General features: G+C 42.9%; 2 protein-coding genes, 2 long non-coding RNA genes and 1 other non-coding gene across 10 annotated transcripts; 2 read left to right on the top strand and 3 right to left on the bottom strand.

Annotated features, from left to right (window-relative positions):
• Positions 1-52,318: 52,318 nt before the first annotated feature.
• WIPF1 (WAS/WASL interacting protein family member 1) lies at positions 52,319-173,935 on the bottom strand. Of its 6 annotated transcripts, none has more exons than XM_032292904.1 (9): positions 130,681-134,444; positions 91,841-92,095; positions 78,512-78,600; positions 74,057-74,186; positions 68,264-68,446; positions 64,792-65,550; positions 60,371-60,583; positions 59,538-59,651; positions 52,319-55,372 (listed from the first exon to the last, which is right to left on the bottom strand). In XM_032292904.1, exons 3-9 carry the CDS (start codon positions 78,560-78,562, stop codon positions 55,317-55,319), a joined length of 1,506 nt encoding a protein of 501 aa, XP_032148795.1. In that variant the 5' UTR covers positions 78,563-78,600; positions 91,841-92,095; positions 130,681-134,444; the 3' UTR covers positions 52,319-55,316. The 6 variants fall into 6 exon arrangements, with proteins under 6 accessions (XP_032148795.1, XP_032148796.1, XP_032148798.1 ...); XM_032292905.1 differs by lacking the exon at positions 130,681-134,444 and adding an exon at positions 92,404-92,616; XM_032292907.1 differs by lacking the exons at positions 91,841-92,095; positions 130,681-134,444 and adding an exon at positions 173,784-173,935.
• LOC116561277 lies at positions 58,677-58,739 on the bottom strand. The gene has a single exon (XR_004273369.1). It is a non-coding gene; the product is annotated as a U7 small nuclear RNA (small nuclear RNA).
• LOC116561137 lies at positions 131,375-151,380 on the top strand. Its single transcript, XR_004273302.1, has 3 exons — positions 131,375-131,506; positions 145,062-145,211; positions 151,131-151,380. It is a non-coding gene; the product is annotated as an uncharacterized LOC116561137 (long non-coding RNA).
• A 59,193-nt stretch (positions 173,936-233,128) lies between the features above and the next one.
• Positions 233,129-235,405, top strand: LOC116561135. The gene is made up of 2 exons (XR_004273301.1): positions 233,129-234,044; positions 234,597-235,405. It is a non-coding gene; the product is annotated as an uncharacterized LOC116561135 (long non-coding RNA).
• An 8,905-nt stretch (positions 235,406-244,310) lies between these two features.
• CHRNA1 (cholinergic receptor nicotinic alpha 1 subunit) lies at positions 244,311-261,308 on the bottom strand. Its single transcript, XM_032292901.1, has 9 exons — positions 261,159-261,308; positions 256,354-256,499; positions 256,198-256,242; positions 254,305-254,414; positions 251,263-251,458; positions 250,481-250,718; positions 246,637-246,860; positions 245,290-245,529; positions 244,311-244,965 (listed from the first exon to the last, which is right to left on the bottom strand). The coding sequence occupies exons 1-9, from the start codon at positions 261,199-261,201 to the stop codon at positions 244,834-244,836; spliced, it is 1,374 nt and encodes a 457-aa protein (XP_032148792.1). The 5' UTR covers positions 261,202-261,308; the 3' UTR covers positions 244,311-244,833.
• Positions 261,309-288,358: the final 27,050 nt, after the last annotated feature.

Raw genomic sequence — 288,358 nt, 5'->3', positions numbered from 1 at the left:
ATGGCATGAAGTTGTTTTTCAGGTTTCTTTGGGATCCTGTTAGCCAAGAGACAGGTCTATTTAGCCAACTGGGGTGCTTAGAATTTTATTTTTGGTTTACATTCTCTGGCCAAGATTTGCCAGAAGCAACATCAATGGCCAAACTTTTATTTTGTTCTGCATTGTTGCCACAGTAGTGTGGCTACCTGACCTGCGTCCATCCTGTCCCTTGCTGGGATCCCTGCAGCCGAGTCACTTAGAGCCAAAAGACTCATTGTCAACTGAAGGATTTTAGGCCAGGAAGGAGTGGAGATGGGCAGGCATTCATCAATCTTAAAAATCTTCTAAGTAATGTAACAGTCAAAAAGCCAAAAGGAAAGGTTTGAATGATTTAATAAATCATAGAAATGATTTATCTATAGATTTTATGCATTGAACTACTACAGTCTTGGTTTTAGTTATAGACCTGTAGCAATTAGCTATACAGAACATAAACATTTTGTTTAAACCATTTAAACTTGGGAGTTTAGAGACTTTTGTGGTACTGCAATGCTTTTTGCAGTCTTTTAGTAATTTGTTCCAAGATGACTAATAAAACATAGTAATATTTTCCCAGGCACAAAAAAATACACATAATTATATCTATTTATCTTCATAAATCTCATAACTGGAAGCATTATACCCAGAAAGCTTTGTCACTTGATATCCTCTTGGCAATTTTCTTTTTTTAAATTCTGTAGGAAGCAGGAAATTCTTTATGGTTGGGATAGATAAAAAGGGACCACATAATGGCCCAGGAGGAAAAGTGTCTCATTTTATCAGCTGTTTAGGCATCTGCATGCCCACCTTTGATGTGGAGGGTCCGAACTGATTCTATCCCTCAGAATCGGTCCTTACAATCCCACATGCCCGCCTCTTTCACAGTAGTTCCTGAACCTAGAGGGAAGGTGCTTATATTTCCCATAGATGGAAGTTTTAGCAGTTGGTGTTAGCAATGAAAGCAGATTCAGTCCAGTAAGATTCTAAGTAACTTTAAAATTTGGAGCTTTCAGGTACAGAGAGAAAGGTACCTGAATTTTGTAAGCTATAAATAGTTCAAAAACAAAAAGGAGTTTTGTTTGTCTGTTTCTTCTTCTTCTTTTTTTTTTTTTTTTTGGTGAGACAGAGTCTCCCTCTGTTGCCCAAGCTGGAGTGCAGTGGCACGATCTTGGCTCACTGCAACCCCTGCCTCCCAGGTTCAAGCTATCCTCATGCCTCAGCGCCCCGGTAGCTGGGATTACAGGCACACGCCAGCACGCCTAGCTAATTTTTGTATTTTTAGCAGAAATGGGGTTTTGCCATGTTGTCCAGGCTGGTCTCGAACTCCTGACCTCAGGTAAGTCACCCGCCTAGGCCTCCCAAAGTGCTGGGATTATAGGCGTGAGCCACTGCGCTGGGCCCTGTTTGTTTTTTCAACTGTGGAAAACAAAACACAGAAGTCTTGCTTGGCTTTGACAATGACAGGAAAAGGAAACCCCTGAAACTTAACAGCTAATTAACATATTTGTAACAGCTAATTAACATATTTGATAAAGACCCTATTTAATGGGAATGGAGGGAATCTCTCAACTGATGTCTAATCATCAGGCTGGAGGTGATGATACTGAAGTTTATCTTAGTTGGAAGCTATAGAAAGACTCTATAACCTTGAGGTGATTAATTTTTATAGTTTTGGTAAGCCCCCAGCAATAAATCTAACTCCGAGGCTTAAGTTAGGATTTGGCTTTTGAGAATGGTTGTCAAAAAATGTTAAAAGACTCAATTTGATTGAAAGAGAATCACGGGTCTTTATAAAATAATAGTTATTCATTTACCTAGGGTGATAATCAAAAGACTTTATTTTTATTGTTATTATTTTTGAGACAAGAGTCTCACTCTGTTACCCAGGCTGGAGTGCAGTGACCTGATATTGGCTCACTGCAGCATCTGCCTCCCAGGTTCAAGTAATGCTCCTGCCTCAGACTCCTAAGTAGATGGGTTTACAAGTGCGCACCACCAGGCCTGGCTAACTTTTGTATTTTTTGGTAGAGATGGGGTTTCACCATGTTGCCCAGGCTGGTCTCAAATTCCTGGCCTCAAGTGATCCACACTCCTCAGCCTCCCAAAGTGCTGGGATTACACGTGTGAGCCACCGCACCCACCAAAAGACTTTAAAAGCTGTACAGAAAGTTATACGGATGTAAAAACCTTAACCCTTTTAAAATTTCATTTTTAAAAGTAATTTTTAAAAACCTAATAATAACAACATAGGAATTACCTTAAAACTTTTGTTGCTTAGGCTGGTTGCCAAAAAGGAGGGAAAAAACCCCTTCTACAGTTTTTCCTTATGGGAAGCTCATTTGGATAACTGAAAGTCAGACTTGACAAAAAGATAAATTACTCAGACACACAGAAAAAGTGGGTCCCAGGTTGAGTGACCACTATGCTATAAAGGCCTTGAGGAGGCGAATATGTGACTCTTAGCTATAGCACGGGAAGTTCTCTGATTATGTTGACCACTTTAGACATATGTTGAGGCTCAGAAAGTATCAGAAAGTAATACCCCAAAATGATAACTGTGAACCCAGAAAATCTGAGACAGCCCTCAGTTAACTTAGAAAGTTTATTTTGCCAAGATTGAGGACCTGCCCGTGACACAGCCTCAGGAAGTCCTGACATGTGTCCAAATTGGTTGGGGCACAGCTTGGTTGTATACATTTATACATCTTAAGGAGAATGAGACATCGATCAATATAAGTAAGAAGTTGCCTGGAAAGCCAACTTGAAGCAAAGGCAGGAAGACTGCAAGTCAGGAGGGAGCATCCAGGTCACAAGATAGGTGAGACACAAACTGTTGCGTTCTTGATTAGCCTTTCCAAAGGAGGCAGTCAGATATGCGTCTATGTCAGTGAGCAGAAGAATAACTTTAAATAGAATGGAAGGCAGGTTTGCCCTAAACAGTTTCCAGCTTGAGTTTGCCTTAGTGATTTTGGGGGCCTTTTCCTTTGTATTTTCCTTTCACATAACCAAAGGAGCAGCCTCAGAAGTAAAAGTTTCTCTTTGGCCTTCTCCTGCCCTCCTGCTTCTTAGTCCCATTTTCCCTCTAGGCTGGCTACAGAAACTAGAATCTCTCTTCTCAAAGGTGGGTTCTAGAAACCAGAGCCCCTTTTCCTGAAAGCCAGCCATAAAACTGAAAAATATTCCGTAAAGTCTGACGGTGCCGTGGATGGTACGGCAACGTCTGTGACTCACACATATACCTCTGGAGAACCTCCTGGAATTAGAGAACCTGAAGTCGCTGGAAGATTGTGAAAAGCAGAACTATCAACCCCTGTGGCGCCTAACTAACTTGAGACATTCTTCTATTGTTTTTATTCCAGCCTCAATTGACAAGACCATTGGACTTTGTAACCAACTGTGGCTAACCTTGTGACTGTACACCCTATGACCCCTTCCCAGCTTACAAACCTACAACCCCCTCCCAGCTTGCAAAAAACTGCCCTAAACTGCAACTTCTGTAACTTTCCTCTGTTTACCCCAAACCTATAAAACCAACTCCTATCCCACCACCCTCCGCTGACTCTCTTTTTGGACTCAGCCCACCCGCACCCAGGTGAATAAACAGCTATGTTGCTCACAAAAAGCCTGTTTTGGGGAGGGGGGCTCTTCATTCAGAGTGCATGTTTTAACACATCCCTCTAATTTTTTCTCCACTTTTCTGTGTAAAAACTGGCCATAAAGAAATGATCTGAACTCCCTTGTTGGACTATAGGTTATAAGACCTCTATGCCCAGAAGGAAGAAAATACATACTCAGGGAGGTGAAGAAGAATCTAGACAGACAGGCCTTGCTGGTTTTCCCCACACAGTCTACTAGCATTCAATTATACCCTTTGTTTTTTACATGGCTGTTCATAGTTTGTTGAACCTAAGCCTTAAAATGATCAATTTTCTCTGTATCTTGGGTCTTTACTCTGAAAATTCTCACATTTATCTGCCAAACAAATCTGTATGCCTTCTCTTCAACCAATCTGTCTTTTGTGAGTTGATTTTTTTTAGCAAAACTTTGGGGGGGCCCTGGCCCCTAAATATGTTAGAAAAGCTAAGAGTACAGAATTAAGTTATACTGGAAGAAAACATGGCCTTCTTTTTTTAATAATTATTTTTTAATTTTCAATTTTTTTGAGATGGGTCTTGCTCTGTCACCCAGGCTGGAGTGCAGTGGCATAATCGTGGCTCACTGCATTCTTGACTTCCTGGGCTGTAGCAATTCTCCCACCTCAGCCTCTCAAGTAGCTGGTACTACAGGCCTGTGTCACATGCCTGGCTATTTATTTTTTTTTTGTAGAGATACAGTATGACTATGTTGCCCATATTAGCCTTAAACTCCTGAGCTGAAGCATTCCTTCTGCCTCAGCCTCCCAAAGTGGCTGGGATTATAGACTTTCAAGATAAAACATTTTAGCATCAGGCCATTAAAAACAGATTTAGAACTGGAGGAAAAAGAAAAATTTGTCACAGAAGCCAACAAAAGTTGAAGAAGAGCATTATCATCCCAGGCCTTTCTGAAGGGAGAAAAAGCTGAAAGCAGCAGAGTACGGCAGAAGTTAAACTTCTGAGATATCAATCTGAGAAATTTTACAAGGAAGCAGATTAGGGAAGTTGTTCAACATATTGAACAGCTATCCCCATAAGAAAGCACCTTCATAAGAAGGAAAAATCAAGTAATTATAATACCTGGTTTTAACATCAGATACATGAGACCCATTCTCACCTATCTGATGAGATTTTGGGGGCCCAAGGTATTTTCCTTTCACATAACCAAAGGAGCAGCTTCAGAAGTAAAAGTTTTTCTTTGGCCTTCTCCTGCCCTCCTATTTCTCAGTCTCATTTTCCCTCTAGGCTGGCTATTCAGGAAAAAGCACTGCAGAGGGTAGGAAAAACAGTCCCGAATTGCCTGTATGACCCTTACTTCATTCCCTGGCAGTGCATAGAGAAACTCTGTGCATTTGGGAGAGAGAGAGCACAGTGAGTGTCAGGGGCTTTGCATTGGAACTCAGTGCTGCCCTATCACAGTGGAAAGCAACACGGGGCAGAATTCAGCTCGTACCCACAACAGAACATTTAGACCAGCCCTAGCCAGAGGCAAATCATCCATCTGAATGGTGGGAACCTGAGTTCTGGTAAGCCCTACCATTATGGGCTAAAATGCTCTAGGGTTGTAAATAAACATGAAAGGCAGTTTAGGCCAATTTAAATTTTCTTTTTTTGAGATGAAGTCTTGCTCTGTTGCCAGGCTGGAGTGCAGAGGTGCAATCTCAGCCCACTGTAACCTCTGCCACCCTGGTTCAACTGATTCTCCTGCCTCAGCCTCCCGAGTAGCTGGGACTACAGGTGCAAACCACCACGTCCAGCTAGTTGTTTTTTTTTTCTGTATTTTAGTAGAGACGGGGTTTCACCCTGTTGGCCAGGATGGTCTCAGTCTTCTAACCTTGTGATCTGCCCACTTTGGCCTCCAAAAGTGCTGGAATTACAGGCGTGAGCCACCGTGGCCGGCTGAGCACAAGGTAGATTTCTAAGGTTCCCAACAGTAGACCTTGGCATCCAGACAGTATCTCTGGACCCACCGGGACCAAGCGGAACTAACTGCCCTAGAGGGAAGAAGATAAGCCTGGTTGACTTTGCCATCTGATGATTCTGGAGCCCTTGGGCTTGAGTAAACACAGGTAGTAGCCAGGCAGTGGTCACTGCAGGCCTTGGGTGAGACCTAGGGCTATGCTGGCTTCAGGTCTCACCTAGCACAGTCCCAGTTGTGGTGACCACAGGGGTGCTTGTGTCCCCCCCCCCCCAGCTCTAAGCAGTCAGCTGAGAGAGAGAGAGAGACTTCATTTGTTTGGGGGAAAGTAAGGGAAAGAGGAATAGTCTATGTCTGCTAATCCAGGGAACTCTACTGGACCTTACCCAAGACTACCAAGGTGGTACTTCTATGAGTTTGCAAGAGCCACAGCATTGCTAGGCTTTAAGTGCCCCCTGAAGCAGATATGGCTGCAGTGACCAAAGACTTAGATCACAACATTCAAGTCCTTTTGAATACCTGGAAAGCCTTCCTAAGCAGGATGGTACACACAAGCCCAGACTGCAAAGACTATAATAAATACCTAACTCTTCAGTGGACAGACACTGACAAACATCCACAGCATCAAGACCATACTGGAAAACATGACCTCACCAAACAAAGTAAATAAGTCACCAGAGACCAATCCCAGAGAGACAGAGATATGTAACCTTTTGGACAAATAATTCAAAATAGCTGTTTTGGCAAACTTTAACAAAATCCAAGATAACACAGAAAAGGAATTTAGAATCCTATCAGTTAGATTTAACAAAAAGATTGAAATAATTAAAAAAGAGTCAGACTGGATGCAGTGGCTCATGTCGGTAATTCCAGAAATTTGGGAGGCCATGGTGGGCAGATCACTTGAGCCCAGGAGTTCAAGACTAGCCTGGGCAACATGGCAAGACCCTGTCTCTAAAAAAAAAAAAAAAGCAAAAATTAGCTGGATGTGATGGGGTAGTGTGCTCCTGTAGTCTTAGCTACCTGGGAGGCTGAGGCAGGAGGATCTATTGAGCCCAGGAGGTCAAGGCTGCAGTGAGTGTGATCATGTCACTGCATTCTAGCCTGGACGATGGAATGAGACCCTATCTTAAAAAAAAATAAAGATGAGCAGAAACTCTGGAGCTGAAAAATGCAATTGACATACTGAAGAATGCATCACAATCTCTTTTTTTTGTTTTGTTTTGAGACAGAGTCTCACTTTGTTACATTTAATAATCAAACTACCAAAGGTCAAGGACAAAGAAGGGATTCCAAAAGCAGCAAAACAAAAGTGCATACCACTGGAGTGCAGTGGTGTGATCTTGGCTCATTTCAACCTCTGCTTCCCAGGTTCAAGCAATTCTTCTGCCTCAGCCTCCTGAGTAGCTGGGATTACAGATGTGTACCACCACACCCAGCTAATTTTGTATTTTTAGTAGAGACAGGATTTCACCATGTTGGCCAGGCTGGTCTTGAACTCCTGACCTCAGGTGATCTGCCCACCTTGGCCTCCCAAAGTCCTGGGATTACAGGCGTGAGGCATCATACCTGGCCAACACCACAATCTCTCAACAGCAGAAATGATCAAGCAGAAGAAAAAATTAGTGAGCTTGAAGACAAGCAATTTGAAAATACACAGTTTGAGGAGACAAAAGAAAAATGAATAAAGTAGAATGAAGCATACCTACAAGATTTAGAAAATAGCCTCAAAAAAGCAAATCTAAGCACTGGCCTTAGAGAGGAGGTAAAAAAAGAGATTGGGGTAGAAATTTCATTCAAAGGGATAATAAGAGATCTTCCCAAACTTAGAGAAAGATATCAATAGTCAAATACAAGAAGGTTATAAAGCACCAAACAGATTTAACCCAAACAAGACTGCCTCAAAGCATTTAATAATCAAACTCTCAAAGGTTAAGGATAAAGAAAGGATCCCAAAAGCAGCAAAAGAAAAGAAAGATACAAAGGAGCTCCAATATGTTTGTAGCAGACTTCTCAGTGAAAACCTCACAGGGCAGGAGAGAGTGGCATGATATAGTTAAAGTGCTGAAGGAGAATGAAACATTTAAACTTCTTGTAATTCAACTTTATTAAATCAACTCTCAATTAAAAAAAAAAAATCTTGGGCAGGGCTCAGTAGCTCACTCCTGTAATCCCAGCAATTTGGGAGGCCCAGACAGGTAGGTCACTTGAGGTTAGTGGTTTGAGACCAGACTGGCCAACATGGTGAAAACCCAGTAGTCCTAGCTACTCAGGAGGTCAAGGCAGGAGGATTTCTTGAACCCAGGAGGCGTAGGTTGCAGTGAGCTGAGATCACACCACTGCACTCCAGCCTGGGTGACAGAGTGAGATTCTGTCTCAGAAAATAGAAAAGAAAAAGAAAATCTGTTGTTCTAATCAATTATTTAGTGTCTTAGTGTGTTTTTAATATCAAAGCTGAATCTCTAGAAAGATAGTTATAATTTCCATAATTACATACAAAATTTCTTTCCTAAGTTCTCCTTTTATGAACTTTATCATGACTTTCATAAACCATTTGTGACATGCTTGGACTTTCTGTTTTGTCTTAAGCATCCCACTTTTTAAAATACCCAGTCATGGCTGGGCATGTGACTCATGCCTGCAATCCCACCACTTTGGGAGACTGAGGCGGGTGGATCATGAGGTCAGGAGCTCAAGAGCAGCCTGCCAAGATGGTGAAACCCCATCTCTACTAAAGATACAAAAAATTTAGCTGGGTGTGGTGGTGGCTGCCTGTAGTTCCAGCTACTTGGGAGGCTGAGGCAGATAATCACTTGAACCTGGGAGGCAGAGGCTGCAGTGAATCGAGATCATGCCACTGTACTCCAGCCTGGGCAACAAGAGCAAGACTCATCTCAAAAACAAAAAAATAAAATAACCAGTCATGCCAGGTATGGTGGCTCACGCCTGTAATCCCAACATTTTGTGAGGCCTAGGCAGGTGGATCATGAGGTCAGGAGATTGAGACCATCCTGGCTAACACAGTGAAACCTTGTCTTTACTAAATATACAAAAAAAAAAGCCAGGTGTGGTGGCACATGCCTGTAGTCCTAGCTACTCAGGAGACTGAGGGACGAGAATCACTTGAACCTGGGCAGCGGAGGTTGCAGTGAACCGAGATCGCGCCACTGTACTCCAGCCTGGTGACAGAATGAGACTCTATCTCAAAATAAATAAATTCCCAGTAATTTTATCATTTACCAGGGTAAAAGGAGGTGTGTCCAACCTTGCCTTTCCCATCATGGCCTGAAGTAGTTTCTCAGGTTTCTTTGGGATCCTGTTGGCCAAGACAGAGGCCCACTTAGCCAACTGGGGGACTTAGAATTTTATTTTTGGTTTACAACCTCCACTCAACCAACCCATGAATTACAGTTGCTCTGTAAGGCCCACGTGACATTGCACTTACAGTTCACAGCTCTGTCCTGAACTTACAGGTGAGGCTTAGGTCAGAGGCACATGCTAACTTGGTGAAGGATGCAGAAGATCACTGAGGGTGCCCCATGATGTGATGGTGACTCCTGAGTGATCTGGTATATGAACTGTAAACTCCTGAGGGTTATCCACAGAGAAGGAACACTAGCCACTGGCCACAATTCATTTAATTCATTTTTTTTTTTTGAGACAATGTTTCACTCTTGTCATCCAGGCTGGAGTGCAGTGGCATGATCTTGGCTCACTGCAACCTCCGCATCCTGGGTTCAAGCAATTCTCCTTCCTCAGCCTCCCACAAAGCTGGGATTACAGGTGCCCACCACCATGCCCAGCTAATTTTTGTATTTTTTGTAATAGAGACAGGATTTCATTATGTTGGCCAGGCTGGTCTTGAACTCCTGACCTCAGGTGATCCACTGCCTCGGCCTCCCAAAGTGCTGGGATTACAAGCATGAGACACTGTGCCCAACCTATTTAATTAATTCTTTCAGTGGGAATAAAGGTAAATTCCATGTTCTTCCTCATAATGAGGTCTCATATTCTCTTTATATATGTTTTTACTGTTAACTTTTGCCTTTAACTAAACCTACAAAGTAATTGGAAAAGCCCAAAGTCCAAGATTTATCTCTGGTTACTTCCTGGACTTTCTACACTTACTAGGAAACAAAGCTCACTCCTGCTTTTTTCCTGTTTGCCTTGTTAGTATTGCCAAGAATTTTAATTTTGTTTATTAAAAGGACACATAAGAATTTAATTCACTCAAGTTTTAAAAACATATCACCCCCATAGTACTACTCATTTCTGTGCCTGCTGCTTTTTCCTGAGTCTGATTCCTTCCCCTGGGTTCTGGAAGTTGTGAGAAAATACATAGGCTTCAAAGCCAGACTACCTTGTTTAGAGCCTTAGCTCTGCCACTTTATAGCTGTGTGATCTTGGATAAGTAACTCAACATTTCTGTGCTTTAGTTTTCTCTTGTGTAAAATCAGGGTAATTATAGTAGGTCTGTTAGATTGCTGTGAGATTTAAATGACTTTTGGGCTTTGAACGGTATCTTTGCACATAGTAAGTATTCAATAAATGTTTGCTGTTTTATTAGTATTTTTGTATATTATGTCCTTTTCATCAAAGGTCTTTCCCTTACATTTCTCAGGTACTATTAAATAGCTTAATAGTTTATGTGGGTATAGATTTGTAGGTTGATGGTTATTTATCATCAGCACTAACTTCCATTATTACCTATTGTCCTCCAGCATTTGTTTTTGCTGATGAAAAGTTGGCTGTCCATCTAATCATCATTCCTTTGTAAGCAATCTGTACTTTCTCTCTGGGAGCTTTAAGATTTTTCCTCTTCAGCTTTGATTTTCTACAGTTCCATTGTAACGTGTAGGTATGAGTTTACCTTCACTTTTTCTGCTCCATACCTCCGATTACTTTCAATCTGAGGGACTCTGCCTTTCTTAAAGTCTATCAGTGTATTAGCTATTATCTCTTCAAATAGCAGTTCTCTTCTATTTCCCTTGTTTACTCCTGGGACTCCTGTGTGAAGTAGTTTGAAACCTCTCCAAATGTGTCTTTTAATGGCGCTGTTGAAATTTGATAACGTCATCATATTTAATAATCACTATCAGCACAGTTAGCATAATAAAGAAGTGGGTTGTTATATTTAAAGAGTGCTCAGGAAGTTATGTTTTCAAAATTCTCTAATAGAAACCATCATCTGCCTGATACTGCTCTTGTTTAATACAGGGCTGCCATTACAAAGGAAAAGATGTCTGACTCAAGTATTCACTTGATTCTGTTTGCCTTATGTTTCATGCAGTGATAGGTTGTATAATAACCATCAACCTAAATCATGAAGACCTCTGGCCAACCCCTATATTCCTCTTCTCTCTCTCTTTTAATAGATGAGGAAACTAAGGGTAAACAGTTCATTGATTTTCCAAGGGACGCATACGTGAATCTTATTCCCCCTCTAGGGCCAGCATGTTTTCATCTTCTTTGCTGCCACCTGAGATCAAACTAGCACCATCTCTCACCTGGACCATTGCAGTTAACTTTTCTTCTACATCCATTTTTGTTCTTTATTTCCACCCACATGGGTCACTGAAGCCAGAGTCACTTCTTAAAAGCTAAAATATGATCATGATTTCCCCTCCTAAAACTCTTTTTAAAAAACTAGACCACTTTTTAGAGCCTGTTTAGGTTCACAGCAAAATTGAGCAGAGAGCACAAAGAGTTCCCGTGTAGCCCGTCCACACATGCAGAGCTCCCCCACTATCAACATCCCAGCACCAGAGTAGTACATTTGTTACAGTCAACAAACCTACACTGACATGTTATCATTCAAAGGCCATAGTTTACAACAGGGTTCACTTGGTGTGGTACATTCTATGGGTTTAAACAAATGTATAATGGCATGTATCACCATAATAGTATCATACAGAATAATTTCACTGCCCTAAAAATGCTCTTTGTTAGCTGGGCATGGTGGCTCATGCCTGTAACCCTAGCACTTTGGGAGGCCAAGGCGGGTGGATCACAAGTTCAGGAGTTCGAGACCAGCCTAGCTAACATGGTGAAACCCTGTCTCTACTAAAAATACAAACATTAGCTGGGTGTGGTGGCACACACCTGTAGTTCCAGCTACTTGGGAAGCTGAGGCAAGAGAACCACCACCTGTATAGAGGAGGCAGAGGTTGCAGTGAGCCAAGATCGTGCCACTGCACTCCAGCCTAGGCGACAGAGCGAGACCCCATCTCAAAAAAAAAATGCTTTGTGTTCTGCGTTTTTATTCCTCCTACTCTAATCCTTGGTAATCACTGATATTTTTACTGTCTCCATAGTTTTGCCTTTTCCAATATGCCATATAGTTGGAATCATACGGTGTGTGGCCTTTCAGATTGATTGCTTTCTTTTTTTTTTTTTTTTTGAGATGGAGTCTTGCCCTGTCACTCAGGCTGGAGTGCAGTGGCATGATCTTGGCTCACTGCAACCTCTGCCTCCTGGGTTCAAGCTATTCTCCTGCCTCAGCCTCCTGTGTAGCTGGAATTACAGGTGTGCACCACCATGTCCAGCTAACTTTTGTATTTTAATAGAGATGGGGTTTCACCACGTTGGTCAGGCTGGTCTTGATCTTTTAATCTTGCGATCTGCCCACCTCAGTCTCCCAAAGTGCTAGGATTACAGGCATGAGCCACTGCACCCGGCCCAGATTGGTTGCTTTTACTTGGTAATACGTCTTTAAGTTTCCTCCATGTCTTTTTGTAGCTTGATAGATATTTCTTTTTAGCACTAAGTAATATTCCATTGTCTAGATGTTCCACAGTTTACTTATTCATTCACTTACTGAAGGACATCATGGTTGCTTCCAAGTTTCAGCAACTGAATAAACCTGCTATAAACATCAATGTGCAGGTTTACGTGAGGACATAAGTTTTCAACTCCTTTAGGTGAATACCAAGGAGCACAACTGCTGGATTGTTTGATAACAATATGTTTACCTTTGTAGGAAACCACTAAACCATCTTCCAAAGTTGCAGTGAGCCGAGATTATGCCATTGCACTACAGCCTGGGCAATGAGAGCGAAATTCCTCCCCCCACCTCCAAAAAAAAGAAGTTTTAAATTTGTTTATTTATTTTTTATTTTTTTGAGATGAAGTCTTGCTCTGTTGCCCAGTCTGGAGTGCAGTGCTGCTATCTCAGTTCACTGCAACCTTCACTTCCCAGGTTCAAGCGATTCTCGTGCCTCAGCTTCTCGAATAGCTGGGATTATAGGCACCTGCCACCACACCTGGCTAATTTTTGTATTTTTAGTAGAAACGAGGTTTTACCACGTTAGCCAGGCTGGTCTTGAACTCCTGACCTCAAGTGATCTGCCTGCCTCAGCCTCCCAAAGTGCTGGGATTACAGGCAAGAGCCACCACTCCTGGCTAAAAGATTAAATCTAAACTCATCCTGAATTTCAGTCCTCTATCATCTATCGTCACTTTACTGACATAATTTTATCGGTATTATTTTGTATATAAGCTCTCTAATCCAATCAAATCAGTTTATTCACCCATCCTAAATATTGCACAATCATTGTCCACCTTTCTTTTCTTTCATTCATGACTAATACGCCCTGGAATGCTCTCCTTCCATCTCATGTATCTTCAGCGGCCCATCTCAAGTGCATGGAGCCTTCCTTGTTACCTTTATTGGCACAGGAACCTTCTTTCCTACCTTTATTGCCTCTGTCAATCACACACTGAGGCATTTTGAGTTTGTATATGTCTTATAAATATGTCATATGTATACCATCTTTTCTGTTCAACTTAATGAAAACCTCCTAAATATTAGAGTCTTGGTTATATTATATATATATAAAGACAGAGTCTCACTCTGTCATCAGGCTGGAGTGCAGTGGTGCGATCTCAGCTCATTCAACCTCTGCCTCCTGGGTTCAAGCGATTCTCCTGCCTCAGCCTCCCAAGTAGCTGGGACTACAGGCATGTGCCAACATGCCCAGCTAATTTTTATATTTTTAGCAGAGACAGGGTTTCACCATGTTGGCCAGGATGGTCTCCATCTCTTAATCTCGTGATCCGCCCCCTTCAGCCTCCCAAAGTGCTGGTATTACAGGCTTGAGCTACCGTGCCCAGCCAGTATAATATTTTCTATAAGGTAGCCCTTATAGAATTTCAAGTAATTCTTGGTGTACCAAGAGAAAGCACTCAACTAATAATTACTAGTCCTGTCAAACTTGACCTCTCATATAGCCAGAATTAGCGCACTTCTCTACAGCTCACTAACTACTTGATTCTGAGCCCCATTTACTCTCATCTGGCCTGTGCCAGCCTCCCAGGTGTCCCCTGTACCCTTTGCCCCACTGCAGTTTTTTTTTTTTCCCACACAGCAGGTGGACTGACTCAATGTTTAAATCAGCAGGTGTTACTCTCCTGCTTAAGATTCTCCACTTCTATGACATGTCTTAGAAAATAAATCATGAGTCTAGGCACAGTGGCTCACACCTGTAATTCCAGCACTTTGGGAGGCCAAGGCCAGCGGATCATGAGTTCAGGAGTTCAAGACCAGCCTGGCCAACATGGTGAAACCCCATCTCTACTAAAAATACAAAAATTAGCTGGGTGTGGTGGTGCATGCCTGTAGTCCAGCTACTCAGGAGGCTGAGGCAGGAGAATTGCTTGAACCCAGGAGGCGGAGGTTGCAGTAAGCCGAGATCGCACCACTGCACTCCAGCCTGGGCAACGAGAGTGAAACTCCATCTCAAAAATAAATAAATAAATAAATAAGTCATGAAATGTCTCTGCCTAAATCTAGTTTATCTCCTTTTGCTTGTCAGCAGTCCCACCTCTCCAGTTTCTCTCTGTTCTTTCTGCCTGGAATGCCCTTCCCCCAGCTCAAGAATATCTGACTCCTTCTCATGATTGGGTCTCTGCTCTCTTCTCCTTGACTGACCACCAATCTGAATGGGCTCCCCGCTTCCTGTCTATCACTTTAGATCACATCATCCAGCTTCACTTTCCTCCCGGCCCTGATCTCAACCCCAATATGTCTTGTTTACTGTTAACCCTCTGAGTACAAGCCCTCTGAGATTAGTGATTCTGTCCCATTGGTTCACCCCTGTATTTCCAGGTCCTAGAATGTCCCAGCACATAAGAGGGACTCAATAGCTCTTTGTGGCATAAATGAACTAAACCATTCATAGATTTACTTGCTTTTGAAATAAAAAGGAAAACTTGTATTCATTATCACAAAAATGCACTGACCATGTGCTTATTCTCATGGTTTTCCTTTTTAGGGTTTTGCCAGTGACTCTGCTCTTAGGGGTTGCATTAGTTTCCAACAGCTGCCATAACCAAGTGGCACAAAGTGAGTAGCTTAACACAACAGAAATGTATTCTGTCACCATTCTGGAGACCAGAAGTCCCAAATCAAAGTGTGGATAAGCTTAGTGGCTCCTGGGGGCTCTGTGGGAGAAACCTTCCGATGCTTCTTTCTTAGCCTCTGGTGACACCAGCAAGCCTTGGTGTTCCCTGCCTGGTAGGTGCATCGCTCCAGTCTCTGGCTCTGTCTTCACATCACCTTCTTCTCTGTGTGTCTCTATGCATGCTGTTTTTACCCTCATAAGGACAATTATTAGATTTAGGGTCTACTCCAATCCAGTGAGGTCCCATCTTGATCCTTAACTAATAACATCAGCAGTAATTCTATTTCTATACAAAGTTGCATTCTGAGGTTCTGCATGGACATGCACTTTTCAGAGACACTACTTGTCCCATGATAGAGCTTTAGGATACAACACAGAAACTTACAACCTACTCTGGCTGTAATGTGATGCACATACATTGTTTTTTGGGTTGCAGGTGATCATTTTCCCTTCCCAGAAGCACCCCACTTTCCTATTGTATCTCCCAGTTGGAGGACAGTCTTGATGGGAATGTAACTCAACATTTCTCATCCCTACTCTGCAACCAAGGAGCTACACGTGACCCAAAGTAAGACAAATGGACTCCTGGAATGCCTTCTTTTTCCAAATTTATGCTATTTTATGTTTTGGCAAGCTGGTACTACAGATGTGCACCACCACACCTGGCTAATTTATTTGTTTAGCTGTAGAGATGGTGTCTCATTATGTTGCCCAGGCTGGTCTCAAATTCCTGGGCTCAAGTAATTCTCTTGTCTCGGCCTCCCAAAGTGACGGAATTATAGGCGTGAGCTACCGCACCTGGTCTCACATATTTTTAGTACTATAAATCTGTGAATGCCCAGAAAACATTAAGCAGTCTGGACTCTTGGAACTTTTAATCTTGAGTGGAGGCACATAAGGAATGGGAAAATATTGGAACATGGATATTGGAGCAGCAGCACCTAGATAAGATCCTTCAGTTTTTCATGCTGCCTGGACTCCAGGAGTTGCCTTCATTCCTGTCCTGTGTCCTGATTTGGCTCTCTAGCCTCCCATCTATCCTCTGAGTTCTTAACTAGCATCCTGTTAAAGTCTCTTTTTGCTCCAGTTAGTCAGAATCCATTTCTATCATTTGCATCCAAAGACATCCAACGATTATACCGAGATCCAAGATTTTTGTGAGCACTGTCGCTGTTTTGCATATTTAGCTCTGAGTCCTGACATGCTGAGTTTACTACTATATGAGATAATACCTTCAAAATGTCAATTTCATCCAAACCCACACATTAGGGCAATTACAAGACAGTATATTAGCATCATTATTAATTTATTTATAACCCAGCTTGTTCCAAAAGGATTTCATTGTGTTAAATTATCTTACAAAGGTACAGCAAGAAAAAGTACCTTTAAAATAAGGAACAAAAATGAGACAAAGGAAGAATAAGAGGTAGAAAAGTGAGATGAAGCCACAAGAGACCGTAACCCATTAAATGGTTACTGCCACGGCTAGACAATAGGTAGAGAAAAGATGCCGTGTCGTAAAAAGGTCTGCAGGCTACAGTTGTTGCCATGGTATTTGGCAACAATATTTTCTACTTTTCATAGTTCCTTCTCAACCTGAATGTCTGTTAAAAGCGTGAAATCTCTCTATGTTAAAGTGGGACCGTGAGATAATCAAGCAGTTGCCAAATGGAAACTAACTGAATAACAGAAAATACATTTGCTTACAGTCTTTAGGTTATTAGCTTGAAGTTGGTAAAAACCTGAAATATCTGCTTTAATCTTCATTTCTCTTTCTGTCTCTTTCTTTTATCTTTTCTTGGTTAATATTAGTCAAAACCCTGAAGCTGCAGTGCCTCATTTTAAGTTAATGATTTTTAAAATTTTGCTTTACACAATAGATGGACCTGGAAAAATGTATTCTGTTATCTGTTTTTACAAATTCAAACACTCTAAATGGAAGACAGAAACTATTTAAAAGATTTATAGTCAATTTTTTTGCAAATCAAGCATATTTTTATTATCTTGGTGATATGGGGTTTTCACATATTATAGAAATGTCAGTTCGCCTCTTGCAGTTTTTATCAAGAAAGTGAAGCCCAGATTTTAAATGCAAATACTGCATAAAGATATTGCTCATACATAGTAACATAGTAAACACAATCATACTGATCTTCATTATTGTAGTGACGGTTTTCCCATTTTAATATTTATTGCATTTTTTTCTATCAAACCTTTTCCAAAAAGGAGCTGAGGCAACTATTGAATACATCACAAGCGCCACCTAATGCTTCCTTTGAAAATAACGTGCTTTTTTTTTTTTTTTTTTTTTTTTTTGTCTTCAGAAATAAGAACAAAACAAGATGTAGAACATCCTTGTTTCTCCTAGGCCGGATATTGCTTAAGTAGTTCTGCTTCCTAAAAATGAGTGCATTTGTTTTCAGCCAAAACATATTTTGAAAGAAGAATTTGGAAGTGAGTTTCCTTGACTGCGCTCAGACCTCCCAATACTGCTTGGTTTTAATTCTACATAGGTAGACGTGGCATTAAGTAAAGGATGCTAAAGAAAAGAAACATAAAATAAGGAATTTCATTAAAGAAGAAGTATCAGAAATTATTTCAAAAAGTATTTTCTTCCATCTCCCAGTAGGAGCTGGCATTTCGCTAAGCTTGATTTCTATCATTATTATTATTATTATTATTTTTTGAGACTGAGTCTCACTCTGTCGCCCAGGCTGGAGTGCAATGGCACGATCTCAGCTCACTGCAACCTCCACCTCCTGGGTTCAAGTGATTCTCTCACCTCAGCCTCCCGAGTAGCTGCGATGATAGGCCCACGCCAACCATGTCTGGCTAATTTTTGTAGAGATGGGAGTTTCACCATGTTGGCCAGGCTGGTTTTGAACTTCTGACCTCAGGTGATCCACCCACCTCAAAGTGCTCGGATTACAGGCATGAGCCACCACACCTGGTCTGGTTTTTTTTTTTTTTTTTTTTTTTTTTTTTTTTCTGATATTTCTACTTGCCTTTTTTACATCTCTTGTGTCATTTGCCTTTATAATATTTTCAACCGTTTTTCAGTTTTTTCATTTTATTACTTACAACCATTCCCCTCCTACACAAACACTTTTTCCCTGGTGACTTTCCTCCTGGGGACTTGCTTCTTAGCAAGTCACATTGCAATGTCCCTTTCCCACTTTTTGGGTTTGTTTCACTGTTTCCCGGATCACTGGTCTTCCCTGTTCTTCGTTTTCTCCTTGTATTGCTGCAGAATATACATATATATGTATATATATATATATACATATATATGTTTCTGAGACAGTGTCTCACTCTGTTGTCCAGGCTGGAGTGCAATGGCATGATCTCGGCCGACTGCAACCTCCGCGTCCCAGGTTCAAGCAATTCTCCTGCCTCAACCTCCTGAGTAGCTGAGATTACAGGCACGTGCCATGACACCCAGCTAATTTTTGTGTTTTTAGTACAGATGGTGTTTCATCGTGTTGGTCAGGCTGGTCTCAAACTCCACCTGCCTCAGCTTCCCACAGTGCTGGGATTACAGGTGTGAGCCACTGTACCTGGCCTGCAGAATATTTTTAAGCAACTTCCTGAAAATGGGCACGAAACATAATTGCTTCAAGTCCTTACACGTGTGAAAATATCTTTATTCCTCCTTCACACTTAATTGTGCTTGCCTGGCCACGATGTTCCAGTTTACAATCATGTTACCAATAATAGTAGCTATTTCCTCATTGTGTTTTAGTACCTTTGTGTCTTAGTCTGTTTCTGCTGCTATAACAAAATACCATAGACTGGGTAATTTATAAAGAACAGAAATTTACCTTCGCACAGTTCTGAAGGCTGGAAGTCCACGGTCAAGGTGCCGGCAGCTTCAGTTGTCTGGTGAGAGCTATGCTCTGCTTCCAAGGTGACCCATATTGCTGCATCCTCCAGAGGGAAGGAATGCCGTGTCCTCTCCTGACAGAAGGCAGAAGGGCAGGAGAGCTGAAAGCAGCCTGAAGCCTCTTTTATAACGGCTTTCATCCCATTTGTGAGGGAGGAGACCTCACGGCCTAATCACCCCTTAAAAGCCCCACCTCTTAATCGCATCACACTGGCCAACGAGGTTTACTTTAACATCTGAATTTTGGAGAAGACACATTCAAACCATACAGCACAGTGTTGCTGATGAGAAGTCCAATGTCAGCCTGACTCTCGTTCTTTGTAACATGCAAGATAAATTGTTCCTATTGCACTACTATCAAGTCAAATCCTAACAATCCATTTCCATTTCTAAAATTGAGACTCACAGATCATGCTCTGCTTTTAGTGCTAACTAATGACATATCAGAGTTTGTATCTGAAAATACAGATCTTCATAATTTAAAAAAATGTCTAATAAAGAGATGAAAAAGATGTTTCTTCTCCATAGCAACTAGAGAGAGAGAGAGAAAGAGATCACTTCATAGTGTAAAACTTGGTAAAGGGATCTGATGAGGCAAGATGTTAAATGTGAACTCTCACAGGACATCAGTTTTATTTCCAGTGTGATAGTCTTGCACAAGTACTTCCATCTTCTACCAGCTTTTCCTGTTTTCTTTAAGTAAATTTATCATTGAAATTGTTTCAACAAAGAAGGCTTGTAGATGCTGGAGATTTTAGAAATTGTTGCCATACGGATCACAAGGTCAGGAGATCCAGACCATCCTGGCTAACATGGTGAAACCACTTCTCTACTAAAAATACACAAAATTAGCTGGGTGAGGTGGCATGTGTCTGTAATCCCAGCTACTCAAGAGGCTGAGGCAGGAGAATCACTTGAACCTGGGAGGTGGATGTTGCAGTGAGCAAATATCGTGCCTCTGCACTCCAGCCTGGGCAACAGAGCAAGACTCCCCCTCAATAAAAAAAAAAAAAAAAAAAGAAAAGAAAGAAAGAAAAGAAGAAAAGAAAAGAAAAAAGGCAAAGTGGTAGTTCCCTTAATTTCAAAAAATGTACGCCTCTCTTCTTCCTCTGCACATATACACTAAGGTCCAAGTGGACAATGTCCCAGAAAATGCTTCAAAATATGCTAAAAATCTTAGCAAAACCAAAAGCATTTTCTGTATTACCATAGTATTAAATCTTTACTAAATCAATTGTTGTATAGAGTAACCAGCCCCAGGACATACACCAGTAGAAAAAATTAACACTGTGGAAAGGAAACATTTTTCAGGTCCATATGAACCTTTATGTCATCACTGAAAGTGATCTAATAGACAATAGATAAACAGAAAGGAATAAAGTCCACACATAGACCCTCACACAGAGGATCACTTAATTTATCACAAAGATGCCAATTCAATGTGGAAAGGAAGGGCTTTTCAATAAATGGTGTTAGTTCAAAGCATATTTGCATTTGAAAATTGGATAAATGTTATCAGATGATTCATTAGAAAGCTTATGGTAATTTATAGTCTCACCAACTTGATTGCGAACTGCTCTGTGGTCTATTCATGTAAATGTTCAAAGATATTTGCAAGAATAGATATTTTGTTTATTGAGCACAAGGTCCTCTATGTGTGTATATAATACATTGTATTCATTATACAAGCAACAAGAGTTTATGGAATGCCTCCCACATGCTAGACACCGTTCTAGGCTCCAGGGATTAGGCTGAAGGCAAAGTAACCTACTTTCTTGGAGCTTACATTCTTGTAGGGGAAGAGAGATAATATAAGAGACAAAAATAAGATAGTTTCACATGGTTCTAAGTTGTGTGAGGGAAAAACCCATCCGTTTAAGGGGATAGAGGGAGACTGGGGTGAGGGCTCTATTTCAGATCGGAGAGTCGAGGAAGGCTTCTCTGCATGTCGAGAAGGAGGGAGCCACGTACTCTGAGGGGAAGGCCTGTGTCCCAGCAGGAAGCTCAGGGAGTATGTGGGGGAGGGTCGGAGGGAGGCCAGTGTGGCTGGAGAGTGTAGGAGATGCTCAGAGAAGTAGGTAGGCAGGGCCACATCACGCTGGCCTTATTGACCACAGCACAATGTTTAGGCTTTATTTCAGTGTAATGGGAAGGCGTCAGAGGCTCCTCAGTCCTAGTGTGGCATGATCTGATCTATACTTTTAAGAGATAATGTTGTGCTGAGGGGAAATGAATTGGAAGGGGATGAAAGAAACAAAAAGACTTTGAGTTGTGGCCAGAGTGACAGTAGCATGGACAAGGTAGCATCTGGGGAAGTGGTGAAATGTGACCCAACTTGGGATGCATCCAGATGATATAACAGGACGTGCTGATGGTTTGGATGTCAGAGGTGGGGTGGGGCCAAGGGAAAGAGAGGAGTCAAAGGTGACTCCTAGGTTTTGAGCCTAGTACCTGGGTCAGTGGTGGTGCTGCCAGCTGAGATAGAGATGACTGGGGAGGAGGAGGGTTGGTGTGGGGGTGCAATGGGAAGAAAAACTTTGGTATGTATTGATGGAAGCAACCCAGTATACATCAATAGATGAATGGATAAACAAAATGTGGTATAGCCATACAGTGGAATATCACTCATCTATGAAAAGGAATGACATACTGACACATGCTGCCACATAAATGAACCTTGAAAGCATCATGCTAAGTGACAAAAACCAGAGACCAAACACCCCATGTTGTATGATTCCATTTATATGAAACATCCAAAATAGGCAAATCTGTAGGGTAAAAAATGTCAGGGGTTCAGGTCAGTGAAAGAGTAACTGGGAATGAGTGATGAATAAATACGGAGTTCCCATTTGGGGTGATGAAAAAGTCCTGGAGCTAGATAGTGGAGCTGGTTGAACAGCGCTGCGAATACACAAATGCCATGGAATTGTATACTTTAAAATGGCTACAATGGTCAATGTTCTGTTCCATGCATTTTACCATAATTAAAAAGAATCTGGGACAACAACCAAAAACTTCAGGATGTATGTAGAGAGGCTGAGAGTTTAGTTTAAGACACGTTAAATTTGAGATGCTTATCAGATGTTCAGGTGGATTTGGATAAAGGGAACTGAAGCTCGGGTGACTTCAGGACTGGAGAAATCAATCTGGGTGTCATCAACACGGGGATGGCACTTAAAGACTGAGGACTAGTGAGGTCCCCTAGGAAGGCAGAGTAGAGGGAGGAGAGGAGAAAGGGAAGACTGCATCTGGGGCTGTCTCAGCACCGGGGGTCACACACAGGAGGAGGCACCTGCAAAGCAGACTGGCCATGTTGGACCCAAAAAGTAGCAGGAGTCAGGAGAGCATGACATCTCCAGAGACCAGTGCCAAATGTGTCCACTGCCGCCTGGAGGTGGAGTAAGATGAACACAGTTGGATTTTGTGAGATGAAGATTCCTGCCATCTTTACAAAATTGTTCAAGGTGGTTAAATGCACTGCTCAAATATGCTTGATGATTTTTTTTGTCTATCAATTTCTGAAATAGTTTCCCCCATCATTATAGATTGATTTTAATTTCTTCTCGTATTTCTAACATCTTTGTTTTCTGAATTGTGAAGTTCTATACTGAGTGAATAAAAGTTCTCGATTCTGTGTCTTGTTAGCAAATTGTGACTTTTATCATTTGGAAATAGCCTTCTTTTCTGTTAAAATTTTAGGTATCTATTTTGTAAACAGCATACACAGTAGTCCCCACTTAGCAGAGGGGAATAGTTCCAAGCCCCTAAGTGGATGCTGACGCCTTGAGTGCTACCAAACCCAATTACCACTGATTAGAACACATTTCTTTCCTTGTCTTTCACCCACAAACTTAATGCCACTTGTATCTTAACTAAGCACTTTGCATACACAGTGGCTGAGACTTTTGCAGTTTGAGGTGTACCAGCAAAATTTGCATAAATTTCTTTTCTTTTTCTTTCTTCTTAACTCAGGGATAGAAAATTCATTCTTACGTAGACCTTAACAACCTCAGCATATGATTTTTTTTCTTTCCTTAAGTCGAGAACTTTCGCCTTTTCACTTAAGCACTTTACAGCTTCTCTTTGGCATATTCAAATTATCAGCATGATTAATCTTGTAAAATAAGGGTTGCTTGCACACAAGCACTGTGATACCATGCCAGTCAATCTGGTAACCAAGATGGTCAAGTGACTAAGGGATGGCTGGTGTCTCTGGCATGGATAAGCTAGGACAGAGGGGTGGTTCATGCCCCAGGCGGGGCTGAGCAGGGCAGTGTGGGATTTCATCATGCTACCTCAGAACAGCTCACAACTGAAAACTTTAAGACTTGTTTATTTCCGAATTCTCTAATATTTTTGGACCATGGCTGACCACAGGTAACTGAAGTTGCAGCATCGCTGTGGATAAAGGGACTACTGTAACTGCAGACTCTGTAACCCAAATCAGGACTAAACTTTTAAATAAAGGAGCGCAGAACATGCAGCCAATTTTGGATATGTGGGGTTTTTTTTCCCCCACTCTCGTCAATGTTGACCTTATTTAACTTCTATCTACCAGATATTTCAAAAATGTTCTGATAATGGACACCCTTTCCTATTTTGCAGAGACTCTGGCATTGGTGGGTTTTAATTTGTGGTTTTAATCCAGGCATTTGTGGTTTTGAATTTATTCACATTTATTGGTAGTAGTATGTTTAAATATATTTCTGTTACCTTGATAAGTGCTTCCCTTCCATGTTGCTCTTTTGCTCTTTCTTTTTTCTCCTTTCCTTTTTTGTTAGATTGATCAAGTTTTCTTTGTTCCATGGGTTGGCAGAGTTATATATTCTTTTTCTTTTTTTTGAGACTAAGTTTCACTCTGTTGCCCAAGCTGGAGAGCAGTGGCATGATCTTGGCTTACTGCAACATCTGCTCCTGGGTTCAAGTGATTCTCCTGCCTCAGCCTTCAGAGTAGCTGTGACTATAGGCACACACCACCATGCCTGGTTAATTTTTGTATTTTTAGTAGAGACAGGGTTTCACTATGTTGGCCAGGCTGATGTTGAACTCCTGACCTCATGATCTACCCGCCTCAGCCTCCCAAAGTGCTAGGATTACAGGCGTGTGAGCCACCACTCCCGGCACTCTTTTTTTTTTTTTTTTGACAGAGTCTTACTCTGTTGCCCAGGCTGGATTGCAGTGGTTCGATCTGAGCTCACTGAAACCTTGGCCTCCAGGGTTCAAGCAATTCTCCTGCCTCAGCCTCCTGAGTAGCTGGGATTACAGGCACCCAGCAACATGCCTGGCTAATTTTTGTATTTTTAGTAGAGACAGGGTCTCACCATGTTGGTCAGGCTGGTCTCAAACTCCTGACCCCAAGTGATCTGCCCACCTTCGCCTCCCAAAGTGCTGGGATTACAGGCATGAGCCACTGCACCCAGCCAGAGTTATGTATTCTATTTCAATTATTTACATGGTTAACTTAAAATGTTTACTCCCATGATTGTATATGCTTTCTATGAGTATCTAGAATTAATCTGTCTTTATATTGTAGGGGAGGCAAATTTTACTTCTACCCTCTTCGAGTTTTTGGTTGTCCCTGAAAATGAAATTGACATTGGACTGATTAAGAGGAGAAAAGAATATAAATTTCTATACATTTTACATGACATGGGGACCTTCATGGATAAAAACGACCAAAGAAGTGCTAAACCTGCATACTAAAGAGGCAATTATAGAAAAGCAACCAAGTTATGAGGGGAGGCCACAGGAAGATAAGAACTATTTTAACAAAGCCTGTTTGTACAGCATTCTCTTGGCTATGATTCTCTGTTGAAGAATGTTTCTTTTCTCCTGGTACAAGGACATCTCTCACATGGGAGTTTTTATCTCTTGCTTCCAGGAAGAAAAAAGGATATGAGAGTGTGCATTTTTCATCTGCTATTTTTCAAGTGCCTTTAGTTTAAAAATAATCCTTAGGCCAAAGTGGCATTTTTTGGGTGGTGTATTCTGCCACCCTTAAATATTTTCCTATTAAACAAGAAATTTACACTCTCCAACTTCCTCCTTTCCCCACTGTTACCTCTACAGGGTAAGCAATTTTACCAGATGAGTTTTATTCTTAGTTAAGCATAAGTTTTACTGTTGGTTTGTGTGTGTGGGGTGGGGGGGCTTACCCTTTTACTGGTATCCCACATTATATTTTTCTTTGGAGCACTTTTTGTCATTATTGTCTTGTTATAGCACATTTTGTAATGATTTTGGAGATAGTGTGTTTGTGGCAAAGCTTCTGAGTCTTTGTATGTTCAAACATGTCTTCAATGTTTTTATTTGATTGTAAGTTTACCTCTGTATAGACTTCCAAGTCAAAAACTGTCTTCCTCTCAGAATTGTGAAGATAATGCTCTGGGGTCTTCAGCAGCCAGGTCTGTTGATGAGAAAGTTTGATGCCGATCTGCCTGTTGTTTATTTATGTGGAATTTTTCAGAAGGATTTTCTTGATCTGTGGGTTTCTTAAAAGGTACTGGTACTTGCCAGTGGGTTCCTTTCATTGAAAATTGTGCTTTTTTCAGCTCTGAAAAGTTTAATTTTTTCTTGATGATTTTACCCTCCATTGGTTTTTTACTTTTGTTCTGGAACTCCTGTTAGATGGATTTAGATGGATTTCCAATCACCTGGATTAATTTCGCACATTGCTTAAGTTCTTTCTTATATCTCCCATTTACTTTGTCCTTTTAATTTCTTTTTTTTTCTTTTTTTTTTTTTTTTTGAGGGAGAGTTTCACTCTTGTTGCCCAGGCTGGAGTGCAATAGTGCGATCTCGGCTCACTGCAGCCTCCACTTCCCGGGTTCAAGCAATTCTCCTACCTCAGTCTCCTGGGTAGCTGGGATTACAGGTGTTTGACACTATGCCTGGCTAATTTTTCTGTACTTTTACAAAAATAAACCTCGGCCTTTTTTTTTTTTTTTTTTTTTTTGGTCAGAGTCTTGCTCCGTCACCCAGGCTGGAGTGCAATGGCATGATCTTGGCTCACTGCAGCCTCCGACTCCCAGGTTCAAGAGATTCTTCTGCCTCAGCCTCCTAAGTAGCTGTGATTGCAGGTGCACACCACCAGCCTGGGCTAATTTTTGTATTTTTAGTAGAGACAAGGTTTCACTATGTTGGTTAGGCTGGTCTCAAACTCCTGACGTTGTGATCCATCCGCCCTAGCCTCCCAAAGTGCTGGGATTATAGGTATGAGCCACATTGCCCACTGCCTCAGCCTCTTAAAATGTTGGGATAACAGGCATGAGCCCCCATGCCCAGCCTAATTTTAATTTTGAAACTTTCTTACCTTTATTTTGCAGAGTACTAATTTTATTTTCCATTTTATAGGTTCCATTGATCCTTCATTCATTCAACAAATATTTGGTGAGTTCCTTCTGTGTGTCAGGCATTATTTCAAGTGATGTGATTCAGTAGCAAAGTCCTTTGATTGGATTTTTATTTTCCAAGAACTCCTTATTCTCTGAATGCTCTTGTTGTATATATGTAAAATATTCATGGACTCCTTTTGTTTTTTAACATAAAGATTTTATTCTGGTCTTTCTAAGTAGCTGGGACTGCAGGCATGCTCCACCACACATGGATAATTTTTTTTTTAATTGTAGATATAAAGTCTCACTATATTGTCTAGTCTGGCCTGGAACTCCTGGGCTCCAGTGATCCTCCCACCTCAGCCTCCCCAAATGCTGGGATGACAGACATAAGCTGCATGCCCAGCCTGTCAGGCCACACTCTTGATTACAAGTAACAGATACTAGCTCTCGGTAATTTACGCAAAAAATAATATATTGGCAGGCTTTAGGTAGCTCACAAAATTAACCAGAAGGCTGAGAATCAGGCTTGGAAAAGCAGCAGGAACTAAGGAGGCGACAGCCTGGTCAAGTCATTGTTGCCTTGGCTGCTGTCACCTCAGATTTAGGTCTTGGTGGGAGCAGCTAGTGCTCCAGCACCAAACCAGGGTGCAGGTCACCTGCCAGGCAGCTAATGACCACACGTGGTGCCAGAATAATGGCCCCTAATCCCCGGAATCTGTGAACATGTTCCCTTATGTGGCAAAAGGGACTTTACAGATGGGATTACATTAAGGCCTTTAAGACGAAGAGATGATACTGAATTACCCAGGTGGGCCCACCCACATGATTCCTTAAAAACAGAGGCTGTTTTCCAGCTGTGGCCAGTGGGAGGCATGACTGTGAAGGAAAGGTCAGAGAGGTGCAGCACTGTTGGCTTGGAAGGTGGAGGAAGAGGGCTGTGAGCGCAGAAACATGGGTGGACACTAGAGGCCAAAAAAGCCTCCCCTGGATTCTCCAGGAAGGGATGTGCCCTGTGGCCACCTTGAATGTAGCCCTGAGGGACCTATGTCAGACTTCTGACCTACAGAATGATAAAATAGTAAATCTGTGTTGGTTTAAGCCACCAAGTTTGTGGTAATTTGTTATGGCGGTGATAGAAAACCAATACACCACCCGGGAAGATGAGCAGGACTTCCCGGCCACGATGCTGAAGTAAGGCAGGTTTCACACTGGTGGTGGACCCTGAGCATCTTTTTCTTGCACAGCTGCTTGGCCTCCTCCTAACACTTCCTTCTGCGTATGCGTCTCCCATGCCCCACTCCCCAGGCCAGACACTACTGATGTTTTCCTTTGGCCAGTTTAGGGGCGGGGGGAAGGCCATGGGCCCCATGTTCTGGCTGCAGCTCTTTTTTCTAGGTGGGGGGACAGAGTCTCGCTCTGTTGCCCAGGCTGGAGTGCAGTGGCACGATCTCGGCTCACTGCAGCCCCTGCCTCCCGGATTCAAGCGGTTCTCTTGCCTCAGCTTCCTGAGTAGCTGGGACTACAGGTGTGCACAACTATACCCGGCTAATTTTCATATTTTTAGTAGAGACAGGGTTTCACCATGTTGGTCAGGCTGGTCTCGAACTCCTGACCTTGTAATCTGCCTGCCTTTGCCTCTCAAAGTGCTGTGATTACAAGAGTAAGCCACCGGGGCACCTGGCTGGCTACAGCTCTTTAATAAATTATACTGTTGGTTGGTCCAGAGTCTTCTGGATTCTTGATTACTGTAAATGTCCTTCTGAGTTTGGAATCTCTCTGGATTTGTAATAATTAAAATAATTATTAATATTAATTTGTAAAAATCAAAATAATTTTCCATTATTTTAATTAGTTATTTGGTTCATTTCTTGCAGCCAAGTTTGTTCCCCTCTCCCCAAATCCCTGGGAACCAGGACATGCCGCCAATTTTGGATGTATGGTGTTTTTTTTTCACCCCTACTCTTGTCAATGTTGATTTTATTTAACTCCTATCTACCAGATATTTCAAAAATGTTCTTATAATGGGCACACTTTCCTATTTTCCAGTGCTGTGTGGATCTCATTGTTAAAAGCAACACACTCCCCCTTGTTATTGTAAAAAAACAATGGATGGAAGGGGATAGAATCTTATGAGCTTGGCTCACCATCTTAAGCCAATTGCTGCTCATTATTTAGACTGGTTGTTCTGTACCTGGGCTCAGACAGAATGCAAAGGACTGGAACATTCTCAGAAGAGTGGGCCATGTGATCCTGGTGCAACAGCAGGCGGTGGGGACATGCAGATTGATGGTGGGTTAGCAGCAGGGCAGTCCAGGAGGAAGCAGGCGTTGGGAGGGTCTGGGCTGGCATCAAAGAAGCCCTTTAACAGAAAGAGAAAAGACAGACCTCATTTCAAATCCTGATTTTGCCCCTTACCAACTATGTAAACTTAGGCAAGTTTAGTCTCTGAGCCTCCATTTCTTCACTTGCAAAATGGGGATAAAACCATCAGTCAGAGCGTTGCTGCAAGGATTAAGGCGATAATATTGATGAAGTTCTTACTCTAGGCTTGGCATGTAATACTATTGGATATTTCCTGAGTAAATTTACATGGGTTAATCTGGTATAATCCTGATTATGAAGCCTATTACACAGATCAGGAAACTGAGGAATAGAGAATTTACATAAGCTGCTTAAGGTTATAACCATTAAGTGGCAGAGCAGGGATTTGAACCTAGGCAGCCTGGCTCTGTCATCTCTGCATATAAACACCGTGCCACAGAGCTCCCTGTGGGTAGGACTATTGGACTGAATGCTCTTCTCTAGCTTTTTAAATTTCCTGTGCAGTTTTGCGGGTAGGGAGCCAGATTCATTTTATGAATTGGGGTGGAGTTGAGTCAGCAGGTTGGAATAAGTGGCCCAGAAACAGGCAAGCTGAGCTAGCAAGTCATTATAGGTTATTGTGTCTGTGTCTGTTTATTGGCTTAGTTGCTTTTATGATGTGTTTTTGTGGCAGTAACATTCGCATAACAGTAACTGCACAAATATTAAGTGCACAGCTCAAAGAATTCTTATATATGTATACACCTGTGTAATCACCATGTAGATCAAGAAATAGAGAGTTTCCAGTCTCACAGAAGACCCAGCCAAAAGTAACTAACCTCTATGACTACAGGCAAGTATAGTGTGTTTTTGAATTTCATATAAATGGAACACACAGTTTGTGCTCTTTCGTATTTGGTTTCTTTTAATTGTCCTGTTTGTTATTTTCATAAAAAACAAGGTGCATTAAAGACTAGGAACTAGTGAGTGTATGGCCGCCAGGAGCAGGTAGCTGAGATCTCCCAGCATGGTCCCTGAGGGCTCTGGACACAGATACAAACCTCGGTGCAGCCAGCAGTGGGGGATGGGAATGAGGAGGAAAACCAGACAGGGTAGGGCTGCCACCTGCTCTGACATGCCAGAGGGCTCTCAGGGGAAAGCGTTCTTGGAATCTTACAGGTGTGCAGTGAATGCTAGTTCCTTCTCTCTCGCTGCGTGTTTCCTCGTGAGTCAGGTTAGAAGACGGGACAACTGCTGAGGTTTGGCTGAGGGTGGCACGTTCCTCGCCCTTTTGCAGCTGTGGTGGAGAGGAAAACTCTTCATTGCTCCACACACTTGGATGCAAGAGATGTGCGCCCCTCTCTCCCACCTCTAGGATCCCCTCTTCTTTGGGGAGCAGCGTATCTGCCTCTCCTGTGAAACAGTGGCTTCCATCGCCTTCCTTTCTGGATAATTCCATTTCTTTCTTGAAGAGCCAAGAACTTTCAAAAGTTCTGGTTGAACTTTTTCCAGAACAGCTTAGAAAACACACAGAAGCAGCTGGGAACAGTGGCTCACGCCTGTAATCCCAGCACTTTGGGAGGCCGAGGCAGGTGGATCACAAGGTGAGGCGTTCAAGACCAGCATGGCCAACATAGTGAAAACCTGTCTCTACTGAAAATACAAAAAGTTAGCTGGGCGTGGTGGTGGGCGCTTGTAATCCCAGCTACTTTGGAGGCTGAGGCAGGAGAATTGCTTGAACCCGGGAGGCGGAGGTTGCAGTGAGCTGAGATCACACCACTGTACTCCAGCCCCGGAGGCAGTGCAAGACTCTGTTTCAGAGAACAAAACAAAACAAAAAACACACACAGAGAAGCTCTGAGAGCTCATTGAGCATATGAGAGTCTGAAACCTCAGAGCAAAAGGCGAGGTTTCTTTCCAGAGAGGAAGAGAAAGGGAAAAGCGCCCTCACCTTCTATCAAATAAGTCTCCAATAGAAATAAGATCAGGGCACAAATTATCACATCAATAATCTAGCCCATCTTACTGGATTCCAAATCCCTCTGGGACTAACTTAGAGAGCCTAGAAAAATTACCCTATGGTCCTGTCAGCCCAGTTTCTTCAACTACAAACGGTGCTGATACGGACCTTACAAGGACATTGTGACTAGGAAATAAAATTAGCTATCTGTGAAGCTCAGGACTTAGGGTCCTAGTAAGCATATTTTCTTTTCTTCTTTTCTTTATGAGAGGAATTGCCTGCTTTCATGGAATTGCAATATCTGAATTGGGTGGCTCAGGTTACAGGGGTCTGAGAACGGAGACATAAAGAACACTGCGCTGGAGGTGGGGGTGGAAGGGGAGAGCAGGTGGGGAAAGAGTGGGGTAGGGGGAGGTCAGGAGCTGGGCTGTGGGCAAGTGGGGTGTGGAGAGAGCAGGCTGGGGCTCCCAAAGCCTTGTCTCCCTTCTTTTTACGGTTCTGATCAGGTGTCTTAAGTACTGGAAGGCACCTTTGTATTTTCAACAGAAGCTCCTAACCGGACTGATCACTAAAATTACATGGAGAATTAAAAACATTCCTACCCCAGCCCATTACGTCTCTTTCTCTCACTCTGGCTAAGAATCTGATTGAGTAGGGCTGGGCAAGATGAATGAAAATGCTTCATTTTTAAAAGTCCCCATGTGATTCTGATGACCAGCGAGTTTTGGAGACCACAACTCTAAAAGATATTCCTGCCTGAAAGTCTGATAGTGAAAAATACGTCCATAGTATCTCAGTAAGATGCACAAAAAGAGTAGTGTGGGGCCACAAGCCACCTTGACTTCCCAGAAGGGAAGATACCTTTTTTTTCTACTCTATATTCTCTGTTTAGTTCCAGTTATTGAAAGCATATGAACACCTACCTCTCTAAGATGCAACCTCTGAGCATTCTGAGTTTTTTTGTTTGTTTGTTTTTTTGAGATGGAGTCACTCTATTGCCCAGGCTGGAGTGCGGTGGCACGATCTTGGCTCACTGCAACCTCTACCTCCCAGGTTCAAGTGATTCTCCTGCCTTAGCACCCCCAAGTAGCTGGAACTACATGAAGGAGCCACCATGCCTGGCTAATTTTTTTAAATAGAGACAAGTTTTCACTGTGTTGGCCAGGCTGGTCTCAGACTCTTGAGCTCAAGTGATTCACCTGCCTCGACCTCCCAAAGTGCTGAGATTACAGGTGTGAGCCATTGCGCCTGGCCTCTCTGAGCACTCCGATGAGAGAAAATGTAGGATAATATGCCCGAGGACTGTGAACTGGCAACTGAGAGGGTCTATTAGAAGCCGTTTAATCAGATTTGTTTCCTAACTACTAGATTAGATCAGCACACTGAGAAAATGAGAATTAGAGTTTTGGTGGAAGAGGGTATGGGGGATCAAACAAAAGAATTTGGGATCATCGAACATTTAGAGAGGAAATAAACGAGAAAAGCTCAGGGAGGCCAGAGGGCAGGAGAGCACCGTGAGCCTAGGAGGAAGAGGGAGGGGCCGGAGAGGAAGAAGATCACGGAGGTAGAAAGCTTCCAAAAATAATAATTATTTCCTTCAGCCCCTTATGGTTCTTGCCTGTCTATTCCCATCCCACATTTCCTTCAACTCTGGTCTCTCTCTCATCCTGGTAGAAGTGAGAATCAAGCTAGTTTCTTGAGCTAGTTTCAAAATGACCAAAGTGAAATTCTAGGAAATGTTTGGATGTGGTCAGTAAAACGCCCAAATGTCTCTACAGCTTTGTGCCTTTGTTGAGATGCTTTCGTGGGACCATGCTCATGGATCTTTCCCAAGAAATCTGGAGCTTGGAGGACATCTTCATCACTCACATTTTAAAAAACGTCTAAATAATGTCTGTCTATGCTGTTTAGGGTGTGTGTATGCATTTGGCATTTTTAAAATCAGCTTGGGATACTGAAGTCATGTTGAAACAAAACTGGCTCACTTCTGTTAAGAGGTTTGGTTTTTGAGTTTACTGTCATTCATAGCAGGCAAACAAAATCTAAAAATTAAGTTTCCTGATTCTAAGGTGCACCGGACTTAAATCTTCTCAAAGTCAACACAAAATGTACTGAAAGTGAATAAATGATCGTAGGGCTTAGACACCAACTTTAACAGAATTATGTAGTAAAATATTACTAGATTTTTTAAATTTTTGTCTAAAAAGTTATGTTTAGGACCTCATGGGCTAGAATTAACATTCTGTAACCTACTATGCTTCTTTTTTTTTTTTTTGAGACAGAGTGTTGCTCTTGTCACCCAGGCTGGAGTGCAGTGGTGCCATCTTGGCTCACTGCAACCTCTGCCTCCTGGGTTCAACCAATTTTCCTGCCTCAGCCTCCCAAGTAGCTGGGATTATAGGCATGCATCACCACGCCTGGCTAATTTTTGTATTTTTGTAGAGATGGATTTGAACTCCTGACCTCAGGTGATTCACCCACCTGGGTCTCCCAAAGTGCTGGGATTATAGGCGTAAGGCGCTACATCCTGCCAACACTTATTTCAGTGGGGTTAAGTTTATTTGGGGGTGCTTAGTATAGGACAGTCAGGAAGACGTTTCTGCATTTTCTTATAATAATGATGGAGATATCAGGAGTTCTAACATCCAGCCTACTGCTGTAAGTATTCCCTTGAGATGTCCTTGACTGGGTCACCTGAAGAAGCAAATGGCCTGTTCCCAGGAGTCCTAGGCACATATCACTGTCAGTTTCTGCTCTGGACCATGAAATCCCAAACTGAAGTCCATTGGCCCAAATTGGTGACTGAGTCATACAGGATTGTTTACCTGACTTTCCCTCTTTTCTTCTTTTTATTCTTTTCTCATCTTGTGGGTAAAAAAGTCAAATATACTTTGGGAGACCGAGGCAGGAGGATAGAGTCCAGGAGACCAGCCTGAGTAACACAGTGACACGCTGTCTCTACAAAAACTTTAAAAACTAGCCACCAAGTATTGTGGCATGTTCTTGTTGTCCCAGCTCCTCAGGAGGCTGAGGCAGGAGGATCACGTGAGCTTGGGAATTTGTGGCTGCAGTGAGCCATGATCATGTCACTGCACTCCAACCTGGGTGAAAGTGTGAGACTCTGTCTCTAAAACAAAACAAAACAAAATAAACAAAATCAAATACATAAAAATCATATTTCAAAATAAATAAAAACAGAGAGAATTGGATAAGGAACCCCCAAGTACACATCACCCAGCTTCCCAACTATCACTCCCGGCCCGCTGTTTCCTACCCTCACTCCCATACTTCTACTGGATTTTTAAGAGACATTTGAGGTAACTCTCAGATGTCATATCTCTGTTACAAATATATCAGCATGTGCCTCTAAAAAATATGAACTCTTTTAGAAGATATAACCACAATACCTTTATCATTCCTAAAAATATTGACAATTCCTTAATATCATCAAATATCCAGTCAGGTTTAAATTTTCTCAGTCATTTTGTATGTGTCTTTTTACAATTGCTGTGTTTGAATCAGGATCCAAACAGGGTCCAAACATTATAATCTATAAATGCTCCTTCTGTTAAGTGCATTTAATCTAAAATGCTCCCTCTCCTTTTCTTTTATTTATTAAGCCAGGTCATTTGTCCTGGATTTTGCTGACTCCATCCATGGTTGTGTTTAGTAAGTTGCTTTTATCCCTATACTTCCTGTAGGCTGTTAGATCTAGAAGTTTAATCTGATGTGATTGGGAAATCTTCTGTAGGAAGGCAAATAAGTTTTGCTTATCTCTTTTTTTGTGATGTTGGCAGCAATTGTCACTGTCTAGAACATTCTTTCTTCATTTTTGATCACCCCTCAGCACAATCATCAAGCTACACACCCCTTCAGACCCCTTCCTCACACCCTTTCAGACAACCCTCACACCCACTCTCTCCTTTGTACTGTTTTAACTAATTAGAAAATGGTTACTTTAAGCTGGGCACAGTGGCTCACGCATGTAATCCCAGCACTTTGGGAGGCTGAGGTGGGTGGATCATCAGAGGTCAGGAGTTTAAGACCAGCCTGGCCAACATGATGAAATACCATCTCTACTAAAAATACAAGAAGTAGTCAGGCGTGATGGCAGGCACCTGTAATTCCAGCTACTCGGGAGGCTGAATCAGGAGAATTGCTTAAATCTGGGAGGCTGAATCAGGAAAATCGCTTCAACCAGGGAGGTGGAGGTTGCAGTGAGCTGAGATCACGCCACTGCACTCCATCCTGGGCAACAAGAGTGAAACTCCATCCAAAAAAAAAAAAAAAGAAAGAGAAAGGAAATGGTTACTTGGTTCTAAGCTCATTTCACAGATACAATCTCCGTGGGAAATAATAGAAAGGCTCATTAACCTTTAGCGTACGCACATAGAATTTTCTAAGTTCCCACTTTAGGGGCTGATCAGCCGCTCACTATTTGAAGCCTGGCTGTTTTCTGGGAAGCTCTTTGTCCTCATCATAATGAGGACACGCTTATCCTTTGGACTTCAGGTGACGTGTTAGGAAGTTATTGGAGCTGCAGTGGCCCTCTTCTGACCATAGGGGCAAGCTTTAGGATTAAAACCAATATGCCTAGGATGATGGGTTGAAATGTGGAAAGAGTCTAGGTCCTCAGTAAGTCACTGAGCCACTGAAATTTTAAGTAGGAGAATTGGAATTTGTGAACTTCCTCCCTTGCAACAAAACAGTTCCTGAGTTTCATACTGAATGTACAAGCTTAACAGGCCAAGCCAACCTTCAAATGCTCTACCTCCAGACTTCTTATTCTAGGAGATTATGAATTCAATCTACTTTAGTTGATTACTTGCAGCTACAACCAACCAACCAGACACACCAATTATATACAAATAAATCTCTTCTGTGTTTCTGTTTACTATGTATTTAAAGCTTTGATGGAAAGAAAAGGCCAATGGAACTTGACCTTGAGTTTCCCATAAAACTGAACTCTTAGGCCAGGCACAGTGGCTCATGCCTGTAATCCCAGGACTATGGGAGGCCGAGGCAGATGGATCACCTGAGGTTGGGAGTTTGAGACCAGCCTGACCAACATTGAGAAACCCCATCTCTATTAAAAATACAAAATTAGCTGGTTGTGGTGGCGCATGCCTATAATCCCTGCTACTCGGGAGGCTGAGGCAGGAGAATCGCTTGAACTTGGGAGGCAGAGGTTACAGTGAGCTGAGATCACGCCATTGCACTCCAGCCTGGGCAACAAGAGTGAAACTCTGTTTCAAAATAAAAACAAAAACAAAAACTGAACTCTTCCTTAATGACTCTAATAGAGCTAAAACTATGATTCAGATTGCATGAAGCATTGAATCATCAAAAGTAATCTATGATGTCATATATTAAATAAACTCGGCTTTTAGTAGGATATAAGTTGAGAAAGCACACAGCAACTTGAAAGTGGAGATGGAGGCTTAGAAACTTCTATGTTGGTGAGAGGAGGTGGAATTAAAATGTTTTCCAAGGATCATTCTCAAGGCACATAACTAGAGTTGACTTTGAGTGTTGGCGATAAAGGAAGACTTTTCTCCTGCTACGATATGCTGGACATAACATTCTTATTAAAGTAAGTAGGAGAACTGGCATTTCGGAATCTCCTCCTTTGCAATAAAACAGCTCCCCAGTTTCAAACTGAATGTACAAGATTAGCAGGCAGAGTGATGAAGATTTAGTTTAAGAAAAAAGTATAGGGTGGGTGCAGTGGCTAACACCTGTAATCCTAGCACTTTGGGAGGCTGAGGCCGGAGGGTGGCTTGAGTCTAGGAGTTCAAGACCAGCCTGGGCAACATAGCAAGACCCCATCTCTACAACAAATACAAAAGTTAGCCGGGTGTGGTGGCATGCACCTGCAGTCACAGGGACTTGGGAGGCTGAAGTGGGAGGATCGTCTGAGCCTGAGAGATCAAGGCTGCAGTGGGCTGTGATGGCTGTACAACAACAGAGAGAGACCAGTCTCCAAAAAAAAAAAAAAAAAAAGAAAGAAAAAAAGAAGTATGATGTTCAAAATCTATGTAGGAAGCAGCCATAGAGCTTGAAAAAGCAGAGGATAGCTGATGGTCTGTCCTGCCCTTGCTCCTGCTTCTTGGATTTTGCATTCCCACATTGTGTTGTATGGAAGCAAGATATCATTGTTTTACTGGTCAGTAGGTTGCACCTTTCCCCTTGCAGACAACAAGGTGGTGACAGCAACCGGTTCCAGGAAGCCCCTGGTAACAACCCTTCTTTGTGTTGTGTGAGGAAGCTGCGGCTCAGGAGTGACCTAAGCAGCTTTCCCACCCGCTCTGCTGGGTCTCTCCACTCACAGAGACTCATTGTTAAAGACTTTCACTCTGCACAGCTGCTGGCGCTGGCTGGCTTCATTCACCATGAAGATGGCAATCAAATACCCTGGATTTCTAATAACCTGTCCTGTGATCAGACCATGGGTCAGCCCATCTGCCCTGGTGTCTGATTAGGAAAGTATGATCACCGTAACCACAGCAAAACGCCTCCCAACTTCTCCACCCACTTGGAGATTTTCCACACTTAAACTTTGTGTTTTGGATATCACACTAGATTGTGGCATTTCTCTTTCTTCAAGAAGCAAAATTCCCAGTGTGTCTTCAGTAGAAATACCCTCTCTTTAGGTATCATGCCTAGGTGAAATTCCATTTCGTCAATACATTAAAATTAGACAAAGTATGGCAGGAGCCTGGCTCCCTTTGAAAAGCTACCTAGCTAATTGGTATTCCAAGTGATTTAAACGTCCATTATCACAATAAAGTTCAAAGCCTTTAAAGATGCAAGAAGTGATGCATTCAAGCAGTTGAACATACTTGTCTTGGAAAAGTCACTGGAGGGTGGAAGGCAGGGTTAGGGTTCAGCTTTTGAGATTAGGTACTAGCAAAGAGCAACTTCAAAGCTCCCTGGGGGCAGGCTTGCTGTCACCAGTGGTGGGACAGGCAGTGGGTTCACTGTCTGCTCTGACACTGCGGCTTGAGTGACCAGGGCACAGAACATATTGGAATTGTAGGTATCTTCTATGGTACTTACTCCCTGAGCCAGATACACCAGAGGTGCTGAGGGGATGTGTGCAGACTTGCTTTTACAGATAACTTTCACGTAGATCCAATGCGTGTGCCACACCAGATCCATGCATTTGCAAGCATCTTTCCGGTTTGGAGTGTCAAAGCATGCCTGAAATGCCATGAACAATATTTGTATTTGAGCATAATTTTTCAAGGAGGCAGGGCTTTGATTTTCCTGATTTTTTTTTTTTTTTTTTTGGTTTCGTTTCTTTAACCTGACTATGTAACAAGAATATTAGAAATAAAATTTAGGCGAGGACAGACAATCCTTGGGTGTATAAAGACTCGGGACAGCTGAATAAATAGCATACATGTAACTGGATTTCTGGGCCCTACCCAAGCCTTTTTACAGCCACCAGGTGTTTTATAGACACATTTTTCTATGAAGTAGTCAAACTGTAAACAGCATGAACCCTGACTGATCATCATGTCTTAAAATAAAAATAATAAAAGAAAGAAAACAAGAGACCAGCATCACCATGATTTTCCCAATTCGAATGTCTTTTGGTTTTGCCTTCGGTAGCACGGCCAAGGCTGTGGGGGCATTCACTATTGTGCAGCATTCACTATTGTGCGGCATTCACTATTGTGCGGCATTCACTCTTCTTTCAATCTGTCCTGACTATGGAACCTGTTAAGGTCTCTCCTCCACATGGAACCACGGTGCTCTGAGAGGCCACTGAACTCACAGCAGCGCACACACAATTCCAGTAATACTTCCACAACTTTTTTCTTTTTTTGAGATAGAGTCTAGCTCTGTCACCCAGGCTGGAGTGCAGTGGCACAATCTTGGCTCACTGCAACCTCTGCCTCCTGAGTTCAAGCAATTCTCCTACCTCAGCCTCCTGAGTAGCTGGGATTACAGGTGCCCACCACTACACCCAGCTAATTTTTTTGTATTTTTAGTAGACATGGGGTTTCACTGTGTTGGCCAGGCTGGTCTTGAACTCCTGACCTCGTGGTCCGCCCGCCTCAGCCTCCCAAAGTGCTAGGATTACAAATGTGAGCCACCAAGTCCATCCACTACTGAAATGTTTTATGCACAGAATAGTAGATTTGTTGGGTAAATATAGCATCATCTTTTGTTTTAGCAATTTGTGAACAGTCTAGCTTCTCCTTCATACTTGTAAGTTTATCAGGGCAAGGGTTAAATTGTATGCACCCAAATACCTCAGCGTACAAACGTCTGCCCTCAGTAGTGTTTTTGGCTGAGCAGGCGGAGGAAGGGCCACGTTCTCCAATGTCATGAGGGTTCCGCATCTTCAACCTTCACCCCCACATCCCCAGCCTTGCCTTCCTCACAACAGAAATGTTCTCCCACTTCCTTTCCAGGTCTCGCAGATTAATGGTACAAGCTGGAAAGGGACCTGACAGATTATTTAGGCTAAACCTTTCATTGTGCAAATGACGAAATTAGGGTTGAGCAAAATGGGGTGATTTACTAGTCTGTGCAAAGCCAAGAAAAAAATCTGAGTCTCCTAGAAAGTCATTTATCCCCTGAAATATTTCAAAATGTTAACTAAAATATCTTCATTTCACGGTTAAATATGTGTCCTCATGTAGTTGCTATAATCAGTTACTTCTCAAGAAAATTCTCAAAGCTTTATTTCCCATATGACACTTTTCAGAGTATTACATAAGAAGCTTTCACCAAGACACCAGGGTAAAATACATATGACAAGCTGAAGACAGGTGCCATTAAAGAGATAAGCAGTCTTCGAAGGGGTAATCCCAAAAGTGGCAACAAGACATCACTCTTCGTTGCCTACCTTCGAGGTAAGCCGATGTTGGGGTTCTGAGGGGCCCCAATAAATAACATCTCGCCTCCCTCTCCAGGTCCTGCACACGTTGAAAAACAAAATGAAAGGATTTTTTTTTTTTTTTTTTTTTTTTTGAGACAGTCTTGCTCTCTGCTCTGTCCCCCAGGCTGGAAGGCAGTGGTGCAATCTTGGCTCACTGCAACCTCCGCCTCCCGGGTTCAAGCCATTCTCCTGCCTCAGGCTCCCGAGTAGCTGCGATCGCCCCCCGCTATTTTTGTATTTTTAGTAGAGACCGGGGTTTCACCAAGTCGAACTCCTGACCTCGTGATCCTCCCGATTTGGCTTCCCCAAATGCTGGGATTACAGGCCTGAGCCAACGCGCCCGGCCTGAAAAACAAAATGAAAGGTAGCAGAGGGACTCAAACGCCACCTCACGACGGAGGGGCCAAGCTGGAGGGCAGGACCTGGTTTAGGCTGACCTGAGCTGGGCCTGGGCAGGACCACACGGGCAAGGGGCGGAGGGGAGTGCAGAGAGGGGAGGACGGGCCCAGCTCTTTCAGCGGCCAAGGAAAAGCTGAGAGTGTCAGAGCTGGTGCAGGACTCCCCACGGTGACCGAGCCCCCAGACCTGGGAAGAGCCATTCTCCATAATAAAAAGTCAGGACCAGCTGAAAGCCCCTCCCAACCCTCCACCCTCAGTCGAAGGGGCTTCCTTCAGGGCTTGGCCCCATCCCTGCCCGGTGCTGGGGACTAGTGTTTGGCTCCCTCCAAGAAAACACATGGGCCTGGGTTAGTTGGGAGAGAAAGGGAGAAAGAGACAGAAGGCTTAGCTCCCGTCCAGCAGGGCCACCTAGAGGGATTCTCAGGCTTGAGCAGGGAGAAACGGAGTTTTGAGGCAGAGCTGATCAAGGCAACCTCAGGCGAGAGGCCCAGCCATGGAGGCCGTGGTGTCTCTGAAGACCCCATGAGAGCATCACACAAGGGAGAGATAACTTTAAATATCACAGCCCAAGGCTGGGTGCGGTTGCTCACGCCTGTAATGCCAGCACTTTGGGAGGCCGAGGTGGGCGAATCACCTGAGGTCGGGAGTTCGAGACCAGCCTGACCAACATGGAGAAACCCTGTCTCTACTAAAAATACAAAAAAGTTAGCCGGGCGTGGTGGCACATGCCTGTAATCCCAGCTACTCAGGGGGCTGAGGCAGGATAATCACTTGAACCTGGGAGGCGGAGGCTGTGGTGAGCAGAGATCTGGCCATTGCACTCCAGCCTGGGCAACAAGAGCGAAACTCTGTCTCAAATAAAAAAAAAAAAAAAAAAAAGAAAGAAAGAAAAAGAATCACAGCCTAGCCCAGAAAGAAAGAATCTGCCTCATGAGACAACCAATTAATTAAGAGCTTTTCTCCCCATCTGTCTCCTCCTCCCTCTTCCTGCTTTGAGCCTGGAACAAATCCTGGTAGTAAAATGGGGATAGAGAGCTGGTAACAGTAGATGGAGGACCAGAAAAGATGCCCCCCGCCTCCCTTTACCTGGCTTCCTGGCTGCAGAAGGCCCCACACAGGTGAAGGGAGAAGTTTCAACTTAAAATCTGATTTTAATAATTGATTATGGGCCGGGCGTGGTGGCTCACACCTGTAATCCCAGCACATTGGGAGGCCGAGGCAGGTGGATCATGAGGTCAGGAAATTGAGACCATCCTGGCTAACATGGTGAAACCCCATCGCTACTAAAAATACAAAAAATTAGCTGGGTGTGGTGGCGCGTACCTGTAGTCCCAGCTACTTGGGAGGCTTGAACAAGGAGGCGGAGGTTGCAGTGAGTTGAGATTGTGCCACTGCACTCCACCCTGGGTGACAGAGACTCCCTCTCAAAAAAAAAAAAAAAGGATTGATTGTGACACAAAACTAGATATTCTAACTTCTCAATGGAGAGTGTTGGAGGCTTAGAATGACTATAGGACTGTTTATTAATTAAGAGTGATAAAAACCAGTTGTAAGATGATGCAGATTTTCATTTTGGGGCAAGGGAAGTACTTTCCCCTATCGAGGAATCTGAAAAGGACAGCGGGAATCAAAAACAAGGTTGCTTTCTCATTTGAATAGATGGTTTTCTTCAAATCCAAAAATCTGCTGATTTCACGTTTTCCCTTTTATTTCTCTAACCCACTGAAATGTGATTGCTTCTGGTATTCCTAAGTTTATCATGCATGCTACTAAACCAGTGATTGGGACGTTAAGAGAACTGGGCACTCCACTAACCAGGGGCTGAATCCTGCTGATAGCACTTGCTGTGTTTTGCTCAGCTGCCACAGTGCCTGGGAAGCAACTGCCGGACTGTTCCTCCAGCAGGTTATGAACTCAAGAAATAAAATGAGAGGAACCCAGGGCGTACCGGGCTGCTGTCTCTTGGCTTTGGTCCAAAAAAAAGAAAGAAAGAAAGAAAAAGAACCATGATAAATGTATTACAGTCAGTAACCATTTCTGATTTATACTGAAGGTGGTCTTGCTATGATCTCTTTTCAAAGCACTCTTCCAGCAAACTGTACTGCTATTAAACCTCTTGGTGGTACATATTGTTTAAGAATAAAAATTAAAAACACACACAAGAAAACAAAGAAAAACCTACTGGTGAGTAAACCAAATGAAATATGTTAAGTCTCTGTCCAACCCTGTCCAAAGTCAGGCAGAGGAGGGCAGCTTGACTTCCCATCACCATCTCCCAGCACATTTTGTTGTTTGATGAATAGATTCCCTGTGGCCAGGCACGGTGGCTCATGCTGTAATCCCAGCACTTTGGGAGGCCAAGGCAGGTGGATCACAAGGTCAGGAGTTCAAGACCAGGCTGGCCAAGATGTTGAAACCCTGTCTCTACTAAAAATACAAAAATTAGCTGGGTGTGGTGGCACGCGCCTGTAATCCGAGCTACTCAGGAGGCTGAGGCAAGAGAATCGCTTGAACCTGGAAGGCAGAGCTTGCAGTAAGCCGAGATCGCGCTATTGCATTCCAGCCTGGGTGACAGAGTGAGACTCTGTCCCAAAAAAAAAAAGAATAGATTCCCTCTGTAAGACATTAATTGATTTCCAAGGCTTGCTTTAAGAAGTTTCTTTATTATACGGGAAGTGATTGAGAACTGGCAATCACGAATCTGGCTGTCTCTACTCATGAGTTTAAAGACTGTTCTGATGACGATAATTACATTTTTATGAATATCCTACCTAGAGAGTAACAATTTTACTATGTCAAACTGCACCACACAAAGATGCATCAATTTCATCTGCAATGAAAAATAGAGCCTAATAGCACAGTTATATTTATACGATAGTCAAACATCAAGATGCAACATAAGTGCTTCAACTAAAAGAATTCTGATCATTATTTAACCTTGAGATGATTAAGGTGAAAGCTTGTCAGCTTTCACGAATTACTTTTTTCATGATTTTTGCTGTTTTGGTTTGATTTTTACAAATCCATAATTAACATTTATTAACATTTGGATTCCACCCCAACCCCCATGATATGTGGGCAAGGGGAGAACAACAACAGAAAGCCGTAGATATGATTACTGATCAAAGAGAGTTTTAGGGAATTGTAAGTCATTATTACGTTCTTGGTACACTACCATATTAACTAGTTTTCTCCTTTTTTCAGCTAAGTTTCTTCAACTATAATGCAAATTATTATTATTACTATTATTATTTGAGATGGAGTCTTGCTCCATTGCCAGGCTGGAGTGCAGTGGTGCGATCTTGGCTCACTGCAAACTATGCCTCCCTGGTTCAAGCAATTCTTCTGCCTTAGCCTCCCGAGTGGCTGGGATTACAGGCATGTGCACCATGTCCAGGTAATTTTTGTATTTTTAGTAGAGACGGGGTTTCACCATGTTGGCCAGGATGGTCTCGATCTTCTGATCTTGTGATCCACCCGTCTCTGCCTCTCAAAGTGCTGGGATTACAGGCGTGAGCCACCCGGCCATTATTAATTTTTGAGACTTAGTCTCACACTGTCACCCAGGCTGAAGTGCAATGGTGCGATCTTGGCTCACTGCAAACTCCACCTCCCGGGTTCAAATGATTCTCCTGCCTCAGCCTCCTGAGTAGCGGGATTACAGGCACTAGCCATCATGCCCAGCTAATTTTTGTATTTTTAGTACAGATGGGGTTTCACCATGTTGGCCAGGCTGCTCTCAAACTCCTGACCTTGTGATCCGCCCACATCAGCATCCCAAAGTTCTGGGATTACAGGCATGAGCCACCAAGCCCGGCACTATAATGCAAATTATGGACAATGTGGCTGGGCAAGGTGGCTCATGCCTGTAATCCCAGCACTTTGGGAGGCAAAGGCAGGCAGATCATGAGGTCAGGAGTTCAAGACCAGCCTGACCAACACGGTGAAACCCCATCTCTACTAAAAATACAAAATTAGCTGGGCGTGGTGGCACATGCCTGTAATCCCAGCTACTCAGGAGGCTGAGGCAGAAGAATCGCTTGGATCCGGGAGATAGAGGTTGCAGTGAGCCATGATCGTGTCACTGCACTCCAGACTGGGCAACAAGAGTGAAACTCTGTCTCCAAAAAAAAAAAAAATTATGGGCAATGTATTTCAGTTAGATGTTATACATACATAATAATTTAATACAAATAGACTGTTTCATTGTGATAGTGAGCAGAGCTATTCCAAGTGTGGTCTGAGAACCAGCAACATCAAGCATTACTCAAAAACCTGTTGGAAATGCAAATTCTCAGGCCTTACCCCAGACCTCTTGAATCCGAATCACTAGCAGTGGGCACAGGCCTCCTGGACTCTGTTAACAAGCCTTCCAGGAGGTGTGATGAGGTGCGAGAATCTCTGCTCCAGCGTCTTGTAACTCATTCTCCCCTCGCTAAAGTGAAACACTGGTAAATGTGGAGGCTGCAATCCCAGCAATGCTGAAGGCGTTTCCGGTTAGCCGGAGGGGGCATGTGTTCCCGGAAAGGGGCCAAGTGAACAGCCTGTTTTGGCCAAGTCTCTGAGTCCAGGTTCCTCTCTAGTGGGTTTTCTCCTTATATCTCCTGAGGTCACAGTGTGCCCCAGGCCATAGTGTCTCCCCATTGCCAGTCATAATTGTTTGTCTAACCTCCCTGGCAGGAGGGATGTTTGTGATACTCCCTGTCAATGTGAGGGCTTCCACCATCCTGAGTCCTCGTTGGTGCTTCCCCTCTATCACTGAGACTTCATCTCTTTGACATCATCTTGAGCTGCTTAAGCTTTTTTTTTTTTTTTTTTTTTTCCAGAGAGAGTCTTGCTCTGTTGCCCAGCTGGAGTGTTCACTGCAACTTCTGCCTCGGGTTCAAATAATTCTCCTCCCGAGTAGCTAGGATTATAGGCATGTGCCACCACACCTGGCTAATTTGTATTTTTAGTAGAGATGGGGTTTCACCATGTCGGCCAGGCTGGTCTTGAACTCCTGACCTCATGATCTGCCTGCCTCGGCCTCCAAAAGTGTGCTTAAACATTTTTAACATCCACCATGATACTCTTCTATTTTTCTTTATGGCAGAAGCCACTTTATTTACCATTTGATAGCACAATGGGCCAAAATTGTTTACTAGAACTCACCAGAATGTGGATGGAGACGGGCCACACATTGCAAACACACTGAAAGAACATAGAACATATGCTCAGTACTGAGTGCTGATACTTCCCAGCCAGGACTACACAGTGCTGTCGTCGTAGGAGTTTTCTTTGGCAGAGAGGATAGGGTAGCACGTAGCATGATGGAAAATTGTCATCAGAATTTGGTGACAGATAGATATAGAGGTAATTTTTTCTCTTTTTTTTGGGGACAGAGTCTCACACTGTTGCCCAGGCTGTAGTGCCATGGTGCGCTCTCGGCTCACTGCAATCTCTGCCTCCCGGGTTCCAGCAATTCTCCTGCCTTAGCCTCCCGAGTAGTTGGGACTACAGGCGTGCGCCACCACACCCAACTAATTTTTTAAAATATTTTTAGTAGAGACGGGGTTTCACCATGTTGGCCAGGATGGTCTCGATTCCCTGACCTCATGATCCACCCACCTTGGCCTCCCAAAGTGCTGCGATTACAGGTGTGAGCCACCTAGAGATTTTTTTTTTTTTTTTTAATAGCGATGGGGTTTCTCCATGTTGGTCGGGCTGGTCTCAAACTCCCGACCTCAGGTGGTCCGCCTGCCTCGGCCTCCCAAAGTGCTGGGATTATAGGCGTGAGCCACCAAGACTGGCCAATATAGAGGTAATTTTTACTGTGGTAAAAACATAACAAAACTCACCTTCTTAACTCTTTGTAAGTGTATGATCAATAGTGTTAAGTATATTCATTCTGTTGTGAAGCAGATCTCCAAACTTTTTAATCTTGTAAAACTGACACTATACCTTTGAAACAACTCCCACTTCCCCCTACCCTTAGCCCCTGGCAACCAGCATTCTACTTTCTGTTTCTATGAATTCGATTACTTTAGATAGCTCATAAAAATGAAATCATCCAGGCAGGTGCAGTGGCTCATGCCTGCATTTTGGGAGGCCAAGGCAGGAGGATTGCTTGAGCCCAGGAGTTTTGAGACCAGTCGAGCAACACAGTGAGATCCCCATCTCTGTTACTAAAAAAAACAAAAAAAAAAAGGAATAATTCAGCATTTGTCTTTTCTTGAATGGCATTTCACTTAGCACAATGTCCACAAGGTTTACCTGATAGAAAAATTTTGGAAGGAACGCATATTTGAGACCACAGCATTCTAATGAGTCAGCACACATGGGACAGTGTGAACTGAAGTGAATCAGTATGACAAAAGTGAATACCATCCTGATTTAATCTTTATATTATTTCATATATTCTTTTTAATTTTAATTTATGCAGGCTTGGCTGGTTTCAGTGGCTCACACCTGTAATCCCAGCACTTTGGGAGGCCAAGGTGAGTGGATAACTTGTGGTCAGGCGTTCAAGCCCAGCCTGCCCAACATGGTGAAACCCTGCTTCTACTAAAAATAAAAAATTAGGCAGGTGTGGTGGCATGTGCTTGTCATCTCAGCTACTTGGGAGGCTGAGGCAGGAGAACTGCTTGAACCCAGGAGGTGGAGGTTGCAGTGAGCCTAGATTGTGTCATTGCACTCCAGCCTGGGTGACAAAGTGAGACTGTCTCAAAAAAATAAATAAATAAAAATAAAAAAATAAATGGACCTGGGCTCCAACATCTAAGGAGATGGCGTTATCCACATTACTTTGTATATTCTATATATTTGAATGCATTCTTTTTGTCTGTTTGATTGTTTAGTCCAGGTTCCAGGCTTATGAACACATTGTCTTAAAGGACCTAGTGCAAGGGCAAAATCTTTGAAGTGGTGCTTCTGAAATCTGGAGGTGAATCCGAATGACCTTGAAATTTGTTACAAATACAAATTTCCTGGGCTCCAAGAGATTCTTCTTTTGGTAGGTCTGAGCTGGACCCCGGGAATCTGCATTTAGCAAGCACTGCAGGTGAGTCTTTCCTTCTGAGAGACACTGCAAGTCTAAACCAGAGGGGGAGGGCAGTGCCTGTGAGGGTGAAGCAGTGAGGCTCAACCCCTTTCACAGGAGTTGTACCTTCTTTGGATGCTCCTGATGCATGGTATCTGGCCTTTGAATAACAATTAATGTCCCTGCCTAGGTCTAGAGCTCCTCGTGTTCTTGCCTCAGCCCTGCCCAAAGACCACAGTCTTCCAGAGATACAGGCGTTCTGCGGTACTGACCTGCATATCCCCAGCCATCTCTGTTGTGCGAAGATGCTCAATAATATTTGTCAAATAAATGAAGACAATGAAGACAATCAGGACAAAAATACAACGAAAAGAATGTGACGGAAAGAGTCAGAGAGGGGTTTAGTCTTGGCCAGTAAGCCCAACAGCTGTGGGGCCTTGATTAAGTTACTTCCTCTCTCAGGCCTTGGCCCTGCACCTGCGACATGGGGAGCAGTTTCCTCCCCCTTCCTCCTTCTGAGGGCTGCTGTGACGTACAAATGACATAAGGTATGTAAAAATGCCTGAAAACCGTGGAGCCACTTTTTGTCAATTTTGTTGAATATGACTCTTTTTGCTCTACTGAGTGTTAAGTAGTATGACTGAGGCAAAGAACAAAAGGTTTACTTCCGGCTCTTACCGAAAAGCAAATCCTATTATTTGGTATTTAAAAGAGCCACATGACTTTTCCAGCTCCAAGGAGAGTGAAAAAGAAATTCAATACTACACATTTATGATGGGAATGGTAGAAATATCCTATAAATAATGAACAGTACAAAGGAATAGAGATTCACAGGAAAGCAAATTAACTAGGCACACGGCAGTTCGATTCTGAATTTCCCGAAACCTATAACTGCTTAAAGAAATGACATCTGAATTTTATTGGCTCCTTTGAGATCACCTAAAAGGTAGCAGGTATCTGGTAAGATGGACTGAAAAGCAAATTTATGTAAACTTCAAGGGAGGGATTATAACCACCCCCTAAACTGCAAAGAACCAAAAGAAGTTAGATGACATCCAAGAAGCAGTGTGCCCCAGGGGGAAAATGCAGAGCCAGTCCCCAGCCCAATGAGGAAAGTGAGGACAATGGAGCTTCCCACGATGCTATGTTTACTCAGTTGAGTCAACTATCTCATTCTCAAATGAGGTCTTCCATTGTCTTGGCTCATGAAAAGGTTCTTACTGATATGAAATGTCGGTATTTTTTTAAACTGACAAATGAAAAGTTGACAATGATCTGACTCCTCATTCAAATTCGATCCGGGAGCTTTGAGTTTGAATTCTCAATCAGCTCCAGGCAAGTGGCTTGATGCAAATTTCTAATCCACTCAGGCTTTGATTTCTCTATGTGTAAAGACACAAAGATTGGCAATAATATTTGTAAAGGGCCTAGCTCAAATTGTAAAGTACATAGTTGGGAATCAATAATTGATGCTGGTTATATGAAAAAGAAAGACCATATATGCGTTGTTATTTAGATATATAAATTAGGCAGAATGTCTTCTTTTTAAAAATTTTTTATTGTTTTAAGAGATGGGGTCTCAGGCACCCAGGCTGGAGTGCAGTGGCAGAATCATAACTCATTGCAACCTCCAACTCGTGGACTCAAGTGATCCTCCTGCTTCAGCCCCCGGAGTAGCTAGGACTACCGGCACATGCCATTATGCCCAGCTAATTTAAAAAATATATTTGAGACAGGTTCTGGCTATGTTGTCCAGGCTGGTCGTGAATTCCTGAGTTCAAGCAATCGTCCCACCTCAGCCTCCCAAAGTCTTGGGAGTACAGGTGGGAGCCACTGTGCCTGGCCATGGTAGCGTGTCTTGATGGTATACAATTACTGTTTTCATTATTGTGTTACATGTTTTTCATTTTCCCCATGGTGGCCTCCTTTGGGACTGTCCATGCTTTTGCTCCAAGAGTAAATCTCAAAGGAGCAAGCATAAGCAGGAATTTTCCTTGCGTGCACACAGCTAACCAAACAGCCCTACGTCCATGGTGAAGAGCATTCCAGAACCAGTGGTAGGATGGGGTTGGGTTGTACATACTGGCTGAAGTTTCTGTTAGATCTAGAATTTAATCTCATACTTGGTTCTGGGACTAGTACTTAAAAACTTCCTGTTGTATCATGTATGTCTTTATATTGCTAGTGCCTAATAAACTGTAGTTCCTCAACCACTGTTTGTTGATGATTTGAATAAGTAAGTGTACAAATAAATATCAGAGTATACATAATACATTAAATCATGTAGGTTTTCCCAATTATTTGCTGCTATTTGTTTTTGAAACTGATCTGAAATAGATAGCATTTTGATGGGTGACCTTTAACTTACCAAGGCAGACAGAAAACAGGAAAAGGGTGGGAACCCCTATGACTAAAATGTATTTATGTTAAGTCCATGATGGATATTCCAGGTGTTCTGGCAAGCATCTTCCTGGCCAAAACTTAAGCTGAATTTGAGCTCAACGTCTAATAACAGCTGGGCTTGTTTTCTAGGTACCTCAAAGTTCAAATTATTTTCCTAGATAGGGCACGTTCTGGGGCTTTTGACTCTAATGCAATGTGGGCAATGCAATGACCACGTTATTTTAGAGACATTTAGTCATTCAGGGAGGACAAAGGAGGCAAACACTTTGGCTGTCTTATATCTGTCACTCACGGGAAGCTGATGGCTTAATGTTTTTAAGACATTCACTTTGGTTGAGTTCTCCACCAGAAGCTGAGCAAGGCAGATTGCCAGGGCAGGTCCAGGTTTTGTGAGGTCTGAAGCTTTAGACAATATAATGTGTCCTATTTAAGAAAAATAATATAAAATCACAAATAAAAAACCAGATATGAAAATGAGTACTTAACTAGAAGCCCCAGCCAGGCACAGTGTCTCACACCTGTAATCCTTGCACTTTAGGAGGCTGAGGTGGGAGACGCTGAGGCCAGGAATTTGAGACTAGCCTGTGCAATATGGTGAGATCACTCCTCTTTATAAAAAAAAAAAAATTTAAAATTAGCCAGGCATGGTTGTGCACTTGTAGTCAGTCACAGTGACTCAGGAGGCTGAGGCAGGAAGATTGCTTGAGCTCAGGAATCTGAGGCTGCAGTGTGAACTGTGATCATGCCATTGTACTCCAGCCTCGGTGAGACAGTGAGACCCTCTAAAATAAAAAAAATAATAAAACAGAAGCCAACCCCCCTTGCAAGTGGGGAATCCCAAAGCTTGAGCTGAATTAGCTTCCTGTAAGTGTACCTCTATAATAATGGAAGCCATATTTTAAGACAAAGGTATTTGTGCTATAATGTTGATGGATGGGACATTTCTAAACATTTATCAGTAAGAGAAACACATACATGCTAAATGTAAGTCCAGACATAGACATTAAATGCCATGTGTTCAGGCTGGAGGGAAGTGAGGCTGTGGGGAAGACAAGGGAGAAGGGAACCGGAGACTATTAGGTGCCCAGGGAGCCTTCAATTAGTTGGAATGTTTAGGGAACTTGGAATCCTTGAATTTACCTTTCAAATTAATCTGAACACAAAAGATGTAACTTATTGGTCCTCAAAATCTTTCCAAATATTGTTTTTTTTTTCAAGTTTCCTGTAGGTTTAACAACTTTTAAAAAACTAGTGTTATTTACCGTGACATTGAGATTAGAAAAAAAGGAAGCAAATAAATTACTTAAGGGGGTAAGAACATATGAAATACGTGCCCTCACCCCTAGTAGCAAGCCCTCTGTGGCACAGGTGGCTGAAGTTGTGTCCATGCCTGTCTGGAATGGGTGCTGGCCTCCCTAACTGCCACTCAGAAATCACTTGACCACTACAGTCGTGGTGGGGATCCAGTTATGAATAGGTCATTTGTGGTGAAGCTGGTTAACAGTAAGGGCTCGATAAAAATTTATTGAATGGGTGAATCAAATAAATAGTTCCTCTTTGAACCAATGAGGCCAGACTTGAAAGCAATTTTTATTTCTAAAGATTCTGTAACTGCATTTTGTTAAGACTTCTTTGGCTGCGTTTGAGAATTCCATCATGAATATGGCCTAGGTTTGATGGCAAAAGGATTAAAAAATGAAATGGAATTAATTTTCACTGAGTACCTAACATATGCCAGGTATCTTGTTTCGTGTTTGCATATTTACTTATTTTAAAAAATATATTTTTTCAATGAACCACCTACAAAGCTTCTGGGTGTGTATTATTTAAGCTTTGTAGCCATTTTGTAGTCAAGGAAGCTAGAACTCAGAGGACTGAAATAACTTGTCTATGGCCTCACAGGGAGCAAGTGGCAGAGCCAGAATCCAAATACAGGTTTGTGAGTGCACGGCGTTTGCTCTGACACTGTAAACTCTCACTTGGCCTTTTCCTTCCAGCCAATGTGAAAGACACATGAAACAGTGACAGAGAGAGGCAGTAAGGACTATGAAGATGGGACAGCACAGTGAGAAGTCGCACTGCTTGTCCATCATCAGTGCATCATTTGGGGCCTTAAATTACCCAGCTGTGAGCACAGATGGTTAGACTGGATGACCTCTGAGTGGGGTGATCACATGGCCCAATCTTCCAAGGCAATCCAGACTTATACCTGTTGTGCCACTGCAACTGTTAGCACCCCTTCCACTCTCAAAAATGTTCCATTATGGATCATACATTCTAAGGTTGCCCTATCTGTGAGGTTCTTTTGGGCTCTTAATTTCTGTTATTTCACATTGAACCTAATAATACTTCTTTGATGACTGAAGCACTGTAAAATTTCATTTTCCAGACCTGGGGGTACAGGGAGGACAGTAGGTGAGGTGACCCTTGTGTAGAGGTTGCTTTGCATTTCTGATATGGATATTTTTTCAATCTAGGAGCTAGAGCTCCTTTCCTTTAAAAGTATACTAGTAAATTCCCTTCTAGTGGATTTGGCTCCAATTAATTTAGGATCATTATATAAATATTTGTTTCCTATCTCACACTAATAGTGGCTACTCCCTATTGTGTGCTTACACTAAGGCTAAATATTGAGTACATTATCTCATTTAATGCATATATTAATGCTATAAGATAGTTCCTTACCTTATAGGTAAGGAAACAGGTTTAATGAAGTAACTTGCAAGTAAGACATGGAGACAGGTCTTCCTAGGCTCTTAACCATTCTTCTATATTGAGATCTGTATATACACACACAGCAGATAGTTAAGAACATTATTATCAGGCTCCTAAATTCCCATTGGCCTTTCCTGTATTTATCAGTAACCATGCCAGTCTTTGTAGTTTCATCTTCCTTCGCTTCTACCATCCATCTTTACCTCCTAAGTGGAAACATCTACCTCAAATAAATAGATTTTGACTAAGATGCAGATTCTCAGAAAAGATGGGATTAGCAAGTAGGGGCAATGAATATTTACTTACTCATACAAACCTTTTTTTTTTTTTTTTGTCTTTCTTTTCCACAGTATAAAACAGAAAACAGATACTTGTGGTTTTTTTTTTTTTTGGTTTATATTTACATAAACAGTATTTAAAAGAAAAACCACCAGTTGACACCATATCATTCTGCTTTTATTTATTGTCTGGCTAACTTACAAAGATCCAGATGTCTAGGGTAGTCTCTATGCTACCATTTACATTATCCTGATGACACAGATACCAAAATGTGTCTGTTTACATAGTGCATGGTATGAAAATTTTTTTTTCTTCCTCTAGAGTTTTTGACTATATGGAGGGAAAAATTAATTTCATGCCAACATTTTTTTGGGAACTTTAACAATCATCCCATTTCTGCTACTAAAATAAACAAAACTTGTATTACAATTTAAAATATAAAGACCTAACAGTTTTTACAAATATGCAAACAATCTGCTACTTAGACATAAAAAAACTTGATTTCTTTTAAATCACAAAGTAAGGCACCATTGGATTATTAAACATTTTTCTTGGCTTTTACTAAATAAAATGCATAGTGAAATAAATACTGAACACTGAGTTTTAATACTGCAATACATTTCAATATAAAATAATAGGTGAATGTTAAAATACCGTATTACATATTGAATACATTTATCTGGAAATTTTATGGAAAAAACACACATGTAAGCTCTGATTTCAGGGAAGAAAATATTCATTTTTGTGATTTTCCATAGTTTAAGATTTTACCACAGAACTTATTCAAAGTTTTAGATGCAATTAGGTTGCAAACTTTAAAAGAAAGGGTGTAGGTGTATTAAAGAAACATTCACTTAAAAAATACAGACTAAAACATCTTTATTCCAGACGAATGGCAACTTTGGGCTCTGACTCTGTTTCAGATTTAGAATGGTACCGGCAAAGTTGAGATATATAAAGGAATTGTCCAATTCTTACTACCACTTATAAAATTCAGACCCACTTTCTTTGGGTCAGACTTTTCTTTGCCATATTTTCTAGGAAGGGAAAACTCCATCTATTGTGAAGTGGGTCATTTGGCTTTATCATAAGGATGTTTTTCACTGTTGAAATCAGATCAAAGAATTGCAAATAAATGATGCTGCTAAATTACCAAAATGCTAGAGATTAAAAATTTTTTTTAAACCAACACTTGGCCAAGCTTGTTACACCTTACTATTTCTTGACTCTCTTTGAGTAAAAAGTCCAAATGACTATATGGAAGACAGATGAATGGTAAAGGAGAGAGGAAACACATTCTCTAATGTACTAAATCTAGGACTTTGGCCAGGAAGTTATAAAAATATAATATATTCAAATCAGTAACTTCATAATTTATTAGACATCCCATTTATTAGAACTCTTAAGTTCTTTTTCTTTTATATAAATGAAACATTTATTTTATAAATAGAAATGCATCTTTCAGGATTTTCTTTGGGTTGGTTTCTTGTTAGCATCTCCCAGTAATACATGAATAACACACTGAAACCATGATACAATGTTTAGGTAGATATACATATACATATGTGGTCATGTGTTTTTAAAAAACAAGTAATGGTAATTTTAAACATAACCATATAAAATATCTAAGTGGAAATATTTTTTCCCCTACTCTATAGCTAGATTTAAAATCTCAGAAAAAGTGTAAACAAAATCATATAAAAAAAAGGCAAGGCTGGCCCTTCCCTATGGTCCTTTAGTGGAGATGTACTTGCATAGATCCTAGACAAATAATGCAAAACAGATTCCCTCCAATTTCTACCAGGAATTCCACTAGCAATCTCCCTAATTTGCTCCACCCTTACGTAAGCATCAGATTTAGATTTTTAGAGTTTTGCCCACCAACTCAAATCTGTTCCCTCTTCCATGTTTCTGATTTGATACCTTTCCCTGACTTTCTTCCCCTCCTACCAAACCTTCCTAGTCTCTCCTAGCCTCAGGAGCTTGCTCAGCCGGAGAGGAACAAAAGCTGCTTCCAATTCACAAGGCACAAGTCCAACTGACAAGTGAGCGTGTGGGGCCAGCTGGTTCTGAGCCCAGAAGCCCTGACAGGCTTTCTGTTTCTTTCCAATGGCTTTATTCCACATGACCTCAGTAAACCGTACTCCATCAGTTTTGACCTTGGTACCGTGAAGCAACACTTGTATACAGATATTAAGGGAAGAGAGAAAATAAGGGAGCAAAATCGAAGGTCGAACTGTCTGTTAAAAACAAGGCGCTGGGTCCTAATTTTATTTTTAGTTGCCTCTTGAATCGCTCAAGCTCATCTTGCCTTTTTTTGTTTTTGAAACAAGAGGTTTCTGCACTAGCTTCCATCTTCCAGACTCGTGCTAATACGGTAGCCACCAGCCACATGTGGCTACTGAGCACTTAAAAATGTGACTAGTCTGAATGGAGATGTGCTGTAAGTATAAAATATACTCTGGATTTTGAAGATTTAGTACCAAGAAAGAATATAAAATATCTCATTAAAATTTTTATGTTGATTACAGGTTGAAATATTTTGGATGTCTAGGGTTAAATAAAATATTAACTTCACTTGTTTAAAATATACTAGAAATTTAAAAATTGCATCTGGGGCTCACATTATATTTCTATTGGACAGCTCTGTCCTAGAGCCGAGCTCAGACTGCTGAAGGTTGGACATCCTGTGACTGCAAAAGTTTCCTGTGAAACTCAGCAACTTGCTTAGGTGGTTTGTGGTTCATGGACATAGGAGGCCAAGCATGCGAAAAAGGAAAGGAGAAAACAGCTCTCAGGGACTTTAATAATTACAGTCTGTAGCAAATAAGCAGTGAATGTCTGAATTTGGTTGGTCGAAAGCAGAGATGCAATTCATCTCTGCCTATTTCCACAAAAGCCCATCGACCCAGGCAGCCAGCACAGGCCGGCTACAGCTGAAGCAAGCAATAGACTGGAGAATAAACACAATATGAAAAGCTAGGTGCATTTCTTACCAATTCCCACCCCACACACACATATTCCCACTTACCCTCCCACCTTTCTTCCTACCCATAAGAGGGGCACAAGGGAAGAAGCGCGGAGGAGGGTGTGCAGTTCTTCGATAGCAACAGAAGCAGCTCTTGAGCTCGGGTAGAGGAGAGCAGGCAAAGATCACCTCGGGATGGGAGGGAGTGGTGGAGCACCCCTTTCTCTTCGGTTGGATCCACCTTGTTGAAAAAAGACAAAATAGAATTTTGGTTAGAAAGCTGATGTTATCACCGTGGAAACTCGGGCATGGTGGCACAGGTATCCACTACCTCATCCCGACGACCAGGGCCATCAGCTACCTGGCATATGCTGTGGATGAGAAGTGAGAGGTGAAAATAAGCAAGTAGTGTTCTGAATAAACATTATGGTGGATGATCCATCACTGGCTCCCAAGTACATGCACAAAGTTAAAAAATCATTTTCTTTTTATCATATAGTGTGTGTTGATTATGGATTCAGAAAATATGGATGAGTAAAAACAAAACAAAGAACTCACCCATTCCTCCACCACCCAGAGATAACCAATTATGTGTCTATTTTTAACTTAGAAACAGTTCCCCTTTTTCTTCCAGAAATAAGGTCATATGGTCAGTTTGAACATTTTCAAAGGCATTACTCTTTGCAAAGATTATTAACGACAGACTGCATTCCAAAATATGAGTATACTACAGTCTATCTAGTCAATTCCCTTTTGTTGGGCATTTAGGTATCTTTTACTTTTTAAACAAAGCTTTTCTAACAGCAGCCATCCTAATGGGTGTAAAGTTGTATATCACTGTAGTTTTATTTGCAGTTCCCTAAAGGTTGGTGATGTTGAGCATCTTTTCAAGTACTCTGTCAATGTGTTCTTTTAAAAGTTATTCATGGCTAGGTGCGGTGGCTCACGCCTGTAATCCCAGCACTTTGGGAGGCTGAGGAGGGCGGATGGCTTGAGCTCAGGAATTAGAGACCAGCCTGTGGAACATGGCAAAACCCCATCTCTACAAAAATTAGCCGAGCATGTTGGTGCACGCCTGTCCCATAGTCCCAGCTACCTGGGAGGCTGTGGTGGGAGGATCACCCGAACCTCAGAGGTCAAGGCTGTAATGAGCCAAGATTTCACCACTGCACTCCAGCCTGGGTGACAAAGTGAGACCCTGTCTCAAAAACCAAACAAAAACAAAAACCAAGCTATTCATGGGCTATGAGACCACTGTACTAGGCTTAAAACCCATTCACATTTAAAAAAAATTCATTTACTACACAAACATTTGTTGAGGATTTCACAGGTGTTCGGCATGAGGTCAGGTGCTCAGATGCTGTAAGCAGGTCTGCCTGGGGCATGTGTCAATCAGGTAGGTCTGCTCCAACCACTGCTCTGAGACTCAGTGGGCTGGCACTGGCAGATTCTTCAGTAGGCATCTTGACAGTGACCCTAGTAGTCCACTCAGGGATTTCTGAGAAAGAATCAAATTTCTGAGCAAGGAAAGAAACACTGAGAGAGGTGCCTCTTCCTCTCAGCATCCCAACCAAATATTTTCTTGGGCAAGCATCCGAGAAAAGACTCATCTGGATGTAAACCAGACAGCTATCATGGAGCCTCGGCCATCAACTGACCCGCCACAAGTGGTTAGTAGAATGAGGGCTGGCCTTGTCCAAAGCTGTAATTAGAGGGCACCCTGAGTGCACTCAGTACTGCTCAGGGCTGTCTGGGTGTGCTCTCAGGCTGTGCGCTGGGAGGCTGAGGCAGCTGCAGGAGCAGAAGAAAACTTGGTACTTGACAGCATCTTATTTATTTTTGTTGGATGATCTATTATCATTATAAAATATTAAATGCCTAATGCTGGAAATATTTAAGGCAAATCTACAGAAAATTTTAGAAGACAGTGGAAATTAATTCACCAATTTAAAAACTACGTTTAGGCTAGGCGTGGTGGCTCATGGCGGTAATCCCAGTGCTTTGGGGAGCTAAGGGAGGGGGAACTACTTGAGACCAGGAGCTCAAGACCAGCCTGAGCGACAAAGAGCTATCCTGTCTCTACAAGAAAATTTTAATTTTAATTTAATTTTATTTTTTTGAGACAGAGTCTCGCTCTGTTGCTCAGGCTGGAGTGCAGTGGTGCAATCTCGGCTCACCACAACCTCTGCCTCCCGGGTTCAAGCAATTCCCCTGCTTTAGCCTCCGGGGTAGTTGGGATTACAGGCGTGCACCACCATATCCCGCTAATTTTTGTATTTTTTTAGTGGAGACAGAGTTTCACCATGTTGGTCGTGCTGGTCTCAAACTCCTGATCTCGTGATCCGCTTGCCTTGGCCTCCCAAAATGCTGGGATTACAGGTGTGAGCCACCGCACCTGGCCAAGAAAATTTTTAGAAAGAAATACTTGAAAATGCCCTTTATGTTTCAGGCTCTGTGCCTCTCAAGGAAGATGCAATAAAGAGCAAGACACAGTTCTAGTCCTATGTTGCCTACTTGAGTCTTAAAGGAGGATGGGGAAAAAATATGCTTAGCTATTACCTTCAAAATCTAGAGAGTGCAGGGAAGATGGTCTGTTACTGATTTAAAAATGCAAATAATATTTAGAATAAGAAGCTTATAAGAAGTCAGCAAAAATATTTAGAGTCTATATGAACAACTCCTTAAAGTAAATTCATTTATTGGTGCCCAAGAAGGAAGAAGGGCTGTACTCTTATCAAAACAGAAGCCCTTCTGGTGAACACACACAGACACACACACACAAACACACGCACACATGCACACGCACACACAGCATTCAAAGATATTTGTCTCATGTGAAAACATACTTTTCACTAAAAATTCCAATCATCAACTCTTACACAATAATTTTATTACGCCTATACCTCTTTATTAGGTATTGTCTGTGAATGCAGTCTTCCACATAAACAGATATTTTCCAGGAATTAAAGTTTTCCTTTTAAGCAGTAGTATTCTGTTTTCTTCTAGCATTTGTCCGTGGAAATTTTCCTATATTTTCTAACTCTTTCAATTTTTCTACAGAGGCACAAAGCACAGTTTGACTCAATTCATTTAATCGCATTTAACCCAACAGAAACACGTGGTGTTGTCCTGTGCTGCGACACACAGCGCAGCCTTGTTCCTATCTCCTCCTCTGCCCTGGGACTGCCATCTGTCACTTCTCTCTCATGGTAGTGATTTTGCTTCTCACCAGTCTTAACTTTAGCTGTTATTAATCTCCTATAAGGTTGGGAACCGACCAACCAAAAATTACTTTCAACTGTGTTAGGAAAGAATCAGTAAGCTCTGAGTACGTGTAAGACACTCTGCTAAGGAGTGAAGCCATGGCAAGGGGTGTTGTGACAGGTATTTGACTTGCTTGCTTATGTTTCCTCTATTTCTGGTTTGGGAATTCGGCTCTGAGGCTAAGGCTGCGACGAACCTAAGCCTCATCGGTGACATATGCATATTTCATGCTAATTCTTTCTTAGTTGTGTATATTTATTGTGTTTTTTAAAGTAAATTTAAGAGACTGTCCAGCAAAACCCTGGAAAGCCTGCTAGACAAATTCCAAAAGAGCTGTAACACTTCCTACACATTTACTGTTATGAAATTCCAGTCTGTCTATTTTCCCTTCTTGTTCACATTTCTTTTTCAATGGAGGAAAAGCAATTTACTTCTTTATGGTAGCATTACCTACATTAGCAGAACAACAGAAATAATTTAAATGTCCATAGGAATGGTAAGTTACTATATGCAGAAATAAAAACCGTGTGATAACATGGACACTGTTTACTAAGCAATGTTATGTAAGCCCCGCCACCAAAAAACTGTTCTCTGTCATTATAACTACATAAAAAAATCAGAATTATATGGATAAAAAATTGGGACGAGAATCTGATAAAATGAAAATATCTATTATGTGGAGAGATTATAGATATATTTAAATTTTCATGTAATGCTCTGTAAAGCTATGATTGTACTACATTTGAAAGATCAAGGCAGTTACAGGAAATTTTTGTTGTAATTAATCAGGCACATGCCAATTTCAAAACTAGAAGGAATAGGAGATGGCTCTACTTGTGCTGTCTCAGGAAGATGAAAATGAAGGAAGACTGTCTAAAGAAGCAAAATAATAAAATTTAATACTAGCAAACCACAGTATTTTCAGCTTGTAATGAACAAATTAAAATAACTGTTTCTCATATGCATTCTGGGCACCTGAAATTTCCTCACTGCTCTGGAAGGGGGATTTACTAGAATGTAGATGGTTCCAAAGGGCTCTCTACCCCACTCCAGGCAATAGCCTGGATTTTCTATACAGCCCAGGATTTTCTATTCAGGCTATTCAAGCATGAATCTTCAAAAACCTTGGCAGAAATACTCACTCCGGCTTTCATTTCTTGCCAATTTACTGGGATAACTTTTGGTCGTTGGTACATATGGCTCTGGAGGTGGCAAATCGGAAATCGGATGGAAGTAGAATCTGCTTTCCCACTCATCTGGGGGGAGAAACAAGCAGTATCTTCAGTGACAGACAATCTGCTATGAAGATTTACATAATGAAAGGCACAGAATGAACCAGAGAGAACCACAGACATCAGTGCTAGTTTTTATGCCTAGAAGTTTACAGAAAAGCTGGAAGTGCTACAAAGATCATGGATTAGTACACTGTTTTATATATATATACATATAATCTCAGGCCTGCAAATCAAAGCAAAGCGGTTTTTAATGACAGTGATGATTGACTAATCCTTCTTAGGAGCTGGGGGCTAAGGTATGGGACACCTTTTTCTGTACCAGCAGGCCCAGGAATAACTGGGACCACTCTGATAACAATGGCAGAGATAGGCGGCATAGCAGGTAAGAGCCATTGGGCTTCTTACCTATAGTGAACTGTTTAGAAATGTACATAATAAGAAGGCAAGCTATAAAGAGGTTCTTTTCCGAATCCTTGAATCTCTGTAAAGTTAACTAAAACGAGACTCAAAGAACAGATCAGAGAAAAATGATCCGCCATTTTGGGAACTGGGGAAGGGAGATTACTATTTTTAATTTGAAATCAATGGTGGGCCTTAGAATGGTTAGACAGTTGGATCAGTGCAATGGAGTGGATAACGATGGAACAAGAAATTAAACTCAAACAAGCAAACCACACATACAAACAGATTTACTATTTAGTTGCTGTCCTATAGCTTAGGGAGCCGGGACAACACCTCACCTTCACATGGAGAGTCTTGGTAGCCATTTCTAATAGATGTTGCTGGTGGAGGTGGGGGAGGTGCCCCAGTACTGGGCCTGTCAGGAGGAAGGGGAGGCCTGGGTCCACTCCTGGGACTATCTACTCCACTCCTGGACGGCAACTGAGGGGTGGCAGGCAGGGCCCGAGACGTGCTACCGTTTCTGTTTATTGGAGGAGGTGGTGGGAGGGGGCCTGGAGCAAAAGAAGACACTTAGTGTAGAACCTTCCATCCACATTCCATTACAGTGGTCACCAACAGTGTAAGCCTGATGGGGACCTGCCAGATACATGCCCTTTAACTAGGGTGGAGATTTTCTAAGAGATTTAGCTGGGGAATGAGTAAACACACAGAAACACAAAAATGCACTTGTGTATTCATATATATGAAAACAAGTGCATACTGATAGCTAAACGGCTGTTTTGGCTTTGGGTTTGCACTGAGATTGGAGATGGCACAATGAAATTGAAAACAGGTGAAAATCTGTTTATACTGACAACCATATAATTAAAAAAAATTTATAATCCTTTAAAGAGCTATTGAACTAATCACTGTGACATGAAATAATTCTTAAAAAAGAATAGGATAGTTATGAAATTATTTTAGGTCTTCAGAAGAACAAAGTTCTTTAAATGCACAGTTTTGTTGTTAATTACACAAGCAAGTTTCTGTGATGCATGTGATCTGTTTCCAGGCAGAAGTGGCATCAGGAAACCAAACGCCAGTCATCCTGAGAGCAGGAGTTCCTCCTTGGTTCTTTCTCTTTGGGGAGGCAGATGAACACAGGGAGTGACAAACAACTAACCAACATCCATGGCTATAAATGCTAATGTGAGTTCTGACCCTGAGCAAGCTGGTACCCTATGGAACTTGGTTTCCTAGCAATAAAAGAGTGCCAGATGGTCACCTGTCTTATAGCACTGCTGCCAGAAAAAAACAGTGAAAACACAAATAAAAAAATACTATGGAAGTATTTGAAACCATTTTTTAAAATGTAGCAGTATGGTATAACCTTAAGTTTTTAAGTTCCTAAAGAAAAATTCAAAGTAAATTACTTTTGGTAATACAAAAGGAAACCATCTTGCTTTTCCTGTCCTTCAAATGCAGCGGCTATTTGAGTAGTAAGTAAATTACAAAAACAAAACCCAAAACTTGAGCATTTTCCAATGTAAATCAAAATGGCCTTAGTTATTATTCTTGATCTTTGGCAGTGTTCCACTTGTAAGATGCTGAATTTTATGTGAATACAATGTCTTATGGTGCTATAAATAAATATCTTATTAGCTGTAGATTCAGAATCCAATTAGGAACCTTAAATTGAACAACCTGCCCACTGTAGATATCCCTGACAGAAAGTCTTGGCTCAAACATTTTACGACGGTGGGAGGCACTGCCTAGCCCTGGTTGGTCTCTCAAGGAGTCTTCAGTGACTCACCTGGTAGTGGTTACTTATTACCCTATCTGCTTGTCATTGCTGGAGTCCCAGGCAGCAAGAGTTGATTGAGGAAAGTATCTCATTTGCTGTGGGTTTAAGTTCATTGGTGATACCACCACACAACTGTCACTACATGCAAACTCCACTTCCAGTATGATGGGGCCCTGTACAATGTAAGTTGATCAACTTCATCTCCTTTTTTTTTTTTTTTGAGACAGCGTTTTGCTCTTGTCGCCCAGGCTGGAGTCCAGTGATGTGATCTTGGCTCACTGCAATCTCTGCCTCCCGGGTTCAAGCAATTCTCCTGCCTCAGCCTCCTGAGTAGCTGGGATTACAGGCATGCACCACCACGCCCAGCTAATTTTGTATTTTTAGTAGAGATGGGGTTTCACCATATTGGTCAGGCTGGTCTCGAACTCTCCACCTCAAGTGATCTGCCTGACTCTACCTCCCAAAGTGCTGGGATTACAAGTGTGAGCCACTCTGCCTGGCCCCTTTTTCTTTTTAAAGTAAATGGTCATGTTCATGTTCCTAACTCTCCAACCCCATGGCTTCCTGCTCCAAATTCTGGCAAGCACAGGAGAAAAGATGTCTATTTCCCACTGGCAGAATAACAGAAATGATTATTTATTGAATATAACTACAGGCCAGGAAATAAGATAACGACTATACATGCTTGTCTCATTAAATTCTTACAACAATCCTAAGACGAACAGGGATAGAAGACAAGGCCTCAGAAATTTTGGAAGCTTAAAAAGCTCATCAGGAGACTGGGGGGAGGAGAGAATCTGACTCCAAATCTATCAGATTCCAAGGCCCACTCCCATAATAATGAAGCCAAACCACTCAAAATACCGAGGGCCTTTGATGAACTCTTATATGCTCCTTGTGGGAGTGTAAATTGGTAAAAAATTTCTGGAAGGCAATTTGGCAGTACCTATGAAATCCATAGTTTACTATGCACACTCACTGACCCAGAAATTCCACTTATAGGAATTCGTCCGAAGGAAACACAGAGATATGTACACATATTTTGCTACAAAAATGTATCACTGCATTATCTGCAAGAGGAAAAATCTAGAGATGGCCCATATGACCAAGTGAGGGGATTGGTTAAATAAATCAAGGTACATTTGTAGGATTTAATATTAGGTAGCTGTTAAAAGACAGGCTGTAGAAGAATAATCATAGCAGCAAACATCAATGAGATACTGTTAAATAAAAAGCAAATTAGCAACAATATATGTAGCATGATACCAAGTTTGTAAAACTGTACATTATATGCATTTTAAAAAGACTGAAAGGACACATGAAAAGAATGTTATCAATGATTATTTCTGGATGGTGGTAGTGGATTACAGATAATTTTAATTTTCTTTATATTTTTCAGTATTTCTATAATAAGTATGACTTACATAATCAAATGAAATAATAAATGTTATATGTCAATGCCTATCATATTTTGGGGAAGATTTAATCTGCTGACTCATCCATTTGGTAGGGCCAACGCACAACAGTTTCAAGGTGTGGTTCTCAAATTCTGCTGCACACTATAATCACTGCGGAGCTTTTAAATATACTGATTCCCAGTCTGCATCCCAGACCAATTACACCAGAGACTCTGGGAAGGGCCACAGGCATTTGTGGTTTTTAAAGCTCCCTAAGTGATTCCAGTATGTAAGCAAGTTTAAAGAATGGTGATTCTAGGCCTGGCTTGGTGGCTCATGCCTGTAACCCCAGGACTTTGGGAGGCCGAGGTTGGTGGATCATGAGGTAAGGAGATCAAGACCATCTGGCTAACACTATGAAACTCCGTCTCCACTAAAAATATATAAAAAAAAGTAGCCAGGTGTGGTGGTATGTATCTGTAGTCCCAGCTACTAAGGAGGCTGAGGCAGGAGAATCACTTGAACCTGGGAGGCAGAGGTTGCAATGAGCTGAGATCACACCACTGCACTCCAGCCTGGGTGATGGAGCAAGACTCTGTTCCAAAAAAAGAAAAAAAAAAGGTGATTATGAAGTTCCTAAGGTCACAGTGTCAAAGGTCTGTTATCTCTGCATAAAGGAAAGAAATGCCCCATTTCCAGACATGATAAGGTCTGTATGATGAGATTAAATTTTACAAGGAGACAGTCCTACAGAGTTCATCCATAACCACTGTAAAATGAATTAAGTAAGTGTATTCTACTAAAAATGCCTATTATAATTGAGAGAGAGGTCAAACTCTAGGCAATCCTCGCATTTCCTTTCATACTCTGAAAGTTTGTCTCTGAGATCAAGGTTTCTCAACTGTGGACGGGGGCATTGGAAGGGTCTCAGATGGGCTTCAGCAGACCCTCCAAGCCATGCGATAGCAAGTGAATTTTGAGTTTAGGCCTGAGCATTTTTGTGAAGATAAAGTCTATATCTTTATTTGATCCTCCAAGGGATTTCTGTACCAGAGATGTTAACAAAGAGCAAAATGGACTTTTTTTAACATCTGTCTTTAATGAGCAGAGAAATGGCCCCAAAGCCTGACGCATGAAGAGAGAAATGCAGGAGAAGTTCATTAGCTCTTGAAGAACTGCCCCTGTCGTTGGAATAACGGAGCCCTCCTTCAGGAGGTGGGAACTTATTTTCCCAATTAAGCCCGCAGAAATTCTCTCTAGGGAGGCAGGGTAGTAGACTGGCAAGTAGACTTCCCAGATGGAGGATTAACGTGCCTCTTCCTTATTAACCAGCTCATGGCCGTTTAACTTTATTGGCTAGTGTCCTCATCTCTACAACACCAACAGAAATGTTGGTCTCACTTTCCTCAGAGGTTTACATGAGGTCATGACCACATGTGTCGCAAGCTACTTTAAAAGCACAAAGCAGTCTGAGAGTTGACTTGTGCATGCTTTTGTTAGACTATCTTGACTGACAGGATTACTGGAACATTTGGGCGGGTTGGGTTTTGGGAACAACTCACCCCACGTCTTGTCATACCTGATCGGCCTGGTGGGTCCCTCACTGGAGGTGGGGGTCTCTCGCTGGGTGGGGGAGGAAGAGGACCTGAACGTCCTGGCGAAGGTAAGGGGGGTGTGGACGAAGTGAGGGACAGATTTCGCTGTGGGAGTCTTGGGATTTCGTCACTGCCGCTGGAACTTGGAGGCAGGGGAGGAGGCCCAGGCCGGCTGGGAGGTGGCGGTGGAGGTGGGGCCTGTGAGGAGGGGGAAGGCCGCGGAGTGGAAGGCACTGGAGGCTTGTTGTTCTGAGGGGGAGGAGGGGGAACCGCTTCCCTGTGGATGGAGGGCCTGTTGCCCACTGGAGGAGGTGGCGGAGGGGGTTTGTCATCCAAGGCCCTGCTGGGGGTAGGTGGCAGGGGAGGCCGGTTGGAGAAGGGAGAGGAGGACTGACGCATTGAGCCTCCTCCCAAAGCAGCGCCACGGTTTCCAGGGAAAGGAGGAGGAGTGGGCCCGGGGCTGGGCTGCCTGGGGCCTCCGGGCACTAGTGGGGACCCCCGGTTGTACAGACTTGACTGAATGGGTCTTGGAGTACTAGGTACTGGAGGGGGAATGCTATCGGGTTTTGAGCCCACATCGGGCCTCGGGGGTGGCATTCGGTTCCTCTGAGGCTCTGGGGGACCACTTCTGTGGCCTGAAGAAGGCACTGGAAACCTCCCTGGGCCACTTGGGGGCGAAAAAGGTTTGGCAGATGTGGATCTTCCTCCTGGTGGCAAAATTGGTGGTCGGCTTCCTCCAGAATCTGAAGAACAGGAAAACAAACGTCCAGTTAGGAAACGGGAACCCTAAAGAAATCAGCAAGCTAGAGTCTGTTCCCAGTAACTGGAAGTCCCTTCCTCAGGGGGCTATAAAATACAGGAAGCTATTATTTATATCATATGGGTTTTGTGTGGTCCTTCCTGGGAGCAGGAAATAGACCACAGCTCTATTTACCTGCTAGTCCCAAGTTCTACAGCCCAACAGCTTTCAAAAGGATTCTGGAAAGCTCTATTAGCATTATGTATGGAGAAAAGCCAGGATGAAATGAGTGAGGGTTCTGGTGAGGTGCCTGTTCATTACGAGAAGACAAGAACAAGATGGCATGAGTAGAATCATGATTTTCATTTTTTCCCATCACCATCTCTGTCTCTCAGCTTTGATCTCCCAGTTTTGAAAGTCAGCTGCCTTAGGTGAAAAAATTAATTATCCCAATGAAAATCTCCATATGTGAGGGCTTATCTAGTCCCTTTGAAGAAAAATGCCCAAGAAAAGGTGGAAAAATATAAGGAAAGAGTTATGACTGCAATAAGAAAAAACTAAGAAAAGAAAAACAAACCATCAGATGAAGTTTAATTGGAAGAGTCGACACCAGTGGATGGAATTCATCTACAAAGAATTAGGCAACTACACAACTTTTTTCTCACCAGGTCAACCTCTGCTTCAATATTGGCAGGACAGAACAATCCTATAACTGCTCTGCTTCAACAAGGGAGAAACTAAAGAGGGAACTGAAGAGATGGAAAATTTCAAACCACCATCCCACAATCTCTTGGAACTCAAGGAAATTCTGAAAAAAAGAAAAAAAATCTACCCTTCAGTTATGAGTTAATAAATTTACTAAATAATTCTGAGCACTTGCTATGCACCTGCCATTAATCTAGAGGCTAGAGACAGAGGAGTAGACAGTAGAAAAGGTTCTGTATTCCTATAGTTTACATTCTTGTAGGGGGAGAAAAACAATAAACCAGGAAATACTTTCAGATAATTATATGTACTAAAAAGACACTAAAATAGGCTGATGAAATCAAGAGTGCTTGGAGAGGCCAGGGTACATGGAGTGGCTGGGGAAAGCTTTTCTGAGAATGTGACATGTGAGCTGAGGCTTGACAAGGAGTTGGTCATGGAAAGATGAGGAAGACCAGCACTTCAGCCCAGGGGCCAGCAGGTGCAAAGGCCCGGAGGTGGGAAAGAGCTTCAAGTTAAAAAACAGAGGCCCGTATGCTGGGGACACAGTGAGAATGGGAGAGATCCATGGGAAGTGGAGCCTGAGCGGTCAGCAGGGGTGAGTGACAGAAGGGGTTCCGATCTTATCTAAGGCATAGGAAGAAGCATTTGGACAGATTTATACAATGGGATATCATGAACTGAAGAGAAAACTTTTTTTTTTATTTTTGTTTTGAGACAGGCTCTCCTCTATTGCCCAGGCTGGAGTGCAGTGGTGCGATCATGGCTCACTGCAGCTTCAACTTCCCAGGCTCAGGCAATCCTCCCACCTCAACCTCCTGAGTAGCTGGGGCTAGGCAACAGCAACTGTGCCTACTAATTTTTTGTTAGTGTTTTTCAGTAGAGACGGGGTTTTGCCATGTTGCCTAGGCTAGTCTTGAACTTTTGGGCTTCAGCAATCTGCCTGCCTTGACCTCCCAAAGTGCTGGGATTATAGGTGTGTGCCACCATGCCAGGCCCATTTTATTATTTTATTTTTCTTTGTCTTTTGCCTTAATTTCTTCACCTGCTGTTAAAGTACTGAATGTATACATTTATCAGCTGCCTTAAGGATTTAAATCCTTTTGGTGAATTTTAAATAAATAAATTTAAATTTAAACGGTGGTCCAGCAAGACAGAGCCTCTCATGTGATTGAGTTTCTCTCTAGATTTGGACCATTCAGTGATAAAGTAATAGGCTAACCCTGAGGGTTCAGTGACTCTATGTTCACGTAAATGTGAGAATTTCATACTTTCCCAGAGGACATCTTATAAAAGGTCTTAGAAAGAAAATTCTTCTAACATGATCAACATTACAAAAAGTCTTAAGGTAAAATTTCTTGAGTTTCTGTAGTAGTCAGGAGAGAGCCTCGTGCTCTCTGCAAAGTTTTTTTATTAGGCATTCATGAGCAAGTTCAGCGTTTCTCTACAATCAGGTTCATAGACACTCCTGAAGGACTCATATCCATGGCTCCCTGCAGATACTCCTGAGAACCACTGGCACTGAAATAGCAAATGTCTGTCTTGCAAAACAGTTTCAGATTTAGTGAGATTTGTAATCATATTCCACAAGACGTGCTCCCTAGTGTTTGAAAAGAAGCTTACAAGCATTGACTCTATTAGACAGCTGGACTACCTCACAATGAAAGCTGAATCTGCCAGGTCACCAGGCTGATTTCCGGGCCCAGTAAGTTCTGTTTGCTTCTCCCTTTTCTTTCTAAAGGGTATTCCAGCTAACCCTTTAGAAAAGTGAAAAGAAAGGACAGATTACCCTCAAAGACACTGGGTGAAAATTTCATAGTTCTATGGAGCTGTCTGATCCTGGTTAATAATAATAATAAAGCCTAAATTGAGTCTCTTATGAAACAGCGGTAATATTTCAAACAATGTACAATATTTTAAGAAGGGCAAAGAGCCTTAGAGGTTATGACCAGCCTCCAAACTGCCAAACTGCCTCATCTTCAGTTACTCAGAGAGAAGGAAACTCTCCTTACCATTATCCCTGTTGGCCGTGGATCTCAGCTTCGGCATTCCAGCCTGGAACAATCCTCCCAGACCTGGAGGTCCACCCCCTCCAAAACTTCCACTGCCTCCGCCACCACCTCCTCCGCCAAATCCACCGCCTCCACCAAAGCCGCTACCGCCACCACCACCTCCAGCTCCAGCTCCTTTAGGTTCTGCAGAAGAAGAAACACCCGTCACAGTACGCTTCCGGGTCTGGCCCAGGTAAACCATAAAGCAACAGTGCAACAGGGAGCTGGCTGGCTCTGGGACTCTGGTGGACAACTGGGATTTCTTCATTACAATGCAGGATTTTAAGAATTCCCTCAGCGCAGTCAGAACTGCCTGCTCCAGGCAGTCCCAGGCCCCGTGGTGTAAGAAGTGAAAATAAAGGATGATTTGTCCCCAAGCTCCCCACTTGACTGGCTGCCACATGGGTCAATATCTATTTGTTTTGTATCCTAAGATTTGGCAAATAGAAGGATCTCCAGGCCAGGCACAGTGGCTCACACCTGTACTCTCAGCACTATGGAAGCTGAGGTGGGAGGATCACTTGTGCTGGGGAGGTCAAGGCTGCAGGGAGCCAAGATTGCACCACTGCACTCCGGCCTGGGTGACAGAGTAAGACCCTGTCTCAAAAAAAAAAGAAAGAAGGTCCTGAGGGAGAAGGAGATACCATAAAATGTGAGAAGAAAGGAAAGAGTTAAAAAGAGAAGAAAATAAAATATCCCATAATTTTATAAATAAATAAATATCTAGGCTGGGCGTGGTCGCTCACACCTATAATCCCAGCACTTTGGGAGGCTGATTGGAGGACAGCTTGGCCCCCAGGAGTTTGAGATCAGCCTGGGCAACAAAGTGAGACCTTGTATCCACAAAAATAAAAAATTTAGCCAGGCATGGTGGTGCACACCTGTAGTCCCAGCTACTTAGGAGGCCGAGGTAAGAGGATCACTTGAACCCATTGAGGCTGCAGTGAGCTATGCTTGCGCCACTTCACTCCAGCACCAAAACAAGCAAAAAACCAAGCAAATATCCACTATTGAGTTATACTTTCTCCCGACAGTATTTTTCATTGTATGTGTTTTTTCTTAAAATTAAGAATGAATTCACTAGGCAGTTTTAAGCCTGCTTTTTTCATTTAACACTTTGTTAGCGCTTCTTGTGTCACAATACTCTTTTAAAACATGAGTTTAAAGGATTGTATTATAGAACATGAATGTATTCCATTTGTTTAGCTACTCATTTGATGGCCCTTTAGATTGCTATTAATTTTTTAACATAATGAAGCCCAACAGTAGGCTTTAGGTAATTTAAACATTCTTTGTGATTTGAGAGGGTATGAAGATTTTGTTTTATTTTGAATTTATCTGCAAAAAATTGTGAAAGATTTTGATGGGAAGCAAATAAACAAGCAAACAAACAAAAAGATTACTGAGCATTCTGTCTAGTCTTCTGGGTTACTTTCCATTGTCTTTGAGCTACAGTATTATCAGTCTGAAAGGTATAGAAAATTGACATTAATGCAATGGTATTTGTCCAAGAAAGTGCAAATTAGTTGTGTTCAAGAAATGCTAATACCCTCTTTAAAAAAATTATCTCTTAACAATTTATGTATGTATGCATGTTTGTATTCATGAGCTTAAACATTGTTTAAAGTCCTCTCCCCAAAAAACTATGTTGAGTCTTTGATAAACAGTATATAAAATCTACAAATTAATTTGGGAGAACTGATACTTTTATAATATTTAGACTTTACATTTGGAGACGTGGTATATTTTCCCATTTATTCATGTCTTCTGAATTTTTTGGCAAAGTTTTTTAGTTTTCATGATCTACATTACACATGCTTTTTGTTAACGTTACTTCAAATGTATTTTTGTTTGCTGAAACTGTGAAAGGGATGTTTTTTTCCATTACATTTTGTAATTGGTTATTTTTGGTGCCAGGAAATTGTATTTAATACCTAATGAGCCACTTTGCTATATTTTCTAAATTAAAATTTACTAAAAATTTATTATCTTGCATTTTCTAGTGTGCATGGGGTCTTCAAATAATAAAGATTTTGCCTCCTTTAAGAGTTGTATGTCTTATTTCTGTTTCATATAATTACTTTGATGGGTAAATTTTCATAACAATGTAAATTATTAATGTTGTTAAAGGCAACCATGCTCTGATTTTAATAAGAATGCCTCTGATGTTTTCAAAGTTAATATGAATTATTGGTTTGAAATAGGTTTTTCCCCTTTCTAAATATTCAGTCGATCAATCCTTCTATTTTAGGTTTACAAGAATTTCTTATGGCATGAAATTTTATGAAATGCCTATTTGAGATCTACTGAGACAATTATATGGTCTTTTTTATTTGATATGATGGATAGACTTCCTAATGTTAAAAATGGGATAGGCTGGGTGCAATGGCTCACGCCTGTAATCGCAACACTTTGGGAGGCCACAGCGGGTGGATGGCTTGAGCTCAGAAGTTCAGGAGCAGCATAAGCAATAATGGTGAGACTCCCATCTCTACAAAAAATACAAAAAATGAGCCAGATGTGGTGGTGCACCTGTAGTCCCAGCCAGTTGGGGGGCTGAGGTGGGAGGATCCCTTGAGCTTGGGAGGTCAAGGATGCCGTGAGCTGTGTTCATACCACAGTACTCCAGCCTGGGTGACAAGACAAGATCCTGTCTCAAAAAGAAAAAAAAAAACAAAAAAGCAGATAAACCCTGGTGTTGGTGAATTATTCTGGTAACATTCGATTGGTTTAGATTTGTTTTTTTTATATTTTAGTTTTCTCTTATCTATGATGATGAGTGGTCCATGGTAGGATTTCTTAATTACTAACATTTTGGGTCAGATAATTCTTTGTTGTGGGTGGCTATCCTGTTCTTTACAGCATGTTTACAGCATCCCTGGCCTCTACCCACTAGATGTCAGTAGCAGCCCTCCCTGTGCCCCCAAAGCAGTGACTAAAAATGTCTTCAGACATTGCCACATATCCCCTGGGATGCAAAAATCACCCCCAGTTGAAAACCACTAATGTATGGATTTCTTTTTTTGTATGTGCTGCCTTTGTCAAGTTTTGACGTTAGGATAATGCCAATTTCCTTATAATTATTAGATAGCTTTTCATCTCTTAATATGTTGGGGAATGACTTATATAGCATTTGAATTAGCTGTTTCTTAAAATTTGAAAGAATCTGCTAATAAAACCATCTGGCTCCAAAGCTTTTTGGAGAGAAAGTAATTTAATAAAGTTTTCATTTTTTCCCTTGCTCATTGAGGCTTCCTGGATAAATTTTAATAAATACTTTAAAATCTTAAAATGTTTTAGCACATATTTTTATTACACTACTTTAATTTTGGAAAATCTGCTTTGAGTCTCTTATTTTATCTGCTTTCTGAATTCTACTTTTATTCATTTTTATTTCCTTTTTTTCTCGATTAGGTTTATCATAAATTTGTATTAGTTCTGTATCTTTTCCAGGTGCGGAGCTTCCTAGAATGTTTATGGTAGCTCTGCTGTGGAAGAAATAATCTGATAAGAACTGATAAGCATTACTTTACTTAGCAGGATAAATCATATAAAACTAACAATTTCTAGAAGTGTATGCAAAATTGTTACCATATAAAATTTAAAATTTTTGCTATTAACATTGCCCTTGCCATTCAAACACTATTCATTGATGAATGACACATTTTGGAATACTGCACTTACACAGGACACATTTATACTGTATTGAAACTTCAGAGGCACTCTTGCACAATCAGACATCATCCATTAGTGTTCTTAACCTGTAACATCTGTCTGTCTTTCAGAAAGAGAAGCTAAAGTTGAGGACGGTTAACTGGCTCCTGACTATTTCTTTAGTAACTAAACTGCAGGACAGGGCTGAGTTTGGGAGTTATCACACATAACCATGGTCAACATTTTGACATATAGCCCAGGGAATTTCACATGCAAACAGACACAAAACCATGGATAAACACTGCTGCTTGCACAGAGCTTGTGACAGCAGGATAGCTGTCCAGTTAAGTGCGTGGACAGGGCCTGCGCTGGACTGGATCTTCCTTCTACCAAGGAAAGCAAATTATTAAACATCGTGGAAGTGAGAAGGACTAACACTATTTCCACTAAATGACAGAAGTGGACCTTGAAGAATACAATGGGTTTCCACTAGCGGATTCAGGAATGGGTCTACACTGTCCAGTCTCCTTCAGCAGAGCCCTAGGCTCCCTCTTTTAGTGGGGAGGACCAAAGGCCTCTGTCCTAGAGGTCAGCAGCAGCTCTAGCCTCATACCAGGGACCATGATTTAGATGGCTATTGGAGGGCTGAAAGATTAGAGGGATTATATTATAACCACCTTCATTTTGTGCGCATTTGGACTTACAAGTTAGACTATGTTAAGAGTTAAATACCTTAGTTTCTTTCTTTCTTTCTTTCTTTCTTTTTTTTTTTTGAGACAGAATCTTGCTCTGTTGCCCAGGCTGGAGGGCAGTGGCACAATCTCAGCTCATTGTAACCTTCACCTCCCGGGTTCAAGTGATTCTTGTGCTTCAGCCTCCGGAGTAGCTGGGAGTACAGGCATGTGCCACCGTACCCGGCTAATTTTTGTATTTTTAGTAGAGACAGTGTTTTTACCATGTTGTCCAGGCTGGTCTTGAACTCCTGGCCTCAAGTGATCCACCCGCCTCGGCCTCTAAAAGTGCTGGAATTACAGGGGGGAGCCACCACTCCCGGTCATAGTTCCTTTTTGAAAGTGGTACATTCTTACTTGCATCACTTTGCCCGGTAACAGAACAACATTCAAAGGCCTGATCTAGGTCTTTTGCTTTTCTTTTTTCCTCCCAAAACCAGTAGTCCGCCTAACTCTAATCCTTCTTCCTTCTCTACTCATTAGGCATTTCTCCTGGAAAGTTCCCCGAAGCACTTCTAATCTTCTACTTTGCTAAGATTCTGCCTCATTATTCACTTGTTGACAAAGCTCCATCTGGTGATTTTGGAAGGTCAGTCTATTTCCTGTTGCTTCCAAATGAGAACTGTATTCTAGGATGAATCTTGGGGACATCTGGCAGGCAAAGGAAGGGTCTAGGAATACGAGGAGACAGCCTTAAGACCTCTTTATTAATTGCCAGTAGAATTCTCGTCATGGATAATTTTTTGTCCTGTTGTAAACGTTAATAAGTAGCCTTGCTCCAGAAAGTACCTCAGACTTAGGTGGGTAGATAAGCAAAGTTGTGACCTCATTTCCTTTCTCTCTAAGCTCCTGATGATCGTATCTTACGCTTGAATTATACTCTCCAGACAACAAAACATTTTACAGGCATTATCTCATTTGAAGCTCACGACAAACTTGTGAGGTCAATAGAACATGTATTATCATCTTCACTTTAAAATAAAGACAACAAGACTTGGAGATGGTATGGGATGGCCGTGCTAGGTCTTGAACCCACATCTTTTGATTCCAAGGCTAGGGCTCTTCCATATTTTATGCTGCCTCCTCATCTGTGGTGCTAGGAGCAATGGGTTAATCTCCAGAAAGTGTTGTGAATAATGCAGAGAATTGCTGCTGTGTATGTCTTGGACAAAGAATTATTATATTGGCTTCTTACAGCATTAGAGGGGAACCCAAGCCAAAGCTATGGCCTATAGGGAGTGATACAGTCCCTTATTTTGCTAGCTTTGCAGCTGTTAACCTCCCCCCCAAAATTTTGAGGGGTGAGGGTAGGGTTGATTGTTAGGTCATAAAACATTTCTCTCCATGGAAAATAGCTTTTTTCACTTACTGTCCAATATTGGTGCACTTCTGTCATTGGTGACCGTCTTCTTTAGTTTCTTCCCTTTGCTGATATCAGAAAGGAGAGCATTTCTCCCAGCCTGCTCTGTCTTATTCAAGGTAGGCTTCTCTGTATTGGCCTGAAAGGAAACCATACAAATGAGTAGTCATCTCTTGGGTTAAAATAATGTATTATAACACTTGGCTGGGACAGGCTGGGTACTGGAATCTTGTTATTACGGTTCTTGGTGATAGGCTGTAAATTCAAGACAAGTTTTCAACCCCATATCATTCTTTTTAAGACCCAGATGTTTGGAAGCAGATGTAGCAATAAATTATGTTCATTTTTAAGGCAGGAAGAGTCAGTCCTTGATTAAAGCCTCTGAAAATTCAGACCACAGTCTGACTGTAACTAACAGAGCCAGGTTAGGGTGAGATGACTAGACACGAGAAAAGAATTTTAAGTCTGGGAGCATTCTGCAGGACGTTATCGGGCTTCACTCACCAGAGGGTACCCTGAAGAATAACTTCCTTTTCTCATCTTTTAGAACTAATCCAGTGCAAGGGAAAAACTGTCTCTAGCAAAAAGAGTCAGCTGTATGTTTTTTAAGCCCACTAAAATTCTAGAAAATAATTCCCTCTGTGTATATTGCCAAAGATGCTTTTTTTCATTTTAAGTCAGATTTATTAAGGCATAATTTACATATAGTGAAATCATTCTTTTTAGTTACAGTTCCATGAGTTTTGACAAACATATACAGCTGTGTAACCACCATCACAATCAAGATATAGAATATTTTCATTACCTCAAAGGTTCTCTCATGTCTTGTTGGCATGAGGTGTTTCTGATGTTTAATTCTGATGAAAGCTTAATCCATGAAAATTGCAGAATGGACAAAGGTGCTGCTTTAGTATGTGAGTGTTTTCTTCTCTTTCCAGAATTCCTAGGAAAGATCCCTACTATGAAATTGGGATCTTATTCCTTCAGGGAGTGGGGACACTAAGAGACCAGCAAAAGGACTTGGGCGTAGGCACCTGCCTGTGTGCCTGTGTCTGCCGTACTTGGAAACTGGCTAGGTCTTACCTGTCCCAGGGAGAGTCTGGCTGCCCAAAACCCACAGGTCCTTTCTAGGCTGGCCCTAGCCCTGCTGACAGGGGTATGATTTCAGGTTTGCCAGTTAGGGCCCTGGAAAAGCTGGGGAAACATGTGGCTCGATACCTTACCCAGCCTTTAAAGAACAATTTTTTTTTTTTAGAGACATGGTCTTATTATGTTGCCCAGGCTGCAGTGCAGTGGCTATTCACAGGTGTGATCATCGTGCACTACAGTCTCAAAATCTTGGGCTCAAGTGATCCTCCTGCCTCAGCCTCCTGAGTAGTTGGGATTACAGGCGCATGCTACTGCTCCTGGCCTAACTCAGCCTTTCATTAGCAGAGTTAGAGGCAAAGGAAGAACTCAGAGAAATCCTGAAGTAGGCTCACCAGAATTACTGTGCAATTGGAATTATACTGTGGAAACAGAATATGACTGTAAAATATGGTAAAACTGGAAGCATCTTGAAATAACTAAATGAAAAGGTATTTCTTGCTTATGATAATAATAGTTATCATTTATAAGGCTCTTACTCTGTGCCAGGCACTGTTTTCAGCCCTTATCAACCCTGTGAGTTATTTCCATTTTACAGACAAGGAAACTGAGGTACAGGGAGTTTAAATCATTTATCCTAGTCACCTAATTATTTGAGGAGGAGCTGGGATTCAAACCCTGGCAAGTCTGACTCCAGAGTTTTCCCTACAAGCTGACAGATGGTAAATGTGGGCTCTAAAATGCCCCTTCCCCATCAGTCCCACACACCTCTGAAGCAAGCCTGTTAAAAGTTTCTCTGCTATCCTTCCAGAAATGCTCTCTGCATGCAGTTTGCTTTTGCTAATGAGATTTTCCTCTATTGTTCTGAAACTTGTTTGTTTTCAACTTAACATACTTTGGACGTCCTGGAAAGAGCTCTTAACATTACCTGCTGTCTTCATGTTAAGGATGAAAAAACTCTGAGGCCTAGAGAGGTTAAGCGATGCGTCACACTGGCTCTCTTAACAGTTTTGGGTCAGCAACCTTCAGTAGCCTCCTGTTCTGTCTCAAAATTTATTTTGCCGCCTGACCTCCCTGGGTGCTAACTTCTCTTGTGTCCAGGGTCCTTAATTACGTTGTTTCACAAGGGCAGTGTTCTATGATGGCCACCAACCCACCTTTCCTTTTTTTCATCTCTGTATTTTATTTATCCACGATCTTGCTTTGAATTAGGTAATAACGGATAGAAATGAGTTGATAAGATAAACAAGAATTTCCCAAACTTTAACCATTCTGGTATAAGATTCATGATTTTTGTCATCTTCTCATACCACCTGTGTTATTTATTTAATATTTTTTTATTAAGTCAGTTCACTGTAACCCACACTTTTTGGGGAAACATGAATAAATGCATCCTACCATGTTAGCCAGATTGTAGGTTCTCAAACTTATCCATGTGAAGGACCAGTCTTTTTTTTTTTTTTTTTTTTTGAGACAGAGTCTTGCTCTGTCACCTAGGCTCAAGTGCAGTGGTACAATCGCAGCTCACTGCAGCCTTGACCTCTCAGGCTTGAACAATCTCCCATCTCTGCCTCTAGAGTAGCTGGGACTACAAGCACGCAGCCCTGTGTCTGGCTGGCTAATTAATTTTTTTTTTTTCATAGATATGGGGGTCTTGCCATGTTGTCCAGGCTAGTCTCGAACTCCTGGGCTCAAGTTATCTTCCCAAAATGCATGCCCGGCCGAGGACCAGTCTTTTGAAAAATATTTTCATCAGGGACTGACACTTTTGTAAAATAGCAATACATTATTAAAAAAATGAATTTTTTTTTAAAAAGAAACATAATATCCGATCTTAGATAGAAAACTACTGTCAAATTGCTAGAAATGCTCCTAAATGCTTACTTTCAATTTCTGTCCTCATCACTTTGGGGACTCTAAAAAGCTGTTGGGAGACCACACTCTGAGTAGCAGTAAGTTAATTAATGGGCAGTTCTTCTCACTAGATTTCAACCTCAGATGAGTTATTTAAATGTGTCCCATTGAAACCTAGGGCAAGAAACTTCCTCTCTCAGCCTGTTTCCCCATGTGAAAATGGTGAAAATGAAGGAACCATCAGTGTAAGCCTCCTCCTCAGTGAAGGTTCACAAGCTGGAAAGGGCTTTGTACCAGTGTGTGTCTTGGGGCCTTTCCATGTGACCAAGTGGAGGGCTGCCAAATTCCTGGAAGAGGGCACTCTAACTTCCCCAAAGAAGTCTATCAAAGGAGCAGGATGGGCCACGCACCGTGGCTCATGCCTGTAATCCCAGCACTTTGAAAGGCTGAAGTGGGTGGATCAACTGAGGTCAGGAGTTCAAGACAAGCCTGGTCAACATGGTGAAACCCTGTCTCTACTAAAAACACAAAAATTAGCCAGGTGTGGTGGTACCTGTCTGTAGTCCTAGCTACTTGGGAGGCTGTGGCAGGAGAATCACTTGAATGGGAGGTGGAGGTTGTGGTGAGCTGAGATCGTGCCACTACACTACAGCCTGGGTGACAGAGTAAGTCAAAAAAAAAAAAAAAAAAGAAAGAAAGAAAAAAGACCAGATGAATACAGTGAAGGCATTTTTTTCAGGAAATAAACATTAAAATGCAAGTATAGATTTAAAGGGGGATGTGAATGTGTGTGGGAGAGGTGGTGGTGGGGAGATATTTGTCAAAAACAGATTGGGAAGAAGAGGGGGAAAGGCAAAGGAAAAGAAACGAGTGAGACTGGAAGACACTTTAATGGAATGCACTGCAGATAGAGACCTGGGTTTCTGTTTTCTTTTTTTTTTTGAGACAGAGTTTCACTCTTGTTGACCAGGCTGGAGTGCAATGGCGAGATCTTGGCTCCCTGCAACTTCCACCTCCCAGGTTCAAGCGATTCAGTGATTCTCTTGCCTCAGCCTCCCAACTAGCTGGGATTACAGGTTCATGCCACCATGCCTGGCAGAGACCTGGGTTTCTAGACCGTCCAACCCAGAAGTTAAAAGCCAGACATTCAGTTCATCTGGATGAAAACAGTGCCTACTGGTCTCAGAACTGCTCCTGCAAACCCTATCTTGGGCCAGCACATTTCCCTGCGTGGATGTGGCAGAAAACACCTCATCAGCCGCATTCCGCCCTTGTACCATCCGTTGCATGAGACCTTAAACAAACAAAACACTTTGTGTTGTTTGTATTTGCTGGGTCTCAGGGTTTGGCTTACTCTGGGCACTGGGAAAGCATTCCTGCTGTATCACATGTAAGCCAGGCATTCCTGCTGTATCATATGTAAGCCAGAATACAAACACATTTAAAACAAACACATGTGTGCCAGGTTTTGGCTTCATCTGGCTTGCTTTATGCATAGAAAGTGATTGGGGTGGAGACACTCACCAGTGCAAATGTTGGGGGCGGCGGGGGTGCTGGAGGGGGAGGGACGGGCATCTTGGGCAGTTACGCGTTCAACAGTTTTGCTGATAAACCTGGAAAAACAAAAATGCGATCATGTATTAGATGTGATCTTAGTAATGCTGTCCTAATCGGCCTTCACTTTCCCACCAAAGTGACAGCTCCACCTAGCTCAACTCTTAAAAGAGATGGGCTTACCTTTACCTCACTGCTAAAACATTACTGTTCTGGGAGGATCCCAGCAGAGGGGCTTCTGAGCTGAGGTGCCTGGAGAGAATGGAGGCCACATCCAGTGCCTTACGAGGATCCATCCCCCCACCTACCATACACGACCGACCCAGGTGGGCCCAGTTAAGCAGGAAGCTCTCACACAACTGCTAGGATGTATCCTGACCAAGTATGATTGAAAACAAATTCACTTCAAGTGGCTTCTCCTCCTCGCTCATTTCCACCACAATCCTTTCTTCCTCTCCCACCCCTCAGGCTTTCTCCTCCCATTCTTTCTGACATTCGCCCAAGTCTGTGTGTGCACTACAGGAATATGAAGATGAATCTACTTCTAGTCCTGGCCTCAAACTTCCTGGTCCTCCAGGGAGAGGGCATGGAGAACATAAGGTGGAAAGCGGGGAGCAGCCGGTGAGGCGGGGTGGGCGTGTGTGGGTCAGCCTTATCTTGGAGTAGTCAAAGACCAGCCATCCCTATCTCAGTGATCCTTAGCAGTTCCTCAGAGGATCTAAGCAAAAACAGAGGGGGCTGGAGCAGTCAGACCTAGGACTCCCAGGCTGTTTACCAAAATGCACTTCATTTAAAGAGGGTTTCTTACTTCTGTTTGGGTACAACATTATAAATAAATAAAATAAAAAAGAAGAGTCTTTCTGCAGAGCATGCTTGCTCTGAGAACAAAGGGAAGGCCAGATTCCGTGGCTGGGTGGGAGAGTTTAGGGACCCGGGGTGGGTGAGGGGACAGGGTGGAGAGGGCAGCCTGGCAAACACCAGGGCCAGGAGAGACGATGGCCCGGAAGTGCCTGGGAGTCACGCCAGCCAGGAGCCCTCTGCCCACTTCCTCCAATCCTTGCAGTCCTGTTCCTTGGCCTCACTAGAAGCCCCGCTCCCTCTGCCCCATCTAGGCCAATGCCTCACCCACTGTTCTCATCCCTAAGTAATGCCAGTTTCTCCCACCCCATCCTTGCTACACAAACTGTATCCACGATGGGCGGCATGGGCACCACCAGGAGCTGTTAGAAATATCAACTGTCAGTCCCTTTTGCCCCCCGCCCCCAATTTGTTTCAGCATTTTAATGAGATCCTGGGTGATTCATATGCACTAAAGCCCTATTGTAGAGTTCAAGCCTTAAACCAGTGGGTAGTCTGGGCCACTGGCCACTAGAATAACATTATTTCTACAGGACATGTGTCCCAAATTTTAAACTGCAGAATTATATATATATATTTTAATTTTTAATTTTTTTTTGGAGATGAGGTCTTGCTCTGTCACCCAGGCTAGAGTATAGTGGCATAATCATAGCTTACTGTTGCCTCGAATTCCTGGGCCTAAGCAATCCTCCTGCCTCAGCCTCTTGGGTAGCTTAGCTAGGACTGCAGGCATACGCCACCACACCTGGCTAATTTATCTTTATCTTTTATTTCTGTTGTGATGGGGTTTTGCTCTGCTGGCCAGGCTAGTCCTGAACTCTTTGCCTCAAGTGATCCTCCCGCCTCAGCCTCCCATAGTGCTGAGACATTGTCCGTGTGAGCCACTGTGCCAAGCTTTTTAAACTCCCACTAGTCTCTTAATTGCAGAAAACAATTTCTTAGAATTTAAAATATTCATTTAGTTCAACCACTACAAGTCAATGTGGAAAACTTAAACCTAAACAAATACTTTTATTGATATAATGCTGGATGGCTTGCTTTCTGTGAACAGAAATGGACTGGAGAAGCTAAAAAGCCACTGCTGGACTTGTCACAGCCACCAGGAAACAAGAATTAAGACAGTTTGGAAGAGTCCCATTAAAAGTGGGCTGTCCATGCACAGAAAGCAGAAGCTGGACCCCTTCCTGACACCTTACACTAAAATTAACTCCAGATGGATTAAAGCCTTAAACGTAAGACCTAACACCATAAAAACCCTAGAAGAAAATCTAGGCAAAACCATTCAGGACATAGGTGTAGGCAAGGACTTCATGACCAAAACACCAAAAGCATTGACAACAAAAGCCAAAATAGACAAATGGGACCTAATCAAACTCCACAGCTTCTGCACAGCAAAAGAAACAGTCATTAGAGTGAATCGGCAACCAACAGAATGGGAAAAAATTTTTGCAGTTTACCCATCTGACAAAGGGCTGATATCCAGAATTTACAAATAACTAAAACAGATTTACAAGAAAAAAACAAACAAGCCCATTCAAAAGTGGGCAAAGGATATAAACAGACACTTTACAAAAGAAGACATACATGAGGCCAACAAACATATGAAAAAATGCTCATCATCACTGATCATCAGAGAAATGCAAATCAAAACTACATTGAGATACCATCTCATGCCAGTTAGAACGGCGATCATTAAAAAATCTGGAGACAACAGATGCTGGAGAGGACGTGGAGAAATAGGATTTACACTGTTGGTGGGAGTGTAAATTAGTTCAACCATTGTGGAAGACAGTGTGGCGATTCCTCAAGGACCTAGAAATAGAAATTCCATTTGACCCAGCAATCCCATTACTGGGTATATATCCAAAGGATTATAAATCGTTCTACTATAAGGACACGTGCACACGAATGTTCACTGCAGCACTGTTTATAATAGCAAAGACCTGGAACCAACCCAAATGCCCATCGATGATAGACTGGACAGGGAAAATGTGGCACATATACACCATCGAATATTATGCAGCCATCAAAAACAATGAGTTTGTGTCCTTTGTAGGGACATGGATGAACCTGGAAACCATCATTCTCAGCAAACTGACAGAAGAGCAGAAGATTAAACACCGCATGTTCTCACTCATAAGTGGGTGTTGAACAATGAGAACACATGGACACAGGGAGGGGAGCACTACACACTGGGGTCAGTTGGGGGGAAATAGGGGAGAGACGGTGGGGGGTGGGGAGTTGGGGAGAGATAGCAATGGGAGAGATGCCAGATGTAGGTGATGGGGAGGAAGGCAGCAAATCACACTGCCACGTGTGTACCTATGCAACAACCTTGCATGTTCTTCACATGTACCCCCAAACCTAAAATGCAATAAAATAAATAAATGAAAAAAAAAAAAGAAAATAATAGCAAAAAAAAAAAAAAGTGGGCTGTCTAGAAAATGAAAAGTTTAAATCTCACAGCAGCAACAGCAGCTCTCATGTATGGACAATCAGCTGGATTCAGGGCTCTCTCCTTGTGTGGTCTCTGACTCCTAAGGCACTGGAAGCCAACATGGCTGTGCTCATTTGATAGCCTCAGAGAATTTAAGTCAATCCCTAAAACACCTTGAGGCAATTCACTCAATCTCATCCTTTTGGTTCTCGCTCTTCTGCTGGATAACACTGCCTCACTCACTCACTGCCCTTTTAATGATCTAATAAGCACTTTCAGGCAGGTGTATCAGTGCCACAGCTCACCTGCTAACTATACTGGAATCTGTTTTTCAGTAAGAGACTGTTGTAGTCCATGATTCTTTTAAAGTATGTTTCTTAAATTGGTCTTTCTGGCATGACACCAATTGGTGACCCATGGGGCCACATGGGCTCTGTAAGCAGGACTGGGTGCCTGTATTAGGGTGTCCTCCATCAAGGGGGATCTCCAGCAGCATATTCAGAGGCCTTGTAGTCAGACGTCTCCTAGGACCAGGAAGGAAGGATAGGGATTTGAAACTGAATTCAGGCTTGTCTACTGCGAAAGATGCTGGAGCCAAATCAGTGGTATGATCAGAGCTGGGAAAGGTTTACCAAGGAAGGGGGATGGCCGAGTCTGCCCGGTGGGCCTAAGAGATGGGCTCTGGGAACAGTGCATCCACATGCTTGGTGGATGAAAAGTCCCTCAAGATTCATTTTGTCTGATTTCATCTTCATCAACCAACTTTCTGTCACCCCATGATCCTAGTATCTAGGAAGGAGTGGATACTCTTATCAACCAACAGGAACCTCTTATGGTTGTGGCTGTCATGAGTTGCCTCTCATAGCTGAGATCAAATTGAACTTCTGTCCTGCACAGCTTAGGGGCCAGACTGTGGAATGGGAACCTTTTCAGGGGCTGCCACCCTGAAAGCCCTCCTTAATTATTTTACAGTTCTCTGTTGCTGCTGTTTTAGCACTGTCTGTGCAGGAACTGACTTGTATATTAACTTCTGGATGACAACTCCAGGGACGACTGTGCTAACTTCAGGATCCAGAGGGCTAGTGTGGGAGAAACGGCAACAGTCATGGCTGGGGCCAGGGCCAAGGCCAGATTGCAGAAATTTGTAGGCAAAACCGAAGTTCAGGGAGCAAGATGCTATTAAAGGATCTGGGGTATTGAAAGAAGTGCAGCCTTTCCCTCCTGGCCACTTCAGACAGACAGTGGGTGAGGGCTCTCACTTTTCCGAGGCTGGTGCAGAACTAAGTGTTCTTTCTTCTCCTCCTCTGCAGACTTCTGTTTGCACGGCTTGCTTTCCCTGGCCCCATCTCTCCCTTTCCTTCAGATTAACTGTTCCTTTCTAATCTCAATGGTAATGCAGGTGAGGTAGGCTGCCATGTCTTTTCTCCTCCTTTCTAGCTGAACAGCTGCTGGGCATGGTCTGCACTTCTCCAGCCTGGGGCCTCCAGGGAAGTGTGTGAGAAACCCCAGACTCCAGTCCTGCCACCTCACTCAGCCCCTGGATCAAAGAAGACCAAGTTCGTGTGCCCCCACAGTGGGTCCACCAGCCACGCCTGGCCCACTTCTTAGCTGTCTTTCTACCAGCCTATGGACTCCACCGGGTCTTGACAATACCTGACCCAAAGTGGAGTTCTTACTAAATATGTGTGCAGTGAAAGAACTATGTATCGCAAAAACAAGCCGAGTGCTTGCCACTGGAAGGGCTCCCAGCATCACTCCAGTGCACCGTGAGATCTGGGCAAAAGAACCAGCCCTATTTCAGAGGGGCTTGCTGGTGTTACATACTAAGACTTACTTTCCTGGCAGCCCCCAACTTCCCCAGAGAAGTAGAGCCCCCAGGCCATGAGAGAGAAGGGCTTCCCTCCTCCCATGGACTTCACAGCCCACATCAGAGCCAGAGCCAGGTCTTACTGAAGGCCAGAGCACAGATCCTAACAGACCAGGCATTCCTGCTGGATCCTCACACCCAGAGTCTGTGGACAGAATTCAAGGGTTCATGAATGTGGATGAAAAAAATACATATTATTTCTACTAAGTGCTAACTGAAATGTAGCATTTCCTTTGATTATGAATGTAGGCCACAAACCACAATATCTGATATTCTTTCACCAATAGTTTTCACATGACATTTTCACATTATATTACAACTACACATCAACAATTTTGAACATTCTGCAACGTTTAGATCTGTAGCTAGATCTTGTTATTTAAACCATTAATAAACAAGTACGTATTTTAATGGTTTCCTTTGTAATTCGATTTTATTTTATGCATTTAAATACAGATACAAAAGGGGTGCTTTGAGGCTGGGATTGGTGACTCACGCCTGTAATCCCAACCCTTTGGGAGGTCAAGGTGGGAAGACTGCTTGAGCCCAGGAGTTTAAGACCACCTTGGGCTACAAAGCAAGCCTTTATGTCTGAAAATAAATTAAATTTAATTTAAAAAAGAAAAAAAAGAAGGAGTCCTGTTGGCTTTACCAGTATGGCTTATAGAATGAAAAAGGGAGAACATGAGACCTTGGTCAGGCAAATTTGGTTCTGCATCCTTGCTCTGCCACCTGGCTGATTCAGATGGGAATCTGTTTCTCCCATCTGTTAAATGCGGGAGTTGCTGGGAAGATTAAATGAAATGGTGTGTACAAGGTTTTCAGCATGGCTTGGGAGAGCAAAGCCGTCAGTGGACAGAGCTTAGATCTGTCCTTCCAGAGGGTGAGGATGGGTCCTGCTGGTGCAAGCTGCTGAGTGACTGGCAGAGGAGGGATGGACCTGGAGGCTGGTCTGAGGGGCCGTGGCTTTGCTCAGTGGCCATGACTTTGTTCAGTGGCTGTGGGTGGATCTGCCTGGGTGGGAATGAGGCTGACTGACGATGGGGCCTCCCAGTGTTTGGTTCTTCCCTTGGGGATGGCAGCATGGCAGGAAAGGCAGCTGACTCAGGGGCAGGAGGGGCCCGAGAAGAAGGGAAAGGACTCAGCAGCGGTTTCCCCAGTGTGGTCAGTCATCTCCTGCGTCAGAATCCCCTGTGCTCATGTCCAGCTCCCAGCTTAGCTGGGCTCTCCGCAGTGTTGGATCACATGTCTACCTGCTTGCTGGGCCTTGCCCTCCCACCCAACCCCAATCCAGGCAATGAAATTTTAAGAAGACACACTTTTCAGAATTAATTTCTTTTTAAGAATAATTTCAGTGTTTAAGGAACTTTCATCATAGAGAGAAAAGCTAGACTTTCTAAAATCTTTACCTGGTGTATTAAGTTCTATAGGCACAAAGAAAACCCAAGGGAAAGAAAAAGCTCTTGTTTTCACATACAGTGTTATGGTCTGAAGTATGTCCCCTGCAAACTAATATGCTGAATTCCTAACCCCCAGGACCTCAGAAGGCAACTGTATTTGGAAGTAGGGTCTTTAAAGAGGTGATTAGGCTAAAATGAGGCCATTGGGTGAGATGTTAATCCAATCTGACTGGTGTCCTCATACAAAGAGGAAGAGGCATCAGGCATATGCTCACACAGAGGAAAGGCCAAGTGAAGACGCAATGAGAAAGTGGCCACCTGCACACCAGGGAGAGAGGCCTCGGAAGACACCAAACCTGCCTACACCTTGATCTTGGACTTCTAGTTTCCAGAGCTGGGGGAAAACAAATTTCTGTAATTTGATCTACCCAGGCTGTGGTATTTTATTATGGCGGTACTAGCAAATTAACACAAATTGCTTTAACAACATATGTTTGTCTATTATCCATTGTGGAAACAGTAAGATAATGGCCTTTGAATAAAGTACCCATTAACCGATTTCTCACCAAGGTATTTCTGGACTGTTATGCATTAAAAAGTTTAAAAATCAGCCAGAACTCTAGAGTATGTGACTGCCAAAGGTTTATTTAATAAGTGAATGGATCATTCAAAAATCATCAAATTTTTGAAGTCAGGGGAAAATAACTGAAGTCAGGGGAGAGATCTACCAATAAACCTTTCATAAGGAATTGGCTTTATGGGTTTACAAAATGGAGTGAAATAATTTGCATAAATTACTTTAAAAAATTTAATCACTGGTTCTTCTTTGTTGCCTACACATACACGCACACACACACACACACACACACACACACACACACGCACATGCACACACGCACCCCACCCCAACTTTTAGAAATTCTGGACTTCCTAGTTCATTCTGTGAATGAAATGGCTGGCATCATTGGTCTTACTAGAATGGTGTTAGGTCAACATCATGGTTTAACATTGACATTTAGACAACATTCACTGATCCCAGATCACCTAGGGCATCTTGCAGTCTGGGCCCACTTGTTAAACATGCAATGTTGGCTACAAGGAGCACTGTGAGAGAAAGAGAACTGCTCAGCCCACTCCCCACCAGTACAGAGGACACATTCGCCTCAATGGCATGGCCAACTAGAGGTCAACCAAAGCTCACAGTTCGGTCCAGACATGGTGGAGGAAACTCACGGTTTCTTCTTCAGTGTGCTCATCTAGGAAAGCAGAATCATCCCTGAATATAAAATGATTGCCCACCTTGGGATCAAGAAAATGGGCAGTAATTTAAATAAACTCTTTCTTAGTTTCATAGCCAACTTAAAATTCATTCTAGATTGCACTGCCTGGCACCCAAGCTACAGAATGACATGAGGTGGGGTGCAATTCCTAACAGTCCCCCAGTGAACACACAGTTCTCAGAAGGCCTGTCTTTAATCCCACGTGGGCAGGGGTTCTATTAGAGAAGCAGCAGCTTTATCCAATGATGTTTATCATTAATTTGGACTATTCAAAAATACAAAGCATTTTGCTCTATAAATTTTGCTAAAAGTAACCCTTAAATACTATCATACCTAAAATGAATGGTGGAAAATTAAACTTGTTTCCCCCAAAAAGATTGAATCAATAGAGGAATATTTTATTCCTCTTGGATTCCACTTGGAGTGGATTCACTGTCTTCGTAATTAATACACTTGCAATTATTTTTTATGGTTGTAATACTTCAATATGAATTTAAAAACTTTTTCTCAGGAAAACACTGTTGCGTTACATGTATTATACATTTTCCTCTGTTAATATTTTTTGGTCAAACAATTGTGTGTATATGGGGGAGGGTATCAGAAATAATTGGATAGATTCAAAAATCCAACTGCTCTCTTGTTCTCATTATTTACTATTTTAATTTACATTTATTTATTTATTTTTTTGAGCCAGAGTCTGGCTCTGTTGCCCAGGCTGGAGTGCAGTGGTGCGAACTTGGCTCACTGCAACCTCCACCTCCTGGGTTCAAACAATTCTCCTGCCTAAGCCTTCTGAGTAGCTGGGATTACTGAAGTGTGACATCACACTTGGCTAATTTTTGTATTTTTGGTAGAGATGAGGTTTCACCACATTGGCCAGGCTGGTTTCAAACTCCTGACCTCAGGTGATCTGCCTGCATCCCAAAGTGCTATGATAACAGGTATGAGCCACTGGCCTGGACTGATCTATATTTTGCTTTATATATAATGTTCTTAACTCATTTTCATGTATATATTTCTTGTGTACTTTTGGCTTCTTCAGGTTAGATTTTTTGTTGTTGTTTTCTTCGAGATTTCTTTTTCTCCTTTTGTATTGTAGAGAATACAAAAATACAAAGATGAAAATAAAAGCACTAAAGTTGTATTTAACCACTGAAGGAAGCATTGAATAATAATTAAATTTTAGGTGAAAAAGGGTTGGGGGTAACAACCAGAGATAACTCTCTGTTATTTTGATACATGTCCTTCTGGCTTATAAGTACATGTACATCTGTCTCTCCTTCCCTCTCTGTCTCTGTGTCACACACACACACACAATTGTTTGACCAAAAAATATTAACAGACGAAAATGTATGATACATTTAACACAACAGCATTTTCCTGAGAAAAGGTTTTAAAATTCACATTGAGTTATTACAACCATAAAAAATAATTGCAAGGGCATTCATTGCAAAGACAGTGAATCCCCTCCAAGTCACCCTGAAAAATAAAATCATCGCGCAAACTCAAAATTGCTGCTAAGACGGTGAATTTTAAAAAGCATGTAGTTTTGGGATTCCTACTCAATTATTCTTGATTCCATTCTTTTGAGACTCCTCCATGATACAAACTTAGCTAGATGTATTTAAGATCTGAAAACCATTAGAACTAATTAAGATGAATTTGGCTTTGTTCTTCAACTTCCTGTAAAAAATGCTCAACAGGAAAACTGATGCTCACAGTAAACCACAGTCATCCTGTTTCTTTAACACAATCTTTTCACAGCTGCAGTTGCCTGGAGTTTCTATTTTATGATTCGAGCCACCGCAACATCACTACTGTCCCTTCCCCCACAGCATGTCATCTGGCCATTTTAGAAACTTTCAATACCTTTGCAGAAAGATTCTATTATTGCTGCTCCTCCTCTTTCCAAGCTGAAGGTCCTTGCTCAGAGCAACAAGGCCATGGATACAAGATGGGAAACAGAAAAGGCAGCTGGACTCCCGAGGAAGCAAAAGGCAGAGAAGAGAAGAACAGCTTTTTTAGCAAATTAGCCACCTCACCCAGTTGGTTCTTATGCATGGTTAGTCTCCATTTGAGCTGAATGTGGAGCACATGCTTGCTGTATATGGAATCCCTCATTTCTCAAAATGTACTGCTCCTTTCTCAATCATCATTGAAAACAATACTTCAGTGATGTCTGATGAGGTTGTCTTCTTAATGGTAAATGTTAATTTAAGTCTCTGTTGAACGTAGAAATGCTTCTTTTATAAATCTTTTAGATAAGGAGGTGATTTATTTTGGCAGGGAGTGGAAAAGGTGTTTTTCAAAGAAGACATTTTGAAGACATTATAATGTCATTAAAACTGGTTAGGAGTTTGGACACAATTTTACTGCAAGAGTACTGCTAGGGAAATAAAGGTTGCTATGAAGTAAAATTATTTTTTAATCCACTATTATGCACATTTAATTTTAAAATTAATACAAATTCATAGACATCCAAGATCCTTTTAATAGTTAGAAAATGATGTTTAGCTGAATGACCCGCTTACCTGTTATTATTTAACTGAACAAAAGGGAAAGGAAATATTTTTTACTTTATCCTTATAAATGAGTAGCAGGTTTTCTCTCATACTTCCCATCTCTTCAAGGGGCTCAAATTTCCAAGCTAAAGTCTTCCTGAATCGCTATCACCACATTTAGTTCTACCAGAGGATTAAGAGGTACCACTGTTTCTCTCTCTCTCTCTCTCTCTCTCTCACACACACACACACACACACACACACACACACGTGCACGCATGTATATGTCAACACACTTGATATACTGTATTCATTTTATCACTGAAAGTATAGCTTTATGATACAAGCAGAAGTGTCACCAAGTTTACCTCTGAGGAAGTGAAAAGATTTAGAAAGGAAAGTATCTTACTTGAGATTATTAGTTTTAAAGATATTTACTGTTGCTGTGACATTTAAAGCAAAACATTTGTAATCTCAGATTCCCAGGGCCAGAAAAGCACCTCAAGAAATCACACTGGCTGGGTGTCGTAGCTCATGCCTATAATCCCAGTACTCTGGGAGGCCCGGGTGGGAAGATCGCTTGAACCCAAGAGTTTGAGAACAGCCTGGGCAAATATAATGAGACCCTCATCTAGACAAAAAAAATATATAAAATTAACTGGGCATGGTGGCATACATCTGTAGTTCCATTTACTTGAAGGCTGAGGTGGGAGGATGGTTTGAACCCAGGAGTTTGAGGCTGCAGTGAGCTGTGATCATGTCAAGTGCACTCCAGCGTGGGTGACAGAGAAAAGCCCTGTCTCCAAAAAAAAGGAAAGAAAAAGAAAAATCATACAATTTATAATGTTGCTTCACTTGTGAAAGAAAAGCTCTTACAATTCAGAGAATTTCCTCTACATTGAGCTGTTAGGTGGCCTTTGGAAATAGCCTATCTAAGTCCGGTTTTCAAAATAATAGCACTTACTGAATAGGGTTACTCAAGAGTTAAATGCGGCAGTGCTTAGTAAGTTTAGCCATTTTCAAAAAATAAACTAAGCAAAGGTGAAGAACCTAACACAGAATAAGTGGTCAGTAAATATTACCATCTTTCCCCCTATTTAACCATGAGAAAGAGAAACCATGAGCTGATTTAAATCAGCCTATGTGTGTACGCCCATGCAAACTTCTGTATTATAAGTGAATGATGAAGGGAGACGTGTATAAAGTACACTTCAAATTTCTCAGAAAAGCATATTGATCAAGGCATTCCTTTTTCTAGTATGTTTTTCCAGTTTTAATTTTCAGGACAGACAGAGGTATTTACGGCAGTCCAGGAGAAATGCTTTTTTTCAACAACAAGCACATGTTTTTACCAATTTGGACAAAGTGAGTCAAACCTAAAAGCAGAAATGTATCACAATTTAAATAACCAGAAGCTTCCAAAGTAAATGATATGTGTTCATAAAATGTTAAGGCTTCAAAAGATCATAAAACTTGAAGGGTCCAGGAGTTAGATATCACTTCATCTTACATTTTAGGTAGGCTGGGGAACTTCCAGCCTACAGGCCAGATTTAGAATTTGATCAGATCTGAGGTTGCTGCTGGACCCCAGAAACTAATTCTCACCACAGGGAGTTCTCTGAATATTTCAGTGCACCCAGAGTATGTGTAACCCTTAAAAGCTTAGATATTAGAGTAGTTGAAGAGTTGTGAGCAAATAGCCCATGAATAAATTTTTCAAAGAGCATTAGAAAACCTGACTTAGTGAAAATGACTTTTAGGTAAGTTATTTAATGACCTTAGACCTATAAAAAGAAGAGTTATGACACGATGATGTTCCAGTTCAGAAGCAACAAAGCTTGATCAAGTTAAATGCATAGCACTCTAAGACCCACAGGTCCAAGTGAATTCTAAGAGTATGATTTCCACACAGATCGACCTCAAAACCTTTCCCCAGCTTCTCATCTTCCTTTCTCACTATCCTGTCCTATTCTTTCCCCAGCCTTTCAACTCTCTCTACCAAGCTGTCTTACTTTGCTTAATTAGAATCTTTCAGTAGCCTTCTCTTCATTTACCACCTCTCCATTCTCTACTACATAGTTATGCCATTAAATTATTTAAAAGAACTTGTACTTAGTAACTAAAGTTATACGTGCTTTCTGAATTTTTTAAAGCTTTATATTTCTCCAAGGGGAAAAAAGAAAATAAGTTGTTTTTTCCTACATATTCTAGAAAAAGTTTTTTTAAATCTATAAAGTTTCCTTAACCCTGCTCTGTAAGTAAGTCTCTGAGTATATGGCTTGAAATTTTAAAAATCATAGTATTTTATGTCAAAACATGAATCATATTAAGCATAGTTATAACTAATGCTATAGAATTTGATTTGTGATAGTAATTGTGCACACACTATTATAATAGGAATAGACTTATTCTAAAAGACAAATTGTATTCTTTCTAAAAGACTCTGCTTAGAAATGGTTTAGTTTGAGTTTTGAACTTAAATAGCACATTGGCAGCAGCAGAAGCCCAGCAGCTTAGTTTCACGGCATTTTCAGCTGAAGCTTCCAATGGCTCCTTGTACTTTAAAGCACTTACTGTTGCTGGCCACACCAAAGATTCAAAAGCAGCTGTGTGGACAACTGTATCATACACCAAAACGATATATTTACTCACATAAGCCCACAATTTAAATCAGAAAATGGGGAAAGAAATTCCTGTGGATCCAAACTTGTCCAATGGTCAAGAAAAATTCTATTGAAAATCTTGCTTACATTTTGGCTCAGAGCACAAGTTATGAATCACTCACAATCACCATAGTGGTGAAAGTAGCATTCTGGGCAACAGGAATGGCTCACATGGTCTTCTACGGGAAAATTAAACCACTTTATCTCTACATATTATGGTCCATTAAAACCATTTAGTTCTTCCCTGTAGCTGATAGAGGAAATAAACTTAGTTTGAATATAATTTTTCTTACCGTTAAAGGGTACTGCAGGGAGCCATGGTCAGGGACACAGGCAGACAGAGAGCCAGTGCGCCAGGCGCCAGGAGAGAAAACTGTCCCTGAAAGAGGCATCATCTTCTAATGCAAGTGTGGGGTCGTTTTTGGACAGCCATTTTGGACAAGCTCTGGCCTCTTGTTAAACGTGACATACTGAGTCAGAGGCAGACGTCCTTCTGTGGTTATTCTCTTCCTGTCTGATTAATTTGTTGTTTGTTCCTTCCTCCTTTGCTGCAGAAAAAGAAACTACATTGGTTTTGCTTAAGAAGCGAGCAAGGAAAAAACCTAAATTAAAAAAATGAAATGTTTCTCCTCCCCACGAGGTGTAATACACAGCTGTTTGGTACAGTGACAAGAGGAGATGAGCACCTCCATTCAGTGAAGAGTCCAACTTTATTCTAGATATTCCCACAAAAATAACTGTTCGTGGAACTTGAGATTCCTCTAGGAAAATTCTATTTGAAAGTATCACTGTAAATACTGACTATTCCATTGAGTATTAGGGAAGAGTCACTCAAGAAAGAAAAGCTCTTACCTACCTTATCTTACCTCTTAATTAGGCTAAGTGCTTCTTCTCATTTACAGAGCATTCAAGTGTGTAGGGAGAAAGTTACAAATGCAGGTGGAGAGAGCAGATTAGATGTGTGAAGGCAAATGAAGTTCCTCTTTTTTTGGTTTTGTTTTATTTTTTTAAAAAAACAGTCTTGCTGTCACTCAGGTTGGAGTACAGTGGCATAATCATAGCTCTCTGTGGCCCTGACCTCCTGGGTTCGAGTGATCCTCCAGCTTCAGCCTCCTGAGTAGCTGAGACTATAGGCATATGCTACTGTACCTCGCTAATTTGTTTTATTTTTGTATTTTGTAGAGATGGAGTCTTGCTTTGTTGCCCAGGCTGGTCTTGAACTCCTAGCTTCAAAGTGATCCTTCCATCTTAGCCTCCCAAAGTGCTGGGATTATAGGCTTGAGCTACCATATCTGGCAGCAAATGAGTTTTGAAACGTGAATTTGGTGCCCAAGTCAGGATAAATGATATACAGCTTAAGTCAGCTGCAGATCCATCACTTTCTATGCCAAAATGTTTCTGTCCCCCACACTTAATGGGGCAACAGTAACTCTCCTAGAAGATGCTCGACAAAAGCATAGAGATAAAGAGGGCAGAAGGAAGAAAGTCAGATTTCTCATTATTAAAGAACTCAAGAGGTGGATGGCAATGGAATATATGTAGAAAACACTTTATCAAAACCTTGAGTTATGTACAGAACAATCTGAAAATGCTCATAGTTTTTTCTTAACCCATCTGAAAGGCTCAGACTTACATTTCCAACAAATAGCTTATAACTCTGAGAAAACAGTAACAGCAGAAGAACAAAAAAGAGAGGCATATTTCAGAAACTAGCTTCATTGTAAAACTGGAATGCTGGGTCCTGATTCTGCTGGCATCAGAGGCCCGAGGCATGAAAAACACACCCGTTGTGTAACACTGCCTTACCTGTAAAGTGACAGAACTGGGCTAGATGAGTGATTGTCAACTCAGGAATCTGTTGAAAATGCGTGGAAGCATTTTTGTTGGGGGTGGTGAGCAGTGAGTGGGAATGGTGGGGGCAAGGGCCTGTAGCATTCAGTGGGTGGGGCCAGGAATGTGAAATTTCCTATGGTGTTTAGGACAGTCTCACCCAAAATAGCAGAAGTGTTCCTACTGGGGAGCACTGGGATAGATAATGTCTAAGGATCTTTTAAACTCAAAATTCCCTGAGACAGGAGTCTAATTGTAGGAGCAGATTCATGATGTCAGGCCATGGGCACAGTCCCTGGAGTGGAGTATCCAAGAATAAGTGACTGAGAGTCCTCTGCTTTGCCTGGAGCCCCTTGAAGGCAGGGACTGCATTCCTCTTGTCTAAGCAGGACTGGAGTCCACCCATGATTTAAAATACCTGCAGGCATGGGCTGGACAGAGGTGGAGGCCTGCAGCTATCAGCTACTTCACCCAACACAAACCCTCAGGAAAACAGAAAACTTTATCAACGATTAAGTAAACGCCTCAGTGAATCTTTGGGGAAGTCTAATAATAGTCGGGTCTAAAAAGAGAACATGGGCGATATGACAATTTTACTATGTAGTTACAGAATTATTTTGAAGTTCTCTAAGTAAGACACCCCAAACACACACACACACACACACTCTCTCTCTCTCTCTCTCTCTCTCTCTCTCTCTCCCTCTCTCTCTCTCTCTCCTCCCGTCTGTCTCAGTACACATACCATTCATGGCTATTTCCATCCCTTAGGGGAGTGGTCCCAACCTTTATGGCACCAGGGACTGGTTTTGTAGAAGACAATTTTTCCACAGAGTTGGGATGCAGGGTAGGGATGGTTTCCAGCATGAAACGGTTCCACCTCAGATCATCAGGCATTATTCTCATCAGGAGCCTGCAACCTAGATCCCTCCCATGTGCGGTTCACAATAGGTTTCTCACTCCTCTGAGAATCTAATACTGCCATTGATCTGACAGGAGGCGGAGCTCAGGTGGAAAGCTTGCTCACCTGCTGCTCACTTCCTGCTGTGCGGCCTGGCTCCTAAGGGGCTATGGACCGGCTGGGGACCCTGCCTTAGGGAAAGCTCACTTAGAAAGAAGTATGTCATCTAGAAGTCTGCAGTCCCCAAGACACGCAAGGGAGTAATTGTGTAGTTTGAGTCTATTCCTACAGTCAACTTTGGACACATTTATCAGGTGTCTACTATGCATGATAGGACATAAATTAGATAATGTTCTTCCCCTGCTTAAAACCCTCCAATGATTTCTCATTTCACTGAAAAAGTCCAAACTCTTAGTTCCACAGGGAGCCACAAGATCTGGCCCCACCTCAACTCTCTGGCTTCATCCCAAGTAATATTCTGTCTTGCTAATTTACCTTCCACACCTTTCTGTTCCTTAAATGTACCAAGCTCATTTGCATCTTGGGGCCTTTTACTTGCAAGCCTGGTACTCTCTCCTGGTACACTCATCTTCTGATTCCTTCTTATTCTTCAGATGTCAGCAAAAATGCTCTCCCCATTTCTGCTTGCATTTTCTTTTATGCAGAGCACACATCACCACTTGATACTGTCTTAATTTATTTGTTTATTTACTTATATGTCTCTCTCCACTAGAATTCAAGCTCTAAGAGAGCAGGGACCTTGTCCATCTTATTTCTGCTGTTGCTTCAGCATCTAATGCAGAACCTCACACCTGGTAGGTGTTTGAAAATAGCATTTGTTGAATGAAAAAGAAAATCAAGGTTTCTACAAATTCTACCATAGCATACATATTTTTTTTTTTTTTTTTTGAGAGAGAGTTTCACTCTGTCACCCAGGAGGAAGTACAGCGGCATGACCTCGGCTCACTGCAACCTTCACCTTCCAGGTTCAACTGATTTTCTTTTTTTTTTTTTGAGATGGAGTTTCACTCTTGTTACCCAGGGTGGAGTGCAATGGCGCGATCTCGGCTCACCACAACCTCCATCTCCTGGGTTCAGGCAATTCTCCTGCCTCAACCTCCTGAGTAGCTGGGATTACAGGCACGCGCCACCATGCCCAGCTAATGTTTTGTATTTTTAGTAGAGACGGGGTTTCACCATGTTGACCAGGATGGTCTCGATCTCTAGACCTTGTGATCCACCCGCCTCGGCCTCCCAAAGTGCTGGGATTACAGGCTTGAGCCATGGCGCCTGGCAGGTTCAAGTCATTTTCATGCCTCAACCTCCCTAGCTGGGACTAAAGGCAGGCATGCACGACCAAGTGTGGCTAAATTTTTATTTTTATTTTTTCTCTTTTTTTTTTGAAAGAAAGAAAAAAAGAGAGAGACAGAGAAAGAAAGAAAGAAAAGAGAAAAAGGGAGTTTTTTTTTTTTTTTTTTTTAAAGAAAGAAACAGAAAGAGAAAGAGAAAGGGGGAGAGAGAACAGGAGTCTTGCTCTATCACCCAGGCTGGAATGCAATCTAAAAATAGGTATTAAAAACCTCTTTTATGCCGATAATTGTGCTTAACAGCAGAGACAGGAAGGAATAAGGGAAGAAAATAACAAACAAACAGCCAACCAATATTTCATTTAAGTCTGTGAAATGCTATGCAAATGCTGAAGAGTGATTTACTTCCAATTATGTGGTCACTTTCAAAATAGGTGTAATATGATACTGAGAAAAAGGTATGTTCTGTGGACCTGGGGTGAAGAATTCTGTAAATATTCACTGAGTTTACTTGTTCCGGGTCTGAGTTCAAATCATAGATGTCCCTGTTAATTTTCTATCTCGTTGATTCGTCGAATATTAACAATGTGGTGTCAAAGTCTCCCACTATTATTGTGCGGGAGTCCAAGTCTCTATAAGTCATTAAGAGCTTGTCTTATGTATCTGGGTGTTCCTATATTGGGTGCATATATATTTATGATCATTGACTCCTGTTGTTGTATTGATCCTTTTACCGTTATCTAATGTCCTTCTTTGTTTCTTTTAGTCTTTGTTACTATTAAAGTCTATTTTGTCAGAGACGAAAGTTACAACTCCTGTTTTCTTTTTTTTTTTTTTTGCCCTGCATTTGATTGGTAAGTCTTCCACCAACCCTTTGAGTCTTTGCGTGTCCTTGCTTATGAGATGGATGTGGATACAGCGAACTGATGGGTTTTGACTTTTTATTCGATTTGCTTGTGTCTTTGATTGGGGCATTTAATCCATTTAAATTTAGGATTAATATTGATATTTGTGAGTTTAATGTTGTCGTTTAATGCTACCTGGCTATTTTGCCCATTAATTGATATAGATTCTTCATTATGGAGATACTCTTTACCTTTTGGTAAGTTTTTGGGATGACTGATACTGGTTGTTCCTTTCTGTGCTCTTGTAAAGCAGGCCTGGTGGTGATAAAATCTCTGAGTGCTTGCTTGTTTGTGAAAAATTTTATTTTTCCTTCATTTATGAACCTTAATTTGGCTGGATATGAGATTTTGGGTTGAAAATTCTTTTCTTTGAGGATATTGAATATTGACCCACTCTCTTCTAGTTTATAGGGTTTCAGCTGAGAGATCTGCTGTGAGTCTGATAGGCTTCCCTTTATGGGTAACCCGACCTTTCTCTCTAGCTGCCCTTAGAATTTTCTCCTTTATTTCAACCCTCGTGAATCTAACGATTATGTGTCTTGGGGTTGCTCTACCTGAGGAATATCTTTGTGGTGTTCTCTGTATTACCTGAAGTTGAGTATTTTCCTGCCTTACTAGGTTAGGAAAGTTTTCCTGAATAATATCCTGAAGAATATTTTCCAGCTTGGATTCATTCTCTTCATGACATTCAGGTACACCTATCAGTTGTAAATTAGGTCTTTTCACATAGTCCCATATTTCTTGGAGACTTTGCTCATTCCTTTTTGCTCTTTCTTCTCTAATCTTGTCTTCTCGTTTCATTTCATTAAGCTGGTCTTCAACCTCTGATATCCTTTCTTCTGCTTGATCAATTAGACTGTTAAAACCTGTGCATACTTCGCAGAGTTCTCATATTCTTCAGTTCCATTAATTCACTTATATTCCTCTCTAGATTGCCTATTCTCGTTAGGATTTCGTCAAACCATTTTTCAAGGTTCTTAGCTTCTTTACATTGGGCTAGAACATGTTCTTTTAACTCACAGAAGTTTCTTATTATCCACTTTCTGAAGCCTAAATCTGTTAATGGAATGCACTCGTTCTCCATCAGGCCTTGTTCCCTTGTTGATGAGGAACTGTAATCCCCTGTAGAGGGAGAGGCATTCTGATTTTGGGTATTCTCAGCCTTTTTACGCTTGTTTCTTCCCATCATTGTAAATTTATCCACCTGTCGTCTTTGTAGTTACCAACTTTCAAATTAGTTCTCTTGAGTGGATGTCCAACTTGTTGATTCCCAGCACCGGAATCTGAGCAACCCACTGCACCGGCCAAACAGCAGTGTTAAGTGGTGCTTTTCTGCCTGGGGAATCTCCGGTCTGGCTTCCTTCTTGAGTCCCTTTTTCAATCAGCTGAATAGGCGACTCTGCCTTCCCGGAGCTCCAAACGTCGACCAAAAGGGGACCCAGTCCCGTTTACTCTACACCAAGAACCGCCGCACCGGCCACAAGAAATGGTGGGATTATAGGCATGAACCACCATGCTGGCCAGCATAATGTTCCTTTAAAAGCTTAAGATTGTTCCCCCTGAAATGGTAAATAACAAATGCCAAGACTAGACTTAAGCCTTCTTGGGAGAAGCTGTCACAGGGAAATTTTCCAGAGGATAGGTCAGCTGGTAAAAACCCTTAGCCCATCAGGGGGCTTGGCAATGCAGGCAGAGTCTTATACAGTGCAGGTGGCTTATGCCATTGGGCAACAGGAAGAGAAAAATGGATTAGGAAAATTGAAAACAAATAGAACAACCAATTAGAAAGGAAGGAGAGGAAATAAAAAAGATAAAGGAAAGAAGGCAGGAAACGCCGGAGATGGGGAGAGATCATGTGGTGGGTAGGGGAGAGTTCCAACCACACTGCTAACCTCAGGGGCTTTGGAAGCCCCCTCTGCAGCGGGCGACCCACAGGTGCTGGATGTAACAGTACTGTCTGCCCTTCCTCGGTGAATTAGAGTTCTCAGATGAGTGTCAGCTCTTTCAGAAGCCAGGTTCTTTTAAAAGAACTTTAAGGCTGCAGGAGACTGGCAGAGATCAAAGTCTACATCACCACTTACAGAGGAAGAAACAGGGGTCCAGAGAAGTTAGGCATCCTGCCCATGTCACATAGCTGGCAGAGCAGAGCAGTGGCCAAAGCCTGGGCTCCACTCCAGTGTCCAGTGCCATTAACGTCTTCAGCCTCATTTCAGGTTTGGGTGACACCACCTATCTCCTTTCTGTAAGTCTAAGAGGAGGCAGAAGGAAGAGGGTGGACAGAAAGGCTGTGATGAGGATGGGAGTGGTTGTTATGCTATAACCAAAGGCCTGAGATAAGTAGATTGAAAGCTTGAATGAATAAAGACAATACACTTCTGGACTTAAAAGAAATTTCTAAATGCATAGCTCTCTCCCGTTTAATATACATCAGTCCTAGCTTACTGACAGAGTAATACAACAACCAATAGACTTGCAGACCAATCACATAAAGAATCCTCCCCATTAATCTATAGAAATAAAAAACCAAGAGCAGGGAGAAGATCATAAAACAATAATGTAGGTCTCACCAGTGTGGAAAAAGTGCTGAAGAATCATAGCCAACAACCCTCCAGCAGTGTACCCCAATCAACACAGCCTGAATCAGTGCAACAGCAGTAGGGCAACATTAGGTTTTAATAATTCTGGTTTTTCGAGTTGTATTTCCATGACTACCTGTTAATGGTGCAGTATTTGCCCCCAGTGGTGGAAAGGTGTTTCATAATACTGCATTCCTCAGTTCTAAAATTTACATTATTCCTTCTTATACTACAGAATGCTCCCTTTATAGCTTTTTTAGGGGGAAAAAGAAACACTACCAGATTAAAGATATACATTAGTTGTAAGAATCTATTTTTCAAATGTTAAAATATGGAAATTATTTGATTTAAAAGAGCAGAAGCAAAGAAATAATCCTCTCCACCACATAATTACCAGTATAGTTACACAGAGGGTTGATCATTTAAAAATAATCTCAAAAACATAGAGAAGTTAAAAACAAACCTTGTTTTATTCTGCACCCTGTTAATATAAATGGATACAGTCTTACTTGGGGAAAAGTCTGCAGTATATTCCATTGTGTTTTGGCAGCTCAGCCCATTCCCCCCCAGCTCTCAAACCATGTGGATCCAGAGGCATTCGCTCTCACTCCAGACAGAGGAAAAGCACGTGATTCAAGGCTGGCTAACCAGAACCTTGCAGTCATTTGGCCCTAGAGACTTTTGGTGATGGCTTGTGATCATCAGAATTAAGAAAACTTGTAGCCAGAGGCGAGCCCTATCCCTGGGGGATGAGGCTGGAACCAGATCTGTGAGGTTGTAGGGACTGGGCCTGCTGCACTCATCCTTTGCCCACATGGGGTCTGAAACCAAGACCAACAAAACGGGAATTGGAAGATGGAGAAAAACCAAGTGCTGGTGTTGTTGGTTGAGCCCTGAATCTACCCATAACGGAAGCTGGCCTTTTTCTAGAACTTTAATTTACATTAGCAAGTAAATTCCATATTTTCTTTAAGCTGGTATGGTCACATTTTCTATCATTAGCAATACAAAGACTCTTAAGTGATACAGGAGTTGGTACTAGAAGTTGAATGTGACTAAGCCTAAAATGTGCAACCAGCTGATTTAAGGTTGGGGAACGCTAGCGCAGGCTGGTCTGGACTGGAAAGTTGTCAGTCCTTGCTAAGTGACAAGGAAATAGCTAATTATGCTGCCACCTACTGACTCCTCCATCTAAGACTGGAGCCTACTCATGGTACACCATTAAAGGATTCAGTAGAAAATATTTAGAATAGTGCAGAGTGTGTTGGCTAATTCTTGTGTCCTTTAGTAAGATCCACAGGAAAGAGATAAATGCAGGCTGAAAACTGACTAGAGGCACAGAGGGAAAAAGAGAGGCCTTTTTTTGGCTATGATCGCAATCAAGATGGGTGAGAGTCAAATAATTTGAAGACTTGTGGGTTGGAAAAATTCTCTATGGCATGCTAACATTAGATAGACTGGGGAGGCACCCAATCATAATCCTGAGAGACACCATGCCAAACACCATAATCCCGAATGCTGAAATCCCAAAAGATTAAAATCCTGAAAATATAATTCTGGAAAAAATAGTAAGAGATTTCTTTGAAAGATATTTACTTACATTTTTTAAAGATGATTTACTTAAGAAACATATAAAAACATGACAGAACACTTTATAGGCCATTTTACACAATAAAATAGACAACAATAACACATATATTTTTGCAAACATAAACACTCAGGTATTCTAGTGACAGCAGCACGGGTATAGAAGTTATAAGCAGACACCAGTATTTATAAAGAAACAGGCCAAGAAGGGAAGTGTATAAATGCATATCACTATGGTTGGCAATTGTGTATGGCCAGCTTTATAACTTTGGTCACCTGAAATACTGTGACAAAGAATCTTTTGATGAGATCAATCAAAAACTGTGATATGCAGTTACCACACAGGCAGTTGCCCAAAGAGCAGAGATCTCAAGAAATTTTCTTTCACAAATGCAGATTTGTACAAAAGGACATCTCTTCATTTATTGAGGACCTTTCAACATTTTTATGTATATGCGCAATGCTTACACACAAAGTCAATGTGCTAATGCATTTTATGGAGTTAAATTTGTAAAAAATACATTAAATGAATTAGAATTTTCCAAAAGTCTCTGTACAATGCATATGTTCAGCATTGGAAATGATGAAAAGATGAAATATATGGCATAGTGAATTATAAAAAACATGCTGAAAATTTAAAATAGTGGAAAAAAACTAAAATAAGAAAAAAACTGAAAATTAAACATATGAAAAGTGTATTATGGGATAGATTACAGGCAATTGCACGGAGATAAGAGCTGGCCTAACATGATGCAGCCACCCTGTGATTGTGATTTTTGGGATTTTAGATGTTAGGGATTTTAGACTTTAGAGGTTTATACTTTAGGGATTTTCATCTTTGGGAATTTCAACATTCAGAATTATGGTGCTCTGGATTGTTCCTTTTGGGACTATGATCCATATCTGGAGTAACTTTATTCTGATTCCGGGAATGGAAAATGACCAGCCCTGGCTAATCAGAGCTTTGGAGTTCCTTGTCTGCAGTGACTGGTTCAGAGATGCCCACGTGACTACTTCTGAACCAATGAGATGCAGTGAGACTTATTCTAAGGTGGGTGAGGCAGGACTGGTAGTATTTTATCCACATTAGATGTGTGGGGCTGGACTGGCAGTATTATATACACATTATAGACGTGGAGCCTGAGCATGATGCCAAGGCAGTAAGAGCGAGGGGAGCCTAAGACTCAAGAGGTACAGCAATCAAAAGCAACATGTGGGCCAGGCGCAGTGGCTCATATCTGTTATCCCAGCACTTTGGGAGGCTGCAGCGGGCAGATTAGGAGGTCAGGAGTTCGAGACGAGCCTGATCAACATGGTGAAACCCTGTCTCTACTAAAAATACAAAAATTAGCTGGGCGTGGTGACACACACCTGTAATCCCAGCTACTCAGGAGGATGAGGCAGGAGAATCGCTTGAACCTGGGAGTTGGAGGTTGCAGTGAGCCGATCTCATCCCACCCGGCACTCCGATCTGAGCAACAGGGCAAGACTTCATCTCAAAGAAAAAAAAAAAAAAAAAAGCAACGTGTGGGAGTTACTTGGATCCTGAGTAAAATAAACTAAAAAAAATGAGGCAATTGGAAATTTGGCTATTGTTCAGATACTTGATGACATTATGATATTATTGCTAATTGTTAGGTGTGATAATGTTGCTGTTGTATTTTACAAAGAATCCCTAATTTTTAGAGTTATATACTGAAATATTTGTGGATGAAATATAATGCCTGGGTTTCTTTTCAAAATAATATGGAAAAGGAAGGAAAGTGGGAAGGGGTACAAATGAAACAAAATTGATCATGAAATAGCCATTCTTGAAGCTGGGTGAGGAGTACACAGCAGTTTGTTATACAGTTCTGTCTACTTTTCATATATATTTAACATGTTTCCATAACAAAAAGCTTAAAAAAAAAAAAAAAAGACTTGTGGCTCATTCCCTTCCTCATCCACTAGAGGCTGTTAAAGAGGTTTGCTTACTCTAGTGTAAAAATGCTCAGACTTGTAGAGGTTACAGTTACAGAAGTTACCTTTTACTTCTCAAAATAATTTCTTTTGCTCTTCGATGAAATGGGATATACTGAGGGCTCCCCTATAACAGTCAAAGCCCAAGTAATTCTTTGCAGAAAAGGATTAAACTCTCAAAATCTGAATACCTGTTATTAGTGGCAACAAAAAAGCAAAAATAAAAAGTTCAATCAATGAAAGAACAGATTTTTTTTTCTAGATTAGCACTGTTCAGTAGAAACGTAATTTGAGCCACATGTGCAATTCTATATTTTCTACTAGCCATGTTAGAAATAGTAAAAAGAAATAGGTGAGATTGTAATAATATATTTTAACACACTACTTCAAAAATAGTATCAAAACAAAAAACAAAAGAAACCCAAAATAGTATCATTATAGTATGTACTAAACATTTTTTAGAAACTGTTAATTAGGTATTTCACACTCTTTTTTACATGAAGTCTTCAGAAACTGGTGTGTACTTTACTGCTGGTGGCACTTCAAGTGCTCCAGAGCCACTACCACACCGGGCAACACTACTTTAGACAGTGAGGGCCTGGTGCGCAAGCCCCATTTTACTCATCTTTTATGCTGGCAGGATGCCTGAATGACACTTAGCAGATGTTCAATCAATGTCAGTACCGGAAGAGTCTTGGTCCACCCACAGCCAATTCTGGGCTCTATAGTTAGAAATTCTTCAGAAGAGTTTATTCTGCTTGAAGCCATCTCTCAAACAGGGAATTGACGAGGTGTTGTTGGATTTGTGGCCAGTTGGATTAAAGAGCTATATTGGCTTCTGTTTCCCAGAGTCTTAGTCTTAGTGCTAACGCTTCTAGTACCACATGTGAAGAGATATTGCAGTATAGAATAGTTTTAAATAGAGGGCTTAGAAAAAATTGATTGCCTTAGTCTATTTTGTGCTGCTATAACAGAAAACTAGTGACTGGGTAATTTATGAAAAAACCAGATGTGATTCTGGATGCTGGGAAGTCCAAGGTCAAGGGGCCCACATCTGGTGAGGGCCTTCTTGCTGTGTTGTTACCATGGCTGAAGGCAAGAGAGCATGCACAGTGAGAGGACGGGAAGGGAAGGGAACGGAACTCATCCTTTTATCAGGAACCCACTCTTGGGATAACTAACTATTCCCATAATAAGGACATTAATTCATTTATGAGGGCAGAGCACTCACAGCCTAATCATCTCTTAAAGGTCCCACCTCTCAACATGATTGCATTCAGGATTAAGTTTCTGACAAATGAACTTCAGGGGACACATCCAAACCACAGCATTCACAGACTCAAAAACTTCAGTGGCTTTCCATTTTATACCAATAAAATCTAAAGTCTTTACCACACTAGCAAGGCCCTCAAGGATCTGACAATCCCCGCTTCCTCACTCTTTCCTTGACCTCTTTCCCTACGTTCTCCCCCAACTTCTTTGCTTTAGGGCTTCTGTGCTTGCTGTCCTCTCTTCTGAGAACACTGTTCTCTTGGCTGCTTCCCCAACTCCACTCTTGTTCTGCAGTATTTGTGCCTGATCTGCTCTTCCCACCAGAAATGCAGCTCCATGAGGGCAGAGTTTATCTTGCTCACTGCTGCTGCCCCAACAACTTAGAACAGTGTCTGGCATAATGCAGGTGCTTGAAAAATATTTGTAGGTAAATTTTACAAGCTTTCAGCTCTAAGTTTAGTTTTAACTTTCACTTAACCTGGAGTGTGGTTATGCGGCTCCATGTTTGGCTCTAGGCAAGAAGGTGCCAGGGTAAAGTGGAAATGTGCTAGATTTGCTCCTTCAAAAAGACCTGCGGAGGCGCTTGCTTCTCCCAACAGGTGGACACAAGAGGAGCCACTTAAAAAAACAATATGGGGGCCCCGCCAACAGATTTAACAACTCTTTCTCCAGCAGCGCTGTTTGCCAGTATCGGGGAGAGAATGAGTTAGAAAATGGTGAGCTGACTGACTTGGAAAGAGGCAGGGGAACCAACATAGGGTGGGAAAAAACAGGCCCAGGACTATCTAGAAAGGACATTCCCATAACATCCTCACGTACTCGTCTCCAACCAATCTGTATTCTATGCCTCCTGTGTGCCGGACACCAGTACCCTGGATGCTGAGGACACTGTGGAAGCTTGCCTCTCTACGCCGTTTGGCAGTTTTGTGCTCAGCAAAAAACAAGAAACAAAAGGCAAACAGACACAAATGCTGAGGCTGGAACATCACTAGCCTTTTTCCTTTGAAAAGAAAATGATTTCACATGTGGAAAGACCATTCATGTTTGTTTGTTTTCTCTAATAAGCACTATCTTGTCTTAGGTAATTTAATTAAAATACAAACATTTCCCAGTAAGCAACATCCAATACAAGTGGCCCCCAGGGGAAAACCCATGTGAATTATAGAAAGAGGGTTCTTATAACCCAAGGGACAAACTGGTGGAAAGTCCCATTTTCACATCCTGCCAGGCACATACTTGTACACACACACTGAGGGAAGCTACTGGCATGAAGATAGCTGTGCGTTCCTTTTGGTTGCTAAACATTAGGTATAAAGGCCAGGATGGGCCTTTACAATTACTTCTGGGCTGGGGAAAGTAGCCATGTTGTTCCTTATTCAGACTTCTCTGTAGTTAAATGGCTACTTGGTGTCACCTGCTGGAGGACAGAACCATATGGACACTAAAGGCCCCTCCCTATGATTCTCAGGAAAAAAGGGTAAACAGCTCTGCACCTCTGGGCCTGACATCACCCATCTAAACACTGAGGGAAGGGATCAGTGACCTGAGACTAGGGGCCCTCTGACTGCACATAAGTCAGGCCTGGTGAGTGCAACTGCCTGGGAAAGGCAGACCCAACTACTCTGCAGGTGGACAGGAAATGGTAGGCATTTGTGAATGCCGTAAGAATGGAGGGCCTTCCTGCGATTCAGATGATCTGCAATGTACCAACTGTGTCACTCAGTAAAGAATTGTCCCACATGCCCTTCAAAGGTCCTGTTAGACACTGATGTGGGTGAAAAAACTGTTTCTGGTTATCTGAGCTTAGACCTTAACTCCAATTTATATATAAACTCAAAGTAGTTATTGCCCTGTTGTATTTATTCCCTGTATTTTCCAGTAACGCAAAGGTCATACAAATGAAATACTTTGTTTTGTTCATTTATTTACCAAAAGTTGGTTGGCTCTTTGGAAAATCATGAGCCCAACGACAATGTCAATTGTGTTACTGAAGTCTTTAACTCAAGACAGCCTGCAATGGCAGCTGTCACACCCACCATGATCCTTCACATGCATGCCAACACCTGACCACGCTTTTGGTGTCTGATGAGTTGTACCTGATCACCTACAAACTGAAGTTACTTTACAATAAATTACTTTTCTTTTATTTTTCTTTTAAATTAAGACTTCGCTGATTTTGGGGGTTAATTGTGTGTGAAGTCAGATTATTTTATTTGTGAAGGTTCACTGAAGATTGTGAAGAGGGCATTAGAAAATATTATTATTAAAAGTGGGCAGTGGATCAGTCGAGGCTGGGAGCCACTGCTTCTAGTGGTCTTGGGATGTCTACATGTGCCTGAGCTCTGTTTAAAGTCATGAAAGGCCAATCAGATGATTCTGCTCATCCAGCCTGGGCAGTGGAGACCACCACAGCTACTCACATCTGATCCCGGGAAGGGGCTTCACACTTTGTTCCCAAACATACCACAGAGGCATGCATGATTCTTTCTCCTGTTTCTCAGCAGATCCTGCTTTTCTCTGTGGCTTGGCAGAACAGAATCTGTTCTACTCAAATGACCCCAGATTCCCTCCAAGAACTTCCCTCCTGTCATTTAGCTTCTCTGGATTCTCCAAATGACGACTGGGGAAACAGACTGTTGGAAAAACACTTTCAGGTTGTCTCGATGGGGTCCAGACCCTATCGGGCTACAGAAAGACAAAGGAAAATGCTTCCTGCTGGAGCATGTGCACATATGTTATTTATTTAACTCCAAATATGTATGCAGCGGTCATGGTAGCATCAGAAAAGGTGTGATCACAAAGTGACCAGCTCCCCACCATTTTGTGTGGGTTTTAATTTTTTCTGTGCCGTGTTGACTCATTTCCCCACAACACGGAAGCTGCTTAATCCAAAGACTTGGACCATTTCATTCTGTTTCAGATCCATTCCGACAAAATGATCAGTTGGTGGCTTATGTAAAAAGCAGCTCCATGGCTACATTTAAATATTGACTAGTTTGGGAATAACAAACCACAAAAATTTGGGGTATAAAAACTACATGCGGTTTATGCTTTGTAGAACACCCTCAGGAAGATAAATGGACAGAGTAGAAAAAAAAATCGAAATGGTCTCTCCCTGCCTCACCCCTACCACCATTAAATAAGAAGAAAAAACAAAAAAAAAAAAAAATGAAACAATGATTAAACAAAACCCAACCTGGGTGCTACTCCTGGCTCTGGATGGCAGTTGTGTCTTGGCAAGGCACATAAGTAGCTGTCTGGGCACTGTGGCTAAGGTCAACGTGTCAGAACAGCCCGACATAACCTCCACCTCGGTCAGCAGCACATCCAGGTCCTGACCAAGGCTTCTCTCTGTCTTCTCCAACCTCTAGGTCTCTGCAGTCACTGACTTTTCCCCCTAGATCTGTCCCCACACTCAACCTCCCAGTCCTCTTCTCCAGCCAAAAGAAAAATGCACAAAACTGCAGCTTACTTTCTAGAAAAAGAAGTGTTTTATGATCTTTGTATGTGCTCGCCCTATCTGTGTGTCTCTAATGCCACTGTTCACTAGTGAGCAGCTGTGCTAGGGCTCCATGCACAGCAGTCATTCAACAAATACTTAGTATCTTCATGTTCCAAGGTTGCTTTAGGGGATACTACAAAGATTAAACAAAGTTGTCCACCCTCACGGAGCTTATATTCCTATCTGCATTGAGGACCTATGGAAGGAAGCTTACCCTTTGTTTTGTGCAGTGCAGGTGTTCATTTTGACCCAGCTCACATTATCTTATGAAGAGTAGCCTCACCAAGATCACTGCCAGAGAAGGGCTAACCTAGGCAAACAAGATGCAAATGGGCAGGGCTCAAAGTCCTTCGTGGGTTAGTCATTTCAATCGGAGGACCATTTCCATTAAAAAAAAACTTGATGGTATCCTGCTAGGCCAGCCCACAAAAGTATATTTAGTTCATAATGTCACTAAACTAAAACTTCAGTTCTTCAAAGGAAAGGACTTAAGGGTGGTCTTCAAAGAAAAGGACTTAAAAGTGGTATCAGGAAAAGGAGGAGGAAGGGTCATCCCTGTCTAGGGCTCCCCAGCCTCAGCCTCAGCTTCTGCCTCTGTCCTCACCTTCAGGCCAGCTCTAAACTTTCCCTTGGCCTCATGCAGGACATTAAGGGTCTCCTGTCCCACAAATATTTCTTACCCTAAATGGTAATTCCCCTTCCTGGGATAAGATGATGTCACTGAGGCATCAGGAGGAAATCAAGTTGTTGTCTTTTATTTTAAAACAGAGAGAGGTGTTAACTCGTGTTAACCTATATGATGTTGAATTTTTTTGAGATCAGAGAAGACATTTGGTTGGAGATACCACATAGTACAGTTACACATTGTCTAGGATTAATTAACTTCCTTAAGTTTCTCCCACTTTTTGTAGTTTTATTCCTTCACTTACATAACTTTTTTTTTTTTTTTTTTTTTTTGAGACAAGTTCTTGCTCTATCACCCAGGCCAGAGTGCAGTGGCACAATCAGCTTGCTGCAGCTTCAAACTTCTGGGCTCAAGCAATCCTCCTACCTCCTGAGTAGCTGGGACTACAGGTGAATGCTGCCATGCTTGGCTAACTTCTGAAAATTTTTTATTTTTGTAGAGACGTAGTCTTGCTATGTTGCCTAGACTGCCTTCAACTCTTGCCCTCAAGCAATCATCCAGCCTTGGCCTCTCAAAAGTGCTGGAATGATAGGTGTGCGCTACCACGCCCCATCTATTTTTTAAAATCACCCATTAGTACCCAGAGAAAACCAGTTATCATCTTGGAATTTATTTCCAGTGTTTTTCTTTTTCTGTCTGTATTTAAAATGGGACCATACATTGGATGTGTACAGGGTCTGCATATACCCTTCTTTTTCACATTTGCCCATATTATTCTCTTAACACAATTTTAATAGTTGTGTATCTCATTTTCTGGATGTTCTATCTATGTAAATATTTTTCATTGTTAGACATTTAAACTTCATCCAATTTCATTATTATAAATCATACCATAATTAATATACTTATATCTAAATGTTTTGTAATCATTTTATATTATTTCCTTAGGATAGATTTTCAGAGTACAATGACTAGGAGATATGAACAGTTTTTTTTAAGGAATTTTGATACATACAATTAAATTCTTTTCTCAAAGTTTTAGCTTGCGTACTCCCATCTGTGTTCATTTCTTCTTTTTAACATGTGCTACTATGACTTTTCACAATCTTTGCCAATTTGATAGATTTATTTATTGCCTTCTCTGTTATTAGTATATCTTACTCCGTTTGTGGTTTGTTAACCTGGATTTTTTTTTTTTTTTTTTTAGCACAGGGATTTAGTCTTTTCCTTATTTCCTCCTTTTTGCACCTAAAGATTACCTAAAAGCTCCATGATTTTTCATAAACAAAATAAAATATTCTAACCATTCTTAGACTGACTGGGTGGAGAGCAGTAACCATTTCTGTGTGTTTATAAAACAAATATTCATTAACCAAGGACTGCCTTTATTATCTGTGGTTAATTTTGTGCAGCCTATGAGAATTTCCACCACTCTAAGAAATGTTTCCATCCCATGTTGGGAGGAGATTGTAGGACCTCTAGGCACATCTCATCATAGCTCTTCCTGCCTCAAAGGTGAAAGCAGGAATGCCTTGGTTTATGTTACGCACATGCAGACATGTGAACTTCTAAAGTCTAAGGTACAGAAAACAGCAGTTGTGACTCTGCCTTATTTTAGTGTTCACAAGACCAAAGTTCTCAGAAACCAAGGAGTAATTTGGACTGACCTAATGGATACCTCTCTCATCTTTATCATCCCCATTAGCCATTATGCAAATATTTTGAAGAAGGTAAAATCTAGTTTAGAATTTTTTTATGATTGCTAACTTGCTGATAAAAATCTCTTTTGAGCACAAGTCATTCAAAGCAACTCTAGCGATCTACTTGATGGCCTGGAATTTCCAGTTGCCCTGGGCTAGAAGGACAACTGATCTCATTTCCACCTGGCTCTTCCCAGGTAAAGACCTGTGACAGGATCTTCATTGCTTTGCAAAGTTCTTCATCCTGCACTTAGGAGATATTTGATACTTCTAAATTAGACAGGCAGATGCTTTGAGGTGAAATGCTTGGCACATACTAAACACTCAACAACATTAGCTATTATTATTAAGTGAGCAGAACTTCTTCCCAGTTAGTGCTACTTGGTAAAAGAGGTAACAAGGGTAGGTTGGGAAGGGAGGGCAAGGTTGACAGGTAAGAAGGCAAACGTGGTAACACGGCTGGTAAAGTGGCTCCTTTTTTTTTTTTTTTTTCAGAGGGATAATTCAATGCAATGTAAGAATGAAGACTTTTATAATGCTGAGTTATAAGTTATTTTGTAAAATTTATATTAAAAAAGAATAAAGAATTTATTTGATATTTGACAAAACGTAGGTGGCTAATCATTTGGAGTCTCCATTTATGTCATTTACCTAAAACTCATTTTCATATATACTTAGCCCTATTTCAAAAAGCTGGCATTGATCCATTCAGTTTGTGCTGGCCATTCTCATTCACTAATGCCTTTGTATTTCTGTATAATTCCAAATATCACTAAACTCAATGAGCACAAATTCAGACCAAAAAATGTCCTACAAATTTCCTAAAAATATAGTTGCTCCTAAAAGTTAAGAAACAGGGATTAATAAGTTGGTTTTATGTTCATTGACTTGTTTTCATTTCACTTGGAGAGAGCCACTGCTAATTAGTAGGTAAGTTAAAGTTCCAAGAGCAGAATGTAGAGCCACTTGTCCCCAAATCCTCCACTGCAGAGAATAGGACTCCTCTTCATTTCACTAAGAAAATGTACAAAGGCTTTCCAGATAATCTCACCCAATTAGGGAATGGAAAATTGCTTATTTTTAAGGCTGCTTTATTCTAGTAGTTGAGACGTAAACAAAGAGAACAGTAAAGGTCTGGGAATGTTTTCAGAGGTGACACATAACAAACAGGGAGAAAACAGGCCTTGAGGCAAAATCTGATTTAGCTGCGCAAGTGAGAAAAAAAAACACATACCACAATTCGTATCATTACTCCCAAGTTCTGCCACCACAAGCTGATGGCACTCTGACGTGAAAGGTGCTAGTGCCAAGAGTCAAATAAAGCTTTGGCAAAATTGAACACCACACAAAAAACAGAGTATCCAACTTTCACTGGCAGGGCATTCATGGGAAACAAATATGACAATCAATGTGAAATCTTATTTTCCAAAGTACAAAGGCTTCTATCTACAGAACTTCCTACTCATCCAAGCTATACTCCAACCTGCTGCAAAATGCCTTGTGGAGGCACCTCTTACTCTCCACTGGCACTGTTTACTGCAACACTTTTCAATCTCTATTTGCACCAATGCTGAGATCGAGTTTTCTACTATTGTTTCCTTTGCCCCAATATCTTGACAATACAGATGAGAGTTTCTCAGAAATGCTGAGATGTACACAAAGATGAGAGTATTTCAAAAATATTTACAACACAGAGAAGTTCAAGCAATGGAGAATAGCAACATATATTCATTTTACTCTAGATTCTGTGACATGTATAAAATCAGTCTTAAAAGTATAGCTTTAAAAAAGTTTTAAAGTTATAACTTTATTCTAAAATGCCCCCAAACCATATTAAAGACAGTACACAATATATTACTTAGGGAAGAAACTGATACCTGTTATGGCTTTGCTAGGCTTAAAAAAAAATAAGTTGATAAAACGATTGGGTCAATTCAGTGATGATTTGCCTTAAGGGAAACTCCTCCCACTTCCTACACAAAATAAGCAATTACATTGAAAAATACATAGAGTCAGAATTTTATGGAATCACATCAGTTTTTAATGCATGAATCAGAGAACATAATACTATAAATGTAGTGTGGTTATGTATTTTAAATCTCTAGTTCTATTTTCCTTAGCGTAGGCATAAAAGTTCTTAAAGGTTTGGAATTTACTCTTAAAATACTATAAAATATTACTATTTTCATGACAAAAACAATCTATGAATTTATGGGAAAGGGGCTAATATTTATAAAATATGTTAGTAAAAGCACTGTTTATGTTTGTATTGCAACATTTAAAAGTATTCAAAGGTCATTCATTGCTAAAAATATTTAAAGCAAAATAAAAGGGAAGTTAAAAACGGCTTTACTCAAACTTGCAGTTTCTAAAATTTATCAGGACCCATGAGCCTGAAGTATCAAAGGTTAAGTGGAAATCCATATTCAAAAGAGTTCCGTGGAATTCTCATAAAGAGAGAGCAGGCAAAGGTCATCAGAGGACATTATTTTAGCTGAAACTCTGAGTATCCATCAAACAGGGAAGCCAATGCTTGCTATTAACAAAATGCTGTTTTCTACTGCTGAGCTCAGATGACAGCCCACCCCCTATTTGCCAAAATTAGTGGATGAGAAATCATTTCATGAACCCATCCAAAAACATGAAATACACTACTAAAGCTTACTGCTATCCTTCAGTCATCACTTTGCTTGGCTAGGCTGGTGGCCAGCAGGAATATCTCTGCAAAACTGTTTCAAAGTAATGACTTGGAGGAAGTGGTGTGCTGATACCATGAAAAAAAAATCCCTCAAACACAAAGATAGTTCAAAAAGCGTCTGTATATGGCTCAGAGGAAACAAACAGCTCAGCTCATTTCAACTCAAAAGAAACCCAAGAGACCAGTTTACCTTGGCCATGGTTACACACATGCAGGAAAACTGAAGCCTGGTATTTATCCAGGGATTTTGATCTGTGCCAAAAGGGATGATAAGTTATCCATCCTGAGGTCAAGATGGAATAAAGAACATACACTAAAGAGAATGATGTGTCTATAAAAGGATTTCACACCTTCCTCTTCATGAGACGGGGGGCCTCAACCCCTGCTGAAATGGCAAGTCTGATGTCCCTTCCTGAAGCCAGTCCTAGAGCAGAAGCTCACTCTGAGCCTCCAACACATGGTCTCTCCCTTGCTGAGGCCTTTCCACAGTCTTCCTTCTCCACAGTGCTGTCCTTAAGGAGCTAAGGACGGAAGAGGATACCTAAAGCACTTGTTTGTCAAGCTTGGGCTGAAACATCTAGAATCTTTAAGATGATCAATATTGAATTTTCCAATTTTGAGCATTTAAAAATATTCTTCAAATTAAGGGAATACATAAGCAATAAAGACCATATTTTATTGGGTTTTGAAAATCATTTAGAATTTTCTGTAAAAGCAGTTACTTTTCTCAGAGAACAGGTGGCAACTGCTACCAACATTTCAAAAAGATCCTCATTTTTATTTTCAAGTGATTTTTATTTGAGAAGAACTTTGTCAGCAAAGGTCTTTAAATTCTTTTCAATCCTGGCTTTATATTGCTATTTTGACATGTTAAGGAAGCCCAAAGAGCCCTTTGGTTTTGGTCATCGCGGAAATTCATCTCACAACTGATGATCTACTTATTTGACTTTCTTTTCATTTTTTTTTTAAATAGGAAGACAGGAAAGAGCAATAAACCTTTAACATTTGAAACTTGTGTCATTGACCTTCAACTGGATAGTGAGGTTTTCAGTTCAAAACATTTAGGGCCCATATCACATGTGGGGATAATTAAAATGTTTTAAATGATGCTTTCTGTTCTTCAACTGATGGCCATAATATTCAAGCTGTGTACAAGAAGCAGAGATTTTTATCTCAGCTCAGTCCGAGCGCTGCAGTTTTTGCTGTTTGTCTTTCTAGGTGGCACACCAGTCAGTAATCCTCTGCAGCTTATGAAACCCACCATAACCTTTTGGGCTGCTCTGGAAAAAACACATTGAGCAATAAGGGTTAGAATACTTTGTGTTCAATGTTTCCAGTGCTACTCTCTGGCCAGGAGAAGTACCAAATCACAGGCATCTGGAAAAGAGAGACTGCCCAGAAAGAATGATGATGTTACAAAGCCTGCAAGCACAGACCCCTAGTACACATTCATCTATCTTCTGTCTGCTTAATACTGAGCTACAGGCATCGGAGCAAATGGTAATTTCTATCAGTTAGGACTCCAGAGCCAGTGTGGTCTTCAAGTAGCAATGGGTTGACTTCCAAGGGAGTGAGATGTTATTGTTCTGATCACCTTGTGGATACAGGGAGTGGTGAAAAATTGAGTCCACGGCAGCATCAAAGAAAGAAGGAAATGTGGTCCGTGGAAACATGCACCATGTGGTGGTGATAGTCCCCACTAGAGTTTCCCAAAGGTCTCACCCAGACACAGGAAATTAGAAGGCGCTCAGCATCTCTCTGTGTAGTTTAAATATCATGTTGTATTTTCTTGGCCAGTCCATGCATGGAAAGAAGTGAATCAAGATGTCAGAAAGTAGACAAACTGCAACGTGACCTGATGCAGAGGTGGAAAGGGCATGGCCTGGGAAGGCAGAGGTTCAACAAAGGCTTTTGAGGTTTCCTTTCATTTCCACAGTTGTTAGTCACACAATTTCCTTTGTGGATTTTAACGGTAACTAATAAGCCTTTGAAAGGGAATCAAATTGGTATGCTAGGTGGGAAATGCCAAAGGTCATCTTGCCATTTCAGCAGGGTTACTTATTTTAACCTTTCTTTTACACTCTTCAAGTCCTCTTTCCAAAATAATTTAAAATCCCATAATTACAAGAGCTTCCTTTGTGCCCACATTGCCCTTCTGAGATCAACTAGAACTGGGCTCACCCCAACCGTGGTCAACTGGAAAAGAGGCCAGCCAGGCTACGGGCTGGAAAGCACGCAGTGAGCTGATCCGTCCTGAAAAGCTTGGCACAGACAAGGAAAAGGTAACGCACAAGGCAACTCAGGTCCCTCCTTGACTAAGAAGTATGAACTGGATCAAGGAGGGGTAGGCAGTTAGCACCAGGGAAACAAGAGCAGGCAAAAATGGACAGCTGAGCCAGTCAATCAGTGGACTTAAGGGACGAGGGGGGCAGATTTGCCGACTCCTGGGACTGAGGGTGCACGGTGGCTTTTCCAGTACCTGAACCACATCCTAGTCCCAATAATTCTAATAATATTAACACTAACATAATAATAACAACAGTAAAAATGAACATTTATTGAGCTCTTTTTAGGTGTTAAGGAGCGTTCTAGGTGCTTTTGTAAGTATTATCAACTCATTAAATTCTCACAGCCCTGTAAGATAAATCTGATGCTGCTGATGCTGACAGGCAAATTAAGTTACTTGACCGAGGCCACAGAGCTTCTAAGTGGCAGAGACATAATCTGAGCTCAAGTGGTCTGGTTTCATGCTTCTACTCAGTCTGTGCCTCCCTGTGGGGCTAATCCTGAGTTTCCTGCCTCCTTTATTGTCCATCTTACAAATAAAGCCCCTCTTATTAAGCCCTACAGAAGGTGTTTTACTGTCCTATTGTCTCACAATTAGCATTTTCCTTGGTGCCACTCATTATGAATCTTATTAACTCACACACACACAGACACACACACACAGTTTTAGAGAAAGGGTCTCACTGTGACACACAGGCTCAGGTGCAATGGCGCAATCACTGCAACCTCAACCTCCTGGACTCAAGTGATCCTCCTACCTCAGCCTCCTGAGTAGCTGGGACCACAGACGCCTGTCACTGTACCCAGCTGTTTCTTTTCTTTAGATATGGGGTCACACTATGTTGCCCAGGCTGGTCTCAAACTCCTGAGCTCAAGCAATTCTGCCACCTCAGCCTCCAAAGCATGAATGTAGTTTCGAATTCAGCTTTTGTTATCCTTTCATGCCACTAAATATTCTTTGAAAGCATGACTTTTAACGACTGCATTATGTTCATTTCTGTATTTAACACTTACTTAATGTTCTCCTATTGTCAGTCATCTAGCTATCTCTTACTTTGCTTTTATAACTGTGCTAATGTCAATAGCCTTATGTACAAATCCTTGTGCTCAGGTAGAATTATGTTATAGAACAAATTATAGAAACACAAGTTTTGGATCAAAGAGTTTGAACAATTTAAGTTCACTTGATACACAGTGCAAATGGCCTTCAGGGAAGGCCCAGACTCCCTCTGGCTACATAAAAGCACAAGGGTCTGGGCATGGTGGCTCACACCTATAATCCCAGCATTTTGGGAGAAGGTGGGAGGATCACTTGAGCTCAGGAGTTTCAGACCAGCCTGGGCAATACAGTAAGACCTGTCTCTACAAAAAATTTAAAAATTAGCCAGGTGTGGTGGTGTGTGCCTGTAGCCCCAATTACTTGGGAAGCTGAGGCAGGAGGACCACTTGAGCCCAAGAGGTCGAGGTTGCAGGGAGCCATGACTGTGCCACTGTACTCCAGCCTGGGCCACAGAGCAAGATTCTGTCTCAAGAAAAAAAAAAAAAAGAAAGAAAGAAAGCTCCATTCACTATACCCTTGACAACACTGAATGCTGCAGTTTTAGAAAATCTTTATCTTGATTTGGTTTCTTGAATGTGTCAGAATAATGCATACATTTGAACTGTATGCTCCTAAGTAAAATTTCAAAGGGCCATGTACATATTTATTAAGAGCAAAACAAGCCTATGACCTACAGTCTCCAACACTGAGACCACTGAAGCCTTAAAATGCTTTAGAATTTCAGGAATGGAAATTGGAGATCACTGAGTAAACAGCTCCAGTGAATGTATCAGGTAACCAAAGCTCAGAGAAGTTAAGTGACCTGGGTAATATATTTGACTTGCAACTATAACCTAGGTGTCTTGCCCTGTGATTCATTTCTTTAGAACAAATTCCTCCATTAACCTAATGGAAGCAACAAGCCATTGTTACCAGAGTGAAAGTATAAGGAAAAAAACCCCACAAGAATATCTTTGAAAAAAGAAACTATAGTTGTTCTAAACTCTATTTTACCTTCATGGTACCAAGTTAGAAAAAGTTATTTTACAGGAAAAAGTAAAAATTCACACCTAGTTACTACTTTATTCTCAAGATTCTTGCTAGAATCTACAAATAATTTTTTTCCTGGGACAATTAAGATATTCAGCATGTACCCGTTATCCTCTCATCCAGCCGACATTTACTAGGTTTATACTATGCCAGACTCTGTGCTAGGTGCTGGAGTAAAAGGAGGAAGAGTACCAAGGTAAGAAACAAGGAATTCATTTGGGGGACATGTGAGCAAATCATTACAGTGAGTGTGACTGCGCAGTAACAGGGCTGCACACCATGCCATGGGAGTGGCAGAGCAATGAACACGGAAGGCTTCACAGAGGAGGGGGCATGTGAGCTGTGCCTGTGCTTGAAAGCAGCCTCTGGCCAGGGGAAGAAGAGCAGCCCCGCAGTGGAGGGGCAGGACCCAACTGGGGAAGGCTGCTGTCACACGTGGCTGAACACCGCAGCCTGGGAAAATAAGCACTGGTGGGAGATGAGGCTGGAAAGGTGGTCTGGGGTCAGGCAGTGTTCAGGTGTTTGGACTTTGCCTGAAGGTGTTAGACCCATGTAAGCTGCTTAAGCAGCAATGCCATGATCAAAGTGGTGCATTATCAAGCTCATTCTAATGGCAGTACGGGGAAGGACTGGAGACTGAAGACAGGAGCTTTATCTGTGCTGGTCCAGATAACAAGGTTGCAGGCTTCAATCAGGGAGAAGTGGAAGAAATATGAAAGAGAAGATGAGTTTGAGTAATATATATTAGAAAGAAATAATAAGACATAGAGATGAATTAGATGTGTGGGTGCCATCAATGAGAGAGGCAAGGAAGGAGGAAGACCAGGTTTTAGATGAAAAGGGTTTGTATACATGGAGCTTGAGATCCAGTGAGGTATCAGAAAGTGAATGAAATATCCAGAGAGTGAATAAAAATATAAAGCTGGAGATCAGGGGAGGTATAAACAGAGTCACAGATCCAAATAATCAGTATACAGCTACAACTCTCCTACCAATCTGCCCTGCCCCACCACCCACACACGCTTTGTACTTCCTCTTGTCTGTGTGTAGGTAGAGTGGCACTGTCCACTAAAAACACAACGCAAGCCCATGCATATTTTGCAATTTTCTGATGGCCACATTAAAAAAGTGATGTGGAAACAGGTGACATTAATTTTCAGAATATATTTTATTTAACCTAATGTATTTAAAATATCATTTCAACATTAACATAAAAATTACTAATGAGATATTTATGTTGTGTTTTCCTGTAAGTCTTAAAATCCAATGTGAATTTTCCACTCATGATCCAAGTCATCTCAATTTGGACTAGCCACGTTTCAAACGGCCCCTGCTTTGTACTATGCAGGACTAGACAGTGGCCTAACAGGGTGATTAGGCACCAACATGAACTGTTTTAGCCCTTGAAATTTGTGGAATTAAATGGAATTTAATTTTACTGATGAGAGAACAATGAGGAACCCTGCTGGGCCCTTCAAATCACTGCCCACCCCAACCTCCCTTCTCGTGCTCTCGGAAGGAGTGCAAAGCGGGCAGTGTTACATGCTGTTGGAAATGTGGGAGATATGAAGCACAGAAAATCATTTCCTTGAAATGCTGCCTTTTAGGTTATTAAATACCCTGACAGCAACCTGACTGAACTTGGAGCCATGAATTGGTTATCTCCTAATGTGGATATATATCTGGTCTCCTGATAAATTTCCTAAGGCAGTGGTTCCTGAACTTCAACTATTTGCAAACTAATTTCATATTTTGTAATGCCTGCATACCACCAAAACTATATGACTTGTTTAATATTTTTATTTAACTCAACTAACCTAAAAAATCTAAATGCATATTTAGTGTCATCCTAAGTAACTATATGCATTAAATCATAAATTTTGTATGTTGTACATTTTCTCCAGTACACATTTAAACAAATAAATATTTAAATAAAGAACGTTTATCCACGTCTCCTAAAATCACCTCACAAACCACCTGTGGTATGAAAATCAAACTTTGAAAACGCTGTCCTTGGGGAAGGGAAAGTAACACTATAGGATCCCCTCTCTATGCTGCCAGTGCTCAGTGGGGTGCGGGTATCTTAACTCACTGACTCCCCACTCTCCGATGAGCAGGCTGATGGTCACTGCTATCCACTGGTTGTCTTTCAGCCTTGGATTTATTCTGGCTAACTAGCATTTGTGTCTGCCTGCAGTCAGACATTTTATATGGCAATATGTATTAACTATAAGAAAATTATTAACAATTTTCATTTTTGTTTTTAATTTTTATGGGTACATAGAAATTATTATCTTTGTTGTAATTTTCCAGAGGTCATGGAGCTGACAAGTCTGGGATTTGAGCTTTTAACTACAAACATCACAAGACAGAGGCAACTACAAAACCTATCATAATGCCATCCTAAGAGGTGTTCTATTTCTTGTTGTTAGCAGAATGATTTTCAATTATGAATTAAAGGCCAGAGACTTTAAGAAATAAGAATTGGTAAATTTCAGTAATGGAGATGTGTAATACCAAAATGGTTTAAAATAAATGTGTTATAAATGAACATAAGTGCTTCTTAGTGTATTAAATAACAAGATCTAGTGGCTAGTATAATAATCACTGTAATTTCAAATGGTAATACATATAAACAACATTTAAAGATACAAATTACCCCAGAACTAAGTAGCTGAAACCAACAAACAGTTACTGTATCACAGTTTCTGTGGGTCAGAGGTTTGGGCACAGCTTAGCTGGTCCCTCCAGCTCAAGGTCTATCACAAGACTGCACTCGAGGTGTCAGCTGGGGCTGTGTTCCCATCTGAAAGTTTGGGGGAGAACCTGCTTCCAAGTTCACTCACATGCTGTTGGCAGGATTCATTTCCTCGTTGGCTGTTGGTTAAAGGTCTCCCTCAGTTCTCTGCATGTGGGTCTCTCTATAAGGTGGCTCTTAACTTGGTAGTTGGCTTCCCTGAGAGTGAGCAAGAGAGAGAAAGTTCCCAAGAAAAAAGCCACTGTCTTTTTATAACCAAATCTCAGAAGTGACATCCCATCTTCTCTGCCACATTTCATCCACCAAAAGTGAATTATTAAATTCAGTACATATTCAGGAGGAGGGATTTATGCCAAGGCATGAATTTCAGGAGGTGGGGATCATTGGGGCCCATGTTATAAGCTACCTGCCACAAAATGAAATAAAGTATCTATGAGATCTATTGATGATGGTGTCACAGTGCTGTTAATGTGACTGCAGTTCGTTGGCAACATTCATAATCAAAGAAATGCAAAATTTCAACTAGAGGTTAGTGAACATAAAGAGGTACTATTTTTCCCATCAAGTTCATAGGCTTCAGGTGTTAAAGGATACAGTGTATCTTGCACCATCTAAAAATCAGTCTGGTGCTCTGTGGATGGGCACAGGGCTTCCTCACATACCCCTGGAATGCACCATCTGTGGGCATTTACTGTGTTTGTGAAAGATTCTTGAAAAAAAACAACCATGTGGTACTGCTAGTGCAGCTCAGAAATAAATCAGCTTTGAAAACTTCCCTCACAGCTGCAAAAGGCAAGTGTTTGGCACTAATAAATCAGGATTAGTGGAGCTCGACTAATAATGAACCTTTCACCTCCCCTGGGCAGGTGGGCACCAACTGAACTATGTGAGCAAATAAGCCATGGTTAGAGATAATAACCACATTTCTAATGACAGGTAGGACTAGCACAGAAAGCGAGTGGAGAAGTCTTCCTGCAAAATTCAAATCTTCTTAAACTTGGGACCCTCAGAAAACATTAATCCAAACTGTGTTTCCAGGGGCTGGGCTGACCTCTGCTTATTACCTTTCCAGTCATAACCCACTGCAGGTATTTTTCTTCTCACTAATGAGAAACACCTTGGGATGCTATTGACAGGCTCCTATCAGAGAACCAGTGAACTAGGGACATAATTATAGGTTTCAATTTTGCTGTCCTGGACCCCAATTCAAATTTGTCGTCACCTGTTCACAGAAATGCCTCCCGTGTTTCATCTTACTGGTGTGGAACTAGGGTGTTATTCAAAATATTTAACAACCAGGGAGGCACAAGCACTAACTGATTAGGACAACATAAGATGATGGAGCAGGGCCCTGCTCTACCTGAGCTGTGCTGGCATTCTTCCTTTAGTTGTTGAATTATGGGAGAAGTCTTACGGGTTCTGGGGGTGTGCTCAGGGTGCTGAGGGTGATGACAATTCACCAACTGGTTTTTAGGCATCTCATTATTTTAATAATCAGGATGTCTGCACCAGTGCACACGAGATTGAATATTAACTGTGGAAGGGGGTTGGGGCTGCTTCTCCCAGGGGCCCCCAAGTAAGGCTACTGGTATGGAAGCTGACCCCATTGCCCTACAGCATTCTGAAAACTGGCACTATGGGGACAGAGCCCTGCCCATTTTTCTGAGCCCTGAGCTCAGGCCCCTTAAGGTCCTGAACCACTTCCAAGGCTTGCAGAACCCCTCACTTAGGTCTCCTCAGGGCGGCTGGCTGGCACTCTTCCAGTTACCAGGCACCTTCTGGGAGCAGCCAGGGACAGCTGCTGCTGGCTGGCACCAATGGGCTTCTGTGCAAGTGAGAGTTGAGTGTTTGAGTTCCCTTGTGGGTTTGATGGAGGCATGTTCTCAGTCCACGGTGTCACACCACCCAAGTAGCCTTACCACTGTACAGGATACAGGCCTAAGAAAAGACTTGGTTCATGAATCCTCCCACTTCAGGGATTGGTTTAGCAACTTCCTGAGCTTTCTGAATGAGGCCTCAGGTTTTAGGCTTATCCCAAAGGAGATCATTCTGCATGACCTCTTGGTCTGCATTATTTCACTGAAAGGCTCAGGTTTGTTTCACTTTACTCCATGCTTCTTGGAAGTAGTCTGGGCGGACCTGGGTCTGAATACCAGCTCTGTGGAATGCATCATCACTTCACCTCTCTGAGGCAATTTTCATCTCTGTCAATGGGGCTCATGGGAGTACCTGCTTCATAGGCTGGTGGAGGGTCTAATGAGATAGTTTAAAGAAATATTTGATAACTGTTTTCTTGTAAGTTTGAGAGAAAGATTGAGAATTCAAAACTTTTAGTCTCAGTTTGGGCTAGGGAATGCCAGTGTTATTCCAGTGTCCTAAAAAAGGTATTTTAAAAATAGATGCTTTTTGCTTTCACAAGTTAACTAAAAAGTAAGATAAAAAAGTGACTTCAGAAGTCAAATGTAACTCAATAGTCTTGCCTACTTAGATCCAACCCACAAGAACAAAGGGTTCTCCCCCCTGAATGAAGATAATATAAATTTGCATATTTTCTTCCACAGTTGGCTGAACCCACAGATGCACAGCTGTGAATATGGGGGGCCAGTGGTATGTCCTTTTCCACAGGAAGACAGCACAGATTAATTCATTAAAATTTGTATAAGTATATAATGTCTGTTATATACTTTTGTGACAAAAAGCAATTTCAATTGTATTTAAGATGACATTTATATAAACATAAAAATTATAACCATCTCACAATACTTTCAACTACTTAGACACAAAAGCAGAGGAAAGCTTGGTTTGTTCAGGTATTGCTTTTGCCCATTTTGTTTAAAAAAAGTTTTTTTCTTAAAATAAGAATTATGGCATCACTAGGGTTTAAGCAGTGAAAAACAAAGTTTGAAATGAGAGTCCTAATTTTTCCACTTCTGTTTACCCAAAAGAACATTCTCTGATTTCAGTGCCAGAAATCAACCACTGAACATATCACTATGCGGAGTCACATTCCATGTCTTTAATGGAAGTTTTAGAAGCTACAGATGAATTCAGGAATGATATTAAGCCAAAACCATTAAGAAAGATGACTTTTTTCTAGGATTCTAACTCCTATATCCAGACATGTATATCCAACTGCTCACTTGACATCTCTACGTGGCTGTCTCACAGATATTTCAAACTCACTATATCCCAAACAAAATCCTAATATCTCCCCTCCACTCCAAATTGCTGTACTCACAGCCCTCCCCATCTCAGTCTGATGACATTTCCATTCTTCCTGCACTTAGGCCAAAAACCTTGTAATCTTCCTTAACTCCTCTCTTCTGCTTATTATTGTTCAATTGCCAATCTTGTTGGTTCTACCTTCAAAGTAATCAGACTCTAATTATTCCTCACCACCTCTACTGCTAACCCTTGTCCATGGCACTGGCATGTCTCACTGGGGTATTGCAAAAGCCTCCTAACTCTTCCACTCTCGTGCTTCTACAGTCTATTCTCAATGCAGTGGGCAGAGGGAGCTGCTAAATTTAAAGTCAGATCATCACCTCTTTTTGGATCAAAGTCCTCCCCTCACTCCCACACTCTGGGGGAAAGCCAGAGTCCTACTATGGCCAACATGGCCCTCCAGGATCTTACCTCCAACTTACTGGCACCTTGTTACTCCTCGAACACGTCAGGCATGTTCCATTTCTGCATCCTCAGGCTTTCCCCATGTGTCTGCATGGTGAATTCTCTCACCATTTTCTCCATGACAGCAGCCCTCATCAGCCCACCTACACCCATCCTCCACCACTGTGCTCTGCTCCTTCTTACTCGGCTGGACTTCTTTCTTCACAGCAGGTATCCCTTCTAAATTCCTAATATACATCATCTAATATTTTTTAGGCTTATTGTTTTTTGTCCATGTCCCCTAACTAAAATATAAGATCCACATGGAAGGTGCTTAATAAACAAATCAGAATTAAGGACAATAAGAAAAACAGAGAGAAAAAAACTCTGAAAACATCCAGTGTCCAAAAAAGGTCTTATTATTTTTTTCTCTTTCTCTCTCTTTCTTTCTTTCCTTTCCTTTTCTTTCTCTCTCTCTCCCTCCCTCCTTCCTTCCCTCCCTCTTTCCCTCCCTCCCTCCTTCCCTTTCCTTCCCCTTCCCCTTCCTTCCTTCCTTCCGTCCGTCCGTCCTTCCTTCCTTCCTTCCTTCCTTCCTTCCTGTGTCCAAAAAAGACCTTATGATTTATTTCCTTCCCTCCCTGCCCCCCTTCCTTTTTTTTTTTTTTGAAAAAAAAAAAAAAAAAAAAAAAAAAAAGAAGGGTCTTATTCTGTTGCCCAGGCTGGAGTGCAGTGGTGTGATCATGGCTTATTGCAGCCTTGACCTTGACCTCCTCGGCTCAAATAATCCCATTGTCTCAGCTTCCAAGTAGCTATGACCACAAGTGAGTGCCACCAAGCATGGCTAATTTTTTATTTTTTGTAGGGATGGGGTCTTGCTATGTTGCCTAGGCTGGTTTTGAACTCTTGGCTCAAGCAATCCTCAAGGCCATCTTGGCCTCCTAGAGTCCTGGGATTACATGCATGAGCCATCACACCTGGCTGGGCCTTGTGATTTCTTATAGCAGGACCCATGTATTATATCTCATTTTCTTCTTTTAATAATGTCTGTGGCATTTTGAAGAGGAGCAACAATGAGGTATGCCTGACACTGAGAAGAGGCCACTGTTTACCCTGAAAAGACCCTTAAGAGTGGCATTCTTCGGGAGGGGTAGAACACTACATCAAGCACAGAGCATCATTATAGAGGTCCCCAAATCTCCGTTATCTGGGAGCCAGAGGGATCAGACTCAGAATGGTTGAGTAAAAATTCACAAGAGGCTACAAATAACACCACTTCTTTCTGGTGGCCATGTCCATTGTCCAGAATATACCTTTCTGAGATAATGGTACCCAGGAAGTTGACTTAGCATTCAGAAGGTGTTGGAATCAGTGTCAAGGATGGCTAACCCTTCCGAGGACTGCTTAATCCATGCCATGATGAGCCCTGATAATGCATCACAACAGATACTTCACGACAGAGCTTCATCCATACTTCTCAATCCACATTCATGTCCACAAGATTCAGGAACTCTTTTCCTGGCCAATCCTGGGCAACCACTGGAAATTTTTCCTCTCTGCTCCCTGAGGACCAGTTCATTGCTCACAACCTTTCTCCAGGTAGGTTGGATTAGCTTTCTACCCACAAAATTCCAACCATATGGCTGTGTTATGTTCCAGGAATTACACAGAGATCACTTTGCTGGAGTTTTGGAAGTTCCTCAAATCCTCAATCTGTTACTCTACTCCCATTAGGCACGGGTCTGACCTCTATAGATCTCAGAGGGGCACCTACATTCAGATTCCAAAGTCCTTGGGCCCCTCCAACATTTCCCCCTTGTGTCACCAGTATGTAGCCGGGGGCCTTGTTCCACACCCACTACCATCATAAATGAGCTACTTTGATCACAGACAATCACCTGACTTCTCTGGGCCTTAGTTTCCAAATCTAAAAATAAAAGGACACAACTCTCTAAGGTCCCTTCTAGTTCTAAAAAATCCAAGATTATTTTTGACCTACCTCTTTAAGTTTTAAATGATGACAACAGCATCTTTCCCAAACCTTTCCTGAGGCCAGATGTTCCTGGCACCGAAGTAGAGGAAAAAAATAGTTTTTGAATAACCTAACATTTTTGTCTTTTAGAGAAAATTATCCTCTGGCCTTTTCAGTTCCCCTTCCCTTATGGCTACCTCCTTATGGATCTTTAAAAGAAGTCTTTAAAACATAGAGAGGCTGAGGCAGGAGAAGCGCTTGAGTCCAGGGGTTTGAGACTGCAGTGTACCATGATTATACCTGTGACTAGCAACTGCACTCCAACTGGAGTTGAGCAACTAGTGAGTCTCTTTCTCTCTCTCTCTCAAAAAAAGTAAACTATTCATCCTTCCTGATTCATCACGATCTATCTTATAAAAAACATTGTTTTTTTCCAAATTATTTTTCTTATATAAAACCTCTTAAACAGTTTTATTCTGATAACTATGCTCATCAGCCTTGACTTTCCTCTGTTTTGCAGGGAAAGTTATTAAATGCTCTGGGGAAGAGGAATAAAAAGCTTAGAGACAGGGCCAAGGAAGGAAGCAGTCTGTCCACGTAGGTGAGTTCTGACCTGAGCTTTCAGAAGGTAATGGGCATGAAATGGCAGAGGGGAAAGTAGGGAGTAGAGAGAAGAGGAAAAGCAGAGGGAAGAGGAGAAAGACTGAAAGCATATATTTTTTGCTTAGAAAAAGGTTTTAGGAACTTCCTGGTGGCAGTTCAAGAATGTTTACTTAGTTAGATGACTTCTAAACTGGGACTTGCCTGAGAAGTCACACTGCATGAGAAGGTGGAGTTGGAACACCAGTTCTCCTCCTTTAGCAGCCCCTCCATCCAGCCTTCCGCATAGCAGGCTGGTGAGCTATTGGCCCCACACCCAGTTTTCAGGAGTTAAGTTCATTCTACCAGTCTCTAAAGCCTTTAAGGAAGACCAAATCTCTCCATTGCTGGCCTGGAAATCAAAGAAGATATTCCAAATCACCACCATTCAATAAAGCAGTGACTTACTGAAATAATTACAGTTTACTAGCAAACCCTCCTCTCTGTATAACACATGTATAATCTCCTAGTCTGAAGATAGATAGCAGTATTCCAAATAATTGTAAGCTCCAAGATATCACTTCTAATTTAGGAAACATATGCCCTAGAGAATTCCTCCCATTATGCACACACACATACACACATGTATATTTGTGTGTGCGAGCACATATCCTACTACAACAAATGACTCTTTTGTTTTTAAGCCACACTAGGTTACAAACCAATACAATGAGTTAACTTAAAATATGTCATATCTGGGCATGGACACAACTAGAAAGGAAGCCTAATTCATACCAGAAAATATCAAAACAAAGTCTGGTAAGTGTCTAGCTGGTGAGACAGTCTCAAAGCAGTAGCTTCTCATTAGCATTGAGAAATAATCCGAGTGGCATGTGAATACCTACTGTGGAACTGGCATTGGATGTTGTACAAGCTGGAAACAGGTGTCTCTTAAATTCAGTTTGTTGCACTATGACAGGGTTCTACTTCAAGGACTCATCTTTTCCCAGTTTATTCTTTTCCGGGAAAAGCTTTCTATGCACTTTCATAAACAAATACAACTCTTCTTGTCATTTTCTGTTGCCTTTTTTGGGAGAAGAGGACACTTAAAGCTTTTTTTTTTTTTTCTTTAAACAGAACCAACCTTCTGACTGATGAAGAAATAGAATTGAAATGGCAGAGTGAAAAATCAACCAGGCATATAGGCAATCCCTTCCCAGAGTATACATTAGTATTAATGATATTTTAGTCAGGAGACAACATCTCCAGCAAAAGAATCACCACACAGCATGGTGTCAGGCTGTCTATCATATCTTTCCTACCATTTCCTTGCATAGAATCATAGAATCTGTAATCTAACCACCTACCATGGCCAGCCCCCCAGAATAGCCACACTGGTCCTGCTACTTTTCCTGAGACAACAGCCCAAGTTCCCTCTGCATCCTTACTGCTCAGAAGCAAGACATGAACCTTTAGGCATTCTTGAAGAAAATTGATAATGATCTTGTAATATGAGGTATCTTCAAGTCTGTGTTTTGGGAGGGAGAGTGGTATAAAAAGACACAATTACTGGATAATTCTTAGAAGCCAAACATAGAATTACCATATGATCCAGGAATTTCACTTCTGGAGACATACCAAAGGAACTGAATGCAGGATCTCAAAGAGATATGCGCAAACCCACGTTGACAACATTAGTCACAATGGTGAAAAAGCAGAAGCAGCCCAAATGTCCACTGATGAATGAAAGGATAAAGAAAACGTGATACATACATACAAATATGTTTGGCCTTAAAAAGGAAGGAATATTCGACACGTGCTAATGAACCTTAAGGACATTAGGCTAAGTAAAATAAAGCAGTCACAGAAAGACAAATACTGTATAATTCGACCTATACAAGGTACCTAGAAAAGTCAATTTCATAAAGACAGAAGGTAGAATGGTGGCTGCCAAGAGTTGGGAAAGAGGGAATGGGGAGTTCTTGCTTAATGGGTATAAGTTTCAGTTTTGCAAAATAAAGAGTTCTGGAGACTGGCTGCATAATGCAAATATACTTAACGCTACTGAACTGTATGCTTAATGGTTAACATGGTAAATTTTGTTATGTGTCTTTTATCAAAATTAACACCTACCCCCCCACACACACACACAAACCCTATGGTTCTTAGTATTTCCCAATATGATGGTGATAACAGTAATACCTTACAAATGCCCAGGAACTTCCTCCTGAGAAATCCAGAGAGCTGGGCCTCCAGATTTGTTCATGCCAACTCAGAATGATACTAAGGATGAGTTCAGTTGTAAAAGTTGCACTTGCCAGAGCTTAACTTCCTTTTCCCCACTAGCATGAATGTTTGGTGTATATCACCATTTTATCCCTCTGAAACCAGAGTCACCCAGACATCTGTGGATGTCGACCCACAGCGCACTCTGGTATTATCTGGGATTCAGGTAGAAGAGGCCTGCCTATATTGGGTCTGAGGAAGAAGAGAGATTTGTGAAGTCAGCCTCATACCTCTTCTCTTTAGAGAGTTCAGGAATGTGCCCATACTGTTCCTCCCCACAAAATCCACCATGTTTTCTCCAGATTAAAGGTGACCATTTGTCTCTTTCCACTTTGACCTTTAAATTCAACTCAGTATTCAACTGGCAGTCATTCTTATCTAAAAATTACATGCAAGATTAACACTCCAGGTGCTACCACCCAACAGGATCTGTTACCTTCTGCCCTTCTGTGTTTCCACTGTTTTTTTCAGAACCTGGGTCAGAGGTAGTGTACAATGATGACACTTTATCAACCTTTTTTTGCATCTCAAACACAAAGGAACACAGTGTAGTGAAGTGGAAAGATGGGGAAGGGGCTGAGAAATAGGAGAGAATAAGGACCCCCAGAAGAAATACAAACAGCTTTTGGAAGGATGCATTTACAAAAATGACATCAGGAAGCTGGGTGCAGTGGATCACGCCTATAACCCCAGCACTTTGGGGGGCCAAGGAGGGTAGGTCACCTGAAGTCAGGAGTTTGAGACCAGCCTGACCAACATAGTGAAACCCCATCTCTACTAAAAATAAAAAATTAGCCATGCATGGTGACCCATGCCTGTAATCCCAGCTTCTTGGGAGGCTGAGACAGGAGAATCACTTGAACCCGGGAAGCGGGGGTTGCAGTGAGCCAATACAGTGCCATTGCACTCCAGTCTGGGTGACAAGAGCAAAACTCCATCTCAAAAAAAAAAAAGTGTTCCAACCACATAAAAAGTCCCTTTCCACTAAGAGCAGCAGATTTGCAGAATATAAAACTTCTGGAACAGGAAGGCTGTATAATCAACAAAGCGAAACAAAACTGAAAGGAGAGCTCCTTCGAGGGATGTACAGCCACTGCTAAGTTGTAAGCCTCTTCCTGGTGCTCAAGGGCAGGTGCAAGAGGCCTTCCTACTGCAGCTTCCATGTGCGTGTCTCCTACAGCATTTGTGCAAAGGGCCCCAGCCAGCGATTAATCCAATCTTCCCTCCAACCCCCCACACCCAATGATGTGGGCTGACACTGTCAGAGCGTGTACAGGATTTCTGAAACCACTAGGGCTCACACGTCCAGCTTAGAATCTTCCCTTATTCTCTGTCAGCTTTCTCTCCATCTTCTTGTTCAACTTGGTAGTAAAATATTTTTTAAAAAAATGTGGCAATTGGAGGACAGAATCAACCATGATTTTTCTCTTTCACCACTGCTCTAGTTATTTGGCGTTACTTGGATATAAACACGTGAGTCCACAAACAGCCCCTCACTCCTTCGTTGTTTTTCAGTACAGACACATTTTACAACACTTTGGGCTGGAATGAAGACATGAAACAGGAAGTTCCTGATCTTGATCTCCTGTCCTCATTATCCTCCCCATCTCAGTTAACACATTAACACAGTCAAAGCAACCATCTAGAATGTTTTCCAAAAACACCCAGAAAAAGCTCAGCAGCCTCTCTGGTTAGCCTGTCCTGGAGCTGAAAGACAGTAATGTTCCCACAATGTAGGAACTTCCTTCTCTTAACTCAGATTTGAGACGTTTTCTTTCTCTACATTAGGTCTGAAAGCAGCAGGCCACTGTGTAATTGAACTGTCCCTCATTGGCCATAGGAGGGATAATCCTGGGCCTTTTATGTTTCTGGGCTCCTGCTTCCCACTCCTCTAGACGTCTTTCTGGCTCTTTTGCAGACTTCTCTAGGAAGCACAAGGCTGAAGACAGAAAGCTCTGGCAACTATCACACCTCATGGTTTCTTCAGGGCCTGCTCGGCTTTTGCTCCGGGCGTGCCTGCTTCTTAAACTCTGGTACTGGGCAAAGGATTTCCTCGTCTCATATTCAAGCTGTCCCTACTGCTGCTTCTCTACTCCCATTTTGTGTTAGTAAGAGAGGGGAGGGGGGGAAAAAGGGGAAGGAGAAGAGTGAAAAAATAAAAAAGGAAACAAGGATTTACAATGACATGAGAAATTATTTTAACAAGAAATTCAAGCCAAAAGATGGGTTTTATGAGATAAAACCCCATAAAATAACAAACTTTTGCATATAACCTTACAAGCACATTTTTATGCATAATATTTCTATATTTTCAAACATCCTTTGAGTGCCCCACACGTCTGCAAACACAGGCTGATCTGTCCCGTTTCACATTTACATTAATAGGTAAAAATGACAAGAGGTCTAGCTGAATTCCACGAAATAAGTTATTTAAAGAATGTCTGAAGTTTCGTTCTTTCAGAGGCAGAGAAGTTCTAAACAGGGAAGCAAGAGATTCTGAGAATTTCATTTTCACCATAATGGCTCAATGTTTGTTCCTCTAACAACGTGCAGTTACTAGCTGTGCGCTGGCTCTTATATTCAAAGCCAAAAAGCAAGTTCTACACATTAGAGAAATTGTTAAAGACAGTTCAAGGAAAGAGAATTAGGTATTTTAGAGTGGCTATGAAAAGTTTTTCAGGTGGGGGAAAGCACTAACCTGTGTTGTTTTAATCCGCTGAAAACACCCAAGTTCTTGAGTTCCCCTGCTGTCTTCTAGCCAGTTTCCTGTAAATGTTGCATGTGACATTACACTTCCTCACTGCACCTTCTTGACTCGCCTCCCTAACCGGTCAGAGGCATGTGATAAGATCGATTTGCTGCTTGCTTCACATGGGGGTAACCCTGTGTCTGCAGAAATGATTGTCTCCTCCAGCTTGTTTTGGGTGTTCCCAGGACACAGGTAAAGAGGACATAAGCCAGGGGTAATCATGCCTAGATTCCAGGCACTCCTGACTAAAGAGGAAGGTGAAGGAGGAAGGGAGAGACAGTCTTCAGCCCCAGGGTCGCCCATCTTGAGGCTGGAGTTCAGCAGCTGAGAAAGGGCTGAGAGTTCACAGAGGAGTCCTGGGCTTGGGTCTCTGCTGTCATCAGGACAGCCCCTGGTACTGCCACCCTCGAGGCTGCTGAGGAAGGGCCCTCGATGCTGCTGCACCCAGGATGTCCCCACACTCCTCTCTGGAGGGCACCACCATCAAAGGAGGACACTCAGGCTTTTGTTCATATTTTTGGATCCTGCAGCAACCACGGCTACACACCCCAAATTTCCTGGAACTGTCTCAAGTTCACATGTGGTCATGCTGTCAGATAGTGTGCCCCAACTGTCGGTTCGGAAAACAAAACCACTTGATTCTCAGCCTTCCAGGGCTAAATAACTGGGAAACATTTCCCTCCTGCTGAGCTCCAACATGTGCCAGACTTTTAATTTCCTTTGAAAGGGCTGGGCATCATCTTCCTCCCGGACGGCGCTGGGTTCCTGGGAGCGTGTGAGTCCTGGCCATGGGGGCTGTGATGTAGGCCTGGCAAGAGCACCAGAAGAGTGCCGGCTGTGACCCTCTCTGCCCTGTACGGCTGGAGAGGCTGGAGGAGAGGTGGGGCAGGGACTAAGCCACAAGCCCAACGGCACCATGTCTAGCTTTCTTGTTCTGCTCGCTGGTGCCTTCCTGTTTCTTTTTGTGATTCCCTGAGACACCAGCAAGGTCCAAACATACTGGAATTTGTGGGTATAGGAAGTGGTGAGTGGGAGTAAAATGATGTCCTGGACCAAGGGGAATGTTCCACAATTTGTAAGACTTGACTCAGTGCAAAAACCCCAAAGTTGTTTCTGTTTGGCTACCCTGGCATAATTTTTTTTTTAAAAATGCTTTTAAAGGTCTTTTTTGTTTTTGTTTTTTAGAAAGGTAACTGTGAACAAGTTCCTAGTCTTGAAAATATTACCCTATAATTCCCCAATGAAGTTTTCCATGTGAGAGTACGGAGTAAGGAAACCAGTCCTGGGACTCAGCTGTGGACAACAGTAAAACCCTGCAGTCTCACCACATGACTGCACTTCTGGCTTTGAAAACACACATAACTCTTTTACCATCTGACAGCTGATGGCTGGTTTTCTGATTGAATTGACATTTAGCTTAGACAGTTGAGTCAAAATGGCTGTCCAAGCTATAGACATGGCATTAGCTTTAAAATAGGAATAATGGTAAAATTTTGCCATCTCAGAGTCAGAAATTGCAAGAACTTTGGAAAAACAAAATACTACGTAGATGAAAAATAATAATGACTCAATTTGAATGTATTTAGAAGTGTCAGATTCTGAGTAAAGCTGCCAGTTCCATTTTTCAACTAAGCAGCTGCATATGTTCTGCTTAAGCCGTGTTCTGTATGGAATTTTTAAAGGCCTTAATAAAATGCTTCATAATTTTCCATTAAAATCCCTAACCTGGCTTTCTGTCCATGATTTATTTTTTTTCTGTTTAGGCATTTAAAAATTTTAATACACTTTACATTTCAGAACAGTTAACAGATTTATAGAAAAATTGAGAGGGCAGTACAGAGTTCCCGTATATCCTATACCCAATCTTCCCTATTAAATACTTCTTATATTCAGTATGATACATAAGTAACAATTAATAAAGCAATAGTGATACATTATTATTAACTAAAGTCCACAGTTAATTCAGATGTCCTTGGTTCTTACCTAGTGTCCTTCATCTGTTCCAGGATCCCATGCAAGACTCCACATTACATTTAGTCATTGTGTCTTCTTATGCTACACTTGGTTGGGGCAGTTTCTCAGACTTTCCCTGTTTTTGAGGACAGTTTTGAGAAATACTAGTCCGGTATTTTGTAGACTGTGCTACAATTGGGATTTGTTTGGTGTTTTTCCCCTTAAGACTGGGGTTATGTGTTATTTGGAGGAGGGTCACACAGGTGAAGTGCCATTTTAATCACATCGCATCAGATGTATGTACTATTAACATGATTTAGTACTGTTGATGTTGGCCTTGATCACCTGGCTGAGGCAGTGGGTGTCGGGTTTCTCCATTGTAAAGTTGCTCCCTGCTCCTCCCCACCTTTCTATACCATACTCTTTGGAATAAAGTCCTTCAAGGTAGAGTGTTTATATAAATTATTTGGAATCCTTCTGCATGGAAGATTTGTCTCTTCTACAAATTTATTAATGTATTCGATCATTTATTCATACCAGTATGGCTGTGTGCATATTTACTTTAGGCTTTGCATTTTAATTCAACAGTACTCAAATTAAACTGTTGCGCAAACTCTTCCAGGTTTGGCCACTGGGAGTTCTTACCATTGGTTTCTGTGCTCCTCTCACATACTCCTATCAGTGCTTTTTGTTTGTTTATTTTTAAGTACTTCCTCACTTTCCAGCCCTACAAGATGCTCCAGGCTCACCATGTATAGTACCTCCCCAATTGTCCATGATTTTGGTTTCTTTTTTATTGTTTTGTTAAAGAATACAAAAATAAACTGATGGGCTTGAGAAAACATGTGTCTTCAATATTCACTAGTTCTGCCCATGTGCATTAATAAAAAATTTTGTTTAATTACATTAATAAAATTAGTCCTACCTAGCCTCCACCAGCTGCAAAACACCATAACACCCAGTGAGTGAAATTCTGCACTGGCTTAATCCCAAGATGCATGGTTGTACTGGTAGGGTTTTTTTCCCTACACATTTTAACATTCCTGGAATCAAAGTGTGCATTTAATGTCATGTCTTGTTTTTCCTCTTTACCTGTTAGTAATTTGATGTTACATCTTACAGTTGATGGTGTTTTGAGAAGGGAGGAAATAGATCAGTCAATTACTTTCTGTTTGGACTAAGAGATATAATTTATTTTCACTGATTTTTTTCCCACTGAACAAATATTTTGACTAAAGTGGTTTGATGTGTAGCATGTGCAGATATTAAAAAATCTCAAGATACATTCTACTCCAAATACATTCTAACTTTACCTCAAGCTACAAATTCTCATCAAGTCCTAAATATAGATAAAATACAGATATTGATATAAATTAAAAAGAGGGAGTCTATTTAATTTTACTTTTAAAATTGACATTGTAACTGCACATATTTATGGGGCACAATTTGATGTTTTGATACATATCTATGTTGTATAATGAGCCAATCAGGGTAGTTAGCATATCCATTAACTCATGTATTTATCATTTATTTGTGATAAGAACATTCAAACACCCGTCTCCTGGCTATTTTATAAAATACAGTATTTTACCATTAACCATAGCCTCCCTACTGTGCAACAGTGCACCAGAATTCACTCCTCCTGTCTCATTGTAGCTTTGTACCTGCTGACCCCATCTTCCCCTCCCTCCCCAGTCTCTGGTAACCATCTGTTCTATTCCCTGCTTCTATGATATCAGCCTTTTTTTTTTTTTTTTAAAGATTCCATATATAAGTGAGAGCATGTGGTATTTTGCCTTTCTGTGTCTGGCTTATTTCACTTAATATGAGTCTTCTGGGTTCACCCATGTTGTCACAAATGACAGAACTTTATTCATTTTTATGCCTGCATGGTATTCTATTGTGTATCTATACCACGTTTTATTTGTTGGACATTTACATTGATTCCTATATCTTGGCTATTGTAAATAGTGCTACAATAAATATGGAGGGCAGATACCGCTTCAACATAATGATCTCATTTCCTTTGAATATACATACCCAGTAGTGGGACTGCTGGACCATATGGTCGTTCTATTTTTAATATTTTTTTGAAATCTCCATACTACTTTCTTTTTTGTTCGTTTTTTCTTTTTTTTGCAAATTCTTCCAGATCCTGACCCATACTATTTTTCATAATGGCTGAACTAGTTTACAGTCCCACCAACAGCGATAATTGTCCCCTTTCTTCCACATCCTTGCCCAACACTTGTTTCCTTTTGTTCTTTTGATATTAGTCTTTCTGAATAGAGTGAGGCATATCTCACTGTGGTTTTGACTTGCATTTCTCTGATGAACAGTGATGCTAGACATTTGTATGTCTTCTTTGGAGAAATGTCTACCAAGGTCTTTTGTCCATTTTTATTTTTGAGACGGTCTCACTCTGTCATGCCCAAGCTGGAGTCTAGTGGCATGATCATAGCTCACTGCAGCCTCAATCTCTGAGGCTTAAGTGACCCTCCTGACTTGGCCTTTTGAGTAGCTAAGACTACAGGCATGCGTTATCACACCTGGCTAATTTTTAAATTTTTTGTAGAGACGGGGTCTCACTTTGTCACCTAGGGTGGTCTCGAACTCCTGGGCTCCTCCCACCTCATCCTGCCAATGTGCTAGGATTACAATTTTGTCCATTTTAAATCAAGTTACTTGGGTTTTTTCCCTCTCTCTTTTAGTTCCTTATATAGCCTGGATGTTAACCCCTTGTCAGATGTATGGTTTGCAAATATCTTCTTCCATTCAGTAGATGGTTTCTTCACTCTGAATAGTTTTCTTTGCTGTGCAAAAGTTTTTTAGTTTGATGTATTCCCATTTGTCTATTTTTGCTTTGTTGCCTGTGCTTTCGAGGTCTTATTTTTAAAATCTCTGTCCAGACCAATGTCAAGAAGCATTTTTCCTATGTTTTCTTCTAGTAGTTTTATAGTTTCAGGTTTTACACTTATGTTTTTAATCTACTTTGAGTTGATTTTTGTATATGATGAATGGCAGGGATTTAGCTTCATTCTTCTGCATGTCCTACCTAAAGCAATTAGGCAAGAGAAATAAATAGGCACATCCAAATTGGAAAAGAGAAAGTCACACTGTCCCTGTTTGCAGATGACATGACCTTAGATACAAAAAGCCCTAAAGGCTCCACCAAAAAACGATTAGTCCTAATAAACAAATTCAATAAAGTTGCAGGATACAAAATCAATGCATAAAAATCAGTAGCATTTCTAAGTGCTAATAGTGAGCTATATAAAAAAGAGATTAAAGGAGACAATTCTATTTACAATAGCTACAAAAAGAGATACCTAACAATGAACTTAACCAAGGCGGTAAAATATCTCTACACTAAAAACTATAAAACTTTGATGAAAGAAATTGAAGAGGACACAAATATATGAAAAGATATCCCATATTCATGGATTTGAAGAATTAATATTGTTAAAATGGCCAACCTACCCAAAGCAATCTACAGGTTTAATGCAATCCCTATCAATATACCAATGACATTCTTCACAGAAACAAGAAAAAAATCCTGAAATTCATATGAAACCATAAAAGATCCCAAATAGCAAAAGCAATCCTGAGCAAAGAGAACAAAGCTGAAGGCCTGCCTGCCTTCAAAATATACTACAAAGCTATAGTCAACAAAACTGCATGTACTGGAATAAAAACAGACACACAGACCAATGGAACAGAACAGATCCCAGAAATAAATTCATGCACTTACACCCAACTACCACTCAACAAAAGTGTCAAGAACACATACTGAGTAAGAGACAGTCTCTTCAATAAATGGTGTTGGGAACACTGGATATCCATGTGCAGAAGGATAAGGGAAGGTGTTAAATTCTTTTCTGGGTTTACTGACTCCTTCTGTGTTTACTCCATTATGTTTCCAAGATCTCAAGAGTCCATTATCATGCCTGCACAGCCTAATGTTGACACCGAATGGTTGTGAGAATGGAATTTCAGGCTGGCTGATGAGGAGCAAATGTGCTGACTGGTCAGCAGGCAGATCCAAAGGTCTCCTTGCTTCTGCTTTCTTACTGAGACAGACAAATAAGTGCAGAGTGGCAGGACTGGCCAGGAGTCCCCTCTGTTTCCAGGATTTTCTCTCCAACTAATGAACTACTGTTATCTTGGAGCATGATGCTTTACAGATTTTGTTTTTTCTTTTAATGGACAGAGACTAATTCAACCATTTCCCACTGGCGTATCTTACAAATGGTCACAGACAAAATGCTCAATCTTTTCATCCAGGTAGGCAGAACTTGGCTACTCTAAATACTATTTACTGTCCCACTCCTGTATAAAATGTACCAAAATACTGATAGTGCTTCAATCATCCCAGCAGTATCCAGAAGGGACTGGAAGAGATGCTGCACTGACTTTTTTCAGCAACCATTTACCAGGCCTGTACCACATGCCAGACATTGAGCTAAGTGCTTTACATACATATTTTCATTTAATTCTCATTATAATCCTGTGAGGTAGGTACCGTGATCTCTACTTTACAGATAGAGTAATCAAGCTTAATGAAGCTAACTAACCTCTCCAGAGTCTCTTGATAAGTTTGAAGCCAACATACAGATTCAGTTCTATCTGTGCAGAGACTTAAGGCCTAACTGCTACTTACCATGCCATAGATAGAATACCAACTGCTATACTCATAAATGACCACTTTATTGAATACAGTCCTATTCTCTATTTTCTGCACATGCTTTTCACCTCAACCAAACCTAAGCTGCAAGGAGGGCAGGGATAGTGTCTTATACCCCATTGTCTCAGCTTTCCATTCTCATTGCAGCAGCTCTCCTGGGGACCCTGCACTCTTGCTTTACTGTCAATTCTAATTTTCTTCTGCTTTATCTTCATTATTTCCCTCCTCTACTTTTATTTATTTTTTTTGAGACAGGGTCTCCCTCTGTCGCCCAGGCTGGAGTGCAGAGGCATGATCATAGCTTGTGGTAACCTTGAACTCCTGCCCTCAAATGATCCTCCTACCTCAGTCCCCCAAGGCACTGGGATTACAGGTGTGAGCCACTGTGCCTGGCGCCTCCTCCACATTTATTATTTCCTTCTCGCCACTTTATTTTGCTTTATTTTATTTTATTAGCTGCTTATGTCACAATATTTTTTTCCAGTCCTTTAAAATAAAAGCTTTGAATTATTTAAGTGTATTTTTAGTCCTATTCCATACATTTTGATGCATTATATTCTCATTGTTAATTTTTAAATAGTCTATACTTTCAGTACTGGTTTTCTTGACCCAAGGATTATTTAGAAGGATCATATCTTAACTTCTAAGTGCTTAGATAAAGGTGGAGGCAGGAACCATCTTGTATTAATTTTCAATGATACTGTATTATTATAGTGGCCAATACATGTCTACTTTTTGTTAACTGAACATTTTCTTTGTGGTTGAGTGTTTAATCAATTTTTGTAAATGATCCATGGTCTTTTAAAAAATTGTGTGTATTTCCTATGGGGTTAAGTCAATAATGATGATGATGCTATTCAAATATTCTGTTCTTATTTATTTTTGTCTACTTGATCAAATATTGAAAGCATTTTGTTAGTCTCCCACTATCATGAAAAACTTCATTTGTATTTAAACAATTTTTATTTTATTAATAGGTATTTTATTAATAGGTGTGTGTGTGTGTGTGTGTGTGTGAGAGAGAGAGAGAGAGAGAGAGAGAGAGAGAGAGAGAGACAGAGTCTCACTCCATTACCCAGGGTGGAGTGCAATGGTGCAATCTCAGCTCACTGCAGCCTCCACCTCCTTGGTTCAGGTGATTTTTAAGCCTCAGCTTCCCACGTAGCTGGAATTACAGGCACCCACTACCACATCCGGCTAATTTTTTGTATTTTTAGTAGAGACAGGGTTTCGCATGTTGGCTAGACTGGTCTTGAACTCCTGACCTCAAGTGATCCACCTGCCTCAGCCTCCCAAAGTGTTGGGATTATAGGCATGAGCCACCATACCTGGCCTATATTATTTTATTTGTATTTTTAACCGATTTTTCAGTGCTAGGATACTCAGTGCATAAAGGTTCATTATTGTTAAATCCTCTTGTTGGAGTTGTATTCCTTATTCTATGTCTCATTCAGTATTTTTTTTACATTCAATCCTACATTTTTTTTTTTTTTTTTTTTTTTTTTCGAGACGGAGTTTCGCTCTTGTTACCCAGGCTGGAGTGCAATGGCGCGATCTCGGCTCACTGCAACCTCCGCCTCCTGGGTTCAGGCAATTCTCCTGCCTCAGCCTCCTTAGTAGCTGGGATTACAGGCACGCGCCACCATGCCCAGCTAATTTTTTGTATTTTTTTTAGTAGAGATGGGGTTTCACTATGTTGACCAGGATGGTCTTGATCTCTTTACCTCGTGATCCACCCGCCTCGGCCTCCCAAAGTGCTGGGATTACAGACTTGAGCCACCGCGCCCGGCCTCAATCCTACATTTTTAAATATTAATATTACTGTCCTGATTTCTGTTTTGTTAGCATTCACTAACCTATCCCCTCTTTTGTGTTATTTTGCTATACATATGACTCCTAAAGACAGTATATAGTTAATCTTTTTAAACAATCTGAGAGTCACTAATTTTATTAGAAGAATTTAATCTAGTCATATTTATTTTTATCTTATTCCTGCAACTTTATCATGTGTTAAGTTATATTATTTTCTTTCTGTGTTTCCCCTCTTTTCTTGACTTTTGCTGACTGACCATGCTCTTAACTAGTATAGTACCCTCTACCCCAGCTATGTGTGTGTGTTTTAATATTTAATGGTTTAGAAATCCTAAACTTTTTTCAAGAGATCAAATACATGTGACCTTTCTTCATCAACATCAGAGAACTACACAGTAGGATTCTGTTAACTGGTAAAGTCATTCTATTGTTTTGAGAAATGTAATGGTAGGTTCCTGTTAATAACAATAATTATATAGGAGGGTTTAATATTACACAGGCATCAGAAATCTTTCTAAAGGGGTATGCTGCTGGGTATCCATATTCATTCCCCCACCTACCTCCCTACATGGAGGACTAGCTACAGCTCTCACAAATCATGTGGGTAAGAGTGGGGCAGAGGCAGCAAGGAACCCACTGGCTGGGACGTAGCCAAAAACATCCTGGGACTGCTTCTGCAAAAAGATGTATCTGGAGAAGGGAGGCTGTCAGGGTGGGTTTCCTACCACCTCATTTACAGTCACTAAAAGCCATGATAACTGAGGAATCTGTTCTAGATTAAGTGACGTCACAAAAAATGTAAACATAATTGCTAAAGAGCTGAGGAACTCAACTGAGAAAATAATGTTGCTAGACCTGCTGAAAGGCTACAATTCTGAGTTTCCTAATGTCTAATTCAGGAGGCACAGTGATAAACAAGAATTCACAAACTTTTTTCTTCTCTTTTAAAAAATGAAGTAGTTTTCATTTTTGGTATCACTGGAGGGGCATGGGGGAAATTCTGGCCACAAAATACAAGTACTGTTTGCGTGGTTTTTTAATATGTGTATGAATTAAAGTTAACATTAAAATTCCTTATCTGATTTTTCATAGAGAAGCCGAGAGTAGAGAGGGGAAGTAATAGGAATAAAGGTATAGCAAGTAAGACCTGTCAATCACTCAATTTACTGGGCTGAAATCTTGGTTTGGACCACAAGAAAATGTGGTAAAATACCTTAAAATAGTGTTTCTGTTTAAATATTATGTTTAAAAAAAATCAATTTAGCCTAAAAATACACTTTGAGTGAAACATATTTAATCATTCTCATATTACAAATGAGGAAATTAAGGTTCCAAGAATTGAAGAGATTTGTTCAAATAAGTAAATAAGTGATAGAATTGGAATTTGAACCCGTTTCTAAACATAAGTCAAGTGTCATTTCCTGTACACAACATAACTGCCTTCTTGTTGTTCTATCTCTGAGAGAAATTTAAACCCATGCCCACCACTTGTGACTTGTGCAGCAGGTAACTGTGGCAAGGCGTGGTCTGTGCTTTACAATGGACGTCAAATGGTCCAGCCAGACCCCAGGGCAATTGTTTATAAAATGACCCTGGGGGGGCCGGGCGCGGTGGCTCAAGCCTGTAATCCCAGCACTTTGGGAGGCTGAGGCGGGTGGATCACGAGGTCAAGAGATCGAGACCATCCTGGTTAACACGGTGAAACCCCGTCTCTACTAAAAATACAAAAACTTAGCTGGACATGGTGGCGCATGCCTGTAATCCCAGCTACTCAGGAGGCTGAGGCAGGAGAATTGCCTGAACGCAGGAGGCGGAGGTTGCGGTGAGCCGAGATCACGCCATTGCACTCCAGCCTGGGTGGCAAGAGCGAAACTCCGTCCCAAAAAAAAAAAAAAAAAAAAGACCCTGGGGGATTTTTGGTGCATTACATCATGCAAAGCCTCTCCTCATTAGCAATCATGCAAAAAGACACCAAACACCAGGTTTCTGACCCTTGGAACAGCTAAAGGAAATTGAAAAGTCAAGAAAGTTCTCTTGCTGGTAGACTACACACTGGGTACATTGTTGATACCACTATGATGTGATCTAAGCCAAAATTATCGAGCCCTTTGACCAGCTGTCTTCAAAGCTATATAGCCCTACCTATCAGGGGTCATTCTTCTTTGGCATACCACAGGGCCTGATGCCAACAACCAAACTGACCCTTTCCAATGTTGTGCAATTGAATTCCAAATAACTAGGCCCTACGTTCATCTTTGTTGTTGATCAAAACACTGAAAGAAAATGGCAAATTCCCTTGTTCATAAAAAGACTGGCTAGGGACACATAGGAAAGCCTTGTCATTTATTCGGGATTAGTTTTAAGAAGGCTTATAAATACAGAACAACAGAGGTGGCAGAAGGACAGTACTGAGAAGCAAGACACCCCCTTACATTTGCTGCTCCTTTCTTTTGGGCTGCATAGTGAAGAGATTAACATAGGCAATGTAAACAATTCAACAGCGTGCCAAAAGTGTCAGGAGTGATCATGAACAGTTAAGGTGTCCCTCATTATGGAGATCCGTAGCTTTCAGAATTTGTGTTTTCCTCACATATATGTAACATGTGACCAAGAGAACACCTAATTAATGATCTATTTGTATATTCTTCTTACTCAGGAGCATCTCTCTCGTCCGTATTTAGGAGGACATCGAACAGGGCAAAATTGGTAAACAAGTTCATTATCACTCCCGAAAGAAAGCATTCTGAAATCAAACTGCCTGGGTTCAAATACCAAATCCATTACTTACTAGTTGCAATTAATTGCTTTATTCTTTAGGGTAACAGTCTTCTCATCTATAACATGGAGATAACTTTAGTATTATTCAATGTGTATTTAATGTGAGTGTTAAATGTGATGCTGCAAAGAGTTGAGCCACCACAGTGCGTAAATGGTGGGTACTGTTACTACTGCAGGTGAAAGGTTTCATTCTCAGGAAATCTATATTAGAATTTCTCACAAGAAAGACAACTAGAGTCCAGCGAAGAACAAACTTTTTCCTTTCTTTTCTCTCTCTCTCTTTTTTTCTTCTGATGGAGTCTCATTCTATTGTCCAAGCTGGAGTACAATGGCACAATCTCGACTCACTGCAACCTCTACCTCCCAGGCTGAAGCAATTCTCCCACCTCAGCTTTCTGAGTAGCTGGGACTACAGGAGCCTGCCACCGCACCCAGCTAATATTTTGTATTTTTAGTAGAGACAGGGTTTTGCCATGTTGCCCAGGCAAGTCTTGAAGTCCTTGTGATCTACCCACCTCGGCCTCTCAAAGTGCTGAAATCACAGGTGTGAGCCACCATGCTGAGCCATCAACTTTATTTCTGAGGGTGTTTTGCATGCAGGAAATAAAGGATATTCAGGAATCAAACGGAACAGAGCTGCAGATTATCCCAGAAAGGTACAGTCTAGCCAGAAAGCAGGAAAGGAAATTCATTAAAGGTACTTTGAGCCTGGAGGTGGTAAAACACTTGCTTTCCTAAATTTGGAAGAGTGAAGAGTATTTGTGTCTGATCAAAAATAAAGAGGAAAGCCGAGGCAGGAGGATAGCTTGAAACTAGGCGTTCAAGACTGGCCTGGGCAATATAGCAACATCCTATCTCCAAAACAATTTTTTTTAGGCTTGCTCAGGGGCACACACTTGTAGTCCTAGCTATCTGGAAGGAGGAGGCTGGAGTATCCCTTCAGGCCAGTAAGCAATGATTACACTCTAGCCTGGACAACAGAGAGAGACCCTGCCTTAAAAAACAAACAAACAAACAAACAAAAAACACAAAAAGCAGGGAAAGGGCATGAGAATTATATCTCCATAACAAAAAAAGAAAAAAATGAGGAAGGCCTCATGGCTAGTGAGAAAATATGTGGATAAGAGAGATAAAGAGAGGTGTGAGCAAAAACCATGAGGGTAGGTAGAGGAAAAGGTAGCTACAAAGAATTTTGGAGAAACTGTTTATGTAGCCTAATGCGTAAAACCCTTAAGTCATGCCTTTTAGAAAAACCTAGATTAAATATATTACTCTTCAACGCTTCTGGGATTGGGATATGTTTTGTCTGAAAGAGACTCCAGGCAGAACCTGGACCATGTGGGGGACTCAGGATTTATTCAGGTTACAATTAAGAGGGTGGGTTACATCCAGCTGAGCAACATCAAATCCAACCACATGTGTTCATCACATTTTTTCTGGATTATGATTCACGTTTTGACATGGCTGCAGAAAGGCTGAATTACATTATTCTGTGAAGGAAGTGGACTTACAAAACAGAAACATCTCTCGAGATTTTATTAATTTGTGACAGTTATAATGAATGGGGAACACTATATTTTGTATAGCAACATCTATTATTTTCTTTGCCTTCAGTCACCTTCCAGAAATAAAGTTGGTGCTCTGAGTGGTACCTAAAATAGAACAAGGATGCTATTTACTAAATTAATATTGCATAATTCTCGATGATATAAGCAAGGTACTGAAAGCAACATAATATCCACCAATTAACTTCCAAGGACAAATCTGCATATAGAAATGATCGGCCATCTCTGTGTCTAATAGCATAAGTATGTTTACTGAAATATGTCTCCTGAACATTTTGCATAAACTGCATTTTAACCTTTGGTGCACTGTGGAGCATTAATAACACTGATGCAAGTGGAGGGAGAAGAGGAGTTAATGGAATATTGCAGTGAGTTGATTATGGTTTTTGTTTTTAATAAACTCTACTTCCTTTATTATTAGAAAATTACCAACATGAACTGTAATATTCATCAAAGCATGTTAAGATTTCTAGTAACTAGGTTTTAAAGGCATGAAATCCTCTCAAAGTAATAAAGAATATGCAGGGGGAAAATAGGTTGTGACCAAGTCCGGTGTGCCACGGAATGTAGAACTAGATGCAAGAATTCAGCTTAAAAAAATGCATCTAGCCTGATTAAAAACAAGGATTTAGGTTTATAAGAACAAAAAACATATATTAATGACATTGTCATTAATGACAAACTGCCTTGGGCTATCCAAATTATTAAAAAAGAATGGTTAGGAATTCCCAACCAATGTTGAGATTACATTTCATATTTGTGTAGTTTACATAACAGGCATATTTAACTTATATAAAGCCAACTTTTAATGCTTGAGGGAGGAGAAAGTAATTTAAACAGTGATGGCCATTTCCCCCACCACTCCTCACAGTGAATATGTCCCCCAGATAATCATGAGATGACAGACATACATCTACAGTTTCTTCTTTGAGGCTCTCAGTGTTGTCATCATCAGGCCACACTGGCTGTGATTCCAAGCTTTAAAAATACATGCATGTCACATGCTGAGCCCATAAATGGCAGCTAGCTACTTAATCTGTGTGTTAGTTACACACACATATACATTTTCTGTGTTTTATTATTTTTGAGACAACTTTAAAACCTTTCTGGCTGAGGAGAGATTGCTCCTTCTGGGACTAGCCAATTCTCAGAGATAACAAGTCAGGAGCATGCTTTTGATATGCAAGCTAATCAATCCAGAGCCAGCTCTCCCCTATCTGGCCCATATAACCCAGGAGGCAATATCCTTCTGCCATGGTCATCCCAGTGCTAGGTATCATCCCTATAGTTTACAGCCCACTGAAGTTATTCAAGCTGGCCAACTCTAAACTGTTTTCATCCTGCCATGCTTTGCCTTTCCCAAGGAAACCCCAATAAAAGCTCTGGCCTAAATGTTGCCCTTGTTCCTGTTTTATGCCTCCTGACAACCCTGGTGTCTTTCCCTTGTGGCCCTATGTGGTGTGCTGTGCCTCCTATATGTAGGACTCATAAGTACAATGAATGTTGTTTTCCTGAGCCTCTCCTATGTCTTCTCCCAGGGATACTCCTGATTGACCATCACATCACATAAAAGAACACAAAACAATCTGAAAGTCAACCAAGGAAACAGTAATCAAGAATAATTCTGAGTAGATGCAATTTCTACTTTATGCATGACTGTAAACCTTCACTTCATTGAACTAGACCAGGTAAGACTTTATCTCCACATGGTTCCTTCAGCTCTGACAATAACACCGGAACCTGTGCTGTTGCAGTGACCTTAAGGCTAAGTTCTAAATCACCCTTCTTTCTGGGTAGCCCCTCCAATATGTCAATTCTCCTTATGCCAAGCTGATGAAATAAAGATGCATATTTGGGGTTTGGTCAGCACTTATGGCAGCGAGTACCTCAGAAAGAGGTGCTCTGTCTCTTGGCCTTGGTTCAGGGGACCTTCTTCCTTTTGGACCCTCCCAGGTAGAACTGTGTCCCCTTCCTCTACCACTGTGCCAGTATAGTCCACTAGAAATCCTCCTCTACATGTCTGTCTCCTTCTGGGGTTGGGGAGAAATGGTCTGGCACCTTGAAGGTGTTTCCTGAATGAATGAAAGATGACTGCCTCCCAGCAACAGAGAACAGAGGAATCCCTCATTCTCAAAATCTGCAGTTTAGTTGGCCAGCTGTATAAATGATCAGTTCACTCTGTGTACACACAACATATAAGAGCTTCAAATTTTTTAAATGCCAATTCAGTCTACATTAACCTGTTGTAAGGCAAACACTGGCATATGAAACCACCTTCGTTACTCCTTCTATAAACTCCTGTATATGGAGTTGTTTCCCGGACCTTCGACTTCTGCTGAATCTTAAGACCATCTGACTGTTCTTCTCCATGATGATGGACTCTCTTCAGCGTTTCAGTTTTCTTTTTAGTATTAAACAGTATATCTCTTGATAATATTTTAAACAGAGAAACAGGTGTCTAAACAAGATAGAAAGTCTTTGACAAAAAGGAAGCATCCAATCTATGTTTCTTCAGGCCTATGCTAGGGACCCTTGCTCTGATTCAATGTGCCCATGAGCTCTTTCAGAAGGCTGGGCAGTGAGGAATACCCAGGCAGGTGCCTGCCATGAGAACCTGCATGTGATCACCGCGCAACTTGGATGAGACCAACACCATGGTGAACTTATGTCTACAGAGATAGCCCTACAGACTGGCATCAGATGTGCTGTAGATTTGCCATCCCTAGTCTAGGAACATGACTTTTGACTCACAGGGAACTGGTTTCCATGTTGCTCGTTGGGCTTTTAAACCAGTGAATAGAAAGAATAAAAAGTTTTCTCCATACAACTTCTCAGAAGAGATCTGCCCTGTGATCTGCAATGCACTGATTTTCAAACTTGTAACTCAATCATCTGTGGAGACTGCTCAACTGATTCCAAGTGGAAGTACTAAGACTGTCATTTCAGGTCAGCTGCTTCTTAAGCACCAGCTACTTCAGGCCCTAAGAGCCTCATCTTCCTATATATGCCCACATTATTTTGCACATGTTCTTACTAGCACAAACTATTAGCATTATTCATTAACCTAAAAAAATTATTACATTAAGTATTTACACGAATCAACACTATTATCCTTTTTTTAAAAAAATAACAAAGTGGCCGGGTGCAGTGGCTCATGCCTGTAATCCCAGCACTTTGGGAGGCCAAGGCAGGTGGATCATGAGGTCAAGAGATCAAGACCATTTTGGCTAACAGAGTAAAACCCTGTCTCTACTAAAAATACAAAAAATTAGCCAGATGTGGTGGCAAGTGCCTATAGTCCCAGCTACTCAGGAGGCTGAAGCAGAAGAATCACTTGAACCTGGAAGGCAGACTTTGCAGTGAGTGAGCTGAGATCATGCCACTGTACTCTAGCCTGGGAGATAGAGAATGTCTCAAAAAAAAAAAAAGGTACTTTTTAATACACTAATTTATCATCACTGAGCGCAAGTGGTTGTTTCTACTTCAGAATGGTAACACTGAGTTACTGCCAAATGAAAAATAATAGTAACATACCTTTTCCAGCAAGCTATAAAATTGCAACCAGGTGGTTCTCACAATCAAGATCTTACAAACACAGTGATGTGATATATGGTAACTACCCAAACTATAAAGCCAGACAACTTTGTTGGATGAGTGCTTCAGCTATCTACTGCTGCATAACAAATGACCCCAAAACTCAGCTAGATAAAACCACTAGCATTCACTATTCTCATGGATTCTTGGCTCAAGAATTCAGAAATGGCACAGTGGAGACAGCTATTCTCTGCTCCATGACATCTGTGGTCTTGGCTGGGATCACCTGATGAATTGGGGGCTGGAACACGGGGGCTGTAGAATCCACTCCCAAGAGGGCTTCTTTGTGTATATGCCCAGTACAAAGCTAGGAAGGATAAGGGATAGATTCAACCAAGACTGTCATTCACAGCACTTACAAGAAGGCTTTATGGCATGTAGCTGGACTTCTTACGTGGTGGCTCTAGTCTCTAAATCCAGGTGTTTCCAATGAACGAGGCAGGAGTATGGCTTTTTATGTCTTAGCTTGGAAGTTACACAGGATCCTTTCTGCTGTACTCCATTGGTCAAAGCAGTCACCACCTCTCCCCCATCAGATTCAAGGGGAAGGGCCACAGACCTACCTCTCATTGTGAGGAGAGTAAACGTATTTACATTCAGGTTTTAAAATACCTACAGTATATTTTCAGCCTCTTCTTGTCTGGTACACCAACATTTTGAACTTGAAATTTTTATTGATAAGCCTGTGTGCTTCCAGAATATGAACCATTAAGTGTCTGCCATTATATTTCCAGATAATCAGTTTCTGAGTTGTGAGAGGCCACAGTCCCAGGGCAATATAAGGCCTATATGGGTGTTAGGTAAATATTAATTTGGAATAACTACAAAGGATACAACTGGTGGAAAATCTGTTGTCTAGCTTAGGCTTTTTAGTTTTTTCCTTTGGTGATTTTTCCCATCTCCATTAAGGCTACATAGTAATCAGATGCCTGAGGTTAAACTAAAGCATTTAAGGAGCTAGGAACCTTAGGGAGAAATGATTTAAATTTACAGAGCTAACCATTAGGCTTGAGGTAGTAAACTCCAACTCCTACCAGAGCAAGGCTGACAGAGGAGTTCAAGATGGCTGGGTTAGCCAGTGGAAGTACTGGGAACTAAAGTTCACTGGAAGCATATGCTTTTGCCTTAAGGTATGTAAATTCCATTAAAAAAAAAAAAAAAAAAACCACTTCATTTTCCAAAACTGGCCTTTGAACCATAGCTTATGGTCCTTAATTTAGATTAGGTGGTGGGTATTTCCAAGATTTATGGTTTTTTGCCCTGGTTTTCTGTTTTCCACTCCTCTGTGAGACTGGAAAATAAACATTCAATATATAATTCTATAGCTAATAACAAACATTTAACAAGAATTTACCACGTCCAGGCGTTGAGCTAAGTATTTTATTTAATGATCAGTAGTCTTTTGGGGTGGTTGGGCCCATTTTACAAATAAGGAAACTGGACTTCAGGAAGGTTAAATTAACCTGACAAACATCCTAAAGCTAGTAAGTAGCAGAGATTAGGTTCATACTGAGGTATGTTTGCCTCCAACACCTATGCTGTTAACCACTGCATGTTAGAATACGGTATTTTGGATGAATGTGGTTCCCCTAAGGTGAGTGGCCAACAAACAGGGGGCCTATCTTTGCTGACAGTTCTTTGGGTGTAATCCACCCAGCTACTCTAATTTTGGGATAGAAATGGAGTTTACCTGCATCAGTGAATATATAGGGATAGTACCTTTTACCTAGGAATCCTGTTCTGGAAGTCTAAGACTACATAAGAAACAGAGTTCACAGTACTTCTGACCTCTGACAAAGTTTCTCTGGATATGTGAAAAAAAAAACTCGGGTCTCAATCTTCTAGAAGATGGACAGTGCTTTGCCATTGATCACCTGACATAAAACCGTCCATCAGCAAGGTGCTATTCACATATTTATCAGAGAAAGCACAAGTTATGGACTGCGTAAGTCAGGCATTTCTGTACTCAGCAACCTCTCCTGGTAGACCACTGCAGATTCTCCCCTTAGTAAATCTATTTTGCAAAAGCTCCCTTTAAAAATCCTCCTCTATTTCCTTGAAGAGAAAATTCAAATAGAGTTCTCATACATCAAACATATGACAGAGGCAGTTTTTAATCATTTAAATTATTTATCCTTTATTGTTTAATGCTTTATATCATTCCTCCATGCATAATTTATTGTGCCATTTATGTTTATTAAAAATTGATAGTGGAGACATGCTCTCTCTCCATTCTCTGAGGCTACAGATATTTCTCTGTCAAATCATTTGGGAATAGACAACAAAGTATTCTACTGAATTCCTTTTTCATTCACCTTAACTGTTTGTATGTCTCCTTCTTTCCCTAGGAGTCCTTTTCTTCCACAAAAATCGAGTTTATCTTTGTGTGTTAACTGTTCAGTTTCTTTTCTATATAAGGAGAAAGTTTATCTGAAGGCCCCCATTTCTATTCATTAAAGCTTTCAGAAAAAAGGGCTTATTTCACTTTTTAAAATTTTGAACACAAATGTAAAAAGGAGGGACAAAAAACAAGATTCTAGAGTCTTCTGTGATACAGGCCATAGCTTGTGGAATCAACTCTTTCTCTTTGTCTTTTATATTTTATTCCTCCTCAGATGATTCATGCTTTCCTTGCCCTTATAAGTCTGCAGTCAGTTCTTAATTCTCTTCTAACTAGCTAGGTTTCTTTCCCTTCTCCATCTTCCAGTTGCTCCCAAATCCTCTTACCTTTGCACTTCTCAACCCTGTGTCCTGAGCTGTTCTCTGTAACCCAAAACCCCAATCCTGAACTGTGCATCACCAGGGTATCTGACCCACTGCCACAGACCTGGCCATTCTACCCTTCTCTTCCAGAGGACAGAAGAGAAGCAAAAAGGAGCAAAGTGTGTGAGAGAAGCATGGAAGCTAAGCAGAGCTAAGTATCTAAACGGCTCACAACATATTAGTCCTGAAAAAGGTTTGCAGTGGACCACTGAATTCAAAGGCATCTAACTTGGTACATCCATGCTGGCTTAGTATTTCAGTCCATTTCCAGAGGTCCAACCCTGTCCCACTTCCAGGGTTCCCTATTGCAGGATGAGACCATCACTGGCTGCCCAAGCCAGAAATCTGAGGATCACCCTTGCCCCTTCCCTTGTATTCACCCCCATAGTCCCCAACACTTTGCAAATATACTCCTACTAGTATCTCTGGAATCTATCCCGAGATCCATACTATTGGCCATCCACTTCCCTCCCTTGCCTAGCCTTCTGCAGCATTTTCCTTGGGGTCCCAGGCCCACCTCTCTCCATTCTCGGTCTGCTATAGCTAATATTGTGACTGCTCTGAAAGACAGACCTGCTTAAAATCCTCTTCCCATCATGACTGGGATCAAGTCCAATGTTCTTAACATGGCTTACCCAGCTCATAAACATGTGATGAGGCCCCTGCTTAATTCTCATTAATTCTCATGCCTTTTATTTGGCAAACCCTAGGTGTGACAGCTCCTCTCCTGACAGCTCTACTTTCTACCTCTACTCTCTACCAACACAAAACTTCTTTCAGTTCCATGAACAGGCCATGCTTTTCTTGTCTCTTGGCCTAGGAGCATGCTGTTCTTCTGCCAGCAACTTTCTTCACCCATCGCCACAGGATGGCTCCTCTACCTTTCCATGAAAAGTCCAGGCCTGGGTTACGTACCCTTCCCAAAGTGCACCCGAGACACCGAACAGTTCTTCCAGTCCAGACTCACGACACTGTGTGGTAACATCCTCATCGCTCAGTTGTGCTCCCGACAGACTATAAGCTCCAGGAGGGCAGAGGCCACACTTTACTTGTTCACTACTATATACTCAGTACCTGGGAAATATTAGTTGATGGAAGAATGACTGTGGTAATCTGTTCCATTGGTGGCTTCCAATTAACCATGTCTTCTGGCATTTACATCTTGTGTGGTCCCTTCCATTAAATTTGGGTTTTAACCAACAGAATGCTGCAGGAGTGACACCCTGCCACTTGTGCTTTTGTGATCCTAGCCACCAGTAAGAAGCCCTGTGACCTTGCTGAGACCCTGAAGAGACCACATGGAGGGGCCACTTGAAGGCAAGGGGTCCTGACTCTACAATGGAAAGAGAAGCCCAGTCATCCCTGTTTCCCAGCTGAGTCTTGACCAGATAACTTGCCACAAGACTGACTACAGGCGAGAATAGCAGAAGAGCTGCCCAGCTGAGCCCATCCTAGATTATAGAATTTCAAGCAAGTAAAATGACTCATGTTGTAAGCCACTAAAATTCTAGGGGGGTTCTTACATAGCAATATGTAACTGTGATAAACTAAATATATGAATAAAAGGGAATAAAGAATTACTTCACAGAATAAGTTTCATGCAAAGACACATCAATGTCTCTAAGAAACATTTCTAAGAAATAGCAGATTCAAGAAAATAGCAAAAGAACTAAAAGGAAATAGAGGAACTCATACCACCAGCTTTCATTTACATTACATCACATTTTTCCTCTGTCATTTTCTTTGGTTTTAAGACATTATCCAATGAAAATATATTCCTACTCTTTTGTGACAAAGAGATTCCAGGTTTGACATTAAAGTCGAGAATTCCAACAAAGGAGGGGATGTGAACATTAATACACAAATGGAAACTGCTTAGAATCCCATGGCCAACCTATCCCTGCTGTTCCATTTCCTTTTACTTGCCAACAGAGCAGACCTACAGCTGTGGATGAGGGGGGAACTGGAACACTGTTACTGGGCACCAAATGTTCAGTTCAGTGTGAAAAATCCATCACCATCTAAAGATGAGAATGGCTAATTTTTACACAGACAGTTAATGACTTGTTAGTGAACTAGTAAAAATAGACAGCTACTCAGTGCCTTTAACCCAGATATTCAATTAGTTACACTAAATATATATATGCATATACACTCCCTAGAGATAGCTGATACACAGTTACATAATCTAGAATATTTTCTGGATAGATTATATTTTGAATCCTAAATATTAGCTATCAACATTAGCATGCACATCTCAGAATGAGGAGAAACGCTGTTAAATTGATACTGGCTTGATGGAAACTTGGACTGCTCCTTCTAATAACTGCTTTTCTTTCAGCAAGAAAAAATCGTTATGTAAGAACTATGGCCTAAGCAAAGTATCTGTCTTTTGTAAAAACAAAAACAAAAACAAAAAAAAACCAAAAACCATAAAACAAAATGCCAAGAATATTTTTTAACAGATTATGCTGGACTAATAATGCTTTGAAATTTCTGAATGATGTTTAGTAGGTAAAATTATCAATGTATTTTTAGATTGATAAATTTTAATTAATAAATTTTATGTGTTGGATATTTAAAGTAGAGAAGTGAATTCAGGGACAAGCCAGGAGCTTGAATGCTGCATGCTTGGGAAGGGAAGAATCAGTTCCCAGGGTTTTCAAAGCTTCAGACACTAAGTGAGAGAAAAAGGGCCCACAGCATAAACAATGTCCTGTCCACTAGTGAAACTGAACATGAATCCTATTAAACATGGCTGAGAGCAAAAGTTAGACTTAAAAAATGAGAAATAGCTCCTATTTTTTTTCCTCCCTAGATGTGTTGGGTCTGCTGGGGAAACAGTTCCACCCTGTCTGCTCACTGCTTGAGGCACAGTGTGTCAAGCAGGGAGGGTGTGGTGTTCCTGGTGAGGGCAGCAGGCTGGCTGAGCAATCGGAAAAAGGGACCTAGTTCATGACTGTCAGGGGTGGGTGGGGAAAACCATTCCCAGTGCACCTATGGCAGTTCAGTGGTTGACAGAAGTGTATGAGGGTGGACTGGATCAGACTGTCTGCCTTGAATCTTGGCTCAACCATGTTCTAGCTGTGGACTGGAGTTGCTTACTCACTCTGTGTCTCAGTTTCCTCCACTCTAAAAGAAGGTTACCAGCAGTGCCAAGCAGTGCCACTTTCATAGCATCGTCAAAAGGACTGAGTGCAATACACATAAAGCCTGGGACAGAACAAGTGTGTGATATATACTGTTATTACAATCAGGCAACAACCAATGACACCTAGGGCTGGGGCTGGAAAACACCTGACAGAGGCTGGAACTGAAGTCAAGAGGGACAAGGGGCCTGTCCAAAGCCTCACAGTCTAGAAGGCATCTCACTCTCTTCCCTGCCTGGCACTGCAGTCCAGCTCACAGCAGACTGATTCATTCATCCTTTGAATCCCAAGGCATAACTGATCAGTTGGTGCTGGGGTTGCAGAAGTGACCTGAACTAGGACAGCTGCAGCAGGCAGGCCAGCGTTTGGCAGGCAGAACCACCTGAGGGGCAGCCTGACCCAGCAGGCCGGTGTGAGTTAGGGTAGGAGGCCATGAGCTCGGAGCTGGGCGGAGATGGGACTGAGGCAAGGGTAGTTTTATGAAAACATAAATCATATTCTATCACCCCACTGGCAAAAAGCCTATTATATTAAGATCCTCAGAGGCCTCAGGGAGCACCTGCCCTTGCCTACATCTCTGGCGGGGCCCCCACCTCTCTCCCCACAGCCACAATCCCCCTCTGTCTTTTCTGGGACTTGTCCAGCATGCTCTCCTCAGGGCCTCTGCACTGGGCCTGCCCTTGGCCTGACGCACACTTTGCCAGGTATCATGCATCTGTCTCCTTGTCATTCGCATCTCAGCTCTGGAAGCACTGCCCTCTCTTAACCACCATGTCTCAAGCGTATTCCCATCATTCTTCATCCCATCAGGCTGTCTGCTTTTTTCACAGCCCTCATCGCTATCTTAATTTATCTGCACAAGCATCTGTTTGTTTCCTGTGTGTTTCTCCCTTCCAGAACAGAAACTCCACTGAGACAAGGACCTTGCCTTAAGCAAGCCTCAACAGTGAGCACTTAATAAATGTTTGTTGAAAGAACAGATGAAGCAAAAACAGGTTGCAGAGGAGTGCGGACGAGCAAGGGTAACCACCTAGGAGAGCTGGGTTCAACTCCATGGTTCAGTGGGTGTGCGGTGTCTGGGTGGGTGCGGCTGCCTTAAAGATCAGAGGCGGGACATGGTGCTTATCCTGAAGCGGAGGAAAATCTCTGAAAGAAAAGAACAGATGAAGTGACTCTTCCTTCATCCTCCTGGGACAGCACAGGACTGTATTTCCACGGCTGCAGAGCACCTCCCCTTGCCCCAAGTTGATAGAGTCATCCCTCCAAACACATGTGGGGTTGGTTCCAGGATATCAAAATCCTTGGATGTTCAAGTCCCTTATAGAGAATGGTACAGTATTTGCATAAAGCCTACACATATCCTTCGGTATATTTTAAATCATCACTAGATTACTTGTAATACTTAATGTAAATGCTATGTGAATGGTTGTTATACTGTACTGTTCGGGGAATAAGGACTAAACAATGTCCGTACATGTTCAATACAGGCAATGATCATAGGCTTAACAACACTTTCTATCCTCCCCTGGTTGGATCTGCGGATGTAGTACAGGGTCAACTTTCCCCCACACATCAGTGAGGCCTGGATTCATAACTCTTTCCCTGGATTGGTGGTCTACACTGTTAGCCTCTAGAGGATATGGGTCAGCTGGACCTTTGATCAGTCCTGAAGGGAATCTAGCAGAGGCCTAGTCCTAGTCCTATAAACGGTTTAGTTTACTATGTACAGAATTATAACTATGTGCAACCAAGCAGAGCTAATCTGAGCGCCCTGAAATAAGGTGGCCAGACACACGGGGTTCCAATAAGTGTTTCTATCTTCATGTCATGTTTGATTTCCAGCCCGTCAGGGCAGCAACCCCAGATGAGTCAAACCAGAGTCATAAACATGCTTTCTCCAAAGGGAATGAGAGGGCTGCTTGGACCAGAAGCCTCTGCACAGGAGACCCAGAAGCAAAACAAATAAAGAATGTGGTCCCTGCTAAGACTCTTTTGGCATTCACCAGCCTACTGTCTTGATTTTGAAAGATTTTTCTAGAAAGTATTCGGAATATGAGAACACGAATGCAACACCTTTAACAAGTGTTGGTAAAACATTTATAGATTCCTAATTACTTAGATTTCATTTCTAGGAAAAATACCTCCGCTTTACAAAATTAATGTTTAAATTTTAACATCAGTGGGAGATTAGGCATAGAGAAGTTAGAGACAGACTGAAAGGGGAACAAAAATCATTTCTTTATGAACATGCCCTTTTCAATAATTTCCTTCTCCAAGAATTAAGGTCAGGAGTGAAGAGAGGGTGGGAGAAAACAAGGTCTAGGGAACCTTCTGTGGAGATTGGGGCCACAGTTGAGGCTTTGTGAGCAAGGTCGTGCTCTAGAAAAAGTCACTTTCCTGACCTGAATTTAGGAGTAAATGCCCTGTGCCTCCAGTTTACAAGTTACCAGATAACTGCGACCCAAACCTCCAGGGGTTACAGAGGAGAAACACAGGTAAAGGTTTCACTAGGCAGAGAAGAAACCAATACAACATTTTCCCTTCAAAGCTCTTGGCTGATGTTTCAGCCAGCCATTAACAGTCTTGATTTTAACAGACCAGAGAGAAAAATTACAATAAATGTGGGAACATTATGGTCCCCTCCACACCCCCAGCTCCCCCCCGCCCCCCGCCGTCTCCTCCCTCACCCCACCTCTCCGCCACAGTTTCCACAGGCTTGAAGCTTCCTGGGGAAAAGGACAAAGTGGCCTTTGGCCTCAGGAGAGAAGCACTTCACTTTATCAGGATTTTTCTGTGAAGTTCCCCAAACCCACTGACACGCCCTTGCCATAGCATGGAAAAGCAAATTGCATAAGGGATTCCAGATATGAAAGTCACCATGGGAGGAATACAGAGGAACACGCATGCAGATTTTTTCTCTTTTTCCATTTACCACTACCAAGCTCTTCTATTTTGGGTGAGCTCAGCAGCACAAGTGCCTTGGATAATCTAGAAATTGCTTCCATATGTGGGCACAGGAAAGAATGTACGCACTAGCTGCCTGAGAAGGAAGCTCTGGGCAGCCTCTTTTTCCTGCCAGAAAATGCTGCTCAGGCCTGACAGCCACAAGGCATCTGAGCCAAAGGATATCAGAGGAAGCGGCTCTAACTTCCCCAATACATGGATGAGGAAACCGAGGCCCAAGGTCTCACAGCAGTGACAGAACTGGCAGCAGAACCTGGAGCTCTCTGGCTCCATCCCAAGTCAGGTACTGTCTTTCCCTCTCCTCCCAGCAAATTCCTGCTTCCCTCTCCAACCAGAACACCCTTCTCTCTGCGCCCCACCCTCTCTCTCTCTCTCTCTCTCTCTCTCTCACTCTCTCTCTCTCTCACACACACACACACACACACACACACACACACACACAAGTACGCATGCTCGAAGTGCTTGAATGAAGGGCCTCAATCTAATTTAGTACAGCAGTAGCATGAGTAGTTGGGAGTCCGAAGTGCCAGCCCTTGGGGCAGGACAATCAGAACAGAGCTTGCTTTTGGGAAAGCCAGCTCAGAGGGTATGGAGGAGCTCATTCACTCTCTGCACTGGGACCTGCGCCAGGGTCTCCGGGGCCCCAAGACCACTCCTCAGCCGCAATGCCCCCTTAGTGCTGGGTTGGTCCAGGATTTGAAACAAAGACTCCATTTAGGATCCAACAGAGAGTGGTCTGCCAGCACCCTCATCTCTACAGAAACCTACCACACAGAAACTTGGGGTGACTTAAGCCTGAATCACATCATCTTGAACTGCTGACCCAAGTGGGAAAACTCATGCAGTTTCAAATGAGCAGTAGGGAAAAGCCAGAATGCCCTCTCTTGTGTTCCGCAGTGACCAGAGTTGGGCTCAGCCCACACTACTTTGACTTCTTGTCTCTAGGCCAGGAGCCAGGGCAAGCTGTCCCAGGGCCTACTTACAAGTCAAACCAGAAAAATCCCAACCTTTAAAGGCTTGCTCTGAGGAGGACCTGAAACCCAGATGCGGTCTGCAGTTCTGCTATATAACCTGAACTCTTCTGGGTCTTTCTTTTTCTTATTTTTAATTTTTAAATAGGGACAAGGTCTTGCTATGTTGCCCAGGCTGTTCTTAAATGCCTGGGCTCAAGTCTTCCTTTGGCCTTGGCCTCCTAAAGTGCTGGGATTACAGGCACGAGTCATCACGTCAGGCCTGGATCTTTCTTATCTATCCTGCCCTATCCTACATTACATTAATGTTTTATTAACATTAGTAATATTTTACTAACAATACCACTATAGATGATTGGATTATTACTAGTCTAGTTGCAGATACAAGTATTAATCAGGTAACATGGTCTTTCAATACAGATTTACTGCATATTCATCATAGAGGAGAGACAGACCTAGGATATAGTGTTGCATATATCCCTATAATATGGTTTCTCCTTTTAGAGCACTCAGAATGAAGGAGTCAAGGTTCCCTGCATGATTCTGATTTTTTGCTCCTATTTTGCTATGAAGCAAACAGCTCGACTCCGAGCAGCCATAGACCAGGGTCTGTGTCTCATTCGTGTCTGGACAATGCATCACAGACGCTCAACTGTTTTCTGTCTGAGCAGAGTTAAGACTCAGCCTCCTAATTTCTCCATCACCATCTCCTCTACTCTGTTCCTTGGCCTTCATCACCATTACCACCTCAACAACTCTGAGCGATTGAAAGAGTAAGAAAAACCATTTCTAGGATCACGAAACCTGTGTCACTGGATCTCCTGCAGAAATCTGCCAGCGCTACGGTGAGACTAGTTTCTACATGCCTGACACATTTCTATTTAAATAAGTATTTTTCAAAATGCAAACTGCTACCCATTCTTTGGCCATCAAATCACTTTAGTGGGTTGCAACCAGCTTTTTATTTTTTATAGAATAGAAGAGAAAATGTGTTGCATTTGGTAAACATGGAAATTGTTTTTAAAAAAACTTTTGTTTTTGTTTCTGTTTCTCTATCTTGTATGTACTGGGTCTCAATGAAAAATGTATTTCTTACTGCAGGTCATGACCAAAAAAGGTTTCAGAACCTGGGTTTAGACAATGTGTCTTTCTACAATGGACTCTGCTCAGAGAGTCTCCTTTCTAGATACTGCATGCAGACAAATTTTCACCCTTCATGTCTGTCATTTGAGTGGAGGAACAGGGCTCTTCTCTGAGCACACTTCTTTTGGTTGTTGTTTAAACTCTAACCCATTGTAGCTTCTTACATTTTCTCTTTTAAAAATATTTTGTGCGAAGTGCAGGGACTCATGCCTGTAATCCCAGCACTTTGGGAGGCTGAGGCAAGAAGATCACTTAAGCCCAAGAGTTTGAGACCAGGCTGGGCAGCACAGTAAGACCTCATCTCTGCAAAACTTAAAAACTTAGCTGGGCATGGTGGCATGTGCCTGTAGTCCTAGCTACTTGGGAAGCTGAGGCAGGATTCCTTAGCTGTAAGGGAGCCATGATTGTGCCACTGCACTCCAGCCTGAGTGATACAGTGAGATCTTGTCTCAAAAAAAAAAAAAAATTACTCTGGCAAGAGTTGAAGGTATCCACCATTGTCTGCTTTGCCAGCCCCAGGAATCTATACAATGCATGGTTCCTTGCTTGTGGACTGAGTTTATTCCTTACAGTTTTTCTGTCTTGGGCCCTTTTGATGTACCTCAGGGGGTAAAAAAGGAGGAACTCACTGGATGGTCTTACGCAACCAGGGTGAGTTACAGCACACCCTGCCCTCTAGTTCCTCAAGCAAGCAAGCCATTACTGGTTTCATGAGAGTCCATTTGTTTATGCTGGAGCTGGGACAGTAAGTTCAGAAGGTAAAGCCCATTCTGCACCCAGCTCAGTGCCTGGCCTACCTAATACAGGCTCCTCCACATTCCTTGACCACAAAGAAGGAGAGCTGGAGGCCACTTTCTGCGCCATCCAGGTTTAAGGCAATAGCCTGTACATGCCCAGGGGCCTGGCTTTGCAGGAAGCTGGCTAATGCTGGCATAGAATGCTCAATGGTGGGATGTGCCTCCAAAACTGCCATTTTAATCAAGGACAGGGCAGGGAGACCACAGACATGGGAATCAGAAACTTCTCAACTTGAATCCTAGATCTGCCTCCAGTTTCCTGTTTAATTCTAGAAGAATCCAGGCTCACATCGGAAAAACACAAAGAGATCCCTTTGCCCTCTGACCAAGAACAATGTTCCATGGATTTGTGGCTGAGTCTTGTGAGCAGCTGCACTCCCTGAAAACCTTGCTGTATCAGATCGGGTTTAAGAATGCAGTTGGTTTTTTTTTTTTTTTTTTTTTTTTTAGCTTCTGCTCCTCTAAGCTTTTTATTCTGTCCTTCTCTGGGCTTGAAAAGATGACCAGATAAACTGCCAGCAGAGAGCTCACCATGGAGACTGACAGTGAGTGAGGCCCAAAGGCAGGGAAGTAATAAAGCACTTCCCACTCACGAACAGTCTACCAAGTATGGCACACTCTTTTGGCGACTGGTCACTGTCTCTGCAGGAGTTGTGAAGAATTCCCCTCAAGTTTCTTCTCAGGCCTTACAGTTTCAGTTCCCCTAAAATGCTCTTCCTGTGGGTGGGATCATGCAAGATCAGGGCTGAAATTAGTCCCAGGCCAATGACACTTTACAGCCCCTCCCACCTCCACCCCCCTCCCTGAGCTGTTTTGAGACATGTAGCTCAGAGGTAGGAACACCACTCCAGGCTCCCTTCCAGCCCTAGGTTTCTGTCTCTATCTGATAAAGAGCTGATCTCATCTCCTCTTGCCTGTGAGGATCCCCAGTCATTGACTGCAGGTACAAAGGTTATCTGTGGTCAACCTGTGGCTCTGATCCTAGGGGGCAAATCCTGCCCAGGTTGCCGGTGATTCCCTCCATAGGATGGGGTGGGCGGGGGAGGGGGGAGGGGGTGGAGCGGGTGTAGGGCTTAAAGTCTCCCTCCCAGCAGCCTAGCAAGAGCCCTGCAGCTTGCCGGCCTCCAGGATGAGGCTAAGCTGCCTAAAGATTGCTCTCCGCAGCAGGTTTTGAGATATATTTTCTTTATGGAAAGGAAGTAGTCATTTCCCTCCTCTTCCTGCCCTCCTCTCCCTGAACTCTGCTATAAACTCAGCTAGTTTGATTCTCTCACCCCCAAAACTACTAGAGCCAGTAGTTACTGGAGACAGGTATCTGCTCTTTTACCTGGGACTGTCCCGAAGGCAGGGACTGTGCAGGGGAAACTCCACAGGACAGCTGCTCTTGGAACACCACCTTGCTAAGCACCCTCCCCAGCCTCTGTCTTGCTGTGTTTTGTGCCGGAAGGAGGTTTCCAGCTGCATCTCTCACCGCTTTGAGGCACTGTTAACCTTGGTCCTACCCAGTAAAGAAACAGATTGTTCTATGTTTTACCTACAATTTAGTAAGAAAATCATCTACGGAACATTTTATGGAATCTCAGGTGGGGAAGAGAACCAGACTGAAACCCAGCAGGCCTGTGTTCCTGTCTCATCTCTGCTATCAACTGGCCATTAGCCTTGGGCAAACCACCTGACTTCTCTGGGTTCTGTCTCTTTACCTACAAAATGCAAGGTTGGGCAAAATGATCTTCACTTTGCTTCCCTGCTCTAATGTTCTGGGATGTTAACATTTTTTTAGTTAAAAGAAAAAAGGGTGTGCATTTTTCAGTTGAGTATTATATTCCTTCTCTACCAGTTGAATGTAACTTATTATTATTCTTAAAAACATAATGTGACACTAGTCAGTGCCACCAGTTTTAGGCAGCATTTGTGACACTTGAGGAAGATTTTCTTCCTCATTAAAGACCACTGAAGTCTTAGGGGATATTTAGAATGTACATCTATGATGGGTATCAGGTGTCAGTGTGGATGATTCAAAGCAAAGTTAACACCAGACCCAAAATACCCCACAAAGAGCTGATGGATCAGCTCAGCCGTCACTGCTTCTTGCTGTCCTTTCCACAGCAGGTGGGTGGCCCTAACCAGAAGCTCGCATGCAACAAACAGAGGGACATGAAGAACATCTGGGTCAGTGGTCAGTCAGCTGCCTGAACAAAGCTGGGGCCACCTAGGTCCTTTTAACTGAACATCCTTGACCAAAGAAGCAGGAGGGCCTCATGGTTCAGAGGGGGCTGAAGCCACCCTCCCTGGACTGAATCTTGACCTTGCTGTGTGAAACTGGGCCAGCTGATTACCCTTAAATTCCTCACCTGTAATGGAAACAATAATGGTGCCTGCCTTAGAGGGTGGTTATGAGGGTTCAGTAAGTTCATTTAGAGCATTCAGAATTTCACCTGGTAAATAGTAAACAAAGTTGTTGTTATCATTAGTTCTCCAAAAATGATTACTGGAAATCTAAATAGGAATCATTCATCCCTGACTTCTGTGGCCATGGCAAAGTACTGCTGAGTGGTACCCAGGCAGACAAGAAATTAGGAAACAGCACCCGGACAGTGAATCCAGATGAAGATCCCTTACATTCCCATGCCTTCCTGAGAATTAAGTAAAATTTTGGTAAATTATTTTCAGAATTCCGTTGACCTCCAATATAAATGAAGAAGTGCTCTATTTCTAGACCTGTTTCACTGCGGTCAATAGTTACTAACATTTCAGTGTTCCAGAATTCTTAGGTAGTTAATAAACTATTAAAACAAAACTTGAGATGACTGCTCTAAAGGACACATGGTTTCATTCAGCTGGTGCTTCTTAGGCACCAGGTATTTGCCAAGCATACACTTGTCACTGGCAATAAAGAGGGTAAAATGCTGCATTTCTCTGCTATCAAACAGTTCACAATCTAATGGGGAGATGGATACTCAATACACCATTAAAGAAATTAATTGTTGGAGCTGGGCACAGTGGCTCACGCCTGCAGTCCCAGCTATTTGGGAGGCTGAAGACTGCTTGAGGCCAGGCATTCATGATCAGCCTGCCCAATATAGAAAGACTCCATCTCCACAAAAATGAAAAATGTTAGCCGAGCATGGTGGCATGTGCCTGCAGTCCCAGCTGCTCAGGAAGCTGAGGGAAGAGGATCATTTGAGCCCAAGAGTTTGGGGCTGCAGTGAGTTATGATTGTGCCACTGCATTCCAGCCTGGGTGACAGTGTGAGACACTACTTCAAAAATAAATAAACTTTAAAAATAATTTTAAAAAGAAATGAACTGTCATGCTGGAGAGGAATGGGGAATGGTTTCAAAAAAGGTGACACGAACTAAGATGTAAGACATGACGAGGAGTTTTCAAGGTGGGGAGGGGAGAGCATTCTTGCAAGGGTAAGCATGAGATGGGCCTCCTCTTATCTCTGTTTCCTAATGCGTTTTCCTAAAGGCAGACCCTAGCTTAGTCCAGCTCACTGAGTTCCTGGCACCGCCAGGAGTCCAACCCAGCAGCCTCACAGAGGAAGATTAGGAGCCCTTGCTCTTCACTCCCTGCCCCCATCCCACTGATGGGGTCTCTCCCTGCAGCTCAGAACCACCAGATTCTTTTTCTTAATTCACTGCTGGCCTCTGCATCCTCCCCATCACCAGGAGCCTCCTCCCTTTTCCTCTCCCCATCTGTGTCGCTAGGACCAGTGCTGACAGGAAGCACAGGGAAAGCTTCTATTAGGATTCTGCTATGTTTTCTTGGGCATCTAAGCTAGAACCCAGAGAGCCCTTGTCACAATCCTGTCTACAAAGGGTAACTGGGTTGTCGAGGGCACTTGTCCTGAAGTTTAGCTTCCCAGGCAGACAAGTTGGTCTAATCTCTCTGCAAGGCAGAAAGTCCACAGGGGAACCATTGACCAGTGTGTTGGTCCAGGATCTTTCCATGCACAAATAGAGGCCTGTAATGTTAGTACCAATCTCGAGGAGCAAGAGCAGTGCACAGTTCCTGCTGGCTGGCTGCCATCCAGCATGGTCTGCTGCTGAGCCAAAACAGCAATGTGTTGTTCCTTAGACCACGACTAAGAATTACAAACAGGAGGCTCAACCAGCAATGGCCACAGCCACCAACACTCAGGTCAGAACTCTCAATGGCAAGGCCTTGCATTAAGTATTTGTACCCACCCTCAGGAATCACTGCCATCATAGTGAATGCCCTCCAAAGCACTTAGAGTCACCTGCTTAGGTACAGGGTGTTTTGTCTGAGACTAGACAAAGTGTTCATTAGTGAGTGATGACCTCTGCCTTCTATGAAGCTACAAAGGCTGACACATTAAATGAACAGCAATACATTGACTTTTCCAAGGAAGTATGGAATTGGTGCTTCCTGGTTATATCTGAAGTGCTCCTTAAAAGGGGTAAGTCAATGACATATGTGTACATGTGTGCAGATGCAACTGTGTGTGGTAGATGGTAAGGACAGATGGTTTCAGGGTTATGCACTAATACAGAATAAGAGTGAATATAAAGGATGCGTGTTTACATATAGTGAGGTAGTGTGATTTTTATTGGATGTAAATAAAACAAAATCTGCCCAGTGTACCTGCACAGCATCTAGCTCAAATTCCATTTCCAAAAATACTATTACCAAAAAAAAAACCTCAGTGCAATAGAAGAAGTTCAGTGTTTCAGCGAATATTTCTTCTTTAGCAGGTACAATGAGATTCAAGTATAAACAAAGAACTCCATGAGTTTGCTAAAATATAAATTGATCTTTATATATTTCACATACACTATTTCAGCTAAATGAGAAATGTGATGGAGATATACTTCTTTCCCTTATTAAATACTTAGTCAAAGACAGGGATGGTAAATTGTCAGGCTCTGGCTCCTCAGACCTCTAAATGACAGGTCACAACACTGAACATTGCATTGCTAAGATGGACCTTATGTGGAGCTGTTAATGGTGTGTCCCATCAGAGGCATCACAGACATGCTGGTCGCCATCTTCTCCCTGTTCCTGCAGATTCTCTACTTCAGCATACTGTTGTTGTCAAGGCCATCTGACTACTAGGCAACACAGCTGGGATTAGACTACAACTGGGGAACTCCTTGTTTACTGCCCTTTTCATGTTACCTTTCTGCCTTTAACAGAGCACACAGTGCACAAGAAATCCAGTAAACGAGCTGGTCAATATCAGGTCTTAACCTGAAAGTAACAATTTTTTAAGATGGTTTCACAATCTTAGAATTGATGGACATCCCAAACCAGGCACAGTGTGAAGGTGGGCGAGGGGAGATAGGCCTTCAGGGAGCAGCATATGGGGGCCTCAAAAAGATGCAAGTTTTTACAAATTCCAGTGCCAAAACCATGGTATGCAGCAAGAGAAAAGGTGCCAACTGGCCCTGGTTCCTCACTATGCCCCCTCACTGGCTAAAACATAATGCAGCTTCCTACCAAGGTGAGCTCTACATCACAGCAAGACAGGCACCTGGACTTGCTAGTTGAGGCAGGCAGATTTCTGGCCTTGAAAGTGATCTACCTGTATTTTTAAGTAGTGGAGCGTTCAGGATCCCTTAGAATTGGGTCCCATATGGGGACTCAGGGTCTACAGATTTTCCTGTTCTCATCAGACCTCCTGCTGCATCATACTGAAGTCTCCATAACACTGCCTGCTTAAATCTATACAAACAGGGCTTCATTCCATAAATTCAATCAGCTCCCATGGACCTCTGGGTTCTGCATAAAGACATAGCATCTCAAGGAACTCCTCTGACCACGCTATGTCAGAACTTCAGCTTCAGTCTCGCTTGGAACCTTCTGTCTTCTCTCTGATTCAGTGTGGCTCCCTCTAGTCAGACACATCCGTTTGCCTGCCTGGTCTGTGGCGTTCTTCCCAGCATGGGGCCTTTGGCTTGTTTCAATCCTGGACGTCTGGCAGAATGTACACACTTATCTTTCAGGGAACACTGATCTGGGCAATTCACCCTCATTCAAGGGACCCAGCCCTTAGAGGGTAAAATTCTGATAAATTCTTTTTAAAACAGGACTTCCTTTTGTGAATCTTCCTAACTTTGAAAACACTAACATTAAAAAAAGAATAACACTTTATTATGGCAAACATCAAGGACTCATAGGGTTTCTTAATTTTCAGTTCCAACTTCTGTTGCCCAAATGCAATCTTTTTTGACATCTGTGTCAGGTTAGTTACAAAGCTCTATTATTCTGGGCTGCACAATATTGGCCCGACCTACCCAAATACAAGAAATTTTGCTGATTGATTTAGTTATTCTGTTCCTATAAATGAATCCAGTTGTACAACTGTTTCTGATTAACCAAAGTACTGCTGGAGTTATATACAAATAATTTTATAATGAACTCAGCAATGGCAAGGACATGAGAAGCAGAATCTAAACTCACCTCCCAGAAAAACAAGCAGGGGCAATGAGCACAAGGGCTTTCAACAACAGTCCAGGTTTAAATTCCTATCTGCTATGATTCACTTTTTCCTCTATATGTAGTTCAGCATAATTTATAACTAATGCTCTCAAAGAACCTTTGTCTTCAGATTTTTGGATTCAAGAGAGTAACTCAGCTTTGCAGTCTTAAAACTCCTTTAAAATTTCCCGTCTTTGTATTTTGTAAGTTTCTGTTTTTCTCATTAAAACATTTATATTTCCTGAGACAATTTCTTAAATAATGCACTTTTAGAAGAGGAAAATTGGGATTGAAAGGTCTACATTTACTTTACTATAAATAGAAATCAAGTGTTTTGTTTCATTTCAATACAGAACAATCAAGCTCTGTGAGTCTAGCCATGAGCTTTTCTTTTTCACTTCTAGAAGACAAATCATATGTATTATGATTGAGAAATTCGAAAATTAAGGAAAAGACAGGCATGAATAATTCAAGTAAGTGAATTTTTTTAAATGTAGAGACAGTGACAAGTGCCCTCTAAAGAAAACTTGAAACAAAACAGGAAAAAGAGACTATAAAGTTTGTACTTCTAAAATGAATCATGCTGGCAAGGATATGGGGAAACAGATATTTTCAAATAGTGTCAGTGAGACTGGGAATTACTACAGCTTTTAGAAAGTAATACTACTTTAGAGACTCTGACAGACAAAAATAAAAGCGTCTGTAAGTTGGCAGGTTCAAATATACACATACACCCACGCACACACACACAGCAGGGATATTTCACGAAGAACTGCTATAGTAGAAGAAAACTTGAAACAATATGAACAGTTAAATAAATTGTAGAATATTAAGCAGCAATGCCATAAATGAGTTTTTTATTCTGGAGGGAATGTCTGTGATGCTTTATTATATTAAAGAAAATTGTGGCATAATGTATTAATATGTAATACAATTCTATTTTTAGGAGAAAAAAGCTATATATGTGCATATATACTTGTACATAGTTACATAAGCAAGGAGAAAGTTCAAGAATTGATAATATTGCTTACTTCAAAGGGTTAGAATTTAAGGGAGATAGGAGAAAATTTATTAACTTTTCTTTATATGTTTCCATTTTACTTGTCTTCTTTATAGCAAGTACATATACTTTTGTAATCTGAACAAATTTACAACTACAACATAATTTTTATTTTTATCTACTTATTTTTTTTAAGAGACAGGTTTCACTCTGTCACCCATGCTGGAGTGCAGTAGCATGATCATAGCTTACTATAATCTTAAACTCCTGGGCTCAAGTGATCCTTGCACCTCAGCCTCCCAAGTAGCTAGGACTACAGGCATACGCCACCATGCCTGGCTAATTTTTTAACTTGTATGTTGTTTGTAGAGACAGAGTCCACTATGTTGCCCAAGCTGGTCTCGACCTCCTGGGTTCGAGGGATCCTACTGCCTCAGCTTCTCAAAGTGCTGGGATTACAGGTGAGAGCCACCATTCTTGGTCAACAGTACAATATAATTTTTAGAGTGATAAAGGGTCACATTTTCAGCAAAGAAGCAAAGACTACAAATTACAAATACTGAACACCTGGACTTGTGGTTAATGAAAACCTTTTCCAATTTCTAAAAGACAATATGTTGTTTTTGTTTGTTTCTTCTGTGTGTTGGGGAGCGGGAAGCGGGGGCATGAAGGAAGGGGTGGAAGGGTGGGCCAGAAGAATGGGCATGAAGGAGTAGGGAAGTGATGTTACCTAATTTCTTTTTGGGTTCCCTTCTTTCCTTTCCCCTTCCCCCTTCCCGTTTACCCTTTTCCTTCTTTCCTTCCTTTCATTATTTTTTTGAAACAGAGTCTCACTCGGTCACTCAGGCTGGTTATTATTTTTTTGGAGACACGGTCTCACTCTGTCAGCCAGGCTGGAGTCCAGTGGCATGATCATGGCTCACTTGCAGCCTCAACCTCCCAGGCACAGCGATCCTCCCACCTCAGCCTCCTGAGTAGCTGGGCTACAGGCACACGGCACCATGCCTTCCCTTTTTTTTTTTTTTTTTTTTTTGGTATTTTTTGTAGCGATGGGGTCCCACTATGTTGCCCAGGCTGGTCTCAAATCCTGGGCTCAAGCAATCCTCAGCCTTCTGAAGTGCTGGGATTACAGGCATGAGCCATAACACCTGGCTACTTTTATTATTTTTAAGGAACATATAATAATTTTACATATTTATGGGATACAGTGTAATATTTTTCTTTCTTTTTTTTTTTTTTTTTTTGTTTTTGAAACAGGGTGTCACTCTGTTGCCCAGGCTGGAGTGTGCAATCACAGTTCAACTTCCCTGGGCTTGAGTGATCCACCTCAGTCTCCCAAATAGTTAGGATTATAGGTGTGCACCATAATATCCAGCTAATTTTTACATTTTGTGTAGAGACAGGGTTTTACTATGTTGCCCAAGCTGTTCTTGAACTCCTGGGCTCAAGCCATCGTCCCATCTTGGCCTCCCAAAGTGCTGCGATTACAGGAGTGAGCCACCACACCCGGTCTTGCTTAGACTTTCCTTGGGTTTTATACCTCTTCTCAGCCAAAGCAAAGGGTGCAAAACTCCTGGACAAAAGAGTTTCAACTTCCTTTATGTAGAAGTGAACCAGATACAGGTATTAGACCAGAAAATATCACTTCTTAGGTTCTACAATAATAATTTCTACCTTTCCCACGAGAATAAAAGACTCCCACTTCTTAATTATTAGAATCATGGTTATTTTTTAATTTGGAAGATATAAAAAACTAATTATATATATGAATTTTAAAAGTCATATTGTGGCCAGGCATGATGGCTCACACCTGTAATTCCAGCCCTTTGGGAGGCGAGGCAGAAGGATCGATTGAGCCCAGGAATTCAAGACCGGGGGCAACAAAGGAAGACCCCATCTCCACAACAAAACAAAACAAAACAAAACAGGGCTTGGTGGTGCACACCAGTAATCCCAGCTTACTTGGGAGGCTAAGGTAGGAGGATCACTTAGGCCCGGGAAGTCGAGGCTGCAGTGAGCTGATGGCACCACAGTACTCCAGCCTGGGTGACAGAATGAGAACCTGTCTCAAAAAGATCATACTATATATATATATATACACCTCAACAGAGTAGGCTTTATATGTGTGTGTGTGTGTGTGTGTGTGTGTATATGTTTTATATATATGAATTATATATACATCACTCATTATGAAGGACCACTCTTAGGATCAAATTTGTTTCCTAGCATCCTCAGAAACCAGATACACTTCTGCGAAACAAAGATCTGTTTGGCTTTCATGAAAAATTCACTCAAATCTTATAGAGTGGAAGAAATAAACCATCCTTTAACAAACATTGACAACCTACTATATAAGAATCTACTATTTTGAAACAATACAAAAATGATTTTCTAAAAAAAGTGATCGTCTTGAAAGAGCTTACAATCTAACAAGGAAGAAGAGATGCCTGCAAGTGACTGCAGTACAGGATGGGGTGAATTTCAAGCCACAGGTGAAGTCCAGAACAATGGCAATGCAAACTGACTAAGAGAAAGCAAAATCAGCAAATGTAGACAAGACATCTTGGCTCTTGTCAAGAAGCATGTTCTTATAATGTGAACCGTGCCTATCAAGCTTCTAAACTCGTGAAATTTGTAGGTAATTGTGTCTCCTGTTAATTTTAGCAACATTCTTCTTTTACTCTTAGTGAAGTCTATTATTTCGACTTTTCAGCAAGTAATCATGACCAATCTGAAGACTCTTATCAGATTCAACATACAAAGGAAGAGAAAGGGCACTGTGGAGGGGAGAAATGGCAATGCAACAGCATACGACAGGCAAATACAGTTTAGCTGGAACCCAGTATATGAATAGCAGTGCATAATAAGGCTGATGGTGAAATTAAAGCTTAAAGGTGTGATGTTTGGAATCGGACTGCTCCAAGTTTGAATACTAGCTCTGTCACTAACTGTGTGACCTTGGGAAAGTTACCTAACTTTTCTAAGCCTCAGGTTCCACATAAATAAATAGAACCTATCTCTCAGGGTTTGTGAATATCAAATGACTCAAATAACGTATCGTAAGTGATAATGTTAAACAAAGAAAGGGAAAGGGGGAGGGAGAATAAAAGAAAGAAAGAAAGGAAAGAAAGATATTTCTATATGCTTGGGCTACATCATAGAAAGCTTTGAAGAATTTCATTCACTTAAATTAATATAATTGAGAGAAAAGAAAATTAAAAGAAGAAATTTAGTTTTAGTTTTGCTGGAAAGATGGCTTATTAGAAGAGGAAATATATATATAACCATAGTAAGCAATGCTAAAATGTTACATAGCAACATGTTCCTTCATGGTAAACCCTGCTTATCAAGGCTAACAAAAATTGTAGCTGATTGTAACTCCTGTTCAGCTACATTTTTATTTTATTAACTACTAGCATAGTCTATTATTTTTGACTTCTCAACAAATATTTGTGACCTGCAGTCTATGTAATGCTGAGCATGCTTCCCAGGACTCAAAGTTTCTGTTCCCTGGCCACAAGAAGCAGCAGTTGTACCTCACCCCATGGCTTGGGTGCTGTAGTTGTGACCAAAGAAACTTGGCCTGGGACCAAGTGGTATTGGGTGTTTTACATCGACATCTCATGCAATCTAATCCACTGTCATCTCCACACTGATGATGGCCACTGTGTGACTGCCACAACACGTTAACCTGGTATTTCCCAGTGTCAAAGGGCCAGGAAAGTGACAAGTCTTGTGTCACCCTTTATCTGTCCTGACAACCTCACCAGAGTAAGTTTTACTAGGTAAGCAGATACTGCAGGCTGGCAGCCCCTCAATAACAAGATTCTTTTCAGTGAGATCTCTCCTTCTCGCGGGCTGTGAATACATGGGATGACTGCATGAAACACTTGGTAATTCTATGTTAATTTACATCAAAAGCAGTTTCTGTGTTTAGGCCTTTTTGGTATTTACCTATGGAGAAAGGAATATCCAACAGTATTTTGTTCAGGCTAACACTGATAGTAATAATATTAATGCTAATAATAAGAACAGTCCACCAAGACTGAGCAGCGACACAGTCCCAGATAATCTGCTAAATAATTAACATACATGACCTTACCTGACACTTAGAACAATCCTTCTATGGAAGGGTTGTTACTCTCATTTCAAAAGTGAAGACACAAAGAATTTGTAAGAGATAGTGTTGGGACAGGCCCATGCTTTACCCATTAGGAAACTCTGCCCTTGGGCAGCACATCAGCATCACCTGAGGAAGTCTTCAAAACACGGATTCCTGGGCCTCACCCCAGACTTATAGAATCAAGCTTTTATAAGCTTCTTATCACACCTGTGGCTAAGGATTAGCACACTAGTTAAGGTGTGTTAAGCAGAACAGCATCACTCAACTAACTGAGGATATTCTGGAGGCTTTGGTACACCTAGAGTTTTCATTACTCAAAACTAGACAAGGGACAGACAAGTTATTTTGACTTGACCTACATACCTATAACACCTACAGAGTGAGGAACAACTGACAAATGTCTGCCCTAGCAAACGAAAGTTAGGGCTCAGTGAGAACGTATTCATCTGTCACAGGGAGGTGAAACCTAAACTGTTCCTCAATTGAGGCAGAGATGGTGGGACACGATGTGAATGTGCTTATTAATCTTTTGATGCCTGGCACACAGTAAACACTTAATAAATATTTGTTAAGTGGACAAATGAATGAATGACTGCCTCCATCCAGCTGGACTCCTCTGAATTCCCTGTATTTGGTCTGTACCTTTTTCACCTTATTTACCAAATTCTGCCTACATTCCTGCTGTTTGAAACCGTGTGTCATCTCTACCAGAAAGTTAGCACTCAGGTGCAGACTTCTTCATCTCTTTCTGAGCTACATCTTCCTTTCTACCCCCTACCTAGCACAGAGTATAGCTACTACCTCTAGCAGGGACCTGAGATGCTCAGTGAGTATCTGGCTTGATTCCAACTGTGACCTGATTCTATGTGGGTCCCTGCTAGCCACAAGGCATAAATAAGCCTACCAAGCCTACAGGAACCATGGTATAATTGTGGATTGCTGGGAAACAGCAGCAGAGAGACCTCTGTGCGGAAACCATTAAGAATTCAGTAGACCGCATTGGAGGGAAGGCTTCAGGAAGACCACAGCCCTGGGAGGCAAAATGCCAAATATCAGATGCTTGAAAGTGAAGGGGTTATAGCAACAAATAAAAGGCACTTTTGTTTCATTTATTCTCTCAGTATGTGTTGTGGAAACCACCTATGTTCCTAAAATTACAACCATAGTTAGGAACACTTTGAAATAGGAAAGATAATGACACAGACCCAGTAATGAATACTGTCTCCTAAAAGAGGCCATAGCACCTGAGACAGTAAATGTACAAGGTCAGGGCATTCTACCCTCTCTTCACCACCCACCTTTCTGCCCATTATAGCTTTTGTCTTGGTGCTACACACCACATGGTATCTGGATGGCTCCTGTATCATGCTGCTTTTTGCTGCTTCCTTCACACTCCTTTATCCTACTTGATTCTTATACCCTGTAGTGGAAGAAGAGCAAAGATTATCAACCCCATGTCTTGAATGAGGTAAGTGAGGCTCAAGCTGCATGATATGCCTAAGGGCACCAGAAAGTTGGTTGAAGATATTAAAGACAATTTGTAAAATGAACATATCCCCCCAGCTGGCATGAATTTCCCCAGCTGGAAATAATCTCATTCTCTTTAAATATCCCAGAATTTGATCTTACCTTGCTTACAAATCTCTTTGCACTACATCACACAACCTAAAAGAGCTGATGTGTTTTCATGGAGCCAAAGTTATGACAGGGGTTGGGTAGGTCCCAGGAAGGAAGGTAATATTAACTGAACTAGTTTCATAACATCTACAGAGTTTAGTCTGAACATTTCTATTCAACAGGTAATAGGCTCTCACAGGTGGCTGGGGATTTAGACTATAGCACCTCCAGGTCTTGGAGAAACGCAGCCTCGTGGGGCTGACAGGGTCAGGTAGACACGCACAGTTATAGCAGAAGGCAGTGTTGTGTGTACTGGAAAGGGATTAAGAGGCAGAGTGCTGACAGTCTACCAAGGGGTTTCTTGTCTCAAGAAGTTATTACAAAAAGGTGATTTACAAACTAAAGTAGAACATTTCTTGGTGTTATTTTGTCCATTACAAAAATAAGCAGTTCTGAAGACGGAAAAATCTACCAACGACTCAAAATGAAGCTACAGTATTGTTTTGCAATTGCTTTGGGAAGCTGGCAAAAGAAAACCCACCCAGCGTGGAATCTGTTCACGGGCTCTGCGGCTGCACCCTCCTGGAGTCTGAGGCTACACGCAGCCAGGGATGAGGGAATGGGAGTGAGGCGGGGTCCATAGACATCCAGGGGGTAGAACGGACACACGCTTTTCAGTGAAAGGGACCAAGTCCACCTTGTCACTGAGCCAACTTGAGAGGCTTCCCAGAGAACCCAATAAGGCCAGGAGCCCGTGGCTGAAGAAGGAATATTCCATCGGGATTTAAGCAGGACCAGAAGACCTCGCCAGGGTGAGTTCCTCACACAGCCACACCCTTTGTTAATCGCAAAGAGCTCAAAGTCTAACCAACCACCAGTGATCTGACTTAGAGCTCTTAGCGATTAACAAAGGCTCACAGCGACTGGGTCAGCTGCTTTCCCTTACATTCGCAACGTTAACAGTTCTTTCTTTAAAAAGAAAAGTGTGTGTAGTAGAAAAAGGTAGAGGTCGCGAGACTGCAGTGAAGCTGTCTGGCGAGTTCGGGGGAGCACCCCCCCTTAACCCTCGTCCCCACTCGTGATGAAAAGCCCTGACGGGGACCGGCGGTGCCTCTGAGGTCGACGCAGACCCCTAACGCGCAAGTCTACGCGGACCTGGAGCAAGCGGGCAGCCCCGGAGCGCCGAGAGGGAGGCGGGCTGGAGCGCGGGAGAGGCACGGTTCCCACAGCGAGGCTGGCGGGCGGTGCCAGAGCTTGAGCCGGCCCCAGGGGATGCCCGAACGTCCCCCTCCGTCCTAGCTGGGGTGTAGGTGCGGCCCCAGGACATCGCCGCGAAGCCCCTGCTCGGGACCTACGGAAATAGTGGGTCCCGAGCCCCAACGGGCGGCCCGGGGTCTGCGGTGCCCAGCGGTGCGCCCAGCCCGAGGCGCGGGACCCCGGCCGTCCACCGTCCCTTCATCTCGGGGCCATCGGCCGGGGCAGGACGCGCGGGCCACGGGCCCGGAATCGCGCCCCTCCCCAGGCCGCGCGCCCGCGCCCACCGCTTGCAGGAGACGCGGCCTCGACGTCCCCCGCCGCCCCACCCGCATCACCGTTCCAAGCGGCGCTTCCGAGCCCCGCCGTCGAGCCCAGTCCCTCCCGGCGTCCCCCCAACCCCCGGGACCCGGGTCGCGCCAGAGGCGACACGTCCCTTACCGCACAGCGGCTCCGGACGACTCCACGGCCCCGCGCCGCGCGGGGCATTTTTTCTGGGAAACTTCTCCCGGAGTCCGCAGGGCTGAGCCGGGCGGGCAGGAAAAGCGCTCAGCGCCGGGAGGTTGCGACCATCCGGGAACTTCGCCGAGATGTGGGCCCTCCCCCTCGGCGCCCCGGCCCCCCCGCCGCCCCGCCACATGTGGACGCGCCGCGAGGCCCCGCCGGCCCGCGCCCTGCCCTCCGCCCGGCCGCCCGCAGTGGCGCTCCGCGCCCGCAGCCTCGGCCCGCAGAGGAGCGCGGCGGGGCGGGATTGTCGGGGCTGGAGCCAGCGGTTTCCCCCGTCCCGCTCCCCTGCGGGGCGAGGGGGCCGAGGCCAGGGCGCCTGGGACAGGAGTTTGCAGAGGAGCGGGAACTGGAAGGGGAGTCTAGCCCAGGGCCTTTCCCCTCAACCCTTGAATCCTCTCCACCTCCTAGTGGCTGCTGGCGTGGGGGGGTCCCCTCTCCCCCAGCCGTAGGGAACAGTTTTTCCCGCGCTTTCCCCTCTGCTCTCAAAAAAAGAGGGTCCAACTTTCAGATGTCTGAAAATCAAATTCATTTTTAAAGACGGATTTAAAATCTGAGTGAACCCCACAGAGGCCCATGGTCCGCATGCATCTGATTCCTGCCTACAGTGTGGGGACAACGTGCTGCTCTTCCCTCGGAAAGATGCTGCTTCTCCCTACCAGTCAGTTGGAATTGAGTCGTTTTGCTGCCGTGGGGATGGATTTATCATCAGCCACCCACATCCTTAAATACGGTAGGATTCACAGCAAACGTGGAGAAACGTGACGCTCTACTCCATTGCCAGAGCTATCTCCTGCTCATAAGGAGGCTCTGACCAGTTCAGAGAGCTGCCACCTCCAGGCCCCAAACAAAAGTTAAGATTCACTCACAAGACGATGCAGCTGCTGGGAGTGTGCATTTGAAAGGAACAACAACAAAAAGTTCTGGTCAGTATAGTAACAATCGGATCATATTGTTAAAATATCAAGGCTGTGTATCGCTTTGAATAAAAGCAGGAAGGTGGGAATATAAAAACACCTTTGCAAAATTATAACAGGAAATTGTGACAGTGAAAGAAATCAGACCTACAACCTACTCTATCTTGCTTCTAACCTTTAAAGTGTACTTGTTCACTCCTGGGTGTAGCTGTTGAGAAATAATTCAGTTTATGTTTTGACTGAAACAAAATTGGTAATATCCCTTTCCCAAAAAGATTCCCTTCTTGCCTGGTGACCAGTCTGCTTCACAAGACTAACAAATTAGCTATAAGATTAGAAATTACAGTTTAGGGTTCATGCAGCCTCTCTCCGGCTCTGAGAGTCTGAACCTCCCCAGATTACTGCTGGGGATAACACTATTGCAAAACCTACTATCAGTGCTTGAGATATTTTAAGACCCTGAACTCAGTTACCAGATACCACCCAGATAGGTAATCTGGCTTAACCAGTTCTGCCATCCCATCCAGGAACAGAAAAGAGCAAGAAAAACTCACTTCAACCCCGCCATGAGTCCATCTCCAATCTGACCAATCAGCACTCCCTACTTCCCAAGCTCCTACCTGCCAAATTATCTTTAAAAACTCATCCCAGAATGCCCAGAGAGACTGATCTTAGTAATAATAAAACTCTGGTCTCCCACACAGCTGGCTCTGCATGAATTCCTCTTTATCCATTGCAATTTCACCATCTTGATAAGTTGGCTCTGTCTAGGCAGCGGGCAAGTTGAACCCACTGGGCAGTTACAAATAGATGCACTTTGGAATCGTTACACTGTGCTGAGGGGGCTTCATGGGATCCTGGCTTTCTCTGCTCCTGTACCACTCCCATGTGCACATGTATATCTCGACATGCTTTTAAACAGATACAATGACGCTTCTGGGAAAGACATTTAGTAGCATGGGAAACTTCCCATTGGCAAATTTTTGTCTAAATGTACCCATCTTTTTAAGGTATATTAATCATTTGCTTTTCCTTTTAAACCATTTCTAAACCATTTCTATGGTAATGTTATATTTTATATAAAATGAAGACAAGCAGTTTAATATATAAATATATTACTCCAGACTTGAAAACAGATCAGTAGCCCTAACCACAGTGTAGCAAGGAAATTAAGCCCAGGAGCTGCCTGGTCCCCTTACTAGTTCTCTAAGCCTCATTTTTTGCTCCAATAAAATAGGGATAATAATATTTCCCGGCTCCTGGGATTGTTGTAAGGATTAAATGGGATAATCTCCCTAAAGATGAGCAGAGTATTGGCACACAAGTGAATAGGAATCTTATCTTTGATTCCCCAGTGTTCAGCAGAGCTCCGTACCTTGCAGGGACATGATTAAATGTTTGTGAGTTAAGAACTCTCTTGAGTTCATGTGTCTCAGGAATCTGTAGAAATTTCAGCATTGATATACACTAAAGAAAATTAAGAAGATAAAATTCTTCACACTTCATGTCATCATTGAAAGCCAAAAATAATTGTGTTCTGAATTGTCCACTGTTTTAAATCACTCATAAGGCCAGTAATCAGTTGTCCAAAATGGCCCTGGTTCTCTCCCTTCAAACTCTTAACAATTCTCTCAATTAGGTCAAAACTTAAATAATATTTTATCAGTGGTAGTATTCTGGTTTTGTTACAGGATAGGGGTTCCAATCCAGACCCCCAAAAGAGGATTCTTGGATCTCGTGGAAGAAAGAATTCAGGGCAAGTTCATAGGGCAAAGTGAAAGCAAGTTTTTTAAGAAAGTAAAGAAATAAAAGAATGGCTACTCCATAGACAGAGCAGCCTTGAGGGCTGTTGTTTGCCCATTTTCATGCTTATTTCTTGATGATATGCTAAACAAGGGGTGGATTATTCATGCCTCCCCTTTTTAGGCAGCACAGGGTAACCTCCTGTGGTTGCCATGGCATTTGTAAACTGTCATGGTGATGGTGGGAGTGTAGCATTGAGGACCACCAGAGGTCACTCTCGTGGCCATCTTGGTTTTGGTGGGTTTTAGCCGGCTTTTTTTACTGCAACCTGTTTATCAACAAGGTCTTTAGGACCTGTATCTTGTGCTGAACTCCTATCTTATTCCGTGAGTTGCAGTGCCTTAACTGTCTGGGAATGCAATCCAGACATTTTACCCAGCTCCTCCTATTTAAGATGGAGTTGCTCTGCTTCACATGCCTCTGACAGTTTCAATAAGTTACCTATGGTTATGCAAGATGTGAACATTTGAGGAAGCTGGATATATATGTATATGTATGTGGAAACATTTTTACTGTTTTTGCAACTTAATTGTAAGTCTGAAAAAAGTTAAAAAAAAAAAAGATAAAAAAATATCAAACCCTAAAATTCTTCCACAGATACCTTGTTCCTTTAGGTGATGCCAAATGTCAGCTTAAAATGAAGACATTGAAGTTAGTAGCATGCAAAGGTAGTATGCTAAACCTTTGTAGTCATGTGCACTTCAAAATGAATGAGTTGTTAAGAAAAAAATGATTTCTTATATGCTGCTGGAAGACTAAGCTAAGCTAGAAATGTTATAGTGATCTTGGGGAAAAAGAGAAGGGCGGTAGATAGAAGGATGTTGAGATGTAAAACTAGGACAAACTAACCAGGGCACAATATCATTAAATAAATGTATTTGCTTACCACTTCATAACTACCATTTTAGGACTTACTTTGACCTCTGAACTAGCTTAGCGGTGCCTTAGAACTTCCCTTCTTATAACAAGCACGTGTTTATTGTAATTACTTGTTCCCCAGTAGATTGTAGGCCCAGTCTCAGGGGAGAGAGTAGGCAAAGGGACCTGCCTACCTGGCTCACTGCAGTCTTCCCAGCACCAGCACATTTTCAGTATTCATTACCACTTGATGAATAAGTGAGATGCTTTTATAGACTACCTCACTGAATTCTCACAGTAACTTTGTGATTTAGATATTTGTCCTCATTTTACAGATGAGAAAACTGTGACTCAGAGCTTAGGTAACGTGCCCAAGATCACCCAGTTTGTGACTTTCCAAATCCAGACTATTTTGATGCGAACACCCTTGTTCTAACCACTATTTAATGCTGTCTCTTGGTTTTCCTATTTCTGTTCCCTCTTTTGAGCTTCTGCTGGTGTGAATGACCTGAATTGACTGGCATCCAGATTCCTTGGTGCCAAATAGCAAAAGAAGACAATGTTTTGCCTATTGTTGGAAAGAATTGTTGAGGTTCAGGTAGATCTGGCTAAAGGCTGTTTACTAGCTTGGTTTTTCTTTTCTGCATCAATGCAGGGAGAAAATGGAATGCTATGTGGCACAACAGCACCATGCTAGGCCAGGGATACTGTGAGGAATCAGGATGTGTTGGGGAGGAAGGAGGGAAGCTGCTTTGCTCATAAAAAATGCCCAGCCTGTATTTAATGAATATATCCAGAACTGAAAGGACTGAGCTCTTGAGAGCTAAATATTTTACTTATTTATGCTATACCTTATTCCAAAAAAGACTTCAGACAGTAAGAGTTGAACAAGATAAAATTTAAACATTGTCTGAGATAGCAAATTTAGTAAATATTTTCACTTTATCACTTCTTTCCTTACTAAAAATAGTTCTCATTCTAAACAACTCAAATATTTCATAAGCATAAAACATAGAAAGTGAGTCTCCTGCAATCCCATTCACCAGAGATAACCACTATTAATAGTAGGATATATTCTTCCTGTGTCTTTTTTTCTATATATTTTTATTTTTATTAATCAACAAATAATTAATGAAAGCCAGGTGAATGGGATAATATTGTACATCTTCTAATTTCCTTTCCTTTTTCTGCTAATCTGTTGCATTCACTTCCTGTTTCTGTGTAACAAATTACTATACATTTAGCAGCGCAAGACAGCATCCATTTATTATTTCACAGTTCTGTAGAAGTCGGGACATGGTATGATCTGGTTTTCTGTTCAAGATATCACAGGCAGGCTGAATTCTTATGTGGAGTTTCTGGAGAAAATAATCTACTTCCAAGCTCATTCAGGTCACTGGCCCCTGTGAATTCAATTCCATATGGTAGTGGGACTGAGGACCCTGTTACCTTGTTGGCTGTCACCTGTGGGACTGCTCTCAGCTCCTAGAAGCCACATGCATTCCTTGCAACATGGCTTTCATCTTCAAAGCCAACAACAGAGAATCTCCCTCATGTTGAATGTCTCTCATACTTCAAGTTTCTTTTGTCTGGAAGAGCCTAGTCCCTTTTAAGGTCTCAGCTGATTACACTAGGCCCATTGAGGATAATCTCCCTATCGTAAATGCAGCCCTAATCACATCTACAAATCCCTTCACAGCAGCATTTAGATCAGTGTTTGATTGAACAAGTGAGAGAAAGTGTGTGTATGCCAGGGGATGAAAATCTTAGAATTCTGCCTACCACAGATTACAAGTGTTATCTTTCCATTTCTTCAAATATAAACCAACCTCATTCTGTTTTAAGAACTACATAGTCTTTTACTGCAGAATGTATCGTAATTCAACCAAAGCCCCTCTTAGTGGACATTTATGTTACTTCCAGTTATTTGTATTTTAACAATGCACAATAAACATTCATGCTCTTAAATGCTCATGCATCTACATTCTTCTTAGTATCCTAATTCACAGAATTAACTTCCATTAGCTAGTCAGAAGTGCAAGATGGAAATGTTTTCACTTTTTGATAGATACTACTAAATTGCTCTCCAAAATGTTGGTACCAGTCTGTACTTCCAATGGCGATATATAAAAACGGAAGTAGCTAATTCTTATGAAGGAATTCCCTTATAGACTGTTTCATGTGCAATGGTTAATTGCAGAGGAATATTGCCTTTTGGGTGTATGCATCAACTCTCAGTGAGGTTGTCTGGCTACCAATCTCGCCTTTTTGATTTCCAGTGTGACCTAGGGCAGGTGTCTAAGCCTTGGTTTCTGTATCTGTAAAATGAGAACAATAATAATGGCAGCCCCTTTGTATTCATTTTTTGTTGCTGTGTAACAAACTACCCTAAAACTTGTGACTTACACATTTATTGTCTTCTAGTGTCTGTGGGTTAGGAATCTGATAACTAAGCTGGGTATTATTGGTTCAGGATCTCTCACAAGGCTGCAGTCGAGGTGCCAGCCAAGTCTCAAAGCTTGACCGGAGGACGAGCTACTTTCCAGTTCACTCACATGGCTGTTTCAAGATGCAGGTCTTCGCTGGCTGTTGGCTGGACACAGCAGTTCCTTGCCATGTGGGTGTCTCCCTGGGGCAGCTCACAACATGGCAACTGTTTTCCCTCAGAGTGACTGAGCAAGAGGGGACACTTGAGATGGAAGCCACAGTCCTTTTGTAACCAGACTTGAAAGGTATATTCTACTCATCAGAAGCAAGTCTCTAAATACAGTCCACACTTAAGAGTGTGACACATGAATGTGAATATCAGCTAGCACTGGTCATTGAGGTCATCTTAGAGGCTTCCTTCCTTGCTCTTCACTAAGGAGTTTGGGCTTAAAGTAAGTTAATGCATGTCAAATAATACAAATAGTGTCTGACTTTAATAAGCACTGGAGAAAAGTTCATTGTTTTTGTTGCTGTCATCACCGTCATCATCATTGTCCAGTACTTTCACCCATTTTCCTGTTAGACTCAGTATCACATTAGGAACCAAAAAGTGGCTAACTGAAGCTACTGTTTGTATTGTTTAACAGGCAGTCGCCATCAGGAAACAGAAAGCTTCTCAAATGAGGTGCTATAGGAAAGTTTAGTGAAGGAGTTGTTTACAAAGGAGTTTAGGAAAAAGAACAAAGACTGGTGCCATGCTACAGAGCTGGAACAGCAGGGGGCCATTACTACCATGGGCCTGAAGAGGAGGGAATGTGAGCCGGAACTTGGAGAGGGTAGCTTCAGCTCTAGGAATTGCAACCATAGATGATTCAAGAATAATGGCAAGCCCCAGTGACCTAGTGGGATGAGGGAAAGAGGAATATTGCCTTTTGGTTGTATGGCCAGGTAGATAAAGGTCTGTACTCCTCTCCTGCCAGCTCACCCATCATATGAGTCCACTCAAGAGCCAGAGGTTAGAAAGCCCACAATGCTGTCCATGCAAGTCAGCCTCCCTGGCCTACAGCAGGTGGGGAATGGTGGCAGTACACTGGAGGGTTGAGTGGAAAACATGGCATGGGCAGGCACCGCTCTTCCCTAATGCGTCTTTCCTGGGAACAGGACACCATGGTTCCTTCATATAAAAGAAGAACTGAAAAGCAGTTAATCCTGAGTTTCCAGGATCGTGGGCAGGGAGGGGTGGTGGCAGGAAGCACACCTCCAGAGGCGTTTGATCCAATCATTGGTTCTTGGTCCTCCTTACCTTTGGGCCAGTGAGAAAGGTACAGGGGTTTAAACTCATAACTGGCAGATCCAGGGTAGGTGTGTCAGGAAGCCTATGTGGGCTGTAGGTTTTATTTTTTCTGGAGAATGGACTTAATGGCATGAAAGGTGTCTGTTCTGCTCCTGTCTTCTGATGCCTGTCATTGTTCACTGATCAGAAATGAATGAAGGTGCCCGCTGAAGACCTGAGGGGCTGCCAAAGGCACAAGGTTTTCCAGAGGTTATTCTCCACCCATAACAAGGATCCATGAGCATCACTTCAGCAGAGAACACAGTGCAGCTGGAAGGCCCAAGGAGAAGTGGAAACAATACAATAGAAAAAATTAGGTGAACCCAGTCTTTTGGCTCAAGGCAGGCTTTTCCCTCCTGATGGCTATATCTGCAGGGCCTCCCCATGCAAATCAGAGTTTTTGAACAGTTGCTTTCATGCTTTAAGCCTGCTGGAGGGGGAGGCATGGGAGAGGTCAGGGAGGGTTACATTTACTTTCCTGTGCTAATTGATATTTATCTTTTTAAATGCTGAATAAAGTTGCAGTTAAAATATGAGTGATCTGGGGAAAACTCTTTTTTTGAAACAGAGTCTCACTCTGTCACCCAGGCTGGAGTGCAATGGCGCAATCTCAGCTCACTGCAACCTCTGCCTCCCAAGTTCAAGAGATTCTCCAGCCTCAGCCTCCTGAGTAGCTGGGACTACAGGTGTGCCCCACTGCTAATTTTTGAATTTTTAGTAGAGACGGGGTTTCACCATGTTGGCCAGGCTGGTCTCGAACTCCTGACCTCAGGTGATCCACCAACCTCAGCCTCCCAAAGTGCTGGGATTACAGGGAGAAGCCACAGGTCTGGCTGATGACACAACTCTTTAAAAGGTAATGGGGACACTAGTTAAACCATCCAAGAGTATTTTGAAGAGCCAGGGATAATAGGAAATTGAGAGAGGAGAAATGGAATAGGATAAAAGATGTACACACACAAAAAGAAGACTATCCATTAACATTGACTTAGATGAACTCATCCTCAGGAAGGTTCTCAACATAAATATTAATATATTCCTTATGGTGGACATTTAGAAGATAAAAAATTAAAATTTATAGTAAAGAAACATGGGACAAATCCTCTTTAAAAAATTACTTATTGCAATGTAAATGCACCCACAGGATTAGTACCTCTTAATGGATAGTCCTCTTAAGAAGCAAACACACGTTGGTTTATTTTTGTTGAAGTTAACACTCAATAGTCCAAGGACAGAAAGCCCCTTGTCCTTCTTCTTCCTTCTGGTAACTTCCTTTTCTCATTTTTAGGGCAAATTATCAGCTGCACCAGCCCAGGGAAAGCCCAAGAAGGAGACTGTTTTGTGTTCTTTTAGGTGACGGTCAGTCAGGTGGGGCCACAAGAGGAGACCCAGGAGAAGTTCAGAGGAAAAGTTTACCATGATCTCACATCCTAGAAACAGGGGGCACGGCAGGACCACGTGAGCAAGCACCAGAGTGGGTCAGGGTCCGAAGGGACAGGAGGGGTGGGAGAGCCTAGGCCATTACCTTTTTTGCAGTTTTTGTGGGAAAGGCAGGGTGGTGCAGGGGAAACAGTTTAAGCCTGGCTAGTTTGAATAATTTCCAAGGGCTCTGAGCTATAGGGATGGTTCCTAGTTGCCTGGTACCTGTCCCTAGGATGACTAAGGCAGAGGAATATTGCCTTTTGGGTGTATGGCCAGATAGAGGAGACATTGTGCTGGATTAGTTAGTTTGCATATCACAGGGTTGTTGCCAGCTGAGTGTTTTGCTGTCTATAATAACTGGTTATCCCCACGAGGAGGAGCAGCCTGTCCTCAGCCAAAAAGGTTTTTAAGATGTCAAAGCATCATCGTGTACAGAAAATTAAAAATATAAACAATATGGAGATGGAGATAAGTATGGACAGAAGATGGTCTTCAGAGAGTGAGTAAGAAGGAAGAAAGTATACACTTGGGCCTCAAACAGGAAGGGGCTAGAAAAAACTTGTGAAGTAACTGAGGCCCTGAGGGAGTGGACTACTGATTTCAAAAAAGGCCATTACCTTTTTTGAAAGCAAAAGGTGGCCTGTATTGTATTGGCTCATGCACCTGAAAAGTCTAGAGGCAAAGGTCAGATGGGGCTGGACCCCTCGCTTATGTGACCTCATCACCCAGCTCACTGATCCCTGCTCTCCATTCTGCTTGTCTCTGAATGGGCCCCACTGTCAGACAGACCCTCTCCTTGTGGTGACCTCAGCAACTCGGGCTTATGTTATGCTGTTATCTCAGTGGAGAGAGGTTCTCTTTCCTGGCCCCAGTCCTGGACTGAGTCACACTGGACCTTGTGTCCATTCCAGAACCTATCCGTGAGACAGGAAGAATGCAATATGCTGATTGGCCAGCCCAGTCATGTGGCCACTAGAACTATGGGGAGCGTCTGCCCCACTCGAACATATGCACTGAGACAGGGGCAGAAGAAGTTCCAAAGGAAGTCACAGATGCTGTTTCCACAGGAATGGAACCCATCTTGCCTGCCACCATGCAGATGAGCACCTCAGCAAGCTCATGACAGAGCTGGGTTCCACCTTTCTGGGATTCTCTGCATACAAAGCGTCCTCTTCCATAGCAGACCTGTTGCAAAGCAGCAAAACTGCATTTATCCAAAGTCACCCAGACAAAGAACACAGATGCTGTGGTCTTCAGAGTAAGATGTCTGCTCCCTAGATGTTCAAAATGATGCTTTAGGGTAAAGAAAGAAAATATTGTCATTTCCATATGTAATTATCTTTTATCTAAAACATATGAAAGCTTTACTAATAGGTAATAGATTGACAGAGGCGCTCTCCATGTAGCTTGAGGGAGCCAGGGACAGGTAGGAGCCCTACCCACTTCCAAGTTGGTGGCATGGGAGCCCTGCACTCCTGGGTGCAGCTGCAGCTGCCCAGCCACAGTTGCAGACCTGGGCATCCCTGTGCTCTTGGGGGCCCAGGAAGCTCCTTCCCCCTGCAGGTTTGAAAGAGCCTCCTCCTGCTGTTTGGTCTCTCCCTGCTTCTGGCACCTGCTCCAATTTCGGAGCAAAGTTGTGGCCAAGCCCAGGAGCTATAATGACCTGGCCGGGTATGTGCATACTTGGGGCAGCGCTGACATATGAGCCTCCTGCCGCCTTTACCCCCTCCAAACACTGACAAGAGTGGGAGGGAGGCTGAGCGGGGAGGTGAAGGCATCTCAGCACAGGCTTGCAGGTGCCCCTCAGCATGAGCAGCCTGGTGCCTCCGGCACTGTGGATGGTAGGGTGATGGTGGCAGGAGGCAGACAGGCTTCTGGGAGGAAAGGAGCAGGTGCCCAGTGAGGCTCCACCTTTAAGCCATGGGGCTGGGCTACCAGATCTGTGGATTGGAGTGAGAACTTACGGGGCTTTTACTGGGCCCATGGCCGCCCATAGACTAATCAGCAGGCACTCCCTCCCCTATGAAGCCCATAAAAACCCTGGATTCAGCCAGACTTGGCCAGACTGGACAGGACGACTACCTGCGGATAGGAACTACCCACTTTGTGTCTCCTGAGAGCTATACTGTAACTAAATAAAGCACCTCTTCGTCTTGCTCACCCTCAGTTGTCCACTTACCTCATTCTTCCCAGATGTGGGACAAGAACTCGGGACCCCCTGAGTGATGGGACTGAAAGAGGTGTAACACAAACAGGGCTGAAACATGACCCCCTACTCACCACGTTGCTGGCAATGAGAAGGAAAGAAGATAGAAGGAGAGAAGAGATTCAGCCCTTAGGGGAGCCCAGACATAAGAGCTACCTGAGCCAGGGCTGTGATCCCCTTTTTGGGGCTCTGCAGGTCCTAGCATCTCCAAGCTTCCAGGCACCACTACGTTCCCTTGTGCCCACAGTGGAAGCCATTTGCAGTACACCTGGTCCAGCCACAGCCTCGCAGGGAGCCACAGGCACCCATGCCAGCTCCTGGAGCTGTGTGCCGCACCTCAGTGGCTGGATCCTGCACTTGCTCACTCACATACCCCTCGCTGCTCTACACCTGGCTTGCCCCTGGCAGGCCTGGGATCTGGGCCAGTAGCATAAGCCAAGCACAACCTGCCAGGTCAAGTGGGTGGAATGAGCCCAGCAGGCCCAAGCAAAACTTGGATAAAGGTGCCACTGGGCACAGAAGTTTCTGGTTAGTGAGGCAACACCCCAAGGATCCCATGACAACATCACCTGCAGTACAAGAAATATCACGAGAGAGGAAGGGACGTGCACAACATGGAGGAACTGATGGGGGCACCAACACTCCTTGGTTCTTTCTCTGTGTACTCTGACATAGGGCTGTGCGTGGAACCTTTACAGGCTGTCTTCAATGTAGCTTTTTAAAAAAGTATCTTCAGGCTGGGCATGGTGGCTCATGCCTGTAATGCCAGCACTTTGGGGAGGCCAAGGCAGGTGGATCATGAGGTCAGGAGATCAAGATCATCCTGGCTAACAGAGTGAAATCCTGTCTCTACTAAAAGTACAAAAAATTAGCCAGGCATGGCAGCATGCGCCTGTAGTCCCAGTTACTCGGGAAGCTGAGGCAGGAGAATCACTTGAACCCGGGAGGCGGAGGTTGCAGTGAGCTGAGATCTCGCCATTGCACTCCAGCCTGGGCGACAGAGCAAAACTCTGTCTCAAAAAAAAAAAAAGTGTCTTCAAACAAGTCCATAAAGTGACCTGTATGACAACATTTGCTGCAGCATTATTTGTGGTGGGTCCCATCCCTGGGAGAATGGAAAGGCAAAGAGTAGCAGGCGCACATGGGAGGGTGCTGCAGTAGAGCTGTGCATGAGACACCCACAGAGCACCCTGGATGGAATTCAGACACAGGAAATTGCTGGGAAAAGTAAGAAATAAAATGTGATACATAATCCAAGAGCGTTTACACAAAGTAAAGATACTTGTATACAAAATTATAAGACCCATTTTCAAGAACATGTGCAAACAAAAAGTACATTACACCACCAGAAGGGTTACTTGTGTCAGAAGAGGGATAAAAGACAACCAATACATGCTCACTACAAAAAGAAGGTGCTTACAGGAAACCACAGTGATCATGTCTCATGGACCTGGGAGAGCAATGAACTCCACCCTTTGCAATGAGTTTTAAAAATCACAGATGTTAAATATATATTAAATATAAAAAATCAAAATATGTGTAACAAAATACTAAACAGTAAGATCTGTGAGATAGGATTAACTATGAATATATTCTGTAATTTGCAAATATTTATCATCTGGGTTCAAGCACTTACAAATATTACTCATCCAAAAAAATTTTTGTAAACTTAAAAACATATATGCTATTTTTTTCAAAAAGTGTCCTAAAGTTGCTGTTCTTTTTTGAGAGGGAGTCTTGCTCTGTTGCTTAGGCTGGAGTGTAATGGTGTGATCTCGGCTCACTGCAACCTCCATCTCCCAGGTTCAAGCGATTCTCCTGCCTCAGCCTCAGCCTCCTGAATAGCTGGGATTACAGTCATGTGCCACCACACTCAGCTAATTTTTATTTTTAGTAGAGATGGGGTTCTACCATGTTGGCCAGGCTGGTTTAAAACTCCTGACCTCAGGTAAACTGCCTGCCTTGGCTTCCCACAATGCTGGGATTACAGGTGTGAGCCTCCGTGCCTAGCCAAAGTTGCTGTTCTTTCCTGTGATTATAAATGGCTATCAGCAGTGTGCCACCTATTCAATAGTTTAGAAAAGAATAGCTTCCCTTTATCTATTCCTTTAATGTACAGTGACATTTTAGCAATGAGAGAGAAATGGCTTTTGAAAAGAAATTTGTACTATGGAGAGGGTATTTTTGAAAACATGTGTTTAAAAATGTTCCCATTATCCTGTGGTTTTGTTTCAAAAAATAAAGAAGCTTACTATCTATAAAAACTCTTATATCTCTATAGTCTAAAAACTCAGGGAAGGATTTTGGATCTGTTTAAAAATCTCCCAAAGAAGCCAGGTGCAGTGGCTTAAGCCTGTAATACTAGCACTTTGGGAGGCTGAGGCAGGAGGATCACTTGAGCCCAGGAGTTCAAACCCAGCCTGAGCAATACAGTGAGACCTTGTCTCTACAGAAAATATATAAAAGCGAGGTGTGGTGGTGTGCACCTGTAGTCCCAGTTACTCAGGAGGCTGAGGAGGGAAGATCGCTTTAGCCCAGGAGCTCAGGGCTGCAGTGAGCCATGATTGTGCCACTGCAGTTTAGCCTGGGCAACAAAATGAGATCCTGTCTGTTGAATTGTAGCTCCCATAATTCTCATGTGTTGTGGGAGGGACCCAGTGAGAGATAATTGAATCATGGGGGTAGTTTCCCCCATACTGTTCTCTTGGTAGTGAATAAGTCTCATGAGGCCTGATGATTTCATAAGGAGTTTCCCCTTTTACTTGGCTCTCATTCTCTCTTGTCTGCTGCCATGTAAGATGTGCCCTTTGCCTTCCACCATGATTGTGAGGCCTCCCCAGCCACGTGGAACTGTGAGTCTGTTAAACCTCTGTTTCTTTATAAGTTACCAGTCTTGGGTGTGTCTTTATCAGCAGCATGAAAACAGACTTATACACTGTCCCAAAAAAAAAAAAAAAAGAAGAAGAAAAGAAAGAAATAAAAGAAAGGGAGGGAGGGAGGGAGGGAGGGAGGGAGGGAAGGAAGGAAGGAAGGAAGGAAGGAAGGAAGGAAGGAAGGAAGGAAGGGAGAGAGAGAGAAAGAAAGAAAGAAAGAAAGAGAGAGAAAAAGAAAGAAAAGAAGGAAAGAAAGATCTTCCAAAGCATTTTAGAAAGGGTGGTGTCTGAGCCACGTGTAAAAGGTATAAACTGCATGAGCTGCTAATAAGCTTGCAAGAACAAAGATTGACTTCAGAGAAGAGAAAATTTCAATAAAGACCTTTAGATAATTGGTGGTTGGGATGAAAAATGACTGTGATTTCCTACATGCCCTCAGTGCTGCTCTTCCTCTTTGGAGCTATGAGCCTCTGTGAGGGCTCTTCCACTGGGTCAGGGTGGTTCAAAAGCAAGTAGCAAACTTAGAATTGGACCTTGATATCCCTTTACAACATAGGTTTAAGCCAAGGTTTTAAAACATAATGAAGCTGTTGCTTCCCGGGGTTCATGGGAGGGAATGAAGGAGGGATGAATAGGGGAGCCCAGGGGGTTTGGGGCAGTGGAAGCAGGCTGTTTGATGCTATAATGGTAAATGTATGTCTCCTACATTTGTCAAAACACATGGAATGTGCAACACCAAGAGTGAACCAGAATGTAAATTATGGACTTTAGTTAATAATAACATATCAATATTGGCTCATCAATTGCAACAAATGTGCCACACTCATATGAGACATTATTAATAAGGGAAATGGGGGGTGGTGATAAGGGGGTGTTTGGGAACTCTTTGTACTTTCTGTTGGATTTTTTTGTAAACCTAAAACTACCTCACAAAATAAAGTGTATTAATTTTTTAAACAGAAACATATTCAATTATAGTCCCCTTAGGATATTTTCATTGCATTTTCTTTTTTTTCCCCCCCCCAAGACAGAGTCTTGCTCTGTTGCTCAGGCTAGAACTCACTGCAAAGTCCGCCTCCTGGCTTCAAGCATTCTCCTGCCTCGGCCTCCTGAGTAGCTGGGACTACAGGCATGCACCCTAATGCTGGGCTATTTTTGTATTTTTAGTAGAGACAGGGTTTCACTGTGTTGGCCAGGCTGGTCTCAAACTCCTGACCTCAGGTGATCTGCCCGCCACAGCCTCCCAAAGTGCTGGGATTACAGGGATTATAGGCATAAGCCACCACGCCTGTCAGATTATTTCATTGCCCTTTTTTCATTTAAAAAATGAGAGCATTTTTATACCATTAATAAATATAACATCTAAAAACATCATTTATCTTTGTTTTAATTTGTATTTTTGTGTATGTTTAACAAACAAAATGGATTATGACAGTAATATATGATTATTTATAAATACATCAATATCAATCCATTAAAGGTGCATTCTCAAAAATTTTTATTGGTGCCATGCACATTCAGAATGTTTAGAGCTCTCTGGACTAGTGTTTTCCTATAGAGGAAAAAAAAAGTAGACTCCCTATGGCTCAGTGATCCCACAGGCATTGCAGTGATGGGCGCCCTCAGAAGGTGGTGCTGGAGGATGAATTACTGAGGCTGCCTTCCTGGACCTCTCAGCCAGGCAGGGTGAGAGGAAGGGGTGGGGCAGAGCAGCAGTCCTGATGGATGGGGGCCGAGGGACTTGGTTTCTGTGGAGGGCTTATATGAACTGGACATTTTGCAACCTGATCAAGTGACAGGCAGGCGAGGGAGGCAGGTGTGGAGAGCTGGGAGCAAGGTCCTCTCGCAGGAGAGGAAGAAAAGAATGGCTTAAACAGGCAATTAGTAAAAGAAGTAAGGCGTGGTGGGCAAATGGGAAGCCCAGCAAGCTTTAAAACAGATAGATGTCAGCAGCAAGTTCAGTTCTACGGCACAGTGTGGGCTGTCAATACCTATAAGCCCGGCTTCTTGTTAAGGATCACCAGAGTGATAAGATCTGAGGGCTAAACTGGAGAGAACAGACCCAGAGGGGCTGAAGGGAGCAGGTGGGCCAGGGCACTGACTTCCCACTCATCTCAGAATGGAACTGGGAAATGAAATGGCCACTTCTGGGTCTGTAAAGAGTGAATGCTCCCCATGGCACCTACCTAGAGAGAGAAAACCCCCAATGCAAACTCTCCCTGATCCCTGAAATCCTGAGTTCCTTTGACATCGTGTCCCATCAGGTACAACAGTGGTTCCACATGTCTTTTGGCCACAGGAAACTTTCTTAACACAATATGATGTAGAGCACCCGATACCTAAAGCAGATGTAGGCAGAGCTGCTCTTGGAAGGGCAGAGAGGGCTGGAGATGGGAGCTCAAATGCCTGGCTTTCCACAGTGGACCCTGAGGCATGGTTTGAGAACAAATGCCAGGAGAAGCAAGCCCATGCCCCTTGATGTGGCGTTCACGGCCTTCCTTGGCCCTGTTTTGTTCTCCCAGCTTGTACTCAGCCAAGTATGGAACTATACTTACAACCCCCAGTACAGAACGGCTTCTACACATCCAAAGCTGTTTTCATGCCTCTGTGCTTTTGCTCATGCTGTTCCTTCTGCTTGGAATGCCTTTCCCACTGGCTGCCTCTGACCCAATCTTCAGAATTCATCTGCGACGTCATCTCTTCTGAGAAGCCCTCTGGGCTCCTGTAGTGCTACTGACGTGCCTACGGTCTGAGAAGCTACCTCTCTCTACTGAAATTCTTTCCACATCTATGACCCCCACTAAACTATAAGCTCCCCAAGAGCAGGAATTTTTTAGTCTGAGTCATCCATTCCCATTCACAGTACCTGGCTTAATTGAGGCTCTCTTGTTAATTGATGCTCTCTTGTTAATTGATGCTCTTGCTCATGGGCTTAGTATACAAGAGATCCTTTCCGGAAAGCAAGTTTGAGGAATGAAGAGAGGAGTGTGGGATAGAGAGGGAGTGGCACAGTACCTGAGAAGAGTGGGGGAAGAGAGGAATAAGGGGCAGGAAAACAAGTCATGCCTTGTGGATTTTTGCACAGAATTATTGAGAGTTCAAATCAGGTCTCAGACTTGACATACCTGGCACACAGCCACTGATTAAGTTGGTGATAAGTATCTCTGGGGATTTGCTCTCCCTCTGCAATAGAGGCGTCTTTCTAGGAGCAGGGCAGGCTTCTGATTACGCCCTGAGATGCTGCAGGCCTCCAGGGATTCTAACCAGCATAATGGACTTTCAAAAGGGGGCAGCTTTGCTAAGAAAGTTAGTTCAAGTCCCTGGGGATGATGATGGATTGGCTAAGGACTCTGTCAGATCTGTCTGAGAATACTAGCTTGGGAAGACATCTCTCTTACTGGAATCATTTGCTCATGGTTAGGGAGGGAAAGACAGAAAAAGTTTTGTGTTAGGAGAACCAGAGGGATTCCAGGCCTTGCCTTAAAACGTCGAGTACTCTCTCCACCTAGTTATTATTCACATACAAAATGAGCTAGCAATGCCCTACTTCCCTGCAAAGATAAATGGAGCCAGCCCTGCCTCCTGCTGGCTTTGAGACCTTGAGCAATTTCTTTGAATTCTCTGAGCCTCAGTTTCTCCATGCGTAAAATGGAGACAATGCCAGTATTCACCGAGTAATGGTTAATCTTCAGTATAATATCATACCGCTATATTAAATAAGCTGACTACTTGACACCAAGACTAAATGTGAAGCTGCTTTTCTATAACCAACATTTTAGGAAGTGAAAAATGGGAAAAACTAAAATGGGGACAATAACTGTATCCTACCTCATTTAATCAAATAGAGAATCCATATAAAGCTCTTAATACGGGGCCTAATATTTGGTAAGCACTTGATAAATATTAGCTCAAATTATGACTGCTAACACACGGATCCATTTGGGAAAGCCTAATTGAGGATAAAAGGCAGCTGAACTACCAAGAGGCAAAGATAGGGTAAAGCCTGACTGCCTGACTCTTGGCCCACAAACCAGCAGCATCGGCATCACCAGGAAGCTTGGTAGAAATGCAGGGTCTTGGGCGATACCCCAGATTGACTGAGCCTGGATCTGCAATTTAACAAGATCCCTAGGTGATCACACATGTGCACATTAAAGGTCAAGAGGTGCTGACGAAGACGCACTGACAGCTCTAGCATTACTGTGTCACTTTGGGCAAGTCACTTAACCTCCCTATGCTTATTTTGTCATCTGTAAACCCTGACCTCGTAGGGTCATGGTGTGCTTAAGTGCCTCGGGTGGTAAGTGCTATTCAGCGCTTGCTACCTGTGCTCTCCAGCCCAGCCTTGGGCCATGGAGGGCCCCTCACAGCCTCACACCTTGGGCCATAGTTCAGCAGGAGCCGGACTGCCGGGTTCACACCCTGCCTCTCTCACCTGCAGCAAGGTGTGGCTGTGCGACCTGCAGTCACCTAACTCTTCCAAGCCTAGTTTCTCATCTGTTAAAATTGAAACAATGGCTGTGCCTATTGTTCCAATAGGCATGCTGAAGCGTGGCATGAGATGTGCTGCAAATGGCCAGGCCAAGGCTGTGCTCAAAGCGCGTTTTAGCCTCATCAACGGGCTGTGTTGAGCAGAGTCCACGCTGTGAGCCGAGCGAGTCCCTGTTCTGCAGAGCCTGCATGCCTCTTGCTGCCTGACCGATAGCTGCAGGAACTCCCTGGGGCTAGAACTTGGGTACACAGCGGACAGGGCCCAAACCCTTACAGGCCAAGGAGGACTTGTATCCTTTCTAATATTAGTCCTGGAGCAAGAGGAAGCGAATTCCAACACTGGCCTCTTCCGGAAATCAGAGGGCTTGGTTGTGTGGAGAATGACAGTGTAGAAGAGGCAGTTGGAAAGCTTTGGAAAAAGTCAAGCATGAGACAATTGCAGGCTCTTGTTTTGTGTTGCCCACCTTGTGGCCAGGAGGGAAGAGCAGTGCGGCTCTCAGCAAGGAGGGTCTGTTCCCTGATCCCTCGCTCCCCTTTCTCCCTCCGACACCACAAGGCCAATGCTGCAAACTCCCCTACTGCCCAACCAACCAAGCCACGTGGCTGGGTCCAGGAGAGGGAGAAAGAGAGTAAAGGGTGGACAAGAGGCACGCGCTGGACGCCTCTCTTCTGTCCACCTTTTCCCTCTGCTGGATGCGAGAGTTCTTTTTCACCCTGTAATTCCCTCCCACGGGTTTGGGCATCAGGCAGTTTCACTCTGACCCTTGACTCCGGGGGACCTGATTTCTTGATCATCCTCACATACTATGAGACAAAAAAAGATTACTTGTTCAAGGCCGTTTTAACATCCTGGGCAGGACAATTCTTGGTTGTGGCTCTGTCCCGTGCGTCGCAGGATGTTTAGCAGCATCCCTGGCCTCTGCCCACTAGATGTCAGTAACGCTCCCAGCCCTCAATAGCTTGTGACAACCAAATCACTCTGAGGAGAGGACCTCTGGTGTAGGGTCTGGTCACAGCGGACTTTAAAGCTCTATGATGGCTTCCAAAGGCTCCAGCATCTCCCAGGTAATCTCTAAGCAGCTTTATTTTCCAGCATTTTGCTCATTCCCCTAACCAAGCACAGAATTTTGTGCTTGCGTATTCAGAATTCTGTGACATATATTCACGATGCAGAATATATATCAGCTTTGCTGAGCCAGGGCCTACACAGAATCTTGTAAAAGTACAGCTTGCCCTCAGATAGGCAGGCAAGTCCAGTGAGGCCAGCTACTGTATAATATATATTTCTTCTGGCCTGGTGCGGTGGCTCATGCCTGTAATCCCAGCACTTTGGGAGGCCTAGGCGGGCAGATCATTGGGTCGAGAAATCGAGACCATCCTGGCCACCATGGTGAAATCCCTTTTCTACTAAAAATACAAAAATTAACCAGGCGTGATGGTGCATGCCTGTAGTCCCAGCTATTTGGGAGGCTGAGGCAGGAGAATCACTTCAACCCAGGAGGCAGCGGTTCCATTGAGCTGCAACACTGCACTGCAGCCTGGCTACAAAGCGAGACTCGGTCTCAAAAAAAAAGAAATTTTATTTCTTCTAAGGAGGGGAGGTGCATTATCACAGCCAGATCCTAAAAGGAGGCCCTGCATGTGGCCTGGTGGTGGGCAGTGGCAGGCAAGAAGGTTACAGGTGCTTGCCGGGGTTCTTGGCTCTGCCTGGTTGGTTGTTAGAATGAGTCAGGACAAGCCACTTACCTACCTTTAGAGATAAATAGCTTGCCTTGGTTTACACATTTCAGCCCCAGGCTCTTTTCTGTAAATGAGGGGTCTAATTTGAAACAATCTCTGAGATTCTATAAGTGATCTAGAATTAGTTAATATGCATTCAATTGAAAGCACTGTTTTTATTCAAGATTATGACCTTCCTACTTTTTGGTGTTAAAATTTCATCTTTTTTTAATAAAGTAACGGTGATAATAAATGATGATTTAAGAAACTGTTTCTACTTAACAAAGTAAGACATTGGCAACCTCATGTTTGTACAGGAAAACGTTATTTTAAATATTTTACCTAAAATCTCCATGTCTGAGAGTCACTGATGAGAAGCTTGTCATCCCACATGTGGAACGGGCAGGACAGTGGCTCAGCCAGGACACACATTTGCATTCCAATGCCTGGCACGGCGTCCACCATCCTTTGATGACAGGCAGGATTTCTCCAACACCATGGTTTCTAGGATAAAATAAATCTTACCTTCCACATGGGTCATTATGTTATCACTTAAACGTATGAGAAAAATTCAACATACATTTTGGTGATGCAAAAATCTCAGGACCTCGAAATCACAAAGCTAAGGGAAAAGTCCAGCTGGGAACTAAATCAGGCAAACCTGTCTCCCATTTTAATTTCTAAATAAGATAGCCAACAGAGATTAGAGCGCTACCTCCCTCCCACCCTCACAATTTGCCCACAGAGAAATTCCATATGGGCCTCAAGATTTTCACCTTAAAACAGTTGTGTTGAATTTCACCCTGGCAATGTAGACTAATATAATAGCCAATCTTCACAGGTGCTAGATGGAAAGTCCTCCCTCTGCTCACCGGAGACAAATGCATACCTGATTGCTTCCTCTGCCCTGTTGTCTATGTAAAAGCAGATTCGCTGAGCCAGACTCAGTGAGATGCTGATCAAGGGCTCAAAAGAATGCAGTTTTACGTCTCTTATCTACCTACGACCTGGAAGACACCCCTCCACCCCTGCCTGCCTACGACCTGGAAGACACCCCTCCACCCCTGCCTGCCTACGACCTGGAAGACACCCTCCACCCCTGCCTGCCTCTCTTTCTAGTTGTTCCACTTTACTGGACTGAACCAATATACGTCTTACACATATTGATTGATGTCTCATGTCTCCCTAAAATGTGTAAAAGCAAGCCGTACCCCAACCATTTTGGGCACATGTTGTCAGGACCTCCTGAGGCTGTGTCATGGGCTCATCCTTAGCCTTGGTAACATAAACTTTCTAAATTGGTTGAGACCTGTCTCAGATATTTTAGGTCCACGGCAGCAGCAAAACAATAGCTACACTTTTGTTATACATGCAAAGAGGTCAGATACAGTTCTCTATTAAAACCCTTTTTAAACTATTCATAGCTGTGAGGCTCTGTTGTTTTTCATTTGTTTGAATTAAATTAAATGGAATAAATATGCATTTGAATACGAAGTGGACTAATGCTGAACGAGAGGCTGTGGGAAAACTGAGGCTGGATGACCCTGGGCTGCTGCTTTCAAGGAGTTACTACAGGAGGGTGACAAGACAAGAAAACAACTGGTCCTCCAAGGGGAGGCAGCGGGAACAGGCCTGAGCGGGACTCAGTCCTGGGGTGGGGGGTGGGGGGTGGGAGGTGGGAGAGGAAGGGGGCAGTTCAGAGCATAGGTCACCATTGACAGGGGATCAGCATTATGAGAAAAGGTGGCATCAGATGGACCAGACCGTGTGAACAATTTGGGCCCTGAAGCTGTGTCATCACCCTAATGTCTCTGCTTCCTAGCAGCCAGTGAATGCTCCTCAAATGTTGGAAAAATTAATTAAATAAAAATGAATGGCAGCAGATGGTGCTATTAGAATCAAGAGTTGGCCGAGCATGGTGGTTCACACCTGGAATTCCAGCACATTGCAGGGCCGAGGAGGGCAGACCCCTGAGCTGAGGAGTTCAAGACCAGCCTAGGAAACTTAGAGAGACCCCCGTCTCTACAAAAAATACAAAAATTAACCCAGCATGGTGGCACGTACTCGTAGCCCCGGCTACTCAGGTGGCTGAGGTTGGGAGGATCTGCTTGGGTCCAGGAGATTGAGGCTGGAGCACGCCAAGGCACTCCAGCCTAGGCGACAGAGCAAGATCTTGTCTCAAAAACATAAAAATAAAGTAAAATAAAGAGTTACTGAGCACTATACTTTTATTGGACTTAAAACTACTGGAAAAATCTCAGTTATGTGTACAAAGGGATGCTTTCCCATACTTTAATTAAGTGTCTGTAGTACTTACTTTTCAACACAAGAGGGAGCTGCTGCCTAGTTTATTCAACTAAAATATTTTTACGTTTGCATCATTTCTTCTCAAACTACAGTAGTGTATAGTATACTGTGCTATCTAACCACCCTCCCCAAATGTAGCCCACCAACCAAAAATATCCCATCACAATTCAACAAAAGTATTATCAGCAGCACATTATTTTCCAAAATGAATGTCTCCCAAATTATATGATTAGTAGGGGGAAAAAAGATAACATTTTTAATGTTTTGTGAACAGATAGCTGAGGCCAGTATGGAGTGTTCTTCAGATCCTTAAATAAACCCAGGATTTTCCAGTGATGAAAGCTATGCCTATAAAAATGTCTCGGGACCTCAAATGAGGGCAGCAAGGCCGAGATGAGTCATTTCTAAGTGCCCAGGTTTTCATGAGGGTCAAAGTCTCCCTAAGACATTGGCTGAGTCCAGGCCTCAAAAGTGACATGTGCAATTTATTTTGCAAAGAGCTGCAAAGAATAGATTATGAAATAGCCAAAATTCAGATGTGCCTTGAGTCAAGATCATCTGATATATACATTAGAACTTAGGGGAAAGAATAAGCAAATCATACTCATGATTTTCTAAAATTTCTTGCTTTACTAAAGTATTCACTTCAGAAGTTTTTTCATAGCAAGCTCCCTAGTATTGTACATTTTAAGAAAACTTCAATTAGGCTGGGTGTGGTGGCTTATGCCTGTAATCCCAGCACTTTGGGAGGCCAAGGTGGGCGGATCACAAGGTCAGGAGTTCAAGATCAGCCTGGCCAACATGATGAAACCCTGTCTCTACTAAAAATACAAAAATTAGCTGGATGTGGTGCTGTGTGCCTGTAGTCCCAGCTACTCGGGAGGCTGAGGCAGGAGAATCATTTGAACCCGGGAGGCAGAGGTTGTGGTGAGCCGAGATTGTGCCACTGCACTCCAGCCTGGAGAAACCATAAAAAAAAAAAAAAAAAGTCATTTACCAAATTTGAATCTCCATACTATTTTTCAGAGTTAACATTTCTAGCAAATAAAGTGTGCTGTTACCATCTGAAAGCAGCTACTATAAATAAACGCCAGTGTATAGTTCATCTAAATGTGGGAGGCAGCAGTACTAAGGTCAACAGAGAGCAATGTGTTTTCAGTGACCTGAGAACAAAACCAAGAAAAGAAGAAGGGTAAAGTGAGAGAACATTTCCCCAAATCACAACCAAATTCAGTCTTTGTTAAGAAGTCCATTTTTCATCTTAAAGAATGAAAGCAATTTCTTCGGTCTCCCTAGAATGGTATCATTATTAATGATTCTTTTTAGAACAAGTCACAGCTGTCTGCTCTCCCCCTTGGCCAGACAGACCCTCCTGTGTCTGGATGTCCATGTTTGTGCAACACCTTCTCTCCCTTGCATTGATGTTTCATACTCTTCACTTCCTGGGAGGCAAGGACCATGCCTTCTTGACTTCTGTGTCACCAACAGAGCCTAGTCCAGGCCAGCAGTGAGCAGTTCATTTGTGTTTAGAAAAAAATCACAGCCAGGCTGGGCGTGGTGGCTCATGCTTGTAATCTCAGCGTTTTGGAAGGCCACGGTGGGTGGATCACTGAGGCCAGGAGTTCGAGACCAGCCTGACCAACATGGTGAGACACCCCCCCCGTCTCTACTAAAAATACAAAAATTAGCCAGGCATGGCGGCATGCACCTGTAATCCCAGCTACTCGTGAGGCTGAGGCAGGAGAATCACTTGAACCCCCAGGAGATGGAGGTTGCAGTGAACTGAGATCATACCATTGCACTCCAGTCTGGGTGATATAGTGAAACTCTGAAAAAAAAAAAAATCGCACAGCTGAGGGGAGAGTGACTGATAAATAAAAAAGGAAGAAAACGGGATATTTCTTTTTTATTTTCTTCTACGAGCCAAATAAACTTCTTTTCTTTATAAATAACCCAGTCCCAGGTATTTCTTTCTTTCTTTCTTTTTTAAGAAAGAAAAAAAAAAGAATGAAGGAGAGGAAGAAAGAGGAAGAGGGAGAGAGAATGGAAGTGTTGCTTTATTGCCCAGGCTAAAATGCAGTCTAAAAATGGGTATTGAAAGCCTCTTTTATACCAATAATTGTGCTTAAAAATGGAGACAGGAAAAAAATGAGGGAAGAAAATAACAAACACACAGCCAACCAATATTTCATTTAAACCTGTAAGTAGGTGTGATGTGGTGCTTATAAGTGTATATTTTGTGTATTTAAAGTGGAGAGTTCTATAAATGTTTATTAAATTTAGTTGTTCCGGATCTGAGTTCAAGTTCTGGATATCCTTGTGAATTTCCTGTCTCATTGATCTGTCTAATAGTGATGTTGAAGTCTCCCACTATTATTGTGTGGGAGTCTAAGTCTCTTTATAAGTCTTACGTATCTGGGTGTTCCTGATTTGGGTGCATATATATTTAGGATCGTTCGCTCTTCTTGTTGCATTGATCCTTTTACCATTATGTAATGTCCTTCTTTGCCTCTTTTGATCTTTGTTGCTTTAAAATCTATGTTATCAGAGGCGAGAATTGCAACTCCTGCTTTTTATTTGTTTATTTTTGCTCTCCATTTGGTTGGTAAATCTTTCTCCATCCCTTTGTTTTGAGTCTTTGTGTATAGATGGGTCTGGATGCAGCATACCGATGGGTTTTGGCTGTGTCTTTTGATTGGGGGATTTAGTCGAGTTTAATACTGCCATTTGATGTTAGCTGGCTGTTTTGCCCATTAGTTGATGTAAATTCTTCATTATGTTGATGCTCTTTACTTTTTGGTATATTTGGAAAGGCTGATACTGGTTGTTCCTTTCTACGTGTAGTGCTTCTTTCAGAAGCTATTGTAAAGCAGGCCTGGTGGTGATGAAATCTCTGAGTGCTTGCTTGTTCACAAAAAATTTTATTTTTCCTTCGCTTATGAAGCTTAGTTTGGCTGGATATGTAATTCTGGGTTGAAAGTTCTTTTCTTTAAGGATGTTGAATATTGGCCCCCACTCTCTTCTGGCTTGTAGGGTTTCTGCTGAGAGATCTGCTGTGAGTCTGATAGGCTTCCCTCTGTGGGTAACCTGACCTTTCTTTCTGGCTGCCCTTAGTATTTTCTCCTTCATTTCAACCCTGGTGAATCTGATGATTATGTGCCTTGAGGTTGGTCTTCTTGAGGAATATCTTTGAGGTGTTCTCTGTATTACCTGGAGTTGAATATTGTCCTGCATTGCTAGGTTGGGAAAGTTTTCCTGAATAATATCCTGAAGCGTATTTTCCAGCTTGGATTGATTCTCTTCATCACATTCAGGTACACCTATCAAGCGTAGATTAGGTCTTTTCACATAGTCCCATATTTCTTGGAGATTTTGCTCATTCCTTTTTATCCTTTTTTCTCTAATCTTGTCTTCTCGTTTTATTTCATTAAGTTGGTCTTCAATCTCTGATATCCTTTCTTCTGCTTGATCAATTTGGCTGTTAAAACTTGGGCATACTTCGCGAAGTTCTCATGTTGTATTTTTCAGCTCTATTAATTCACTTATATTCCTCTCTAAATTGTCTATTCTCATTAGCAGTTGGTCAAACCTTTTTTCAAAGTTCTTAGCTTTTTGCATTGGGTTAGAACAAGTTCTTTTAACTCACAGAAGTTTCTTATCATCCTCCTTTTGAAGCTTGCTTCTGTTAATGGAAAACACTCGTTCTCCATCAGGCCTTGTTCTGTTGCCGATGAGGAACTGTGATGCCCTGTAGAGGGAGAGGCGTTCTGATTTTGGGTATCCTCAGCCTTTTTAGGCTGGTTTCTTCCCTTTGTTATAAATGTATCCATCTGTCGTCTTTGTAATTACCAACTTTCCAATTAGGTTTCTGAGTGGACGTCCAACTTGTTGGTTCCCAGTGCCGGAATCTGAGCAACCCACTGCACCTGCCAAAACAGCAGCGTTAAGATTGATGGCACTTTTCTGACTCTGCACCAAGAACTGCCGCGCTAAGGCACCGGCAAAACCACCACGCAGGCCACGAGAGTCACGCTGGCGACCCGTGGGGCTCCTCCACTGGGAATCTCCTGGTCCATGAGCAACAAAAATTCGTCTGAAAGTGTGGCATCCTCTCATTCTCTGTGCTTTCACTGGGAGCTACAATCCCGAGCTGGTAGTGATCAGTCATCTTGGATCTCTCTCCCAGGTATTTCTTTGAAGGGATATTTCATACTAGTACTTAAAGGTTGTGTGTTTTTGTTTGTTTCTGTTGGTTGGTTATTAAATTTTAATTCTATGCTCAAGAGGTAGCAGAAAGTGGTGAGGAGCGTGGACTCAGACATCTGGGGTTCAAATCCTAGCTCTGCCATTTCTAGCTGTGTGTGGTCTTGGGCAAGATTCTTGTCTTCTCCATGCCTCAGTTTCTTCATCAATAACTTGCAGCTGCTGATGATGATGATGCTAAGACTTTTCATGTGGGGTTTATAATTTATAAAGTACTCAGAACAGTGTCTGACACAAAGTTAACACTATTAGCGTTTATAAAACAGAATAATTATGTTTAATGGGATGTAGTCAAGTGTACTTTGATTCATTAAAAGCTGAATAAAGCTTTAACAAATGTAACAGGCTGAGATGATGAAAATGTTCTGGAGTTATACAGTGAATATGCTAAAAACCACTGAATTGTAAATTTTTTAATGGTGAATTTTATGGTATGTGAATTAGATCACAACAAAAATGTGATAGAGAAAAATTCAATTCAACAAATATTTGTAAATACATAAAGGGATTCAATCCTCTCCTGGATATAAAAAAAGTTTAGAATGTCATGCATGCTTTGAAGGGTATTATTAAAGGAGTATCTGGAGAGGAGAGTGTCAGTCACTTTTCCCAGCTCACTGGGGAAGATGCTGCTATCCATATTTTTCACTCTAAGACTTAGAAGCCTTCTATGGTCCCACAGAAAGCATGGGTAGCAGGAAGCAGTCAGCTAGTTCCACCAACTTACCCTCCTCAGGTAGGGAGAGTCTTGTTGAGGACAGAGCATTTACATCTGTAAGGTAATTAGCGAAGTAGACATCTCAGGAGGCTTTTGGGGCCAGTTTGTGTGGTAAGGAAGAACAAGAAGCGTGCAGATGCTGAGCAGCCAGCCGGTGGTTGGGGAAGGTTTTCTGGAGGCAGTGACCTTGGAAAGGGACCTTTACAGATGGGTCAGGTTTTAGCTCTGCAGGTCAGTTGCAGTGAGAGTAGCTGTCTTTAGAGATGTGTAAAAAGGGCTTGAAAAACCACTTTTCCTAGGATCATGCATATTCTTAGGTTGAAAAGTCTCACACTGACCATATTAACAAACATGGATGCATATGAATTTCATATTCATATCAGAAACTTATATCAACATAGCTGAAGCCATAGGCATTTGTTTTGACCAATTATACAAGGTAGGATGTTAATGAGAGAATGAAGGCACTTTAAAGACAACTAGGTTGCTTAACCACCCATTCACCTTTTTCTTCATTTATTCAACCAACTTTTTTTTTGAGACAGAGTCTCACTCTATCGCCCAGGCTGGAGTACAGTGGCTTGATCTCGGCTCACTGCAACCTCCGCCTAACAGGTTCAAGTGATTCTTCTGCCTCAGCCTCTTGTGCAGCTGGGAATACAGGCGCGTGCTACCATGCCTGGCAATTTTTATATTTTTGGTAAAGACGGGATTTCACCATATTGGTCAGGCTGGTCTCGTACTCTTGACCTCGTAATCTGTGCGCCTCAGCTTCCCAAAGTGTTGGATTGCAGGTGTAAGCCACCGTGCCCAGCCTCAACAAACTTTTTTTTCAGCACCTACCTCACTAGTACCTGATAATATAAATATAATGAAATGCAGTCTCTGTGCTTTGAGAAGACTCCAAGCTAGAAACTGAAATCAGATACATGAAAATACTGTAAAATGATCATTGGTATAGCAAAGGGTAATAGAAGGGAGAAGGGAAACCCAGGCTTAAAAACACTACCTTAGATTGATGTTCAAAAATTAAGATTATTCCAGAGATTTCTTTTTCTGGCTAAAAACAAAGCACTCTTACAAAGTACTTTAGACTTTTAGCAGAGCCATCACCAGCTGACATAAGAGGAAGAAAGAATTAGGGAAAGGATAAGGAGACATTCTGCCCCGCTCTTTCCCCTCGCTATAGGCTCCCTGGGTGGCGGGTCAGCCACTTGCCTAAAAGTGAGTTGAAATTTGAAGTGGGATGACTTCCCTGTTCTACACTTCCAAGCCGACTTTCAGGGCAAACGTGTTGGGGTTTGAGGAAGAAGCCGGACTTCTTTAAGGATACCTGGAGAGAGAGAGAGGATCATTTCCCCCCCAGAGGAAATTGGTTTCTCCACCAGTGCTCCATTTCGACCCAATTCTCACCCAACAACCATTTTAGAAGATAAGAAAACAGTTTGAAATTAAAAAGAAAAGAAACCCTTTTTGCTGTGTAAAATGCAGGCAACATAAAATTTACCATTTTAACAATTTTTAAGTGTATTTCAGTGGCATTATATATATTCACAATGGTGTGCAACCAGCACCACTATCCACCTCCAGAACTTTTTCATCAACCCAGATTGAAACTGTACCCATTCAGCAATAACTCACCCCCACCTCCAAACCCTGGTAACCTCTATTCTGCTTTCTGTTTCTATGAATCTGCCTATTTGAGGTACCTCATACAAGTGGAATCATACCATATTTCACTTAGCTCAGTGTTTCTCAGGTTCAGCTGCATTTCAGAATTTCATTCCTTTTTAAGTCAGAGGGATATTCCACCCTATGTATCTATCACCCTTGGTTTATCCATGTATCTTCTTATGGGCCCTTGCACTGTTTCCAGCTTCCGGCAATTGTGCTTCATGCTGCAATTGTGAACATAGGCATACAAGAATCCGTTCAAGTCCCTGCTTCCAATTCCTTTGGGTATATACCTAGGAATGGAATTGCTGAAGTGTATGGCAATTCTATATTTAGCTTCTCAGGGAACTGTTTTCCACAGCTGCTGCACCATTTTATATTCCCACCAGCCATGCACAAGGGTTGCAATTTCTCAACACCTTCCGCAACAGCAGCTGCAAGAGTTTGGGAAGAGTTCTCAACTTTGAGTTGGAAGAGGTTTATCTGAATTAAATTGGTAAATGCTCCAGGTAAAAAAAAAAAAAAAATCAGATGGAATATTCCTATTCATACACTCTGTGGAGGGGGAGAGAGAAAGAGCAAGAGTCAACCAGCTCAGAAGCTCGTACAGGCAAAGATATGGGGACCCCAGGCCTGATCATGCCCCACTGTGACCACCAGCAACAGTTTTGGGGTTACTTCCAGAAATTTCACGTAAGAGAATTACCCCCTGCTATTGATATTTTGAGCAAGAATTTCCTTGCTGTGGGGACTGTCTATCTTCATGCCCAGCCCACCCCGACATAGTGACAGTGGTGCCTCCTTCCGCAGTCCATGACTGTCTAGGATGCAGCCCCATCCTGACATTTGCAGACACTTTTGTGGGGGGCTGCTCCCAAAGCCTGGTGGTGTTTCCAAACCGTCATTGAAACATTCTAAGGGGTCTTCCTGCCAGTGTCTGCAGAGGATGTCCTCTGTGTTCATGGCCAGGGCTGCTGTGCCTTACAGACCCGCCTGGCTGCCCACTGCTGATACAGCTGGTGCTCGGGCACCATCCTTAGACATACATCTTGAAATGTTTTTCAACAGTTACTGTAAAGAAAGTCTAAGCAGGTCAAAGGTATGGTGTCATTCCCACTGCAGCAAAAAGAGCTCTACTAGAGCTGGGCTGGAAGGTGCCTTGGGTGAAAAAATATGGCCTGGCACCCATGTCTCCAGATTCCAGCTGGAGTTTCCCCGCTATCCAGGAATGGGTGACCCCTTGTTGTGCTCAGGCATGGCAACATCTCTTCCCCTCTGTCCCCCTTGGAGGATCCTGTCCTCATACTTGTCCAATATCATAAAAGTTTGTAAGTGAAAAGGAAGGTAGAGAGTGAATTCCTAGAAGGTTGCAGGGATGCTCCTGTGGAGGGATGTTGGGGTGTAGCCCACTGTGAGGGCTATTCCTGGGGTCCTGCCCCGCTGCTCCAGGCTCCTTGTGCTGTCTGTGGGAGACAGACCACGGCATACCTGAACATGCTCCTGGACTGTGCTGGGACATGTGCTTTCTAAGTTTGCAGCGTTCATAATCCTTGGTTTCGAAAGGCTGTTCTATGATGCTAATCTGTCTCCTGTGAATTCGTGGAAAAATTCCTAAATTATATTGTTGAAAGGTGGAGACCAAAGAGAAGTGTATCCTGTCATCTAAACTTTTGAATGATACTACAATGAGGCTGCGCTTAATACCAGCAGGAAACTAATGACCTCATCTAAAAATATATGCACCAGGCCGGGGGCAGTGGCTCATGCCTATAATCCAGCACATTGGGAGGCTGAGGCCGGCAGATTACTTGAGGTCAGGAGTTCCAGACCAGCCCAGTGAACATGGTGAAACCTCGTCTCTACTAAAAATACAAAAATTAGGTGGATGTGGTGGCAGGCGTCCATAATCCCAGCTACTTGGGAGGCTGAGGCAGGAGAATGACTTGAACGCGGGAGGTGGAGTTGCAGTGAGCCAAGATCACATCACTGCACTCTCCAGCTTGGGTGACAGAATGAGACTGTTAAAAAAAAAAAATATATATATATATATATTTGCTATATATATATGCTATATGCACCAAATATCATTTTATAGACGTAGATGATGAAACTCAGAGCTGAAGAAATAAACCTTGTATAGCAACAACCTGCAGTTTCCTTCAGGCTTTGAAGAAGTGAGTTTTGAGAACAAATGCTAATTTGGGGATTTGGTGCAGGCTTTTCTTTTGCCTGCTCTCAAAAACAGACAATTTTACATTTGAGATTAAAAGGGTAGTAAATTTAGTCCACTCAGGTTTCAGTATTGAATATATATGAAGACGTGCTTGCTTATATGATAGGCTCTATATTTCAGAATGAATTTTTTTCTACATGGGATGAAGTTGGAGACTCTCTGAGATGATCTTAAAAATCAGAAAATTACAGCTTAATTAAGTGTTGCCCCTAAAACTTCTTGCTTTAAAAGAAATATTATATGGGCATCTGGTATAAAACTCAGAAGGTTAAAATTATATATATTTTTTCTCACATAATCAGGTCTTTTTCAGCTTGCTAGCTCAAATACTTTTGGTATTTGAAAAAATGATTGCTATTATAAAACATTTAGAAACTTCACCTTTGGTGCTGACGCATAGCTTGACTTGAAATGTGATTGCTAGACGCTCTTTGGCTAAGCCTTTCCTCACATAAATGACTTTTTAAAAGCTCCTCACTCTGGGTATTTAAAAAATTCTGTTATTTTTCATTGTAGAACAATTAGAAAATTCATATTTGGAATTGATACTTAGCTTGACTCGCTGCATAGGTTTTCGATGTTTGTTATAAGGGTTTAGATTTCTCAAGTTTTGCTCAGAGAGAGAATGGGCAACAATGGCTTAGAGTGCATGTTGAGGTGGCTCAGAATAGGGTAGAGAGGTCAGTATTAGCTGGATTAGAAGTTGGACTAGATGGCCTCTCACCCCGGGGCACCTTCTACTCAAATGATTTTAATTACTAAGGTATTGGCCATAAACTACCACTGATTCTGTATCTATGTACACACCGCAGGGCCTGGAAAAGCGTCAGCCTTTGGTAAATCTGCACTGGCTGAGATTCCTGCAGGGTCTTGACTCTGCTTTAGGCTTCGTGTGCTGATGATCATAATGGCTTTCCAGCTGTTGCACAGTTCACGGACTCTATTCAGATGTGCTGCAGAAAATTTTGAGACTCCAGCATGAAGAGTTGTATCTACTTCTTTTTGTCACAATTACTGGAACTTAAAACTCTGTTCATCAAAATCCTGTTTTCATATGATCTAGTTTCAAAGGAAATTCTGGTTTGATGGGATGAAACCACTGTGTGTCCCCTGTGGTTGTAAGAGCTAAGACACAGCATCTTTTCACACAGGTGCGTGCACTGTGCACCCTGGCTCCCTTTAAATATCATTGGGCTTAATAGCTGGGTAAAGGGATGATCTGTGCAGCAAACCAGCATGGCACACATTTCCCAGTGTAACAAACCTGCACATCCTGCACACAAAACCCTGAACTTAAAGTAAACATTGGAAATAAATAATGAATAAATAACATATCACCTGGGGTCTTATAAGAGGTCGTATGAGCAGCTCTGCTACAGGATGAACAAAAAGGTAACTAGAAACTCAAACAGGGAAGCCCCAGAATCTGACATTTCCAGACCTTTCCCCAAGCTCTGTCCTGCCTGTCTTCCGCTCTAGATGTGTGTCTGGATGTCTCTCCCACCTAGGTGACAGGTGTGCTATGCACTCCTCCATGGTTTGTCCTGCAGAGGAAATTTAGTCATTCCCAGGTTTACTCTGTGGGCCTGCAGTCTTTTCTCAGTGAAAACTTTTGTCTTTTTTTTTTTTTTTTTTTTTAAATCAAGCGTTCCTGTGTTGCCCAGGCTGCACTGGAGTGCAGTGGCGCAATCTCGGCTCACTGCAACCTCTGCCTCCCGGGTTCAAGTGATTCTCCTGACTCAGCCTCCCCAGTAGCTGGGATTTATAGGCACATGCCACATGCCCGGCTAATTTTTGTATTTTGTGTAGAGATGGGGTTTCAGCATGTTGTCCAGGCTGGTCTTAAACTCCTGACCTCAAGTGATCGGCCTGCCCTGGCCTCCCAAAGTGCTGGGATTACAGGCGTTTGCCACTGTGCCAGGCCTGTTTTTGTCTTTTTGAATGGTCCCCATGTGCTGGTCTGTTACTCCAATAGGCTTTTCTGTCACAATAACTTTCTGATTAACCATTTAGTAGAATTTTCACAAGAAAACATTTTGAAGTATTAAAAACAATTCAAGTAATATTTCTTCTGATTATAAAACTAATCATTTGTAGAAAATTTAGAAAATTTAGAAAATTCTAGGGAAGCAAAAGGGAGAAAATGAAATCATCTATTAGTTCATAGCTGAGAGAAATTGTTAGGATTTAGTAGTGCCATTTTGTTGACTTTCTATTTAATCATAAATAATAAAGACATACTTTAAAAAGATGGGAATATACTATCCATGCCATTTCTTTTTTTTTTTTTTTTTTTTTTTTACTGAGACAGAGTTTTGCTCTTGTTGCACAGGTTGGTGTACAGTGGCGTGATCTTGGCTCACTGCAACCTCTGCCTCCCCGGTTCAAGCAATTCTCCTGCCTCAGCCTCCCGAGTAGCTGGGACTACAGGCATGCACCAGCACAGCCAGCTAAGTTTTGTATTTTTAGTAGAGATGAGGTTTCGCCATGTTGGGCAGGCTGGTCTCGTACTCCTGACCTCAGATGATCCACCCACCTCAGCTTCCCAAAGTGCTGGGATTACAGGCGTAAGCCACCGTGCTCAGCCTCTTTTTTCTTTTCTATTTTTTTTTCTGACACAGGGTCTCACTCTGCCACCCAGGTTGGAGTGCAGTGGCTCAACCATGGTTCACTGAAGCCATGAACTCCCAGGTTCAAGTGATCCTCCCATCTCAGCCTCCCGAGTAGCTAGGACTACAGAAGTGCACCACCATGCCTGGCTCCTTTTTTGTTTATGTGTTTGTTTTATAGAGACAGGGTCTTACTATGTTGCTAGGGCTGGTCTTAAGCTCCTGGGCTCAAGCAATCCTCCCACCTTTGCCTCCCAAAGTGCTGGGATTATAGGTGTACATTCCATTTCGAAGCTTCCCTTTCACTTCAGTGTACTGTCAGTACTTCCCTGTAACAGTCATTTTTTTTCTACCATGCTTTTAGCAGCTGTATGTTTATTTGACAAGGGGGATTATAAATGATCAGTTATTAAAAAAGTGAGTTAACATGGGCGATAATAAAAATGACACGTACCTACGTGCTTAATTTTAAACTAAACAAATGTACATCCCTTCCTCAATCGTTTGGCTATAGACTGAAAGCCCTTTCTTGGTGAGTGGGTTCACAGATTCAACATATGATTATGTATTTCTTGCATAAACCATATCCATAATATCCAGTTTTGATCTCGGTAGGATGGATGGAGAATGTAAAAAATTTAAAGACACTCAATGCAACCTCCTAGATTGTTTGCAAATTTTTCCAGGTTCTTGCTAACAAATACAGCTGGCATAAATAGGTGTGTAGAATGAATGTATGTAAGTCTTGGACAGACAAAGCTCAGATATGCTGCTGAACTTTTCAGAGAACAAATATGCAGATTGTCCAAAACAGTCCTGTCTGTTACTAGGGTTTTATGGGAAAGTAGAGAATGTCAGTGGATTCAGTTAGTGGGGCTAGAAGAGCATCTGCCCTTTCCTTTTAATGGATGTGAAATAAGTCATTACCTAGTCCCTTGTGGTTGGGGATTCTGGTGGCTTCCAGTTAAGTCTTCTCAATTTTGAACAAATCCATGATGATCCTTAGGATGTATCCCTGGAGGCGTAATGGTGCCTGTACGTGCATGAATGTGCATGCACACACATGTTATGCCTTTGAGACATATTGTCAGATTACGTTCCCAAATGATTGTACCAGTTTATACTTACTGCCATCAGATTATAAGAAAGTGCCATTTCAATGCTCCCTTTTCAACATTGAGCTCTATGATATGATTAAAAAACTCATAAAACTTGTTCAGTTTATTGCATCTTGTTTTGGTTTGCATTTTTAAATTAGATATGAATGTTTTCCATTTAAAACACTATTTTTTTTGTGAATTGATGAAAATATCCTATGCTCATTTTTCAGTTCAGATGTTTGTCTTTTTCTTGTTGATTTGCATCCACTCTTTATAAGTTAAGGATATTAAACCTTTCTCCATCATTTACACCAAAATGGTAACATTATGTTTACTTCCATCATTCAGCAAGAGTTGGAAATATAAATTCATTTAAATATAAGCCTAAGGAAAACTTACCTTGAATTTTAACATTAATTACAGATACTGTTTAGATAGTTAAAAAATTTTTTTAACTCATTTGGTGAATTAGTATGAGACCCAAGTTCACAATAGTTTGTATATTCTTGGAACTTCTTGGGTAAATGATTACGGCAAAGCATAAAGTATATTTAGCCTATCAGATCTTTTCAGTGATTGCATAATAGTTTACTTCTTCTGCTTAAAAGTATTAATGACTTGGAGCACTTTTTATGAGTCTTATTTTCAGACTCTGCTGTTTCTTTTGTATTTCAGAAAAATCAGGGTTGAATTTAAACATCTTATGCCATGTCTATTTACAGACTCTAAATCATATTTTGCAGGGAAGAAGGATGAAGAGGGAGATATTTATGGTTAGAGTTCAACCTCTAAATTTGTCTGCATGGCTGAGTTTGAGGATCAGTTATAAAGTGATATGTGTCTTTGTCTAGTGTACTTTTAGGTTATTCCACATATTTATTAATCCAGTTATTCTTGGAGGTTATTATCTTACAGCTTCTTTTGAAACTCTGTCATTAAAAAAAAATTAGACACCTTGTTTGAAACAATGTGTAACATAAAAGACAAATGTTTCCCTTAACATTGTCCAAATAAGTAGCCTGAGAATTAAGATGGGTATGGATTAGGGATCGTTTCAGCCTTGTTTTGTGATATCTTGGATGTTCCTGCTTTCCCCAACATACACACAGCTTGGGTATTGTAAAATTAAACAATATCACAGAGTTTTGCAACTCCAGACAGCTTTGAAATCCTAATCTGTAGACTTGTAGTAGTAGCTGAGGTCGTCCAGCCTGGCAGTGGAATCTGCCAGGGAGAACTTCTTCACATGAATTTGACCTTTTCTTTTGTTAACAAATGAAAAAATGACTCCCGTTGAAGCTGCAAGACCAAATCTTATTTTGGAGAGTGGAAAGAAAGGGAGAAGGAATCACTGGCATAGAGGTTGATTTCTTTACCTGCAGAATGACACCCGTCTGTATCTTCAGCCTCTGTGTTTAGCATCGTTGGCTCATATACGGTGGTGGCAGCTCTGCTTTCCCAGACTCATAGACCATCAATTGCGTGGGATTGAACTTATGTGGGCCACAATCCTAGAAACTCTATTTTGTCTGTATCAGTTGAGCATTCCTTCCCTTGGGCCCCTGTTTTTGTGCACTGTTCAGTGTGGAAGGTGAATGGGGAGAATACTGTGCATTCCTTCACATTGTCCTTTCCTAAGCTTCCACATGCCACATCATCGTACATTGTCATAGGGTCCCACCACAGAGTCCACTGCCAACAGCACACTGTATATCTGCCTGAGGTCCCATGGCCAGCTGGACACCACCCACCTGGGCAGGATTGCTGTTCTGCACTGACCCCAGACCACCTAACTTCAGGAGGCCCCTGGAGGAGGGTTTTTGAGGAGTGCTGCTTGGTCATTCTGTCAAAGTGCTCATCCTGGGACCACTTAGTTTTTGTTAAAATGGAAATTCAAATTATTTCTAAAAAAGGAAGAAAGCATCCTATCCTGTAATTACTTTTCTGAAAGAGACATAAGATGACTGTATTGTTATTTTTAAAGTTAACTAATAAAGAGGGTAGATGAATAGAGACTGTCTTTACCTCTGAAGGGTTGCTGGTGCTCTTGGTTGAGGGTTGTGGGGACAGCTTTTCTCCAAGGCCCCAGGTCTGGGCTCCTCCATCATGGCATTAGGGCAGCATATGCTATTTTCCTGGAAGAACGATTTTCATATTAGTACAAACATGGCTTGTTTGTGGAGGAAGAAGCTGCATTGGGCATAGGGTTCCAAGTAGTATTTCAGGGCTCAGGTTTAAGTCTCAGCTCTGCCATGTGCTAGGGCTATGACCGTAGGCAAAGATTTCTGTGCCTCAGTTTACTCATCTGTAAAATGAGGGTAACAAGACTACCCTCTGCATGGGAAAGTAAAGGTTAAAGGAAGTATTGCCTTAGATGCGTGGCCTTATCGCTGGCTAGACTTTGTTGGATTCAAGAGGGAAATGTAAGACTTTGAATAAATTGGGGCTGGGTGCCGTGGCTCATGCCTGAAATCCTAGCACTCTGGGAGGCCGAGGCAGGTGGATCACTTGAGGCTAGGAGTTGGAGACCAGCCTGGCCAACATGGCCAAACCCCATCTCTACTAAAATACAAAAATTAGCCAGGCATTGTGGCTTGTGCCTGTAATCCTAGCTACTCAGGAGGCTGAGTCAGGAGAATCGCTCGAATCCGGAAAGTGGAGGTTTCAGAGAGTTGAGCTCATGCCACTGCACTGCAGCCTGGGCAACAGAGCAGGACTGCCAAAAAAAAAAGGCGAGGGGGAGCTCATCACAGACCGGGGCCTCTGCGAGAACTGCTTCTCAGCCATTTCTCGGACATTAGAGGTCTGGTTTTCCCAGCGCTGTGAGTCTAATCTCCGTGTATCAGCTCCTCGGCTGCTGGTTTGGAGTTGGTGAGCTCAGGGGATGGAGGAGCAGCCAGGCTCACAAGCCTCCGTTCCTTACTAGAAGTCAGTCTTGGCTCTTTAGGTTTCCCTGCCTTAGGAGTGCCCGGATCTCCTTACACAGATTTAAATGTACAGCAGGTACTTGAATGACTTTGTCTTGCTATAACATTGATGAGAAAAAACTAATTGATTTCTCCTGGGGGCCGTTGTCTGTGTGAAGTTTGCACTTTCCCCTTGTCTGTGTGGGTTTTCTTTTGGTGAGGGCTGTTGTTTGTAGGACTGGCTTCTTTCTTCCTCAGCCCTCTTCAAAAAGCTCTTGTTTTTCAGCTCCTAAAGATCATGACCAAAACGTGTGACTGATTAAACTTGTATTTACGATGCAGTTTAATTTGCAATATTAGTCTTTTCTGCCCCATTACATGGCATGCCTTTATTCCAGTCATCATATGTATTCCTCGGTGAAGTTAGGTCGCTTCTTCCTGGCTCTGCATACTTTGTAGATTAAGATTGTTCCTGGTATTTTACATTTTTGTGGCTTTTCTGAAAGGGACTTAATTTTTATCTTTTCTGCCATGTTATTGATATAAAGGGAAGTTATTGATATCATAATAGTTTTTCTAACAGTTTTCATGAAGGCACATAAGGATGAATTTATGTCTTTTTGTTACCTTGTTTAATGCAGGCCCGTCTGGCAGCATTAACGTTCTTCAGTGTGGTCCACAGATTGCATCAGCCTTTAACTCACAGCCACGATGCTGGTTATGAGCTGAGATGCACGTGTGTGTGTGTCTCTCGTTCAGTTGGAGTGGACGCTGACCTTATGAAGTGTGGTCCTGACGCAGCGAGGTGAGTCGTACATGCAGATTTCTAGGGTTTACGCTGTGGCCTTGTCTCCCGTTGGCCATTGTGAACTGTTTCCGCACGCCTGGTAAATATCTGCAAGGGAGATGCATTGTAGTTTTCTTATTCTGCGGCATTGTTTTCAGGTTTCTGTGTGTACTTTGAAAAATCTCTACTCTTCCGTCCTTTTACTCGGCCCCCTCTCTTGGTGTTCTCTTACTTCTCTACTTGAATGTCATCTGCATTTCAGTGGACAAACAGCCGCCTGGGGGCCAAATCCCACCCAGTGCCTGCTTTTCTATTAAAGTTGTGCTGCGACAGAGGCCTGATCGCTTGGTGATAGATCATCTGTGGCTGCTTTCTCACCACAGTGGCAGAGTGGAGTAGTTGTGACAGACTGGGTGACCCTCCAGCCTGAATTATGCACTGGGCGGACCCCCACATTCTTCTCCTTGACTGCCCCCCTGCCCCACCTCTTCTGGGCCTGGCCTGTGAATCTCTTCAATCTCAATGGCAGGACCCTTGCTTTAGCAGTTTTCTTACCAGGCAAAATTCCAGCCCTTACAGGGGGTACACTCTAATTGGAAGAGAGAGGCAATGGAAAACAAGTTAGTAAATGAGAAGTGGGGAGAGAAGAGTCCAGCAAGAAGGGCTGAGAGGAGGCGGGAGGGTGCACAGGCCGCACTGAGGTTCCTCTGGGTTTGTGCCCAGCCTGGCGGCTCCTCCTCCTAGGGGCTGACCCCTATCCCTTCCTCATGGGGACTTGACTGTCTGCACCCCTCCTTCCTTCATCTCCCTAGACAGACCTGGTGCCTGACTTGGTCTCCATGATCCCGGGGACCCCAGGGGAAGAGTCGACTTGGACTGAGTCCTAGGAGGTACAGCTGGAGGTGGGACAGGGATGTGTGGCTGGGGGTGTTGAGGGGCTGGGACAGGAAGCTGGAAGGAAAGTGGTGTAAGGTGGCGCACGGGGGGTGGCATTTCCTTTCTGAGCCATCTCTGTCTAGTCTAGGGGTTTGCACTTGATCTGTGGGTGATGCAGACAGCACCAGAATCCTGAGAATTGTGGTCACTTGTGCATTTTTAAAAATGATGGTCCAGGTGTGGTGGCTCATGCCTATAATCCCAGCACTTTAGGAGGCTGAGAGGGGAGGATCATTTGAGCCCAGGAGGACAAGATTAGCCTGGGCAATATAGTGAGACCCCATCTCTTAAAAAAAAAAAACAAAAAAAAAAAACTAGCCAGGCATGGTGGCATGCACCTGTAGTCCTAGCTACTTGGGAGGCTGAGGTGGGAGGATTGCTTGAGTCCAGGAGGTTGAGACTACAGTGAGCTATGATCCTGCCACTGCACTGCAGCCTGGTGACACAGACCTTGTCTCAAGAAAAAAAAATGGCAGTAATAGGACCCCTCTTAGAGCTGTTATGGAAGTGAAATCAGTTAAATCAGTTGCATTTGTAAAACCTGGTGCATGGTGAGCACTCGTAAGGATTGCTAAATGAAGTAAAATCATTCTATTCAATTTTATAGTTTTCATTTTTAATTAGTTCAGCCTTCTCTAGCAGCACAATGTGTTTTGGAAACGTGTTTTACTGTTATTGCTGCTACTAATAGTACAGCTTCATCTAGTATAAGGCAGAAGAGAATAATCAACTTTCATTTCCATTAACTAGAAACTCATATGGTTGGACATAGTTTTTCTAAGAAAAATTAAGATTAGCTGTAGCCAAGGAGTACATTTGCTATTGGTTTATTTGTCAATATACTTAGCAACTTGACATTTCCTTGCTGGGAGGTAAGTTTGTGTCTTGAGTGTGATGACTTCACAGGTAAATAAGTCCAGTGCACTTATTTCAAAACTAATAGCAACTTCAGTAATTAATGCATTTGAAAAAATAAAACAGTTTGCGTTTTGAAGCTTTTCATAGGTTCCTCTAGGTTATAGTTTACATGCTATGAAATATAAGGAAGAAGCACTCGTGTGAATGGTGTATTTTGGGAGGTATAACAAATAATTTATTCAAGTCAATTTTTTTGTGTGTAATATTGAGGGTTTTTTTTGTTTGTTTGTTTTTGAGACAGGGGCTCACTCTGTTACCCAGTCTGGAGTGCCGTGGCATGATCGTGGCTTACTGCAGCCTTGACCTCCTGGGCATAAGAGATCTGCTTGCCTCAGCTTTCCAAGTAGCTGGGACCAAGTGTGTGCCACCATGCCTGGCTAATTAAAAAAAAAAATCTTTTAGTAGAGACAAGGTCTCACTATGTTGCCCAGGTTGGTCTTGAACTCCTGGCCTCAAGCGATTCTCCCAGCCTCATCCTCTCAAGGTGCTGGGATTACAGGTGTGAGCCACTGCACCTGGCTGAGGTTTTATAGTATTCACTAAATATTAACCTTTAAGAATATCTTTATATTTTAAAAAACACAAGATTTTTAGAGGTTATAACTGAATCTATTTTCATATATTCTTGTACAGATAATTATGTCTGATGATGTAATTTGTTGCATGACCTTGGACTGCCTTAATGTCTTAAGTGTTAGTGGAGACCCAAACATACATAGCGCAGGATGTGGGGGAGGTTACACACAGGGGTGTGTTTTGAGATGAAAACTAGCAAGGTCCCTCGACTGAAGACTGGCATGCTGGCCCTCTGCCTGGGAGAGCGGGGACTTGGATCCTGAGACTTTGCTGCAAGAAGCTTGAACACAGGTAGAAGGTGGCTCCCATCAGGCTTATATGCACCCTTTGTACATAATGTTGACACCGACGCCTGCATTAGCAGACAGATCCTGGATGGTGTTACTATTAACAGCTCCCGTTGACCAGCCTGCACTTTACAGGTAGCCTGGGACTTGCCTGAGTTGAGCCCTGGAATTTCAGCAACCTAAGAGTCCCTGTTTGTCCCCAAAAGACCTAACCCAGATGATCGGTCATCCCATGTACAGGGTTTTGAATGTTCAAATATTGCACTGTAATTTTCATGGGGCAGGGGTTAGTGTGCTGTCCCATTCTTCAGGTGGGAATGGAAGCCTAGGGTCTCCATATTACTGCTCTGCTTGGGAAGGAAGTGGAGCAGTTAGTGGTTCTTTTCAAAGGTGAACAGCAGTGAGGATGGAATGACAAGCAAGTGCTAGGTTTTAGTCTGGGGCATGGCTGACAAAACTGCACTGTGGTTGTAGAACTTCAGTGGGGTGTGGTGGTTGCCCACAGTTTGAAATTAAATCAGCGACATTAGTGATTTTCTTTTTCAAGGAAGACTAAAACAACTTCCTGCTATCTTGGTTCTTGCTGTACTTCACCATTGTCAGCCAGTGAGGTCTTTATTAAAGTATTTCTTTGCCCTTTGGGATTAGCTTCCGGGGGTAGGGGGTGGGCAGAATTTTAGGAAAGCGAGCAGTTACGAGGAGGCTGGAGGGGCACTGTTGTTGGGGAGGAGGGTAGGATCATAGGTGACAATGCCAATGATCATTCCATATGGAGTGAAATTAGTTTATTTAAGATTCATGATCCCTTCAAAAATATATTCATTACTAACATTGTTCATGAAAAGCAGCAATTTTTTATGTTCTAGAGAAAATTCTAACTACTATATTACTTATCTATTACTATGAATTAAACAACCTCAAAATTTAGTGGCTTACAGTGACAATAAACATTTATTATCCCACACAGTTTCCATGGGTCAGGAATTTGGAAGTGACTTGGTTTGGGTACGTCTGTCCCCCAGAATGTCTCATGGTTGCAGTTAGGACGTCGCCCAGATCTGCAGTGATCAGAAAGCTTGATGGGGGCTGGAGGGTCTGCTTCCAAGATGACTCTCCCACATGGCATGGGCAGGAGGCCTCCATTCCTCACCATCAGGGCCTCTCCACAGGGCTGCTTGAGTGTCCTCACAACACGGCTGCCAGCTTTCCATGGAGTGAGTGATCCAAGAGAACAGGAGCTATCCTAACTTCAGAAGCCACACTCCATCATTTCCAGTCTCCTATGAGTTACAGATGTTAGTTCTGTGAGGCGAGGATGACACAGGTGCAAATATCAGGTAGGCCTTACAGACCTGGTCTTTTTCACCGGGCCTTACCCACCTGACCTCACCCATCTGACATGAAACTTCTGTTTTTAACATCCTGACATTACCAGCCTGGCTTACCCACCTGCCTTAATCCCTTGGCTTTAACTACGTGGACTTATTAAACTCTTGACCTGAACCTCTTGGCTCCACCCACTTGATGTTATCTATGTGGCTTTATTCACCAGGCCTTAACACACTGGCTGTAACCTCCTGGCCTTACTCATTTGTCGTTACCCAATTGGCCTATCCATTGGGTCTTACTCACCTGGTCTTAACCGTTTGACCTTACCCACCTGTTGTTGACTACCTAGCTTTATTCAGCTGGCCTTAATCTCCTGACCTTACTCAGTCTTAACTTCATGTTTTTTTCCACCTGGCCTCATTCACCTGGTTTTACTCATCTGGAATTAACTTCCTGGTCTAACCTCTTGGTATGTTACCCCCCAGCCACCACCATAACCCTCCCGGCCATACCCCCCTACAAGCTGTATCACCATCTTTCCCTGTCGTGCCCTCCCTGGTGGGTTCACTGCATGAGTAACCAGCATGATGGGCGCGTTGCTGCCTCTGTCTGAGATGATGCTCTGCATTGCTCCAAGACTAAGCCAGGCCCAGGATTGGGTTCCCACCTCACCCCTCCTGTAGTGTTCCTGTGAAACTCTGTCTTCCTGTGCTCCTGCCATGAGTCTGGGCTGCTGTTGACCCATCAGGGTCCTGGTCCTGGTCCTCTCAATTCTATTCTACCTCACGCCTCCCAGCACTGCAGGCAGCTCTGGGCCATTTGTTTCTCCTCCTCCTCCTCCTCCTTCTGCTACTGTGGATGGTCCATTTCCAGATTTCCCCCATATCCATCAGGGTTCTCCAGAGAAGCAGAGTCAGTGGGAGATATGTAATGCATGCCAAAGAGATTCATTTCAAGAAATTGGCCTACATGATTGTGAAAGCTGGCAAGTCTGAAATTGGTAGGGCAGGCTGGAAACAGGTAGGAATTGATGCTGAAGTCTTGAAGCAGAATTCCTTTATCAGGAAACATCCGTTTTTGCTCTTAGAGCCTTCAGCTGGTTAGATGAGGCTCACTCACATGATCAAGAGTAATCTCCTTTACTTACTTAAAGTCAACTAACTATAGTTATTAACCTCATCTACAAAAGAGCTCCATAGCCACTCCAAGACTAGTGTTTAGTTGAACAGTAGAGCCTCATCAAATTGACACGTAAAACTGACCACCATACCCTTTGAGATTCAAAAACCTTCTTGGCCCCAGAAAAATGCACCAAACTTAACATTTTGCATCCACAGACCCACTCAGGGACTAGAGCCCATGATGCAGCTTTAGACAATAAATTTCCACATGGGTCATTTAAATTGTGGTAGCCATTGGGTTGCTTCTGATTTTTTTTTTTTACTAGTAGCAAAATGCTGGTATAAATATTTGGATATGCATTTGTGTGTGGGCATGTGTGTTTTTTGCTTTGGGGCAGATACTTAGGTTTGGAATTGCTGGGTCATACAGCCAATATCAGTGGCTGTACAATTTTACATTCCTATCCAGCAACATATGAGATTTCCAGTTGTTCCACATTTTCACCAACACTTGGTATTGTCAGTTTTTTAGATTTTATTTCTGTGCCTTCATTGGGTCCTTTTCTCTTACTCATATCACTTCTGTGGCCCTGCAGTGCTTTGCCTGTCATTGAATTTCCTGCCTGTTCCACTCCCACACCCCCATTCCAGGGTGATCTCCTTGTCCCATACTGCCTTCTCTGACCTGCTCAGAGTGCTCTACCATCCTTTCTGATGGGTCTAATCCTTCCCATCCCTTGGCCCCATGTTCCCAGGGATACCAACCCTGGAGACCACAGCTGGAAGTGTGCTCATCTTTCTCTGATCTCAGAGGTATCTCTCTGTCAGTACTTACTCATACTTAAAATAATACATGCTCACTGAAAAACAATCCAAACTGTACCTAAGAATACAAATAGAAGTATAGGCACATATTTTAACATGAATTCAGTATTTTGGTGAACCCTTTTCTAACACAAGTCCATGTATGTGTAATGTGTTTGTGACATGCAATAACCATTTCCATACTGTATGGTGACTCAGTTTTCCAGTCATTGGGGTCCTTCCTGTCCTAGTTTTTAATGGCTATATGACGTTATTTGACATGTATCTATATATCTCTCATTTCTCCTAGTTGACTATTAATATAAATCTGTGTTTTTCTTGGAAAGCTCTAAGACACCCAACCAGGGATTGTGAGTAATGTAGTGTGGCCTGCCCAGTCTGCTAGAGGGCAGAGCTGGGGGTCCATCCTGTGGTTCCCGGCTAATTTGCACACGTGGTCACTTGATTTTCTTTTCTCCATGCACTATTGATTTAATCAGAATCATTGTTTCCTATGTCGTCCTCATCTAACTTATGAGAAAGCATCCTCCTTTGTTATGTTTTTGTTTTCCTTCTGCTTCACTATTGTGTCTTTCACCTTTAGAATAGGATTCTAAGGAAAAAGAGAGGAAATTTAGCAATGATGTGTCACAGAAAACTTAGTGTTGTTTACATAATTCTTGACATGTGGTAAGAATTGACTGCTTCTTGTGAACTGTACCCTCCCAAACACACATATACACACACAGCCTGGGCAACAGAGTGAAACGCCATAACTACACAAAATTTTTTCAAAAAATTAGCCAGGCATGGCAGCGTGCACCTGAATTTAACTGAGAATTACCTGTGAAGTCCATTTCTTCTAAGTCTCCTAATGGCTGTATGATGTTATCTGCTACCTTTTGTTATTGGACATCTTTTTCCTGAGCAGCTGAAATTACCTTTGCAAAAACTATCACAGCAAGGGAAATCTGACAGTCCCAGCTACTCAGGAAGCTGAGGATTGCCTTAACCAGGAGTTTGAGCCTGCAGTGAACTGTGATTCTACCACTCACTCCAGCCTGGATGACAGAGCAAGATCCTGTCTCAAAAAGGAAAAAAAGAAAATACACATGTGCCACCTGGTCTTTCTGCAACTGTTAGGAAGAGGGACCCCTGTTGCAGGAGGAAGGGGCATAACTTTTGTTTGGCCCGTTCAGTGGCTAACCACCTACGGAACTTTCAGGAGTGGCCATCAACTTTTTCTCTCTTCCTATCCTTCTGTTTTTAACCTAAAAATTTTTTAAACTGCCGTGTCACTTTTTAGCTTAGTAATGGCATGTACGTCGCTGTAAACCTTGTTTCTAGGCATGACATAATGACATGACATGATATCACTCTTCAATGAAATGCTGTTCCAAGGAGATAGAGGGCTGCAAACAGAGCTCTGCAGAGTTCACCTGAAGAAGTTTGTGGAAGTGACCAGAGACGTGCTGTGAACTTGAATGAGCACATGCAGGTTCTCAGGAGGATGTCCTGCCAATGGGGCCCAGCTGCACCTGGGCACCATGGGGATATGGTTTGTGCAGTTGAGGAGTTCTGATGCTGCCAGAGGACAGCTATTGGATCATGGTCGCCTCAGCTTGAATTTAATTGAGAATTATCTGTGAAGCCCATTTTTCATAAGTCTAAGCAGCTGAAATCACCTTTGCAAAAACTATAGTAGTAAGGGAAAGCTGACATAACTGACTCCATCTTGCTGCTAGCAGGCTAAATTGCTTTTGCTTATTCTTGCACAGAGGCCATAGTAGTATTTTCCTTGAATGGATCCCTTCCTTTTTTAAAAATTGAAACCATATTTGCAAAGACTAACAGAAGGTCACAGGTTAGAATTATGGGAGGGGCTTGAACTTTGCTAAACAAATAGCCATAGTTAAACTATAACCTGCCATTGCTTCACTTGCTTTTCTATAAGTTGCTTACTGCCTTGGAGTCATGTAAGCAGTTAAAAGATTTGTAACTTCCCCAGTTACTCCTGTAGACAACATCACCATTGTGAAACCTAAAGAACTAGGGCCAGGTACAGTGGCTCATGCCTGTGATCCCAGAACTTTGGGAGGCTGAGGTGGGAGGATCGTTTGAGGTCAAGAGTTCAACACCAGTCTGGGCAACAAGGCAAAACCCCACTGGTATGGTTAATATTTGTCCCCACACAAATCTCATCTTGAATTGTAGCTCCCTATTTGTCATGGGAGGGACCCAGTGACAGGTTATTGAATCATAAGTGCAGATTTTCCCTGTGTTTTCGTCATTATAGTAAATAAGTCTCCTGAGATCTAATGATTTTATAAGAAGAGCTCCCCTGTACACACTTTCTTGCCTGCTGCCATGTAAGATGTGCCTTTGCTTCTCCTTCACTTTCCACCATAAAATTGTGAGGCCTCCCCAGCCATGTGGAACTATAAGTCAATGTATTAGTCTATTTTCATGCTGATAAAGACATACCTGAGACTGGGCAATTTACAAAAGAAAGAGGTTTATTGGACTCAGTTCCACATGGCTGGGGAGGCCTTAGCAAGTCACGTCATACATGGATGGCAGCAGGCAAAGAGAGAGCTTGTGCAGAGAAACTCTCATTTTTAAAAGCATCAGAGACTTATTTGCTATCACAAGAACAGCATGGGTTCTCTCCCCACATGGCTGGGGAGGCCTTACAATCATGATGGAAGGCAAAGAGGAGCAAGTCACATCATACATGGATGGCTTGCGGAAATGGGGGGAGTTACAATTCGAGATGAGGTTTGGGTGGGGACACAGCCAAATCATATTATTCTGCCCCTGGGCCCTTCCAAATCTCATGTCTTCATGTTTTAAAACCAATAATGTCCTCCCAACAATCCCCCAAAGTCTCAACACATTTTGGCATTAACTCAAAAGTCCACAGTCCAAAGACTCATCAGAGACCAAGGCAAGTCCCTTCCATCTACAAGCATGTAAAGTCAAAAGCAAGTTAGTTACTTCCTGGATACAGTGGGGGTACAGGCAGCAGGCAAATACAGCCATTCTAAATGGGAGAAATGGGCCAAAACAAAGGGGCTACAGACCCCATGCAAGTCTGAAATCCAGTGGGGCAGTCAAATCTTAAAGCTCCAAAATAATTTCCTTTGACTCCATGTCTCATATCCAGGTCACGCTAATACAAGAGGTGGGTTTCCATGGTCTTGGGCAGCTCCACCCCTGCGGCTTTGCAGGGTATAGCCTCCTTCATGGCTGCTTTCATGGGCTGGTGTTGAGTGTCTGTAGCTTTTCAGGTGCACAGTGCAAGCTATCAGTGGATCTACCATTCTGGGGTCTGGAGGATGGTGGTCCTCTTCTCACAGCTCCACTAGGCAGTGCCCCAGTAGGGATTCTGTGTGGGGGTTTCCACCCCACATTTCCTTTCTGCATTGCCCTAGCAGAGGTTCTACATGAGGGCCCCAACCCTGCAGCAAACTTCTGCCTGAGCATTCAGGTGTTTCCATATATCCTCCGAAATGTAGGTGAAGGTTCCCAAACCTCAATTCTTGACTTCTGTGCATCTGCAGGCTCACTACCACATGGAAGCTGCCAAGACTTGGGGCTTCCACCCTCTGCCTGAGCTATACCACGGCCCCTTTTAGTCAGCTGGAGCAACTGGGATGCAGGGCACCAAAGTCCCTAGACTGCCAACAGCAGAGGGACCCTGGGGCCAGCCCATGGAACCATTCTGTTTCTCCTAAACCTCCAGGCCTGTGATGGGAGAAGCTGCCATCAAGACCTCTGACATGCCCTGGAGACATTTTCCCCATTGTCTTGGGGATTAACATTCAGCTCCTTATTACTTAAGTAAATTTCTGCAGTCAGCTTGAATTTCTCCTCAGAAAATGGGATTTTATTTTCTATCACATCATCAGGCTGCAAATTTTCTGAACTTTTATGCTCTGTTTCCCTTTTAAAACTAATGCCTTTAACAGTACTCAAGCCACCTCTTGAATGCTTTGCTGCTTAGAAATTTATTGCACCAGATACCCTAAATCATCTCTCTCAAGTTCAAAGTTCCACAAATCTCTAGGGCAAGGGCAAAATGCCCTTTGCTAAAACCTAACAAGAGTCACCTTTACTCTAGTTCCCAACAAGTTCCTCATCTCCATCTGAGACCACCTCAGCCTGGACTTTATTGTCCATATCACTATCAGCATTTTGGGCAAAGCGATTCAACTTGCCTCTAGAAAGTTCCAAAGTGTCCCACATTTTCCTGTCCTCTTCTGAGCCCTCCAAACTGTTCCAAACTCTGCCTGTTACCCAGTTCCAAAGTCACTTGCACACTTTTGGGTATCTTTACAGCAGTGCCCCACTCTACTGGTACTAATTTACTATATTAGTCCATTTTCATGCTGCTGATAAAGACAAACCTGAGACTGGGCAATTTACGAAAGAAAGAAGTTAATTGGACTCACAGTTCCAAATGGCTGGGGAGGCCTCATAGTCATGGTGGAAGGCAGGGCAGAGAAACTCCCTTTTTTAAAAGCATCAGATCTCGTGAAATGTATTCACTAACATAAGAACAGCACAGGAAAGACCCGCCCTCGTGATTCAATTACCTCCTCCTAGGTTCCTCCCAAGACAGGTGGGCATTGTGGGATTTGCAATTTGAGATGAGATTTGGTTGGAGACACGGCCAAACCCTATCAGTAAATTAAATCTCTTTTTCTTTATAAATTACCCAGTCTTGAGTATCTCTTCATAGCAGTATGAAAATGAACTAATATACCTGTCTCTATAAAAAATATAAAAATGGGCTGGGCGCAGTGGCTCACATCCAAGCACTTTGGGAGGCCGAGGCAGGTGGATCACCTGAGGTCAGGAGTTTGAGACCAGTCTGGCCAACATGGTGAAACCCCATCTCTACTAAAAATACAAAAAATTAGCTGGGCATAGTAGCAGGTGCCTGTAATCTTAGCTACTTGGGAGGCTGAGGCAGGAGAATTGCTTGAGCCTGAGAGGTGGAAGTTGCAGTGAGCCAAGATCATGCCATTGCACTCCAGGCTGGGTGACAGAGAAAGACTCTGTCTAAAAAAAAAAAAATACAAAAATGGCTGGGCACGGTGGCTCACACCTATAATCCCAGCACTTTGGGAGGCTGAGGTGGGCAGATCACGATGTCAGGAGTTCAAGACCAGCCTGACCAACATGATGACACCCTGTCTCTACTAAAAATACAAAAATTAGACAGGCATGGTGGTGGGTGCCTGTAATCCCAGCTACTCAGGAGGCTGAGGCAGGAGAATTGCTTCAACCAGGAGGCAGAGGTTGCAGTGAGCTGAGATTGAACCACTGCACTCCAGCCTGGGCAACATAGTGAGACTCTGTCTCAAAAAAACAAAACAAACAAACACCACCACCACCACAATAACAATTAGCTAGCTGTGGTGGTCCATGTCTGTAGTTCTAGCTACTCGGGAGGCTGGGGTGGGAGGATCACTTGAGCACTAAAGGTGGAGGTTGCAGTGAGCTGAGATTGGGCCACTACACTCCTGCCTGGACAACAGCCTGTCTCAAAACAAATTTTTTTAATAAAATAATAAAATGAACAAAAGAGCCAGTCTTTGAGATGTTTTTCAGATTCAGCATTTTGGCAGACCAAGAGATATCACCTGGTCCTGAGATCCTTTCCTGGGAACTAAGTCAGCTGCAGAAAGACAGTTTCAACACCCCTGTGATTTTACCCCCAGCCAATCCATTGTTTCAGTTCCCCAGCCCCCTGTCCACCAAAGTACCATTAAAAACCCAGCACTATATTCTCCTGTCCTTCTGCTTGTCTGACCCGGTGATAATTTTTTTTTTTTTCCTGCAATACCTGCTCTTCTCAGTTCATTGGTTTTTTCAGGACAGGGGGAAGAAGACCTCATTGGGTTGTAAGATAGGGTGATGGTTAATACTGAGTGTCAACTTGATTGGATTGAAGGGTGCAATGTATTGATCCTGGGTGTGTCCGTGAGGGTATTGCCAAAGGAGATTAACATTTGAATCAGTGGGCTGGGAAAGGCAGACCCACCCTTAATCTGTTGGGCACAATCTAATCAGCTGCCAGTGTGGCCAGAGTATAAAGCAGGCAGAGAAACGTGACAAGGCTAGACTGGCTTAGCCTCCCAGCCTACGTCTTTCTCCCATGCCGGATGCTTCCTGCCCTCAAACATTAGACTCCAAGTTCTTCAGCTTTGGGACTGGCTCCCTCGCTCCTCAGCTTGCAGACAGCCTATTGGAGGACCTTGTGATCATGTGAGTTAATATTACTTAATAAACTCTCTGTTATATATTTATCTATTCTATTAGTTCTGTGCCTCTAGAGAACCCTGTCTAATACACATGGTGTTCAGTGAGAGTGGGTTAGAGAGCTTGTCTGTGTCAGGCAAGCATTTTTTGCTGCGATGGCTCATGCAGGAGATTCCTCCTCAGTGCTGAGAACTGAGAAGTTCTGTTTTAGCTGTTTCAATGTCCGTCAATGCTGCCTGCAGGGCAGAACTGTAAAGGCACAGGCTTGCAACATGGTTACATTCTAGTGATTCTGTTTGCCATGTTAACACACACAATATTTCTAGGATGATGTACAAAATAATAATTCTTGAGACATTAGGCATTTAAAATTTAAAGATGTTTAGGTAAAATTCCTTTTAAGACAGCACTAGACATTAGGCTTTCATAATTTAAATGATATCTTAAAATGTATAGGTATTAATGGTGTGTGATTAAATGCACCATTAATGTATATAAAAATGTGAATGTAGGGCCGGATACTGTGACTCACGCCTGTAATCCCAGCACATTGGGAGGCTGAGGTGGGTGGATCACAAGGTCAGGAGTTTGAGACCAGCCTGGCCAGCATGGTGAAACCCTATCTTAACTAAAAATACAAAAATTAGCCAGGCATGGTGGTATGCACCTGTAGTCCCAGCTACTCGGGAGGCTGAGGCAGGAGAATCATTTGAACCCGGGAGGTGGAGGTTGCAGTGAGCCGAGATCACGCCATTGCACTCCAGCCTGAGTGATAGATCCAGACTTCATCTCAAAAAAAAAAAAATGTGAATGTAATATTGTTACAATCCTTGGCTCACTGTTCAAACTCCACCTCCCAGGTTCAAGCTATTCTCCTACCTCAGCCTTCCAAGTAGCTGGGACTACAGACACATGCCACCACGCCCAGCTAATTTTTGTTTTTTTAGTAGAGCTGGGGTTTCACCATGTTGGCCGGGATGGTCTCGATCTCTTGACCTTGTGATCCGCCTACCTTGGCCTCCCAAAGTGCTGGGATTATAGGCGTGAGCCACCGTGCTCTGACACATCAAATATATTCTTAACTAATTTTCTTGCCAGAAAGTAATTCCCCATTCATAACACTATTTTTGAAAAGTTTTGTTATATAGTTTCTTTGAAAAAGGCTTTGCAGTACAGTTTACAGTTTAAACAGCATTATTTTTAGTGAACGGGTTTCTAGGCCATGTCATAATATAACATTTGTAACAGAAATATTAGTTCTTCTTCCCAACATAAAAAGATTGTCTGTGGTAGACTTTTCATCAGGGAAGTGTGTTAAGCATTCGAAATGTATATTGCTGGATTAAAACAAAATGAAATACCACCTTACCCTCTAAGCTTGCAAAAAGTGACTAGTGTTTCTAAGTCAACAGGTGGCAGAGACCAGGTGGTGGGAAATCCTGGCTGCTGCTCGTGTGTCTGGACTGGAACGAACACTGAGGGCCCGTGGCGAATCCTGGGGCAGAAGGCCTCTGGGACTCCAACATTCCTGTTGGCAGTTCACACCTGAGAGAAACCTGCACATGTGCAGTTCAGAAGTAAAACACAGCATTTCATTTAACATCTATATGTATATAATAATTTCATTACAATTGAATAACACAATAGCATTAAAGGAAATTAACTAGACAAGTCTCAAAAACAATGCAAGTGAAATTGCAGGACACAGCCTGGACATGGTGGTTCCTGCTGAGGCAGGAGCATTGCTTGAGCCTAGGAGTTTTAGAACAGCCTAGACAACATAGTGAGACATCTGTCTATAAAATATAAAGATTAAAAAATTAGCTGGATGTGATGGCACAATCCTGTGGTCCCAGCTACTCAAGAGACTGAAGCCAGAGGATCACCTGAGCCCGGGAAGTTGAGGCTGCACTGAACCGTGATTGTGCCACTGCTCTCCAGCCTGGCCAGCAGAGTAAGACCTTGTCTCAAAAAAAAAAAAAAATTGTAGGACATAAAAAATGCCTATTTTTTTTTCTAAATTTTAAAGGCACAGAAACGATCCTTATATTGTTCTTCGGTTCATATTTGTGCCTGCAAAAATATTTCAAATGGACTGAGCATGTCCATCAAGGCCCTGATCATTGCAGGGGATTCAGAGCAGAAGGCAAGGGGTAGGGCTGCGCCTGAGGATGCTGGGGCGCTGTACTTTTAGCTCTAGTGCTTTTCCTTTTTTTTCTTTAGGAAAATTGAAGCAAATATGGTATTATGATAATAGTTAATTTTAGATATACTGGAATAAGACTGTTTGTAATATTATTTTTGTATTTCTTCTCACTCAGTAGAAACAAAAGGCTCACCAAACACCCAGTACCTAGAATTGTGCAGCCCATCCTAGCCTGCACTCCTGGGGTGTGGCCTGAGGTGCCCTGTGTCCAAAGGAGAGAGGGGCATTGCTCCAATCTGGTGGATGCGCTGGTTTGCCCTGGGAGCTTGTTATCTGAAATGCTGGTGAGGGGTTTTTACCCAGAAAGAGACTGGGTTTCTTCCTCCTCTTTGTCACTAATGCATATACCCTCTGTCTTGTGCAGAGTTTGTATGGTCACACAGCGACATTTCTGGATTGTGCTGGTTTGAATTTTGGCAGGGGGTCACTCTGTGCTTGGCAGGACCCCAGTGCTTGAAAAACTGCTTACCTACAACTAATTTAGGGCTTGTGTAGGTGGCCGGTGGAGACAGGTGGGGAAGCTTCGGGAATCTTGGAGTTTCTGTGGGGACTGACTCATTCTGCCCTGAGTACCATAGATTGACCTTTTCCCTCTGCTTTTTTTCTCCCTTTTCTAGCCGGAAAAACCCTATTCTCAAGCCTCATTGTGTTGAGCTCAGGGGTCAGGAGGGAGTGACCCTGGGTGGAGTGACCAACTGGAGGCCAACCGGCCAGCCTGTGGGCAGAGCAGATGGGAAGAAGGGGCAGAGGTTCGGCCAGCCTCTCCGGGAGTGTCAGCTACACTTCTCTCTCACAGGTCTGCTGGCCACCTGACACCTCTAGTTATCCTCACTCCTGCTGCTCGGGAATGAGAACCCCAGATTGGGACTCCAGGTGCATTGTTCTGTACCCGTGGCTCTGGGGTGTTGCTGCTGTTGTCCTGCGCGGTGGGTGGCTACAGGCCTAGCCATACGGGGTGTTGCCTGGTTCCTGTGGATCAAGATGTTCAAACTTCCAAGTACTTGACGTAGAAAATAAGGTTTGAAGCCTGGGCAACATGGAGAAACCTCATCTCTGAACCAAACAAATACAAAAATTAGCCAGGCATGGTGGCACACATCTGTAGTCCCAGCTGCTCGGGAGGCTGCAGTAGGAAGATCGCTTGAGCCTGGGAAGTTGAAGCTGCAATGAAACAAGATCATGCCCCGGCACTCCAGCCTGAGTGACACAGCCAGACCCTGTCTCAAAACAACAACAAAAATACGTTTTGAAGTACGACAGTGTCATGGTAAGAACTGCCTGAGCTGCTGATGTTGACACTGATGACTCCACAAGCTTCTGTGAACTCAAACGGTTCTGTTTTCTTCTTCAAATTCATTGAATGAAAAGGTCATCTGCAAACTGAAAAAAAGGTTATATTTCTTTTTTATTCATCAGTTAAGTATCGTTGGAAACTTACTATTTACTCATCTGTACATGAGTCTGAATCATGTGGTTTATTTGACTAACTGTATTTTAAATTGCTCACTGCAAAGTAACTTTATTTTTGTTTTTTAAAATGTGGTTCACTAGTAATCATGGTGTCAGTGGCTTTTGAAGCAGAGTGACTCCATTTTGAGTGAGGGCTAGAAAAGTAAGACTGAGACTTACTTTTTTTCTGGGCTGCATTCCCAGAAAATCAGGGATTCCTAGCCTCTAGATGTTTATGGTAAAGGGAACAGATTAGTAATGTTTACTAAAACAGACCCAGACTTGGGAGTGTCCAGATCTCCGGATAGCTGGAGAACAAAGGCATTCTTAATTTTGCCTTAAAAATAATAATAATGATTCCTGCAAAAGACAGTAATTAAGAAAATTAATCCTTTATTACAAACCCTTGTAGCAGATCTATTTTTTTTTTTTTTTTTGAGACGGAGTTTCGCTCTTGTTACCCAGGCTGGAGTGCAATGGTGCAATCTCGGCTCACCGCAACCTCCGCCTCCTGGGTTCAGGCAATTCTCCTGCCTCAGCTTCCTGAGTAGCTGGGATTATAGGCACGTGCCACCATGCCCAGCTAATTTTTTGTATTTTTAGTAGAGACAGGGTTTCACCATGTTGACCAGGATGGTCTCGATCTCTTGACCTCATGATCCACCCACCTCGGCCTCCCAAAGTGCTGGGATTACAGGCTTGAGCCACTTCGCCCGGCCGGAGATCTATTTTTATCCTACGTTTACTCCAGCATTGTACCCAGGGTTCAGGCGTTCCTCCTCTCACTTTCAGGGAGACCCTACTCTGTCTATGGAGTAGCTGCCCTTTCACCATTTTACGTGCTTGATAAACTTGCTCTTACTTTGCACTGCGGACTCGCCCTGAATTCTTTCTTGCTGCAAATCCAAGAACCCTCTCTTGGGGTCTGCATCTGGACCCCTGTACCGTAACAGTTACACAATATATATGTTTAAATGTATATCATCATGTTGTATACCTTAAATATATGCAATCTTTGTCAATTGAGTGTTCTAAAATAAAAGTCTTTCATATATATAAAACAATTAAAAAGTAAATACTTGTTTTTCTTAAAATACAGATCTTTATCTTTTGGAAGAAAATAAAATCCCAAAGCAGATAATCTTAATTTAGTTACAGAATATAATCTTATTTTAGTTATAGAAAATAATTTAAATATGTTTTGGTATTCGATAGTAAAAATGTTGGTATTTACTTAGTTGAATTAAAAGGTGAATATCTTTCTAGCAACTTCCTATCTGTCTTGGTCAACTGAGGTTATTATTATTTTTTTCTGAAAACATGTCAGGTTCATACAACTGAGGTTATTAAGAGAAATTATTCTGTGTTCCTGTGTAGCAGCAAAATTCATTATTCAGTGCATTTTAAAGAAGGCTATTGTTTAAAAATGCATAAAAAGCAATAGACTTCTTTAAAATGCATGGCTTGTAAAGGGCCCCAATATGAAACTTCAAATTGAGCTAAACTGAAGATAATATATTTGAATGTCTTATTATTTGGAAGTTATTATGATACTAAATTGGTGGAAATGAAGGAAAATGTTGTCCTCGTATTAACCCTTGTGGGAGAAAGCCATGAGCCCCATCCTCCCCCTCAGCAACAGGCAGACAGTCCTGGAAAAGGCTGGTTTTTGTTTGTTTGTTTTTTGAGATGGAGTTTTGCTCTTGTTGCCCAGGCTAGAGTGCAATGGTGCTATCTCAGCTCACTGCAACCTCTGTCTCCTGAGTTCAAGCAATTCTCCTGCATTAGCCTCCTGAAAGTAGCTGGGATTGCAGGCACCCGCCACCACGCCCAGCTAATTTTTGTATTTTTAGCAGAGATGGGGTTTCACCATGTTGGCAGGGCTGGTCTCAATCTCCTGACCTCAGGTTGATCCACCCATCCTTACCTCCCAAAGTGTTGGGATTACAGGCATGAGCCACCTCACCCTGTCAAGGCTGGTCTTTTGTGGAGAGATCAGAGTGGTTCGGAAGCTTGACAGGTCTCCTTTCCTGGTGGTGTAACGACGTGAAAATCTATCTTGTTCTTCAGTCTACCTTGTTCTCCACCTGAGGGTGTCAGGCATTTCCCAGCTTCACTGGCTTCTTGGGCTGTGCCTGCTGCTCACCTCCTCCTGCGTTCCACCCACACATCCCCTTCCAGGGCTTTTCCCAGCCACCCTGCCTCCTGCCTCATTTTCCAAGGTGCCACCACCTATTTTACAGATTTCCTTGTTTATTTCCTCTCTGCCCTCTAATGCCATTTAAAACATTTTATCATTTCTACTTCATTTTATTATTTATTATGTAGAATACACTATTTCCTGATTTTGATTCATCGTTGTGTCCCCAGGACGAAGAATAGTGCCGGGTACACAGAACACTCAGCATCCTTCCATTTGTTGAAGGAATAAATATTTGTGTATCTGTGGAGATCTGTTTTCCCACTTGCTTTGTGATCTGTGTGTTTAAAGAGGTGGCAGCTTCCTCACAAGGCATTCTTTCTGGAAATGGAAATGTAATTCTTCTTCTGAAGGAAAAGTGGATCATTAAAATTTCTGAACTAGTTTTGCAACTATATAGTGAAATGTTGGGGTAAAAGTTGATTCCAATGTTAAAATTCTATTCTGCAATTATCATAGATACATAGACTTTTCAGAGCTATTATTTCTGGATCGCATGGTTCCACCAGCACTCTCTATAGTAGACATTCTCAGAGGGGCTCAGAGCAGTCGGTGATATGCCGGGTTGCCCTAGTCCCAGCCAGGAAGTGCCCAGGGAGGAATGAACCAGACCTATGGGAAGGAACAAGTGAGTCCTGCCAATGCAGCCCCTATCCCCTTTTTAAAAAAATGACAAGCCAGGAGTTCGAGACCAGCCTAGTCAATATAGTGAAATCTCATCTCTACTGAAAATACAAAAGTTAGCCGGGTGTGGTGGCGGACGCCTGTGATCCCAGCTACTTGGGAGACTGAGGCAGGAGAATTGCTTGAACCCAGGAGGCAGAGGTTGCAGTGAGCCGAAATCGCCCCACTGCACTCCAGCCTGGGCGACAGAGCTAGACTCCGTCTCAAAAAAGAAAAAAAGACAATCTTAATGAAGGTATTGAGCCATGGATCTAAAACGGTAAAAGTGGGGAAAAGTTAGGAGTTTCTAATAATAAGCATCATCTTCCTGAAACTGTCACTTTTATCTTTAATTCAGAAAAGAAATGTGGCTGTTAACCTCCTATGTACTTGTGTTGCAGTTGGTGTCTTGGTGGCTGTTCGCCCTTCCACAGTAAGCACGCTTGGGAAGCAACTTTGCCAAAAGCCTTTGGACAGTCCAGCGTCAACACTGCGAGCCAAGTGGTAAGGCCTGTGGGGACAGAACCGTCCGGACGCTGGTGGCGTATCTGGGATGGATGGATTCATTGCTGTTGGGGCCGGCGGTGTTCGCAGGAGCGCTTGGATTTCCTCGGGTTGAAATGATAGATGTTCCCTTCCGCCCAAGGATCCCACGCAGACAGGGCTAGATGTACCTTCTGCAGCTTCTGCAGCAACCTGAGGCGAGTCGTTGCTAGAGGGTCCTGGTGCCCTCCGCGTACGTGAGGTTTGTTTTCCAGGGTGCTGTGTGTGTCCTTCCCCACACCCCGTACGATCCTTCCTGTCACTGGGCAGCGGATTCGCTGGGCGCTGGGAGGACCCGAGGCAGGTGATGGATGCAGCGCTTCCCGTGGTGACCCCGGCTGGACGTGCGTGGGCGCGAACCGCCACCCCGGCTGGAGCCAGCTTGCTGCGCCAGGGCCACCGCAGCCCTCCCAGCCCGGAGCGGAGTCTGACGAGGATTTATTACGCGCTTAAGCGAGCGGTGGAGCGGCGAGGCCGTGCCCTTGCCCTATGGCTCCCGCTGGGAAACTCGGAGGAGAGGGGCTGTGGCGGGCAGGCGCCTCCGGGCAGTGGGCGCCCCGGGACAGCAGGACGGTGCTTCTTCCTTGGCCCCATAACACAGGAAGAGCAAGATGACGCGACTCAGCCGCGCGGGCCTCGCATCTGCGCCTTCCCGTCCCTCGCTGGGACGCGGTTATGAAACGCGGCTTTTAGCCGGTTGTATTTCCTGTCTCTGAATCCGTTTTCTTTCTCCTCTCTGGTTGGTTGGGTCTAGATCTGAGTCCATCAAACACAGGAAGCCTAGCAGAGTGCGGCAGCCTCCCTTTGTCAGAATCCGGGCGCCCGGGAGCTGAGTGCCACAGGGTTCCCCTGCTCCTGGAGCTGGGGGTTAGTTAGGTCGCCAGTGCACTGCCACTCTGAGGGCTGGGCGGAGTTCCAGATCTGCCTCGGGGACCTCCTGCGTGGGGGCGGAGGCTCTTTCATGGCCCTCAGATGCTCCGAGCCTTCCTGGTCAGCATGCGCTGCAGCCTCCGCACTGGGGCCGCCCGCTAGGTCCCGGGCTTTGGTGACGTAAGTGCCTTTAGCAGTCTCACCAGCCAAGGAAAATTTATAGCGGTGTGGACTGAACTTTTGTTCTAAGTCTGTGTTCTTTAATCTTGCGAAGGGAATCGCTAGGGGTAGCCATTATATTATTTTGTGCCGTTTAATTTGATTTTCCCTTAAGTACCTAATAGGACGGTTGAGGATGAGGGCACTCTTTAAAAACAAACAACTGGCTGCGAGCTGACTCACGCCTATAATCCCAGCACTTTGGGAGGCCGAGGTGGGCGGATCACCTGAAGTCAGCAGTTCGAGACCAGCCAGGAATAACATATAGTGAAACCCCATCTCTACTAAAAAATACAAAAATTCGTTGGCTGTGGTGACCCACACCTGGAATCCCCGCTACCTGGGACACAGAGGCAGGAGAATAGCTTGAACCTGGGAGGCCGAGGTTGCAGTACGGAGATCATGCCTCTCTACTCCAGCCTGGGCAAAAGAGCGAGATTCCATCTCTCAAAAAACCAAAACTAACAACAGCAACAACAACAAAAACCCCTTTAGACACAAAAGTCCAAATTTTCAAAAGTATACCTATTTCAATTGTGACTAAAAACCAACAAGCCTTTTCATGGCTTAAAACCAAAAAGCCTTTTATGGCTTAACCATGGGCTCAAGAAGTGCCTCCAAAAGAGGGTGCAAAAACACAGTGTCCCCTCCTCACTGAGATTGCTCCGGCGATAGCCTTAGAATGACCAGACCTTTTTAAACAAGGCAATAAAGTTGGCACAATTAGGACAAACTCCCCAAAGAGCTGGCACAGTGGGACAAAGAGATAAACTTTGTTTCTGGATTCCTAGCCAGCTGGCTAGCCGCCTCAAGCAAGCCTGACGACCTGTGATTTCTCTTAGCAAAGACCAGAGAATATCCTCACTGGTCCCCAAGACAAGCTCTCAAGACATAAAACAAGATGAAAGCAAAATCTTATGATTTTCCTCCTTATGACAAACTACGCAAAAGACAGAGACAAGGAAAACAAGGACCACTCCTGGGAGGCTGTGATTAAAAACCAGTGGGTACTCAGAACCAAATTCACAAGAGTCACAGTTCGAAGAATTAAGTCTCATAAATGTTTTCTCCTACCAATCTGAATTGGAAAGAAGACAAAAAACCATGTTTACCTCCCTTTCTTGACTGGCCACTATGGACAGAGATCTAAGAGCTGACTAGGTAAGATTTCCTACTTTCTGCCATCTTTTGTCAGGTCTCCCCAGTCCCATCTCCAGGCTGCAGAGCTAGTGGGCATCCCTGCCTTTTAGGGTCCCTCTCTTGTCACCAGAAACTGTAGGGGAGGTGGAACTGCACCTCCATCCCCTTGGGCCCCTGGCTGGGCTCAAGAATTAAATTGATATAAGATAGATGAACAGGAGAAAAACACACAAATTCACTTAGTACAAGTTTTATGTGGCACAGAAGCCCTCATACGGAAATGAAGACCTGGAAAAGCCGAGAGGCTGTTACTTACGTACTGAATTGGACAAAGCATAGTAATTTGTGAAAATGAGGAAAGGCAAAGAGGGTTGGGCTAGGGAGTTAATTGGGTAGAGAGGTGTTCAGGAAGATGAGTTCATACAACAAGGTTTGTTGGTAAAGAATGACTCCAGCCTCAGTTTTCTGTGCTTGATGATAGGAAGGTTGTATCTGGCTGCAGAATCTCTTTGGGGGGAACTGCTCTGCAAGCCACCCCTACTGAGTTTCTCCTCTCTCACTTTCTCATTTCAGGCCGTGCTCCCTTCACGCCCAGCTGTCCTGTAGAATGGCAGCCTCAATGTTTACCAAGCTATACCTCCTTCCTTTGATGCCTTTAGTTCAACTAAAAGAGGATACAAGTTTCCAAATTAACTGCATTACAAACATGAAGATGGGAAAGTGAACAGAGGGAAGATGAGGACAGGCCAACCCCAAGGGCCGGCGCTGCTGCCTTATCTTGCTCCTGAAGCCCCTTCCTCTCCTGGCCTCTCTGGAGAAGCTCCCCTAAAGTTCCTCTCCCCACCCCCAGGGCTAGGCTACAGCCACCTCCTAGGTAGACAGTGGGAGACTACAGAACCACAGGCCCCTCCACATACCCTTGGCCTTGACAGGGCTGCGATTGTCCGCCCACTCTCTACTCCGCCTGCAGTCGGGGATCACCTTTGGCTTCCCTCTGGGCTCCATACCCTGCCCTGTTCCCCTTCTTGCCACATCAGCACTGTTCCTTAGTTGACAAAAGCCTCCCTATGCTTCTGAACACCTCCTACCCCTAGTTAAATCGGGATAGGCTCTGCCCAGCTCTGGCCCTAGGTGTCTCTCTCTGTCTCACAGCCTTTCGTGAGAATTCCTATTCATTCCCAGACTGCACTCAGCACAAAACGAACCTTCCCGTTTATTCCAATAGACGCCGTGCCTGCTGGTGGGAGCATTTCTCTCCCTTTCTCAGATAGTTTAGGGCAGAACCATCCTTGCACAATCTCATTCTCGTCTCCATTTTGGTTGCCTCTTACAAAACCATAGCTCAGCTTCTTTTTTATTCAATATTAAAGCAGAAAAGTCAGGCTGGTGTCACTTAACACATCCTTGGGGCAGAGGGTGTGGTTGGGTTCCCTTCTGTCACAAGGAGCATGGAATCCCCAGAAAAATGACCTGCTATCAAACCTGGACAAAATTATCTTGAGGAAAAAAAAAAACTTAATTTTCCAGACACTTAAGTATAATTAATGTTTCCAGCTGGCAACAAGATTACTAGTGGGCCCTTCTCTCAAAAACCATGTGAGAAAAACAAATTAGAGCAACAAAGTTGCTACTCATCTGTCCAAAAATATGTTGCACTCTGTACAAACCTCACCATGGAACAAATCAAGTGTGTGAAAGCCTGCAGTGCCAGCAAATCTGAGAATGGAGGGCCCAGGGGCCCAGACATGTCTCAGCTCAAATTTTTAAAGAAAACACTTAGATTTGGCAGGGCACGGTGGCTCATGCCTGTAATCCCAGCACTTTGGGAGGCTGAGGCAGGTGGATCACTAGGTCAGGAGTTCGAGACCAGCCTGGCCAATATAGTGAAACCTTGTTTCTACTAAAAATACAAAAACTTGCTGGGCGTGGTGGCACATGCCTATAGTCCCAGTTACTTGGGAGGCTGAGGCAGAAGAATTGCTTGAACCCAGGAGGCGGAGGTTGCAGTGAGCTGAGATCGTGCCAGTGTACTTCAGCCTGGCAACAGAGTGAGACTTTGTCTAAAACATAAAAAAATAATTAAAAAACAGGAAAACAGACTTTTTTCTGATCAATAATCTCTGAAAGTTTTTTTCTGTTATAACTTTTCCCCCTTTAACAGTTTTGTTGATATATAATTCACATACCATACAGTTTAAAGTACACAACTCAATGGTTTTTCGCATCCATCACAAAATGAACTTTAGAACATTTTCACCCCCACCCTTCCAATTCCTGTTTCCTTTATCATGCACAACACTCCCAGGCCTAGGTAACCAGCAGTCTCCTTGCTGCCTTGATAGCTTTGCCTATTCTGGACATCCCACATAAAGGGAATTACACATGTGGCCTTTCATGTCTGGCTTTTTTCACTTATAATATCTCCAGGGTTTAGCCATGTTGTAGTGTACTTCATCCCCTTTTATGGCTGGATAATATTCCACTGTACAGTGTTATGAGTTGAATTGTGTCCTCCAGAAATTCATATGTTGATGTTCTAACCTCAGTCACCTCAAAATGTGACCTTATTTGATGGTGGGATCTTTCAAGATAATCAAGCTAAAATGAGTTAAATAGGGCAGGTCCTAATCCAGTGACTGCTGTCCTTATAGAGATAATTTCAACACAGTGATGCATACAGGAAGAACGCCATTCGAACAAAACAACAGGGATTTACAAGTCAAGGAAAGAGGCGTGGAACAGCTCCTTTCTCTGTAGCCCTCAGAAGGAACCAACCACCCCAATGCCTTGACCTCAGACTTCTGGCCTCCAGAGTTGTGAGACAACACATTTCTGTTGTGTAGGTTGAGGTTCACTTTGCTGCTGCAGCCCTAGAAACTCGTACATATGGGTATGCCACATTTTTTTCTCTATCACTTGGACTTTTGGGTCATTTTCAGTTTTGGGCTTTTAGGAGTAATGCTGCTCTGAGCATCCGTGCACATCTGGACATCCCAGATAAGCTTTTGTTGTTGTTTTCATTTATTTTGGATATGTACGTAGGAGTGGAACGGCAGGTCAATCGGTAATTCTGTTGAACTGTTTGCCACTCGCTTCCAGTGTGGCCCTGCCCCTTCCCATTCCCTGCAAGAACATATGAGGGTTCTCATTTCTCCACATTCTGTTGACACTTGTTATGATCTTTCTTTTTTACTGTAGTCATCTCAGTGGGTGAGTGGTGTCTCACTGTGGTTTTGATTTGCATTTCCCGGAAATGATATTGAGCATCTTTTCCTATGCTTATTGGCTGTTTGTACATTCTTTGGAGGTTAAATATTTGGATCCAAATGTTCCAGGTAATCCCGGCCCCGCGCACCTCTGCAGACACATGCTGGCTGCGCCACCCTTCCCCCCACTCTGATTCCAGTTATCTGACTTTCTTCAGTCTTTGGAGGCAAGTTCCACACATTTTCCTACATCAGGGCCCTTATACTCTCAAGTCTGTTGAACAAAGACAATTCTTTTCCCACCTTTGCCCTGTTAACCTTAACTCGTTTTTCAGAGTTCAGTTCAACCATCACTGCCTCAGGTAAGCCTCCCTTGACTACTCCAGCTGAGAATCCATCAGCTGGCTGAGCCCACAGAAAGGCCCGTGTTAGGTAAATGTGGTCAGTCTCAGATACATCCTCAGTTCTACTAGGTACAGCTGTATCACCAAACTTTAGTCTTTTCACTAGGCTAGGTAATCATACAACTTTAGAATTGAGTTAACTCTTTCAATTAGGAAGATGAATATCCCTACCTTTCAGTTAGATTTTATGAACTAAAACAAAAATTACTCTATAATTTATCGTGCTATGAATTGGTTATTTTCTAAAATTTCATTTGGGCACTTAAAGTTTGAGAGAGAAATAAAGTTGAAGAGTATCAAGGAGCTGGGTGTGGTGGCTCATGCCAGTTATCCCAGCACTTTGGGAGGCAGAAGTGGGCAGATCATGAGGTCAGGAGTTCAAGACCACCCTGGCCAACATGGTTAAACCCTGTCTCTACTAAAAATAAAAATAAAAAAATTAGCCAGGTGTGGTGGCAGGTGCCTGTAATCCCAGTTACTGAGGCAGGAGAATTGCTTGAACCTGGGAGGTGGATGTTGCAATGAGCTGAGATTGCACCACTGCACTCCAGCCTGGGTGACAGAGCAAGACTCTGTCTTGGGAAAAAAAAAAAGAGTATCAAGAATAAAGTAAGGCATTATGTTCACTTTCTTAGAAAGCCACCAAGCCAATATAAGAGAAGCAGCATGTGCTGTAGATTGAATCACCTCTCCAGACCCAAGGCAACCTTGCCTGTCAAACACACGCCCAGCTACAAATGGCAAAGGGAGCCGTATCTTCAGGGGAAAAAAGATTTAGACCAAGAAACCTTAAGCATTTCCCACTAAAGGGAGGGCAGAAGCCCGGCCAATTTTATGATTATATTTGGTCTGCTTTCCTTGTCATCCCTCCATTTTGTCCGAGGGACCTGTGTGGTTTCTTTACTTCATCAGCTTCACAACACCCTAAAAACTGGGGCAAATAAGTCACTTGACACTGGAAAGGAAAAGGGCACCGAGTTTTAAATTCATTTTGTGATGAAAAAGCAGACAGTGGTGCTATTATACCAAGGAATGACTGTCCTTCCCCAGTTGATAATCATCAAGACCAATAAATGTCAGCTGATTTATTTAATGAACTGATACAAATGATTTGAACGTAGGGAGCTGAAGTTGGCCAGAAAATGTGGAATCAGAGCAGAGAAGGCCTTGACTGTAACCAGGAGGAGCTGGCGTCAGGCAGTGATTCTGTCCCACAAAGAATGAGGTAGAGTCAATTACCTGAGAGCTTCAAACTGGAATGGGCCTTGCTGTTTCCGGTGGATATTGGAAAATGTCAGTGTTCAGGATAGAAAAGACTGATACAGACACTACTGCAGGGGTTCAGATATGAAGCGATGACAAGGTAGGCCAGTGCAGTGGCCATGGGAATGACGAGGAGAGGGCAGATTTGGAAAACAGGAGGTAGGCTTGGAAAAAAGGATAAATAAAGGAGATGAAGGGGCTTGCAGAAGTTAATGACAATGTTAAATCAAGCAAAAGCATTTTTGCTTTTGCAAAAGGTTTCTACACTGAAGGATTGCTTCTCAGTGTAGCATGTGTCTTGTCTATGTTTACACCACCCCAATTAGATTGCACCCGAGAACAGAGACTAGCACTCCCATTTTCTTTATACTTGGAACATCTGTACCCGTAGAGTGGGCTGGTGAACAACAGAGGCTCGATTACGGGTTAATTCCCCAGGGCTTGGGCAGAGCCTGTCTCTTCAATTTAACGAACACTGACTTTGTGTCCACTGAGTGATGGGTGCTCTGCAGAAACTGGTGAAAATCCATGCCATGGGAAACAGCTTATGGGTTAATGCAATTGTGAGGACAGGGAGTTGCTGTGTATTAGACAAAGAAGTCACTGCAATATAAGACAAAATAAGATCAGTGCTTCCTGGCCCAAGAGAGAAACTTAGACCTCTGAAGATGAGGGATTCAGCATGAGTTTATGAATTTGGATGAGCTGAAACAAGTCATTGGTTAATGTGGGAGCAGGGAGAGGCATCTCAGGAAGATGGAAACAGAAGCAAAAGCAATGAAAGGGCTGTGTTTGCTGCAGCTGAGAGGTTCGCATTAGCACTGAGAAGCAGAGAAGACTGCTCGACACAGCCACACTTTTAACAGGTATGTTACAGCCAAGCGTTTAAAACCTTCATCAGATTTTACTCGTGATGGTTTTATTGGACATGCTACCACCATGAAAATTATTTTGTGAACTTATTAAATGAACTTCAAATGGGATAAGAGACTTGCAAAAGAAAGACAGTGGCTCAACTATGAGCTCCGTCTGCAGTCAAGTGACAGGTTAATGCCTCAGGTGGCCTTGGAACCATCCTCCAGGACTCTCAGCTGAGTGGGATAAAGAGCAGTGGGCCAAAACAAATGCACACAGGCACTTGGTTGCTTTCTTTCTTTCTTTTTTTTTTTTTTAAAAAAAAAACACAGTCTCACTCTGTTGCCCAGGCTGGAGTGCAATGGCGCTGTCTCGGCTCACAGCAACCACCGCCTCCTGGGTTCAGGTGATTCTCCTACCTCAGACTCCAAAGTAACTGGGATTACAGGCACCTGCAACCTGGCTAATTTTTGTATTTTTAGTAGAGACGGGGTTTCACAGTATTGGCCAGGCTGGTCTCAAACTCCTGACCTCATGATCTACCTGCCTCAGCCTCTCAAGGTGCTGGGATTACAGGCATGAGCCACTGCACCCGGCCAGACACATGCCTCTATACTTGAATAAGAAGCCACACAGGCCAAAAGAGGACCCTACCCTCAGCAATCACCACACCAGATCCACACCTAGTTTGTGCCTGTAAAACAAGAAAGGGTTTTTATTTGGCCTAGCTCAGGGATAGAAGGATGTCTTGCTATTTTCATGAGATATATAAAATTGACAGTAACACTCCAATGTTAAAGAAAACAACTAGTTACTGTGTGCTCAAAATTTATACAAGTCAGTTGATGCTTCTCTAGTCTAACTGTATTGCATTTAAAGTAATGCTAAAAGAACATTAGTCCTAGAGTTGAATTAGATATAAGAACATTTATCTTCTATTCTCAAGGTTTACAAAGTTATGAAGGCTTAGATTCTTCACATTTCGTATTTATAGATGTTTGTTGAGAATAATCTTATAGAAAATTCTGAAAAATGTCATCGTCCCATCATTCTAAACTAATGATTATTTCAATACATTGTTATAAGTCTATGAATGCATGAATATGACAATCAATTCTAGCCATTAAGATTAATAATTTTCTAAAAATGCAAATATTTTATACAGTATAATTTTGATAATGCAGCTTTACTTAGATTACTGTACCTTTTTATTCTAAGAGGCATCATGTGACCATCAATAGAACAGGGACAGCAAAACAGGATTATAAATTGTTACTAATTTTATACAAAAGGATTATGAAAATCTTCAAAAAGATCATTCTATTATGATAATTTCCCCAAATGCTACAGATTTGAGAGCTTTCTCTCTCCTCAATAGAAAAGAGAAATAGGAGGTAGGCTCTGCCCCCCATCGTGTCCTGACTCCAAACTGCACAGACAAATGGGGTTATTGAGTGTGAACCCGAGCTTCTCTTACACACCCCTGACATGCCCCTGGACCCCTCATAGGCTCACAGCACTGCCCTCTCCCTGCCCAGCCAGCCAGCCTCCCTCTGCCAGCTCCCCCGTGTATACAGTCCTAATGCCCTTTTTGTTTTGTTCCCCATGCCCTCCATCTCTCTTGAAGTGTGATTGACAAAGGAAAATTCTACATGGTTAAGGTATACAATGTGATGATTTGGTACATTACAATCATGGTAATTAACATATCTATCTCCTCACGTAGTCACCCTTTGTGTGTGTGTGTGAGGAAGTTTAAGATCTCTTTTCACAAATTTTAAGTATACGATTCAGTATGATTAACAATGGTTACTGTGCTGTACATTAGATCCCAGCACATATTCTCTAGTAACTGAAAGTTTATACCCCCTGACCAGCACCTTTGACTTCCCCTGCACCTCCCAATCCCTGATAACTACTATTCTATTCTCTGTTTCGGTGAGGTCTACATTTTTAGATGCCACAGATAAATGAGATCATGTAGACTTTTCTTTCTCTGTCTGACTTATTTTACTAAGCATAATATCCCCCAGGTTCATCCACGTTGTCACAAATGACACGATTCCTTCTTTTTTTTTTTTTTTGAGACTGAGTCTCAGGCTAGAGTGTAGGGGCTCCATCTCGGCTCACTGCAAACTCTATCTCCCAGATTCAAGTGATTCTCCTGCCACAGCCTCCTGAGTAGCTGAGATTACAGGTATGTGTCACCACACCTGGCTCATTTTTGTATTTTTAGTGGAGACGGGGTTTCACTATGTTGGCCAGGCTGGTCTTGAACTCCTGACTAGTGGGCCTGCTTGGATTTTGGAGTCAACATATTTCTCATTCGAGTGTGTTACTCAGGCTCATCTACCGAGTGACTAAAAAACCTGCTAGTTTTGAGTAGAACCCAGAACAGCAGAAGGCTCTGCAGCAGGTCTGGCCTGCTGTGCAAGCTGCTGTGCCACGTGGGCCATAAAATCCAGCAGATCCGACGGTGCTTGAGGGGTCAGTGGTAGATAGGGAGGGTATAGGAGAATCACAGCAGAGGCCCTTAAGATTCTGGAGCAAGGCCTTGCCATTATCTGCAGATAAGTATTCTCCTTTTGACAGATAGTTCTTGGCCTTAGTAGAATAACTAAATGCTTGACCATGGGCCACCAATTTATCACACAACCTGATTTGGCTCTCATGAACTGGGTGTTATCTGACCTACCTAGCCATAAAGTCAGTGTGCACAGCAGTGTTCCATCATTAAATGGAAGTAGTATACATGATCAGGCCTAAGCAGGCCCTGCAGACACAAGTAAGTTACATGAAGTGGCCCAAATGCCCATAGTTTCTACTCTTGCTACCCTGTCTTCTCCCCACCTGCACCCATTGCCTCATGGGAAGTACCCTATGATCAGCTGAAGAGGAAGAGAAGAAAAGGTCCTGGTTCACAGATGGTTCTGCACAATATGCAGGCACCATCTGAAGGTGGACAGCTATAGCACTACAGCCCTGAGGGACACTGGTGAAGGAAAATCTTCTCAGTGGGCAGAACTTCAGGCAGTGCACCTGAGCATGCACTTTGCATAGAAGGGGAATGGCCAGATGTGCAATTATATGATGATCCATGAGCCGTAACCCTGGGCAACAAGGTGAAACCCCATCTCTACCAAAAATGCAAAAAATTAGCCAGCGATGGTGGTGCTTGCCTGTGGTCCCAGGTACTCGGGTGGCTGAGGAAGGTGGGGGGTTGCAGTGAGTGCAATCTCCAGCTCTCCAGCTTTCGAACTCCAGAACTTAGACTGATATTCCCTCTGGGTTCTCGGACCTTCAGCCTTGGACTGAGAATTACACCATGGGTTTTCCTGGTTCTGAAGCCTTCAGATTTGGACATAGCCATGCTACTGGCATCCCAGCTTGCAGACAACCTGTTATGAGGCTTCTCAGCTTCAGATATATATTTATTATTTCTTTTCACCTTGTAAACTTTAATCCATAATATAGTTTACCCAAGAACTAGTAACTGTGATGCTCACACGTATCTTATTAGTTCTGTGTCTCTGGAGAACCCTGACAAATACAGTTGGGTTATGGTGATTTGGAGGCCATCAACTATGCCTGGCCCATAGCTGCACAGTTTCTAGTTCTTGGGTAAACTATATTGTGAATTAAAGTTTACAAGGTGAAAAGAAATCAGTTTCTCTTCTACTTACTTCAGAATTTTTGCAATGGTGATGATGTGTTTTATACATACATTTCTGGTTTTATTTATAGGACTTGAACCTCAAATATGATTGGAATAAGGGCTGGGGGGAAAAAGGCAGGAATTTTAATTGGGAAGACAGAAAGTTAGTTTTTGCTAAGACTGAAGTTTCCAGAAACACTGAGCAGTTGCAGAATGGCGTTGATGAAGCCAGGGGTGGCCGGAAGAGCCAGTGAACCGACGGACTGGTCCAGCTCGGAGTTGCTTTGGAATCTCAAAGTCTGGGTTCAAATCTCAGTTCTTCTAGTTTAAGCAAAGAACATAACCTCCCTGAAATTCAGTTTTCTCATTTGTAAAATAGGGACATGACAGGATTTTAGGAAGGGTATGAGGATGGAATAAAACCATACAGGCAAGAAAATTTCCATAGTGCCTGTGCCCTACTGTTGGGACTTGTTTCCCTCTGGACCCTGAGAATCAAGCCCAGGTGCTATATGAGACAGGCAAAACTTCCCTGACTTCCCAGGTCTAGAAATCTGCTTTAAAACAAGGATTTTGTTGTTGTTGTTGTTGTCCAGGGCTGTGGCTCACATCTGTAATCCCAGCACTTTGGGAGGCCAAGCTGGGCAGATCACCTGAGTCCAGGAGTTTGCAGCCTGGGCAACATGGCAAAAACCTGGCTCTGCAAAAAATACACAAGTTAGTTGGTTGTGGTGAGGTGCACCTGTAGTCCCAGCTACCTTGAGAGGCTGAGGTAGGAGAATCATCTGAGCCTGAGAAGTGGAGGTTTCAGTGAGCTCTGATCGTGCCACTGCACTCTAGCCTGGGTGAGAGGAGTAAAACTTCATCTAAAAAAAACACAAAAAACTCCATAGATTTTTGATGTAGTTTTCATTTTATTTTATTTCATTTCTATGGCTTTTTCTCTCTCCAAATCAAATGACTTATCTCTTTAGGACTGGTAGATGGAGTTTTCCTAGTAGGTACAAACTGACTCTTAAGCAAAGAATACACTTCATTTATAAAATAACAGCAACTCCTTAGTAGTCTAGCGGTTAGACAAAATAAGTAAACATATAAATAAAACAGCAATGACAATGCAACAGAAAACCTCAGTTATCCTGAGCAAAACTCTTCCAGACACTGGAAATGTACACTTTTTTTAGTGATCAGTTTCATTTACTAAAGAAGGTTCACTCTTCAGGGAGACAGCAGGACTAAAGGGAGAAGCAATGTGAAAACACTTCAAAGCCATAAACTTACATAAACATAAATCTTATCATTAATAATGAGCACAGCATATTACATGTTTGATAAATGAGAGTGTAGCAAGTAGACAAACCTTCCTCTCCTGCCCTTCTCTGCTCTGGTAGATTCTGGGGCAGAGCTAAGCTCAACTCAGTTTCTGCTCATCCTTGCTGGTTTAATTCAATGAGTCGACCTGCAAACACAGCCAGGGTTCCAATGATGCAGATGAGCATGAAGACTCCGAGGAGAATGTGGTCCATCACCATTGCAACGTACTTCCACTCCTCCGCCGCCTGGGAGAGAGGAAAATGTTAGACAGAGTCTCCCTAAGGTGGTTTTTGGATTCGCAACATTCGTGCTTTACACCATCTAAGGGCCCTTCAATTTGTAGATCTCAAAGTCCTCCCATCCCTTAGCTGGCATTATCTTTATTTTTTGAATAGATTATTTACAAAGTGATACCTTACTAAGGTGGTCTAGAGGTGGTCACCAGAGTCCATCTTAGGTCAGTAGCTGCCCGTTGCATGCCACCTACTTGTCAAGCCAAACCCATCACCTGTGCTCATGCATTTGGACATTTAAACCCAGAGTCATTGATTTCAAGCCACAGAGCTTACATTGTTAGACTCCTGGTCTGCCTTCATGGTCTCTGCGATGTACTTGATGCCCTCAATGGCACTTTTCACCTCGGGGTGTTTGATCAGGGGAGAGTGGAAGCCCATGGGTGGAGGCCCGGGCTTCCCGGAAATGTCAGAGATATCAATGTCTTCTGTAAAAATCTTTTTGTCTTGCTTTTCCCTGGATGGTCTTTTCATTGTGGAGAAAAACATGATATTTGGGATAGTGTCGATGAAAACCTAACATAAAAAAGAAATCCATGCGTGAGAATTATTGTCCGTGAAGCAAGCATAAAATTCTATCTTTGAATTATCAATTCGATTTGGGGCAAATCATTCAGTTTTTTTCAGCCTCTTTGCCCTTAAAACAAAAGAACTATACTAGATTTTTTTCAAAGATCCCTCTGTATCCGGGTCCTGTGAAATTACTATGGTTAACAGCGATGATTCTGTAATGTGAGAAGTTCGCCACTGGAGGGAGCCCATGTGCAGTCATTGACCTCAGGCCACCAATGCGCTTAAAAGCTTCAGCATCCCCGGCAGGTATGGAAAATGCCCTAGCAATGTGTCACCGGGATCAACTTTAACAGAAAGGGCCCCTCCACTTCAGATATATCCCACAAAATAGATAGACTGTTTTCTTCTGTTTCCTGTTCCTGAAGAAACTGCAGTACAAGTATTGCCAGGCGTCATCTAATAGCCTTTATGGAAACGGGGACTCTTATTCTCCTCTTAAAAGAGTACATTGTGAGCAGTAGCTTCTTCTGTCAATTCCCGACAAATATTTTACACTCTACACAAAAGATCCTGGACTTCAGTGTCTCTGTAAAGTTTTATCAAAAAAAGACATTTGAAATGTTAAATTTTTAAATTCGTAACATAAATATTTGAGACCAAGTCCATCAGTAAAACTCACTTTTTGACCTCTCTCATCAGGAACCCCCACCTCTGTCGCCCTAATTCTACTCTCAGCAGATGATTTCACCAGCAAAAAGTAAGCCACTCTGTTCACAAATTGGAAGATGTACAAAAGAAATCTCGGGAATGTCATGGCATTTCAATAAAAGGCAGCATTTGTTGATCTTTTCTAATCAAAGAGATTCTTTAAACTTGAATTTGGAATGAGCTTTGTTAATTCTATTTTTCTTTTCTCTCTGGGAAGGCTGCAGGAATTGTTTATTCCTAAAAAGAGGCCAAAGAAAGTTTCTTCCAAAAATTCCCCAAAGCCCAAAAAGAACTCAGTTCCTAAACAGCCCCAGGGGTTAGCTAGAAACCCACTGGTTCCTGGAAGGGGAGGCCAGTAGCTGTGCCCCCCGTGTGGGGTCTGCAGGGGCCGCGGCCACTCACCTTCCGCACCCAGTTGGGCATGACATGGGTGCTGGGTGAGCGGTGGTGTGTGTTGATGACGATGACGGTGATGATGATGGACGCGATGACGAACACCATGGTGAACAGCATGTATTTTCCAATCAAGGGCACGGCACTGGACGTGGAGGGGATCAGCTCCACAATGACCAGAAGGAACACAGTCAAAGACAGTAAGACAGAGATACTCAGGGTCATCTTCTCCCCTGGAAAGACCAAAAAAAAAAAAAAAAATCCCACAACCACCTATCTGGGATGGGCTGCAGTGTTCCCCCCACCTCGCCATTTACATGTGGAAGTCCTGAGCTCCGGGACCTCAGAATGTGACTGTATTTAAAGACAGGGACTTTAAAGAGGTAATTAAGTGAAAATAAGGTCATATGGGGCAGGGGGCTAATCCAGTATGACCGGTGTCCTTATAAGAAGAAGAGTTAGGATGCAGATGCACTAAGGGAAGGCTATGGGACACAGGAAGAAAATGGCCATTATAAACCAAGGGGAGAGGTCTCACAAGAAACCAACCCTGCTGGCACCTTGATTTTAGAATTCCAGTCTCCAGGCCGAGCACAGTGGCTCACACCTGTAATCCCAGGACTTTGGGAGGCCGAGGCAGGCAGATAATGAGGTCAAGAGTTTGAGATCAGCCTGGCCAACATAGTGAAACCTTGTCTTTACTAAAAATTTAAAAAAAAAAAAAATTAGCCAGGCGTGGTGGCAGGCACCTGTAATCCCAGCTACTTGGGAGGCTGAGGCAGGAGAATCACTTCAAACTGGGAAGTGGAGGTTGCAGTGAGCAGAGATCGCACCACAGCACTCCAGCCCAGGCCACAGTGCAAGACTCCATCTCAAAAAAAAAAAGAAAGAAAGGAAAAAAAAAAGAATTCCAGTCTCCAGAACTGAGAGAAAATACATTTCTGTTGTTTAAGCCTCCCAGTCTGTGGTGTTTGGTGTGGCAGCCCAAGCAAACACATTCACCACTGAAACCCAAGGGTAAGAGGAGTGTGACCGGCATGTTCTCAGAGCATTATTCTGGGAAATCTCAATGCATTTTTTTTCTGCAGAATTTCCTAGGTAACCTCCATGCCTTAATTTTTCTGACAGCAGCCAGTGGAAGCACTTTCATTAGAGCCTGCCAAGCAGGAAATAGAACAAGATTCATCTCATGCTCCAGATTTCTATTTATTGGTGGAACCCAGGGAACTGAGAAGGGCTCTGGGTGGACAAGCTAGACTCGGTGTGGCAGTTTTTTCTTTTGCGCAGAATGCATTAAGCCTTATAAAGCAGAATTCATCTACTTATCACCCAGCAGATGAATGGGCATCCTGGAAGTACACATAACTTTCTGTTATTAAAGGAGGAAGCTGTAAGACCAAAACCCAAGAAAATGACAAAATCTGAAAGGCCAAGGAGAACTCCTTGGCATCCTGAGAGATCTTCTGATAGGTGGTTTTGCACCACTCACCGTCTCATTTTCATAGAAGAGGAAGTTTGTCTTCTCACTTACTTCTTCTGTTTTGCATTCTAAGGCAGCAGGGGTTTCCCCAGCCCCTACATCTTTTCTGTAGACCCTTTGATCTCAGGAGGGTTTTGGCTGGGCAAACTTGGCAGCAGGAAGGTCAGAGGCCGAATGGCACTGAGGCATTTTTGTGATGCTTGACCACCTTAGATGCAGCAGAGAGGCTCTAGGGGGGACTTTCCCTGGCTGGCCTTGCTGTGTGGTGCTCCTGGTAACCCTTGTGTTACCCTGCTTTCAAGTATGAAGCTTTCCCTACTGGCTGCTTCCAGATACTAGAATATGTATAGAATATGTATATATGTATAGGATGCAGAGTAGATACAAACAAGAAATTGTCAAATCTACCTGGTGGGTAGGAAAATCTTTCAAAGTGAAAAAGAAGACAATTACAAATACAAAATATTCATCCAGTTATATAAAATTTCTTGATTAATAATAATAACCAGTATTTATCATGCATAGTGTTTTTGTTTGTTTGTTTTGTTTTGTTTTGAGACAGAGTCTTGTAATTCTGCCTGGAAGCCTTCTCTTATTATCTGTTGCCCAGGCTGGAGTGCAGTGGCACAATCTCAGCTCACTGCAACCTCTGCCTCCCAGGTTCAAGTGATTCTCCTGCCTCAGCCTCCCAAGTAGCTGGGACTACAGGCATGTGCCACCATGTGCAGCTATTTTTTGTATTTTTAGTAGAGACGGGCCAGGCTGGTCTCAAACTCCTAACCTCAAGTGATCCACCTGCCTTGGCCTCCCAAAATGCTGGGATTACAGGTGTGAGCCACTGCGCCCAGCCCCTACATGCTTTTCAAGCACTTATCATTTAATATATAAAATAATTTAACCAGAGACTCTGGTTCATTCCCATAATGCCCTGACAGTGTTTTTACTTTAAAAAGTTTCATCTGAGGGCCTGGGTGCAGTGGCTTATGCCTGTAATCCTAACACCTTGGGAGGCCAAGGCAGGGGAATCACTTGAGGCCAGGAGTTCAAGACTAGCCTGGGCAACATAGCAAGACTCCATCTCTATTTATTTATTTTTTTTAATGTAAAAAAGTATCATTTGATTGGAAAGTTAAAAAAAATTGTGTTTGTAATAATCTGTTTAAAAACGAATGCACAACAGGCACGGTGGTTCACACCTGTAATCCCAGCACTTTGGGAGGCCGAGGTGGGGAGATTGAGCCCAGGAGTTTGTGACTGGCCGGGCAACATGGTGCAACCTCGTTTCTACAAAAGATACAAAAACTAGCCAAGTGTGGTGACAGCCTGTAGTCTCAGCTACTCAGGAGGCTGAGGTGAGAGGATCACTTGAGCGTGGGAGGTTGAGGCTGCAGTGAGCCATGATCATGTCACTGTACTCCAGCCTGGGTGACAGAGTGAGACCCAGTCTCCAAACAAAAACAAAAAGCCGATTGCAATCACTGGAACATGTGTTCTGTGGGGTGAGGCACTTTCTGTCTTATTCTCTACGTCTGTCTGCCATATAATATTTGTTCAACAAATATTCATTGAATGAGTAAATAAATAATCTTTTTTCCTCATTGGCAAGTTGGATTTAAACTTTTGTGGTTTTTTTTTTTTTTAAAGTCATTTTGATAAAGGTTGCTACCTGTCATAAGCTTGAGGTCTATCTGTATCATCTTTCTTTTTTTTTTGAACTTGTTTGCCGTCAATTGTTTCTAAATAGTGGCTTGGTGGCAGGCATACGGGTGCACCTTCCTCCTTTTTGGTAGATTGGTGTCATTTAATAAAATTATGTCACAGATGTGATTGCTCAGTAGGAGGTAAGTCAGTCCTCCGGGCTGATATGTGAGGAAGAATGGGCACTTGGGAAGTAGGGCCGTGTGTGTAAAGATACCACCATCTGGAAAAGAGATATGCAAAATCAGGTGGTGAGCAGTGGGTAAAGGAGTAAGACCAGGATTATTCAGCATATAGAAAGTGACTTCGTAGAAAAAGTGGCATGAGAAATGTCTGGAGTCACACACCTTACCCAGCACATTTCTGGGCACAGTTGGTATTCAGCAAATAGGTATTGGTGCTTCATGCACTTGAACCAGCCTGAGCTACAATGTGCATCTTCAGGGTCATGTTCAACTTGACTCTCTGCCGCTCTGGACGTCTGCCCCAGCTGTGAGCTCCACTCACAGTGCCTCTCACCACTGCGCACGCCCACTCAGCAAATGCACTCTCCCAGTGATGATGATTTGGGTCGATCCGCCTGTTTGTTAGCACATGATTATTTCTGGCTTTCCCCAAAATAGCAGCACGAGACCTATCAGCGTCAGCAGCAGCAGTCATGGCAACCGCACCCACCTGAGTCTGTGGGCAGGTAGAACACCAGGCCAGTTAAGAAGGAGAACAGCAGGCAGGGGATGATGACGTTGACAATGAAGTAAAGGGGCAGGCGCTGCATGACGAAGTGGTAGGTGATGTCCAGGTAGGGGGTGTCAGGGCAGCAGGAGTAGAACACCCAGTGCTTCCAGCCCCGGGACTCCTTGATCACCCACTCCCCGCTCTCCATGAAGTTGCTGAGGTCTGGCTGGTCACTTTCCTGAGAAAGAAAATGGAGTTTGGAAATCCCAGGCATGTCACCCAGATGGGGGCAGCGTTTTGTAACCAGCAGTGGCAAGGCCACAGATTCCAGCTCTGTGGGTCACACACCCAGGAGGGACTCTGAGGCACTACTGCTTTGGGGTCTTAGATTTCTTTCCTATGACATAAAGGGGTTTGGACTAGTGGCATTCTCCATTTTATCTACACACTCAAGTCCCCTGGGAGCTTTAAAGCATATTGATGCCCTACCACCACCCCAGACCCATTCCATCAAAATTCTTGAGACTGAGCCTGGGTGTAGGAAATTAATTTAAACTCCCATTTAGTTCTCCCTTCCTAAATAACTCGAACCAACTAACGGGTACGGAAAGCCCCTGGATAATCATAGGCTGTCAGGACCAGTGAGAACTTGGGGTGTTCTACCTTGTGTAACACCCCAAGTTCTCACTGGTCCTGGGAGCCTATGATTATCCAGGGGAAAGTTGGAGGCCCGAATCACACTTTTCCTGAAGCCACCCTTATCATATGTGGCCACTACCTACCGGGTTGATGGCCACAACAGAGCCGTCATAGGTCCAGGTGCCCAGCTTCATGCTGCAGTTCTGTTCATCAAAGGGAAAGTGGGTGACAATGATCTCACAGTAGCTTTTAAAGATGGCTGGAGGTGTCCATGTGATGTGGCCAGTGTAGTCCAGGAGCACTTTGGTGAACTTGACAATAGCAAAGTCACCATCTGCACTACAATTGGGATAAAAGAGAAAAATTGCTCTAAGTGACAGATGAGCCTTCCATTCTGCTTGGGGATGTGAACAGGAGACAGCTGTTAATTATTCAGGTGCTAATTATAGAAGCTCTCTTTCGGGCAGTGTCACTTTTTATCTATTGCAATGTTTTCCAGATTTGATAATAAGAATCACCAGGGTGCTTGTTAAAACTACAGAGCCCTGCACACCCTCTAAGTAATCCCTGAATTTGAAGATCTGGGAAAGAATATGGGAACCCACAGTTTTAAAGAAATAACAGGTAACATGGGTCCACTGCATCCCAGATTATTTTTCCAGCCGTCAGGAGTATTTGTAATGTTAATATCTATCTATCGCCTCCCCAACGTACTCTGAGAGTTCTTTGGGAAAAAAAAAAACACACACACACACAGGAATTTTACAAAAAAGCACCTCCAGCAGCTCATTACTGTGACAAGCAGGTTAGGGAAGGGCCTATTACTTTTTTCTTTTTTTTTTTTTTTCAGACAGAGTCTCACTTTGTTGCCCAGGCTGGAGTGCAGTGGCACAATCTTGGCTCACAGCAACCTCTGCCTCCTGGGCTCAAGCAATTCTTTTACAGCCTCCCAGGTAGCTAGAATTACAGGAACCCACCACCACACCCAGCAAATTGTTTTGTATTTTTAGAGACTGGGTTTCACTATGTTGGCCAGGCTAGTCTTGAACTCCTGACCTTAAGTGATCCACCCACCTCAGCCTCCCAAAGTGCTAGGATTACAGGCATGAGCCACCACGCCTGACTGGCTTACTACTTTTTAAAGGACTATTTAGAACTCACTGGGGTGGAGTCACAAACTCAGATACTGTCAAGGCCAGGCAGGTGAGGAACGAGTGCAGAGTGACACTGCTGAACACAGCACCCCCTCTCCTGTCAGGAGGATGCCACCTTGCAGTGTCCCCTGAGGTGCCCATGTGGGAATGAAGGCCCAATCTTGCCAGATATTTGGATTCTTCCTTAGAAGCTGGAAACCTAGATTTTTTAAAATCAAAAATTGCCAGATGCTGCCAGGTATAGTGGCACATGCCTGTAACCCACCACTTTGGGAGACTGAGGCAGGAGGATCACTTGAGTCCGTGAGTTCAAGACCAGCCTGGGCAACGGTGAAACCTCATCTCTACTAAAAATTTTTTAAAAATTAGTAAGGCATGGTGGTCTGTACCTGTAGTACCAGCTACCTGGGAGGCCGAGGCAGAGGATTGCTCGAGCCCAGGAGTTCAAGGTTGCAATGAGCTATGATCACACCACAATACTCCAGCATGAGCAATGGGGCAGAGACCTTGTTTCAAAAAAAAAAATCTGGAAGTTTAAATGTTGGATTTTCCTGGAGAAGCTAAAAATCAGATTTTAACGTTATATTTCTTGATTTTCAAATGTTGACAATGATTTATTATTTTTAAAAAGACACCATGGGAGGTTCTGAAAAAACAAAATAAGCCACTTCTGCAGGCCTTATTCAGTAGGTAACTTCCTCTTTGCCTAAACAACAGCCTGTGTTCAGGGGATTTAGCAGAGGGCAGGGTGTTAGAATAGGTGTTGAATGGGTGGGAGGGGTCTGCCTCAGTGGGATTTCAGGGGCATCATGGCATATGTTGGTTCCTCATGTCGTAAATCAAGAGATTTTATTCCCATTGATTTTTCCTTGGGACTGAAGTGGGCTCTTTACCTGGAAAACTGTGGCGTTGGATCCCGCAAAAACAGCCCCAAAGGACAGAGAGTCATAGGTTTGTCTTAGTCTTTTCTAATAAGCAGGTAAAACAGGGCTCTCTCCCCACCAGGGTGTTCCTGAGTGAGTTTGGCAAAAGAACCAAAGGATTTTAATTGCTCCTCTCAGATTCCTACTGCAAGAGAAACTTAAAGATACTCTGCTCTATCAGCCCATTTGTCCAAAAAGTTTACACAAATGATCAGACAATTTGGCTCAAGCTTGAACCCCAACCATAATTGGACAACGTGGCAAAAAACCAAAGTTGGGAAGGGCCTGCCTTAAAGGGTAGCATTTTCATCCACAAGCCCTGTCGCCTTCCCTAAGCCGGCTAGGACACACAGCTTGTGAACTCCCTACACATGTTGTATAGTGTCAGACCACAAATCCTCGGGGCCGGTGTTGCATGCTCCTGCCTGGGAAGGATGCTTTTTGAAACGAGCATTTCCTGTTAAATGAAGGGTGTATGCTAATGAATGCGTCATTAGACTGGAGTGTCTTGAATCATAATTTCACAACATGCAGGCTGTCGTGGGCCCCAGTGGACGGGCAGAGAAGGCATCCCAGGCCAACAGCAGCAGTGGGTGTCGGGAAGGTGTTCAGGATGTAACGAGTAACAACTCCAGGAGGCTCAAATATTTGGTAGGGAGGACACTGGATTCCAAGGAACTTAACAATAGGAGGTTCGGGGGCCTTGGAAAGTTGCCAGGTGCGCTGCAGGGGCTCTCAGGGATTAAATGTCGCCCACCCTCAGCCTGGATTCAATTTGGCTGCAGAAATCCTTTCTCTTTAAGACATGAGACACCATATGGCACCCCTAGCCCGTCAGCTTGGTTCTTGGTTTAGAGTGATTTCTTTTTTTTAATTTTGTAGAGATGGCATCTTGCTATGCTGCCCCGGCTGATCTCAAACTCCTGGCCTCAAGCAATCCTCCCACCTTGGTGCTCCCAAAGTGCTGAGTTTACAGGTAGGTGTGAGCCACCATCCTGGGTGATTCAACATCAGCAGTAGTGAGAAGCTTCCGAGGGCACAGCCCTTCCATTAGGGCGCTTTCTCCACCTGCTCCACGAGCGCCCTCTGCCACCTGTGCAGTGCTTACTTGTTATAGAGAACAAGGTCTGGGCGCCAGATCTTTTCTGAAGGAATGTGAATTTTTTTCACACCACCATAGTCATCTGGATTCCATTTTAGGTTGTAGTCCACCCATTGCTAGAAACAAAGACATGCTGCTAGTTAAAAAGCCAAAAACAGTTTTTAACATCTAAAGTTATCAAGGACCCTGATGTGCATGGAAATTCAGTATTGACAGAAATTGTGCTTCCATAAGAAAAGTTTGACTCGAAATTCAGCTTTCACTTTAGTAAACAAGGACAGCAAAAACATAGCACTGACGACGCGCCTGCACTGTTTCCAGCATCTCACCTTTGTTAACTCATTTAGTCCTCACACAATCCCATGAGGTGAGAGTGGTCACTGACCTCATTCTACAAATGAGAAAACAAAGGAATCCTCCAAGTCATGCAGCGGGGAGGAGGCAGATCTACCATGTCACCCTGTCCACCCCCAGGAAAGGAGAAAGACCCTAGTATGAACATTTTCCTCAAGCAGGCAACATCATTTTTAAAAAGTATCATATATTTTTCTACATTATGAAAGTAATGGCTGGACGAGATGGCTCACGCCTGTAACCCAGCACTTTAGGAGACCGAGGTGGGCGGATCACCTGAGGTCAGGAGTTTGAAACCAGCCTGGCCAACATGGTGAAACCCCGTCTCTACTAAAAATACAAAAATTAGCTGGGCATGGTGGTGTGCACCTGTAATCCCAGCTACTCGAGAGGCTGAGGCAGGAGAATTACTTGAACCCGGGAGGCGGAGGTTGCAGTGAGCCAAGATCATGCCACTGCACTCCAGCCTGGCAACAGAGTGAGGCTCCGTCTAAAAATAAATAAATAAATAAATAAGCCAGGAGTGGTGGCGGGCCCCTGTAATCCAAGCTATTTGGGAGGCTGAGGCAGGAGAATATCTTGAACCCAGGAAGCGGAGGTTGCAGTGAGCTGAGATCACACCACTGCACTCCAGCCTGGGTGACAGAGCAAGACTCCATCTCAGAAAATAGAAAAAAGGAAAGAAAAAAAAAGTAATACATATTGAGCATCCCAAATCTGAAATCTGAAATGCTCCAAAATCCAAAACTTTTTGAGCACCAACATGGCGCTCAAAGAAAATGCTCACTGGAGAATTTTGAATTTCAGATTTTCAGATTTGGGATGTTCAACTGGTAAGCATATGCAAATATTTCAAAATAAAAAATCCAAAATTTGAAACACTTCTGGTCCTAAGCATGTTGGGAAAGGGGAACTCCACCTGTGTGTGCCCACTGCAGCGCCATGCTGCGGGCTCAGCTGTGTCCCTCTAAAACTCATGCTGAAGCCCTAACTCCCAGCGTTTCAGAATTTGGAGATAGGTTCTTTACAGAGGTAACTATGTTAAAATTAAGTCATTAAAATAGACTCTCATTTAATATGACCGGTGTCCTTATAGAAAGGGGAAATTTAAAGACACATATATATTTAAATATACATATATATCACATACACAAGAACACCATCTGAACATGAAGACAGTCATCTACAAGATGAGGAGAGAGGCCTAGGACAGATTCTTCCTCACAGCCCTCAGAAGGAACCAACCTTGCCAATACCTAGACTTCTATCTTCCAGAACTATGAGATAATAAATTTCTGTTGTTTAAGACACCCGGTTATGGCAGCCCTAGAAAACTAATACACACAGAAGAAGCCCTAAAGTTTAAAACAAACAAACAAAAAACCCAAAATCAAACAGGAACCATACTTTCACCATCTCGAAAATCTCTATTTCAACATTTTGGTACATATCCCTGTTACCCAAATTGAGTTCCTCTGGGCCCAGGTTTAATTACAGGGGGAATAAAAATGACGTGACATACATGCAATTATCTGGCTGAGTTACCTGTTTCAGACGCACATTGGTTGTCACGATCTGATTTACTTCATCCTGGAAAAAAAATAAGGCATCATCTTTATGGGGGAGAGAGGGGAACCAGGGAAGAAAACCCTGGGGTGAGAGGTGCGGGTGTGTGGGCAGCCCGGAGCACTCTTGTCTCACCACGTTGATGAGCTGTATCAGCTGCAGGCCCACGGTGACCTCCACGGCCTGGCGGTGGTCTTCCACTGGCCGCACCACACTGCTGTAGTCTTGAAATAGCTTTGCCACCAGACGGGTCTCATGTTCGGAGCCCAGGACGAGGCCAGCTGAGACAGCAGATGACACCCACACTGTCAGATTCCACTCCCCACCCTCTAAACACACAAACATGAGGAACTGAGACATAAGCAGCTAATGGAAGGCACACAGGCCTCCTTGTTGAAAGGCTCCCAAATGCAGCTGTTATTGCCTTAAGTTTTTTTCCAAGTACAGTTGCTGTTATGGTCCCTTACCAGGTGACCGTAGGGTGTGCCAGATAATCACCACAATTGTATTTTGGACAGGTGACATTCTTTAATACAGCCTGGCTGAATCAAGTTTGCCAGGCACACATGTGTGTGCGTGCACGCACACACACACACACACGCACACACATGCTAATCTCTGTGTTTCAGAGTCTGGTCATGTGTAATGAAATCTTGCACTGGCTATGTCAGATCTCATGATGCCATGAACAGCCAAAATTGATGCTGGTTCAAACCCACTAGAGTGGTCATAATTAACAAGTGGAAAATAACAAGGGTTGGGGAGGTTGCAGAGAAACTGGAACCTCATATGTTGCTGGTTGGAATGTAAAATGGCAGTTCCTCAGCAAGTTCAACACAGTGGCCGCACAATCCCACAATCCCACTCCTAGGTCCACACTCGAAAGAAGAGCAGCACTATTTACAATAGCCAAAGGGTAGAAACAGTTGGAGTGTCCATCAACAGGTAAATGGATGGATAAACTATGGTATATCCATACAATGAACTATTATGCAGACATGAAAAGGAATTATGTACTGACACATGCTACAACATGGATGGCGCTTGGAAACGTTTTGCTAAGTGAAAGAAGTCAGGCACAATGGGGCAAGTATTCTATGATTTCATCTACGTGAAGTATCCAGAATAGGTAAATCCATGCTGAGAGAAAGCAGACTTGGAGTTACCAGGAACTTGGGGGAGAGAGAGAGGGGGTGGGAATCATTAATGTGCCTTAAGTTTCCCTTTGGGATGATGAAAACATTTTCTGGAAATAGATAATGGTAATGTTTATATAGCATTATGAATGGACTTAATGCCATTGAATTGTATAAAGTGGTTAAAATGGTAAATTTTATGAAATGCGTATTTTACTACGATTTTTAAAAATGCCACTGCCGGCAGATACACGCCCCAGTTAAGTTGTTAAAATAGAGTGAAAACTGTGCTTTGTTGATCTGGGTTTGGGGTTCCTAGTTGGAAAATGAGTGATTCCAAGGAACCTTGACTATATTTTCCTTCAGGATAGAGAGCAATACCTAATACTCTCAGGGCCCACAGCCCCTGTTTCTGTTTACAGCTCTTTGCAATCTTTATCAGCTGCAGACAAGGCAGGCAGGCAGACATTCTCACCTGAGATTCAGAGAGGCTGGACAACTTGTCCAAGGTCCTGTGACCAGCAAGCGCAAAGCTCGGATTAGAATCCTGTCATTCTGTGCTGCGGTCCTGCACTAACTCTTGATACTAACAGTGTGTTGTGAGCTGTCCTGGAAACTCACAACGGCATGTGCCACTATTCCTATGAGAAAATGTGTTCCAAATCCCAAGTGTCTTATGAAGGATCTTTGTAATTCAAGCCTTCCATGGGTTGGAGACCGCATGTCCAGAGCTGGGAGAGGAAGTAGACACACGATCCATTTGCCTTCATTCATGTAACCAGATCTCCCCTTTCTACAGGCTATTGCTGAGGCTGCAATGCAGTGGCACAATCACAGCTCACTGCAGCCTCGACCTCCCAGGCTCAAGCAATCCTCCCATCTCAGCCTCCCCCAACCAAGCAGCTGGGACCCCATCTCTATAAAAAATACAAAAATTACCTGGGCGTGCACCACCACACCCAGCTAATTTTTGTATTTTTTGTAGGGACAGGGTTTTGCCATGTTGTCCAGGCTGGTCTCAAACTCCTGAGCTCAAGCCATCCGCCCGCCTTGTCCTCCCAAAGTGCTGGGATTACAGGTAAGAACCACCTCACCTGACTAGTTTCACAAGTTTTCCGAACCCAGAATGTTCCAAGGGCACCCAAGGTGCCCAACCATGCAGATATTTCACACGATATTTCCCCAAAACCACCTTTTGCATTTGAGGACTCTTGAAGTAATATGTTGTTTGAAGATCCAGTTTTTGCCACCACCCCATTGAGCCCCTGGGACTTGATAATCCTGTCCTTCATGCATTTTCTATCCCGGGCCTCATCGATCATGGTGGGGTTGCAGACTGGAATGGATTACTGAGCGCCTTGGCCACTGAATTTGAAGCTGTTGCTTTGGGCTTGCCCTGGGTTGTTTATTTTTAAATGACCGTTCATTCCAATTTGACAGGAAGAACATATTAGAAAGCAGATGATAAGCAGATGGTCAGCATTATGTAGCAGGAGAACTATGCAGACCAACCCTACGGCCCACTATGAGGAAGGGGAAGTTGAGAGAAGCAGGCATAATGAGCATTCCAGGGACAGTCACCTCCTCCTCTCCCACCCTAGACAATAACGGGGTGACCGTTCCTTCCGTAAGGAATTTCTACGGAATTCCCAAGGAGGGCTTCATTTCTTAGATGGTTTCATTGGTTTCCTTTTCTTTCTTCCCCCCCAAAGCAGCGTAGAGTGTTAGAAAACTCACAGGACTCAAAGTCCAGAACTCTATGATTCCCTTCGCAACTCCAATATGGCCTGGAGAGTTGGGGTAGTTCTTCGTGGATTCAATGAATTACAGTAAATCCTTTTATAAAAAGATAGGGCATAACAAACATGCAGATAAAAAATTAAATAATGTCAAATCTCTGTTTTGAGCAAAACTATATTTAGAATCTTTATTCAGATGATGGTAACATTAATTCATTCATGAAATATTTGTTGAGCATTTACTGTGAGCAAAACATTGTTTTGGGAACTTGGAGATATTCACTTTCTACGCTCATGGAGACTGACGTTTGTCATTTATGTAAATAACTGTGAACAAGTTGGAAAGTGATAAGCCACAAGAAAGATGGCAATGAAGTACTTGGGATTCCAGAGGCGAAGAGAAAGTTGAAATGAAAGGTGCTGTATAAATAGAACAGAGATCATGCTGTGTTAAGCTAACACAGGAAAAGGGTCCCTGATATAAATGACCATTTTGCCCACAAAGGACTGATTCTAAGAAGGGAAACTCAACCACAATTTCAAAGTGCTCCTTTTGTACCACACTGGTTCAATCTGCATTTTTATGCAGGAAATAGCCTCCTGGGCTGGGCAAAAGAAACTTTGAACTGTTACTAGTCCCATGGACCATTATTATCCTAACCTGATCCTGTAGCTCTTGCTACCTTTGGCTAATTCAGGCTGTGTTTTCTGACTGTCCATGTAATAAATCGCATCTCACATTGACCATGTTCCAAAATGTATAAATTAATTGACCTTGGGCAGGTCAGCTTTAGTTTTCTCGTAATAAAAAATTGAGGATGTTCGACTGCATGATCTAGCTCTAAATTTCTATAAATCACACAAGGGAATTGATACCAGAAAACTCTAGATTTGACCTAAATATATATCACATATTTCTTTAATAGCTAATCATGCATTTTTGGTTAGCGATAACCAAAATCCTAAGAGATCTCTTAAGGATTTTTACATTAAAGTGTACCATTTAAGAACTTTTCAGTGAGTGTGGTTTTGTGTGTGTGCACGTGCGCGCACACACACACACACACACACACACACACACACACACACACACCAGGCCAGCTTTGGTTGGATAAAGTCCAAATCCCACAAGATATAATTTATCTGAGTTTAGGCTTTTTCACTCAACTCTGCTGTTGAAAAAAATTAATAATAAAGCTTTTTGCCTCTTGCCCAGAAGGCTTGTGTTTTTCAGAGCAATATTAGAAATGAAAAATCACAGGATGTCAGCCACCTTGTTTCTCAGTTGGGATGATATCACCAGCAAACTTTTATGTGAAGCAATCACCAAACATGTCCCGTTTCCCTCTAGCGGAAGTCTGGGATTCAGGATGGTGTTTCAGCTGCTGTGTTAGGACACATTCCAGAGTAGCATGCAGGTCAAACGCTGTGCAAGGTTTATAGTTTCAATTCAAACCCAAACCTACATATAGTAACATCCTTTAAAAAAAAAAGTAGATAGGAATGCATTCATATGGAATTTTTTTTTACTCCAGAAATAAAAAAAATTATAAAACATTCCTGTCTCTATGGAGAGAGTTTAGTTACAATTATTAACTGGTTTCTATCTCCAGCACATGTAGCTGTCAATCAGTCCTCTTTATTACTAGAATTCTCCTGGAGCAGTAAAGGGGCTTGTTAACTCCATTGTTGGTGATAATAAGGCACCATTCTAAGTCTCTATGGTTGTTTAAATATGAACCCCAGGACACTACCATGGTCTACAAGGGGTCCAGGTCCTGTAAGTTGTGCAGAGCTTTCAGAGGGGTGAGTCGGCTGCCAGGCATGATGTCTACTTTGTAGTCTTTGGCCAGGCAGTTCCTATTTTAATTAGGAAACACAAACTAAAAGTCTTTATCCAGAAACTCAATCAAGCGACATCAGGAAGAAACTGACAGAGCAGCCTCTGGTTGGGGAGGCTCTGCCATTCTGTGGTCTCATCAAAGAAGCAAGACTTTGATTATGGGGCCTCCAGGACTTTAGCCTCGAAGAGAGCCCTGTCCCCACCCCTGACCCCAGCACTTACCTGAGCAAAGGCTAAAGAGCAGAAAGAGAGGCCGGGGCTCCATAGGGTACCAGAGCTGGCGCGGACCAGGGCAGAGTGGCGGTCCGTGCTGCTCACTGGCACTCTGGCTGGGTGCTTGGCTGCCGGAGGGTTTGGAAGGCGAGTCGGCTCAGTGGAGCTATTGTTTTACACCACCTGTTTGCAGGAGTGACAGCTGGGCTGCCCTCAGCCCTGGAGCCCGGGGAGTTGCTGGGACCGTACGCCATTACAGATGTGCCTGGCTTTACACAATTGCCTCCCCTCGACAAGCTGAGTATGAACTGCATTATATTTTAAATGTACCAGGAGTCAGATCTTAACGGAACAAAGGTATAGAAAGGAAGGAATTATTTTGAAGGGTGAGCCAACCCCTCCCTTTTGTGTAAAGCAGAACCTCATCTCTGTGGGTTGATTTGATTAGGGTCATTTAGTCTGAGTAGATAGCTGTTTGTCCTAAACCACAAAAATCCATATTCTGCAAACATGGCAATTCATTTCCTCTGCTCTGTGTTAGGCCGAGGGTGCCTGGGGCATTTGTGACTGCCTGGATTTCAGAAGAGTACAGCCGGTGTTGAATCTGCTGCTGGAGAGTCCCCATGTTGATTGGGTTTGGTTTTTAACAAAGATAGCTTCTTCCATAAAACTGGCTTTACTGGCCCCCAGGGTGGCTGCTCCAACCCCTATCTCTGTATCAGGCGATACCTATCCCACGTGGACCATTAGCTGGAGCAAATTGCCCACGTCCTCTGCACCGTGATTCAAGCGAGGAGTAATTATCAGGAAAAGGTGTCCCACCACATCAGCAGTTGTTCCGGCTCCCTGCCTCCTTCCATCCATCCCTCTGCCCACTCTCACTCAGGAAAGCAAAGAGCAGAGCGGTTCAGCTTTTCAATTCTCTTGCTTGAAAAACATCCTACAAACCAGCAGTTAGTAATTTCTCAGTCTGAGAAGTATTGTTACCCGAGCTATGCTTCTTTGCAGGGCGTGAGGTGGGTTCACAGGAGAGGATTGTTTAAAGGTACCCTGCCTATTCCTTGTGGGCCTCCTTCCCACGTGGAATTAGGTGGGAAATGTTCTCTCACCTCAAGCCCATGGACAACATCCTGACAGAGCCTCTCATCCCAGTGGATCCAAACAAATCATTAGTGAAGGGGCTTGGAGGGCAGAGGAGAGAGCTGCTAGCTCACACTGTTTACATATTTTGTTTAAACTATGGGAGATCAGTTAACTGTTTGCTAAAAAAAAATTGGTTCTCTCCCTTCCATGGAATAGCCCTGTGGCAGAAATACAACCCCCACCCTCCGACCAGCCCCTTCCATCTAAATGGAGCCAGGGGACTGGGCTCTGGTCAGTGGCATGCAAGGAAAAATGTTCTTAGACTCACAAACCTACCAGAGCTCAGCCCTGCCCTTCTAGCCTTCTGATGGCTGGAATGGACATGATCCCAGGGCCACCTTAGAAACCATGTTTGGAAGGTAGCATTGCTTTTGACATTCTGAATCCTTGAATGACTGCATTGAGGGGGACCTGGTTACCACCCAGCACTATTGCAGTGAAAACAAAACATGTATTGTGTCGATCCATCAAAATCCTTGGGTTTATTCACACAGCAGCTAGTGTTCCATAATTAATACAAAATGTAGCCCTTGGCACTAGTATCCTGGGGTTAAAAATAAATTCTAAAATGTGTAGCACTGCAGCGGAAGGCAAGAAAATTGATATTGGAGGCTGAAAAGATGAAGACCCCTGTTATATAGTACCAAATAGTTTAATAACACTGTTGTCCTCAACTGCTTGGTGAACAACGTGTCTACTGAGCCTGTAGCTCCCAGAGAAGAGGTTGGTAAACCCAAAGGTGGTGCACGATGGTTCTCTTTTGCTTTGTTTAGCAAGTCAGTACAAGGAAGAGCTGAGCTCAGGCAAAAATGCGCTGGTTTAAGAGCAGAAATGAAAAGGAACAGAATGAGCCCAGAAATGTAGAGTCTTCTGTTTTGAACTTCAAAGAGTAAGTGAAAACATGGAATAAAGACTTTGATCAACCAAAGCCCATTAAGACTTCTCTTTAAATAGGCAGTTTCATTACAACAGCAAAGATTACTTGGAGGGTGCTTTCTTCACAGCCAAACCTATTTTTTTCAGATGGCTTCAAGAGGGCTGCTATTAAGTTGAAGGAGAGAGGTATAGTGGTTAGGATGCAAAGAAATGCATCAGATTGGAGCAGTGTGTCCAGGAAAGAAGCCCATTGTGTGTACATAGGCACATAGGAATAATGGAAACAAATATTGCAGAAGCTTACTCAGTTTTTGAAGGAACTGTATTGCCAAAGAGTTCGTGAACCCAGGCTACAAAAGTTTTGGTTGTTCAAGGCTTAACGCAGTCCTTAATTTCCCAACCACACACTGTCAGAAAGCAGGCTCCAAGATCTGCACAGTCTTCCAAAAAGAGTGCTGTCTCCATCTCGTTTCAGATGTGGCCATGAGGGACAGTGGGCAAGGAAGAATCTCCCAGGGGACATAGCCAGGAACCTCGGACAGCAACAAAGAAGGGAGTTCCACCCACAAAGCAGAATCGGGGCGAATCACGGAATCTGTTGAGACCCTTTCTGTGCCCACCCAGGTGCCGCTGGCTCTCTGCTTACAGCCAATGCCTGCAACCCTCTGCCCGGGGGATTCTTTTCTTTTTTTCTTTTTGGCGATGGGAACACAAGAAACAAGGCTGAAATGTAAAAATGTTGCTGCCTCCAGAAACAGGCCTCAACCAATGTCCGAGGATAAATATCCCCGCTCCCTCACCCCTTGGACTGGGTAACTCCCAAGCGTGGCCTGCACTGCCGCTCTGTGAGAGTGAGTCCCTGTGATCCATGATGGAAATGGCTCAATAACCCTCCCTTTGTTGACTTCCTGTCCCTCTCTGTCTCATCTCCCCACTCTGCCAGCTCTCAAGTACACTCCCTTCAGGGTCAGGGGGACCTCAACGCAAGACAGAATTTCTCCCGCTGCCTGGCACAGGGTCTTCACAGTGATGGGAGGCTTTCCCCAGCATTTCACCATCCTATCACGTCTCTTCTAAAGGAGAGCAGTTGAAACCGCAGACTTTAAAAAGTGAGTACAACCGCTATTAATATTATCCTCTGAAGTAGCCTATTTTTTTAATTTAAAAGTGCATTATTCAAGTAATTTGAATTTATTATAGAGAATTTAGAGAACAGATGAGTGAAATGACCTACTATCTTCTACCCAGAAATATTTATCTTTATGTTTTAGTCTGTGTCTGTTCAGACCCTTCTATGTATTCCATCCATTTATTCACTGAACATTTTTTCACTGGGTTTTGCTATGTGCCAAGCAGTGTTCTAGGCATTTGGAATACATCAATAAATACAGCAAACAAAGATTCCTAGTCCTCAGGAAAAATGCATTCTAATTGGAGGCAGTGGACAATTAAAAATATATATATATTACAATTTTATTTATATATTATATATGTTATATAACATATATTTATACATTATATATGTTAAATAATATGTAAATAAGATATATATCCTTTTAACAATGTATTCATGTATTATATAATATATAACATGTTGTATAATATAAATGTTATATAATGTATAACATATATGTTATATATGTATTGTATTATATATAATATACATACATTCTAATTATATAATTATGTAATATATAATATAATGTAATATATGATACATTATAATTAATTATATACATTACAATTGATAATATATTATATGTATTATATGTTATATATAATGTATAATATATAATACAATATATGTTATATATTATACATGTATACATGCATATATTATGCTATATATACTATGTATTATAGTATATATAGTTACATATATTATATATGCTATATAATATATAAATTGTAAAAAAGATGTATATATATCATTTTTATTTATATAAAAATATATATCTTTATATATCTTATCATTATTATATATTTTATATAAATAACATGTAATTTATATAAGTAAATTGTTATACGTAATAAGTAAATTGTTTAACGTGTCAGGTAAAAAAATGCTATAGGAAATAGAAAAAGCAGAGCAGGATGCAAGGGGACCAGGACAGCTGAAAGGGGGCTGTAATTTAAACACAGCAGGTAGGGTGGGCTTCACTGAGGAGGTGGCATTTGAAGGAGATGCAGACAGGTATCTGCGGCAGGAGAATTGCAGGCAGAGTAAGCAGCAACACAGAGTCCCCAAGGAGAATGGGACTGGTGTGCTCGGGCATAGCCAGGAAGCCGGGAGGCTGGAGCAGGGTGAGAGATGGGGAAATCCCTAGGAGATGAGGTCAGGGTGCAGCCCGGGGAAGGGAGACGCAACACACATTCTCAACTTTGATTCTCTGTGAGATGAGGAGCCTCTGCAGTGTCTTGAGCTGCTGGGTGACACCATCTGACTTATGCTGCCAAAGGTGGTCGCTGGCTGCTGTGAGGACACCTTGCAGTAGGAGCTACCACTGTAATCCCTGAGGTACATGGTGATGAATTGGACCAGAGTGGTTGCAGTGAGGATGGCAAGAAGTCATTAGATTTGGGAAATGTGTTTTTGACGTGTGGGTTAACGGGATTTCCTGAAGGATTTGATCTAGGATGCAAGAAAAAGGGAGGCGTTAAAGATGATTTGTAGGGTTTTGGCTTGAGCATAAGGAAGGATTTAAATGCCAACCAGTGGATTAAGTACGACCGTGGATGAGCAGGTTTAAAGGCGGGAAATTCAAGGGCTCTGCTTGGGACGTGATTAACTGGAGATGGTCATTAGAAATGTGAGATCTAGAGTGGATGTCATTTAAAGCCACAACAGGATAAGGTCAAAGAAATCAGTATAGGCAGAGAAGAGAAGAGCACTAACATTAAAAAGTTGGAGGCTGGCTCACTCCTGTAATCCCAGCACTTTGGGAGGCCAAGGGAGAATGATTGCTTAAGGCCGGGAGTTGGAAGTTACAGTGAACTGTGATAGCACCAGTGCGCTCCAGCCTGGGCAACAGAGTGAGACTGTCTCAAAAAAAAGTTTCAAATGGGATTTACTATATATGCCTGCCTGCCTGCCTTCCTTTCTCCTTCCTTCCTTCCTTCCTTCCTTTCTTCCTTCCTTCTTTCCCTCCCTCCCTCCCTTCCTTCCTTCCTTCCTTCCTTCCTTCCTTCCTTCCTTTCTTCCTTCCTTCTTTCCCTCCTTCCCTCCCTCCCTCCCTCCCTCCCTTCCTTCCTTCCTTCCTTTCTTCTCTCTCTGTTGCTCAGGCTAAAGTGCAGTGGTATGATCTCAGCTCACTGCAGCGTCTGCCTCCTAGGCTCAGGTGATTCTCCTCTGAGCCTCCTGAGTAGCTGGGATTACAAGCGTGTGCCACCACACGTGGCTAATTTTTTATATTTTCAGTAGAGACAGGGTTTTACCATGTTGGCCAGACTGGTCTCACACTCCTGACCTCGGGTGATGCATCCACCTTGGCCTATCAAAGTCCTGAAATTACAGGCATGAGCTGCCACACCTGGCCCATTTTCATTTTTAATGTTTTTTTTTTTAATGTATCATAATTTGTTAACAATTTCTTATTGGATATTTTCATTTTTTATTTTTAATGTTTGCTTTTATAAATAATCATGCAGTGGACATCCATATACATACAAATCAGCCCAATTTTCTAACTATTGCCTTAGGATGAGCTTCTAAGAATAGAAGTGCTGGGTCAGAAAATAAAAACATGAGGCCGGGTGCGGTGGCTCACGCTTGTAATTCCAGCACTCTAGGAGGCCAAGGCAGGTGGATTGCGAGGTCAGGAGTTCTAAACCTGCCTGGCCAGCGTGGTGAAACCCCGTCTCTACTAAAAATACAAAAATCAGCCTGGTGGGCATCACAGTGGTACACACCTGCAATCCCAGCTACTTAGGAGGCTGAGGCAGGAGAATCACTTGACCCTGGGAGGCGGAGGTTTCAGTGACCCAGGATCACCCCACTGCATTCCAACCTGGGTGTCAGAGTGAGACTTCATCTCAAAAAAAAGAAAAGAAAATGAAAACATGTTAAATAATTTTAATGCACATCAAGTAACTAAATCTCCATTTTAGAATCAACCAAAGTCTTTCAGACCTGCTCTTCTCACAGTTATATTTTTCTATTATACCTGTCACGATTGCATATGTTACATTTATTTGTGTGATTATCTGATTAATGTCTGTTTTTCCCACTAGACTCCAACCCAGTGAGTGCAGAGATGACACCTGTTTCTGCTCACCGCTGTATCCTGAGCTCTTGGCTGACAGCTTGTCATGCAGTAGGCAGTCAGTAAATAACTGCTGATGAGGGAACGAATGGATGTAAAGCTCAATTCAATGAACAGGGTAGAAGATCACACTAGATAATGTCATTTGGGATAAAATAAAATGTAACTGTCAGTCACGCCCAGTGCCATGCAGGGTACCTGGTATGCAGCTCCAAAAGTATTTGCAGTTGACTAATTAATGCATGAATGAAGTATATCTCTTTTATAAGAGTCCACCTTCTTGTGTGGCTTAATTAATGGAATAATTGTGGATCCTCCCAAGATCACTTTGGAGAAAACACAGTCTGACTGCATTTGGGTACAGCTCCCTGGGGCCTGGCTAACTGTTAGCCAAACTCTTGTTTCCAGCATGGAGTGCCTTGGTCCAGTGGCCAGCAGGTGGCAACAAATGGCTATTAAAGTGGCGGTGGCACACTGGAGGCCCTCTCCAGACGAGGTGTCTCTCCTGCTGTACCTCCAGGGCCTGTGTTTTGGAAACGCCAGGAAGCCAGCCCAACAGGCCCTTTTGGGTGGCTAGAGTATCCCTCGAAGCGCAGATGCTCTTCAGGACAGTCAAGAATGGGGGGTCAATGCTCAGGCCCTGAAAAGAGCCCGACTTTGCTTTCCAATTTCACAGACTTAGAGTTCTGAGTAATTGTACCGGAGAGCTGAAGAGCCAAGGCAGTTCATGTGCGTATCCGGGCTTCTTCAGGCATGAGATTTCATCCGGCTCACACCAGACAACCTGCCTCTGTCACGTCTCAGTCTGTCTGGAATTGTCAGTTTCTTCTGTTTTGTTTTGTTTCAGCCCAGCTCAGTGCCATGCAATCAGCCTGACAGCCTGTAGTAATGACTGGGTTTGTTATCACTGGATTACACAAAGTCTTCTTATTACATACAAAGAGGTTGCTGACCACTCATCATGGGTCCCCTCTACCTTGGTGCTGTTTCTTCCAGGGGCAGGGATGGATTTGTCCCAGTCCTGCTTCACCCTCTCCCTCTTTCTTATAGTCTAATGGTAGAGGGGAGATCACCCTACATCACGATCCTGTTGTCTACCGCCTCATTCCCGCTGCAGCTCAGCTGTGCACGTGACATATGTCATGTGTCTGAGCTCACTTAGGTACAAGAACCAGGAGGGGAATCTGATAATTCTGATTCTAAACACAGTGCTCTGTCCACTACATTCATGGTTCAAATGGTGCTCCAAGAAGCCCTTCTGAGGTGGCCATGAGCGAAGGGAAGAAGGAGGGATGGCAGACAGGGAGGAGTGGCCGAAAAGGTGATGCTCCCTGCTTCTCACCCTTCCTTCATCTAGAACAGCTGTGCTTTGACGTTTAAAATGTATATGTGTATACATTAAAGCATACATGTAATCTTTCTCTTAACTTTCCTTTCAGAAGGAGGAGAAAAATCTGTGCCTCCTCCTCTCAAGGGATACTTTGTCTCTGGGGTACTTTTTGACCCAGTAGGCCCCTGGCAGAAATAAGTGTGGGCTGTGGCTACAGGACCGTGCAGAGGAACCGAAGCCAGGCCTTGGCCACGGCAGCTCCAGGCGCCAACCACTTGATCAACGCAGGAAATGCTTTGATGGCAGAATTCTTCCATGGCCGGCTTCTCATATTCTCTGGGGCAGACACAAACCAAGAAAAGTGAGTGTGGTGCAGGATCGGATGTGCCCTTCCTGTACCCCCTGCTGGTAGCCAAAACTTTTTTGAACTTTTCTTTTTTACGCACAGTCTGGGTAACAACAGCCCGAAGGAAAACTGAGGAAGCCTGGGAGTCTAAGTTCAAGGACAAGTGAAGAAGTGAGGCAGAGGGAAAGGAGAATTGTGAGAGAAAAGCCTCAGGTTGGGTGTCTGGAGAGGTTGGGGGACTAGAGAGGAAGGAGATATAATTGGCCAGAGAACTGGAGAGTGGGTGAGGAGTGCAAACATGATTTTTGAGGCGCTTTGTTGGATATTTCAAATGTACTCCTACCTTTGGTATTTTCTCAAGAGGCAGGAAAGATTTGTTTTCAATTCTATTTTTCTGCTGGACTGAACCAGTGCCAAGACTGGACCATGTAGGATCCTGGGTTTATTTCAGTTACATAAGCGAACTTTGCTGTGATTTGGAAGAGTCAAAGCCATGAATGTTTTTCAACTTCCATTTTGTCAGCTGCTTGAGTTTCTATTCTGAGAAGTGCTAACTGTTATAACATTGTTATTTACTTGTGTTCTCTAAATAACTTTTAATTAGTTTTAATTTGAACCAAGAATGTTCTGCTGTTGACACTATGACAAGAACGATCAAAAATGAAATTAATAAAGAATTCGGTTCAGAAAAAAATTTGCACTAATATTATGGTATTTTATAATATCTTTCTCAACAGAGACACAGATAATTTAAAATTTTTAATTTTGTTTTTAAGTGATTTTCCTCAAAGCAATAATAGCCTTGGTAAAGAGTTTAGTGAAACATTATTTTTCACCTCTCATGCATTTTGTATAATGAAATTTTCCTATCATCTTCTAGTGGAATTAATTGCATTGGTGTAAAAAATGCAATCAAATCAGTGACTGTATTTAGCCTTTGAAACCTCATGACTGGCTGGGCTAATTAATATTCATTACACACTGAAAAATGATAAGCAGTAATCTTTTCTCCTAAAAACTGCCAAAGAGAAGTTTCTCAGGGCTCTCGAAATAGCATAAAGCTGACAATACAAGAAATGTTAAAATATTGTTGGAATTTTTAATCAAATCTTCCCTCTCTTCTTTTCCTGTTCTTTAAGACAATGGTAGTTATTTGTTCACTCATCGTTAATACATGATTTTCTAAGAAAGACTTGCATATCCTTTTGGCTAAAAAGTGGCCAAATATCAAAGAGCTAGTAATTTGGGAGACAGCCATTAGTCTGTTCTAAGGCATGTAAGCCCTTTTGAATCCTTTTGGGTAAATGTCTGGCAAAGATCAAACAGAATCCATAAAGGTTTCTGATACACAGTGAAATGTGCCTGTGAGGACTCTATACATGATAATAATCTAAGCATGCTCTCTTTTAGTCCCAAAACTTGTAATGTTACATGAAATTTACAGGAGGCCATTGATTTGGACTGAGTTCCTGCACTAGGCCGAACAGACCAAACCAAAATGGCGTCACTCATGCTGAAGTTCACACCACCAAGCCAAAACTAAGTTGTTTAACTGATCTTACAAGACATTAGGAGAGATAACAGCCCAATCCCCAAACAGGCCAGTTTTAGCTAGCATGATGAGGAGGTCCCCTCTGCTTCAGCCTTTAAGAGGAAAGTAACTTTGAAACAACTAGTCTGCTTTTTGTTCTCTGCTTCAGCCTTCCTCAACCCCTTTCTGACCATAAAAGCAACATCCTCTGCTTGGCTTATGGGAACACTCATTCTATTTTGTACAATGAGGTGTTGCCCGATATTCTAGATTTGCAAATAAAAACCAATTAAGATCTTTAAATTAAATCTGTTGTAATTTTGTCTTTGACACTAATAAATGCACAAACAGGTTTCTTTAGAGAAAGCCCGTGATATGCAGGGAACATTTGACAAGTGCTGTGGTCAAATGTCCTATTGTTTACATTCTCATTTTCATAATTTTCTTAAGTACTATGTAATTTGGTCTTGGGAACGCTTTGCTAATTATGGATGAGGAAGAGGGGCCTTGTATGTGACAGAATGATTTAACGTTGTGCGGTTCAGTGGAAAGAGTGTAGCTGTGTTGAATATTTATGACGTTTTACCTTCTCTCTTTGTTACAGAGGCCTTACAACAAATTAAAACATGTGTGTCAGCTCCCTAATTACTTAGCTAGACTTTTAAAGATGGGCTAGTTAAGGCTGAATTTTATTCAAGCACTACTTCATCTGTCATATTATTTTAAGTACATTAGCCTTGTTAGCCTATTATATGGCCATGATCAGTACTATTTAAATTGCCAACTTCTACAAGTCCCTTCTGTGTGCTCTGGCTCAATCAATGCATTAGTGGCGCTAGCTTAGTTTTGTCACAATTCTGGGCACATTGGCAGTCCGTGGGTGGGGGGCCTGGAGATCCTGGGTAAACATAGTGCATCTGCCTGGAGCTTCCATTTTACTTGAGGATTTGGAAAAATATAAATTCATCAATTTAACCATTTATTTAATGTGCTCCAATTCTTTAATTTGCTGCGAAGCAAGCAAAATTATGCATTAGCTATGTTATGACTAAAACCCAAATGTTGTTGAATACTTTCAGCGATAGAATAACAACTTGTAAACCCAGAGTATGACTGCTTAGCTGTCAGAGTTCCAGCTAGAAATCAGCTGAGAAAAAAATCTGATGACATTCATCCTGAGAAGTGTTGGAATGGAGCCCCGCCTGGCTTCTGGGTGAGGCAGTCCAAAACCTACTCCCATCTCTTGTCAAAGTCTTGTGTCATTGCACAGGAACTCCAGGGACTGTTCGGGAAGGAACAGGAAGCCTCCAGCCCAAGGGAACGGGACTCATCCTGTTGTCAGGTGAGATCCTGAGAAGCATGGGTGAGCCCAGCATGGGCAGAGCCATTGAGGAGCTCCTCCCTCCTCAGCTAAGCCTGCACTGGCCAGCAGGTCCCTGAGTCCTGACAGCATCCGCCCAAAGCTGACCCAGTTACTCTCCAGACCTGGCCACGGCCCCTCCCAGCTCCTGGTGCCTGAGTCCTTGCCTCTGACTGGGATCACCATTTACACTCCCCGCTGTACTCCTTGCCCCTCACCCACCCACCCGCCTTGCTCAGATCCAGTCCTAGTCCTGGGATAGAGTTTCTGCCCTTGACCTTGGTCCAGATTCCAGTTTCTGTCTTTATGTGGTCCACTGCCAGGACTAGAGACGAGTTCAACCAATGAACCATATAAAGTTTGATTTTGCTGTGAAAGTAAATGTAAATGCAAAATTCACACGAATGCTTAAAATACCAGACCTCAAAGATGAGGGCTGTCTGTGGCTCCTTTGAGCAGTCCCTGGGCCCCTGGGGGAGGCGTTCATCCACTGCTGTTACAGCGCCACCAGCAGGCACTTTTGAGGAGTACAGCTCCAAGGGATGACTCCGGAGCAAGGGGAAGAATTCAGCAAACGTGAAATGTCCTCCAGCAAAATCAGAGACAGTGCCCTTCAGAGGGCTCGTGTCCTGCTGGAATCAGGGGAAATTCCATACAGTTCCAGATATTCGGCCTCCTAACTGAACTCTATGCAATGCCTTTATTCAATCTGTGCCAAAAGAATCAAAGGAATAAAACCTGTTTTCTTTCTTAGTGGCTGCACCAATTTTCTGCAGTCTAGCTCTCTTCTGGTTTTCTGTAAAGTTGTTTTCAGAAGTATTTAAAGTTGTGGTGAAAGTTGACTTTATGATGCTTAATTTTTGTTTCAAAAACAATAAAGGCAGTTTTGGCTGGTGCTGGGAACCTGAGCTAAGAGAGCAGGAGACAGGGTTCCAGGGCCTTCTCAGCTTCCTCGTGAGGACTTGTAAAACAGCACACACAGCCTTGCCTCTATCCTCTCCCCACCCTGTCCCCACTTTTTTAGAAACATGGGGAATGCAGGTAGGCATGAGGAACCTTTCAGAGCATGAGACTCTTACTGAACTGAAGGGACAGAGGATGCCTGGGCCCGCCTTGTCCTGGATCCACAGCTGCTGTCCCGATGTTTTCCTCCTTGCTCCTAGGATGGGGGCTTTCAGGATACATTTTGGGTGGGAAGAAATGCACCACGAGGCATCCCTAATTTGAGATGGGGCTGTGATAGTCTTTGTTCTAGCCAGGCCAGTTCCAGACCTGATGCAATTAATCCTGCCTTAAAGTCGAAGCAGCTGACGCCTCTCAGAGGGCCCCTCAAGCTCTGTCTCTTAAATACATAAATATCAGTCCTGGCGACTGATCTTTGGCTCATGTTTCCTAGAGAAAAATACTTGAAAAATTTGGAGGCGTGTACTTCTATGGCCACTTCTATTCTGAAGGGGAATTGGCACGGTGCAGATTAAGGAGGACCCTGCCATAGATTAGAATGGTCACCTCAAGGACTTGTTCCTAGCGCCTGGCTCTGTGACAAGCATCCCCAACCTGCCAGTTACACAGCATTTGTGTATCCCTTTTTGCCCTAAACCAGAGCTCCTTCTTGTCCCATATGTATACAGACTGATACTTTGCAGATGGAAATTCCTCCCTGAGACAGAGACCGATCATCTGCCCCCTCCCATATGGCTTAGGAAGGGCAAAGAAAGAGCCAGAGGAAGCAAGCTTAAAAAGTGAGGGCAAGGGAATCGGGAGAGAATCATTCAAAGAAAGAACTGGGAAGCAGGTTTTAGAAATAAGAGGTTGTTGTCAGAGACCCAAGGGAGACATGCCAGGGAGCTTCCTGGGAGCTCATGTGGCCTGAATCTTTATACTGGACCTGGTGTCTGGGAGAAACAGCTGTGCCTTCAGGGATGAGAGGCTGAAGGAAAAACCTGGCTGCCAGCTGCGGGGATGGAGTGAAGATGTGGGGTGGGTGGGGGCTAGAGAGAGAAAGCAAACTGGGATTAAGGAGAACGTTCAGCACATCAGGCAATGCCGGGCTCCGCAAAGAGCTGGGACCATCTCTGTATTTGGTGTCTGAACGTTCTCACTTTAATAAGGCTGTTCTTCCGCCTGGATTGGAATAGGGTAAGTGCCCACCCTTTCCTTCTTTCCTGCCACCCCCAAGGAGATGGCACAAGGATACCCCGCTTTGGGGCATAAATTCTAACATGTGTGATTCTTTAAAGATCAGTGTCATCACCCAAAAGTTTTGCTTGGTGTGTTCATGGTCTGCATTGACGCTCTCTGAATTTGCCTTTTCAAAGCCCGGCTTTTTTTCCAGAATCCCACTCTGGCAGGAAATCAAGGGAGGGCCTCACGCTCTCCAGCAAATGATAAAATTCCACAGCGAAGCTTTCCCAGCATCACCCAGAAAGAACCCAGAATTAGCCATCTGGTTCAGACACATGTCCCCCACAGGCTGTGCACCCTGACTGAGCAACACCCCTGTCCTCAGCCAGCAGAAGACTCGCTTGGCCTGGTGTGGACAAACAACACACCCCAGGCTCTTCTCTTGGCGCAGGTTGCTAGGAGCCCCCTCTGCTCTCCCAGAGCCACAACCCTGCCCCTCACCCTGGTGACGGTGCTGTGGTTTGCTTATTTTGACATATGCGTTCCTAACACACTGAAGATGAAAGGCGGGAAATGTGCAGTTCCAGTTCCCACAGCAGGAGCGGTCGGACCACATTGCATCACATTTACAGAAAGGTCATGGGATCCTGAAGGCAAACACAGCGTAGGCTGACCTCAGGCCCAGGGGCTGGCCTGGCACAGTGCATGCTGGGTGCTGCCGGCCCCTGGATGCCATCCCTCCTCACCACGGACTGACCACAGCCTGGCTCACTCCCACCACTGCCTGTGACTAAAGCCACCTCCTCACAAGGTCACTCCTCTTGGGGCTCCCCACTGTCCCAGAGAGAGCCCACTTCCTCCCAGACCACTCCCAGTCCTGGCAGTGTGACCGCTGCCGAGTGATGAACATGGAACTCTCCTTGCCTTTGCACTTTCCTTTGAGCGGGAAGTGCCTCCAGATCTTTGGGGCAGAGATCGGAAACCCCCAGTATTCTAAAAAGTGGCAGAACGTGACCCACCAAGACCCAAAGGGAAAAAAAAGCTGAGGCCTTGCTGTTTTCCCTCAGTGACCAGCTCGATGATTCTGCTCTAAAACACGCCATCTTTTCCATAAGATATAACTAAGCATCACTTCCACCCACACTCAGGATGTTAAGACATTTGAAGAATAATTTGTTCTAGACCCGAAAAAAACCTTGCAGGAAAAATTCCACTTCCCTGCCTCCAGGTGTGTGCCATGTGGCTGGGTTATGGGGGCAGTGGGGGCTGTAACTGGCTTTGTATGCGGCCATTTCCTGACTTTCGTGCAGTTAAACCAAGCCCTTGGTCATTAGGCTGCAGGAATACCATTTGTGCATTTCATTTCCTTGGGGATGATTTTTTAAAGTGGCTCTAATGCACCTGATCACATTCAGATGTGTTCCCAGGGAAGCAGGCGATTTGAGAGTGCAGTAAAGCCAGCTCACGTGTGCCCAGATCCAGCTCAGTCCCTTGTTCAACAGAAGCCGCTAAAGACAGGTACTCAGGGACGATAATGTCGTTTTGTGCCTTTGTCTGGGGCAGCTCGTTAAGGTAGAGACACCTCAGTGCTAACAGGATAACCCCTTCCTGTGTGTTCCAGGGAAACCTAATTGACTACAAAATCTTTTTTTTTTTTTTTTTTGATGTCACCACTGCCAGATACAAATCTAATTAGCAGCAGAGTTAACTCAGATGAATCCCGGGAACATGGAAATACCACATTCTACAGGTAATCAGACCCATGGAAGGATGACACATCTGGATGTTGTCAGGAAGGTGGGATTCTGAGGACAACAGGGGGCTGGATGCTCTCAGAGCCCACATGTTCTGCTGATTTCAGTGCCCTGCTCTGTGGGTGAATTACAAGGACTCCAAGGATTAACAATCAAAGGCCAGCTTCTGTCTGCTCAAGGCCTCTGGGTCTAGAAACATCATCGCTTTATTCTGAGACCAGAGATATTCAAAAGATGTCACGCAGGTCTTATTTCCAGTAGAGCCCCTTGGTCCCTCCCCGCAAATCTAGATGAATTTAAGAAACCCTTTCTTTTTTGTTATGTGACCCTTCTCCCAGAGACTTCGGAATCCGGCATTCTGACTCTCCTGAGAGCAGAAGCAAACAAGTAATTTTAAGGCACAGAGGGATGCTCTGGCCCTCCCTGACCTCTCTTTAAATAATTAATGTTGCCAGGCAGGTTCTAAAAGACTAGGTAGAGAGAAAAATGCCACCGCGAAAGGGCAAGCGCAAAAGGAAATACTTGCCAGGCTTTTGAATGATATGGGGTTGTGGTGCTTATTCACCATTGCAATGTGGATTGTCATGCTGGAAGACACTGCAGGCTCTGGGAACCTTGCTCTAGCCATAAAAGCCCCGTCTAGAAGTAACCATGTAGCTAGAACAGCGGGGCTAGAATCAAACTGATCAGAAGCCATGCAGGAGGCTTGTATGGGGGCTTCTCAGGACATCAAGTTTCATCCTGATTGGTGGCCTTGTTTCAGAGGTCCTCACTTGCCCACATAACAGGTTACTCCCAACCTACTCGTCTGATTGGTAGGAAGAGCCCCGCTGGTAGAGGCAGCGGCTGTCAGGGTAGGAGGGCGGGGCTGGTGCAAGATCTGGAGGCTTTCATCCTTTCTATCTGACGTGTGATATGCTTGGTCATCTAAGTGTAGTGGGTCTCCTCTGGCCTCAGGCAGGTGGAAAGCATTTGGACAGAAGTAGGGTGGAAGTCTCTGGAATCAAAGCCCAGGGGCCTGGGAAATCAGCTGGAGCTCTCAGATGTAGGCAGCAGAAATGAACAAGGGCTGTTTTCAGCAAGCACCAGCCATCACAATTACCTTAGGTATTTACTTGACCCTTCTGCAAGTCTCAGAATATTTCAGGGCCCCCTTTACTCTCTCTGATGGAATCTACGGCTCAACATTCTTTATAGCCACAGGCTTCCATGGACTTCACATTATTATTGGATCAACATTTCTCATTACCTGCCTTTTCAGAGGAGAAGGAGTATATTGAATGGCTATGGGGTAGCTCAGATTTATAGCGAGGGGTGCAGAGTGAGCTTGGAAAATAGGCAGGCTCGTGGGCAGAGCCACACCAGAAGCCGGGGCCCTGGAGGGCTCTGGGACGCCTGCTGTGGGTTGCTGGACATCGCAGTCCCCTACCGGTACCGCTGGTGCTGGACCTGGCCGCCTGTGGAACAGCTGCCTCCACAGGGTCCTCAGCCCCCGCAGCCCCCTGCTGTGGTGCTCCCTCCTGGTTCCTGCCACTCTCAGCTCTGGCATCTCACTTAAGTCTGGGTGTCCCTAATTGGCCCAGCTCAACCACATGCCTGTGACCCAAGGCAAGGTGGTAAACATCCACCATACCCGAATTCCACTGCGGATCCCACACTCTCCAGGAGGAAAGCTACTGTTTTCTTTATCACCAGCGGACTATAATGAAGACTAAATGAGACAACAGCCTGACCCTCAGGGGCTGTCCTTTCCTGCCCCTACCGCCTAGGTTTTTTTTTTTTTTTTTTTAGATGGAGACTTGCTGTCAGCAGGCTGGAGTGCAGAGGTGCGTTCTTGGCTCATTACAACCTCTGCCTCCCAAGTTCAAACAATTCTGCACCAGCCTCCCAAGTAGCTGGGATTACAGGCACACGCCACCATGCCCAGCTAATTTTGCATTTTTAGTAGAGACAGGGTTTCAACATGTTGGCCAGGATGGTCTCAATCTCTTGACCTCGTGATCTGCCCACCTCAGCCTCCCAAAGTGCTGGGGTTATAGTCGTGAGCCACTACGCCCGGCCTCTGCTCCGCTCTTTTGGTCCAAGCCCCATATTCTGCTTGGTGGATATCCAGGCCCTTCCCTTTACTTCTCTTTCTTCCTCAGGCTGTTGTCATTTATCTCTCCTTAGGGCCTCCATAGTGGGGGAAGGGGCACGAGGCAAAGTCCAGTGCCATTGCTCTCCAGGCAGTTTACAGCGAGGCAGCTGCAGCTAGGGGCCAACTGATGGCCACAGCAAGGGTAACAACTGCTTAGAAAATGCGAAGCACCTGCCTCAGAGCTCAGCTCCCACCTGTGAAAGCAAGCTGCAGCCTGGGTCTGCGGCTCACACGGAGGAGGAAGAGGTTCTTCTCCAGCAAGGAGGTCAGCCTTCAGATGCGGGACAGAGCGGCAGAAGCCAGGCAGAGTCCCACCCCAGGCAAGGTAGGAAGAAAATGGAGTGGGCTACAGAACACTGGGAGATTTTTGAAAAATTATAACATGACTTCTTTGTTTATCTTCTCCCTGGCTTCCGCAGCCGGTCTGAGTCGGGATAAATTCAGCACAGGAGGAAAAGGCAGCATTTCCTCCCCCTCTCCTCCCATTTTAGGTGAGAGGAGGAGGTGGCATGGGGGATAGAGAAAGATCTGGCAAGCTCGCCAGCTGGCACTGCGGCAGGGCTGATCACAGCGAGCTTGCTCTGCGCCTCCACAGAGCGGGGCCCAGAGCAGAAATGCGGAGGTACCCTCTATCTTTGCTCCCGTTCCCCCAATTCCTTAGAAGTTTGGTTGGTCTCAGGCATAGAGGGGGTAGGTGACCCCTTATCCAGTATGATCCAAGGGTCCGAACACCTGCATGGCCCAGCAGATCCCCACCAATCAGGCTCGCAGCACGCAGTTTCTGGGGGGAGCCATGTTTTTAAGGGCACAGCATTTGCTTTCCGAAAGACCCAGTTAAGATGCAAACCTGTAGCCTGGGAATAGCAATATATGACCAGCTGAATCCTCTCACAGAGTTGACCACCACATTACTGAAGGATGCAGTTCTAAAGATGGGAGCTGGAGATATTTTGATGCAAGTGAGGACTTGCAGTGGTGGGTGCCCTGGGTGTAGGGTTTGCATGAAGGGCTTAGATAAGAAGGGGCACCAGAAAGATTGGAATGAATAAGGAATGAGGTTGGAGACAGGCATTGTGAGCATGAGGCCTCTTCATCCCTTAGGCTTACACTTATAGAGCCTCTTCTCTCCCTAGCATGGGGAAGAAGCTGGAAAGCTTTGGATCCTGCTTTCCAAAACCCGAAGACCTTTCACAAGTGCCTGGGTCTGAACAATGTGCCTGGTCTCCTCCCCATCCCTGTGTTGGTGCTGGGGAAGGTGGTGTGATGACAGAGGCCAGTGCACAAAGGGACTCCCCTAGGAGCTGGCTCTAGGGACAGACTTAAGCAGCATTTTATTTTTCGTGTCTATTTCATGCATGGTTTGTTTTAAAATTTGGTTCAAGGCATTGTAGCTATGGAGACTCAGTTATTATTGAGCCGTCTCTGGGTGGAGGAGTGGGGAGGCCTGTGGGGCTGCTGTTGCTCTTTTGAGTAGGTCCAGCCTGGTGCCCAGAGGCTGGCATCACAGGGAGTCCTTGGCCACTGGACAGAATAGACCAAAAAAGGGATCATGGAGATAGGTGACAGAGGTGCATTGCTATGCTATTTTGATAAAGATATTACAAATATGACATTGTATTTTGTATTAGTCTGTTTGGGCTGCCATAAAATATTACAGGCTGGATGGCTTACACAACAGATGTTTCTTTTCTCACAGTTTTGGAGGCTGGAAGTCTAAGATCAGAGTGCCAGCAGGGTTGGTTTCTGGTGAGGGCTCTCTTCCTTGCTTGCAGACGGCCACCTTCTCACTGTGTCCTCACATGACCTTTTCTTTGTACACACATGGAGAGAGAGGGGGAGATCTCTGGTGTCTCTTACTCCTTTTATAAGAATATCAGTCCTATTGGATTAGGGCCCTTGTTTAACCTTAATTCTTTAAAGGCCTTGTCTCCAAGTACAGTAACACTGAAGATTAGAGCTTTGACACATGAATATGGGGTGACATCATTCAGTCCTGTATACACACATATGCATATATGTTAACAGTCATCTTCTGGTGTTGGAATATGAGTGCATTTTTTTCTTTGTGTTGTGTGATCTCCAGATTTCTGCATTAAGAATATCTTGCTCCTTTACTTAGAGGAAGAAAGCAACAGGTAATAGTTTCTAAAGAAAAGGAACACATTTTCAGTTCAAAATAACATGTTCAGCAGGATTATTTCTAGAATCACATCTGTAACTTGTGTGCCCATGGATGGACTCACCCGCCTACCCATCTGTCTGTCCATCCATCCATCTATCCATCCACTCATCCATTCAGTTGTCAGTTCTTCCTTCCTTCCATCCTTTTTTCCACCTGTATATTTTCACTAAGAGATACATGGAATGATCGTGAACAAATGTTTGTGATGGTTGTTTCTGCATTGTGGAGTTTTAATTGATTTTGTATTCTTTGTACTTACCTCTTTTGATGAAATTTGAAATAAGGAGGTACATAATTTTTTTCCTCCATAGACGACATTGAACTTTGTATTTATTTGCTTACACACATCTGAATCACTTGATTCTGGAACAGCAGTTGGTCTAACACAGCATCTCTGCTCTATTCATAGGGTGGGTCCCAGTCACCAAGCCTAGCTGGCAAGCCTGAGTGCAACTCTGACCCCACAGCCCTGGTCATGCTGAGGCTGCCAAGCTCAGCGTGTAAAGTGGAGGTGTAGCTCGGTGGGGGAGAAGAGAGGGAGTTTGCCGGCTACACCTGGGCCCCATTTAAACCCACAGCCGGGCATCTCTAGCCTTTGATGTAAGCTGTGCAACTGGCTGGCGGGTCTGTAGCTGGCTAGGGCCTTGCCATTTACAACTCCACGGTGACTGCTGAGTGCCCTCAGGGCCTTCCTGCCCAGCTGCAATTCTCATCTCTGTTCCAGTCTCCCCTGACTCCCACTATCCTGAAATGGGGGCAGGAGCTCCCGTGGAAAGATCTCCAAGGGCCCCTGGGCTTGGAGGTCTCCAGGATCAAGGATGTGGCTGTTGAACATTTTAGCTCCAGCAGGATAGGCAGTCTTCTGTGTTCATGGATTTGCAGAGCATTTTCTGAGTGTTGGCGAGCAGGGGAGCAGCAGGCACTTTCTCACCTGGGGTGGGAGTGAGAATGACATCTCAGCTTAGGAAAACAGGCTAACATTCGATATCTGGGAGAGGCGAAGATATGCAGGCACTGTGACCTACCAACCCTGCTCCTAGACACACACTTTACATCTGGAGATGTATAAGGATGATCATGAGAGTGTTTTTTCTAATAGCCTCATACCGGAAGCAACCCAATGCCCATCAGCAGTTATAGCATAGATGACCTACATAAATTGAGCTATATTTGTACAATGGAATGCCATCCCTCTGTAAAGATGAAATAATTACAGCTAGGGCAACAACATGGACATAACCCACAAACATAAAGTTGAGTGAGCAAAGAAAATCGAAAAGGCATATATACAACATTATATTGTTTGTGTGAAGTTCAGAAACAAGAAAGCCATATTTTTTTAGGGATGCATACAAAAGTAAAACTATGGAAAATTTTTTTTTAAACTCAGGATAGGGATACCCCAGGGAGAAGGAAAGGAGTTGGAATTCGCCAGGCTTTCTTTCCCAGGGTGGACAGGGGCTTCTGGGGTGCCCGGCAGTGTTTTTCTTCTTGAGTGGTGGTGCAAGCATGTTTGCTTTATAAATTATTCATTAAACTCTCTAGTTACATGTCTTTCTTTAAATGTTTTATATTCACAATGAGAATATGAAAAAGAAAAAAGCAAACTCCTGTCTCCATGTCTAGAAACAGCTGCTGCTTTTACCGCTGGGCTTCCTTCCTTCTGGGACCTTGAGCAGCGTTTGTTCAAGTCTGTGACCAGGGTCATAAGTCGGTGTGCTCTTACTTCCCAGTTCTATGATAAGCTCAGCCTCGTACTTGGGACTGTTGTGTGTGTGGAGGTGGGAGGGGCAGGAATATGATGCCCCAAGAAGACAAAACATCAGGAATATCAGTGAAAACGCGGCACCGGGCTGTAGAAACTTCTGATGTGGTGGAAGTTCGGAGAATGAGCCCAGTGAAGGAACTTTCCGCTGGTCCTGAGGATGGTCTGGGGGAGACAGAAGCTGGGAGAGGGAAGGGTGAGAGGGTATGATGAAGGTTCCCGTGAAGGACCAGTGGAAGCCAAGTATTGCTGGATCTGCAGGAGGGTTTGGAAAAGCAGGAGAATGTTTGCCCCACCCCAGTTATTGCTAGTTGGGGTCCACCAATCAATCAACTACCAATTCAGTGGTGCCCCCAGATATGTTATATCCAACAGTCAATAGGAGAATCTTGAACAAAGAAGATGTGCAGAAACCTTCAGAGAAAAATAGAAAGTGAATAAGAGAATTAAAAAATAGATGCCATTGTTCTCATTGCCAAACTCCACTGGAAAACAATCCTCAGTTGCTCCAGGATACAAAGTCTCTGGGGTTTGCTGTGGGAAACAGCTTGGTAGTTCCTTACAAAGTGAAGCATAGAATTACCTTACAATTCAGCAATTCCACTTCTGGTTATACATCCAAGAGAACTGAAAGTAGGGACTCAAACAGATACTTGTGCGCCATGATCGCAGTAGCATTATTCACCATGGCCGGAGGCGGAAACAACCCAAGTGCCCAGCCACAGATGAATGAATAAACAAAATGTGGCACGTCTATATGATACAATATGATTCAGCCTTTAAAAGAATGAAGTTTTGAGACATGCTACAATATGAATGCACCTTGAACACATGCCAAGGGAAATACGCCAGTTGCCAAGGGACAATATTATAGAATTATTCTATTTCTCTTAGGTACTTAGAATAGGCAAATTCACAGTGACTGAGAATAGAACAGTGGGGCTAGGAAAGGAAGGGCATAGCTATTGTGTGTGTGCTGTTTGTTTGAGACAGGGTCTCACTCTGTTCCCCAGGCTGGAGTGCTGTGGCACAATCTCAGCTCGCTGCAGTCTTTACCTTCCAGGCTAGGGTGATTCTCCCACCTCAGCCTTCCGAATAGCTGAGACTTCAGGCATGAACCACTATGCCTGGCTAATTTTTGTAAAGACTGGGTTTTGCTAAGCTTTCCAGGCTGGTCTTGAACTCCTCAGCTCAAGTGGTGATCTGCCTGCCTGAGCCTCCCAAAGTGCTGGGTCTACAGGTATGAGCCATCATGCCCCCTGAGAGTTACTGTTTCTTCTTCTTTCTTTCTTTTTTTTTTTTTTTTTTTTTCCCGAGACAAAGTCTTGCTCTGTCACTCAGCCTGGAGTGCAATGGCATGATCTCAGCTCACTGCAACCTCTGCCCCCCCACCCCTGGGTTCAAGCAATTCTCCTGCCTCAGCCTCCTGAGTAGCTGGGATGATAGGTGTGTGCCACCAGGCCCAGCTAATTTTTGTATTTTTAGTAGAGACGGGGTTTCACCATGTTGACCATGGCTGGTCTTGAACTCCTGACCTCAAGTGATCCAACTGCCTCTTCCTCCCAAATTGCAGGGATTAGGGGCATGAGCCACCGCATCTGGCTAAGAGTTATTGTTTCACAAATATGGTTTCTATTTTTCATGATGATAAAGTTCTGGAGATCGATGGCGGTGATGGTTGTACAATATTGTAAATATAATTAATGCCACTGAATTGTGCACTTTAAAATGGTTACAGTGGTAATTTTTGTGCTATGTATATTTTACCATATACCAAAAAGAAGTCCACAGGGGTCTCAAAAAATTGTTCCTGCATGTTGAGATACGGGAGAGAGGCCTGGGCTGTGGGATCATTTACTGAATAGTAAGAAAGATAGAAAACAAGGTAAACTTTCCTTGTTGAAGGTTGAAGAAGAAGAATAAAGATGCTTTTCCTGGCCTCTCTCTGGAGCTTCTGTCATTGTTGGCCCGGCCTCTGGCAGCAGCACAGAGATGCCACACAGCTCAGGTAGGCCTGGGTGCTTCTGGAAAAGCAGCCCCTGCCCCCTCCTCCTATCCTCATTCCTCAACAAAGACTGAGCCCTAGCTACTCTCCAAAAGGCTGTTTTCTGGGAAACTGCCTTTTAGAATTTTTCTTTTAATGTATGAATCCACCCTGAATGCTATTTGCAAAAGAAAAGGAATTTAAAAACTAAAGATGTTGCAGTATGCTTTCATATACACAATGGAAAAATTTGCTTCTCAAACAGCCTGACTAGAAAACCTTGCATCCCCATGGCAACCAGATTCCACTGTGACCACACATCATTGCCAGGTCACCCACCCATTTGTAAGCCTGGGCTCTTCAGCCCCTCCCTGCGAACATGTGGGGCCCAGATGATACCACCCACTGCGGGAGGGTACTTCAAGGGCTCCAGGATGGCTGGCTGAGGGCTCTGTTCTAGTCACTAAGGGATATTCCTAGGGACCCATCTAACCTGGCACAGGGAATCAGCTCTTCTTCAAAATCATAAGAGGCAGTAGACTTTCTTGCAAGCCATTGCCCCACGGAAATGCAAGGCCCCTGTGGCTACTCAGGGGCTTGGAGTACAGAGAAGAGTGGTTGGGATTTAAAACAGTTGTGCGCAGCTGACCAGGAAACCAGACCGTTAATAACACAACAACTGCAAGTCCTGGATCAGTTAAAAACAAAAAATCATCAGATCCTTAATGCTTCATTTCCTTAAACAGACAGCAGGACCCTTTTATAGAGTTTCTGTGTCATCTTCCCCTTTGCTGATTCAGAACAAGCACTTCTTTCCAATGCACGCTCTCAGTCCTATTTTCAAATAGCATTTCTTCCTGCTGAGCTTCCTGATGATACCAAAGGGGTAGTGCTGGGAAGGGAAGACCGTGGTCCCTTTAAATGATAGGAAGGGGGAAGGGCATGGCCCCTGGCTAGGGCTCCACCACCATGAACGTAGGTGAGGACAGGCATTTTTGTTTTCCTGCCCAAATGCTGCATTTCCCAAGACCACCCTGGCCTGCCACGCCCCCATCCTGTGCCTATAAAAACCCTGAGGCCCTAGTAAGCAGACACACAGATGGTGGGTCATTAGGAACACATCGGGCGGCTGAACGTTGAGAAAAGCACATCAGCGGGCACCTACCGCAGAAGCAGAATGATGTGGGGCTTGGCTGGGGCAATCAGAGGAGAGCCCAGGCCGCTGACCAGTCTGACTCCAGGGGAAACCTTCCCACCCTGTCCGCTTCTGGTTTCCCCCATCTGCTGAGAGCTGCCTCCACTCAGTAAAATCTTGCACTCATTCTCCAAGCCCAGGTGTGATCCGGTTCTTCCGTTACACCAAGGCAAGCACCATCTGGGATATAGAAAAGCCCTCTGTTCTTGCAACAAGGCAGAGGGTCTAACTGAACAGGTTAACACAAGCGGCCTATAGACCGCAAAAGTAAAACAGCGTACGGTAGCGCACGCCCACTGGGGCTTCAGGAGCTGTGAACATCCACCGCTCACACTGATGTGGGGTTGTAGCCCCACAGCCTGCCCGTCCATATGCTCCTTAGAGGTTTGAGCAGTGGGGCGCTGGAGAAGCCAGCCACTCCTCGTGTCACACACCCCGCAAGAAGGACAAGGGAACTTTTCCCATTTCACTAAGGTCCTTTTTCTTTTCTTTTACAAAATTGATACATAATAGTTGTATATATATATGGGGGAACATATAATATCTTGATACCTATATATAATGTGTAATAATCAACTCGGGTGATTGGGAAATATATCACCTCAAACATTTTTGAGTTGGCATCACCGTTTTTCTAGCTATTTTGATAAAGACAATAAATTATTGTTAACTATCACTTCCCTGCTATACCATCAAATACTAGAACTTATTCCTTCTAACTGTATGTTCGTTCCCATTGACCAACTTCTCTTCCTCCTTCGTCCCTTCCCAGCCTCTGGTAACCACCATTCTACTGTCTCCCTCTATGAGAGTCACTTTTTTAGCTCCCACATATGAGTGACATGTCTCACTTAACATAATGTCCTCCAGTTCCATCCATGTTGCCGCCAATGACAGGATTTCATTCTTATGGCTGAATAATATTCCATCTTGTATACAGCACATTTTATTTATCCATTCATCTGTCGAGGGACCCTTAGGTTGATTCCGTATCTTGGCGATTGTGAGTAGTACTGTGATAAACGTGCAAGTGTCATTGACCTACTAATTTCACTTCCTCTAGGTGTATATCCTGCGGTGGGACTGCTGGATCATACTGTAGCTCTGATTTAGGGTTTCAAGGACTCTCCGGTACTGGTTTCCATAATGATAGTACTGCTTTACATTCCCACCTACAGAGTGTGCCTGTTCCCCTTTCTCTCTATCCTTGCCAGCATTTGTTATTTTTTGCCCTTTTGTCTGCGACCATACAACCCTGAATGTGGCGTTCTCTTCTGAGGTCTTTCCTGTGGGAGTGGCCAGGGGCCATCAACCTTGGCGTTACCCTCTCCTGCTGACCCCAAGGAAAGCTTTGCAGGGCTTGCATATATATATGTGTGTATATACACATACATATATGCACATATATATACATATATACATACATATATATATTTTTTAATTGTACTTTAGGTTCGGGGGTACATGTGCAGATCATGCAGGATTGTTGCATAGGTACACACATGGCAATGTGCTTTGCTGCCTCCATCCCTCTGTCACCTACATCTGGCATTTTTCCCCATGTTATCCCACCCTGACCTCCTCACTCCCCCACTGTCCCTCCCTTGGCCCTCCCAGCAACAGACCTCAGTGTGTGATGTTCCCCTCCCTGTGACCATGTGTTCTTATTTTTCATCACCCGCCTATGAGTGAGAACATGCAGTGTTTGATTTTCTGCTCTGTGTCAGTTTGCTGAGAATGATGGTTTCCAGATTCATCCATGTCCCTATAAAGGACACAAACTCATCACTTTTTATGGCTGCATAGTATTCCATGGTGTATATGTGCTAGATTTTCCTTGTCTAGTCTATCATTGATGGGCATTTGGGTGGGTTCCAGGTATTTGCTATTGTAAACAGTGCCAAAATGAACATACATGTGCATGTGTCTTTACAATAGATTGATTTGTAATCCTTTGGGTATATAACCCAGTAATGAGATTGCTGGGTCAAATGGAATTTCTATTTTTAGGTCCTTGAGGAAGCACCACACTGTCTTCCACAATGGTTGAACTAGTTTACACGTATCCACAACAGTGTAAAAGTGTTTCTATTTCTCCACATCCTCTCCAGCATCTGTTGTCTCCAGATTTTTTAATGATCCCCATTCTAACTGGCATGAGGTGGTATCTCAATGTGGTTTTGATTTGCATTTCTCTAACAATCAGTGATGATGAGCATTTTTTCATAAGTTTGTTGGCCTCATATATATCTTGTTTTGAAAAGTATCTGTTCATATCCTTTGCCCACTTTTAGATGGGTTTGTTATTTTCTTGTAAATCTGTTTTAGTTCTTTGTAGATTCTGGATATTAGCCCTTTGTCAAATGGGTAGATTGCAAAATTTTTTTCCCATTCTGTTGGTTGCCAGTTCACTCTAATGATTGTTTCTTTTGCTGTACAGAAGCTCTGGAGTTTAATTAGATCCCATTTGTCTATTTTGGCTTTTGTTACCAATCCTTCTGGTGTTTTAGTCATGAAGTCCTTGCCTATGCCTATGTCCTGAATGATTTTGCCTAGGTTTTCTTCTAGGGTTTTTATGGTCTTTTTCTTTTAGGGTTTTTAGGGTCTTATGTTTAAGTCTTTAATCCATCTGGAGTTAATTTTAGTCTAAGGTGTCAGGAAGGGGTCCAGTTTCTGTTTTCTACACACTGCTAGCCAGTTTTCCCAACACCATTTATTAAACAGGTAATTCTTTCCCCATTGCTTGTTTTTGTGAGGTTTGTCAAAGATCAGATGGTTGTAGATGTGTGACATTACCTCCAGGGCCTCTGTTCAATTCCAATTGTCTATATCTCTATTTTGGTACCAGTACCATGCTGTTTTGATTACTGTAGCCTTGTAGTATGGTTTGAAATCAGGTAGCGTGATGGCGCCAGCTTTGTTTTTCGTTTGTTTTTTTGTTTGTTTTTGTTTTTTTTTTGCTTAGGATTGTCTTGGCTATGCGGACTCTCTTTTGGTTCCATAGGAATTAAGATGGTTTTTTCCAGTTCTGTGAAGAAGGTCATTAGTAGCTTGATGGAGATAGTGTTGAATCTATAAATTGCTGTGGGCAGTATGGCCATTTTCATGATATTGATTCTTCCTAACCATGACCATGGAATGTTTCTCCATCTATCTGTGTCCTCTCTTATTTTGTTGAGCAGTGGTTTGTAGTTCTCCTTCGAGAGGCTCTTTACATCCT

Source organism: Sapajus apella, unplaced genomic scaffold, assembly GCF_009761245.1.
Source record: "Sapajus apella isolate SASKATOON/1434 unplaced genomic scaffold, GSC_monkey_1.0 scaffold28, whole genome shotgun sequence".
Classification (NCBI taxonomy): domain Eukaryota; kingdom Metazoa; phylum Chordata; class Mammalia; order Primates; family Cebidae; genus Sapajus; species Sapajus apella.
Note: the sequence above shows the minus strand (reverse complement) of the source record. Positions and strands in the feature narration are given on the sequence as shown.

Excerpts from the sequence above, each read along its gene's own strand:
- WIPF1 (XM_032292907.1), bottom strand. The coding sequence starts at position 78,562 with ATGCCCGTCCCTCCCCCTCCAGCACCCCCGCCGCCCCCAACATTTGCA. Across the intron at positions 68,447-74,056 it reads AAGTGCACCAATATTGGACA|AACCTAAAGGAGCTGGAGCT; the intron begins GTAAGTGAAAAA and ends CTTCTTCTGCAG. Across the intron at positions 60,584-64,791 it reads GGACCCACCAGGCCGATCAG|GCCCCCTCCCACCACCTCCT; the intron begins GTATGACAAGAC and ends CTTTTGCTCCAG.
- CHRNA1 (XM_032292901.1), bottom strand. The coding sequence starts at position 261,201 with ATGGAGCCCCGGCCTCTCTTTCTGCTCTTTAGCCTTTGCTCAG. Across the intron at positions 246,861-250,480 it reads CTACCTGCCCACAGACTCAG|GGGAGAAGATGACCCTGAGT; the intron begins GTGGGTGCGGTT and ends TGGTCTTTCCAG. Across the intron at positions 245,530-246,636 it reads TGCCCAACTGGGTGCGGAAG|GTTTTCATCGACACTATCCC; the intron begins GTGAGTGGCCGC and ends TTTTTATGTTAG.